This window comes from Scyliorhinus torazame, chromosome 12 (assembly GCF_047496885.1).
Source record: "Scyliorhinus torazame isolate Kashiwa2021f chromosome 12, sScyTor2.1, whole genome shotgun sequence".
Taxonomy (NCBI): domain Eukaryota; kingdom Metazoa; phylum Chordata; class Chondrichthyes; order Carcharhiniformes; family Scyliorhinidae; genus Scyliorhinus; species Scyliorhinus torazame.
Window position 1 is genome coordinate 156,625,032 of NC_092718.1, and position 288,358 is coordinate 156,913,389.

At 50.9% G+C, this 288,358-nt stretch overlaps 1 protein-coding gene across 1 annotated transcript; it reads left to right on the forward strand.

Annotated features, from left to right (window-relative positions):
• Positions 1-57,714: 57,714 nt before the first annotated feature.
• Positions 57,715-225,214, forward strand: LOC140386680 (cytochrome P450 2D3-like). Its single transcript, XM_072469230.1, has 9 exons — positions 57,715-58,014; positions 62,635-62,803; positions 104,082-104,234; positions 117,062-117,222; positions 143,992-144,165; positions 161,794-161,935; positions 168,203-168,390; positions 206,249-206,390; positions 223,850-225,214. The coding sequence occupies exons 1-9, from the start codon at positions 57,805-57,807 to the stop codon at positions 224,029-224,031; spliced, it is 1,521 nt and encodes a 506-aa protein (XP_072325331.1). The 5' UTR covers positions 57,715-57,804; the 3' UTR covers positions 224,032-225,214.
• The last annotated feature ends 63,144 nt before the right edge of the window (positions 225,215-288,358 follow it).

Below are 288,358 nucleotides of genomic sequence, written 5' to 3' on the forward strand. Positions count from 1 at the left end.
CTGTAATATCGGGGCCAACAGCTCCTTCTTCATCTCCTGTTTAAGTTCTTCCACGCAACGCCGCAGGAACTCTTGTTGGTCAGGGCCCCATATTAAACTGCCTCCTTCCGACACCATCTTGCTTTGTGCCTGCCTTCCTGGCCGCTGCTCTAGAGGATTCACCGCAATCCGGCCACCTTCCTCTCCTTTTTCCATCCGTGTCCAGGGGGGATTCCCTTCTGGTTTACCGCACAGTGTTTTTAGCCGTTAAAATTGCCGTTGGGGCTCCTATTAAGAGCCCAAAAGTCCTTTCCACCGGGAGTTGCCGAAACGTGCGACTTAGCTGGTCATCGCCGCACCCGGAAGCCGAATGTCTTGTTAAGAGAAAGAAGGATACTTATGTAAGGCTGAGGAAACAAGGTTCAGACAGGGTGCTGGAGGGATACAAGATAGCCAAGAGGGAACTGAAGAAAGGGATTAGGAGAGCTAAATGAGGGCATGGAAAGTCCTTTGCGGGTAGGATCAAGGAAAACCCCAAGGCCTTTTACACATATGTGAGAAATATGAGAATGACTAGAGCGAGGGTAGGTCCGATCAAGGACAGTAGCGGGAGATTGTGTATTGAGTCTGAAGAGATAGGAGAGGTTTTGAACGAGTACTTTTCTTCAGTATTTATGAATGAGAGGGGCCATATTGTTGGAGAGGACAGTGTGAAACAGAGTGGTAAGCTCGAGGAGATACTTGTTAGGAAGGAAAATGTGTTGGGCATTTTGAAAAACTTGAGGGTAGACAAGTCCCCCGGGCCTGGCGAGATATATCCAAGGATTCTATGGGAAGCCAGAGATGAAATTGCAGAGCCATTGGCAATGATCATTTCGTCCTCACTGTCAACAGGGGTGGTACCAGGGGATTGGAGAGTGGTGAATGTCGTGCCACTGTTCAAAAAAGGGAATAGGGATAACCCTGGGAATTACAGGCCAGTTAAGTCTTACTTCGGTGGTAGGCAAAGTAATGGAAAGGGTACTGAAGGATAGGATTTCTGAGCATCTGGAAAGACACTGCTTGATTATGGATAGTCAGCATAAATTTGTGAGGGGTATGTGTTGCCTCACAAGTCTCACTGAATTCTTTGAGGAGGTGACCAAGCACGTGGATGAAGGTAAAGCAGTGGATGTAGTGTACATGGATTTTAGTAAGGCATTTGATAAGGTTCCCCATGGTAGGCTTATGCAGAAAGTAAGGAGGCATGGGATAGTGGGAAATTTGACCAGTTGGATAACGAACTGGCTAACCGATGGAGTGGATGGCAAACATTCAGCCTGGAGCCCAGTTACCAGTGCCATACCGCAGGGATCAGTTCTGGGTCCTCTGCTGTTTGTGATTTTCATTAAGGACTTGGTTGAGGGAGTTGAAGGGTGGGTCAGTAAATTTGCAGACAATACGAAATAGGTGGAGTTGTGGATAGTGAGGAGGGTTGTTGTCGGCTGCAAAGAGACAAAGATAGGATGCAGAGCTGGGCTGAGAAGTGGCAGATGGAGTTTAACTCTGAAAAGTGTGAGGTTGTCCATTTTGGAAGGACAAATATGAATGCGGAATACAGGGTTAATGGTAGGATTCTTGGCAATGTGGAGGAGCAGAGAGATCTTGGGGGTCTATGTTCATAGACCTTTGAAAGTTGCCACTCAAGTGGATAGAGCTGTGAAGAAGGCCTATGGTGTGCTCGCGTTCATTAGCAGAGGGATTGAACTTAAGAGCCGTGAGGTGATGATGCAACTTTACAAAACCTTGGTAAGGCCACATTTGGAGTACTGTGCACAGTTTTGGATGCCTCATTTTAGGAAGGATGTGGAAGCTTTGGAAAAGGTGCAAAGGAGATTTACCAGGATGTTGCCTGGAATGGAGAGTAGGTCTTACGAGGAAAGGTTGAGGGTGCTAGGCCTTTTCTCATTAGAACGGAGAAGGATGAGGGGCGACTTGATAGAGATTTATAAGATGGTCAGAGGAATAGATAGACAGTCAGAGACTTTTTCCTCGGGTAGAACAAACCATTACAAGGGGACATAAATTTAAGGTGAATGGTGGAAGATATAGGGGGGATGTGAGAGGTAGATTCTTTACCCACAGAGTAATGGGGCCATGAAATGCACAGCCTGTGGAAGTAGTTGAGTCGGAAATATTAGGGACGTTTAAGCGGCTATTGGATAGGTACATGGATTATGGTAGAATGACGGGGTGTAGATTAATTTGTTCTTAATCTAGGACAAAGGTTCGGCACAACATCGTGGGCCGAAGGGCCTGTTCTGTGCTGCATTTTTCTATATTCTCTGTAATTAGACTGAAAGCATGCAAACAAAAACAATGCTGGGCACGGCTCAGCTGACCAATATGCACAATGTGCAGACACATTCCATTCCATGCATCTGCAACATTTTACCAGCTCCTGGACACATGAGTGTAGTTTATTCACGAGCTAATGCCATCTTTGGCGAACAATTCAAGCCCCAATAAAGGTAAATTCAAAAGTCCTTGCTGTAGAGGAACCGATTCAGCTGATGGAGTCCATGTAGCCACACGGCGGAGAGAGATGCTTGGGGACGAGTACCTGGGAAGAGGGGGTGAATAGTGGCGGGTACGGATTGAAAAAAAGAAACGACTTTGAAGGACCAGAGCCTAGGTGTGGGGAGACAATTCGGAAGTGGAAAGAGTGGACATCAGGGCATTTAGGGCTGAAGAAGGCTGTGTGACAAATTCAACTGAGAGAATGATAAAAGATGCACATGGTTTGTTAGTGACACACTGAACTCAAGAAATAATACCACACTGAACTCAAGGAATTATACAGATCTTGAAGCTGAACACAGTTGCAGGATATACCACCCAACGAGAATTTTACAAGTCTCGGACTGCAAATTGCCCAACTACACTTTGCCCGGAGAGGCAATGAAGCCCATAACACTGGCTTTACATCAGCCTCGTGCGGTCATACACTGTAACGCAGTGAGAATTTACCTCGAGCAAAACCGGGACACATGGTCAGGCGATATTTGAAGATTATTTTGTGACCTTTTGGCACCCCATGCTGCAACATCCAGCAACCCATCCACGGGTCGCGACTCCCCATTTTGAAAATCACTGGTCTAGGGTCTTGGTCAGGGACTGTCTTGGGTAGTTTAGGAAGGATGGGGAGGGTGGCGGTGATGGGTTTTGAAGAGCAGGAGGGAAGGAAGAAAGGGGTAGATTCTATCCACAGGAGCTGCTCCCGCAGTGGGTGAGTGGCAGTCCCTGAAGATAGTAACCCCCACCCCCCAGTTCCATATCCTGCCATTTGAAAAGGTTGTTTGAAATGCAGCCAGCCCACTGCCACCCAATTGCCGACGCTGTAGCCATCTGGGATGGCCATTTCCAGAACACAAAATGGGCGCTCAGACTGTAGGGAAATGTGGCCAATGCTAGACAACAAGCAGGCACAGAGTCTGAATGTATATTTGGAAAGCAGTTACCAGACAGAATCAAAACTTTGGGTCGATTGGCATATTGATGGCCCATCTCCGAGGAACAAAGGACTAACACTCAGGAAGTTGATACTGTCGCAGACATCCCGGCGCCAGAATGACACAAACAAAGCAAGACCAACGGCCACCTAAGACACGCCCAGCCATCAGGGCACCCAACCCTTTATTGGTTAAGATCGATAACAATGATCGAGAAGCTGCCCAATTAATTGGGACCAAGTTTAAGGCCCGCCTAAAAGCACGCAAAGCCCCTCCAAGTATAAGAAGGAACCCCCACGAGAGATTCGCTCGCTTGGATTTGGCTCTCAGGCAGAGATCCATCCACCAGCATCACCAGAAGCAAGTAAGTGCAAGGTCAACGCTCGCTACCAGACGGACGACCTTAGCTGCTCCTGTTTCTCTTCGAACCCAACAGCCTCAGATCCGAACAACGGCCATTGTTCCTCTGACTAAGTGGGCACCCGAAGTTAAGTATAGGCGTTAGCGTTAAAGATAGTTTAGTTTGTAGTACTATTGTGCATGAGTAGATCTTATTGTGTGCGTAAAAAAATAGTATTGACTTTGAACTAATTAACTGGTGTATTGGCTCTTTGATCGGTATTCGGTTCGAACCTTGTGGCGGTATCGAGAGATACCTGGCCACTCTGAAAGTACACATAATTAGGATTTAGGAAGGCGACCATATTGACCGCCATATTTATAACCAAATAAATATAGCGACAGCGCTGACCCTTTTATACCGTAGGGAGCATATTGTTGGGGTAATTTGGCTTGTTAGCAAGCACAATTGAGCCCCAATTATTTATTCATACATCGTGTTGATTTTGGCCATGAGCACGGGGTGGGGGTGGGGGGGAGCAGTGGTCACCTGCTCTATTTTATATGCCACGCCCACTGGAAGCATGCTTAGCATGGGCTTATAAAATGTAACGCAACATCTCTGATCTGATGGGTTGGGTGTTCTGGATCACAAACAGGTCACCAACACTGGAAGTGGTGCAACTCTATTTTATTATAAGGTTAACTATATTAACATACTTGAACTGTGGGTAAATGCAATACCAGCTTTAACTGTTGACCCTTGCCTAGTCCTAACCAGGTGATGCACTCAGCACATGGTGAATGTCTGTCTTGCAGGCTGTGAGCTCTGTGCTCTGAGCTGGCTGCTACTAGAATGAGCGGGAACTCTCCTGTCCCCTGTCTTTATAGTGTGTGTGCTCTCACTGGTGATTGGCTGCGGTGTTGTGTATGCTGATTGGTCCCACTGCATGTCCATCAGTGTGTGTGTGTGTCTGCACCATAATATACTGGTGTATATTATGACATGATCTATTTAAGTCTGTTCAATCTGGAGCTGCTGGAAGTCTCAGTGAATTTCCAAAAACCGAATTCACTGAAGATTACGGCACTTTATAGGTTGATCTGAAAATCTTATTAATGTCGATCTCTGGGATAGCTTTTTATTGATATAGCTTCTATATTTATATATATGTCCATATATTTCTGTACAGATAAACATAAGTCCCGTGGTGTTGTGTGCTACATTAGATTGGGTGGCAGATCCCAGTAAAACTCTTCAGCAGAGCTCACTGACAGTCAGCTGACAGACTGAGCGGAGTTTATCCTCTTCTGGTTCACTGCTGGACAAGTGTATTTGTCTCTGCGGCAAAGATGGAGCTCTCAGCTTTCCCGGGTTCCTGTTCTCTGTATTTGACAGATTCACTGTATTGACCGTGTTCTTCACTGTGTTTGCCCTGGCCCTTGACTACATGAAGAGACGGAAGAAGTGTCATACCTACGCTCCCGGGCCCAGGGGTTTGCCTTTCATTGGGAACATTCATCAGGTAGACTTGAGCAACCCTCACCTGTCGTTTGCAAAGGTAATTCCAAACAGTGAGATAAGAGAGAGTGAGTGGGGCTGGCTGGAGGTGAGGGCCCCCATTCTGTGGATCACATTTAACCCTCTCGGTACCTTCTGTTACTGGGGGTGGAATTCTCCATTTTTTTATCCAAATGCGATGATCGGAAGTTCTCGTTATCAGAATGTGATCGGAAGGTTGTGAAGTCGCGGTGATTCCACGTGCCTGGAACCTCATTATTATGCATGGCCAAGTGTCTCTCCGAATCACCTGGTGGGCAGGAGCTGATTTGTCTGCCTGCCATCAGCTGGCAGGTCCCAAGGTGCCGGCGCTTTATTTAAATGTCAATGAGAATAACACTTTGTGTCCTGTGGGGGCGCAGTTCTTGTTTAGGCCTGGGTTCATTTTCTGGAGAACATTTCACAGACACGTCCCCACAGCAGTCGGAGGCGGGGACAGCGCAGGTCTCCAGCACTCGGAGGTCTGCTGGAGCCCAGACACCTGCTCAGGCCCAGTCGGATGATGAGCTCCTGGACGCGGCTGCCAGCTCACTGGTGGAGCTACAATACCAGGAAGCAGAACATCAGGCAGATGTTCCAGAGTCTGTCAGCAGACAAGAGCCAAAGATGAAGTAATGCCTCTGTGTTCTGTCGGTTGTCCTGTTTCAATTAAGAAACGCACACAGTAAAAATACTTTTTCGTCAAAAAAAAAACAACACACGCAAACAGGTAGAATAATATAGTCCATTTTTCTTTGTTCTTCTTCCTCCAACCGAAATCCTTCTCGATTGACAGTCTCTTTGAACAACCAAGTCTCTGCATGATCCATCCATTCCTCTACACCTCGGCATTTCTCTTTAAAGTCAGATACTTTAGTTCAATCTGAACACAGAGTCCCGTGTAATTCTCCAACACAGGAGCATTGGTGATCACAGCTTTCAGGCAGTCAAATGCCTGTCGAAAGTCCGCTGTCCATTGAAATGTTTGACGTTTCATTCGCAAGTCCATCAGTGGAGTAATCACGCCACAAAACTTTTGCACACAGGTTCGATCAAATTCATTCATGCTAAGAGATCGCATTATTTCCCTTCGTCTTGAGGGTATCGGAAACTCCTCAAGGAAAGTGCTTCGGGCTTCTCCAAATTCACTTTCGGCTAGGTTCATCACCAAACCCGCCTCCTGAAGTCGATCGAAGAACTCCATACGATATTGTAAACGTTCTTTTCATGTCTGGAAGTTGGTAATAAAAGCAGATTGTCCCACTTTCGCAATGCAATCCTTCAAACGTGTGATAGGATAAGAGTCCGTTCTTGTAACTGCATTCAGCTTTCTATAGTCCACACACAACCGCTGGGTACCGTCTGGTTTTGGTACCATCACTATGGGTGATCTCCATTGGCTACAACCCACTTCAATTATGCCATTTTAAAGCATACTCTCAATCTCTCTGTTAACCTGTGCCAATTTTAAAGGATTAAGTCTATATGGATGTTGTTTGATAGGGACAGCATTTCCCACATCTACATCATGTATAGCCATTTGAGTACTTCCCAATTTATCTCTACAAACTTGCCCATGTGATATCAATAACTCTTTCAGGTCAGTTTGTTTTTCCTCTGGAAGGTAACGTAACAATTCATCCCAATTTTTAAGAACATCCTCATTTTCCAATTTAATTTGAGGTATGTCAAATTCACAGTCATCTGGATTTAGTTTGTCACTTTGAGTTAGAATCATTAAAACCTCCTTTTTCTCTCCTTCCCTTTCAAAGTACCTTTTAAGCATATTCACATGACACACTCGGTGAGTCTTCCTTCTATTTGGTGTTTTTACCACATAATTCACATCACTTAATTTCCTTTCAATCTGATAAGGTCCACAAAACCTAGCTTTTAAAGCTTCACTGACCACTGGTAACAACACTAAAACTTTATCCCCACTGGCGAAACTACAAACTTTGGATTTCATGTCCGCTACCCGTTTCATCACATTTTGTGCAACTTTCAAATGTTGTCGAGCCAATTCACCTGCTCTATTTAATCGTTCCCTAAAATTTGACCCGTAATCCAATAGTGTAATTTCCAATTTCTCACCCACCAATTTTTCATTAATCAATTTAAGTGGTCCTCTTACCTCATGACCAAAAATTAGTTCAAAAGGACTAAATTTGGTAGACTCATTAGGTGCATCCCTAATTGCAAACGATACGAATGGGATTCCTTTATCCCAATCCTCAGGATAATCTTGACAAAACGCCCTCAATATTGTCTTCAATGTCTGATGCCACCTTTCTAATGCTCCCTGCGATTCTGGATGGTACGCAGTTGATTTAAATTGTTTTATTTCTAAGCTTTCCATTACTTCTTTGAATAACTTTGAAGTAAAATACGTTCCTTGATCTGATTGAATTTCTGTGGGTAGTCCATATCGAGTAAAGAATTTAAGTAACTCCTCCACAATCCTTTTAGCTGTAATATTATGTACTGGAATGGCCTCTGGAAACCTAGTAGACACATCCATTACTGTCAAAAGATATTGATTCCCACTCTTTGTTTTAGGAAGCGGTCCTACACAATAGATTAGGACCCTTGTAAAAGGTTCCTCAAATGCTGGAAAGGGTATTAAGGGCACTGGTTTTATCACTGCTTGAGGTTTCCCTATCACTTGACATGTGTGACATGATTGACAAAATTTAACTACATCTTTATGTAGTCCAGGCCAAACAAAATGTTTCTGCATTTTAGCTTGAGTTTTCCTTATTCCCAAATGACCTCCCACTGGTACCTCATGTGCAACTCGCAACACCTCCTTTCTATACCCTACCGGCAATACTACTTGATGAACTTCTGCCTACTTTTCATCCGCCTGCATATGTACAGGCCTCCATTTCCTCATAAAGACATCATTTTTATGGTTATAACACTCTGGTATACTCTCAGATTCCTCTTCCGTATATGCTTTCTGATGTATCCATTTTATTTCTACATCTTTCTGTTGTAACTCCGCCAATTTTCCTCAACTAAAAATATCCGCCTCATCCTCCACCTGTTCTTGTTCTTTTCCATCCATCTGATCAAAAATTGTTTCTGATAATTGCACTTCAACTTCATCTTCACTCTTTGATTTCTCCTCTTGTCTTAACCTGTGACTTTGCGACCTTGTTACTACACAATCCGGAAAAATCCCAGGATATTTGTCCTTCAACACTTCAGTTGACTGATTTTCCACTGGCTTATCAACCACAGCAGGCATCACTCCCACCTGCGATCCAGCTATATCCTTTCCCAAGATAAACTGTATTCCTGGACAAGATAGTTTATCTATTACTCCTACTACCACTTCACCACTCTTCACTGGACTTTCCAACCTTACCTTATATAATAGAACACTACTCCTCTCACCCTGAAATCCACAGATTACCACCTTTTCTGACAATATTCCTCCTAAACTACATAACTCCTCATCTCTTTCCATTAAAGATTGACTAGCTCCCGTTTCTCTTAAAATTTTGACTTCTTTACCTGCTCCTCCTGATACACATGAGTAAACTTTACCCACACAAGTAAATTCTTTAAAGACATCTGGCACCTTCTTAACAATTACTTCTTGAACAGGCTGTACAATCGTTTGCCCCTCCTTCGCTTCACTTGGGCTTTCCTTTACCACTCTAACAAACCCCACTGTCTTATCCTGTTTTACCACATCAGCCTTCCCAGTGCTTTTCTTCAACCACCAACACTGTGACTTTACATGGCCTAGTTTATTACAGTGAAAACATCCGAAACTTTTCATTTCTTTTCCACCCTCCTGGATTTCTTTTTTAATCTGAGGTACACTCTCTTTATTGTCTCCCATCAGATCACCTTTACCGTTACCATTTGAGTATTTCTCATATCCCCAGTTTCTATCCCTCACCGGCTGAAACTGATGTCGGAAACCAATCTTTGATTTATGAACTCATTCATAATCATCTGCCATTTCCGCTGCTAATCTCGCAGTTTTAACCTTCTGTTCTAACACATGAGTTCTCACTACATCAGGAATTGAATTTTTAAACTCCTTCAAAAGTATAATTTCTCTGAGAGCTTCATACTTTTAGTCTATTTTCAAAGCCCTTATCCACCTATCAAAATTACTCTGTTTGAGCCTTTCAAACTCCATTTGTGTTTGACCAAATTCTTTCCTTAAATTTCTAAACCTTTGTGTGTAAGCTTCAGGCACTAGCTCATATGCACTTTAGATGGATTTCTTCACCTCCTCATACGTTCCAGATACCTCCTCCAGTAGCGATGCAAACACTTCAGTAGCTCTACCTACCAGCTTTGTTTTAATCAGTAACACCCACATGTCCTGTGGCCATTTGATTTGTTTAGCTATCTTCTCAAATTAAATGAAAAAGGCTTCCACTTCCTTCTCGTCAAACCTTGGCAATGCTTGGACATATTTAAATAGATCCTCACCACGTCTTCGACTGTGACGCTCTGTCTCATTATCCTCATCCATCTCCTCCAACTGTACGTGTCCCTTTACGTCTGTCAATTTTAACTGATTGTCATGTTTCATGGCCATTTTCTGAAGTTCAAACTCCCTCTCTTTGTCTTTTTCCCTGATCTGTATCTCCCTTTCTTTTTTGTTTTGTTCTGCTAGGGCTATTCATTCTTTTCTCCTTTCTTCTCTCTCCTTTTCTTTTTCCTCTCTCGCTCTTTCTCTTTCTTTTTCCTCTCTCTCACTCTCGTATGCCAGCTGCTTTAATTCTTTCTCATGTTCCATTTGTTATATTTGCAACTGAATTTTTGCCATTTCCAATGAGTCAAACTCTATGTCAGGCAATTTTAAATGCTTAACCACCGCCATAATTACCTCATCTTTTCGCATTTTGTCAGGTAATGTTAACTGCAATGTTCTTGCCAAATCTAACAGTCTGCTTTTCGTTTCTGTCCGTAAGGTACTATGTGTGACATTCTCCACCCCTAAAAACTTCTGAGCCTCTGAAAGAGCCATTGTTCACAACACTCTTCCCACTTAAACTAAAATACCACACCGGAAAAGCAACAATCCTTCACTCTCTTTAAGTTCACAAAAGCCAATCCAATAGATAGACTTTTATCCCCCTCAAGCCCCCAATTGTTATGGGCGAGGCATTTTCAGAACCCCAAAATGCATCATGTGTGGTATTTCAGAACCCCAAAATGTATCATGGAGTTCTACCACCTCTCCCTTTAATGGATTTGTTGCTTTTCCGAGAACGCGGCTTTTTCCCTAGGTGTGGGATTACAATTATGGACATGTGGGTTTCTAAACACAAAACACTGTTTATTCCATGAACTCAACTTAACATCTTAAATAAACATTGGATCTCTTAACACCCCTTACTTCAAAGATAACTCAGAAAATATTGCAACAATAAATAACTTCTTAAAATGTTCCTTCAAACTTCCAAGAGACTTAACACCTTTAAACAATATCACATCAGGTTAAAGGATATATATATTTTCTGTAGAATGGCAGAGATATATTAGCTTGGGTGACTTCAGCTCCAGCACCTTGCTTTCTTCATGCAGCTCTCTGGAAACCCACAGACACACCCACACTTCTTTCTCAAACCTGACTTTCTCCCTTCACAGCAAACCAGAACTTCTCAAGCTGCTGTCTCAAACTGGCTTTCTACTTTTAAACGGCTCTCAGCAAAACCAGCCAGGCACGTTTTAAACTAACTGCAAAACCAAACTGCAAAACAAAACTCCAAAATGGCTGACCTGAGCTGAGCTCCACCCACTCTATGCTTTTGTAAAGGTACATTGCTTAAACATCCATGTCTTAAAGGTACCCTCACATGACACCTTCATGAATAACCTCAACCGGTACGGGATATGAACCCGCACAGTTGGCCTCACTCTGCATCACAAACCAGCAGTGTAGCCCACTTTTCCAATAAATGGGCAATTTAACATGGCCAATCCACCTACCCTGTACATCTTTGGACTGTGGAGGTGAGACCCATGCAGATACGGGGAGAATGTGCAAACTCTACACGGGCCATGACCTGGCCTGGGATCAAACCCAGATCATCGGCGGCATGATGCACCAGCGCTAACCACTGCGCCACCATGCAGCTGGAAGTAGTGCTGTACAAAATGATATGACCTTTGAAACCTGGATCACAAAAGGAGGCTTTCAGCCACTGTTGCCTGTATTGGTTCTTTTAAAGAGCAGCTGTGGTTCATCCTACATCCCAACTTTTTTGTCTGTAAAGCTGCAAGTTTATCATACTTAAATATCACTTTTCAATTTAATCAGCTTCCAGTACCCTTGCAGGTCAAGTGTTCCAGATCCTGATAACACTGAGTGAAAAAAATATTTTTGTCTCCCCATTAGGTCGTTTGCCAGTGAGTTTGGCTTTGAATTATTGAATAAATGCAGGAGGTGTAAGACCTGCCCTTTCCCTCCTCTCTCCTCACTGTCCAAGGCCAAAATGTTCCTTTCAGATGAAACAGCAATTTATGTCTATTTCTTTAAAGCTAGCCTGCTCTATTTGCTGCTCAGAATGTGGCCTCTACCACAACGCAAATTGGATGACTGCTTTGTGGAACTCTTCCACCAGTCCACACGCATGACCCGAGCTTCCAGCAGCCTTTTGTTTTCATTCTCCACCTTGCTCTCACACTGACAACTCTGTCCTCGGCCTGCTGCACTGTTCTAGGGAAGCTCTGCATAAGCTGAAGGGAAAACACCTCATCTTTCGATTAACAACCTCCTGGACCAACACTGAGTTCAACAATTTCCGACCATAAACCCTCTCCCTAATTTTGTTTCAATGTTTCTTGTTTTGATTTTCTTCTGTCGAGCAGCAGCACGTCTGCCCTCAGCATATATTTTATTTCCTTTCTTGTCCCGTCTCCATTCCCTTTGGTCCTGGTGGACTAACCTTTCGCTCATTCAATCTCTACCATCTTCCGGAACCTGATCACACATCTTTCTATGTTCCTATCCCACCTGCTCAAAATCTATTACTTTTTTTAACTTTTCTGATGAAAGGTCACAGAGCTGAAAAGTTAATTTTAGCCGAATTTTCTCGGGAGGTGGGGGCTCGCCTCCCACCTTCCAAAGGTTTGATGAGGGACACATCGCTCTCGACTGTCCCGCATCCAATTTACTTGCCCTCACTTGGGAGGAAGTCCTCACCCTGTACATTCCCAGATTCATCCTCCGACCCATCACTGGAGTCATTCTCCCTGGCCTGTGATCCTGTCTCACTCTCTGCAGCCTCAACTGGGTCCCCCTTCTTGGACCTAGACTGTGCAGGGCACAGCACACAACAATTATGAGGGAACCACGCTCTGGCAGATATTGTAATGATGCTCCGGATCAGTCAAGTCATCTGAAGCCCATGTTGAGTAACTTTATGGTCCTTTCCACCACCACCCTTATGGATGGATGACTCCTGTTGTAACTTTCTTCTGCCTCAGTTATTGGTTGATGAGTGAGGTCATCAGCCCCCTCTTCAAGGGATAATCCTTATCACCCAGGAGCCAGCCACCCAAATTTGCAGGTGCCGCAAACAGCCTTGATACTTGGGAATACCGCAAGATGTGTGCATTGTGTGAGCTCCCTCGATAACGGGCACAAAGTTGTAGAATCTGTGTCCTGTTGTCGGAGACAATCTGCACATTCATCAAGTCGTGCCGCTTTCTGTTGATGAAAGTTCAGATCCCCGACCGAGTCCTGAAATTAGCCGAAGGCATGGAAGTTGAGGATCACTGTGACCTTCAAGGCCACCAACATGGGGTGACCCCCCGTCCTCCCCCATGCATTTGGAGGCAAGTGCAGGATCTATCATATCGCAGAGAAGTGTCACTGTGCCTCTGGAGAGGCAAAGCCTCCTGCAGCACTTGACCTCCAACATGCAGGTGGATGGTACACTGCCTGTGTACTCTAACCACTGGGCAATGGTGTCTTCAACATCCCCTCCTACCTTGGCCTCCCTGCTGGCCCTGCACCAACTGGGCCTGTGCCTCTTCTCTTACAGGTCTCTGCCTGGGACACTGCCTGCACTCACCTGCACCCCCCCCCCCCCCACCCCCCCCCCCCCCCCCACCCAGCTCCCTCTTCCACATCAAAGGCGGTCCCAGCAGCAGAGTGCACTGTCCTCATTGGATCAGATGTAGACAACCGGTACTTTGCAAATGATGGAACATTATCCTCAGGAAAAGATTCTAGGGAGGTCCTGCAATGCAGAAAGTCATGCTCTGAATGCTAAAAAATAACTAGGAAACTCTAGCTAAACTCAATACTCACACAGCTACGAACTCTATCAGAGAGGAACTGCTCCTGCTCTGGGAGCCTTGTGTCCCGCCCTTGAAAGAGGAAATGAAAAAAAACATGATAAGGATCCACCAGTTTTAACTGTGTGATGAGCTAAAATTTACACAGCCAGTGTAAAACCCCTATTAATTGGGCTTTTAATGGCCTTAAATGACCCCTTGTCAGCAGGCAGAAGCGCAATATAGTCGGGAAACGTTCCCGATGTCTTTTTGCACCATTTAATGCACTTCCGGGTCAGCCGCGCTCAGTTCAGCCACGTAAAATCTGGCCAATGTCTGTTTCCAGGGGCATGTTGACAACACTCCACTGTACCTCATCACCACCTGTATTCAATCCTGCACTGACTCTAAGCTGTCAGATTGCTTGTCCCAACATACAGTCCTGGATGAGCAGAAATGTTTGCAATTAAGTGCAATTGGGAAAATTGAATGGACTCTCACCAATGACTCCATCCCTCTCCTTGACATCTTCCTGAGGATAAGGGAGGTGGTGTCATAGTGGTATTGTCACTGGACTAGTAATCCAAAGACCCAGGATAAAGATCTGGGGACCCAGGTTTGAATCCCACCACGACGGGTGGTGGAATTTGAACTGAATAAAAAAATGTCTGGAATTGAAAGTCTAATGATGACCATGAAACCATTGTCAATTGTCGTAAAAACCCATCTAGTTCACTAATATCCTTTAGGGAAAGAAATCTGTCATCCTTAACTGGTCTGGCCCAGTTGTGATTCCAGACTCCCAGCAATCTGGTTGACTCTTAAATGGCCTAGCAAGCCACTCAGTTGTATTCAACCGCTACAAAAACACAAAAAAGGAATGAAACCGGACGAACCACCCGGCATCGAACCAGGCACCGGAAACGACCACGGCAAACCCAGCCCTGTCGACCCTGAAAAGTCCTCCTTACTGACATCTGTGCCAAAGCGAGGGGAGTTGTCTCATAGATTAGTTAAGCTGACATGGTCAGACTCACAGAATCATACCTTACAGACAATAGCCCAGGCACCACTATCACCATTCCTGGGTATACCCTGTCTCACCGGCAGGACAGACCCAGCAGAGGTGGTGGCACAGTGCTATACAGTTGGGAGGGAGTTCCCCAGGGAGTCATTAACATGGACTCTGGATCCCCTGAAGTCTCATAGCTTCAGGTTAAACATGGGCAAGGAAATGTCCTGCTGATTACCACGCACTGGCCACCATCAGCTGATGAATCCACTCCTCCATGGTGAGCACCACTTGGAGGAAGCACTGAGGGTGGCAAGGGTGCAGAATATGCTCTGGGTGGGGGACTTCAATGTCCATCACCAAGACTGGCTATGTAGTACCACCACAGACCGAGCTGGCCAGGTCTCTAAAGGACGTAGATGCTCGACTGGGTAGCAGGTGGTGAGGAAACCAACAAGAGGAAAATCATACTTGACCTGATCCTCACTAATCTGCCTGCTGTAGATGCATCTGTCCATGACAGTATTGGTAGAAGTGACCACCGTACAGGCCTTGTGGAGACAAAGACCCGTCTGCACATTGAGGATGTCCGCCATCGTGTTGTGTGGCACTACCATCGTGTTAAATGGGATAGACTTTGAACAGAACCAGCAACTCAAGACTGAGCATCCATGAGGCGCTGTGGGCCATCAGCAGCAGCAGAATTATATTCAACCACAATCTGCAACCTCATGGCCCAGCAGATCCCCCACTCTACCATTACCACCAAGCCAGGGGATCAACACTGGTTCAATGAAGTGTGCAGGAGAGCCTGCCAGGAGCAACATCAGGCATACCGGAAATGAGGTGTCAAGCTGATGAAGCTGCAACACAGGACTACTTGTGTGCCAAACAGCAGAAGCAGAAAATAATCGACAGAGCTAAGCGATTCCTAAGCGAATCCACAACCAACGCATCAGAGCTAAGCTCTGCAATCCTGCCACATCCAACCGTGAATGATGATGGACTATTAAACAACTCACTGGAGGAGTATGTTCCACATTTATCCCCATCCTCAATGATGGAGGAGCCCAGCACAAATGTGAAAAGGCAAGTCTGAGGCAGTCGCAACAATCTTCAGCCAGAAGTGCCGAGTGGATGGTCCATCTCGATCTCCTCCAGAGGTCCCCAGCATCACAGATGTCAGTCTTCAGCCAATATGATTCACTCAACGTGTCATCAAGAAACAACTGAAAGCACTGGATACTGCAAAGGCTATAAGTCCTGATAATATTCTGTAACAGTACTGAAGACTTGTGCTTCAGAACTTGCCGCATCCCTAGCCAAGCTGTTCCAGTACAGCAGCAACACTGGCATCTACCCAGCAATGTGGAAAATTGTCCAGATGCGTCCTGCACACAGAAAAAGAGGACAAATCCAACCCAGCCAATTACTGCCCTATCAGTCTTCTCACCATCATTAGCAAAGTGATGGAAGGAGTCATTAACAGTGCTATCAAGTGGCACTGACTCGGCAATAACCTGCTCATGGATAATCAGTTTGGGTTCCGCCAGAGTCACTCAGCTCCTCACCTCATTACAGCCTTGGTTCAAAGATGGACAAAAGAGCTGAATGACAGAGGTGAGGTGAGAGTGACTACCCTTGATATCAAGGCAGCATTTGCCAGAGTATGGCATCAAGGAGCCCTAGCTAAACTGGAGTCAATTGGAATCAGGGGGAATACTCTCCGTTGGTTGGTGTCATACCTGGCACAAAGGAAAATGATTGTGGTGGTTGGAGGTCAATCATCTCAGCTCCAGGACATCACTGCAGGAGTTGCTCAGGGTAGAGTCCTAGCCTCAACCATCTTCAGCTGCTTCATCAATGACCTCTCTTCTATCATAAGGTCAGAAGTGGGGATGTTTGCGGATGTTTGGGTCATTCACAACTCCTCAGATCATGAAGCAGTCCATGTCCAAATTCAGCAAGACCTGGACAATATCCAGGCTTGTGCTGACAAGTGGCAAGTTACATTCGTGCCACACAAGTGCCAGGCAATGACCATCTCCTACAAGAGAGGATCTAACCACCGCCCCATGATATTCAATGGCATTACCAATGCTGAATTCTCCACAATCAACATTCTGGGGGGTTACCATTGATCAGAAACTGAACTCGACTAGCTACATTAATACTGTGGCTACCAGGACAGGTCAAAGGCTAGGAATCTTACGGCGAGTAACTGACCTCCGAACCCCTCAAAGCCTGTCCACCATCTATAAGGCACAAGTCAGGAATGGAATGGAATCCTCTCCACTTACCTGTAGGAGTACAGCTCCAACAACACTCAAGAAGTTTGACACCATCCAGGATAAAGCAGCCCGCTTGATTGCTCCTCCTTCCACAAACATTCACTCCTTCCACCACCGACGAACAGTGGCAGCCGTGTGTACCATCTACAAGATGCACTGCACTAACTCACTAAGGTTCCTTAGACAGCATCTTCCAAACCCATGACCACTACCATCTAGAACGACAGGAGCAGCAGATACCTGGGAACCCATCACCTGGAGGTTCCCCTCCAAGTCATTCACCACCCCAACTTGGAAATATATCGCCATTCCTTCACTGTCACTTGGGCAACATCCTGGAAAACCCTCCCTACCAGCATAGTGGGTGTACCTACACCTGAAGGACTGCAGCGGTTCAAGAAGGCAACTCATCACCACCTTCTGGAGGGCAGATAGGGATGGGCAATAAATGCTGGCCTAACCAGCGACATCCACATCCCCTAAATGAATAAAAAATAAAAACAAATAAATCAGACTGTTCATACGCTCAGTGTTATATGTGACCCCGCAATGAATTTTCAACTACATATCCATGCTGTCACTAAGACCGCCTGTTTTCAGGGAGGCAGTGGTGTGGTCGTGTTGTCACTGGACTAGTAATCCAGAGACCCAACGCCATGCTCACCGTGTTCGAATACCGCCATGGCAGTTGATGAAATTTGAATTAAATAAAAATCAGAAATTAAAAAGTCGAATGGTGACCATGAAACCATTGTTGATTGTCATAAAAACCCATCTGGTTCACTAATGTTCTTTAGTGAAGAAAATCTGTTGCCCCTGCGTAGCCTGGCTCACACGTGACTTCAGATCCATAGCAATGTGATTGACTCTGATTTCTAAATGCTCTCAGGGATGGGCAATCCCATGAACGAATTAAAAAAACTTACCTGACATTGCCTGACTCCACCCTGCCTCAGCTCTTCTGTTGCTGAAACCCTCATTCATGCATTTGTTACACCTTGACTATTTTAACACACTGCTGGTTGCCCACATTCTGTTAATTGTATCAATTGAAGTTATGTACATACAGCTGGGGGAGGGCCGCGATTGGATGTTTACGTGAGCACATATAAAGAGACACTTACTGACACATAAAAAGAATGGGGTCAGGAGATATATACCTGTACTGCTTCACTCTGTGAATAAACATATTCCAAGACAGGACTGGCTCTGGTTTTGTTCCTCATCAGCTGGTTATCAGGAGCTTTAATACATCTGCCCTCTGGAAATATGAGGCCATCCAAACCTCTGCCACCCATTTCCTGACTTCGCCAAGTTCCATTCACCCATCCCCCATCATGCTTGCTGAACTGCACTGACCGCTGACTCCAAAATGCCTCGATTGGAAAGTTCCTCTCCTTGTTTGCAAATTCCTCTATGACTAGGCCCCTTCCTATCACTGTGATCTCCTCCAGCCCAACAACCATCTGAGATAACTGAGCTCCTGTAATTCCGGCCCCTTGAGCATCTACTATTTTATTTGCTCCACCTTTGGCAGCTGTGCCCTCAGTTACCCAGGCCTTAAGCTCTGGAATTCTCTCTAAAAACCTCTCTGACTCACTTTCCTCTGATAAGACATTCCCTAAAACCCACCTCATAGACCAAACATTTGGCCATCTATTCTAATACCTCCTTCTCTCACTCAGTGCAACATTTCGTTTTATACTCTGTAAAGCATTTCAAGATGGTAAATTAATAGACATTGACATTGTTACTGATCAAAATGGTCTAATGACCAGGAAGATAGATTTTGAACCTCCTGTTTGCAATTTACTTAATCAAATCATTTGTATTCATCTCATTGTGACATTGCTGTGCCCAAATTGTGCCCAATTGTATTTCCATTATTATGACAGTGATTACACTTCAAGAAGTGCTTTATTAGTGGTAAAACTCTTTGAGCATCTGGACATTATAGAAGGTGCTAAATAAATGCCAGTTTCAACTGATATTCAAAATTTGTTCTAAATTGTAGCTAAAGTCCATGACGTGATTGACAGTGTAGTTGGGAAGGAAAGAAAGCCAACATTGGAAGACCGTGAGGAAATGCCGTACACCAATGCTGTTATCCATGAAACCCAAAGCTTCAGGAATATTGTTCCAATTTCACTTCCCCATGAAACATACAGAGATACGGAGGTTATGGGATACACAATCCCTAAGGTAATAAGGCATGTGGGGCAAGGATGTTCATATGGAGTTGGTTGACAGATTAGCCGTCATCTCATTGAATGACGGTGGAAGAGGCTTCAGGGCTAACTGGCCGACCCCAGTTTCTATTTTCCTATGTTAATGCTAGGCAAGTGGGGGATTCTGTGTTAGTCACAATGCCTCCTACATTGCTTAAAGAGCTGAATTTCTCTAAATCCAATATTGTTCCTATAATAGAACATAGAACAATACAGCGCAGTACAGGCCCTTCGGCCCACGATGTTGCACCAAAACAAAAGCCATCTAACCTACACTATGCCATTATCATCCATATGTTTATACAATAAACTTTTAAATGCCCTCAATGTTGGCGAGTTCACTACTGTAGCAGGTAGGGCATTCCACGGCCTCACTACTCTTTGCGTAAAGAACCTACCTCTGACCTCTGTCCTATATCTATTACCCCTCAGTTTAAAGCTATGTCCCCTCGTGCCAGCCATTTCCATCCGCGGGAGAAGGCTCTCACTGTCCACCCTATCCAATCCCCTGATCATTTTGTATGCCTCTATTAAGTCTCCTCTTAACCTTCTTCTCTCCAACGAAAACAACCTCAAGTCCATCAGCCTTTCCTCATAAGGTTTTCCCTCCATACCAGGCAACATCCTGGTAAATCTCCACTGCACCCCCTCCAAAGCCTCCACGTCCTTCCTATAATGCGGTGACCAGAACTGTACGCAATACTCCAAATGCGGCCGTACCAGAGTTCTGTACAGCTGCAACATGACCTCCTGACTCTGGAACTCAATCCCTCTACCAATAAAGGCCAACACTCCATAGGCCTTCTTCACAACCCTATCAACCTGGGTGGCAACTTTCAGGGATCTATGTACATGGACACCTAGATCCCTCTGCTCATCCACACTTCCAAGAACTTTACCATTAGCCAAATATTCCGCATTCCTGTTATTCCTTCCAAAGTGAATCACCTCACACTTCTCTACATTAAACTCCATTGCCACCTCTCAGCCCAGCTCTGCAGCTTATCTATATCCCTCTGTAACCTGCTACATCCTTCCACACTATCGACAACACCACCGACTTTAGTATCGTCTGCAAATTTACTCACCCACCCTTCTGCGCCTTCCTCTAGGTCATTGATAAAAATGACAAACAGCAATGGCCCCAGAACAGATCCTTGTGGTACTCCACTTGTGACTGAACTCCATTCTGAACATTTCCCATCAACCACCACCCTCTGTCTTCTTTCAGCTAGCCAATTTCTGATCCACATCTCTAAATCACCCTCAATCCCCAGCCTCCGTATTTTCTGCAATAGCCTACCGTGGGGAACCTTATCAAACGCTTTGCTGAAATCCATATACACCACATCAACTGCTCTACCCTCGTCTACCTGTTCAGTCACCTTCTCAAAGAACTCGATAAGGTTTGTGAGGCATGACCTACCCTTCACAAAGCCATGCTGACTATCTCTGATCATATTATTCCTATCTAGATGATTATAAATCTTGTCTCTTATAATCCCCTTCAAGACTTTACCCACTACAGACGTGAGGCTCACCGGTCTATAGTTGCCGGGGTTGTCTCTGCTCCCCTTTTTGAACAAAGGGACCACATTTGCTATCCTCCAGTCCTCTGGCACTATTCCTGTAGCCAATGATGACATAAAAATCAAAGCTAAAGGTCCAGCAATCTCTTCCCTGGCCTCCCAGAGAATCCTAGGATAAATCCCATCAGGTCCCGGGGACTTATTTATTTTCAGCCTGTCCAGAATTGCCAACACCTCTTCCCTACGTACCTCAATGCCATCTAATCTATTAGCCTGGGGCTCAGCATTCTCCTCCACAACATTATCTTTTTCCTGAGTGAATCCTGACGAAAAATATTCATTTAGTATCTCGCCTATCTCTTCAGACTCCACACACAACTTCCCATCCCTGTCCTTGACTGGTCCTACTCTTTCCCTAGTCATTCGCTTATTCCTGACATACCTATAGAAAGCTTTTGGGTTTTCCTTGATCCTTCCTGCCAAATACTTCTCATGTCCCCTCCTTGCTTGTCTTAGCTCTGTCTTTAGATCCTTCCTCGCTACCTTGTAACCATCCATCGCCCCAACTGAAACTTCACACCTCATCTTCACATAGGCCTCCTTCTTCCTCTTAACAAGAGATTCCACTTCTTTGGTAAACCACGGTTCCCTCGCTCGGCGCCTTCCTCCCTGCCTGACCGGTACATACTTATCAAGAACACGCAGTAGCTGATCCTTGAACAAGCTCCACTTATCCAGTGTGCCCAACACTTGCAGCCTACTTCTCCACCTTATCCCCCCCCAAGTCACGTCTAATGGCATCATAATTGCCCTTCCCCCAGCTATAACGCTTGCCCTGCGGTGTATACTTATCCCTTTCCATCATTAATATAAACGTCACCGAATTGTGGTCACTGTCCCCAAAGTGCTCTCCTACCTCCAAATCCAACACCTGGCCTGGTTCATTACCCAAAACCAAATCCAACGTGGCCTCACCTCTTGTTGGCCTGTCAACAAACTGTGTCAGGAAACCCTCCTGCACACACTGTACAAAAAACGACCCATCTAATGTACTCGAACTATATCTTTTCCAGTCAATATTTGGAAAGTTAAAGTCTCCCATAATAACTACCCTGTTACTTTCGCTCTTATCCAGGATCATCCTCGCCATCCTTTCCTCTACATCCCTAGAACTATTTGGAGGCCTATAGAAGACTCCCAACAGTGTGACCTCTCCTTTCATGTTTCTAACCTCAGCCCATACTACCTCGGAAGATGAGTCCCCATCTAGCATCCTCTCAGCCACCGTAATACTGCTCTTGACTAGCAGCGCCACACCTCCCCCTCTTTTGCCTCCTTCTCTGAGCTTACTAAAACACCTAAACCCGGAACCTGCAACATCCATTCCTGTCCCTGCTCTATCCATGTCTCCGAAATGGCCACAACATCGAAGTCCCAGGTACCAACCCATGCTGCCAGTTCCCCTACCTTATTTCGTATACTCCTGGCATTGAAGTAGACACACTTCAAACCACCTACCTGAACACTGGCCCCCTCCTGCGACGTCAAATCTGAGCTCCTGACCTCTATACTCTCATTCTCCCTTACCCTAAAACTACAATCCAGGTTCCCATGCCCCTGCTGCATTAGTTTAAACCCCCCCAAAGAGCACTAACAAATCTCCCCCCCAGGATATTTGTGCCCCTCAGGTTCAGATGTAGACCATCCTGTCTGTAGAGGTCCCACCTTCCCCAGAAAGAGCCCCAGTTATCCAGAAATCTGAATCCCTCCCGCCTGCACCATCCCTGTAGCCACGTGTTTAATTGCTCTCTCTCCCTATTCCTCATCTCACTATCACGTGGCATGGGCAACAACCCAGAGATAACAACTTTGTTTGTTCTAGTTCTGAGCTTCCATCCTAGCTCCCTGAAAGCCTGCCTGACATCCTTGTCCCCTTTCCTACCTATGTCGTTAGTGCCAATGTGGACCACGACTTGGGGCTGCTCCCCCTCCCCCTTAAGGACCCGGAAAACACGATCCGAGACATCACGTACCCTTGCACCTGGGAGGCAACATACCAAACGTGAGTCTCTCACGCTCCCACAAAATCTCCTATCTGTGCCCCTGGCTATCGAGTCCCCAATTACTAATGCTCTGCTCCTCTCCCTCCTTCCCTTCTGAGCAACAGGGACAGACTCCGTGCCAGAGGCCCGTACCCCATGGCTTACCCCTGGTAAATCATCCCCCCCACAAGTATCCAAAGCGGTATACTTGTTTCTCAGGGGAACGACCGCAGGGGATCCCTGCACTGACTGCTTTTTCCCAGCCCCTCTTACAGTTACCCATCTATCTCCAATCTTTGGTGTAACTAATTCCCTGAAGCTGCTATCTATGACCCCCTCTGCCTCCCGAATGATCCGAAGTTCTTCCAACTCCAGCTCCAGTTCCCTAACTCGGTCTTGGAGGAGCTGGAGATGGCAGCACTTCCTGCAGGTAAAATCAGCAGGGACACTAACGGCATCCCTCACCTCAAACATCCTGCAGGAGGAACATTGCACTCCCTTCCCTGCCATCCCTCTAACTTTCTACCAAGATCTGGCTAACAACTAAATTAAATTTTTTTAATAAAAAAAAAATAATAATAAAATATGGTACTTACCTCACACCAATGGGTTTTATTATTAGGTTAGAGGAGGAGGGCGGGTGGGAGACACTACACGTGTAGTGTCTCAGGTTTCCTCTCCACCAGAATTTATTGGTGAGGGTCTTCCCAGAAGTCCGCGGGTCGACTTCCTGTTCCCACCTTAAACACTAAATTTTTTTTTAAAAACAGCAAAGAGGGACCGAAAACGGGACCAGGTAAGTGTTTTTAAAGGAGAGACTTACCTCCCAGAAATCACTTCCGCACTGCCCCCGCTGAAATGGACTAGCCTGCTCCGCTCCTGCTGAAATCGACTGGGCCTGCAAGGTAAGTAAGTTGTTAATCAGTACTTACCTCACCCAGGCAGAGGGTAATGATATGCACAAAGCAATCCCGTACATAATATTGTACATGACCTCCGACCACCAGATGGCAGTTTAAACCTATCACATGACTCTGTGTCTAGGGGTGTTCGGAGTAAGTCCTGTTCGTGGATAGACATATTTTGCAGTAGCTCTAGAACAGTTGGTTAGTGTTAGTAGTTTGTTATATATTTATTCCAGTTATCTTCACCAAGCCATTGTTTCATAAATTATTTGAACTGGTCAAGACCTAGATGCTCTATAGTGCATCATTCACATTGGTCAGTCTACAGAACATGACAGTTCCTTGGGTAAAAGAGCAATTCCTGACAAGAGGACGACCATGTTGCTTCTATTTATACTTGCAGATCTCTCGTGAGATTGCTCATGGATTGCAGTGAACAGGTAGATGTGATGATTTATGGTTGGGAATCTGTATGCACTTCTGAACCTAGTGAGCTGGAAACACATATCTGAGTGTTCAGGAAACAAAGTTGTCAGTCGTGGTCTTGCTCTCATGATGGGTGGTTTGAAGGCCACCTGTCCATGACAGGAGAGACAGCCATCTTGAGCAGGGAATTATGATCCTCAACCCAGAAGGATCAATATCCCGATCTCTGAATGCAAATATTAGGCTCCTCCTTATTTACTCTGATGGCCGTATGTTCTTGGCTAATGTGTTTCCTTATTTAATCACCTTTTAGGGAACAACGGTCATTCCAAACCTTTCCTCTGCCATGTTTGATGAGAACATTTGGTCGACTCCACATCAGTTTAATCCGGGTCACTTCATCAACTCGGAGGGGAAAGTTGTGAAACCGGAAGCCTTCATCGCATTCTCTGCAGGTAATACAGGATTTGAGGAATCATAAAATGGACTGGAATATACAGCTCTGGATTAGTAATGGATGTCCAGCCATATCTCTATGTAAGATTCAGGGTCTGAGTCTCTTCCTTGTCCTCAAAGAGAATTCCAGAAATTACAATCTAAATTGATGTCAACTCTCAAAGAATCTTAAGGACGCCCCAGTTCCTAAAGAGTTAATTTTATGTTGACGTAAAGGGGGACAGTAATAATATCACTTAATGGAGCAGTAATCTAGAGGCCCAAGCTAATGCTCTGGGTTCATGGCTCAAATGGTGAGTGTAGTAGCCATTACTAAGGAGAAGGTTCTGGGGAAACTGAAAGGTCTGATGGTGGATAAGTCACCTGGACCGGATGGACTATATCCCAGGATTCTAAAAGCGATAGCTGAGGAGATTGTGGAGGCATTGGTGGTGATCTTTCAGGAATCACTGGAGGCAGTGAGGGTCCCAGAGTCTGGAAAGTGGCTAATATAACACCACTGTTTAAGAAAGGGAGGCAGAAGATGGGAAATTATATGCCGGTTAGCCTGACTTCGTCATTGGTAAGATTTTAGAGTCCATTATTAAAGATGAGATTGCGGGGTATTTGGAAATGCATGATAAAATAGGACTGAGTCGGCACAACTTCGTCAAGGGGAGGTCATGTCTGACAAATATGTTAGAGTTCTTTGAGGAGGTAACAAGGAAGTTAGACAAAGGAGAACCAGTGGATGTGATTTATTTAGATTTCCAGAAGACCTTTGACAAAGTGCCGCATAGGAGACTGTTAAATAAGTGAAGAACCCACGGTGTTAAGGGTAAGATCCTGGCATGGATAGAGGATTGGCTGACTGGCAGAAGGCAGAGAGTGGGGATAAGGAGGTCTTTTTCAGGATGGCTGACGGTAACTCGTGGTGTGCCTCAGGGGTCTGTGCTGTGACTACAATTTTTCACAATATACAATAATGATCTGGAAGAAGGAATTGAAGGCACTGATGCTAAGTTTGCAGATGATACAAAGATATGTACAGGACAGGTAGTAATGAGGAAGCAAGTGGGCTGCAGAATGACTTGGACAGTCTGGGAGAGTGGGCAAAGAAGTGGCAGGTGGAATACAATGTGGAAATTGTGAGATTATGCACTTTGGAAGGAGGAATGGAGGCATAGACTCTTTTTTAAATGGGGAAATCAGAAGCACAAAGGAACTTGGGAGTCCTTGTCCAAGATTCTCTTAAGGTTAACGTGCATGTTTCAGTCGGCAGTAAGGAAGGCAAATGCAATGTTAGCAGTCATGTCGAGAGGGCTAGAATACAAGAGCAGGGATGGCTTTCTGAGGTTATATAATGCTCTGGTCAGAGCCCATATGGAGTATTGTGAGCAGTTTTGGGCCCCTAACTAAGGTAGGATGTGCTGGCCTTGGAAAGGGTCCCGAGGAGGTTCATAAGAATGATCCCTGGAATGAAGAGCTTGTTGTATGAGGAATGGTTGAGGACTCTGGGCCGTTGGAGTTTAGAAGAATGAGGGGGGGGGGGGGAATCTTATTGAAACTTACAGGATACTGCTAGGCCTTGATAGAGTGGATGTGGAGAGGATGTTACCACTTGTAGGAAACACTACACAATCTCAGACTAAAGGCACAATCCTGTAAAACAAAGAGGAGGAAGAATTTCTTCAGCCAGAGGGTGGTGAATCTGTGGAGCTCTTTGCCGCAGAAGGCTGTGGACACCAAATCACTGAGTGTCATTAAGACAGAGATAGATAGGTTCTTGATTAATAGGGAGATCGGGGGTTATGGGGAGAAGGCAGGAGACTGGGGATGTGAAAAATATCAACCATGATTGAATGGCAGAGCAGACTCGATGGGCCGAGTGGCCTAATTCTGCTCCTATGTCTTATGGTATTAAATCCCACCATAGCAGCTGGTGAACTTTAAATGCAATTAATTAAATCTAGAATATAATGCTAATCTCAGTAATGGTCATCATGAAATGATTAGCGATTGTTCTAAAAGACCATCTGGTTCACTAATATCTTATTAGGGAAGGAAATGCCTTCCTTACCCGGTCTGGCCTACATGTGGCTCCAAACCCTCAGTAATGTGACTGACTCTTAACCATCCTCTGAAACAGCCTAGCAAGCCCCTCAGTGTACTAAACCACTACAGAAAACCCATCAGGCGGGCTGCAGCGGTCCAAGCTCACCACCAAATGCAATGCTCATGGGCAATTAGGGATGGGTAACAAATGCTGGCCTTGTCCGCAATAGCCACATCCCATGAAAAATGGTTTAAAAATTGAGTTTTAAAAATGCTGAAAATGGCTCTGAGAGAGGTTGGATGCTGTGGGGTGCTGTCAGAGTGGGATCAAGACTGTGAGGGAACCAGTCACTGTTCAATCAGCGTAACCCTGCAGTGACCTTCCAACCTCTCTCCTGCAGTTTCTAACTACTCTCGTTCCTCGCCCGGCAGGTCGTCGTGTGTGTCCGGGGGAGCAGCTGGCAAAGGCCAAACTCTTCCTGTTCTTCACGTCCATTTTCCAACGCTTCACATTCCACCTCCCAGAAAACAAACCAACACCAAGCTACACAGAAGCCAACACTGCAATTACCCTGAGCCCACTTCCATATCGACTGCTAAACTCCGATAAGGTGGATGGGGATGTTCAGGAGCAATGAAGAGAGATGCATCTTCTTTAATTTGAAACTAATCTATTCACTAATTGTTTTTTGATTCTCTTCATTATGAAATCCGAACAGATGTGTCTTGTTTTGGAATGTAGTTTTACCGTCCTGCCACATGTATAAGTTTTAGATTAATTGGCTGTCAGAATAGACTCCATCGAAACAGTCTGGCATTTTTATTACTGAATTTCTCCAAAAACGTCAACGGAATATGGTCAGTATATATAATTGCTTCAGGCGAATTGCTGGTAACATAAATGTTAAAATGTTGGAAAGCCAGCACCAAGCTCAAAGTCTCCTTTTCAATTGTCGAATACTTCCTCTGATGATCATTTAATTTTTTGCAAAAACACCCAATAGGCCGTTCTATTTCTTTGTTGTTTTCTAGCAAAAGCATGGCACCGACGCCCTCATCACTCGCATTGATAGTCACCTTGAATGGATTTGCGTAATTTGGGGCGGCCAACACAGGAGCAGTGGTTAACACAGCCTTCAGGCCGTCAAATGCCTGTTGACATTCCGCCGTCCAATGAAATTTGCTACGCTGCTTCAGCAAGTCCGTCAGTGGAACAACCACGCTGCTAAAAGTCGGCACAAATTTACGGTAAAAAACACTCAGGCCAAGAAATCTCATTATTTCCCTTTGTGCAAAGGTATCCCCAATAACTTTTGTTTTCACATCCCTTGGGACCATTTGTCCATGCCCAATTGTGTGGCCAACAAATGTGACTTGGGCTTTTCCAAATTCACTTTTGGCTCGGTCTACCACCAAACCCACCTCCTGAAATCGATCGAATAACTCCATCAGTTGCTTCAAATGTTCTTTCCATGTCCAACTAAAAATCACCAGATTGTCTGTGTACACCGCACAATTGGGTAATCCTGAAATGACTTTGTTAGTTAACGTTGAAATGTGGCTGGGGCGTTTTTCATGCCTTGGCATAGCTTTGATTTGGTATAAACCATTTGTAGTCACAAAAGCTGAAATTTCCTTCGCCCTTTTGGATAAAGGTACCTGCCAGTAACCTTTGAGTAAATCCAGTTTGGAGATAAAAGTTGATTGTCCACCTTCTCAATGCAGTCCTCTAGCCGTGGGATAGGATAAGAGCCTGTTTTTGTAACTGCATTTACTTTTCTATAGCCCACACGCAATCGTTGGGTACCGTCCGATTTCGGTACCATCACTATGGATGAGCTCCATTGGCTGCAACCGACTTCAAATATGCCATTTTCAACCATACTTTCAATTTCCTTTTGAACCTGTGCCAATTTTAGAGGGTTAAGTCTATTTGTATGTTGTTTAATTCGAACAGCATTTCCCACATCTACATCATGTATAACCATTTTATAATTTCCAACTTATTTCCACAAACTTGCCCATGTGAAATAAATAACTCTTTCAGGTCAGTTTGTTTTCCCTCTGGAAGGTAACTCAATAATTTATCCCAATTTTTAAGAACATCCTCGTTATCCAATTTAATTTGAGGAATGTCAAATTCACAGTCATCTGAATTTGTTTTTTCACTTTCAGTCATAATCACTGAAGCCTCTTTCTTTTGATCTCCTTCCCTTTCAAAATACCTTTTAAGCACACTCGCATCACACACTCAGTGAGATTTCCTTCTATTGGGCGTTCTTACCAAATAATTCACCTCACTCAATTTCCGTTCAATCTGATAAGGTCCACAAAGCCTTGCTTTTAAAAGTTCACCTACCATTGGTAATAATACTAAAACTTTATCTCCACTGGCAAACTACAAACTTTTGCTTTCTTGTCCGCTTTCTGTTTCATCACATGCTGTGCAACTTTTATATGTTGTCTAGCCAATTCACCTGCTCTATTTAACTATTCCCTAAAATTTGACACGTAATCCAATAATGCTCACGCACCAATTTCTCCTTAATCAGTTTAACTGGTCCTCTTACCTCATGATCAAAAATTAGTTCCAAGGAACTGAATTTGATTGACTCATTAGGACATCCCTAATTGCAAACAGTACGAATGGAATTCCTTCATCCCAATCCTCTGGATAATCTTGACAATAAGCCCGCAACATTGTCTTTGATGTTTGATGTCGACGTTCTAACGCTCCCTGCAATTCTAGATGGTACGCAGTTGATTTAAATTGTTTTACTCCTAACCTATCCATAACCTCCTTGAATATCTTTGAGGTAAAATTTGATCCTTGATCTGATTGCATTTCTGTGGTAAGTCCATATCTAGTAAAAGATTTAAGTAACTCCTCCACAATCTTTTTAGCTGTAATATTACGTACTGGAATGGCCTCTGGAAACCTAGTAGACACATCCATTACAGTGAAAAGATATTGATTCCCACTTTTTGTTTTAGGAAGCGGTCCTACACAATCAATTAGGACCCTCGTAAAAGGTTCCCCAAATGCTTGAATGGGTATTAAGGGCACTGGTTTTATCACCGCTTGATATTTCCCTATCATTTGACAAGTGTGACATGATCGACAAACTTTAACTTCAACTTTATGTAGTCCAGGCCAATAAAAATGTTTTTGTATTTCAGCTTGACTTTTCCTTACTCCCAAATGACCCCTACTGGTATTGTATGTGCTACTTGCAACACCTCCTTTCTATACCCTACTGGCAATACCGCTTGATGAACATCTGCCCACTTTTCTCCCACCTGCATATGTAAAGGTCTCCATTTTCGCATTAAGACATCATTTTTAAGGTAATAACATTCTGGTATACACTCAGATTCCTCTTCCGTGTATGCTTTCTGATATATCCGTTTTATTTCTAATTCTTTCTGTTGTAATTCTGCCAACTTTCCTGAACTAAAAATATCCACCTCATCCTCTACCTGTTCTTGTTCTTTTCCAACCATCTGATCAAAAATCGTTTCTGATAATTGAACTTCAACTTTATCTTCACTCTTTGATTTCTCCTCTTGTCTTAACCTGTGACTTTGCGACCTTGTTACTACACAATCCGTAAAAATACCAGGATATTCGTCCTTCAACAATTCAGTTGTTTAAATTTACGCCGGCTTAGCAACCATAGTAGGCATCACTCCCAACTGTGATCTAGCTATACCATTACCCAAGATAAACTTTATTCCTGGACAAGATCATTTCTCTATTACTCCTACTACCACTTCACCACTCTTCACTAGACTTTCCAACATTACCTTATATAATGGAACACTACTATTCTCACCCTGAATTCCACATATTACCACCTTTTCTGACAATATTCCTCCTAAACTACATAACTCCTCATCTCTTACCATCAAAGATTGACGTGCTCCCGTTTCTCTTAAAATTTTGACTTCTTTACCTATTCCTCCTGGTACACATGAGTAAACTTTACCCACACAAGTAAATTCTTTAAAGAGATCTGGCACTTTCTTATCAATCAACTCTTGATCAGGCAGTACAGCCTTTTGCACCTCCTTCGCTTCAATTGGGCTTTCCTTTACCACTTTAACAAATCCCACTGTCTTATCCTGTTTTACCACATCAGCCTTCCCAGTGCTTTTTTTAAACCACCAACACTGTGACTTTACATGGCCCAGTTTATTACAGTGAAAACATTTGAAACTTTTCATTTCTCTTCCACCCTCCTGCATTTCTTTTTTAATATGACATACACTATCCTTACTATTTCCCATTAGATCTCCTTTACCATTTCCACCTGATTATTTCTCTTCTCCCCAGTTTCTAGCTCTCACCGGCTGAAACTGATGTCGGAAACCAAGCTTTGATTTATGAACTAATTCATAATCATCTGCCATTTCTGCTGCTAATCTCGCAGTTTTAACCCTCTGCTCTTCCACATGGGTTCGCACTACATCAGGAATAGAATTTTTAAACACCTCCAAAATTATCATTTCACTTAGAGTTTCATACATTTGGTCAATTTTCAAAGACCTTGGGCAGGATTCTCCGGTAATCGGCACGATGGCCGGAACCCGGCGCCAATAACGGCGTGAATCACTCCGGGGTCGCGAAACGGCGCAAATGCGGCCCGAAATGGGTTAGCAGCGGCGTGACGCCATTCGCGACGGCATCACCCGTCATGGATGCGCGGTGTCACAGCACAAAAGACACCCCCCCCCGGAGACCCATCAAGATGGCCGCCTGCCGCACAGCGCCGAGGTTCCAGGAGCGTGACATCGAGGCGCTCCTGAATGCAGAGGAGCAGAGGAGGGAGGCCCTGTACCCCGGACATGGCCGCAGGGTCGCTCCACGCCTCAGCCGGCGCCTGTGGAGGGAGGTGGCAGAGGCCGTCAGCGCCGTGGCTGTAACACCAATGACCGGCCCCAGTGCCACAAGAAGGTTAATGACATTGTCAGGGCAGCCAGTGTGAGTAACCCCCCCCCCCCCCCCAACCTCTGATGTGTGGCACAGCCCTAGGTGCAACTAACATGGCTGCACCCACCCATGCAGCCTGATGTGTTGGGTACTCTGCTACACAGACGAACCAACACGGTTGCGAATGGTACAACTCAGTTTTATTACTCACATTTATTTACAATGGTAAACTGGTTACTGAGGTTCATTCATAACCCTAGAATCTGTGGACCTATTCCTAATACTATCTTGTAGTGGCACTCAGCACATGGTGGATGTCTGAGTGGCTTGCAATGAGCTCTGTGCCCTGAGCTGTCTCCTGCTGGAATCCCCAGGAAGTGTCGTGTTCCCTGTTTTGTACTGTGTATGCTTTTGCCTGTGATTGGCTGTGGTGTTGTGTGTGTGTTGATTGGTCCGTTGATCTGTCCATCAATATGTATGTATGTTTGTGCTATGATGTTTACCTGAATATCATGACACAGCCTGCAGTGGCTGGATGGGTTGCGCACCTGTGCCAATATACACACAACCGCTGGCCTGCATGTATATCTCTGCCTAACATTGTTGCCTTTTATTCCTGCCACCCACCCGCCTCCTACAGGAGAAGCACGCACTCAACAATGGGGAGCGTGAGAGGATCGGAGGGGGTCCAGCTGATGTGCGACCACTAACCGTTCATGAGGAGAGGGCCCTGGAACTTGCAGTCGGACCCGAGGACCGGGAGGTTGCGGATGCAGAGGTCGGGGGGCACACCACCAAGTGAGACCCCCCATGGGCTGCCCCCCTTTTCCCCTTCCCTATATCCCCCATATCCCCATATCCCCCTTCCCCCATATCCCCCATCCCCCATATACCCCTTCCCCATTATCCCCCTTCCCCAATATCCCCCTTCCCCCATACAGTATAATACAACAGTGGTGACTACCACATTCACCCCCTGTTAAAAATGAGTCCAGCGGGGGTGGTGGAAAACTATTTACATACAGGTTGTTATTAAAATTTCAAAGAAGGTTACAAATTTAGACGGTCGGGCGCCTTGATCCGTCGTTGAGAGCGCCGCAGTGCTGGTGGCGAGTCAGGCGTCGGCTCGGTCGTCGGTGACTTCAGGAGCATGTCGACATCCTCTTCATCCCCGGGTGGGACCAAGGGGAGGGCGGATTGTCCTGGAGCGGGGGCTGTGTGGGGTGCGCTGGGGGAAGGAGGGTGGCGCCGGGGCAGAGGGGGGGGGTGTGGTGACCCGGCTGGTGCCAGGTCCCTGAGGGAGACTGTGTCTTGGCGGCCGTTGGGGCACGCTACGTAGGCGTACTGCAGGTTCGCGTGGAGTAGCTGTACTCTCTCAACCAACTGGTCCACCTGGTGGAGCCGCAAGTTCTTGCAGAGGAGAACGGGTCCTAGAGCTGCCAGCCACGTTGGGAGTAAAACCCCGGAGGTGGACTTCCTCGGGAAGGCAAAGAGACGTTCATGGGGGGTTTCGTTAGTCACCGTGCACAGGAGCGAGCGAATGAAGTGAAGTGCGTCGGGGAGGACCTCCTGCCAGCGGGAGGCCGGGATATTTCTGGACCATAGGGCCAGCTGGACGGCCTTCCAGACCGTCCCATTCTCCCACTCCACCTGCCCGTTTTCCCGGGGGTTGTAGCTTGTCGTCCTGCTCGAGGCAATGCCCCTGTTGAGCAGGTACTGGCGCAGCTCATCGCTCATAAATGAGGATCTCCGGTCGCTGTGGACGCAGGCGGGGAAATCGAACAGAGCGAAGGTGGTGTTGAGGGCTTTGATGATGGTGGCAGACATCATATCGGGGTATGGGACGGCGAGGGGAATCTGGAATGTTCGTCGACCACATTGAAAAAATTTGTGTTGCGCTCAGTGGAGGGGAGGGCCTCTTTGAAGTCCACGCTGAGGCATTCAAAGGGCAGGAGGCCTTCACCAGGCCTGCATGGTCTGGCCGGTAGAAGTGCGGTTTACACTCCGCGCAGACCTGGCAGTCTCTGGTGACAGCCCTGACTTCCTCGATGGAGTAGAGCAGATTGCGGTCCTTAATGAAGTGATAAAAGCGGATGACCCCTGTGTGACAGAGATCGTCGTGCAGGGTCCGGAGTCGGTCCACTTGTGCGCTGGCACATGTACCTCGGAACAGGGCATCGGGGGGCTCGTTGAGGTTACCTGGGCGATACAAAATCTCGTAATTAAAGGTGGAGAGCTCGATCCTCCACCGCAAGATCTTATCATTTTTGATCTTACCCCGCTGTGTGTTGTTAAACATGAAGGCAACCGACTGTTGGATGTGAGGAGAGTGAATCTCTTGCCGGTCAGGTAATGCCTCCAGCGCCGCACAGCTTCAATGATAGCTTGGGCCTCCTTTTCGACGGAGGAGTGCCGGATTTTGGAGGCATGGCGGGTGCGGGAAAAGAATGCCACGGGCCTGCCTGCCTGGTTGAGGGTGGCGGCCAGAGAGCATCTGATGCATCGCTCTCGACTTGGAAGGGGAGCATCTCATCAACCGCGTGTATCGCGGCCTTGGCAATGTCGGCCTTGATACGGTTGAAGGCCTGGAAAGCCTCGGCCGTCAGGGGGAAAACGGTGGAGTGAATGAGTGGGCGGGCCTTGTCCGCATAGTTAGGGACCCACTGGGCGTAGTACGAAAAGAACCCCAGGCATCGTTTGAGGGCCTTGGGGCAGTGGGGAAGGGGGTGATCCATGAGGGGGCGCATGCGATCGGGGTCGGGCCCTAGAAATCCGTTCTGAACCACATAGCCGAGGATGGCTAATCGGTTCATGCTGAACACACACTTCTCCTTGTTGTAGGTTAGGCTGAGGAGTTTGGTGTTGTGGAGAAATTTGGAAAGGTTAGCGCCATGGTCCTGCTGGTCGTGGCCGCAGATGGTGACGTTATCCAAAGAACAAAGAACAAAGAAATGTACAGCACAGGAACAGGCCCTTCGGCCCTCCAAGCCCGTGCCGACCATGCTGCCCGACTAAACTACAATCTTCTACACTTCCTGGGTCCGTATCCCTCTATTCCCATCCTATTCATGTATTTGTCAAGATGCCCCTTAAATGTCACTATCGTCCCTGCTTCCACCACCTCCTCCGGTAGCGAGTTCCAGGCACCCACTACCCTCTGCGTAAAAAACTTGCCTCGTACATCTACTCTAAACCTTGCCCCTCTCACCTTAAACCTATGCCCCCTAGTAATTGACCCCTCTACCCTGGGGAAAAGCCTCTGACTATCCACTCTGTCTATGCCCCTCATAATTTTGTATACCTCTATCAGGTCTCCCCTCAACCTCCTTCGTTCCAGTGAGAACAAACCGAGTTTATTCAACCGCTCCTCATAGCTAATGCCCTCCATACCAGGCAACATTCTGGTAAATCTCTTCTGCACCCTCTCTAAAGCCTCCACGTCCTCCTGGTAGTGTGGCGACCAGAATTGAACACTATACTCCAAGTGTGGCCTAACTAAGGTTCTATACAGCTGCAACATGACTTGCCAATTCTTATACTCAATGCCCCGGCCAATGAAGGCAAGCATGCTATATGCCTTCTTGACTACCTTCTCCACCTGTGTTGCCCCTTTCAGTGACCTGTGGACCTGTACTCCTAGATCTCTTTGACTTTCAATACTCTTGAGGGATCTACCATTCACCGTATATTCCCTACCTGCATTAGACCTTCCAAAATTAGACCAGCCCGTACCGGTCAACCATTCGGTCCATCTCCCGTTGGTAGACCGAGACCCTGTTAGTGACACTAAAGGTAACCCTAAGGAAATGGTAAAGGCGGCCGTCCGCTTCAAACGCGGTGTACGAGCGGTCCGCCATGCGAATGGAGAGCTGGTGGTAGGCAGATTTCAGGTCCACTGTCGAGAAGACCCGGTACTGTGCAATCTGATTGACCATATCAGATATGTGTGGGAGAGGGAACGCGTTGAGCTGCGTGTACCGATTGATGGTCTGACTGAAGTCAACGACCATGATGTTTTTCTCCCCCGTTTTCACCACTACCACTTGGGCTCTCCAGGGACTGTTGCTGGCCTTGATGATACCTTCCCGCAGCAGCCGCTGGACCTCAGACCTGATGAAGGTCCTGTCCTGGCCGCTGTACCGTCTGCTCCTGGTGGCGACGGGTTTGCAATCCGGGATGAGGTTTGCAAACAGAGAAGGGGGGTCGACCTTAAGGTTCGTGAGGCCGCATACAGCAAGGGGTGGTAGGGGCCTGCCAAATTTCAGGGTTAGGCTCTGGAGGCTGCACTGGGAGTGCAGGCTGAGTAGCAAGGCAGCGCAGAGGTTGGGGAGTCTAGGAAACTTTAATTTATAGGGATCTTAACCTGTCGAACTACGCCAAGTTTGGGGGAAGCTTAGTTGATGAATCAAGTCCTGGCGCATTACGACAAGTTGTAAGATTTGTAATATTTGTAGACTGTGTTAAGTTGTTCGATTCCTTGTATTATTCGACTGTGTAAAGTTGAAGGAATTTATATCATCTCTGCTATTCGGTTATCAGTAGCACTTTGCGAATACTGGAACTCAGCAGAAATTTGCAGTATAAACTCCTCAGGTGCCAAAAAGAATTGTTTTATTTGTAGTCGCTTGATTACAATTTGAAAGTCATTTAAAAGGCAATTCGTAGACAATTCGAAGCTTTCAGAGAATTACAGACATTATCTTTCTTTGCTTAGGCAGACAGCTCGAAAGTAACTTTTAAAAGGTCAAAGTCTGGCAATGAAACATGAAAAGAGAGAGAAAGCTAATCTTCAGCTAAACTCAAACTCAAAGTCAAAAGTGGACTAACATCACTGACACAGACTGTTAGGCTGACAGAACCCCCAAAAACAATAACCTAAAAACTAAAACTAAAATGGAGACTATAAAGGACAAAACTGACTAAACTAAACACTAAAACCAAACCTAAAATGGCCGGGAGAAACTTTTCAGTTATACACTTTCATATCTGTCTTAAGTCGTCTAATCACACCCCAATATAATCCTAATTGGTTTGGGTTAGACTCAAACACATTTGATTTGATGGCAAGCCGTCCATCTTCAATGTGCAACATCAGCTTTTCTGACCTAGCTGTTATCTGCATTGTGAACAATGGTGCCTTCATGTTGCTGTGTATTCAATCCCTTGACCTTGACAATTAGCACAAGACAGTGTCAAATTATCTTGCAACTGTGCTGTTTTAATGTCACACTGTCTTTGAAAATATGCATTTGCCAGAACAACGGACCTCAGTAAAAGTGAATTATGCTGTATAAATGGGTATTTAAAACTGGGGCTCAACATTTATGCTTAAACAGCTATCTTTTACCTATACTAGTTGTATTCGAAATACCTGGCTTCTACAGTCGGCCCTTTGATAAATCGAAAAATTGAGATATATCAGAAAAGATTAAAATACATCATTAATGCGATAGGATAGGTAAAAGCGTAAAGAATCATTGCAGTTTTAAACAATAAAATTGACACTTAAAATACAACAGGCATTTCAAAATAATTATTAAAATTATTATACAATAAAAGTTGAACATATGATCTAGTAATAAATGGTAAAATGATTATCAAAATTGATGTCAAGTCTTTGACATCTTCTGGATAATACACAAAAGCTTGTTGAAAGGGTTAATTTTCTTACAGAGACAAAAGAGGCGTAGAGCTTGGAATGATGCCATTCGCATCTTTAAACTTTTTTTTAGTCACTCAAATGGACTGGGAGTAAAAGTTGGATTGCTGCCAAATTCCCGTTATCAAATTTCTTTGAACAACCTGTTCTTTTGGCTTTTAATCAAAGATTGTTGGTTTTTTTTTTAAACCAGCTTCCACATTGTTTGAAATTTTAATTTCCAGGCTAATTCCAAACATTTATTTTAAAATATCAAATTCAATAACTTATTAAATATATAACTGAACCAATCTTGTGCTGTATCTTGATTTTCTGTAGATGAATTTGTCGATTCTGTTAAAGGAAACACAGCTAACAAGATATGTTAATTTCTTTAAATTAATACAGCAACGTTCAGAATAATGACAGTTTTCTTAAGTTGACAGTTCTTGGCAACTTTTTAGCGATACATTGAGGGTTCTTTAGCTGCTTTGATGGCAGCCGTTCTCTTCTGAGTAAGTTGCCTTTCTCGTTTGGAAATTTTCTGCCCCAAGTAAACATCTTTCTGGGCAATTTGTGCTTTGTGAAAGCTAGCTGTGTGACTGTTAGTACTGAGGTGGTTCAAGACCACCCATAAGTCTTTGTCATGATCATCTTTATTGATAGAGGTTATCAGAACATCATCTTCATATTGGATAATGGTGGAAGGCCGAACAGGCAGTTGCCTGAGGTGATTCTGTAAAGCCATGTGGTAAACAGTTGGGCTATTATGATACTGTTGTTGATTAACTGTAAAAGCAAACCATGGTTGTAGTTGCTTAGCCAGTGTTGCTGACCAGAAGCCATACTGGGTGTGTCTTGTTGGTACGTGTTACATGGTTGACCACGAGGTGGAGATGTATTGTAGTGAACATTGTCTACTTCATTATCAACTCTTGAATCTATCCGTTGTTTTTGATAGCATTTTGCCATCCAGTGTCCTACTCTACCACAGGAAAGACATTGTGGTATTTTCTTATGTGATTTTAATGGAGCAAGGGTACATGTTTGTTCTAGCGCTGGTGGTGAAATTGTAGTTACTGCTGATATTCCTGCAGGTGCTGCAACAGCCGCCGCTGGAGCAGCAGGTAACATGGGCTGGATTTGAGCAATAGGCTGCATTTGAGCAGCTGCAGTGTTAAAAGTTGCCTGATTGTGCAAACCACGATCTATCTGAATGCATCGGTCAACTATGTCTCGGTATGTGCCAGCTGTGGCCCAAGCTGGTAAAACCAAATTCAAGGCAGCAGAAACTCCAGGTTTAACACCGGCTAAAAAAGCCGTTTTTAATGGACTTAAAGTGCTTGCATCCCATGTGTAATTTTCCTGGTCGCGTGTCATCCCTGAATATTCCATCCAAGTATGTAAAAATCTTTCCTCAAAATCCTGAATATCTTCATCATTTTTTTGAAAGCAAGCTGTGATCTTAGACCAATTAGTCCTCGGGGGGCGAAATTGTAATAGCCAATTCTTGATTGTTAGCCAACCAGCTTCTAAATTTTGCAAATCGTCTCCAAGGGCAACTTCTACTTCATTTTTAAGGGTTGAACTTATACGAGTACCCAGCATGATAGTCAGAATTTGTACTCCATCAAATGGGTGGAGACTGTAAATGGCTTGTAATCTGTGAATTCCATCCCATGTGGTCTTACCACCCTTTTTAGGGTGTGGAAGACCCTTGGACCATTCGTCAATTTTAGAAGGATCAATTTGTTCATGAACCCATTGGTGGTCAAATATGTTTCTAGTGATAGTTTCACCATCTTCTTCTATTTTTTTGCTTCCAACTCTAACCCGTTTGCGTTTTAAAGGGGCTAGTCGAATTGCTTTAGTATTTTGTATTGTAGGAACACTATCTTCGTCTGATTCATCCGACAGAGAAAATGATTTATTTTTAACAATTGATCTCGGCTGTGCAATTGCCGATTGTGCCACTAGGTGAGTGGCTTGGACTGCTTTCTGAGTTTGTTCAATCTTTTGTACAGAAAGCATGTTTGTCAAAGAATTGCAATGTTCAGTCACGCTGGTTATATTTCTTTCTAAAACACATCTTTCTTTCATTAACTTGCAATTTTCAAGTTCAATTCGCTCAGTTTTTAATTGCAATTGTCGGTATTTTGACTCCACTTCAAAGACTTGATTTTGGAATTCTGTTATTTGAAAAGATAACTGCTGGAGTTCAGAGGTTTTGTTTCGCAAATCTGTTTTAATTTCATCAGAATGCTCAAGTTTGGATTTTGCATCTTGCAATTCTTCAACAACTGCAATTAGTTGCTTTTTAGTGGACCTATACTCATCATCGCTTTGCTCAGTAGTTAATTGCAACTGTTGGTATTTTGACTCCACTTTAAAAACTTGGATTTGAAATTGCTGGAGTTCAGAGGTTTTGTTTTGCAAATCTGTTCTAATTTCATCATAATGCTCAAGTTTGGATTTTGCAACTTGCAAATCTGCTTTAATTTCATCAGAATGCTCAAGTTTGGATTTTGCATCTTGCAAATCTGTTTCAAGTTTGGATTTTGCATCTTGCAATTCTGTTTTAATTTCATCATAATGCTCAAGTTTGGATTTTGCATCTTGCAAATCTGTTTCAAGTTTGGATTTTGCATCTTGCAATTCTGTTTTAATTTCATCATAATGCTCAAGTTTGGATTTTGCATCTTGCAATTCTGTTTCAAGTTTGGATTTTGCATCTTGCAAATCTGTTTTAATTTCATCATAATGCTCAAGTTTGGATTTTGCAACTTGCAAATCTGTTTTAATTTCATCAGAATGCTCAAGTTTGGATTTTGCATCTTGCAAATCTGTTTCAAGTTTGGATTTTGCATCTTGCAATTCTTCAACAACTGCAATTAGTTGCCTTTTAGTAGACCTATACTCATCATCACTTCGTTCAGTATTTAATTGCAGCTGTTGGTATTTTGACTCCATTTTAAAAACTTGATTTTGGAATTGGCTGGGGGCAGTCGCTGATGGGGTCCACGATGGGGTGGCCGCTGGCAGGTCCACGATGCCCAGGAGGGGTGGGCCGTGCAGTGGGGGGCATACGCCTGTATGGTGCGTGAAGCGACTGTGAGCGAGAGCGCTAGTTTCTTGGTCGCCGCGAGGTCAAGCGTAGCCCCTTCTAAGAGGCGCTGGCGGATGTAGGCCGACCCGATGCCCGTAATGAACGCGTCTCTCATTAGCAGGGTAGAATGTTCAGCGGCCGAAACGGCCTGGCAATCACAATCTCACCAGGGCGAGTAGGGCACGCCAGAAATCTTCCACAGACTCACCGGGAAGTGGTGCTGCGTGGACAGGAGGTGTCTGGCATAGATCCTGTTGGTCTGCTGAGCGTAGTTCTCCTTCAGTAGCGCCATGGCCTCTGCGTAGGTAGGCGCGTCCTGGATGAGGAGAAAGACATCGGAGCTCAGCCGCGTGTACAGAATCTGGAGCTTTTGTGCTTCTGAGATTGGGTCTGTCGCAGATCCGATGTATGCTTCAAAGCAAGCTAGCCAATGTGCAAAGTCCTTTTTGGCGTTGTCTGCTTGAGGATGCAGCTGCAGGCGATCCGGCTTGATGCGGAGGTCCATCTTTGTAAAATCTCTGTGTAATAAATTAATGCACTATCAATTATGACGAGACGAGAGTAGAGCGTAATTGAGGCTTTATTACACAGAGATGTGTGGCCTCCTACAGCTGCTGCCAAAATGGCTGCTGTTCGGAGAGCACACACATTTATACTCCCTACTGGGCAGAGCTAGCAGGCAGGGATCTACCCCCGTACCTGTAGCACAGGAGCCTTACCGTATTACCTCTCATATACATATTATACAAACAGTGATGACTACCACATTCACCCCCTGTTAAAAAGGAGTCCAGCGGGGGTGGTGGAAAACTATTTACATAGTATGTGAGCATTTTAAAAAACTATTTACGTAGTATGTGAGCATTTTAAAAAACTATTTACATGGTATTGGTATATGAGCATTTTTAAAGAGTAGTTTGATGAAAGTTCACAAATTTAGCCGGTCGGATTCCTTGATCCGCCATTGTGAGCGCCGCAGTCCCGGTGGTGATGCAGGCACCGGCTTGGTCGCCTGTTACTCCAGGAGCATGTAGTCCTCATCCTCATCCTTGGGTGGAACCAATGGGAGGACGGATCGTCCTGGAGCGGGGGCTGTGGTGAGGTGCGCTGGGGGAGGGTGGGTGGCACCGGGGCAATTGGAGGAGGGGGTGGGGAACCAGCTAGTGCCAGGTCCCTGAGGGAGACTGTGTCTTGGTGGCCATCGGGGTACGCCACGTAGGCATACTGCGGGTTCGCATGTAGCAGCTGTACCCTTTCGACCATGGGTCCACCTTGTGGAGCTGCACGTGCTTGCGGAGGAGGACGGGTCCTGGGGCTGTCAGCCACATTGGGAGCGAAGCCCCAAATGTTTTGTTATGCTCTTGATGTAGCGTAAGCTGCTTCCTTGATGTGCACTCTGACAAAGGAAGGTTCAGACTTGGAGATAGCTTTAACACGTTTATTAAACTATTAACAATTCTCCTGCTTGGATTCGACTCTACTGTTAATCCTTCTATAGCTACTCAGACTGATGAACCAGTCTGCTACAATCCACGTGGTGGGTGTGATGTTCAATCAACCAAGTGTCTGTACTCACTGAGTGTCTCCACTGGAAAGAGCCTGAGCATGTGTTCTGTGTCCTTATATATGGGTTGGTGTAATGCCCTCCTGTGGTAGTGTCACCTCTATGTGTATCGTGAATGCCCATTGGTCGTCTCCTATCTTACTGATCTATTGGTTGACTGTCTGTGTGTCATGTCTCTGGTGCTCCCTCTGGTGATGTATATCACCACATCCCCCCTTTTTTCATGTTACATATTTTCTGTACAGTGTTAAAGAAAATTGAACAAACTAGATAGATAAGTGATGCTATGTACAAGTTATGAAAACTGTGCTGACTATCCAATATGATACAAGACCAAATCATAGTTGCGATGACTTTGAGGATAAGACAATACAAAATAAAAGTTATGAGTCCAAAGTTCATGAATTTGTATGGTCTGGTATAGAAATGTCAATGGTGACGTTGTCATTCCCTTGTGAACGCCGTCAGTGTCCTGGTGTTTGGTCATCAGGAGGTGTTCAAGTGTTCAAATCACTTCATTGACTAATTTGGAGTCTGTGCCTTTTTTTCCCGATGCTTATGGCAGCAATTCTTGATGGCATCTGTCCTGAAAGCCAGGTTGCCTGTTGGTAGTGCAGCAAACGTGAATTGGTAAGATGCTTCGTCCTGCCATGGTATGTCATTGTTTTGAGCTGAGCAGTAACAGTGTCCCTCATTTGCAGAGTTGTACCATGTTGTGCAGGTCTTTGTGTCATTGTTGTCGTTTCTGTCTTGGTTGTTTTCGTTGTCGTTCTTCGTGTTGTTTTTGTCATGCTTGTTTCCGTTGTTGTTGTTTTCGCTGTTGTTCTTGTTGCGCTGCATGTTGTTTTCATTGTTGCTGTTGCGCTCAATGAGTGTTCCATTTGGATGATGTGAGTCATTGTCACAGTTATTGGTGACAGCGTCCTTTGTGGTATCTGTTGTTTCCTTGAGCATGCCGTCATTGAGTTCGCGACGCTCCCCGTCTGGAGTCATGTTCGGCTTACTTGAATCAGCTTTGGCTTGTCGAATCTCCCCGTCTGGAGTCATTTCATTCAGGACTGCATTTGCTTGTGGAGAGGCTCGAGCGGAGGAGGTGTGAATTAACGTGGTGTCACCGGAGTAACCAGTAGTCTTACTGTGATTGTCTTCTTTAACCTGTTTTAGGAGCCGCTCCCTCTCCTCATGTGACAATCCCATACTCTTATCCTCTGCAACCATCTGACTGCGGTAAGTTTCCAGCTCATGCAGTGTTTCATACAGCACCACAGCTTCTTGCTTCACCTGGGAATGTGCTATCTCAGCCCCCAGGATTTCCTTTTTCGTGTTTAATATATCCAGCTCTTGCTGTCGAGCATCCAACTCCTGCAACACACGTTCATTAATTGCTTTCATTGTCATATATCTGGCTTGTTTGTCTTCTGCCATGTTTTTGATGATGGTATCTGTTACATTGAGCATTTCTTCTTGAGAACTGTGTGAATGATCTGATGTTGCATTGATGTTGGTGACATCAGTCATTTGTGGTGGATTTGATTCCTCTGCTTTGCTTCCTTGGTACTGCTCTTCTAGTCATTTCTGGTTCACTTGAATCATCTGTGATCTCTTTGTGTTCCGCTTCTGGAGTTATTTCTGGTTCATTTTAATCACCTTTTGTTTCTTGGTGCTCCCTGGTGCTCCGGGTCTGTCCCTGGCTCGTGGCCACCCTGGGACGTCCTGGGGACGTCGTATGCCTGAGGGACCGGGTCTCTTCCTGTCTAATGGCCGCCCTGGATCATCCTGGGGGCATGGTATGCCTGATGGGCCGGGTCTCTCCCTGTCCCGTGGCCGCCCTGGATCATCCTGGGGGCGGTCGCCATCCGCAGGGATGGGTGCCTCGACTTTCGGTCCTGCAATACACAATACAGCATGCATGGTCAGACATGCAGGCGGGGATCGGGGGCAAGGGGGATATGGGGGAAGGGGGATATGAGGGAAGGGGGATATTTCTTTTTCATAGAATTTACAGTGCAGAAGGAGGCCATTCGGCCCATCGGGTCTGCACCAGCTCTTGGAAAGAGCACCCTACCAAGGTCAACACCCCACCCTATCCCCATAACCCAGTAACCCCACCCAACACTAAGGGCAATTTTGACACTAAGGGCGATTTATCATGGCCAATCCATCTAACCTGCACATCTTTGGACTGTGGGAGGAAACCGGAGCACCCGGAGGAAACCCCCGCACACACGGGGAGGATGTGCAGACTCCGCACAGACAGTAACCCAAGCCGGAATCGAAACTTGGACCCTGGTGCTGTGAAGCAATTGTGCTATCCACAATGCTACCGTGCTGCTCATATGGGGGATATGGGGGAAGGGGGATATGGGGGAAGGGGGATATGGGGGAAGATGGATATGGGGGAAAGGGGGATATGGGGGATCTGGGGTGTGGTAGTCACCACTCTTGTATTATATTGTATGTACTGCATACGAGGGTATTACGGTAAGGCCCCTGTACTATAGGTACGGGGGTAGATCCCTGCCTGATGGCTCCGCCCTGTAGGCGGAGTATAAATGTGTGTGCTCACCGAGCTGCAGCCATTTTGGCAGCAGTTGCAGGAGGAAACACATCTCTGCTTAATAAAGCTTCGAATACTCTCTACTCACGTCTCATCGTAATTGATAGTGCATCATTATGAAAGACTGATTAGGATGTAAAGGTGTAAGGTGCTACAATCTCAGCACTTATGGATATCAAAAGCCCACAAAATGCCCCCATATGATTGAGCTTCCCCCCGGACGGGTTAGTTAGGATTCGGCAGCCAAAATTACTACTACATGATGTCACCATGGTGTCGCAAGAAGTCACATATAACGTTACAAGGTTATTGGACGTTTTGCGCTCCAAATGCTATGATCACTCTAGTGCTATAATTTGGACAGAGACCAGATCGCAGGAAGCCATAAAGGATTATACCTACAGGATCACCCCAGAATCAAAGTTATACAGGCGCAGCAAACGCAGTATCCTAGGGGACGTTGGTGGGTTGTTTGGCAGTGCAAATTCTATTATGAATTCAGCACAGTTAGTGGAGGCCAACAGTTATGCCTCCTGGTTAGCAGCCGAAGTAGGAAAGGGGCTGCAGTATGGAGCTTTTGGGACTGAATATGCACTGCCTGCCATAAACCTACAAGGATAAGGGCTAGTGCGAGTCTTAGATATGCTATCAAAAGTGTCATGTGAGAGTACCTTTAAGAAAAGGGTGTTTAAGAAATGTACCTTTAAGAAATGGGTGTTTGTCAGTGATATCAGAGTGTGGGTGGAGCTGGACTGTCTGTCAGCTTTTTACTTCTGTTTTAGGCTGTTTGCTGCAGGTTGTGTTTGAGTTTTGTTTTCAGAGCTGGATAGCTGCAGTCACAGCCAGAAGGTGTATGAGTCTCTCTGTTTGTCATCTAAAGAATATAAATCGATCCTTCGGTGGTTTAAAACTAATAACTACTCTCAGTAGTGACTTTAACCTGATGTGCTTCTATTAAAAGTTCTTTTTTTAAAGTCTTATGGATGTTAAAAGGACAGCTTAAGGATTACTTAGTGTTGTATTCTTTGGGGGTCGGATTTGAATTAATGGTTGCTAAGGTGTTCACTGTATGTATTAAACTATCAGAGGAGGTATCTGAGTCATATGAGAAGGTGAAAAATATCCATCAGAGGTGCGTATGAACTAGTGCCTGAAGCTTACAGACAACAGTTTAGAAATTTAAGGAAGGAACCTGGTCAAGTATACAAGGAGTTAGAAAGGACCAAACAGAGTAATTTTGAGAGGTGGATAAGGGCTTTGAAATAGACCAAACGTATGAATCTCTCAGAGAAATTATACTTTTGGAGGAGTTTAAAAGTTCAATTCCTGATGTAGTGAGAACTCATGTGGAAGAGCAGAGGGTTAAAACTGTGAGATTAGCAGCAGAAATGGCAGATGATTATGAATTAGTTCATAAATCGAACTTTGGTTTGCGACATCAGTTTCAGCCTGTGAGGGCTAGAAACTGGGGACATGAGAAATACTCAAGTGTTAAAGGTAAAGATGATCTGATGGGAGACAATCAGGAGAGTGTACCTCAGACTAAGAAAGAAATACAGGACGGTGGAAAAGAAATGAAAAGTTTCACATGTTTTCACTGTAATAAACTAGGCCATGTAAAGTCACAGTGTTGGTGGTTGAAGAAAAGCACTGGGAAGGCTGATGCGGTAAAACAGGATAAGACAGTGGGGTTTGTTTGTTAATATGGTAAAGGAAAGCCCAAGTGAAGCGAAGGAGGTGGATTGTACAGTCTGATCAAGAGGTGATTGATATGAAGGTGCCAAATCTCTTCAAATAATTTACTTGTGTGGGTAAAGTTTACTCATGTGTATCAGGAGGATCAGGTAAAGAAGTCGCAATTTTAAGAGATACGGGAGCGAGTCAATCTTTAATGGTAACAGATGAGAAGTCATGTAGTTTGGGAAGAATATTGCCAGAGAATGTAAGGTAAGGTTGGAAAGTCCAGTGAAGAGTGGTGAAGTGGTAGTAGGAGTAATAGAGAAACTATATTGTCCAGAAATACAGTTTATCTTGGGTAATAATATAGCTGGATCGCAGGTGGGAGTGATGCCTACTGTGGTTGATAAGCCAGTGGAAAATCAGACAACTGAAGTGTTGAAGGACGAATATCCTGGGATTTTTACGGATTGTGTAGTAACAAGGTTGCAAAGTCACAGGTTAAGACAAGAGAAGAAATCAGAGTGAAGATAAAGGTGAAGTGCAATTATCAAAAACGTTTTTTGATCAGGTGGCTGGAAAAGAACAGTTGGAGGATGAGGCGGATATTTTTAGTTCAGGAAAATTGCCCGAGTTACAGCAGAAAGATGTAGAAATAAAGCGGATGTATCAGAAAGCATACACGGAAGAGAAATCTGAGTGTATACCAGAGTGTTATTACCGTAAAAGTGATGTCTTGATGAGAAAATGGAGACCTTTACATATGCAGGCGGATGAAACGTGGGCAGAAGTTTATCAAGTAGTATTGCCGGTAGGCTATAGAAAGGAGGTGTTGCGAGTTGCACGTGAGGCACCAGTGGGAGTCATTTGGGGATAAGGAAAACTCAAGATAAAATCCAAAACATTTTTATTTGTCTGGTCAACATAAAGATGTAGTTACATTTTGTCGATCATGTCACACATGTCAAGTGATAGGGAAACCTCAAGCAGTGATAAAACCAGCGCAGTTAATCCCCATTCCAGCATTTGAGGAACCTTTTACAAGGGTCCTCATTGATTGCGTAGGAACTGCTTCTTAAAACGAAAAGTGGGAATCAATATCTTTTGACTATAATGGATGTGTCTACTAGGTTTCCAGAGGCCATTCCAGTATGTAATATTACAGCTAAAACGATTGTGGAGGAATTACTTAAATTCTTTACGAGATATGGACTACCCACAGAAATACAATCGAATCAAGGATCAAATTTTACCTCAAGGTTATTCAAAGAAGTTATGGATAGCGTAGGAATAAAACAATTTAAATCAACTGCGTAGCATCCAAAATCGCAGGGAGTTTTAGAAAGGTGGCATCAGACATTAAAGACAATGTTGAGGGCTTATTGTCAAGATTATCCAGAGGAATGGGATAAAGGAATTCCATTTGCACTGTTTGCAATTAGGGATGCAACTAATGGGTCAACCAAATTCAGTCCTTTTGAACTAATGTAGAGTATGCTTAAAAATGGCATAATTGAAGTGGGTTGCAGCCAATGGAGCTCACCCAGAGTGATGGTACCAAAACCAGATGGTACCCAATGGTCGTGTGTGGACTATAGAAAGGTTAATGCAGTTACAAGAACGGATTCTTATCCTAACCCACGTTTGGAGCATTGCATTGAGAAAGTGGGACAATCAGCTTTTATTTCCAAACTGGATTTACTTAAAGGTTACTAGCAGATACCTTTATCCGAAAGGGTGAAGGAGATTTCAGCTTTTGTGACTCCAGGTGGTATATACCAATTCAAATTTGGCATGAAAAACGCCCCAGCCACATTTCAACGATTAACTAACAAAGTATTTTCAGGATTACCCAACTGTGTGGTATACATCGATGATCTGGTAATTTTCAGCCAGACATGGAAAGAACATTTAAAACATCTGATGGAGTTATTCGATCGACTTCAGGAGGTGGGTTTGGTGATAAACCTAGCCAAAAGTGAATTTGGAAAAGCCCAAGTCATTTTCCTTGGCCATACAATCGTACAGGGTTGAATGGTCACACGGGATGTGAAACCAATGAGGAGTTTTCAATACCCTTGCCACGAAGGGAAATAATGTGATTTCTTGGCATGAGTGGATTTGATCGAACATTTGTGAAAACGTTTTGTAGCGTGGTTGCTCCACTGATGGACTTGCTGAAGAAACATCGAAAATTTCAGTGGACAGCGGACTTTCAACAGGCATTTGACTGCCTGAAAGCTGTGATAACCAATGCTCCTGTGTTGGAGAATTACAAGGGACTCTGTGATCAGATTGAACGAAAGTATCTGACTTTAAAGAGAAATGTAGACAGAGGCGTAGAGAAATTGATGGATCGTGCAAAGACCTTTGTGTTCAAAGAGATGACAATCGAGAAGGATTCCAGTTGGAGGAAGAAGAACAAAGAAAAGGAAATGGACTATATTATTATACCTGTTTGCGTGTGTTGCTTTTTGAAACAAAAAAGTATATTTACTGTGTGCAAAGGATAGTGAAAATGTGAAAAATGAAACCATCTTGATGTTGATGGTTTATTTTTTTTTGCTTGGGGGGAGGTGTCATGTGAGAGTACCTTTAAGAAACGGATGTTTAAGAAATGTACCTTTAAGAAATGGGTGTATCTAAAAAATATATCATAGAATTTACAGTGCAGAAGGAGGCCATTCGGCCCATCGAGTCTGCACCGACTCTTGGAAAGAGCACCCTACCCAAGGTCAACACCTCCACTCTATCCCCATAACCCAGTAACCCCACCCAACACTAAGGGCAATTTTGGACACTAAGGGCAATTTATCATGGCCAATCCACCTAACCTGCACATCTTTGGGCTGTGGGAGGAAACCGGAGCACCCGGAGGAAACCCACGCACACACGGGGAGGATGTGCAGACTCCGCACAGACAGTGACCCAAGCTGGAATTGAACCTGGGACCCTGGAGCTGGGAAGCAATTGTGCTATCCACAATGCTACCATGCTGCCCATCAGTGATGTCAGAGTGTGGGTGGAGCTGGGCTGTCTGTCAGCTTTTTACTTTTGTTTTAGGCTGTTTGCTGCAGGGTGTATTTAAGTTTTGTTTCAAGAGCTGGATAGCTGCAGTCACAGCCAGAAGGTGTATGAGGCTCTCTCTGTAATCTAAAGTATGTAAATCGATCCTTTGGTGATTTAAAACTAATAACTGCTCTCAATAGTGACTTTAACCTGATGTGCTTCTGTTAAAAGTTCTTTTTTTTAAAGTCTTATGGATGTTAAAAGGACAGCTTAAGGATTACTTAGTGTTGTATTGTTGCTCTTATTAGCCTTAGTTTTATTAGCTCTAATTCTGTCACCTTTGCTCACGAGTCGCCAGGTATCTTTCTGATACCGCCACGTGGTTCAAGCTCAAGTAATGATTAATAATGCAGCACACCGCTTAGTAAAAGTTAAATCAATGATCATTTATTATATACAGCAATAAATACTTATACAATAATCCTACTTCTGGACTACTACCTACCACTAAAGGCCAATGCTTAACTTTGGAAATGGCCCACCAGGTCAGGGAAACGAATGGTCTTTCGAATTGGGTCTGGGTCTGCGGGATTCAAAGCTGGTACAAGTCGATAGTCAGGAGCACCTATCTGGTAGCGGTCGCTGGAGTAAGACTTACTGTTTTCTTTGTTGAAGGGTCTCGAAGGTTGCGAGCAGGAAGAGAAGGGTCGATCTGAACTTGGCCCCTATTCTTATAGTTCCCAGGGGCTTCCCGCCTCTCGGGGTGGACCTCGTACCTGGTTTCAAGTGATTGGACTTGGTCCCAATCAATTGGTTCGATATGCTCCAATAATGGGGCGATTCCTTGATCGGGGGGTGGTCGTCTACCTTCCTTTGTGTCAGCCCCTGCTGGCACCTAAAGGTCTGGATCGGCTTTATGTTGCTAATGTGTAGCAATTGTTCCCGGGATGGCTGCTTAATATGCAGATGGCTGGGTTGTTGTGATGTTGATGGCTGCAGGTATCGGTCTGGGCCGACTTCCCCAGAGGCGAATGCACTGTTTTACCTGCAGCTGTCCGTTTGAGTCCTGTTGGCTGATTTTCCCATCAGCCTCTTTCGTTCGCCATTTTAGATCGGGGTTTGCCCATTCTAATCGGGAATCAGCCATTTTAGGTGGCTCCAATCCCTCCTTGTGATCCTAACGCGAATCGTGAAGGATCACACAAATTTTGTTCTTTCCATTCCCTGACCGGGGGGCACACCTCCTACATGGTCTCTGCTCTGACCCTAGCTATGCACAAATGTTTTTACCTATCAATTCTAAGGGTGCTATGTCAGACAGGGACATGCATTTACAAAATAACAAACTTGGAACCTCTATTTTAACCTTATTACACTATACTCACATAAACATTGCATTATACTGGCTTCCTAAAACATACAACAAAAATCACATAATTCCATAATCTTTCCTGGCTTGGCAGTCAAGCTCAGGATCATACAGTATTTTTTTCATGAAAAATTTGTACATTTCTTTGTTTACAGTAATAACGCAAGTGAATGCTCTTTATTATTTTGTTATAGATCGCGGGGTTCGGGGGTCTGGTCGTAACCGAATATAGGGGATCTGATCCGATATACCGGGGTTTGAGCGCGGTACGCTCTCCTTCTCCATTTACGTAGGCGTATAGTCTGCACTACACAGCAGAGTATCGCCAATGCTAACCGTGCTTCGATCACATAGGACAGGGAGTACCAGGTTATGAATCTGGCACACCAGGAAGATGCAGTGTCGCTGGTGACTGGACTTTGGGTACTGCGGGGCAGTGAAACATTAACAGCAGGGAGGTTTGAAGTCATGGGGTTCGCGTTCCTGCGCAACTAAATGTTCACAAAAATCATGTTGAGCACGATGAAGGGGGTCCTCATGGCTGTCCTCTTTCCTTTTCTTTCTGTGTGCTCTCTTGTATTTTCTCCGGTCCTGGAGCTTCTGGAGTTCTGTAAAAACAAGCATAGTATCTGTGGCGCGCAAAGACTCCATGAGACGAATAGAGTGAAGTCGATGAGGCTTTATTAAGCGTGTCTGTTCCTCCGCAGCTCGATAGTAAACTGGCCTGCGGGGGAAGACACCGGCTTCTTATACTTCGCCTTCAGGGCGGAGCTTGAGGTCAACGGCCAACCAGGACCCGGGATCTGTCAGCCAATGACATTAGGGCTTCCAGTCCCACATGACCCCCAATACATACTACCACAATCTGTAACTACCTCTGTTCAATATCCTGTATGCTAGTGTGTCTGTCCTTTGGGGCCAATTATACCCTTATAATTGGTCACTATGTGTGACACCCACATTTTTTTTTCAAAAACAAATTTTAGGACGCGGCACACTTCCCAATGACGGACCAGTGCTGATTTACCATCCAAATGTTCCAGGATGTAAATAGCAGATGGCAGCAACCTAAAGGTCGCCTGAACAAATAAAAACTTTTTGAAATGAAAAATGTCAAATGAGGTGCGTATGGGCCGCGATGGGTAAGATTTGGATGGAGTCCCCGGGTAGGACGGTTACCAATGCCGTATCTCCCCTACCCGAGCGTGTTTGACCAACGGGGGAAGTCCCCAGGCAGGGCAGGTCTCACGCCGTTTCTCCACTGCCTGAGCAACCGACAAGAACGGGCAAAAATGTAGTCATTGTGGTGGGGCTGCTGTAATGATTCTAGCCTTGAATCAGAAGAGCAGTTACGATCGGACGTCTGATACCCGAACCGGCATCAGCTGAAGTGTCTGTAGACAAGCTAGTTCCACTGAACAAGCGTCTGGTCTGTTGACCAGATATCTGCAGATAAGTTGGTACCGCTGAACAAGCGGCTGGAAAAAAATTCTCCTGTCGGACGAACAACATTTAACCAAACGTACGAACAACAGAAAACATCCTTCAGGTTCCATCAGGAAGGACAACACTTCTCCCAAGCGTTTCCTTTAAACATCATGTGGACACCTCAGTTCTCTGTTGCGAACAGGGTCGCAAAGGGGTTGGTGGCTTGGGAGTCAGACTCGAGGTCGTCCCCTTCTCCCGGGTGCCAAACTCTGGAGTGAAGTAGGGCTGAAAGGGCTGCTTGGTGTGAGTTGGGGCTCTCGTCGTTGCGGACGAGTCTGTAGGAGTTGTCGCGGTGCTAATGAGTTGTGTCGAGTTGTGTGGGGACAAAGTCGGGGTCGTCCGTGTGGTTCGGTGGTCGGTGGTGGGATTTATTTAGAAAAATGATCAGGAAGGGATCACTGGGATCGTAGTTGGAGTCGCTGGGTGTGGGTCCGGTTGCATGGGGATAGTATGGAGGCGTGCTGTGGCTATCGTCCGAGACACAGTCGCTGTCTCTGCTGCTGCAGTCTGTGTGCGTTCCGGGGCAGAGTGTATATTTTGGGGGTGGAGTCGAGGTCGAATCCGTGGCTGGGCTGAATGTGGTGGGGGTTGGTCGGATAACGTTGGCTGTGGGCGGGGTGTGGTCTGCTGCGTCAAGCATGACGTGGTGTGTGGTTTGACTGTGTTTCATAAACCTTCAACTGGTTAATATGAAACCACGCAGTCTTACCATTTGGGTATTTTATTTTGTATACTGATGGGCTTACTTTATCCGCAATGGAGTACGGACCCAAGTATTTTGGAGACAGGAATGTGCTGGGGTTATATACAGACAACATCACTTGCTGTCCTATATCATACTCCGTTGCATGCACTGCCTTATCGAAACAGGCCTTGCTCTGTTCCTTTTTGGTGCCCAATTTAACTGCGGCTGCTAACTGAGCCGTTTTTACATTAGCAACTAATTGCTCCACGGCTTTCTCGTGGGTGAGGGTTATTTTGGGGCTGGTCAGGTCTAAACCTAACACGTATTCTGTCCCTTTCATTGGGCGTCCGGTCATAAGAGTGTGTGGGGTGTAACCTGTGGAGGTGGAAACAGTGTTACGCACAAACATCAGCGCAAAGTGGAGGACCGAATCCCAAGTGGTGTTGTTCTGCTGGACCGTTTTTCTGAGGGTGGTTTTTAGGGTCCGATTCATGTGCTCCACTATACCACTCGACTGTGGGTGGTACGCAATGTGGAATTTTTGGGTGATGCCAAATATCGTGAGGACGTTCTGCATGACCCGTCCCGTAAAGTGAGAACCTTGGTCCGATTCAATACTGCGGGGGAGTCCCCCTCCTGTAAAGATGTGGTGGGTTAGGATCTTGGCTGTGGTTTTCGCGGTGTTGGTGCGGGCTGGAAATGCTTCCACCCACTTTGTAAAAGTGTCTATGACCACCAGAACATATTTATAGCCATTCCTGCAAGGGGACAATGGACCTATAAAATCAATCTGAAGGTTAGTCCAGGGGCCGTTAACGGGTCGGGTGTGGCTGAGTTGGGCCTTTTTGGCATATCTATCGGGGTTGTTCTGCGCACAGATAAGGCAATTCTCAATGTAATGGCTTATTTCTTCCTTGAGATTTGGCCACCAACAAAGCTGTTTGAGGTGGGCTGTAGTGGGATCGATTCCCTGGTGTCCATGACCATCATGGAATAAACAAATCAATTGGGTCCTATCCTGCTCAGGAACTACATAAAGGGTGTCCTTTAACGCCACACCGTCATGTGTGGTTAGTGTATTTCTGAACCTCTCGTAGGAGGCTGGAAACTTCCCTTTCACAATCTCAGTGAGAGCGCTATCCTGCTTCTGGGCCTCTACTAGATCCTCGATCCTAGTCTGCGCGACCTGAACTGCACTCACTGGCGCACTCACTGGCGTGCTTTCGGGGGGTTTCCAAAAATACCCATGCCTGGATCCTGCCTTAGCCAGTGCGTCGGTTTTTACATTTCCAGGTGGGGAGGAACGATGGTGGCTGTGGACTTTTATGATGCCAAAGGTCCTGTTCTGGGCTTTTTGTAAAATATGGCGCAGTAATGGGGCTGAGGGGAGGGGTTTCCCATCCGCGGAAACAAATCCTCTTGTTTCCCACAGGGGCAGAAATTCTGTAAGGCTGTTACAGACATAGAGGCTGTCTGAGTATATGTCTGCTGGGCTGTGGAAGGAATCTGGGTGGTCTATTATGTACGAGATGGCCGCAAGCTCTGCTGCCTGCGCGCCTAAGTGTCCGGGGAGTTTTAATGCTATCTGCTCGAGGGGGCGTCCCTGCGCGTCCTCAACATAAAACCGCAACCTGTTATGCGCTGCCCATCTAAGACTGTGGAAGATCCATCCACATAGATCTTAATGGGTTCACACGTGTCCGGGTGAGGGGGGCTCTGAGATGAATTTCCTATTTTTCTGGAGGGTGTTTTTGGTATAAAGGGGCCTGTGTTATGATGTGGAGAGATGATTTCACATTCATGGGGGGTTCCGGGGTACTGCAAAGTGTCTGCTAAGTATGTGTGAGTCTTTGTCCGTTTTACTGTGATGTCCCGTCCTTGCAAGAGAAGGGTCCACCTAGCTGCGCGTATTTGGCTGACGGTACCGTCCTTAAGTCGTCCGTCCAGTAAAAGTTGGGTGGGGGTGTGCTCGGTCAGAATGGTGATGGGGTTCAGTCCGGTAATGTATGAAAAGTACTGGACTGCCCAGAAAACTGCGAGCAGGTGCCTCTCACAGGCTGAAAATCCCTGCTCCACAGCATCTAAAAGTCAGGAAGCATAAGCTATGGGTCCTAACTGGTCATGCCGTTCCTGCAGGAGCACGGCTGAAAGGGTGCGGTCTGTGGTTGCTACCTCTATGGCGTAAGGGGAAAGCGGGTCTGGAACTTGGAGTGCGGGGGCGGCTATGAGCGCCTGTTTTAATGATTCCACAGCATCCGTATGCTGCGGAAGCCACTCCCAGGGGGCTTCTTTAGGAGGTCTGAGAGGGGCGCTGAGAGGGGCGCTGCCGTCGATGTGGTTTCGGCAGTAGCCAACCAGTCCTAAAAATGACCGGAGGGCTGAAACGTTCTGGGGAAGGGGCAATCTAGCGATCGAGTCAATTCTTTTATGCTCGATCTCGCGTTTGCCGTGTGATAATTGTAGCCAAATATACCACTTTTTCTTCCAATATCTGGGCCTTTTATGGGGTTTACTTTACAGCCAATGGAATGTAGTAATTCCAGGAGTTCGGACAGAAGCTCAATGTGCTCTTCCTTTGTGCCTGTCTGCAGTAGTAGATCATCTACATACTGTACCAGACATTCGGGGCGAGAAAGTTTTGCTCGTCCATTTGCCAGCTGTCAGTGGAAAATGGAGGGGGAGTTGTGGAAGCCTTGTGGCAGGCATGTCCACGTGTACCGCTGCGCTCTAAAAGAGAAGGCAAATTTGTACTGGCACACCTTTGCCAATGGAATAGACCAGAATCCATTACTGATGTCCAAAACCGTGAAATAGCGGGAATTGAGTCCCAGCTTGAGCATGGCCTCGGGACTTGTTGCTACGTTGGGGGCTGCTGCGAGGGTGACTTTATTGAGTTCCCGATAATCAATGTCAGGCGCCATGATCCGTCGGGCTTTCTCACTGGCCAAATCGGGGCATTATTAGTAGAGGCTACCGATCTTAGTACGCCCTGCTCTAATAAGCTCTCTATAACTTTTAGGATTTCTCCCTCTGCTTCTAGGGGGAATCCGTACTGTTTTGGGGATCTAGGGTCCGGTCCTGTTACTTGTACGGAACCAGTCATCTGTCCATAGTCGTGCTTGTGGGTCGCGAATGCTGCCCTGTTCTTTTGCAGGACTGCCCTAACCTGCCGGTCCGTGCTGAGTGTGGTGGGGTTGAACCAAAACTCGCCTACTGCGCTAATTTTGTTCATATAGTCCCCTATGTTGAGCGTTGCGGGGGCTCTAGCGGATTTCGCCATCTTCCAGACACACTGGTTGACTGGATCGAAGGATAGGTGGTGGGAATTCATAAAGATGATTCCCAGGATGTGTTCTGCTGTGTGGGGCAGGTCTACTAAAACTGCGGGATGTTTTGTGGTTATGGTTCCGATTTGGATGGATACAGGGGCTGTGATGTGTCCCTGCTGCGAGTGGCCTGTAAAGCCGCTGAGGGTGATAGTGGCTGTAGTGGGCCACGTATCCTTTTGAAAAAGGGTGGAGGAATTTATGGTGGTGCGGGACCCTCCTGTGTCCCAAAGAAACTCGATAGGCTGTCCCCGAATTTTCGCTGCGACTACGGGTCGTCCTGACCTATCCCAAAGGGTATCGCAGACCCAACTGGGGGAGCCTGTACACCGTCAGTCTGTTTCGGTCAAGTCTGTCTGATCCGAACGGGCGTTAACGCTATGGATGGGCTCTGCCTTTTTCTTAATCAGAGTGCCTGTTTGTTGGGCTTTCTGTGGCTTTTTGGGGCCATTGCACTCTTTTGCAAAATGTCCCAAATGTCCGCAGTTGTAACGTTCTTCTGATTTGGGTGGGGGGATGTTCTTTCCCTCATTTACCCAGGCGGGGTTGTGAGGTGTGGCTTTTACTGCCTGCATGTCTGCGGCGGCTTGCTTTTCCTCGGTGGTTTTAGCGGCGGGTTTATTGTGAACAGACTGCTCCCAAACGCGGGACAATCTTTTAACCACCCACTTCTCGTTATGGGCCTCTTCTGAGGGATCATAACTATTACAGGCATTCTGTCCTGCCTCTGTGGCATGGGAGATAAGGGTACGGGTCCATTTGGCCATATTGTCTGGGGACAAATGGGCACGGTCTACGTCTCCCAAAACGGCTTCGAAGTGAATCCACAGGCGTCCTGCAAACGCTGTGGGGTGCTCAGACGTCTTCTGCCTACACTTATTGAGGCCATCTACGGGGTCACCCAGGTTATACCCGATCGCATCCAGGATCGCGGTATGCATTTCTGCAAGGGTGCCTCCTCCTACGTTCTGTGGGTCGGGAAGGGCTGCTGCTACCGATGGATCCAAACTTAGAACCATGAGCTTTACATGCTCTCTCTCATCCAGGCCGTACATGGTCGCCTGATGTTTGACGGTGGCAAAGAAATGGTGTGGGTCTGAAGCGGGGAGCAACGGTGTGATTTTCGCACACGCGTCCCGTAATTGGGTCACTGCGAGGGGGTGGAATACCGGAATTCCGCCTCGTCCGATGTGGCTGTGCGGTGGGTTGCTACAGGGTTCATGGGAGCCTGAACTACCTGCTGTGTGGGGGGTGGGGGCGCTTTTCTCCTTTGGGGCTTTCCCTGTGCACATGTTCCCTGAACATGGGCGAAATTCTCCCGAAATGGCGCGATGTCCGCCGACTGGCGCCCAAAACGGCGCAAATCAGACGGGCATCGCGCCGCCCCAAAGGTGTGGGATGCTCCGCATCTTTGGTGGCCGAGCCCCAACATTGAGGGGCTAGGCCGACGCCGGAGGAATTTCCGCCCCGCCAGCTGGCGGAAACGGCCTTTGTTGCCCCGCCAGCTGGCGTGGAAATGACTGGGGTGGACACAGTAAGAAGCCTTACAACTCCAGGTTAAAGTTCAACAGGTTTATCTGGAATCACGAGCTTTCAAGATGTAGTTCGTTCATCAGGTGAGACTGAGGCAAAGAAACATTATGGCTGGGAGGAGGTCCAAATTTTAATTTCAACGAGCCTGTGATTGTCAGTCCAAATCCACACCTTCTTTGGGTGTCACTAAGGATACAGCTGCTTTTTAAAACAAACATTGCCTAAAATCACAGATTGGGTAAGCTAAAGTCACATGGTGTTGTTTGTTACATAAGAATGAAGGACTCCTCCCTGAAAAGCTCTGCAGCGAAGCTCACTGACAGTCAGGTGAGACTGGGAACAGTTTGTTGGCTGCTGGACAAGTGTTTTTGTCTCTCTGGTAAAGATGGAGCTCTCAGCTTTCCCCGGGTTCCTGTTCACTGTATTTGACAGATACACTGTGCTGGCCATGTTCTTCACTGTGTTTGCTCTGATCCTTGACTTCATGAAGAGACGAAAGAAGTGTCGGAACTACCCTCCTGGACCCTGGGGTTTGCCTTTCATTGGGAATATTCATCAGGTAGACTTGAACAATCCTCACCTATCGTTTGCAAAGGTAAATCCAAACAGTGAGATAACAAAGAGTGAATGGAGCTGTCTTGATGTGAGGAATGCAGTTCTATGGGTCTCATTTAACCCTTTCATTCTCTTTCCCACTTTTATTGGGGCTTATTGTTTCTACCCTATAAATTGTATATAACTTCATTCCCTCTTTGACACCAACTTTTCTTAACCTACTTGTGTTCTTCTTTAGTGATTTTTAAAAACTTGTTTCTTTAAATGGAATTCAGTGTAACTTTTGTGTTGAGAGCTTTGTTGTCCCCAGCTTGGACTGTGTGAAAGGTTGTAAGGCGTGCACAAGGGATAGTCACAGTTAAGGGTAGTTGGAGGAGAGTCCAATTTTACTCTGTAATAACATGGTCTGTATAAAATTTGTATCGTTACCTAACCACGTGTACATTAACAAATTGTCGTTCTGGCAAAGTCACCAACAGTCCTGTAGAATCATTCCTAGACAAGATCACGGAACGCAACGCACAGGAAACAGTGGCATAGTGGTATTGTCACTGGACTAGTATTCCAGAGACCCAAGGAAACGCTCTGGGGACCCACCATGTGGGCTAAACAGCTGGTTGGTAATGCAGAACGATGCCAGCAGGTTCAATTGGTTCAGGTTCAGAAGGCCGTACCAGCCTTCCCAAACAGGCGCCGGAATGTGGTGACTAGGGGCTCTTCACAGTAACTTCATTTAAGCCTACTTGTGACAATAAGCTATTATTATTATGGTGAAATTTGAATTGAATAAAAATCTGGAATTAAAAATCTAATGGTGGCCATGAAATCATTAATGTAAAAACCCATCCGACTCACCAGGGAAGGAAATCTGCCCTCCTTACCTGGTCTGGCCTACATGTGCACTCCAAATCCACAGCAATGTGGTTGACTCTTAAATACCCCCTCAAGGGCAATTAGGGATGGGCAATAAATGTTGGCACAGCCTGCGACACCCAAGTCCTAGTAAATATTTTATTTTATGTTCCAGAGATTGCATTACACCCATTCGACCGATCTCTCTTTTCCTCTATTTGTAGATTTTTCTTCTCCCTTCCTCTCTTTCCATCTTGCTTGTCTCGCCTTTAATTCAGTTTTGTTTTACTGTGTCTGATCCACCGACCATTTCTTCTCTCTGTGCTCTTTCTTTATCGGGTTGAATGTAACATTTGGATTTAATATACTTCTGGTGTCAATTTAAATTGAAGTCACAAAAAGAAAAGTCTGCATTTATATAGCGCCTTTCACAAACACTGGCGATCTCGCCGTGATTTGTGGCCAATGAGGAACATTTGACGAGTAGTTACTGTTATAATGTAGGAAAGGCAGCATACATTTCGTGTACAGAACGATTCCACAATCAGCAACACGATAAAAACGGAAAACGAAGGAAATATCGGCTGGACAGGTAGTATCTGCGCCAAGAGAAACAGAGTTTACCAACTCAGCTCATCAGAACTGGGAAAAGTTAAAGATGCGCTGGGATTTTGAGTGAGAGGTTGCTGCACTGCTGGGACAAGGACAAAACGGGATCTGTGATAGGTTGAAAAACAGGAGAGATTAAATGTCAGAAGACTTCACGAGGGGCCAGAACTTCAGAGGACAGAGTCGGATTGCCACCTCACTCTTTCTACCCACACTGGGATGGAGCTGCACATTGCTCGCCCTGCCTTCCGCCTCGGGCCAAGTGTGGGAAGTGCATTGCACTGGGTTCCTGTGTTGGATCCCAGTGTCGGCCATCAGCACAGGGGGATACTGAAGCCCCTTTTGGGCGGCACGGAGGCACAATGGTTAGCACTGCTGCCTCACAGCACCATGGACCCGGGTACAATTCCGGCCTCGGGCGACTGTCTGTGTGGACTCTGCACGTTCTCCCTGTGTCTGCATGAGTTTCCTCCGGGTGCTCCCACAGTCCAAAGATGTACAGGTTAGGCGGATTGGCCATGCTAAATTGCCCATTAGTGTGCAAAAGGTTAGGTTGGGTTACTGGGTTTACGGGAGTAGGGTTGAGGCGTGCGCCTGAGCTTAAGTAGGGTGCTCCTTCCAGGGGCCGGTGCAAGCACGATGGACAGAATGGCTCCTTCTGCACTGTAAATTCTATGATTTTGCAGCACTAACAGTAATTGTGGGGTGCGGGGATAGGGTTGGGTGGGGGTGGTGGGGTGGTAATGTGGGAGCACAGCTGGTAGTTTAGAACCAAGGAGTTTGAAATGCTTTTCGTTCCTCTGACCTTTCTTGGCTAACTATTCTGCGAAGAGAGCTGGAACCATTTGAAGTCTCCGATTTAAATCAGAGTTTCGGATGTTTACAGATGCAGGATTATTGCTCAGTGGAAGTTTGAACTTCCTGACTGATTCCCGGGCAGTTCTTGCTCTGGGATTCCAGAGGAATTTCCCCCAGAGGAATTTCCCCAGTGTATCTTCTGGGCCATCTCCAGGGTACAACCCCACCCTCCCCCGGCCACTGGAGATTGGAAGTTCCTCCTGGACAGGAGCAATATTGAATGACAGAAGATTAGTCCTCCAGGGTCAAAGCGTCTCGAGCAGGTGTGCTACTGTCGGAAAGCGAAGATAATGAGAAGATTGAAACATGCAAAGAGAAGGAAACAAAATGGTGCTGGTGATGGGGAGTGGTGCCGGGGGGAAGGGGAGGGGGCTGTGGGGGTGAGGGGGGGGGGGCGGTGGGTGGTGAGACGTGTGTTGTCGCATTAGAGTTCATGATCTGAAATTATTACACTCAGTGTTGAGTCCAGAAAGCTGTAAAATGCCGAATCAAAAGATAAGGGGAGCGATTGAACCAAATGGGAACTATGTCCCATAGCAAGCACATTTAGCCGGGTGTTTCCCGGCACTCACAGCGAAGAGAAACACAACTCTACTGAACGTGGCTCCGATTAGATACGGGGCTTCAGCGGGAAACGAGCAGCCGAACCAGCACTTAGACCTGTTTTCTGCACTGAGGAGCCCCGCTCGCCGAAACTTTGCAATGCAGGGAGCGAGGGGGACGCCAATTTTAAATGGTGACCTGAACTCTCGAGCCCTCAGCGCAACCCCCGAACCCCACACCCCAGTCCCAACTCACGGTAAGGGGGGCGCTGGCCCACACCTGCACAGGGCACCTCCAGCCAAATCATTGCTAAGCAGAAAATGGCACCTTGGTAGTGCCAGGCAGGCACCCAGGTGGCACAGCCAGGGTGCTAGGCTGGCACTATGAAGGTGCCCAGGTGGCACCGGCAGTGACAGGGCACAACCCTGCCCAGAGGGCATGTACCTACGGCCTTCTGATTCCCATGGGAGTCCACCACAAATGCCATTCCATCCGGTCCCGTTTGTGGAGACGAGCACTTAATGGCACTCACCCGAGTTCTCCAAGGTGAAGGGATAGTTCCCAATGCCTTGGTTACCTCAGGGAACTGCATATTAGAGTGAGACTAGCTGTCTTGCTATAATAATCATAATAATAATTGTGGTGATATGCATCACTGTAAATACACAAGGGGTTAATGTAGATACACTGGGACTAAGTAAACACTAGAGGGAGCACCAGAGACATCATGACACACAGACATTCAACCAATAGGTCAGTAAGATAGGACACGACCAGTGGGCAGTCAAGACACACCCAGAGGTGACACTACCACAAGGGGGCTACTCATATGAAAGGACAGGGCACACATGCTCTTTCTCTTTCCTTTGGCGACACTCCGAGAGACAGGGGCAGATCAAGAAGCATCACACCCCCCGCATGGATTAGAGCAGACTGGTTAGTTAGACTGAGTTACATTAGCAAGATCAGCAAGAGAGTCGAACTCAAGTAGGAGAATTGTTAACTGTTCAATAAATGTGTTAAACCTATCTCCAAGTCTGAGCCTTCCTTTGTCAGAGTACACATCAAGGAAGCAGCTTATGCTACATGAAGAAGCATAACACAACAGTAATATGCAGATTTGCCCAAATGTGACCCCACCCATAATGGGCGGGCTCCTCATTGCGACATCTTGCGAGATTACGGTTGATTAGGTCCCAGGAGTGGGGTGTCCGGCAGTTATAAGCCACGTGGCACTGTGGCCTGCTGCTTTTCAGATGCAGCGTGGCCGGTAGATCATGCCCGAGGTGTCCCTCAAGCTTAAATTGAGTCTCATTTTGTTGTGATGTGATTGAGCGATAAATATTGGCCAGGACATCAGTGATAGTCCCCACCTTCATAGTGCCGTGACATCTGTACATCTTTGACAGCCACCAAGCCCCAAGCAGACATTTGAGCCTCACTTTATAATCTCACCCAAAAGGCATCTGCTGCTCCAGCAATACACTCCGTCAGTGAAGTTCTGGAGAGTCAGCATAGATTAATGTGCTCAGGTGCTGCAGTCAGAGTTTAATCTGGAACCTTGTGACTCAGAGACAAGAGTGAACGTAACTGAGGCTCGGCTGATACTCATTGTGTCAACGGCAAAGCCGCACCTGCACACTCCGTGGGCCAGGCCTGTTACCTCGAGGACCTGGAAGATCAATCCCAATGTATAAATTAACAGTAAAATGATGCCTCTCATTCAAACTCTGATCAACGTAGTCTTTGACCTATAAGTGATCAACGTCCCCCAGTTAATTTTTTTTCCATTTTTAAGCTGTGGAAGAAATACGGTGATGTGGTCGGTGTACAGTTTGGATGGACAAACACTGTGATACTGAACGGTTATGAAACTTTAAAAGAAGCACTGGTGAAGAAATCTGAGGATTTTGCTGACCGCCCAGACTTACCCATGTACCAATATATGATGAAGACTGCAGGAGAAGGTAACTGGATACCTGACCTCAGAAACCAGCTTGGGAATTTATTTGGGGGTGGGGTGATGCAGGGGGGGTGGCTAATTATTCTTTGGTTTGAATTGATATTTTCAATGCTTCGAACAGATTTGAACTGTTTCTATTGATAAACAACACCCCATCACCTTCTCAGTCTGTAGAGGATTCTGTGGAGGGAGAGGAATGATCCTCAGTTGGCTAGGTTTAATGCAGTTCATTGCGGTGAGAGACATGGGAGTCGAATTCACTTAATAATGAGAGCGGCTCCACGTCATGCTTTCCGGTGGTGACAAAACACCTTCCGATTTAATCAAAGAGCATGGGATGTGGGCGTTGCTGGCGAGGCCAGCATTTATTGCCCATCCCTCACTGCCCTGGAGATGGTCTTCTTGGACCGCTGTGGTCCAAGTGGTGTACAGTTGGTACTCTCGCAGTGCTGTTAAGAAAGGACTTCCAGGATTTTGGCCCAGCGACAGTGAAGAAACGATGATATTTTCCACGTCAGGATTCTGTGTAGCTTGGAGTGGAACCTCCGGGTGGTGGGGATCCGATGCATTTTCTGCCCTTGTGCTTCTAGATGGTAGGGGTCATGGGTTTGGAAGGTGCTGCTGAAGGAACTTTGGTGACTTACTGCAATGCATCTTGTAGATGGTACACACGGCTGCCACTGTGTGTTGGTGGTGGAAAGAGTGAGTATTTGTCATGGTGAACGGGATGCCAATCAAGCAGGCTGCTTTGTCCTGGATGGTGTTAGCTTCCTGAGTATTTTTGAAGCTTCATTCACCCAGGCCAGTGGAGAGTACTAAATTATACTTCTGACTTGTGTTTATTGATAGGGGACCATCTTTGGGATGTCAGGAGGTGAGTTAATCTTCGTGAATTCCAAGCATCCACCCTCAGGATGTTGATAATGGGGGATTCAGTGATGGTAATGACATTGAATGTCAAGGGGCGATGGTTAGATTCAGATTCTCTCTTGTTGGTGATGGTCATTGCCCAACACTTGTGACTGTTACTTCCCACTTATCAGCCCAAGTCTGAATAATGTCCTGTGTAAACGCTGTATAAACACAGCCTGCTTCAGTATCTGAGATGTCGTGAAAGGTGCTGAGCATTGTCCAATCGATCGAAGAAACTGAAAAGATGGCGCAGGAGCATGGCGACTCTCTGCGAGGTGTCCCTTGCAGATCATCTTCTATATTAATTAGAGCCATTTTAGTCTTTTAGATCTAAAAACTAACAAAATCACGAATCATGCTTCTTTGAACTTACGGGTCTGGAGATTCTTCGACTTCTGTGTACCGAGTCACATGACTTGGTCAGACCTGACTGGGAAGGACGTCACCGTTGAACCTACTTCGACCTTGAAATGGGACTAGTGGGCTCAACCCCGCCTGGAGAAGGATCTAACGTCCGAGGTCCCCAATTCGGCATTCAACTATGTGATCTGGCTCGACAGGACACGGAAAGGCCCGCCCAGTGTCCATACCCTGACAAACCTGATCAGGAGGCAGAAGAGGCCTGAAAAGTAGGCCCGACTAGGCCTAGATTGGGGGGCTTTCAGTCCGGCCATCGATGCTGGGTTTGGTCACGTGGGCCAGCCCGACCTGATCCAGTAGCAGAAGAGGACCGATGGATAGGCAGAAGCTGCTATCGACCCAGGAAATGGAGAAAATGTGCTGGTCTTCAAGTGAGATTAAAACAACGCGGTTCCTCCCTGGAGTAAAGAACAAAGAAAAGTACAGCACAGGAACAGGCCCTTCGGCCCTCGAAGCCTGCAAATGTGTAAGCCATTGAAAACTAACTGGACAAGCTTAATGCTAGACTTACTTTTCAGAGAGAATTGAGAGACTGCCGGACACATGGCTGAATCCTGCCTTACCTGACTGTGCTTTGCAAACTGAGGACATCTCAATTCATCGGATGGACCGCACGGCATCCTCTGGCAAGACAAAGGGCGGTGGAGTTTGTTTCCTCAGCAACACCTCATGGTGCTCAGATGTGGCAACCCTGACGAGTTGTTGCTCTCCGGATCTCGAATACGTGACTGAAGTGCCACCCCTACTATCTTCCACGGGGGTTCACTTCTGTCATTATTATAGCGGCCTATATTCCACCTCAGGCGGAGGTGAAGAAGGCACTTGATGAATCGTTCACTGTTATAATTAACTTTGAAACAAAATACCCGGAGGCCTTGTTCACCGTGATTTTAACCAGGCCAATCTCAAGTGTATTTCCAAAATTTTACCAACACATTTCCCACCCCACCAATGGCCCTAATATCCTTGACATCCTCTTGCTGTTATACAAACATCAAGGGCGCCTACCGTTACATCCTTTGGCTACAATTTGAAAAATCAGACCACAGGACGCTGCTCCTTCTCCCAGCACACATGCAGAAACTAAAGCAGGTGGATAGGAAAGTCATGCAATGCTGGCCTGAGGCAACGGAAGACCTTCTACACAACTGTTTGGAGTCAGTGGATTGGCCCATACTCAAGAACTCAGAGGCCAACCTAAACGAGTGTGCTACAAACGTCACAATCTTCATCAGTAAGTGTTTTGAGGACTGCGTGCCACAGAGGTAATATGAGCATTTCCTAATCGGAAACCATGGTTCAACCCGGAAGCCAATTCCCTATTAAAAGTCCAGATATGAGGCATTTAAAATGGGAGCCTGTGGTAGTATGTATTAGGGGTCATGTGGGACTGTGAAGTCGTGATGCTATTGGCTGACAGATCCCGGGTCCTGATTGGCTGTTGACCCCTGGCTCCGCCCTGAAGGCAGAGTATAAGAACCCGAGCTTCTCCCCGCCGCTCCATTCTGTTGCTGAACTGCTGGGGAATAGTCTCGCTTAATAAAGCCTCATCGACTTCATCTCTACTCGTCTCTCTCGTAAGTCATTGTGCGCTACAATTTATTAAGCGAGCTTAAAGGACTATGGAGCTTCGAATCGCCCCGGAATGCCTGCGGATCAGCCCCCACGCAGCGAACTCGGCAGCAGTTTTTAAACACTGGCAAGCTTGTTTTGAATTTAACTTTTAAATTGAAATAATATTTATTTATGAAACCAGTTAACACTTTATAAACCCACAGTAAACATCTTAACAACTATCAATACCAATAACTTCCCCAAAGAATATCGACCTCGATAAGTAACTCTTAACCTTTCCTTGCAACATCCATAAGACAAAAAAGAACCCTTTGACAGGAAGATATCAGGTTTAACTTATCTACAGAAACAGGTATTATTTTTAAATCACCAAAGGATCTGGAGACAGTCTTTAGATTGCAGAGAGAGAGACTAATACACCTTCTCGTTGTGACTGTGGCTATCCAGCTATCAAAATGAAACTAAAACACACCCTGTAGCTGCGAGCCCAAAGCGAAAGTAAAAGCAGACAGGCAGCCTAGCTCCACCCACTCTCTGACATCACTGCAGCTATTTAATAAACATCCATTTCTTAAAGGTACACCCACTACAGCTATTCGACAATCACCCATTTCTGAAAGGTAATCTCACATGACACCTCCCCCCCAAGAAAAAAAACCCATCAACTTCAAGATGGTTTTATTTTTCACCTTTTCCTTTCTTTTAAGAAATCTGGACAATGAATATCTGTTTTTTTTTAACAAAACAAAACACGCAAACATTTAATAATAACATGGTCCATTTTTGTTCTTCTTCCTCCACCTGGAATCTTTCTCGCTTGACAGTCTCTTTGAACAAGATGGTCTCTGCATGATCCATCCATTTCTCTAAGCCTCGGCATTTCTCTTTAAAGTTCAATCTGATCACAGAGTCCCTTGTAATTCTCTAACACAGGAGCATTGGTTATCACAGCTTTCAGGCAGTCAAATGCCTGTTGGAACTCCGCTGTCCACTGAAATTTTCAATGTTTCTTCAGCAAGTCCATCAGTGGAGCAACCACACTGCAGAAATTTGGCAGAAATGTACGATCAAATCCACTCATGCCAAGAAATCGGATTATTTCCCTTCGACTCGAGGGTATTGGAAACTCCCCAATAACTTTTGTTTTCACATCCCATGTGACCATTCGGCCCTGTCCGACTGTATGGCCAAGGAAAGTAGCTTGGGCTTTTCCATATCCACTTTTGGCCAGGTTTACCATCAAACCCGCCTCTTGAAGTCGATTGAATAACTCCATCAGATGTTTTAAATGTTCTTTCCATGTCTGGCTGAAAATTACCAGATCGTCGATGTATATCGCACAATTGGGTAATCCTGAAACAACTGTGTTAGTTAACTGTTGAAATGTGGCCGGGGAGTTTTTCATGCCAAGTGGCATAACTTTGAATTGGTATATACCATCTGGAGTCACAAAAACTGAAATCTCCTTCGCCCTTTCGGATAAAGGTACCTGCCAGTAACCTTTAAGTAAATCCAGTTTGGAAATAAAAGCTGATTGTCCCACTTTCTCAATGCAATCCTCCAAACGTGGGATAGGATAAGAGTCCGTTCTTGTAACTGCATTAACCTTTCTATAGTCCACACACGACCGTTGGGTACCGTCTGGTTTTGGTACCATCACTCTGGGTGAGCTCCATTGGCTGCAACCCACTTCAATTATGCCATTTTTAAGCTTACTCTACATTAGTTCAAAAGGACTGAATTTGGATGATTCATTAGGTGCATCCCTAATTGCAAACAGTACAAATGGAATTCCTTTATCCCATTCCTCTGGATAATCTTGACAATAAGCCCTCAACATTGTCTTTAATGTCTGATACCACCTTTCTAAAGCTCCCTGTGATTCTGGATGCTAAGCAGTTGATTTAAATTGTTTTAATCCTAAGCTATCCATAGCTTCTTTGAATAACCTTGAGGTAAAATTTGATCCTTGATTCGATTGTATTTCTGTGGGTACTCCATACCTCGTAAAGAATTTAAGTAATTTCTCCACAATCGTTTTAGCTGTAATATTGCATACTGGAATGACCTCTGGAAACCTAGTGGACACATCCATTATAGTCAAAAGGTATTGATACCCACTTTTTGTTTTAGGAAGTGGTCCGACGCAATCAATTAAGACCCTTGTGAAAGGTTCCTCAAATGCTGGAATGGGTTTTCAGGGCACTGGTTTTGTCACTGCTTGAGGTTCCCCCATCACTTGACATGTGTGACATGATCGACAAAATTTAACTTGATCTTTATGTAGTCAAGGCCAATAAAAATGTTTTTGTATTTTAGCTTGAGTTTTCCTTACTCACAAATGACCTCCCACTGGTACCTCATGTGCACCTCCTTTCCATACCTTACCGGCAATACTACTTGATCAACTTCTGCCCACTTTTCATCCGCCTGCATATGTAAAGGTCTCCATTTTCTCATCAAGACATCGCTTTTACGGTTATAACATTCTGGTATACATTCAGATTCCTCTAAAAATGTCCACCTCATCCTCCACCTGTTCTTGTTCTTTTCCAACCATCTGATCAAAAATCATTTCTGATAATTGCTCTTCAACTTCATCTTCACTCTTTGATTTCTCCTCTTGTCTTAACCTGTGACTTTGCGACCTTGGTACTACACAATCCGGATAAATCCCAGGACACTCGTCCTTCAACACTTCAGTTGTCTGATTTTCTACTGGCTTATCAACCACAGTAGGTATCACTCCCACCATGATCCAGCGATATCATTACCCAAGATAAACTGTATTCCTGGACAAGATAGTTTCTCTATTACTCCTACTACCACTTCACCACTCTTCACTGGACTTTCCAACCTTACCTTATATAATGGAACACTACTCTTCTCACCCTGAATTCCACATATTACCACCTTTTCTGGCAACTCTTCCCAAACTACATAACTCCTCATCTCTTACCATTAAAGATTGACTAGCTCCCGTATCTCTTTACCTGATCCTTCTGGTACACATGAGTAAACTATACCCACACAAGTAAATTCTTTAAAGACATCTGGCACCTTCTCATCAATCACCTCTTGAGCAGGCTGTACAATCTTTTGCCCCTCCTTCACTTCACTTGGGCTTTCCTTTACCACTTTAACAAACCCCACTGTCTTATCCTGTTTTACCACATCAGCCTTCCCAGTGCTTTTCTTCAACCACCAACACTGTGACTTTACATGGCCTAGTTTATTACAGTGAAAACATTTGAAACTTTTCATTTCTTTTCCACCCTCCCGGATTTCTTTTTTAATATGAGGAACACTCTCCTTATTATCTCCCATCAGATTTCCTTTACCTCTACCAGTTGAGTATTTCTCATGTCCCCAGTTTCTATCCCTCACAGGCTTTAACTGATGTCGGAAACCAAGCTTTGATTTCTGAAATAATTCACAATAATCTGTCATTTCTGCTGCTAACCTCACAGTTTTAACCCTCTGCTCTTCCACATGAGTTCTCACCACATCAGGAATTGAATTCTTAAACTCCTCCAAAAGTATAATTTCTCTGAGAGCTTCATATGTTTGGTCTATTTTCAATGCCCTTATCCACCTATCAAAATTACTCTGTTTGATCCTTTCAAACTCCCGGTATGTTTGACCAGGTTCTTTCCTGAAATTTCTGAACCTTTGTCTGTAGGCTTCAGACACTAGTTTATATGCACCTAAGATGGATGTTTTCACCTCCTCATACATCCCAGATACCTCCTCCGGTAGTGATGCAAACACTTCACTGGCCCTACCTACCGGCTTTGTTTGAATCAGTAATACCCACATGTCCTGTGACCATTTATCTTGTTTAGCTACCTTCTCAAATGAAATGAAAAAGGCTTCTACCTCCTTCTCATCAAACCTTGGCACTGCGTGGACATATTTAAATAGATCCCCACAAGCCTTCGACTGTGACGCTCAAGCTCATTATCCTCATCACTCTACTCAGACCGTATGTTTTTCTTTCCATCCACCAATTTTAACTGACTGTCAATGTTTCATGGCCATTTTCTGAAGTTCAAACTCTCTCTCTTTTCCCCTTTCCTTTCTCTCCGTTTCTTTTTCCTCTCTACCTCTTTCTCTCTCATTTTCTTTTTCCTCTCTATCTCTTTCTCTCTCCTTTTTCTTTTTCCTTGATCTGTACCTCCCTTTCTCTTTCTTTTTGATCTGCTAGGGCTATTTTTTCTTCTCTCTCCTTTTCTTTTTCCTTGATCTGTATCTCCCTTTCCCTCTTTTTCTCTCATTTCGTATTCAAGCTGCTTTAATTCTTTTTCATTTCAAGTTGCTTAATCTGCAACTGGATCTTCGCCATTTCCAATGAGTCAGACTGTATCTCAGGCAATTTCAAATGCTCAGTGAGTGCGGCAAGTACCTCATCTTTTCGCGTTCTGTCAGGTAATGTTAATTGCAATGTTTTTTGCCAAATCTAAAAGCCTGTTCTTAGTCTCTGTCCGTAAGGTATTGTATGTGACCGTCTCCACCCCAAAAAACTTCTGAGCCTCTGAAAGAGCCATTGTCCACAACACACTCCCTACTTAAACTGGAATACCACACCTGAAAATCTCCCACAATATGCTCACCCCTCACTGTCTTTAAGTTCACTGAGCCAAATCAATAGATAGACTTTTATCCCCCTCGAGCCCCCAATTTGTTATGGGCCAGGGTTTAGAGAACCCCAAAGTGCATCATGGAGCTCACCTGACCCACAACTTTTAATAGATTGTGGTTATGGGGAGCACATGGGCCTACTTTATAGGTATGATGCAACAGAGATCTACAGTACTTTTAAATTTAACAATGTTTATTTATGAAGCCAGTTAACACTTTATAAACCCACAGTAAACATCTTAACAACTGTCAACACCAATAAATACCCCAAAGAATACAGTACTCTATAAGTAACTTTTAATCTTTCCTTGCAACATCCATAAGACAAAAAAAAAACCTTTTCCAGAAAGACATCAGGGGTGAGATTCTCCGACCCCCCCCACCGGGTCGGAGAATCGGCGGGGGCTGGCGTGAATCCCGCCCCCGCCGGTTGCCGAAGTCTCCGGCACCCGAGATTCGGCGGGGTGGGAATGACGCCCTGCCGGTTGGCGGGCCCCCCCGCGCGATTCTCCGGCCCGGATGGGCCGAAGTCCCGCCGCTAAAATGCCTGTCCCACCGGCGTAAATTAAACCATCTACCTTACTGGCGGGACAAGGCGGCGCGGGCAGGCTCCGGGGTCCTGGGGGGGGGGGGGGGGGGGGATCTTGCCCCGGGGGGTGCCCCCACGGTGGCCTGGCCAGCGATCGGGCCCACCGATCCGCGGGCGGGCCTGTGCTGTGGGGGCACTCTTTCCCTTCCGCCTCCGCCACGGTCTCCACCATGGCTGTAGAGGGTTCCATCTCTGCTACTCCACTACTGGGCCGATATCTGGGGTTTGAGTATCTGTGTGTGTCTCTCTCCAGCTGGCACTGAAACTTCAGAGGCCAGGGGATGCCGCACTGGGACACCTCCACCGGAGAGAGCACTGAATCAAGCCTGCCGTTTATCCCTAACCGGAAGCCTGTAGTTTATATCATACAGATATCCAGACCCCCACCAATGCCCAGGTGATTCTCTCTCTTGCCGGTGGTACAACACCCACCCGGTTCCTACTTCGCTGGAGTAGCTTTCCCAAGAGAGAGAATAGGACACTGCTGTTTATTACCTAACCAGCAGCCTGTCCTGAGTGAACGGGTTCGAATCGTTCAAGATGACCCTAGATTCTCGACCCCGGAATTAAGGTGAGGAATATCTTAACAATGACTTGGTCAGAGATCGCTGGTGAAAGATTGAAGAATTTAAACGACTCCAATTATCAGCAAATCGAGGTTTATTGCAAAACCCAGGTCAAAATCATCAAACAGAAGAAATTATAATAAAATCTTAAACTCTAACACAAACTAAGACTATTCAGGAAGTACTATAACGGACACAACGTAAAATCTTATTGTTACACAATTTTAGCAATGACACAAAACACAAATCAAGCCCCTGCCCCAAAGCCTCAACCACTATCAAAGTCAAGGGAGTTTCGCAAGCTGCTGCAGGGTACTTACGGTCACAGGCTGCGAGAGGTCAAGTTGAAGGTGGAGAGGTCAAGCCAAGAATCCCTCAATCGAAACACAGCCCCTTTTATATTGAATTACCTGGCTTTTTCCTGTGTTCGGCCAGCCCCTTTTGCATTGAATTGGTAAGGTTTAAAGTTCCCGCTGGTCCCGCCCCCTTTGAGCCGGTCAGACCTGTCAACTTCCGGGTTCTCCTCGCAGGTCCGCTCCTTCCAGCCAGGCAGACCTGTCCCGATTTGAATTTGGCGCCGACTCCGCCCCCTCCACCCAGTGAGTTCCTGCCGGCGGCTCCTGTCAAGATTGGAGTACCTCCCCCAGGTCCGCCTCCAACTTGGTTTTTTCTACCGTTTATCTTCAAGGGCTTTTCCAGCGCAATATACTAAGCCCAGACAGTCTGCTTTTTTAGATAACAAGGTTAAGCTCTCTTGTGAAGATTTTCAAAGTCTTCCATCTGCTCCGGAGATCGCCGCTATTCTCACCTCGCTATGTTGATGGGGTGTTGATTGGATTCTGCTCTGGTGGAGGCAAAGTCATTTACATCTGCATGGGGCTATGACCATCCCATTGTCCTGCTTGCAGGCAGGCCCCTTTGTATTACCATGCCCCTTTGTCTGTGTTTTAATCTTATCTAGTTGTCTGGCTCCTTCTTCCTTGTAGCTCCTGTGGGGGGGGGGGTTCGTAAATACCTATGCCCCTACTCAGCTCAGCGGACCAAGCCTGCTGGGAAATTTGGTTACGTTCCTTTGGCTGAAAAGTGTCCAGTTTACAGTCTCTGGGTTTTATTCTTGGGCAGTCCAATAAGGGCCGAATTGCCCGAAAACCTTACAGGTGCCCCTTCGATACGTCCCTACCTGCTTGGACCATATCGACACAGGTGAAGGGCAATCATTTCCTTTTGTGTGGACCGTAGGCCCCCCCTCATCAACATGCGAAACTACAAGTCCCAAGACAGTTCCCTTAATCTAGGCTATCCCTAATTTCATTGAAAGGGAAAGACAAGACCATACTTAATTCAAACACACAGTAACATACACACATTTCACCGGAACCCCAAACGTAAGGGTCCCTGTACATATATCACAATCAAGTAACTGAAACCCGCGAATCCATACAACTATTTACATTTGAATCTCTTTATTTCACTAAGGATCCTCTTTTCTGGGCTGCACTTCGCTTCTTCCCAAAAGCCCGTTTGAAGGCTCTTCATTTTCCTCCGTCGTCGATACCTGCAGCTGAGAGGTTCAGTACAACTGAGGCGACAGCATAATGTACCCCCTGGTACAACATTTTCTTTGTGGGGACAAACACTAAACCATTCTCAGGCCCCCTGGTGGTGATCGGGCAGTTGTGAGGGTTGATTGGTTGGGCTGTGGGCAGGGGTCTCTTTACCTGAACCAGCAGTTCGGTAGCTTTTACAGTCATCCCTTCCCTGGGCGTTACACATCCCTCCCCACTGCAGTCAATTCATCCCGTTCCCTGGGTTCTGCCACCACCTAACAAAAGTGATCGATGCCCCTTGTGGACATGCCTTGGTAGACCCCCATAAACACAAATAAATGCCCTGGTCAGAAGCCCACCGCTTATCCCAGCAAACAGTGATCCTACCCGGTGACACCGTGATGGTCCGGTAGGTGTTGTCCAGGCGTTCCCAGTCCGAGGACCGATCCCTCATGTCCAGGCTCAGCTTCCTGAGCCACCACCATCTCCCCAAAGGAGCGTCCCCCTTACAGGTTAAACACACCCGCCTGCCCTCAGTCACCCTAACCCGGTCAGTCGCCACCTGTATCTCCTCGCAGAGTACAGCGGCCTCTCCATAGGTGAAGCTCTGGTGGCTGGAGTACCTGGTCGAGTTCGACCCCAGCCACCCAGGCCACCTCCCCAGTTGTGAGTAGCGGGTCTGCTCTGTGGCCACCTGGTCTCCCTGTCCGGTAGTGACAAGAGGGGCTCTGCCGCCAGAGCACCCATAGACGAAGGACTATTCTGTCTCGCCTCTGCGGAGTTCTCCCGGTCCCACCATCGCCAAGATCATCAGCAATCGTCGGGTGCCCCATCTGTAAAACAGACAAAACAGATGCTTGCCTCTACAGAACTACCTACCTTAAAGTGCATGGCTTCTATCCAGCGGCAGCAGCAGCTCCCGCTTTGAAGTTGGGAAATCAACATGAAATTGTCGCAGCCTGTCTGTGGTTCTGTGTCCACAGCCCGGCTCCACTAGGGTCCTAGTGCCTGCTGCTCATTCATTATATCACTGCACTATGCGCTTCTGTGATCCCACGATCCTAAATAACCCACACACCACTAAACACTAATAAGAACTAACAGGGGGAAAATGCTATATACAATGCCACCCGTCTCCGGGTGGCCAAATTACAACTGGTCCCCGCTAAACAGGGTCTGTTCACCTGTTTGGACCAACGGCTCGGGCCAGACCTCCCCCTCCCGGGGGTCCGGACTGCCCCTTGCCTCTCCTTCCCCAAAGGAGTTCGGGGATCCCTTTCTGCTCCCTCTGGAGACTGGGCTACCTGTGGCAGCACTGGATAATGTCCTACATCCCTCACCGTTCCCTTCTACTGGGGACCATCTTACCGGGGGCTTGGAGACCCGATTGCTCCTTCGTCCCCTGGATGGTTCCCACGCCCAAGGTGATACCTCCCTCTCCTCTGCCTCCCTAGCCTCTATACTAAGGCAGGCCACCTGACCCACAGGTAAGGGCTTGGGAATCGTTACCGTCCCTGGGCTGGGTGCTTGCAGCACTGTCGGTTTCTTTGGGACTGCCCCTTCAGGACAGCACCTTGTCACCGGTTGTGTGACCGTGGAGTCAGGGACCTCCCCCACCGTCGTTAATTCTACGGGGGGTTCCTCCACTACCACCCCCAGTCTTCCCCCCAACTTGCTCTTTCTTGCCCTTAAGGGGTGGAACAATTTAAATTGACTGATGTGGCGTTCGCAGGGGTCCCACCTTAAGGGATTTAAACTGCAAATAGCCGCTGAGGCAGCCTCCAGAATGGGACCCTGCACCTGGACCGGACCAGGGTCTGGGGCTAGAACTACCCCTGCGCTCCCTTTTTCCTGAGGCTGCTCCCTGGGTAGTCATACGGGTTCTTGTGGTGTGGGTGCGGGCAGGCCCTGGCCCGTTGCCATTGCCACCTGTCCCGACCCAGCTGCTAGGCTCTGCAAAAAGGCTAAAAGCCTTTTCAAGTTGATGGTTTCCGGGGCAGCTGCTCCTGCCGCTGGGGTCTGACTTTCTACTGCGGGAGCCCTCTCCTCCTTGCTAGGGTTCTCACACTCCCTCTTGAAATGCCCGGTCTTTCCACACCCGTAGCATACCGGTCTCTTGTCGGAGGTCCGGGTGCCCTCATGCTTCCACTCGCTCTTAGGAGGTGCTCGTGTGATTCCATGCACCTGACCCTTATGGGGCTTTTCCTCACTCATCTCCCCGTTGCGATATGCAAGGGTGAGTTTTCTAAGGACCTCTGCCTCATTAAGGTCCGGACTCTGCGGGTCGAACCAGTGTTCGGTCTTTGCCCTAACGTGAGGGAGACAGTTAGCTACGAGGGTCTTCAGCCAGTGGGCTGTTCTCTCATCTAAATTCTGCCTATCCGCGGGAGTCCCGCACGCCTCCACATAGGCAGTCCACAGCCTGTCTGTGAACATATTTGGCGATTCCCCTAGCTGCTGCTTGGTTTCCCCCACGCTCATGAAAGGGCTACCCAGATTCAAGCCCATTGCCTCCAGATCAGCTCCGTGCTGCCACCCATGTGTCAGGTCGTCCCCCATTCCCGGAGGTCACTGCCCTGCATAGTTGGGGATCTAGGGACATCAGGAGCATCCTTACTTGCTCCCCCTTGTCGCAGTCATTAATGCTGGCAGCCTGCTCCACCTCCATAAAATGAAGCGACGGATCCCCTTTCGGAGTTAGCCTGGGAAAGTGGGCCACCATCCCCCTGAGCGCGGATGCCCCATGAGGAATGATAATGTCGCCCTCAACCGGTCCCCTATTCGCCAGCCCCGCCGGGGGACTATACCTTCTCTGCTCCTCCGCCTCCCCGGCGTCCAGCTCTCCTGCCCCGTTGGGTAGCCCCCCTGTCCCCGGGCTAACTACCCATATAGGAGACGCCGCTATCTGGGCATACACCACTGACCCCTCTTGGACCTGCCCCTGACCGGGCTGTCCGAACCCTACCTGCTGACCCGGCCCCATCACCGGCATCCCAGGCAGCGGTCTGTCCCCATCCCATGGGGACCCACATACGAAACAAGGCGGACACGCCGCCAGCTGGGGGAACCCTGCCGACCCCTCTTGGACTTGCCCCTGAACGTGCAGTCCGATCCCCCCCTTCCGACACGGACACAATTCCGGCGCCTCAGGAGGCGGTCTATTCCCCTTAGCCTTTGGGGCAGTGGGGCGAGGAGAGCAGAAGTGGGCAAGGGGACCAGCACTGGGGCGAGGGGAGCAACAGTGGGTGAAGGGAGCAGCAGCGGGGCGAGGGAAGCAGCAGTGGGCGAGGGGTGCAGCAGTGGGGCGAGGGAAGCAGCAGTGGGTGAGGGGAGCAGCATTGGGTGAAGGGGGCAGCAGTGGGCGAGGGGAGCAGCAGTGGGCGAGGGGAGCAGCACTGGGGTGAGGGGAGCAGCAGTGGGTGAGGGGAGAAGCAGTGGGTGAGGGGAGCAGCAGTGGGCGAGGGGAGCAACAGTGGGTGAGAGAAGCAGCAGAGGGGCAAGGGGAGCAGCAGTGGGGCGAGGGGAGCAGCAGTGGGGTGAGGGGAGCAGCAGTGGGTGAGGGGAGCAGCAGTGCGGCGAGGGGAGCAGCAATGGGGCGAGGGGAGCAGCAGTGGGCGAGGTGAGCAGCAGTGGGCGAAGGGAGCAGCATTGGGTGAAGGGGGCAGCAGTGGGTGAGGGAAGCAGTTGTGGGTGAGGGGAGCAGCAGTGGGCGAGGGGAGCAGCAGTGGGTGAGGGGAGCAGCAGTGGGCGAGGGAAGCAGCAGTGGGTGAGGGGAGCCGCAGTGGGTGAGGGGAGCAGCAGTGGGTGAGGGGAGCAGCAGTGGGCGAGGGAAGCAGCATTGGGTGAGGGGAGCAGCATTGGGGCGAGGGGAGCAGCAGTGGGGCGAGGGGAGCAGCTGTGGGGCGAGGCGTGCAGCTGTGGGGCGAGGGGTGCAGCTGTGGGGCAAGGAGAGCAGCTGTGGGGCAAGGGGTGCAGCTGTGGGGCGAGGGGAGCAGCTGTGGGGCGAGGGGTGCAGCAGTGGGGCGAGGTGAGCAGCTGTGGGGCGAGGAGAGCAGCATTGGGGTGAGGGAAACAGCTGTGGGGCGATGAGAGCAGCATTGGGGCGAGGGGAGCAGCAGTGGGTGAGGGTAGGAGCATTGGGGCGAGGGGAGCAGCAGTGGGTGAGGGGAGCAGCATTGGGTGCAAGGGGAGCAGCTGTAGGACGAGGGGTGCTGCAGTGGGGCGAGGGGAGCAGCTGTGGGGCGAGGAGAGCAGCATTGGGGCGAGGGGAGCAGCATTGGGGCGAAGGGAGCAGCTGTAGGACGAGGGGTGCAGCAGTGGGGCGAGGGGAGCAGCAGTGGGGTGAGGGGAGCAGCAGTGGGGCTTGGGGAGAAGCAGTGGGTGAGGGGAGCAGCAATGCGTGAGGGGAGCAGCAGTGGGTGAAGGGAGCAGCATTGGGTGAAGGGGGCAGCAGTGGGCGAGGGGAGCAGCAGTGGGCGAGGGGAGCAGCAGTGGGCGAAGGGAGCAGCATTGGGTGAAGGGGGCAGCAGTGGGTGAGGGAAGCAGTAGTGGGTGAGGGGAGCAGCAGTGGGTGAGGGGAGCAGCAGTGGGTGAGGGGAGCAGCAGTGGGCGAGGGAAGCAGCAGTGGGTGAGGGGAGCAGCAGTGGGTGAGGGGAGCAGCAGTGGGTGAGGGGAGCAGCAGTGGGTGAGGGGAGCAGCAGTGGGTGAGGGAAGCAGCAGTGAGTGTGCGGAGCAGCAGTGGGTGAGGGGAGCAGCAGTGGGTGAGGGCAGCATCAGTGGGGCGAGGGGAGCAGCAGTGGGCGAGGGGAGCAGCAGTGGGGCGAGGGGAGCAGCATTGGGGCGAGGGGTGCAGCAGTGGGGCAAGGGGAGCATCAATGGGGCGAGGGGAGCAGCAGTGGGCGAGGGGAGCTGCACTGGGGTGAGGGGAGCACCACTCGGGTGAGGGGAGCAGCAGTGGGTGAGGGGAGCAGCAGTGGGTGAGGGGAGCAGCAGTGGGCGAGGGGAGCAGCAGTGGGCGAGGGGAGCAGCAGTGGGTGAGGGGAGCAGCAGTGGGGCAAGGGGAGCAGCAGTGGGGCGAGGGGAGCAGCAGTGGGGTGAGGGGAGCAGCAGTGGGTGAGGGGAGCAGCAGTGGGGCGAGGGGAGCAGCAGTGGGGTCAGCGGAGCAGCAGTGGGGCGTGGGGAGCAGCAGTGGGTGAAGGGAGCAGCATTGGGTGAAGGGGGCAGCAGTGGGCGAGGGGAGCAGCAGTGGGCTAGGGGAGCAGAAGTGGGCGAAGGGAGCAGCTTTGGGTGAAGGGGGCAGCAGTGGGTGAGGGAAGCAGCAGTGGGTGAGGGGAGCAGCAGTGGGCAAGGGGAGCAGCAGTGGGTGAGGGGAGCAGCAGTGGGCGAGGGAAGCAGCAGTGGGTGAGGGGAGCAGCAGTGGGTGAGGGGAGCAGCAGTGGGTGAGGGGAGCAGCAGTGGGTGAGGGGAGCAGCAGTGGGCGATGGAAGCAGCAGTGGGTGAGGGGAGCAGCAGTGGGTGACGGGAGCAGCAGTGGGCGAGGGCAGCATCAGTGGGGCGAGGGGAGCAGCAGTGGGCGAGGGGAGCAGCAGTGGGGCGAGGGGAGCAGCATTGGGGCGAGGGGTGCAGCAGTGGGGCGAGGGGAGCATCAGTGGGGCGAGGGGAGCAGCAGTGGGCGAGGAGAGCAGCATTGGGGCGAGGGGAGCAGCATTGGGGCGAGGGGAGCAGCTGTAGGACGAGGGGTGCAGCAGTGGGGCGAGGGGAGCAGCAGTGGGGTGAGGGGAGCAGCAGTGGGGCTTGGGGAGAAGCAGTGGGTGAGGGGAGCAGCAATGGGTGAGGGGAGCAGAAGTGGGTGAAGGGAGCAGCATTGGGTGAAGGGGGCAGCAGTGGGCGAGGGGAGCAGCAGTGGGCGAGGGGAGCAGCAGTGGGCGAAGGGGGCAGTATTGGGTGAAGGGGGCAGCAGTGGGTGAGGGAAGCAGTAGTGGGTGAGGGGAGCAGCAGTGGGCGAGGGGAGCAGCAGTGGGTGAGGGGAGCAGCAGTGGGCGAGGGAAGCAGCAGTGGGTGAGGGGAGCAGCAGTGGGTGAGGGGAGCAGCAGTGGGTGAGGGGAGCAGCAGTGGGCGAGGGAAGCAGCAGTGGGTGAGGGCAGCATCAGTGGGGCGAGGGGAGCAGCAGTGGGCGAGGGGAGCAGCAGTGGGGCGAGGGGAGCAGCATTGGGGCGAGGGGTGCAGCAGTGGGGCAAGGGGAGCATCAATGGGGCGAGGGGAGCAGCAGTGGGCGAGGGGAGCTGCACTGGGGTGAGGGGAGCACCACTCGGGTGAGGGGAGCAGCAGTGGGTGAGGGGAGCAGCAGTGGGTGAGGGGAGCAGCAGTGGGCGAGGGGAGCAGCAGTGGGTGAGGGGAGCAGCAGTGGGGCAAGGGGAGCAGCAGTGGGGCGAGGGGAGCAGCAGTGGGGTGAGGGGAGCAGCAGTGGGTGAGGGGAGCAGCAGTGGGGCGAGGGGAGCAGCAGTGGGGTCAGCGGAGCAGCAGTGGGGCGTGGGGAGCAGCAGTGGGTGAAGGGAGCAGCATTGGGTGAAGGGGGCAGCAGTGGGTGAGGGAAGCAGCAGTGGGTGAGGGGAGCAGCAGTGGGCAAGGGGAGCAGCAGTGGGTGAGGGGAGCAGCAGTGGGCGAGGGAAGCAGCAGTGGGTGAGGGGAGCAGCAGTGGGTGAGGGGAGCAGCAGTGGGTGAGGGGAGCAGCAGTGGGTGAGGGGAGCAGCAGTGGGCGAGGGAAGCAGCAGTGGGTGAGGGGAGCAGCAGTGGGTGAGGGGAGCAGCAGTGGGCGAGGGCAGCATCAGTGGGGCGAGGGGAGCAGCAGTGGGCGAGGGGAGCAGCAGTGGGGCGAGGGGAGCAGCATTGGGGCGAGGGGTGCAGCAGTGGGTCGAGGGGAGCATCAGTGGGGCGAGTGGAGCAGCAGTGGGCGAGGGGAGCAGCACTGGGGTGAGGGGAGCACCACTGGGGTGAGGGGAGCTGCAGTGGGTGAGGGGAGCATCAGTGGGGTGAGGGGAGCAGCAGTGGGCGAGGGGAACAGCAGTGGGGCGAGGGGAGGATCAGTGGGGCGAGGGGAGGAGCAGTCGGCGAGGGGAGCAGCAGTGGGACGAGGGGAGCAGCATTGGGGCGAGGGGTGCAGCAGTGGTGCGAGGGGAGCATCAGTGGGCGAGGGGAGCAGCACTGGGCTGAGGGGAGCAGCAGTGGGTGAAGGGAGCAGCAGTGGGGCGAGGGGAGCAGCAGTGGGGCGAGGGGAGCAGCAGTGGGGCGAGGGAGCAGCTGTGGGGTGAGGGGAGCAGCAGTGGGGTGAGGGGAGCAGCAGTGGGTGAAGGGAGCAGCAGTGGGGCGAGGGGAGCAGCAGTGGGGCGAGGGGAGCAGCAGTGGGTGAAGGGAGCAGCAGTGGGGCGAGGGGAGCAGCAGTGGGGCGAGGGGAGCAGTACTGCGGTGAAGGGAGCAGCAGTGGATGAAGGGAGCAGCAGTTGGTGAGGGGAGCAGCAGTGGGTGAAGGGAGCAGCAGTGGGTGAGTGGAGCAGCAGAGGGTGAGGGGAGCAGCAGTGGGTGAGGGAAGCAGAAGTGGGGCGAGAGGAGCAGCAGTGGGTGAGGGGAGCAGCAGTGGGGTGAGGGGAGCAGCAGTGGGTGAGGGGAGCAGCAGTGGGTGAGGGGAGCAGCAGTGGGCGAGGGGAACAGCAGTGGGGCGAGGGGAGCGTCAGTGGGGCGAGGGGAGCAGCAGTGGGCGAGGGGAGCAGCAGTGGGACGAGGGGAGCAGCATTGGGGCGAGGGGTGCAGCTGTGGGGCGAGGGGTGCAGCTGTGGGGCAAGGGGAGCAGCTGTGGGGCAAGGGGTGCAGCTGTGGGGCGAGGGGAGCAGCTGTGGGGCGAGGGGTGCAGCAGTGGGGCGAGGTGAGCAGCTGTGGGGCGAGGAGAGCAGCATTGGGGTGAGGGAAACAGCTGTGGGGCGATGAGAGCAGCATTGGGGCGAGGGGAGCAGCAGTGGGTGAGGGTAGGAGCATTGGGGCGAGGGGAGCAGCAGTGGGTGAGGGGAGCAGCATTGGGTGCAAGGGGAGCAGCTGTAGGACGAGGGGTGCTGCAGTGGGGCGAGGGGAGCAGCTGTGGGGCGAGGAGAGCAGCATTGGGGCGAGGGGAGCAGCATTGGGGCGAGGGGAGCAGCTGTAGGACGAGGGGTGCAGCAGTGGGGCGAGGGGAGCAGCAGTGGGGTGAGGGGAGCAGCAGTGGGGCTTGGGGAGAAGCAGTGGGTGAGGGGAGCAGCAATGGGTGAGGGGAGCAGCAGTGGGTGAAGGGAGCAGCATTGGGTGAAGGGGGCAGCAGTGGGCGAGGGGAGCAGCAGTGGGCGAGGGGAGCAGCAGTGGGCGAAGGGAGCAGCATTGGGTGAAGGGGGCAGCAGTGGGTGAGGGAAGCAGTAGTGGGTGAGGGGAGCAGCAGTGGGCGAGGGGAGCAGCAGTGGGTGAGGGGAGCAGCAGTGGGCGAGGGAAGCAGCAGTGGGTGAGGGGAGCAGCAGTGGGTGAGGGGAGCAGCAGTGGGTGAGGGGAGCAGCAGTGGGTGAGGGGAGCAGCAGTGGGCGAGGGAAGCAGCAGTGAGTGTGCGGAGCAGCAGTGGGTGAGGGGAGCAGCAGTGGGTGAGGGCAGCATCAGTGGGGCGAGGGGAGCAGCAGTGGGCGAGGGGAGCAGCAGTGGGGCGAGGGGAGCAGCATTGGGGCGAGGGGTGCAGCAGTGGGGCAAGGGGAGCATCAATGGGGCGAGGGGAGCAGCAGTGGGCGAGGGGAGCTGCACTGGGGTGAGGGGAGCACCACTCGGGTGAGGGGAGCAGCAGTGGGTGAGGGGAGCAGCAGTGGGTGAGGGGAGCAGCAGTGGGCGAGGGGAGCAGCAGTGGGCGAGGGGAGCAGCAGTGGGTGAGGGGAGCAGCAGTGGGGCAATGGGAGCAGCAGTGGGGCGAGGGGAGCAGCAGTGGGGTGAGGGGAGCAGCAGTGGGTGAGGGGAGCAGCAGTGGGGCGAGGGGAGCAGCAGTGGGGTCAGCGGAGCAGCAGTGGGGCGTGGGGAGCAGCAGTGGGTGAAGGGAGCAGCATTGGGTGAAGGGGGCAGCAGTGGGCGAGGGGAGCAGCAGTGGGCTAGGGGAGCAGAAGTGGGCGAAGGGAGCAGCTTTGGGTGAAGGGGGCAGCAGTGGGTGAGGGAAGCAGCAGTGGGTGAGGGGAGCAGCAGTGGGCAAGGGGAGCAGCAGTGGGTGAGGGGAGCAGCAGTGGGCGAGGGAAGCAGCAGTGGGTGAGGGGAGCAGCAGTGGGTGAGGGGAGCAGCAGTGGGTGAGGGGAGCAGCAGTGGGTGAGGGGAGCAGCAGTGGGCGAGGGAAGCAGCAGTGGGTGAGGGGAGCAGCAGTGGGTGACGGGAGCAGCAGTGGGCGAGGGCAGCATCAGTGGGGCGAGGGGAGCAGCAGTGGGCGAGTGGAGCAGCAGTGGGGCGAGGGGAGCAGCATTGGGGCGAGGGGTGCAGCAGTGGGGCGAGGGGAGCATCAGTGGGGCGAGGGGAGCAGCAGTGGGCGAGGAGAGCAGCATTGGGGCGAGGGGAGCAGCATTGGGGCGAGGGGAGCAGCTGTAGGACGAGGGGTGCAGCAGTGGGGCGAGGGGAGCAGCAGTGGGGTGAGGGGAGCAGCAGTGGGGCTTGGGGAGAAGCAGTGGGTGAGGGGAGCAGCAATGGGTGAGGGGAGCAGCAGTGGGTGAAGGGAGCAGCATTGGGTGAAGGGGGCAGCAGTGGGCGAGGGGAGCAGCAGTGGGCGAGGGGAGCAGCAGTGGGCGAAGGGGGCAGTATTGGGTGAAGGGGGCAGCAGTGGGTGAGGGAAGCAGTAGTGGGTGAGGGGAGCAGCAGTGGGCGAGGGGAGCAGCAGTGGGTGAGGGGAGCAGCAGTGGGCGAGGGAAGCAGCAGTGGGTGAGGGGAGCAGCAGTGGGTGAGGGGAGCAGCAGTGGGTGAGGGGAGCAGCAGTGGGTGAGGGGAGCAGCAGTGGGCGAGGGAAGCAGCAGTGGGTGAGGGCAGCATCAGTGGGGCGAGGGGAGCAGCAGTGGGCGAGGGGAGCAGCAGTGGGGCGAGGGGAGCAGCATTGGGGCGAGGGGTGCAGCAGTGGGGCAAGGGGAGCATCAATGGGGCGAGGGGAGCAGCAGTGGGCGAGGGGAGCTGCACTGGGGTGAGGGGAGCACCACTCGGGTGAGGGGAGCAGCAGTGGGTGAGGGGAGCAGCAGTTGGTGAGGGGAGCAGCAGTGGGCGAGGGGAGCAGCAGTGGGTGAGGGGAGCAGCAGTGGGGCAAGGGGAGCAGCAGTGGGGCGAGGGGAGCAGCAGTGGGGTGAGGGGAGCAGCAGTGGGTGAGGGGAGCAGCAGTGGGGCGAGGGGAGCAGCAGTGGGGTCAGCGGAGCAGCAGTGGGGCGTGGGGAGCAGCAGTGGGTGAAGGGAGCAGCATTGGGTGAAGGGGGCAGCAGTGGGCGAGGGGAGCAGCAGTGGGCGAGGGGAGCAGCAGTGGGCGAAGGGAGCAGCTTTGGGTGAAGGGGGCAGCAGTGGGTGAGGGAAGCAGCAGTGGGTGAGGGGAGCAGCAGTGGGCAAGGGGAGAAGCAGTGGGTGAGGGGAGCAGCAGTGGGCGAGGGAAGCAGCAGTGGGTGAGGGGAGCAGCAGTGGGTGAGGGGAGCAGCAGTGGGTGAGGGGAGCAGCAGTGGGTGAGGGGAGCAGCAGTGGGTGAGGGGAGTAGCAGTGGGCGAGGGAAGCAGCAGTGGGTGAGGGGAGCAGCAGTGGGTGAGGGGAGCAGCAGTGGGCGAGGGCAGCATCAGTGGGGCGAGGGGAGCAGCAGTGGGCGAGGGGAGCAGCAGTGGGCGAGGGGAGCAGCAGTGGGGCGAGGGGAGCAGCAGTGGGTGAGGGGAGCAGCAGTGGGTGAGGGGAGCAGCTGTGGGGCGAGGGGAGCAACATTGGGTGAGGGGAGCAGCAGTGGGGCGAGGGCAGCAGCAGTGGGTGAGGAGAGCAACTGTCTGGCGAGTGGAGCAGCAGTGGCTGAGGGGAGCAGCAGTGGGGCGAGGGGTGCAGCAGTGGGTGAGGGGATCAGCTGTAGGTGAGGGGAGCAGCAGTGTGGCGAGGGGAGCAGCAGTGGGGCGAGGGGAGCAGCTGTGAGGCGAGGGGAGCAGCTGTGGGGCGAGGGGAGCAGCAGTGGGGTGAGGGGAGCAGCAGTGGGGTGAGGGGAGCAGCTGTGGGGTGAGGGGAGCATCAGTGGGGCGAGGGGAGCAGCAGTGGATGAGGGGAGCAGCTGTGGGTGAGGGGAGCAGCAGTGGGGCGAGGGGAGCAGCATTGGGTGAGGGGAGCAGCAGTGGGGTGAGGGGAGCAGCAGTGGGTGAGGGAGCAGCAGTGGGCGAGGGAAGCAGCAGTGGGTGAGGGGAGCAGCAGTGGGTGAGGGGAGCAGCAGTGGGTGAGGGGAGCAGCAGTGGGTGAGGGGAGCAGCAGTGGGTGAGGGGAGTAGCAGTGGGCGAGGGAAGCAGCAGTGGGTGAGGGGAGCAGCAGTGGGTGAGGGGAGCAGCAGTGGGCGAGGGCAGCATCAGTGGGGCGAGGGGAGCAGCAGTGGGCGAGGGGAGCAGCAGTGGGGCGAGGGGAGCAGCATTGGGGCGAGGGGTGCAGCAGTGGGTCGAGGGGAGCATCAGTGGGGCGAGTGGAGCAGCAGTGGGCGAGGGGAGCAGCACTGGGGTGAGGGGAGCACCACTGGGGTAAGGGGAGCTGCAGTGGGTGAGGGGAGCATCAGTGGAGTGAGGGGAGCAGCAGTGGGCGAGGGGAACAGCAGTGGGGCGAGGGGTGGATCAGTGGGGCGAGGGGAGGAGCAGTGGGCGAGGGGAGCAGCAGTGGGACGAGGGGAGCAGCATTGGGGCGAGGGGTGCAGCAGTGGTGCGAGGGGAGCATCAGTGGGGCGAGGGGAGCAGCAGTGGGCGAGGGGAGCAGCACTGGGCTGAGGGGAGCAGCAGTGGGTGAAGGGAGCAGCAGTGGGGCGAGGGGAGCAGCAGTGGGGTGAGGGGAGCAGCAGTGGGGCGAGGGAGCAGCTGTGGGGTGAGGGGAGCAGCAGTGGGGTGAGGGGAGCAGCAGTGGGTGAAGGGAGCAGCAGTGGGGCGAGGGGAGCAGCAGTGGGGCGAGGGGAGCAGCAGTGGGTGAAGGGAGCAGCAGTGGGGCGAGGGGAGCAGCAGTGGGGCGAGGGGAGCAGTACTGCGGTGAAGGGAGCAGCAGTGGATGAAGGGAGCAGCAGTTGGTGAGGGGAGCAGCAGTGGGTGAAGGGAGCAGCAGTGGGTGAGTGGAGCAGCAGAGGGTGAGGGGAGCAGCAGTGGGTGAGGGAAGCAGAAGTGGGGCGAGAGGAGCAGCAGTGGGTGAGGGGAGCAGCAGTGGGGTGAGGGGAGCAGCAGTGGGTGAGGGGAGCAGCAGTGGGTGAGGGGAGCAGCAGTGGGCGAGGGGAACAGCAGTGGGGCGAGGGGTGCAGCAGTGGGGCGAGGGGAGCATCAGTGGGGCGAGGGGAGCAGCAGTGGGCGAGGAGAGCAGCATTGGGGCGAGGGGAGCAGCATTGGGGCGAGGGGAGCAGCTGTAGGACGAGGGGTGCAGCAGTGGGGCGAGGGGAGCAGCAGTGGGGTGAGGGGAGCAGCAGTGGGGCTTGGGGAGAAGCAGTGGGTGAGGGGAGCAGCAATGGGTGAGGGGAGCAGCAGTGGGTGAAGGGAGCAGCATTGGGTGAAGGGGGCAGCAGTGGGCGAGGGGAGCAGCAGTGGGCGAGGGGAGCAGCAGTGGGCGAAGGGGGCAGTATTGGGTGAAGGGGGCAGCAGTGGGTGAGGGAAGCAGTAGTGGGTGAGGGGAGCAGCAGTGGGCGAGGGGAGCAGCAGTGGGTGAGGGGAGCAGCAGTGGGCGAGGGAAGCAGCAGTGGGTGAGGGGAGCAGCAGTGGGTGAGGGGAGCAGCAGTGGGTGAGGGGAGCAGCAGTGGGTGAGGGGAGCAGCAGTGGGCGAGGGAAGCAGCAGTGGGTGAGGGCAGCATCAGTGGGGCGAGGGGAGCAGCAGTGGGCGAGGGGAGCAGCAGTGGGGCGAGGGGAGCAGCATTGGGGCGAGGGGTGCAGCAGTGGGGCAAGGGGAGCATCAATGGGGCGAGGGGAGCAGCAGTGGGCGAGGGGAGCTGCACTGGGGTGAGGGGAGCACCACTCGGGTGAGGGGAGCAGCAGTGGGTGAGGGGAGCAGCAGTTGGTGATGGGAGCAGCAGTGGGCGAGGGGAGCAGCAGTGGGTGAGGGGAGCAGCAGTGGGGCAAGGGGAGCAGCAGTGGGGCGAGGGGAGCAGCAGTGGGGTGAGGGGAGCAGCAGTGGGTGAGGGGAGCAGCAGTGGGGCGAGGGGAGCAGCAGTGGGGTCAGCGGAGCAGCAGTGGGGCGTGGGGAGCAGCAGTGGGTGAAGGGAGCAGCATTGGGTGAAGGGGGCAGCAGTGGGCGAGGGGAGCAGCAGTGGGCGAGGGGAGCAGCAGTGGGCGAAGGGAGCAGCTTTGGGTGAAGGGGGCAGCAGTGGGTGAGGGAAGCAGCAGTGGGTGAGGGGAGCAGCAGTGGGCAAGGGGAGCAGCAGTGGGTGAGGGGAGCAGCAGTGGGCGAGGGAAGCAGCAGTGGGTGAGGGGAGCAGCAGTGGGTGAGGGGAGCAGCAGTGGGTGAGGGGAGCAGCAGTGGGTGAGGGGAGTAGCAGTGGGCGAGGGAAGCAGCAGTGGGTGAGGGGAGCAGCAGTGGGTGAGGGGAGCAGCAGTGGGCGAGGGCAGCATCAGTGGGGCGAGGGGAGCAGCAGTGGGCGAGGGGAGCAGCAGTGGGGCGAGGGGAGCAGCATTGGGGCGAGGGGTGCAGCAGTGGGTCGAGGGGAGCATCAGTGGGGCGAGTGGAGCAGCAGTGGGCGAGGGGAGAAGCACTGGGGTGAGGGGAGCACCACTGGGGTAAGGGGAGCTGCAGTGGGTGAGGGGAGCATCAGTGGGGTGAGGGGAGCAGCAGTGGGCGAGGGGAACAGCAGTGGGGCGAGGGGAGGATCAGTGGGGCGAGGGGAGGAGCAGTGGGCGAGGGGAGCAGCAGTGGGACGAGGGGAGCAGCATTGGGGCGAGGGGTGCAGCAGTGGTGCGAGGGGAGCATCAGTGGGGTGAGGGGAGCAGCAGTGGGCGAGGGGAGCAGCACTGGGCTGAGGGGAGCAGCAGTGGGTGAAGGGAGCAGCAGTGGGGCGAGGGGAGCAGCAGTGGGGTGAGGGGAGCAGCAGTGGGGCGAGGGAGCAGCTGTGGGGTGAGGGGAGCAGCAGTGGGGTGAGGGGAGCAGCAGTGGGTGAAGGGAGCAGCAGTGGGGCGAGGGGAGCAGCAGTGGGGCGAGGGGAGCAGCAGTGGGTGAAGGGAGCAGCAGTGGGGCGAGGGGAGCAGCAGTGGGGCGAGGGGAGCAGTACTGCGGTGAAGGGAGCAGCAGTGGATGAAGGGAGCAGCAGTTGGTGAGGGGAGCAGCAGTGGGTGAAGGGAGCAGCAGTGGGTGAGTGGAGCAGCAGAGGGTGAGGGGAGCAGCAGTGGGTGAGGGAAGCAGAAGTGGGGCGAGAGGAGCAGCAGTGGGTGAGGGGAGCAGCAGTGGGGTGAGGGGAGCAGCAGTGGGTGAGGGGAGCAGCAGTGGGTGAGGGGAGCAGCAGTGGGCGAGGGGAACAGCAGTGGGGCGAGGGGAGCATCAGTGGGGCGAGGGGAGCAGCAGTGGGCGAGGGGAGCAGCAGTGGGACGAGGGGAGCAGCATTGGGGCGAGGGGTGCAGCAGTGGTGCGAGGGGAGCATCAGTGGGGCGAGGGGAGCAGCAGTGGGCGAGGGGAGCAGCAATGGGCTGAGGGGAGCAGCAGTGGGTGAAGGGAGCAGCAGTGGGGCGAGGGGAGCAGCTGTGGGGCGAGGGGAGCAGCAGTGGGGCGAGGGAGCAGCTGTGGGGTGAGGGGAGCAGCAGTGGGGTGAGGGGAGCAGCAGTGGGTGAAGGGAGCAGCAGTGGGGCGAGGGGAGCAGCAGTGGGGCGAGGGGAGCAGCAGTGGGTGAAGGGAGCAGCAGTGGGGCGAGGGGAGCAGCAGTGGGGCGAGGGGAGCAGTACTGCGGTGAAGGGAGCAGCAGTGGATGAAGGGAGTAGCAGTTGGTGAGGGGAGCAGCAGTGGGTGAAGGGAGCAGCAGTGGGTGAGTGGAGCAGCAGTGGGTGAGGGGAGCAGCAGTGGGTGAGGGAAGCAGAAGTGGGGCGAGAGGAGCAGCAGTGGGTGAGGGGAGCAGCAGTGGGGTGAGGGGAGCAGCAGTGGGTGAGGGGAGCAGCAGGGTGTGAGGGGAGCAGCAGTGGGTGAGGGGAGCAGCAGTGGGTGAGCGAAGCAGCAGTTGGGCGAGGGGAGCAGCTGTGGGGCGAGGGGAGCAGCATTGGGTGAGAGGAGCAGCAGTGGGGCGAGGGTAGCTGCTGTGGGGCGAGGGGAGCAGCAGTGGGTGAGGGGAGCAGCAGTGGGGCGAGGGGAGCAGCAGTGGGGCGAGGGTAGCTGCTGTGGGGCGAGGGGAGCAGCAGTGGGTGAGGGGAGCAGCAGTTGGGTGAGGGGAGCAGCTGTGGGGCGAGGGGAGCAGCATTGGGTGAGGGGAGCAGCAGTGGGGCGAGGGTAGCTGCTGTAGGGCGAGGGGAGCAGCAGTGGGTGAGGAGAGTAGCTGTGGGGCGAGGGGAGCAGCAGTGGGTGAGGGGAGCAGCAGTGGGGCGAGGGGAGCAGCAGTGGGTGAGGGGAGCAGCAGTGGGTGAGGGGAGCAGCTGTGGGGCGAGGGGAGCAACATTGGGTGAGGGGAGCAGCAGTGGGGCGAGGGCAGCAGCAGTGGGTGAGGAGAGCAACTGTCTGGCGAGTGGAGCAGCAGTGGCTGAGGGGAGCAGCAGTGGGGCGAGGGGTGCAGCAGTGGGTGAGGGGATCAGCTGTAGGTGAGGGGAGCAGCAGTGTGGCGAGGGGAGCAGCAGTGGGGCGAGGGGAGCAGCTGTGAGGCGAGGGGAGCAGCTGTGGGGCGAGGGGAGCAGCAGTGGGGTGAGGGGAGCAGCAGTGGGGTGAGGGGAGCAGCTGTGGGGTGAGGGGAGCATCAGTGGGGCGAGGGGAGCAGCAGTGGATGAGGGGAGCAGCTGTGGGTGAGGGGAGCAGCAGTGGGGCGAGGGGAGCAGCATTGGGTGAGGGGAGCAGCAGTGGGGTGAGGGGAGCAGCAGTGGGTGAGGGAGCAGCAGTGGGTGAGGGGAGCAGCAGTGGGTGAGGGGAGCAGCAGTGTGTGAGGGGAGCAGCACTGGGGCGAGGGGAGCAGCAGTGGGGTGAGGGGAGCAGCTGTGGGGCGAGGGGAGATGCAGTGGGGTGAGGGGAGCAGCTGTGGCGCGAGTGGTGCAGCTGTGGGGCGAGGGGAGCAGCTGTGGGGCGAGGGGAGCAGCTGTGGGGCGAGTGGTGCAGCTGTGGGGCGAGGGGAGCAGCTGTGGGGCGAGGGGTGCAGCTGTGGCGCGAGGGGAGCAGCTGTGGGGCGAGGAGAGCAGCATTGGGGTGAGCGAGCAGCTGTGGGGCGAGGAGAGCAGCATTGGGGCGAGGGGAGCAGCAGTGGGTGAGGGTAGGAGCATTGGGGCGAGGGGAGCAGCAGTGGGTGAGGGGAGCAGCATTGGGTGTGAGGGGAGCAGCTGTAGGATGAGGGGTGCTGCAGTGGGGCGAGGGGAGCAGCATTGGGGCGAGGGGAGCAGCATTGGGGCGAGGGGAGAAGCTGTAGGACGAGGGGTGCAGCAGTGGTGCGAGGGGAGCAGCAGTGGGGTGAGGGGAGCAGCAGTGGGGCGAGGGGAGCAGCAGTGGGTGAGGGGAGCAGCAACGGGTGAGGGGAGCAGCAGTGGGTGAAGGGAGCAGCAGTGGGTGAGGGGAGCAGCAGTGGGGTGAGGGGAGCAGCAGTGGGGCGTGGGGAGCAGCAGTGGGGCGATGGGAGCAGCAGTGGGGTGAGGCGAGCAGCAGTGGGGCGTGGGGAGCAGCAGTAGGTGAAGGGAGCAGCATTGGGTGAAGGGGGCAGCAGTGGGCGAGGGGAGCAGCAGTGGGCGAGGGGAGCAGCAGTGGGCGAAGGGAGCAGCATTGGGTGAAGGGGGCAGCAGTGGGTGAGGGAAGCAGCAGTGGGTGAGGGGAGCAGCAGTGGGCGAGGGGAGCAGCAGTGGGTGAGGGGAGCAGCAGTGGGCGAGGGAAGCAGCAGTGGGTGAGGGGAGCAGCAGTGGGTGAGGGGAGCAGCAGTGGGTGAGGGGAGCAGCAGTGGGTGAGGGGAGCAGCAGTGGGCGAGGGAAGCAGCAGTGGGTGAGGGGAGCAGCAGTGTGTGAGGGGAGCAGCAGTGGGGCGAGGGGAGCAGCATTGGGGCAAGGGGAGCAGCAGTGGGTGAGGGGAAGCAGCATTGGGGCAAGGGGAGCAGCAGTGGGCGAGGGGAGCAGCATTGGGGCAAGGGGAGCAGCATTGGGGCAAGGGGAGCAGCAGTGGGCGAGGGGAGCAGCAGTGGGTGAAGGGAGCAGCAGTGGGTGAGGGGAGCAGCAGTGGGTGAGGGGAGCAGCAGTGGGGCGTGGGGAGCAGCAGTGGGGCGATGGGAGCAGCAGTGGGGTGAGGCGAGCAGCAGTGGGGCGTGGGGAGCAGCAGTAGGTGAAGGGAGCAGCATTGGGTGAAGGGGGCAGCAGTGGGCGAGGGGAGCAGCAGTGGGCGAGGGGAGCAGCAGTGGGCGAAGGGAGCAGCATTGGGTGAAGGGGGCAGCAGTGGGTGAGGGAAGCAGCAGTGGGTGAGGGGAGCAGCAGTGGGCGAGGGGAGCAGCAGTGGGTGAGGGGAGCAGCAGTGGGCGAGGGAAGCAGCAGTGGGTGAGGGGAGCAGCAGTGGGTGAGGGGAGCAGCAGTGGGTGAGGGGAGCAGCAGTGGGTGAGGGGAGCAGCAGTGGGCGAGGGAAGCAGCAGTGGGTGAGGGGAGCAGCAGTGTGTGAGGGGAGCAGCAGTGGGGCGAGGGGAGCAGCATTGGGGCAAGGGGAGCAGCAGTGGGTGAGGGGAAGCAGCATTGGGGCAAGGGGAGCAGCAGTGGGCGAGGGGAGCAGCATTGGGGCAAGGGGAGCAGCATTGGGGCAAGGGGAGCAGCAGTGGGCGAGGGGAGCAGCAGTGGGTGAAGGGAGCAGCAGTGGGTGAGGGGAGCAGCAGTGGGTGAGGGGAGCAGCAGTGGGTGAGGGAGCAGCAGTGGGTGAGGGGAGCAGCAGCGAGGCGAGGGAAGCAGCAGTGGGGCGCGGGGAGCAGCAGTGGGTGAGAGGAGTAGCTGTGGGGTGAGGTAAGCAGCAGTGGATGAGGGGACCAGCAGTGGGCGAGGGAAGCAGCAGTGGGTGAGGGGAGCAGCAGTGGGCGAGGGAAGCAGCAGCGAGGCGAGGGGAGCAACAGTGGGGCGAGGGGAGCAGCAGTGGGCGAGGGGAGCAGCAGTGGCGAGGGAAGCAGCAGCGAGGCGAGGGGAGCAGCAGTGGGCGAGGGGAGCAGCAGTGGCGTGAGGGGAGCAGCAGTGGGGCGAGGGGAGCAGCAGTGGGTGAGGAAAGCAGCAGTGGGTGAGGGGAGCAGCAGTGGGCGAGGGAAGCAGCAGTGGGTGAGGGGAGCAGCAGTGGGTGAGGGGAGCAGCAGTGGGTGAGGGGAGCAGCAGTGGGGCGAAGGGAGCAGCAGTGGGCGAGGGAAGCAGCAGTGGGGTGAGGGGAGCAGCAGTGGGTGAGGGAGCAGCAGTGGGTGAGGGGAGCAGCAGTGGGTGAGGGGAGCAGCAGTGGGTGAGGGGAGCAGCAGTGTGTGGGGGAGCAGCATTGGGGCGAGGGGAGCAGCAGTGGGGTGAGGGGAGCAGCTGTGGCGCGAGGGGAGCAGCTGTGGGGCGAGGGGAGCAGCTGTGGGGCGAGTGGAGCAGCAGTGGGTGAGGGGAGCAGAAGTCGGTGAGGGGAGCAGCAGTGTGTGAGGGGAGCAGCATTGGGGCGAGGGGAGCAGCAGTGGGGTGAGGGGAGCAGCTGTGGGGCGAGTGGTGCAGCTGTGGGGCGAGGGGAGCAGCTGTGGGGCGAGGGGTGCAGCTGTAGGGCGAGGGGAGCAGCTGTGGTGCGAGTGGTGCAGCTGTGGGGCGAGGGGAGCAGCTGTGGGGCGAGGGGTGCAGCTGTGGGGCGAGGGGAGCAGCTGTGGGGCGAGGAGAGCAGCATTGGGGTGAGCGAGCAGCTGTGGGGCGAGGAGAGCAGCATTGGGGCGAGGGGAGCAGCAGTGGGTGAGGGTAGGAGCATTGGGGCGAGCGGAGCAGCAGTGGGTGAGGGGAGCAGCATTGGGTGCGAGGGGAGCAGCTGTAGGATAAGGGGTGCTGCAGTGGGGCGAGGGGAGCAGCATTGGGGCGAGGGGAGCAGCATTGGGGTGAGGGCAGAAGCTGTAGGACGAGGGGAGCAGCAGTGGGGCGAGGGGAGCAGCAGTGGGGTGAGGGGAGCAGCAGTGGGGTGAGGGGAGCAGCAGTGGGTGAGGGGAGCAGCAATGGGTGAGGGGAGCAGCAGTGGGTGAAGGGAGCAGCAGTGGGTGAGGGGAGCAGCAGTGGGGTGAGGGGAGCAGCAGTGGGGCGTGGGGAGCAGCAGTGGGGCGATGGGAGCAGCAGTGGGGTGAGGCGAGCAGCAGTGGGGCGTGGGGAGCAGCAGTAGGTGAAGGGAGCAGCATTGGGTGAAGGGGGCAGCAGTGGGCGAGGCGAGCAGCAGTGGGGCGAGGGAAGCAGCAGTGGGTGAGGGGAGCAGCAGTGTGTGAGGGGAGCAGCAGTGGGGCGAGGGGAGCAGCATTAGGGCAAGGGGAGCAGCAGTGGGCGAGGGGAAGCAGCATTGTGGCGAGGGGAGCAGCAGTGGGCGAGGGGAGCAGCATTGGGGCAAGGGGAGCAGCATTGGGGCAAGGGGAGCAGCAGTGGGCGAGGGGAGCAGCAGTGGGTGAAGGGAGCAGCAGTGGGTGAGGGGAGCAGCAGTGCGTGAGGGGAGCAGCAGTGGGTGAGGGGAGCAGCAGCGAGGCGAGGGAAGCAGCAGTGGGGCCGGGGAGCAGCAGTGGGTGAGAGGAGTAGCTGTGGGGTGAGGTAAGCAGCAGTGGATGAGGGGACCAGCAGTGGGCGAGGGAAGCAGCAGTGGGTGAGGGGAGCAGCAGTGGGCGAGGGAAGCAGCAGCGAGGCGAGGGGAGCAGCAGTGGGGCGAGGGGAGCAGCAGTGGGCGAGGGGAGCAGCAGTGGGCGAGGGAAGCAGCAGCGAGGCGAGGGGAGCAGCAGTGGGCGAGGGGAGCAGCAGTGGGGTGAGGGGAGCAGCAGTGGGGCGAGGGGAGCAGCAGTGGGCGAGGAAAGCAGCAGTGGGTGAGGGGAGCAGCAGTGGGCGATGGAAGCAGCAGTGGGTGAGGGGAGCAGCAGTGGGTGAGGGGAGCAGCAGTGGGTGAGGGGAGCAGCAGTGGGGCGAAGGGAGCAGCAGTGGGCGAGGGAAGCAGCAGTGGGTGAGGGGAGCAGCAGTGGGTGAGGGGAGCAGCAGTGGGTGAGGGGAGCAGCATTGGGGCGAGGGGAGCAGCAGTGGGCGAGGGAAGCAGCAGTGGGTGAGGGGAGCAGCAGCGGGTGAGGGGAGCAGCAGTGGGCGAGGGGAGCAGCAGTGGGGCGAGGGGAGCAGCAGTGGGCGAGGGGAGCAGCAGTGGGCGAGGGGAGCAGCTGTAGGATGAGGGGTGCAGCAGTGCGGCGAGGGGAGCAGCTGTGGGGCGAGGAGAGCAGCAGTGGGGCGAGGGGAGCAGCATTGGTGCAAGGGGAGCAGCAGTGGGGCGAGGGGAGCAGCAGTGGGGCGAGGGGAGCAGCAGTGGGGCGAGGGGAGCAGCATTGGTGCAAGGGGAGCAGCAGTGGGGCGAGGGGAACATCAGTGGGGCGAGGGGAGCAGCAGACGTTTACAACAAAATCCAACAGTGAATCCAATGCATCAGTGCAGTCTTCAGATGCCTGAGGAACAGAGTTTTCAAAGACTGAGACCTCAAACCCAGCTCCAAGCTCATGATCTCCAGAGCAGTTGTGGTCCCTGCCCTCCTGTATGCATCAGAAACACGGACAGTGTAGAACAAACACCTCAAATCCTCATGTATCCGTGTCCAGTTGTGGGCTATTTGGATCCCCGGGCATGGGAACTCAGTTTTAGCCAGCTTAAACAGTAACTTTCCCAGCTCTGATCTTCCCCCCTCCTCCGCGGGTTCACGGGGAACATTTTGTTGTTATTCCGGTTAAGCATGTTGTGGTGAATGTCTCATTACTGATAATTCACTGGTGCAATGTGTTATGTTGTTCACCCTGTGGGCTCTACACATGTGTGTCTTCACCCACAGGGGATATGTTGGGGCATGTACGGGCTCCGCCCATGGCTCTACCCCATTTGCAGGAAGTATAAGAGCTGCTGACCTGCGGGGCCGCCTTCAGTGTTGTACCGGTCACAGGCAGGCTCAGTTCGAAGCTGATTAAAACCACGGTTTACTTCTCCACGTGTCTTCGAGTGAATTGATGGTCGCATCAATTTAATCAGCTTAAAATGCTACTCTGGAATCAGCCCTCAAACCTGACAGACTGGAACTCGATCCACAGGCCGCGGAGGCGAAAGAAATGTTTTCACATTGGCTTCGATGCTTCAAGGCCTATCTCGCCGTGTCGTCTACGCCATCCGTCACCGACGAACAGAAGCTGAGCCTCCTCCACGCAGGGGTTAGCCATCGCATTTCTGTCCAGCTCGACGAAGCCGCTTCCTATACAGAGGCCCTCGCACTACTCGAACGCCTCTATGTGCGGCCTGTGAACGAGGTCTACGCGTGACACGCCTTCACCACTCGCCGCCAGCGCCCCGGGGAGTCGCTAGATGATTATCTACGCGACCTCGAAGCCCTCGCGCGCAACTGTAACGACCAGGCGGTTACAGCCACTCAGCACATGGAGCTCGCCGTCCGAGACGTTTACATGGCGGAGGTCTGATCGAACTATGTGAGACAGCGCCTCCTCGAAAAAGGGGCCCAGCACCTGGACGACACGGTAAACCTGGCTGCCTCTCTGGAGGCCGCTTTTCAGAGCCTCACTGCGTTCCCGGCCGATCACGCGACCCCCTCGTGGGCCCCCGACCCGAGACTACCCCAGGCCTGTGCCGTGCGGCCACCCGCCCATCATGGGGGGCTACCCTGCTACTTTTGCGGCCAGTCTCCACACCCCCGACAGCACTGCCCGGCCCGCAACGCGAACTGCAGCAGCTGCGGGCAAAAAGGACACTTCGCCAAGGTCTGCCTGGCCAGGTCTAAGAACTCGAACTCACAGACCCGATCCACAGGCCCGCAGACCCCGCAAGGTGGCAGCGTGTCTGCCGACTCCGCCTCCGCATAACATGGGGGCTGCCATCTTGGCCATCCTCTCCCACGCGGCCGGCCACGTGCGATCCATGGGGGCCGCCATCTTGGACGCCATCTTCCTCACCGCCCGCCACGCTCGACCAATGGGGGCCGCCATCTGCTACGCCGCTCGACACGTGCGACCTACACGGACAGCCATCGCGGGGCCGCCCCAGCACCTCCGGTCACGCCGCCGGCTACCCACATCTCAGCGCGGTCACCCTCGACCAGTCGCGACCTAAGAACCTCCGGAGCTCCATGATGGCCGTCCGGGTTAACGGGTACGAGACACCTTGCCTCTTCGACTCCGGGAGCACAGAGAGCTTCATTCACCCGGACGTGGGAAGACGCTGCTTGCTTCCAATATTCCCGACGCAACAAACCATATCCCTCGACTCTGGGTCAAACTCGGTGCAAATCCAAGGGTGCACGACTGCAACCCTATCGATCCAGGGTGCTGAGTACGCTAATTTTCAACTATATGTGCGCCCAGACCTCTGCGCTCCTCTCCTTTTGGGACTCGACTTCCAGTGCAACCTCAGGAGCCTAACTCTTAAGTTCGGGGGCCCCTGCCCCCGCTCACCATACGGAGCCTCGAAACCCTAAAAATCCCCCCCCCCCTCCCTTTCGCAAACCTCACCACCGATTGCAAGCCAGTAGCCACCAGAAGCAGGCGGTATAGCATGCAGGACAGGACGTTCATTAGGTCCGAGGTCCAGCGTCTCTTGCGGGAGGGGGTCATAGAGGCCAGCAATAGCCCCTGGAGAGCTCAAGTGGTGGTCGTCAAGACCGGGGAAACATTCTGGATGATGGGTGATTACAGCCAGACCATTAACCGGTTTACGCAGCTCAATGCGTACCCACTTCCCCGGATTGCAGACATGGTTAACCAGATCGCTCACTACCGTGTGTTCTCCACGGTGGATCTGAAGTCTGCATACCACCAGCTCCCAATCCGCCCGGAGGACCGCCACTACACGGCGTTTGAGGCACACGGCCGCCTTTTCCATTTCCGCCGGGTCCCCTTTGGGGTCACGAACGGGGTTTCGGTGTTCCAACGAGCGATGGACCGAATGGTGGACCAGTACGGGCTGCGGGCCACGTTTCCGTACTTGGACAATGTCACCATCTGCGGTCATGATCAGCAGGACCACGACGCCAACCTCCACCGATTTTTCCAAACCGCCCAAAAACTCAACCTCACCTACAACAAGGCGAAATGCGTTTTCCGCACAACCAGGCTCGCCATCCTCGGCTACGTCGTGGAGAACGGGGTCCTAGGGCCCGACCCTGACCGTATGCGCCCCCTCCTACAACTCCCTCTCCCTCACTTTCCCAAGGCCCTGAAGTGGTGCCTTGGATTTTTCTCCTATTTGCCCAGTGGGTCCCCCAGTGTGCGGACAAAGCCCGCCCACTGCTTAAGGCCAGCCTTTTTCCACTGGCAGGCGAGGACCGCCAGGCCTTCAACTGCATCAAGGCGGACATCGCCAAAGCTGCGATGCGCGCGGTGGACGGGTCCGTCCCCTTCCAGGTGGAGAGCGACGCCTCAGAGGTCGCTCTCGCCGCCACCCTCAACCAAGCAGGCAGACCAGTCGCGTTTTTTTCACGCACCCTCACCACCTCCGAAATCCGACACTCCTCGGTCGAAAAAGAAGCCCAAGACATCGTGGGAGCCGTGCGGCACTGGAGGCACTACCTCGCTGGTAGGAGGTTTACCCTCGTCACCCACCAACGATCAGTTGTCTTCATGTTTGACAATACGCAGCGGGGCAAGATCAAGAATGAGAAGATCTTGAGGTGGAGACTCGAACTCTCCACCTAGAACGACGATATAGTATATCGTCCTGGGAAGCTCAACGAGTCCCCAGGTGCCCTGTCCCGCAGCACATGCGCCAGCGGCAAGATGACCGACTACGGGCTATCCGCGATGACCTCTGCCACCCGGGGGTCACCCGGCTCGCCCATTACATCAAGGCCCGCAACCTGCCCTACTCCACCGAGGAGGTCAGAGCTATAACCAGAGACTGACAAATCTGTGCGGAGAGTAATCCGCACTTCTATCGACCGGATAAGGCCCACCTGGTAAAGGCATCCCGGCCTTTTGAACGCCTCAGTATCGATTTCAAAGGGCCCCTCCCCTCCAATAACCGCAACACGTACTTCCTTAACATCATAGATGAGTTCTCCCGCTTCCCGTTTGCCATCCCCTGCCCTGCATAGTGTCTTCACCCTGTTTGGTTTCCCCAGTTATGTCCACAGTGACAGGGGCTCGTCGTTCATGAGCGACAAACTGCGTCAGTACCTGCTCAGTAAGGGCATCGCCTCGAGCAGGCCTACCAGTTATAACCCCAGGGGAAACGGGCGGGTGGAGAGGGAGAACGCGACAGTCTGGAAGACCGTCCTACTGACCCTGTAGTCCAGGAATCTTCCAGTTTCTCACTGGCAGGAGGTCCTCCCCGATGCGCTCCACTCTATTAGGTCCCTGCTTTGCACGGCCACAAACCAGACTCCTCATGACTGTTTGTTTGTTTTCCATAGGGGAGCTACCTCAGGGGCCTCGCTTCCGCCCTGGCTGATGACACCGGTTCCAGTCCTCCTCCGAAAACATGTTCGGAGCCATAAGACCGACCCTGGTAGAGAGGATCCAGCTCCTGCACTCCAACCCACACTCTGCGTACATCGAACACCCCGATGGCCGACAAGATACCGTCTCCCTCCGGGACCTGGCGCCTGCAGGCTCCAATACCACTCCCACTATTGCATCCCCCACACTATGTCCCGTCCAACCTCCCATGTTCAGCGCCCCCACCCCTATACGGTTCCCGCGCTCCCTCCCACCCGTCGCACCGGTCCACAGGAATGAAGCTCCGGAAGAGCCGCTCCCGGAGTCCACGCCTGTGTCCACTCCGGACCCAGTTCAACAGCCACCTGAAGTGGCTGTAACACCAGTGCTTCGGCGGTCGCAACGTACGATCCGGGCACCGGAACGACTGAATCTATGAGCCCGTCACCCCCGCCGGTCTTCATTTTTTAATCAGGGGGTGAATGTGGTGAACGTATAATTATTGATAATTCACCAGTGCACTGTGTTATGTTATTAACCCTGTGGGCTCTACCTGTGGGCCATTGTGTGGCTTCACCCACAGAGGATATGTTGGGGCATGCACGGGCTCCGCCCATGGCTCCACCCCCTTTACAGGAAGTATACGAGCTGCTGACCTGTGGGGCCGCCTTCAGAGTTGTACCGGTCACAGGCAGGCACAGTTCTAAGCTGATTAAAACCACGGTTTACTTCTCCACGTGTCTTTGAGTGAATTGATGGGACGCATCAAGCAGGCTATCCACACAGGGTGAGACTCTGTGCTCCCTGCCTTTCCTCTGGATGCCTCTCCACTCCTTCACCGATCTAAGTGCGAGAGCCAGTGGCTCGATTGCCAGCGTGAAGAGCAGCAGGAATAAGGGGCACCCTGCCTGGTGCTGTGTGCAGCCAGAAATATTCAGAGCTGGTGGTGCTTGTCCGTACACTCGCCATGGGAATATTGTACAGTAGTTGCACCCACGGGGAATTTGGCCAAATCCGAACCATTCCAGTATCTCCATTCGACTCTGACCTTCTCTGCTTCCAGGGAGATGATCACTTTTGGTGTCTCCTCCCCTGGTGGGGTACTGATCACGTTCAGCAGGCGCCTGATGTTCGCCGGTAATTACTTGCCTTTGACAAAGCCAGTCTGACCCTCCGTGACTACCTCTGTCGCACCTCTCCAGTCGCCTCGTCAGGGCCTTCGCTCGAACGTTTGCATCAGTATTTAAAGTGAGATGGGTCTGTATGACCCACACGCCATCGGGTCTTTGATATTCTTAAAGATCAGTGATATCAAGACCTGTGCCAGAATGGGTGGCAGGGTCCCTCTAGATAGCGAGTCTTTGAACACCTCCCACAGATGCGGGGCCAGGGCTGTTGCAAATTCTTCGTGGTAGTCCACCGGGAATCCATCCGGCTCCGGTGCCTTCCCCGGCGGCATGGATTTGATACTCTCCATGACTTCCCCCAGTTCTAGTGGTGCTTCCAGACACTTGCTGCTCTTTAGCCGGGCACCCACTTGGGAAAACCAGCAGAATACCTCTTGGAGGTTGGCAATATGCTTTTTCTCTGCGGTGCCTGTGATGAGCACGTTGTCTCGATAGACGCCCACCTTCGGCAGACCATGCCAGATATTTTCCATTATAGACTGGAAATTTGCTGGGGCAAGTGGGACCCTGAGCGGGATACGGATATATTCAAATTAGCATCTATGGGTGTTTAATGTTGCAAATTCTCTGGATGCCGGATCAAACTCCACCTGTAAATAGTTGTGGCTCATGTCAAGTTTGTAAAAGAACTCTCTCCAGCTCGCTTTGCATACAAAGCATCCACTCTAGGCACCGGGTACCGGTCCAGGCACGAAGCTGTTTACTGTGAGCTTTTAATCCCTGCAGAGTTGGACAGGTTTGTTGGGCTTAATTACTGGCCCACTCCACAAATTGTACAGGGCGTATCATCCCCAGATTCATCAGGTGTTGAATCTCTGCATCAACCTTGGCAAACAATGCGTAGGGGTCAGGCCTCACCCTAAAGTACTGGGGTTGAGCATCAGGATCCACGTAGATACGGGCCTTAGCACCTTTTATCCAGCCTCGACCCTCCTGAAACACTTTGGGATATGTGTCCAGTATATTGTACAGATGCCCGTCCAAAAAACCTTTTGCCCGTTGAAACGGAGGACTCGCAACCAGTCACGGTCTCGCAAATTGGGCTCCGGTCCCCCTACCACAACCAAGAAAAGACTGTTGCCTGTGTGTTACGGTGGTCCTCACGATACCAAATGGGCCGCCGGTATAGGTCGCCAACCTTGCTGTCACATAACGTCAGCAGCAGGATCCCTGCGCAAAGTAGTCGAAACATCTGATGATCCACGATAGAGATGGCATCGCCAATGACCATATCTAACACTCCAGGACAACCTTTTACTTGTAACGTAACCCAGATCAGCACTAACTTCGGGGCCGTGGTACAGTTCAGCTTCATCAAACAGTCCTCCTCATCTGGGAGGGAGGACTGTGCAAGGCCCTTCTCGCAGTGATCTCGATGGCTGTCTTGGACATTGTTCGCTGGCCATCCCGTGCTCTGCGACCACACATTGGGCAATGTGGCTGGCTCTTTCCTTTATCCTCGGGGGGAAGTACACAGTAGATCAGCTGTGGCTCTCGTGTGCTTCGCCCGACTGTGAAATCGCCTCTGTGGCTGCCCTTGCCCACCTCTGCCAACTTAACTGGTGCCTAACTTTCTGACCTTACGGGCTCCAACACTATTCCTAGGTGGTTCATCAGATGATACAGGAGGAGTGGAGGCAACCTGCTGTGGCTCCTGCCCTGCGACAAGCGTCTCCGTTGGCGCACGTCTCCTGGGGCGACCCGGATGGATGGGCCCGGCTGCTGCTCGGGCGTCCCGGGTGGTGTGGTACCACCCTGTTCTGCCCGCTGCCCACCAGATGCACCAGGGACAGCAGTGGGGGAGTCTGAGGTGCTGCGCTGTTCTGGCACCTCCCCTGTGGGAGTCACCGGCACGGGCCCGAGCACCACCTCCTCCCTCAGAGTGCCCGATGGTCCCTGGGCTTCTCCTAACCCGCATTTGGGCCACCCCCTGAGGGCCCCCTTCCACCTGGTGCTGCCAGTCCTGGAGGCCCACTCTGGTCTCGACCAGGGTCTGCACGTTCACAGGCATGAAGCACACATCTCTGTCTGGGACCGTGCCACCCCCCGAGATTCCGTGCCACCTGGGTGTGCGCCACGTCCCTCTGGGCCTGCGCCATGCTGGTCAGCGCCTGAGCAATGCCGCCGACGTTCTCAACCATGGCCTGCGGTGACTGGGCCATGCTGAGGTGTGCCGCTGAAATGTCCAGGTGACTCTGGCACGTGGCTACCTGTGAGAGGGCAGCCCTTTCCAGGGTCTCGGTCCCCGCCTGCACAGAATGTCCCAGGCCTTGCACACACTCCCTATATCCGACACCGTCGCCCCATTGCCTCCACCACGGATGCCACTCGTGCAAACTCGGCCTGAATGGCACAGATAACCAGCACCTCCCCCTGCTCCTGCACGCGGATGGACTCCTCCACCTGCTCCTTCAGGTGCTGGAAGCCGGCCGTCATCCCCTCCTGTAGTCCCTGGGTCTCTGACTGAATCTGCATTGTGGGTGGGACTGGATGGTCCAGGATCCCGGGACCAGTCTGGGTGGCAGCTGGTTCCTGGGGCCAGGCTGCCCTCCGACCGTCCGGCCCCTCGGCTGCTCCTACCTCCACACGCTGTACCGGATGCAATGTGTAGAGCGCACCAGATAGTGTCCCAGGAGCCTCCTCACTAAAGTGCCCAACCGAGGTGATAGTATCTGGGATGGTGGAGGGTGTAGGAGACAGCTGTGATAGAAAGTCCGTGTCCTCCTCCGACCCGAACTCCGGGGCCTCCTGGGTCTCGGGCTGAGGACTGGTGTTCCGGCTGCTCTCTCCGCCTGTGCTCAGTCGCCTGGGGGACAACGGCTCTGGCACTGGCTGGGGGCAGAGGCTCCGGCCCCATCTCTGGAAAGTCCTGTAAGACACAAGACAGCATGTATGGTTAGAAAGTGGGATGGCGGGGCGTGGGAGGGGGGGGGGGGGATGGGGGGCGGGGGGGTGGGTGAGGGAGCGGAAGGGGTGGGGGGGAGGTTTGGCTACACATATGTCATGGGGATGTGCAACTTTGCAGGGTCTCACTTGCCCTCCCGCCACCAACCTCCACGTCGACAACTTCCCTTTCCTCCGGGCCGCCGGCCACAACCAGTGTCCTCTGCTCGGGCATGGTGAGGAGCCGCAGGTCTGGTGGTCCCCCTCCTATCTTCTCCCGCTCCCGGCGGTTGTGCGCGGCCTTGTCCCGAGGGGGATGTGGGGCGCAAACACAAACGACGACACTGTTAGACGTTCCAACGCATGCTGTCCAGGGGTTGGGTAGATGATGGCATCAGTGGCCAGGGCACCCGGTCATTGTGGCTGGCATGGGTGCTGGCATGTGAGGCAGGGTGGGGCTTCGGCCATCCCCCGGGGGCCGGGTGGAGGGCATCTGGATTAAATGTGAGTGGGGGAGAGGGGGGTTGGGTCCAGGGGTACACGCTGCCTACTCACCCTGGTGGCCCTGAGGAGGTCATACAGTTTCTTCCAGCACTGAACGCCAGTCCGGACGATGTAGCCAACGGCACTGACGGCGTCTGCCACATGTGCCCAGGTACGGCGCACGCCGGCGCCTGACAGCCTTCCTCCTGGGCCGAGAAACACGGTTATCCTTCTCTGCTCCACGGCATCCAGGAGGGTCTCCAGCTCAGCGTCCCTGAACCGTAGGCGCTGCTCTCCTTCCAGCCATCTTGTTGACTGGGACGGTGTGTGTGGGGGGATGGATCATTTAAGTGCGGGTGCGGCGTATGGGACTCATGTGCGGCAATCACGAACTCGGCGAATCCGGTGCCATTTTGCTTGGAACCGGTTGCGTTCCGTGTGGTGATCGTGTGAGCCCATTTAGAGTGGCTGAATCGGTGCATCTGTTGCACTGATTTTGCTGTAATAAAACTCCACTGTTTCCATGCCGGTGTCAGTCTCAAAATCGGACAATGCAGCCCCAAATTTTTGTTTCAGTACTTCTTCCTTCTAGGCTTGAGGTCGTTTTCTCTGGCAAGGTTGTCTACTTTCTCAGCTTTGACAAAGGGTCATCTGGACTTGAAACATGAGCTCTTTTCTCTCCTTACAGATGCTGCCAGACCTGCTGAGATTTTCCAGCATTTTGTCTTGTAGTTTCAGATTCTAGCATCCACAGTAATTTGCTTTTATCCAGTGTCTAGATTTTCTGCAGATTCAGGATTTGTTCACAGCAAAGATATGCCCAGCACTCTCTGGTTTCAGAACAATAAAGCAGTTATTTACTTCATAGCAAGAGAAAGAGAGAGAGAGAGAGAGAGAGAGACAGTCCCTTTCATGTCCAAGGTCTAGACACTTCTGCCAAGTTCTTTAACAAGCATCCTGCAGGAATCAATCACTGATTGTTGCCAGGCATAACACTATCCCTGGACAACTCACCAGTTGCTAGTTAGGCAACCAAATCGACTTCCTCCAAAACCAATTCCTAAGATTCACTCAGCCCCAATGAGTCTGTTGCTCCTCTCCAAAATACAAAACCTCGGGACACAATGTACTGACAAGCAGACTGCTTCAGCTGGAGTCCTCTGCTTAAAGGCATCCTGCATCACATCCGAAAACCTGGGGACTCTTCCTCTTGCCTGTATCCCTACTTGCCGAATGCAGAAGCGTTTGATGAATGAGTGCAGCTCCCTTTTGATAGGGGTGAGTTTCCTTTAAAAGGTCCAGGTGAGCCATGAGTCGTGTTATCCAGGCACGCTGTTGGGTCCACCTGCTGAATCCTTCAGCAGCACATTCCACACTGGGCGGCATGTTGAAATCATTCAAGTGAGCAAGCAGTACAAAATTCACCTTCTGCCTGTCTGAAAGGGACTGAGGGAGCAGTCTAATTGTTCATCATGATCCCTTCATCTGAAAATGGGCCCTGGTGAATTTGTCTCTCTATCTCTGTAGGTATTGCCTTTGCAAAATATGGTCAATGGTGGAAAGAACAGAGAAAGTTTTCAATTACAACATTGAGAAACCTTGGAGTCGGGAAGAAATCTTCAGAGATGCGAATTATAGAAGAGGCTGCATTTTTAAACAAAGAACTTGAGGATCAAAAAGGTGAGCAGATTCCAAAGTTATCCCTGTCCTCTTTTGTTTTCAGACCAGTTTACCTGATTTAACTCTTCAATGCGCCCTGTGTGCACCAGTCTTTGGACAGTTGACAGGATGGAATTTGGGAGCTTTTCCTCCTTTGCTCTTGAGAGGCATCTCATTGAACACGCAACTGTTTGAGATAGAGGGTCATTTCAATTCAGACCAGCTCCAGTGTAATTCAACAACATTCTCCCCATTGCCTGACAGAAAATAAATATCCCCAAGGAGCCTCGGAGCCTGAAGTGGCCAACGTGTCTCTTCAGTTTGGAGGGTCTGTAAAGGAGCTGCTGGCAACCTGCTAGCACATCCAGAAAGTTTTCTATTTTCCATCAAGGTGCAGCCTTACAGGTCTGGTGACCACCTGGCAGCTGGGGGATTTCGCATTTGATCGATTGGGCAAAACCTCTTTGCAGTAGTAATGTGAATGAAGGATGAGTTCATACATTCAAGGCAGTTTTCCAGATCAATATATCAAGGGATCAATAAAGAACAGGCAATTTTTAGATCTAGTAATGTACAATGAGCCAGAGTTAATAACATTGCAGTAAAGGAGCCTCGAGGGAACAGGGATCATAAAATGCTAGAATTTTATATTGACTTTGAAAGCTGTTAGAACTGTCTGGATCCTTTGACTGGGGACAATTTGTTATCCCATGACTCTTGGGGAACATAGAACATACAGTGCAGAAGGAGGCCATTCGGCCCATCAAGTCTGCACCGACTCACTTAAGCCCTCTCCTCCACCCTATCCCCGTAACCCAATAACCCCCCCCTACTCTTTTTTTTTGGTCACTAAGGGCAATTTATCATGGCCAATCCACCTAACCTACACGCCTTTGGACTGTGGGAGGAAACTGGAATACCCGGAGGAAACCCACGCAGACACGGGGAGAACGTGCAGACTCCATACAGACAGTGACCCAGTAGGGAATTGAACCTGGGATCCTGGCACTGTGAAGCCACAGTGCTATCCACTTGTGCTGCCCTTGGGCAATATGAGCTTCCTCAATGAGGGGGCGAGGCAATCACTAGTAGTTGAAGCTGTATAATTAGAGCTAGCAAGTGTGGTACCGGCTAGAGAAGGAAACAATAATGAACTGCTGTGGTTGTGTACATATTGTTATAAATAAAGTTACTTTCTGTTTGACTCTACAAACTCATGCTGGATTCTTTGTAGCCCTCACAAAAAAAATAATCTAGTTAAGACTGAAACTAGGATCTTAAATATCTCTAGAACTAATGTTGTAGACTCAAAATGAGGAGTCCATCATTTAAGAATGAGATGAGGAGAAATTTCTTCTCTGAAAGGATGGTGAATCTTTGGTATTCTCACAGAGATTGAAAGGAATGTGCAAATAATTGCAGGAAACCGTAAGTTGTTTGGTTAGTAAGAAACTGTGTTAGGGACTGTCTTTGAATTGCTGTAAATTAAAAAAGTGTAATATTTTTAAAACAAGAAGCTACACTTGGATTTAATTGAGAAGCACCAGGAATAAATGAAAGTCAGGGCCAATATAATAAAGAATTATAAGTAATCCAAAGCCAAATAATGTCAACGTAAGGGAAGTAAAGTTTAAGATATCGCAGGGCTGCTCACTCAAGTGGAATGTGCGTCCTGTAATATGTGGGAAGTCATAGTTGCTACCGGATTCCTGGGCTAACATATGTGCAGAAAGTAGCGCCAACTGCAGAAACATGAGCTCCGGGTTTCAGAGTTCAAGCGGCAGCTAGAGTTACTATGGTGCATACGCAATGTGGATAGAAAATTCAGAGAGGTGGCCACACCACAGCTACAAGGACTGGAAGAAGAAAGGGAATGAGTGACCATTGGGCCATCCAGGAGAAGCAAGCAATTAGTGCAGGAGTCCCCTGGGGTCCCGCTCAGAAATTTGTTTTCCCATTTTGGAAGCCGGTGAAGGTAGGAGTCAGGAGTGTGATGTCCTTAGCGGAGTACAGTCAGAATCAAGTCTGTGGCACCATGAGCAGCTCAGCTGTACAAGAGAGGATAAAGAAGAAGGGAAGAACAATAGTCACAGTAAAAAGGCTCAATAATTAGGGAAACAGACAGGCATTTCTGTGGTTGTAGATGTGGCTCCTGGTGCCAGGTGTCAGAGGGGAAACACAGTTGAGGGCTAAGAGGAAAACCGAAGGTTCAGAGGGGAGGTGAAAAGGCATATTAGAGAAGGAAAGAGGGATTGCGAGAAAAGACTGGCAGCTTTCCTCAAAGGGAAATCCCAAATCTTCTATTGGATTTTAAATTGTGAAAGGGTGGTTAAAAAATGTAGGGCCAATTAGGGAACTGATAGGGCAGATGACGTCAATGTAGAGAAATGTGAGGTGATGTATTTTGGTAGGAAGAACATGGAGATACAATATAAAGTAAAGGATACAATTCTAAAGATGGTGCAGGAGCAGAGGGACCTGAGTGCACAGATCACTGAAGGTGGCTGGACAGGTGGAGAAAGCATACATATTCTGGAATGTATTAATGGGGATATAGAATACAAGAGCAAGGAGGTATGCTGTATCCTCACCAACCTGCACGATGACACACTCCTCAAAGGGAGTGAGGATCTTGATGTTGAGCATTCATCGTCACCCAAGTCGGAGTAGTGAGGTTGATAGAACTGTGGCTGGAGTGGGGCATAGGATATTGCAGTGGACTCTCAACAACGTCCATCAGCCGCTCCAGGGGGTGCGTAGCTGAATTTGGGGGCAGCAGTCTTCTTTGGCTCCTGGGTCACCTCCTTGCTGTGCATCAGTCCTGCTGTGCACGGCTGTGTTTTAAATTTGGAGCCCAGGGCAAAGTGGCAGTGAGGTCAAGGCGTGATGGGCGAATCGCAGGATGCCCTCTCTGAGCGGAGGATACGGCTTGAAGCCCTGCCATTGGGGATGGCGGGGAAACTGCCATTTTTCACTCCCACCTCGGCATTTTGTGTGAAAATTGGAAAATCCCACCTCAAGAGGTTTGTAAAGGAAAACCAGAGCTTAGGGCCACGGCAGCTGAAGAGAAGACCACCAATGGTGGGGAAATGTAGTGAAGGGATGAATAAGAGACCACGGGCGAAATTCTCTGTTACCGGCGCAAAGTCCGCCGACCGGCGGCAAAAACGGCGTAAATCCCACCTGCATCACACCGCCAAAAACGTCGCAAAGTCTCCGGCCCGGAATGGGCTAGCAGTGACGTGACGCTATCCGCGCTGGCTCATGTGGTTCACGCCGCACGGCGTGACGGCTCATTAAGGACACGCTGCTCCCCCCACCCGACCAGAACACCCAACCGGATGGCCGCCCGCCGCTCAGCCCCGAGGTTCCAGTCTCGTGACATTGAGGCGCTCCTGGACGCAGTGGAGCAGAGGAGGGAGGCCCTGTATCCCGGGCACGGCCGCAGAGTCGCCCCACGCCACAGCCGGCGTCTGTGGAGGGAGGTGGCAGAGGCCGTCACCGCTGTGGCCCTGACACCATGGACAGGCACCCAGTGCCACAAGAAGGTGAACGACCTCGTCAGAGCAGCCAGGGTGAGCCTCCCCTCCGCCCGATATCCATATCCCCCATATCCCCCCTCCCCATGTCCCCCATCCCCCATATCCCCCCTCCCAATATCCCCCATATCCCCCCTCCCCCATATCCCCCCTATCACCCCCCCATATCCCCCCTCCCCCATATCCCCCATATCCCCCCTCCCCCATATCCCCCTCCCCATATCCCCCATATCCCCCCTCCTCCATATCCCCCCTCCCCCATATCCCCCCTCCCCCATATCCCCCCTCCCCATATCCCTCCCCCCTCCCCCATATCCCCCATATCTCCCCTCCCCCATATCCGCCTTCCCCCTTTTCCCCAAGTGAATCCAGCCCTAACCTTAACCTCTGCAATACACGCGCAACCGATGGCGTGCATTCATATACCTGTCTAACACTGTTGCCTTTCACCCCTGCCACCCCCCCGCCCCCCCCGCCCCCACCCCCCCCCCCCAGGAGAAACGCGCACACAACACCACGGAGCATGTGAGGACTGGAGGAGGCCCCGCTGATGAGAGGCCACTGACCGAACATGAGGGAAGGGCCCTGGAACTGGCTGGCGGACCTGAGGACCGGGAGGTTGCTGATGCACAGGTCGGGGGCCCACCAGCAAGTGAGCCACCGACAGCCGGTCCCCCATATCCCCTCCCCCATATCCCCCTCCCCCATATCCCCCCTCCCCTATATCCCCCTCCCCAATATCACCTGATCACTGCCTGCGTGTCTAACCATGCATGCTTCATTGTGTATCGCAGGAGCAAACATCGAGGCACCCATCCCCGCAGATGCAGACTGCCCGCATGATGCCCCTCGGAGACCACGGGAGACGGAGAGACCCGGACCCTCTGGCATGCGACGCCCGCAGGATGCCCCTCGGAGACCACTGGAGACGGAGTGACCCGGACCCTCTGGCATGCGACGCCCGCAGGATGCCCCTTGGAGACCACTGGAGATGGAGAGACCCGGACCCTCTGGCATGCGACGCCCGCAGGATGCCCCTCGGAGACCACTGGAGATGGAGAGACCTGGAGCAACACGGAGATGACGCCCCCGTCTCATGCGGGTGCGACGACGCAGGCGTGTGCCACCCAGCGACGAGTGGGGCAGCCACAGGCCCCCGTCACAGCCAAGCCACGAAACCACTACCCAGGACACCACTACCCAGGACACCCCTACCCAGGACACCACTACCCAGGAAACTGAAATACAGGACAGTGACACAGATTGGATGGGCGGAGACAAACTTACACCCCAAAGTGCCATGGACTCAGAGTGGGACGAAGAGCACGACACAACGCCACTGCTGTCACCAACACTCTCCACCATCGCAGAAACACTTACCTCGGTTGGGCACTTTAGTGATGATGCGTCTGGTACACTCACTGGTGCGCACAACACAGCTGTCCCGGTGCAGCAGGTGGAGGTAGGAGCAGCAGAGGGGCCGGGCGGTCGGAGGGCAGCCCAGCCCAAGCGAACATCTGCCGCCCAGATGGATCCCGGGTTCCTGGAGTTACCACACCCACCCATAGATCCGATGCAACCACCGAACCGGAGATGAACGAAGAGGGTGACGGCCGGCTTGCGGCGGCTGCAGTCGCAGGTGGAGGAGTCCACACGCGTCCAGGAGCTGGGAGTGGTGCCGGTCATGCGTGCCACCCAGGCCGACGCATCTTCAGCACGCCAAAGCACCTCTCTATCACTCCCCTTGTCGCTACATGGGCATCATTGTAGCGGTTCTCCGCCTCATTGCGTGGCCTCCGTATAGGCGTCATCAGCCACGATCGCAATGGGTAGCCCCTGTCGCCTAGCAACCAGCCCATCAGCCGGGGATGGCGTCCCTCGTACATGCCGGTGATGTATGACCGCGACAACACGTATGAGTCGTGTACACTGCCCGGGTACCGGGCGCAGACGTGCAGGAACATCATGCGGTGGTCGCAGACCACCTGTATGTTCATCGAATAGGTCCCCTTCCTATTGGTGAACACGGCCCTGTTATCTGCAAGTGGCCGCATGACGACGTGCATCCCATCAATCGCGCCCTGGACCATGGGGAACCCGGCCACGGCAGAGAAGCCCACCGCCCGGGCATCTTGGCTGGCCCGGTCCACAGGGAAGCGGATGTAGCAGTGCGCCATGGCATATAGGGCGTCTGTCACTGCCCGGATGCACCGGTGCACCGATGCCTGCGATATGCCGGACAGGTCCCCACTCGGTGCCTGGAATGACCCCGTTGCATAAAAGTTCAGGGCCACCGTAACATAGAACATGGAACATGGAAAATACAGCACAGAACAGGCCCTTCGGCCCACGATGTTGTGCCGAACCTTTGTCCTAGATTAATCATAGATTATCATTGAATTTACAGTGCAGAAGGAGGCCATTCGGCCCTTTGAGTCTGCACCGGCTCTTGGAAAGAGCACCCTACCCAAACTCAACACCTCCACCCAACACCAAGGGCAATTTGGACATTAAGGGCAATTTATCATTGGCCAATTCACCTAACCCGCACATCTTTGGATTGTGGGAGGAAACCGGAGCACCCGGAGGAAACCCACGCAGACACGGGGAGGACGTGCAGACTCCGCACAGACAGTGACCCAAGCCGGAATCGAACCTGGGACCCTGGAGCTGTGAAGCAATTGTGCTATCCACAATGCTACCGTGCTGCCCTTGAGAACAAATAAATCTACACTATATCATTTAACCGTAATCCATGTACCTATCCAATAGCTGCTTGAAGGTCCCTAATGTTTCCGACTCAACTACTTCCACAGGCAGTGCATTCCATGCCCCCACTACTCTCTGGGTAAAGAACCTACCTCTGATATCCCTCCTATATCTTCCAACATCCATCTTAAATTTATGTCCCCTTGTAATGGTTTGTTCCACCCGGGGAAAAAGTCTCTGACTGTCTACTCTATCTATTCCCCTGATCATCTTAGAAACCTCTATCAAGTCGCCCCTCATCCTTCTCCGTTCTAATGAGAAAAGGCCTAGCACCCTCAACCTTTCCTCGTAAGACCTACTCTCCATTCCAGGCAACATCCTGGTAAATCTTCTTTGCACCTTTTCCAAAGCTTCCACATCCTTCCTAAAATGAGGCGACCAGAACTGTACACAGTACTCCAAATGTGGCCTTACCAAAGTTTTGTACAGCTGCATCATCACCTCACGGCTCTTAAATTCAATCCCTCTGTTAATGAACGCTAGCACACCATAGGCCTTCTTCACAGCTCTATCCACTTGAGTGGCAACTTTCAAAGATGTATGAACATAGACCCCAAGATCTCTCTGCTCCTCCACATTGCCAAGAACTCTACCGTTAACCCTGTATTCCGCATTCATATTTGTCCTTCCAAAATGGACAACCTCACACTTTTCAGGGTTAAACTCCATCTGCCACTTCTCAGCCCAGCTCTGCATCCTATCTATGTCTCTTTGCAGCCGACAACAGCCCTCCTTACTATCCACAACTCCACCAATCTTCGTATCGTCTGCAAATTTACTGACCCACCCTTCAACTCCCTCATCCAAGTCATTAATGAAAATCACAAACAGCAGAGGACCCAGAACTGATCCTTGCGGTACGCCACTGGTAACTGGGATCCAGGCTGAATATTTGCCATCCACCACCACTCTCTGACTTCTATCGGTTAGCCAGTTCGTTATCCAACTGGCCAAATTTCCCACTATCCCATGCCTCCTTATTTTCTGCATAAGCCTACCATGGGGAACTTTATCAAATGCCTTACTAAAATCCATGTACACTACATCCACTGCTTTACCTTCATCCACATGCTTGGTCACCTCCTCAAAGAATTCAATAAGATTTGTAAGGCAAGACCTACCCCTCACAAATCCGTGCTGACTATCCCTAATCAAGCAGTGTCTTTCCAGATGCTCAGAAATCCTATCCTTCGGTACCCTTTCCATTACTTTGCCTACCACCGAAGTAAGACTAACTGGCCTGTAATTCCCAGGGTTATCCCTCGTCCCTTTTTTGAACAGGGGCACGACATTCGCCACTCTCCAATCCCCTGGTACCACCCCTGTTGACAGTGAGGACGAAAAGATCATTGCCAACGGCTCTGCAATTTCATCTCTTGCTTCCCATAGAATCCTTGGATATATCCCGTCAGGCCAGGGGAACTTGTCTATCCTCAAGTTTTTCAAAATGCCCAACACATCTTCCTTCCTAACAAGTATTTCCTCGAGCTTACCAATCTGTTTCACACTGTCCTCTCCAACAATATCGCCCCTCTCATTTGTAAATACAGAAGAAAAGTACTCGTTCAAGACCTCTCCTATCTCTTCAGACTCCATACACAATCTCCCGCTACTGTCCTTGATCGGACCGACCCTCGCTCTAGTCATTCTCATATTTCTCACATATGTGTAAAAGGCCTTGGGGTTTTCCTTGATCCTACCCGCCAAAGATTGTTCATGCCCTCTCTTAGCTCTCCTAATCTCTTTCTTCAGTTCCCTCCTGGCTATCTTGTATCCCTCCAATGCCCTGTCTGAACCTTGTTTCCTCAGCCTTACATAAGTCACCTTTTTCGTCTTAACAAGACATTCAACCTCTCTTGTCAACCATGGTTCCCTCACTCGACCATCTCTTCCCTGCCTGACAGGGACATACATATCAAGGACACGTAGCACCTGTTCCTTGAACAAGTTCCACATTTCACTTGTGTCCTTCCCTGCCAGCCTATGTTCCCAACTTATGCACTTCAATTCTTGTCTGACAACATCGTATTTACCCTTCCCCCAATTGTAAACCTTGCCCTGTTGCACGTACCTATCCCTCTCCATTACTAAAGTGAAAGTCACAGAATTGTGGTCACTATCTCCAAAATGCTCCCCCACTAACAAATCTATCACTTGCCCTGGCTCATTACCCAGTACTAAATCCAATATTGCCCCTCCTCTGGTCGGACAATCTACATACTGCGTTAGAAAAGCTTCCTGGACACACTGCACAAACACCACCCCATCCAAACTATTTGATCTAAAGAGTTTCCACTCAATATTTGGGAAGTTAAAGTCGCCCATGACTACTACCCTATGACTTCTGCACCTTTCCAAACTCTGTTTCCCAATCTGTTCCTCCACATCTCTGCTACTATTGGGGGGCCTATAGAAAACTCCTAACAAGGTGACTGCTCCTTTCCTATTTCTGACTTCAACCCATACTACCTCAGTAGGCTGATACTCCTCGAACTGCCTTTCTGCAGCTGTTATACTATCTCTAATTAATAATGCCACCCCCCCCCCCCACCTCTTTTACCACCCTCCCTAATCTTACTGAAACATCTATAACCAGGGACCTCCAACAACCATTTCTGCCCCTCTTCTATCCAAGTTTCCGTGATGGCCACCACATCGTAGTCCCAAGTACCGATCCATGCCTTAAGTTCACCCACCTTATTCCTGATGCTTCTTGCGTTGAAGTATACACACTTCAACCCCTCTCCGTGCCTGCAAGTACTCTCCTTTGTCAGTGTTCCCTTCCCCACTGCCTCATTACACGCTTTGGCGTCCTAAATATCGGCTACCTTAGTTGCTGGACTACAAATCCGGTTCCCATTCCCCTGCCAAATTAGTTTAAATCCTCCCGAAGAGTACTAGAAAACCTCCCTCCCAGGATATTGGTGCCCCTCTGGTTCAGATGCAACCCGTCCTGCTTGTACAGGTCCCACCTTCCCCAGAATGCACTCCAATTATCCAAATACCTGAAGCCCTCCCTCCTACACCATTCCTGCAGCCACGTGTTCAACTGCACTCTCTCCCTATTCCTAGCCTCGTTATCACGTGGCACCGGCAAAAAACCAGAGATGACAACTCTGTCTGTCCTGGCTTTTAACTTCCAGCCTAACTCCCTAAACTTGTTTATTACCTCCACACCCCTTTTCCTACCTATGTCGTTGGTACCAATGTGCACCACGACTTCTGGCTGCTCACCCTCCCCCTTAAGGATCCTGAAGACACGATCCGAGACATCCCTGGCCCTGGCACCCGGGAGGCAACATACCTTCCGGGAGTCTCGCTCGCGACCACAGAATCTCCTATCTATTCCCCTAACCATTGAATCTCCTACAACTATTGCTTTTCTATTCTCCCCCCTTCCCTTCTGAGCCCCAGAGCCAGACTCAGTGCCAGAGACCTGGCCGCTAGGGCCTTCCCCCGGTAGGTCATCCCCCCCAACAGCATCCAAAACGGTATACTTGTTTTGAAGGGGAACGGCCACGAGGGATCCCTGCACTTTCTGCCTGTTTGTTTTTTTCCCCCTGACTGTAACCCAGCTATTCTTGTCCTGTACCTTGGGTGTGGTTACCTCCTTGTAACTCTTCTCAATCACCCCCTCTGCCTCCCGGATGATCCGAAGTTCATCCAGCTTCAGCTCCAGTACCCTAACACGGTCTTTGAGGAGCTGAAGTTGGGTGCACTTCCCGCAGGTATAGTCAGTGGGGACACCGGTGGTATCCCTCACCACCCACATCCTACAGGAGGAGCATGTAACTGGCCTAGCCTCCATCCCCTCTTACCTGACAGAATATAGCTGCCCTGTGGACTAACTAGATCTCCGCCCTCTGACCCTGCTCCCAGTCAGCTACACTTTCTGTAAACTCCTGGCTCTCTTCGCACTCTTTGCGGAAATGTCGGAAACAAAATGAAAGGAGCGCCTTACTCCCTCCTCACCTAACTCCCTCGGTCACCAAGCTCTCACTATCGCACTCAAATGCACCAAATTCAGCACTCTCTCGGTCACCAAACTCTCACTAGCGCACTCAAATGCACCAAATTCAGCACTCAGTGCAAAACCTTGACGGACACGGAGAGAGGGTGTCCCCCGCCAGTGCCACGCGGTGACAGGTGTGCTAGCAGGTGGCAGATGTGTGCCACGGTTTCCCGGCTCATCCGGAGTCTCCTCCTGCATTCTCGGTCCGTGAGGTCCTGGTATGACTGCCGGGGCCGGTACACACGGGGCGCCCTTGGGTGCCTCCGTTGCCGTGGGGCCGCGATGTCCTCCTCCCCCTCCTAGTCCTGTCGGCCAGGTGTCCCTCCAGCCTGGTCGGCTGCCGCCTGCCCCTCTGCGGCAGCCTGCGCCGCCTCTCTGGCACGCTCCTCCTCCTTCTCCTCCTCCTCATCCAGGGCAACATAGACATGAGCGGCTGCCGCCACGGCGGCCAACATCACTGGCTGATCGGAAAACATGACGGCCTGGGGGGGGGGGGGAACGACGACGTGTCATCATTGCCCATACCCCCTCCTCCCCCCAGCCAGGTGGCATGGACTGCATGGGTCCGACTGTTGGAGGCTGGCACCTGGCCAGGTGGACCAACTCACTTGCCCCCCCCCCCCCCACGTACCTCCCCGGCATGGACCCCATCCTCCTCCCCCACGGCACGGACCCCATCCTCCTCCCCCCCCGGCACGGACCCCATCCCCCTCCCCGGCACGGACCCCCCCCACCCCCCCATCCCCCTCCCCGGCACGGACCCCATCCTCCTCCCCGGCACGGACCCCATCCTCCTCCCCGGCACTCACCCCCCCTCCCGGCACCCCCGCAGAGCCCAGCCCACTCTAACCAGCCCCCCCCCCTTCGCCGCACACACACACACAAAACCCTACACCCACCTCTCCCCCACACATTCAGACTGCGGCCACACCATCGCCTCTCCAGCGGCCAACCCCCCAGGCCGTCACCCACCTCCACGCTGGTCGGCGTAAACCTTGAGCACTGGTTGACGCCAATTAATAGGTGGTTTGATTTACGCCGACGTGACCCGTGATCACGTCGGCGGGACTTCGGCCCATCCGGACGGGAGAATATCGGCAGCCCCAAAATCCATTGCCTTGCGCCCACCCGTGCCATTCTCCGAGGTTTGCGGCGCCATTGACGCCTCGACGACTTTTCTCCCTTCGGAGACTTTGGCGGGCAGCGGGGGCGGAATTCACGGCGGCCAACGGCCATTCTCCGACCCGCTGGGGGGGCAGAGAATCTCGCCCCACTTTTGCGAAAGACAGAGGCATCAAGGGGTATGGTGAGAGAGTGTGTGTGTGGTACTGTGATAGAGGAACAGTCATGGTCATATTGAATGATGGGGCCAGCTCTCAGGACCAAATGGCCTCCTCCTGTTCCGACTTTCTATGTTACTATGTTTTAGTGCTTGGGGGAGATTTTAGAGATAGAGGACTGAGGCCATTAAGGGATTAGAACACTGCTAATATGTTTACAGTTTTTAAAAATTCATTTACTGGGTGTGGGCATCACTGGCTAGGACAACATTTGTTATCTTTCCATAACTGCCCTTGTGAAGGTTGTGATCAGTTGTCTTCTTGAACCACTGCAGTCGCTGAAGTGTAGGTACACCCACGGTACTGTTAGAGAGGGAATTCCCAATGATAGTGAAGGATTGGTGATGTAGATCCAAGTCAGGATGGTGAATGACCCGGAGGGGAACCTTCTAGATAGTAGTAGTTATGGGTTTGGAAGGTGCTGCCTAAGGCACCTTGGTGAATTCCCACAGTGCATCTTGTAGACGCTACATACGGCTGCCACTGTGTGTCGGTGGTGGAGGAATTGAACCAATCAAGTGGGCTGCTTTGTCCTGGATGGTGTTGAGCTTCTTGAGTGTTGTAGGAGCTGCACTCATCCAGGCAAGTGGGGAGTATTCCATCACACTCCTGACTCGTACCTTGTAGATGATGGACAGGCTTTTGAGGAGTCAGGAGGTGAGTTATTTGCCGCAGGATTCCTAGTCTTTGACCTGAATTTGTGCCACAGTATTTATATGGTTAGTTCAGTTCAATTCAGTTTCTGGTCAATGGTAAGTTGACTTGTCGGTGGTCTGAGATTCAATGTAAGCCAACGAGCACAGGGGTGAGAGGTGAATGGCACTTGGTGTGCAGTAGGATTTGCACAGCAGAGTTTTGTGTGTGCTGAAATGAATAGATGATGACTAAAGGAAAGTCAGCCAGGACAGTATTTGAACAAGAGAGTTTACATATCTGAGACTCTGGTTTGCGGTGATAATCGGTGTTCTGCATTGACTGGAAACCAAGATTCCGGGTTCCCAAAAAGGGGAAGCATTGGCCCCAGATTTGAACAGATCAGAATGGAGGGATTTAAATGTGGAATGAGCAGCCAACCTTCAGTCAGCTGCTAAATCCGTCACGAAAATCTGTTCATGTAAGTTTCAAAATGTCTATTATTACCAGGGTCATCTCTTAGAAAAATATTATAATTCATTATCTTTTATACAGGGCTTCCTTTGGATCCAAATTTCCTTCTAACCAGTGCAGCTTCGAATATTATCTGTTCAACTGTCTTTGGAGAACGTTTTGAATATAAAGATAAAAAATTCCTCACTTTTTTACATGTGCTTGAAGAAACCTTTGTATTAGAAGGTGCCATCTGGGGTCAGGTAAGACAGATTCATTGGATAATTAATAAATAGAAGGTGTGGGTTTTATAGGGTTCTGAACATCAGTGCCAATCTCAAATGATTCAAAGATAAAGTTGGGTTACATTTGTCAATGATAGGAGGGAAAGGTTTGATGAAACATTGTCATTACCTGGATTGAAGGTGATGAGTCAGTCACCTTGCCTATAGAATTACATGTGATTATGTTTCCTATGCTCTCTGCTGACTTGATTTTCGCACACTTTCTTTACACAATGCTTTCTCCTGACTTTATTTTCACAGTTTTTCATCAATACTTCAACCCACCATCTCCTCTCTCAGGTTTCTTACTGCTCCCACATACCTTTGTCATCTTTCGTTACCTCAGCAAAGTGACCAAGATGTGAGCATTGACAGAATACCATGAATTTTCCTGGTTGAGAATTGCCTTGGCATTTTGCTGGTTCCACCACACATCAATCAGGATTTCAGCCCTTGGTATCATTGGTGGTTCAATTGGATCTAAACACAATGTAGATGAGGGTGTGTTAGAGAACACTGGTGAGGTTGCAAGGAGAACTGTCGAAGCAATTGGATACTTTGAAGGAAATCTCACCAAACTGGGGCTGGTTTAGCACAGTGGGCTAAAAAGCTGGCTTGTAATGCAGAACAAGGCCAGCAGCTAGGGTTCAATTCCTGTTCTAGCCTCCCCGAACAGGCGCCGGAGTGTGGCGACGAGGGGCTTTTCACAGTAACTTCATTGAAGCCTACTTGTGACAAGCGATTATTATTATGATACAGCTCCTGCAATTGGCTCCTGCAATTGGCAAATGTGCAGCTTTTCCTTCAGACTTTACCATCACCATCCATGGCTATGTCCTATCCACCGGCCGGGTGGACTGTTAATGGTATGCTAATCATATTGTTGGGGCACACAGGGCAAGGACATTGTTTAATTCAGTACTTTGAGCACATGAAATAGACAACATACTCTATGATAGCAGTCTTCCACGAGCGGTGAGAGATCGTGTCCATCATCACGGCCAGGAATTATATTTTAGTTTGATTAGTTAAATACACCATGGGTGCTGGGGTTATCAACCTCTCCAATCACATTTTAGTTTGCTGTTTTAAGTTTCCTTTCCAGATGTGTTTTTGGTTGCTGCAGTTTCCGGATGAACCCCTCAGCCCTCCGATGTCTGGACCCGTTGACAGCCACCTTATTCAGACCCAGGAGCAGACTGTCTGTCTGTGGCTGCGGGGGGGTGCCCCACCAAGAGGCTGTCGCCTTAACACCCCCCTCACTCATTTCTCTTTTAAAATCATTTGTTTTGTTAAAAGAGTATAATATGGAGACACCTGGGCCGATGTTCTCCGATCCTGCGCCGGGTCGGAGAATCGCCATCGCGAGAAGCCTGCCATGCCGCTCCGACGCCGGGGCTCCGATACTCTGACCCGGCCAAAATCATGCCAACGCGGAGTGCACCGCGCGGGTCGGAGAATCGGCAGAAGTGGTGCAACGTATTGGTCCCCGGGCCTGCAGCGAATCTCTGGCCCGGATGGGCCGAAGTCCCGCCGGATCACACCGACGTAAATCAAACATCCTTTTGAACAGCGACAACCAGCCGTGCTGGCTGACGCCCACGAAGGAGGAGGTAGGGGTCGGCTTGGGGGGGACGCACAGATGTCGAGACGGCACGGCCGTGGCTGCGGGGTGTGCCGTTGTCGGGGGCGGAGGCTGCCTGGCGGGTCGGTGTCGGTGCTGGTGTCGGGGGGGGGGGGGGGAAGTGGTGGAGGGGTGTCGGGGAGGGGTCGGGGTGGGTCCGGGGGCTAGGTTTATGCGTGGCTAAGTGCCAGCTCGCAACAGTGGCGGCTATGTAGCCCATGGCACCTGGTTGTGGAGGGGGGTTATTTGCAATGATGAAATGTCGTCAGCCCCCACGCCCTGCACACCGTTACATTTGGTCATCACCCAGCGATGTTGGCTGCCGTGGTGGGGGCCGCTGCCCTGCATGAAGTCCTATGGGAGCTGGAGCAGGGAGTGACGGGGAGGCGGCGGAGGCTGCCGCAGAGGAGCATGCCGCAGAGGGGCAGGTGGCAGCCGCCCAGGCTAGAGGGCCGCCCACCCGACTGGATGAGGAAGAGGTGGAGGTGGTGGCACGGCATCGGAGGCGCCCGATGAGGCCGCATGTGTGCCAGCGCCGCATGTCCTTCCAGGACCTCCCGGACAGGGCATGCAGGAGGAGACTCCGGATGAGCTGGGAAACCGTCGCCCATATCTGCCATCTGATGGCACACCTGGCACCGCGTGGGATTGAGGGTGGACATCCTCTCCCGGTGGCCGTCAAGGTGACGGTTGCCCTGAACTTTTATGCCACGGGGTTGTTCCAGTCAGCGAGTGGGTCCTGTCCGGCATCGGTGCACAGGTGCATCTCTGCAGTGACCGACACCCTGTCCGACAGGGCAGAGCGCTACATTCAGTTGCCTGTGGACCACACCCACCAGGATGCCCGGGCAGCAGGCTTTGCCGCGGTTGCCAGGATCCCCATGGTCCAGGGGGCAATCGATGGAGTGCACGTCGCCATGTGGCCACCCTCGGGTAACAGGGCCGTGTTCATGAATAGGGAGGGGACCTACTCCATGAACATGCAGGTGACCTGTGACCACCAGATGATGATCCTGCACGTCTATGCCCGGTACCCGGGCAGTGTACATGACTCGTTCATATTGGCACAATCGTTCATCCCCACATGTTCGAGGGACACCCACCCGGCGGCGGGGCTGTTTGCTGGGCGACAGGGGTTACCCATTGCGGTCGTGGCTGATGACGCCTCTATGGAGGCCACAGACCGACGTGGAGACCTGCTACAACGATGCCCAATGTGCAACTAGGGGTGTGATCGAAAGGTGCTTTGGGCTGCTGAAGGTGCGCATCAGGTGTCTTGACCACTCTGTAGGAGCCCTCCAATACCCGACGGAGAGGGTCGGCTGCCCCGTCATGGTCTGCTACGTCCTGCACAATATAGCCCAGCAGAGGGGCGATGTGCTTGAGGCAGAGGAGAATGAGGAGGAGGGGAGGGGGGGAACACGACAAAGGATATGCCTCCCCAGATGAGAAGGATATGGAGGGGGCGCAATGTATGAGACAAATGGGCTGGACAAGCGATATGGCTGCCCAATGATATCGATCAGGAGGCGAGTTGATAGCCTCACGGTTCACAGACTGGGAGGGGGGGGAAGGATTTGCTGAGTATGGGCACGGATGGCACAGTACGGCACCCCCCCACCACCCTCACCTCGCCCATCACTGACCCCCCCTAACACCGCCCACCATCAACCACCCGCATGCACACCACCCCTCCATTACACATCCACCCGCGGCACAACGGGCAGGACTCACACGGTCACCAGTGGAGGCGGGTCTATTGCATGGCATGGAGGATGATGACAACCCGCTCTGCGATGAGCTCTGGGCTCTACATCGTTAGACAATGTCTGACTCATGGCCACAGTAACACCCTCCACCTCGGAGGTCCCTGCATGCAGCCTGGACACTGCAGTGCACGGATCCGTCGACTGCCCAGGGGCGGGGTGGCGCCTGCGACCCGGGGGGGGAGGGCACACCCCACACTCACCTGAGCCCGACGTCTTATCACCCCTAACACACACAGGCGCACACTTCCCACCCCACCCCTGCACGCATCGGACAGAGCACAGAGGCAGCTTCCGTCGGTGCAAAAGTGAGTTTAATGACAAACAGTTCATACACGTGCCCTAGCCCCTATAACTAGTCTGTGCCCTGCACCCATGCCAACTTACTCAGTGTCTACTTTTCTGGCTTTACGGGCCATATGACCATGTCCATGTGGTTCCCCAGATGGTACAGCAGAACTGGAGGTGGACTCCTGTGATTCCTGCCCTGTGACTAGGCGGCCATTTCCTGGGGCAGCCCTGCCTGGATGGGCCAGGCTGCTCATCGGGCAACCGGGATAGCGTTGTACCACCCTGTTCTGCCCTTTGCCCACCAGACACACATGGGACGGAAGGAGGGGGGGGGGAGACCGAGGTGTTGCAGTGTTCTGAGACCTCCCGTGCAGGGGGACCAGGAACGGGCCCCAGCTCCTCCTCCTCCCTCTGGGTGCCCGGTGGCCCCCGGGGCTCTCCATGGGATGGGAGCGCAAGCAGATCCAGCACCTGAGGCACCCTCGGCACCTGGCGCTGCCAGTCCTGAATGCCCGCTCAGGTATCGACAAGGGTCTGCAAGTTTGCAGCCATGGAGCTCAGGGAGTTGGCCATCCCTGTCTGTGTGACGCCAGCCAGCACCTGGGCAATAGCGCCGATGCTCTCAGCAATGGCCTGCTGAGACTGGGCCACTGCCTGCTGAGACTGGGCCATTGCCTGCTGAGACTGGGTCACTGCCTGCTGAGACTGGGCCATTGCCTGCTGAGACTGGGCCACAGTGCTAAGTGCTGCCACGATCTACAGCTGGCTCGGGCTCATGGCTGCCTGTGAGAGGGTAGCCATGTCCTGGGCCACGGACGCCGCCTGCATGAAAAGCCCCAGGCCTTGCATACTGCGACCCATGTCCAACACCGTCGCCCCCATTGCCTCCGCCGTGGATGCCACCCGTGCGGTTTTGGCCTGGGTGGCAAGCATGACCAGCACCACTGCGTGCTGTTGCATGCATTTGGACTTCTGCACCTGCGTCTGCAGCTGCTGGAAGCCGGCCGTCACCCCCTTCACTTGTCCATAGAGCATCAGCCCTATGAGTGGGTGTGGGAAGTCCAGGAACCCGGGACCCATCTGGGCGGCAGCTGGTTGCTGGGGCTGGTCTGCCCTCCGACCGTCCGGCTGCTCCTACCTCCACTTGCTGTACCAGGACGGCTCTGTGGTGCGCACAGTGAGTGTCCCAGAAGCCTCATCGCTAAGGTGACCAACCGAGGTGAGTGTCCCTGCGATGGTGGAGGGTGTAGGAGACAGCAGTGGCGTTATGTGGAGGTCCTCACAGACCAAGATCCGGGGTCCCCAGGGGTGGTGTGTCCTATCCGTCCGTCCCCTGCGTGTGGGTGTCCTGGACATCCGTCCCCTGCGTGTGGGTGTCCTGGACATCCGTCCCCTGTGTGTGGGTGTCCTGTCAGTCTGTCCCCTGCACGTGGGTGTTCTGGGTTGGTGTGTCATGTGTGTCCGTCTCATCGGTGTAGGTCCCCTGTATAGTGGTGTCCCGCCCATCTGTGCCCTCTGTCTCCATCCCCTGTGTTGTGGTGTCGTGACTCAACTGGGACAGGGGGCTGTTGCTTTGGCTGCCCTCCACATCGCTTGATGAGTCCCTAGGTCATTGCCGTCTTTGCACTGTATAGCAGAGGGCTACGCCTGATAGCCCGGGTCAATGCCTTCCTTGTGGCCGCACTGGCACCGGCTGGGGGGCAGGCTGCATCCGCTGGGATGGGTCGATTGCCGGGTAGTCCTGCAAAACACAATGCAGCATGCATGGTGAGACACGCAGATGGGGCTGAGGGGGTGGTGTGAGGAAGGGGGGATGGAAAGGGGGGGGAAAGAAGGGATGGAAGTGGGGGGAGGGGGGAAAAGGGATGTAAGGGTGGGGAAGGGGGTGGCAGGCAGGGGTCTCTCACTTAGTGGTGCACCCCCGATTTTGGCATCGGCAACCTCTTGGGTCAGCCTGCGAGGTTCAGTGCCCTCTGTTCATGTACGGTTAGGGGGCGCAATTCAGGTGGACCCCCTCCGGTCCTGGCACGCTCCCGGTTGTTAAGGGCGCACTTGTCCTGGGGCGGGGGGGGCACAAAAAGATCAGCAGTGTTAGGCGGACATATACTTGCAGCCCAGCGGTTGGATGTATGTTGGCATAGGTTCACAGGTTATCATGCCAATGCAGCTGGCATGGGTGGGTGGGTGCAGCCACGTGGAGCACAGCTGGGGTTGTACCGCCCCCCCATGTGGGGGGGGAGGGGCTGTGCCACATGTGTGGCAGTTGGGGGGTTGAAGGCATGGGCACAGTGGGGGTACTCACCCTGGCTGCTCTGACTAGGTCGTTGAGCTTCTTGTGGCACTGGCTGCCTGTCCTGGGTGTTATGCTTACGGCGCTGACAGCTTCTCCCACCTGTCCCACAGGCGGCGGGTGGCTTTGGCTGCGACCCTGCGGCCGTGTTCAGGGTACAGGGCCTCCCTCCTTTGCTCCACGGCAGCCAGGAGTATCTCCATGTCACTGTCCTAGAACTTCAGGGCTGCGCGGCGGGCGGCCATCTTCCCACATTGGCCTGTGTGTGTGTGGTGTAGTGATATGCATCACTGTATATACACAAGGGGTTAATGTAAATACACTACAACTAAGTAACTCTCGGGAGCACCAGAGATGTATATATACATAGACAAAAAGGAAGTCAAGACACTCGAACAGGAACGGCAGCTGGCGAGCAGGACATAGACAGGCAGCTCAGATGTAACATATTATAAGCGCTGGTGAGAGAACAAACTCATAGAAATAAAGCATCTATTTCAACTATAAGAGTACGAGCTTTATTCAGACTCAAGGAATAATATATGGTACCAGGTGACTTCAGAACACTTACTAGAAAAGTTACACAAGAAGCAGACAAAGCAAGATCGAAAACAAAAGAAAACTCGTACGTGGGGAGACTGCGCTGAGTCGATGAAACCCGTTGGAACTCCACCGCAGCTGAAAACAACAAGTAATTTAAGTCATAGATGGAAAATTGAGCACGGCCTCAGAAGAAATGAAAATAGCACTTCTACTAGCAGGACATGAAGCTAGAGAAATCTATAACAGCTTTAATTACTTGAAAGGTGAAGACAACACCAAATTAGAAGTAATACTTAAAAAGTTGAAGATCACTGTAACACCACTTACAATGCTGCTTTAAGACATTCAATGCTCAGAGACCAAATTGCACAGGGAATGAGTGATGCAAAACTCAAACAACCATTACTAGAACAGAAAGATTTAACACTTGAAATCGCAATTGACAAGTACAGATCGCAAGAAAACAAAATGGTGAAAATGTTCCTTTCCACAGGTTTACGTACATAAAAAGCAAGAGGGTAGCCAGGGAAAGGGTTGGCCCACTGAAGGATAGGCAAGGGAATCTATGTGTGGAGCCAGAGGAAATGGGCGAGGTACTAAATGAATACTTTGCATCAGTATTCACCAAAGAGAAGGAATTGGTAGATGTTGAGTCTGGAGAAGGGGGTGTAGATAGCCTGGGTCACATTGGTGATCCAAAAAGACGAGGTGTTGGGTGTCTTAAAAAATATTAAGGTAGGTAAGTCCCCAGGGCCGGATGGGATCTACCCCAGAATACTGAAGGAGGCTGGAGAGGAAATTGCTGAGGCCTTGACAGAAATCTTTGGATCCTCGCTGTCTTCAGGGGATGTCCCGGAGGACTGGAGAATAGCCAATGTTGTTCCTCTGTTTAAGAAGGGTAGCAAGGATAATCCCGGGAACTACAGGCCGGTGAGCCTTACTTCAGTGGTAGGGAAATTACTGGAGAGAATTCTTCGAGACAGGATCTACTCCCATTTGGAAGCAAATGGACGTATTAGTGAGAGGCAGCACGGTTTTGTGAAGGGGAGGTCGTGTCTCACTAACTTGATAGAGTTTTTCGAGGAGGTCACTAAGATGATTGATGCAGGTAGGGCAGTAGATGTTGTCTATATGGACTTCAGTAAGGCCTTTGACAAGGTCCCTCATGGTAGACTAGTACAAAAGGTGAAGTCACACGGGATCAGGGGTGAACTGGCAAGGTGGATACAGAACTGGCTAGGCCATAGAAGGCAGAGGGTAGCAATGGAGGGATGCTTTTCTAATTGGAGGGCTGTGACCAGTGGTGTTCCACAGGGATCAGTGCTGGGACCTTTGCTCTTTGTAGTATATATAAATGATTTGGAGGAAAATGTAACTGGTCTGATTAGTAAGTTTGCAGACGACACAAAGGTTGGTGGAATTGCGGATAGCGATGAGGACTGTCTGAGGATACAGCAGGATTTAGATTGTCTGGAGACTTGGGCGGAGAGATGGCAGATGGAGTTTAATCCGGACAAATGTGAGGTAATGCATTTTGGAAGGGCTAATGCAGGTAGGGAATATACAGTGAATGGTAGAACCCTCAAGAGTATTGAAAGTCAAAGAGATCTAGGAGTACAGGTCCACAGGTCATTGAAAGGGGCAACACAGGTGGAGAAGGTAGTCAAGAAGGCATACGGCATGCTTGCCTTCATTGGCCGGGGCATTGAGTATAAGAATTGGCAAGTCATGTTGCAGCTGTATAGAACCTTAGTTAGGCCACACTTGGAGTATAGTGTTCAATTCTGGTCGCCACACTACCAGAAGGATGTGGAGGCTTTAGAGAGGGTGCAGAAGAGATTTACCAGAATGTTGCCTGGTATGGAGGGCATAAGCTATGAGGAGCGATTGAATAAACTCGGTTTGTTCTCACTGGAACGAAGGAGGTTGAGGGGCGACCTGATAGAGGTATACAAAATTATGAGGGGCATAGACAGAGTGGATAGTCAGAGGCTTTTCCCCAGGGTAGAGGGGTCAATTACTAGGGGGCATAGGTTTAAGGTGAGAGGGGCAAAGTTTAGAGTAGATGTACGAGGCAAGTTTTTTACGCAGAGGGTAGTGGGTGCCTGGAACTCACTACCGGAGGAGGTAGTGGAAGCAGGGACGATAGGGACATTTAAGGGGCATCTTGACAAATATATGAATAGGATGGGAATAGAAGGATACGGACCCAGGAAGTGTAGAAGATTGTAGTTTAGTCTGGCAGCATGGTCGGCACGGGCTTGGAGGGCCGAAGGGCCTGTTCCTGTGCTGTACATTTCTTTGTTCTTTGTTGTCTGAAGAAGTTAAAATGGTGCCTGAGCACATTTTAAACTGCCCGGGGAACAAAAGATTCAAATCTGTGTCTGCGCATGCGCAGGAAACCGCAACCGCGCATGCGCATTTGAAAAAAGAGGTTTTTGATTCAGATCGTTATGCTCAATCCGCGCATGCGCAATTAAAAAAAGAGGTTTTGCGCGCAGATCGTTCTGCGCATGCGCAAGCCGCTCATGCCCAGTTTACAAAAAAGAGCACAGTAAAGGAAAATCGATTTGCGCATGCAAAATGAGTCGGACAACTCAGACCACGCCCACTTAAAGGGGAAATGCCCGAAAATCACAAACAAGACTCTTAAAGGTTCAAAACCAACAACTTTAACCTCAAAAAGGCACAACAATGCCTGAACTTCGACCAGCAGTTGAACATAACTTTCGCAGCACCCTGCAATAAACAGTTTGCACCACCCAAAGTGAAGAGCACAATGACAAATCAGAAACCAAAGAAGATGATTTGTTCATTGAACATGAAGAGGACAATAACAAACCCGAAACAAAAAAAAATCATTTGTTTATCGATAAAAACTACTCAGACATGGCTGAGTTATTCAGATATGCTAATCATAGCATCGGTGACAGGGTTGAAAAGCTCAACACGACTCTACTCATGGTCGATGAATCCAATACCATGATGCAATGGCAGATCGTCGATACGTTGGATGACAGCAACCTGTCAAATACCCAAGAAGAGAACGATGCCAGACAGCGAGTACTGAACGACTCCGTTGAGAGAGCACAGATCGACTCCACAGAGAGAACACTGCATGACTCCACGCTGAGAGCGATGAAAGACTCCACAAAGAGAGCGACACAAGCCTCCACAGAGAGCTCGTTGACAAACTCCAAAATGGAAGCAACTAAAGACTCCCGAGCGAAGTCCATGCATGAACAAGACCATGAAGGTCTATCAACCTTATCTGAGCAACCAGAAGCAGACTATGAAAGTCTACCAAGCTCACATAATCAACAAGAAGACTATATAAGTCTACCCACTGTATGTGAGACAAGTGACGAAGAAATCACAATTCCCATACAAGATGTGCAAGATCACAGTGAGACTGACAGATCTCAGCTCGTCTGTACAAAAGAACTTGACAATCAAAGCACAACCACTCATGACTCTAGTGAGACCGCATCAATTGAAACCTCATCTACTCTAAACTACCCACAAGAAAATAAAATCTTGAAGATTTTGACTACAGAAGAGGAGCACCAAGAAACCAAAGATGATTCAAATGGACCAGAAATGACTCCAGAAGAGGAAGCAAAGAAGAGGAATCAAATCCACCACGAATGACTGATGTCAGCAAGATCAATGCAACGTCAGATCATTCTCACAATCCTCAAGAAGAAACGCTCAATGAAACGTCAGATACCACAAAGGACATTGACACCAATAAATTTGAGAATGACTCAAATTATCCACACGGAACAGTCATTGAGCGCAACAAGGACAACAAAAACCACAAGAAGTACAAGAGAAACAAGAACAACAACAAAATCTACAAGAACAACAACAAAAACAGCAACAAGAAACATAACAAAGCCAACAACAGCAACAGCAAACACGACAACAAGAACAACAATGAAAACAACAAAAACAGAAACAACAAGCACGACAAAAAAAACAAGTACGACAACAAAAATAACAAGGACAGAAACAACAACAATGAAACAACGACCTGTACAACATGGTACAACTCTGCACAAGAAGGACAATGCAACAGCACACTCCAAAATAATGACAAGACTACAAACACACCGTGGCATGACAACACATCTCACAAATTCACATTTGCTCTGAACAAACAAGCACACCAGCTTTCAAGGCAGATGACACACTAAATTGATACCACAAGCACAGAAAAAAGTCCATGTCAGTCAACATCAGTGGTTCGACCACTCGAATAACTTGTGATGATTTGTTGCTAACTTGAAAATAAGAACACTGACGACATTCACAAAGAAATTACAAAATCAATATCACCACATCAACAACAGAAAACAGAACTCAACCGAACAAACTCATAAAGTTTGGACTCATACATTTTTAAAATTAAGATTGGAATCATAAATATTAATTGGCTTTGTATAATCATCAATGTCATCACAACTTGTACCTATCATCATTTATCTACCTGTTCTGTACAATTTTCTTTAACAAAGTACAGAAAATATGTAAAAAGAAAAAAAGGGGGGACGTAGTGATATGCATCACTGTATATACACAAGGGGTTAATGTAAATACACTACAACTAAGTAACCATTAGAGGGAGAACCAGAGATGTATATATACATAGACAAATGGGAAGTCAAGACACTCTTCACAGGAACAGCAGCTGGTGAGCAGGACACAGACAGGCAGCTCAGATGTAGCATAGCATAAGCGCTGGAGAGAGAACAAGAGGATAGAAATAAAACATCTACTTCATCTGTAAGGCTACGAGCTTTATTCAGACATGCGGGTGGCGTCTATTTCAGAGCAACGTGGCGCGGCGTTAATTATGCCATGTGCGTCTGTGATGCCATTCCAGGCCGCGCCATCGTGCTTCCCGTGACGCCCGTGCTGGCCCCTTCCATGGCGCAGAATATGTGCACTTTTGATCGGGTCAACGCCAGAGTCGCTCGCGCCGATTTTGATGCCGCTGTCAACACTTGGCCACGATTATCAGAGAATCCCGGCCCTGATGTTTGCGGGGTGGGGGTGGGTGGGGGGGGGGGGGCGGGGGGGGGGGGGGGCGGGGGGAGGATGGAGGAGGGCATCCTTGTTTATGACGTTAATGAGGTAAAGGTGATTTCTTACCTCAGTCCCATCGATCTTCGGATCAAAGTCAAAGTGCGGTCTTCCGGTCAGCGATTCTGTCTTCGTTAATGATTCGGTATCTCGTACTCTCGTCAACAGCATGGTCTTCGGTCCAGTCCTCCCTCCTTATGTCTCGCAGCGCCTGTTGTTCGCAGCACCATTTGATGGATCTCTGTGTCTATTCGGAACCCTCGATATCCGTTATCCCTTCTCAGTTCCCAAATAACAGAGGTCAAGTCTGTGATTTTTGGCAAAGTCCACTTGTACTTTATTTGTCAGCTGTGCCACTGGTAAACTTGTTTTCAGTACAACATTTAGGAAGTTCTGACTAGCCCTGCAGCAAGCTAGTCAGATTGATTATCTTTAGCGAGTACAGTAGTTGAGTTTTCATTCAATTACAGATTGTGGTAATTCTTCAAATCATAATACACAGGATAATATAACTAAGTGATTTAAACAAAAGAAAGATGGTGATTAGCAAAAGCAAGCAGCAAAGAAATAGGTTTCAGAAATATAGACAGGGATGATTCCCGAATGAGTTTTTCCAACCCGGGAAGTGATTCTAAAGGAGATTATTATCTTAAGGTCTGGCCTTCTTTTTACTTCTGATTGGCTTTAACTAATTTATAGTTCACGCAATTCAGCCAAACTGTCTGTCCATCAAGTTAAGAGATTATATGTATTTTAATATATTGGTGCCAATTTCCCATTCCATTGCCTTTCAATTTAATTAGAAAAACGCAGTTTTTGTTAAGAAATTATCACCCTAGACTGGCTGTTACTATAGAAACGAGACTACTCGTACTGGACAGTCGCCCAGTTATTACCATACAACGGGGCCTTTTAGCTAGTTGGCGTCACTGACCTTGTAGCCTCAAGCAACTTGCAAAAGTGAAACTTAAGAAATTACAGAAATTAAAGTGTATGATCTGGATTAACCCTTAGTGGATTCCCAGCTATTGTTGCACTCACGTAATATGATTATAGTTAATTATTCTTGATGAGTTCTCCTTTAACCCTTTTACCTCTATCATCTCCCCTTACTCTCATGGTTATAGCTGACTAGAAAAGTCAATTTCTATCAGCATCCTTGTAAGATTGTTCCTGGGCAAGGCCAGGGTGACTATCAACAGGTTGGGGCCTCAATTATTCACATTATTCATTGACAGCTTGGATGATGGCATAGAAAGTCACATATCCAAATTTGCTGATGGTACCTAGGTTAGGCGGCATTGTAGACAATCTAGATGATAGTATAAAATTGCAAGGAGATATTGACAAACTGGGTGAATGGGCACAGTTGTGGCAGATGGAATTCAATATAAGCAAGCGTGAGATTATCCATTTTGTACTGTAAAAGTGTCGAGCAGGGTACTTTCTAAATGGGTTAAGTACAGTGGATGTCCAAAGAGACTTGGGAGTTTAGGTACTTTAAAATGTCCTCAACAAGTACAGAAAATAATCAAAAGGGCTAATGACATGCTAGCCTTTATTTCTGGAGGATTGGAGTATAAAGACACAGAGTAATGCTGCAGCTATACAAAACCCTGGTTCGACCCCACTTGGAGAACTATGAGCAGTTCTGGGCACCAGACCTTAGGAAGGATATTTTGGCCTTGGAGGGAGGGTGTGCAACGTCATTTTACAAAAATGATACCTGAACTAAAGGGGTTGAGTTACGAGTGGACATAACACAAATTAGGCCTGTTTTTTGCCATAATTTAGAATGTCAAGGGGTGATCTGATTAAAGTCTTCAAGATATTAACAGGAAAGGATGGGCTAGATAAAGATAAACTATTTCCACTGATTGGAGGTTCTGGAGCTAGTGGGCATAGTCTAAAATTTCGCTAACCTTCTCGATGTGCCCAGAACGCAATGCCCCTAAGTGCATGTCAGTTCCTGCCATACTCACTTGTAGCTCGTCAACTGAGTGAGGCATCTCCCTCACTATCTGCTTTTCTGTTTGGGAACTCCCCCTGCCATGAAGCTGTACATCAAACAGATCACAGGCCTATTCCTCTTTTCCTTCAATCCCCTCGTGGAGTTTTCTTATTTCTGCTGGTCCAACATTCCTCAGTTTTTACCTTGGTTCTTTGTACTTATTAGCAACATATACGAGGCATCTGGAGGGTACATGAATAGAGGGGAAATAGAGGGATACGGACCGAGTAAGGGCAGAGTTTTTTTTTTAGCTAGGGCAACGTGATCGGCACAGACTTGGAGGGCCGAAAGGCCTGTTCCTGTGCTGTACTTGTCTTTGTTCCTTAATCTTTGTACATCTTCTGGTGCGTCTTTGGTCATTTTGACTTCAAGTGGCTCTCCACCCATCTCTTTGGGACTTCCCTGATTAATCCTGAGAAAAAGGGTGTCATTCTCCGACCCCCCAGCGGGTCGGAGAATGGCCGTTGGCCGCCGTGAATTCCGCCCCCGCCGCCCGCCGAAGTCTCCGAAGGGAGAAAAGTCGTCGAGGCGTCAATGGCACTGCAGACGTCGGAGAAGGCACGGGTGGGCGCAAGGCAGCCGATTTTGGGCCTGCCGATATTCTCCCGTCCGGATGGGCCGAAGTCCCGTTGACGTGATGACGGGTCACGTCGGCGTAAATCAAACCTCCTTTTAATTGGCGTCAACCTGTGCTCAAGGTTTACGCCGACCAGCGTGGAGGTGGGTGACGGCCTGGGTGGTTGGCCGCTGGGCAGGCGATGGCGTGGCCGCAGTCTGAATGTGTGGGGGAGAGGTGTGTGCAGGGTTTTGTGTGTGTGTGTGCGGCGGGGGGTGGTGGTTAGAGTGGGCTGGGCTCCGGGGGAGGGCCGGGAGGGGGGGGGTGAGTGCCGGAGAGGAGGATGGGGGGGTCCGTGCCGGGGAGGGGGGATGGAGGGAAGGACCCCCCCATCCTCCTCCCTGGCACGGTCCTCCCCATCCCCCCTCCCCGGCCCTCCCCGGCACGGCCCCCCACCCTGGGGAGGGGGGGATGGGGGAGTCCATGCTGGGGAGGAAGATGGGGGGGTCCGTGCCAGGGAGGGGTATGGGGGGTCCGTGCCAGGGAGGGGAATTGGGGGGGTCCGTGCCGGGGAGGAGTATGGGGGGGATCCGTGCCGGGGAGGGCCGGGGAGGGGGGATGGGGGGGTCCGTGCCGGGGAGGAGGATGGGGGGGTCCGTGCCGGGGAGGGGGCTGGGGGGGGGTCCGTGCCGGGGAGGGGGGATGGGGGATGGGGGGGTCCGTGCCGGGGAGGAGGGAGGGGGGGTCCGTGCCGGGGAGGGCCGGGGAGGGGGATGGGGGGGTCCGTGCCGGGGAGAAGGATGGGGGGGTCCGTGCCGGGGAGGAGGGGGGGGGGCCGTGCCGGGGAGAAGGGAGGGGTGGTCCGTGCCGGGGAGGAGGATGGGGGGGTCCGTGCCGGGGAGGAGGATGGGGGCGTCCGTGCCGGGGAGGAGGATGGGGGGTCCATGCCGGGGAGGGCCGGGGAGGGGGGATGTGGGGTGTCCGTGCCGGGGAGTAGGATGGGGGGTCCGTGCCGGGGAGGAGGATGGGGGGGTCCATGCCGGGGAGGGCCGGGGCGGGGGTTGGGGGGGGTCCGTGCCGGGGAGTAGGATGGGGGGTCCGTGCCGGGGAGGAGGATGGGGGGGTCCGTGCCGGGGAGGAGGGAGTCCGTGCCGGGGAGGGGGATGGGGGGTTCCGTGCCGGGGAGGAGGATGGGGGGGTCCGTGCCGGGGAGTAGGATGGGGGGTCCGTGCCGTGGAGGAGGATGGGGGTGTCCGTGCCGGGGAGGAGGGAGGGGGGGGTCCGTGCCGGGGAGATGGGAGGGGGGGTCCGTGCCGGGGAGGAGGATGGTCGGGTCCGTGCCCGGGAGGAGGATGGGGGGGTCCGTGCCGGGGAGGAGGATGGGGGGGGTCCATGCCGGGGAGGGCCGGGGCGGGGGTTGGGGGGATCCGTGCCGGGGAGGAGGATGGGGGGGTCCGTGCCGGGGAGGAGGGAGTCCGTGCCGGGGATGGGGATGGGGGGTTCCGTGCCGGGGAGGAGGATGGGGGGGTCCGTGCCGGGGAGGGGGGGTGCGAGGGCAAGTGAGTTGGTCCACCTGGCCAGGTGCCAGCCTCCAACAGTTGGACCCATGCGGTCCATGCCACCTGGCTGGGGGGAGGAGGGGGTATGGGCAATGATGACATGTCGTCGTTCTCCCCCCCGCCCTCCCCCCCCAACCAGGCCGTCATGTTTTCCGATCATCCAGCGATGTTGGCCGCCGTGGCGGCAGCCGCTCATGTCTATGTTGCCCTGGATGAGGAGGAGGAGGAGGAGCGTGCCAGAGAGGCGGCGCAGGCTGCCGCAGAGGGGCAGGCGGCAGCCGCCCAGGCTGGAGGGACACCTGACCGACAGGACGAGGAGGGGGAGGAGGACGTCGCGGCCCCACGGCAACGGAGGCACCCGAGGGCGCCCCGTGTGTACCGGCCCCGGCAGTCATACCAGGACCTCACGGACCGGGAATGCAGGAGGAGACTCCGGATGAGGCGAGAAACCGTGGCACACATCTGCCACCTGCTGGCACACCTGTCACCGTGTGGCACTGGCGGGGGACACCCTCTCCCCGTGTCCGTCAAGGTTACGGTGGCCCTGAACCTTTATGCAATGGTGTCATTCCAGGCACCGAATGGGGATCTGTCCAGCATATCGCAGACATCGGTGCACCGGTGCATCCGGGCAGTGACAGACGCCCTATATGCCATGGCGCACCGCTACATCCACTTCCCTGTGGACCAGGCCAGCCAAGATGCCCGGGCCGTGGGCTTCTCTGCCGTGGCCGGGTTCCCCATGGTCCAGGGCGCGATTGATGGGATGCACGTCGCCGTGCGGCCACCTGCAGATAACAGGGCTGTGTTCACCAATAGGAAGGGGAGCTATTCGATGAACATGCAGGTGGCCTGCGACCACCGCATTATGATCCTGCACGTCTGCGCCCGTTACCCGGGCAGTGTACGCGACTCATACATGTTGTCGCGGTCATCCATCACCGGCATTTGCGAGTGACGCCATCCCCGGCTGAGGGGCTGGTTGCTGGGCGTCAGGGGCTACCCATTGCGATCGTGGCTGATGACGCCTGTACGGAGGCCACGCAATGAACCGCTACAATGATGCCCATGTAGCGACAAGGGGAGTGATAGAGAGGTGCTTTGGCGTGCTGAAGATGCGTTTCAGGTGCCTGGACCTCTCTGGGGGCGCCCTCCAGTATCGGTCAGATAGGGTCGGCCGCATCATTGTGGTGTGCTGCGTCCTGCACAACATAGCCCAGCAGAGGGGCGATGTGCCGCAGGCAGAGGAGGGCGGAGTGGAGGAGCAGCAGGAAGAGGCGCAGTCCTCCCCAGATGAGGGGGATGGGGGGGTCCGTGCCGGGGAGGAGGGGGGGGGGCCGTGCCGGGGAGAAGGGAGGGGTGGTCCGTGCCGGGGAGGAGGATGGGGGGGTCCGTGCCGGGGAGGAGGATGGGGGCGTCCGTGCCGGGGAGGAGGATGGGGGGTCCATGCCGGGGAGGGCCGGGGAGGGGGGATGTGGGGTGTCCGTGCCGGGGAGTAGGATGGGGGGTCCGTGCCGGGGAGGAGGATGGGGGGGTCCATGCCGGGGAGGGCCGGGGCGGGGGTTGGGGGGGGTCCGTGCCGGGGAGTAGGATGGGGGGTCCGTGCCGGGGAGGAGGATGGGGGGGTCCGTGCCGGGGAGGAGGGAGTCCGTGCCGGGGAGGGGGATGGGGGGTTCCGTGCCGGGGAGGAGGATGGGGGGGTCCGTGCCGGGGAGTAGGATGGGGGGTCCGTGCCGTGGAGGAGGATGGGGGTGTCCGTGCCGGGGAGGAGGGAGGGGGGGGTCCGTGCCGGGGAGATGGGAGGGGGGGTCCGTGCCGGGGAGGAGGATGGTCGGGTCCGTGCCCGGGAGGAGGATGGGGGGGTCCGTGCCGGGGAGGAGGATGGGGGGGGTCCATGCCGGGGAGGGCCGGGGCGGGGGTTGGGGGGATCCGTGCCGGGGAGTAGGATGGGGGGTCCGTGCCGGGGAGGAGGATGGGGGGGTCCGTGCCGGGGAGGAGGGAGTCCGTGCCGGGGATGGGGATGGGGGGTTCCGTGCCGGGGAGGAGGATGGGGGGGTCCGTGCCGGGGAGGGGGGGTGCGAGGGCAAGTGAGTTGGTCCACCTGGCCAGGTGCCAGCCTCCAACAGTTGGACCCATGCGGTCCATGCCACCTGGCTGGGGGGAGGAGGGGGTATGGGCAATGATGACATGTCGTCGTTCTCCCCCCCGCCCTCCCCCCCCAACCAGGCCGTCACGTTTTCCGATCATCCAGCGATGTTGGCCGCCGTGGCGGCAGCCGCTCATGTCTATGTTGCCCTGGATGAGGAGGAGGAGGAGGAGCGTGCCAGAGAGGCGGCGCAGGCTGCCGCAGAGGGGCAGGCGGCAGCCGCCCAGGCTGGAGGGACACCTGACCGACAGGACGAGGAGGGGGAGGAGGACGTCGCGGCCCCACGGCAACGGAGGCACCCGAGGGCGCCCCGTGTGTACCGGCCCCGGCAGTCATACCAGGACCTCACGGACCGGGAATGCAGGAGGAGACTCCGGATGAGGCGAGAAACCGTGGCACACATCTGCCACCTGCTGGCACACCTGTCACCGTGTGGCACTGGCGGGGGACACCCTCTCCCCGTGTCCGTCAAGGTTACGGTGGCCCTGAACCTTTATGCAATGGTGTCATTCCAGGCACCGAATGGGGATCTGTCCAGCATATCGCAGACATCGGTGCACCGGTGCATCCGGGCAGTGACAGACGCCCTATATGCCATGGCGCACCGCTACATCCACTTCCCTGTGGACCAGGCCAGCCAAGATGCCCGGGCCGTGGGCTTCTCTGCCGTGGCCGGGTTCCCCATGGTCCAGGGCGCGATTGATGGGATGCACGTCGCCGTGCGGCCACCTGCAGATAACAGGGCTGTGTTCACCAATAGGAAGGGGAGCTATTCGATGAACATGCAGGTGGCCTGCGACCACCGCATTATGATCCTGCACGTCTGCGCCCGTTACCCGGGCAGTGTACGCGACTCATACATGTTGTCGCGGTCATCCATCACCGGCATTTGCGAGTGACGCCATCCCCGGCTGAGGGGCTGGTTGCTGGGCGTCAGGGGCTACCCATTGCGATCGTGGCTGATGACGCCTGTACGGAGGCCACGCAATGAACCGCTACAATGATGCCCATGTAGCGACAAGGGGAGTGATAGAGAGGTGCTTTGGCGTGCTGAAGATGCGTTTCAGGTGCCTGGACCTCTCTGGGGGCGCCCTCCAGTATCGGTCAGATAGGGTCGGCCGCATCATTGTGGTGTGCTGCGTCCTGCACAACATAGCCCAGCAGAGGGGCGATGTGCCGCAGGCAGAGGAGGGCGGAGTGGAGGAGCAGCAGGAAGAGGCGCAGTCCTCCCCAGATGAGGGGGATGGGGGCAATGGTCAGGGCAGACGGGCTAGACACGGGCGGGTGGCTGTCCACCGTTACCGGCTGGCCCAGCGGGCACGGGACAGACTGTTAGTCGCCTGCTTCACTGACTAGATGGGCGTGGGAATCGGGTAGTATGGCCACAGACCGCACACCATGGCAACAGCCGACCACCCACACCCCCCACCCATCCACCCACCCAGCACCCTCCCCCCCCCTCCCCAACCCCACCCGCATGCACACCCCCCCCCCATTGCCGATCCACCTGCGGCACAACGGCCGGGCTCACACAGTTGCCGGTGGATGCGTGTTTATTGCAGGCCATGGAGGATGATGATAACCCGCCCTGCGATGAGCTCCTGCCTCCACATCGTTGGACTATGTCTGACCCATGGCCACAGTACCACCATCCACACGGACCATCCCTGCATGCGGCTGTGACACTGCAGCACACGGTCCCGTCCTCTGCCCGGGGGGATGTTGATGGCGGCCCAGGGGGAAGGGGGCAGACTCACCTGGGGCTGAGGTAAGACCACCCCTCACTTTGCGCTCAACGTACATGACACCCCGCACGCTTTGGACAGAGCACAAAGGCAGCTTCTGCAGGTGTAACATTGACTTTAATAACGAACGGAGTTCATGCACGTGCCCTAGCCCCTAAAACTCATCTGTGCCCTGCATCCGTGCCAACTTACTCAGTGTCCAGTTGTTTGGCCTTATGGACCCTATGACTACGTCTACGTGGTTCCCCAGACGGTACAGCAGAACTGGAGTTGGACTCCTGTGATTCCTGCCCTCTGACACGGGATCCCTTTGGCGGCCGTTTCCTGGGGCGTCCTGGCCTAGATGGGCCAGGCTGCGGCCCGGGCGACTGGGATGGCGAGCTGCCAGCCTGTCCTGCCCGTTGCCCACCCGATGCACCTGGGACGGAAGGGGGGTGGGGGGGGGAATTCCGAGGTGTCGCGGTGTTCCGGGACCTCCCCTACAGGGGGACCCGGGACGGACCACAGCACCTCCTCCTCCCTCGGGGTGCCCGATGGCCCCCAGACCTCTACATGTGTGGGGGATGAGAACGGACTGGCCATCCGACGCCCTCCCGACATCTGGCGCTGCCAGTCCTGGAGGCCCGTGCTGGTATCGACAGGGGTTTGCAGCCATGGAGCTCAGGGGATTGGCAAACCCTGTCTGTGACTGTGCGACGCCGGCTCGCACATGGCCAATGGCGCCGATGCCCTCAGCGATGGCCTGCTGAGACTGGGACATGGACTGCAGAGACTGGGCCATGGCCTGCAGAGACTATGCCATGGCCTGCAGAGACTGGGCTATGGCATTGAGCGCCTCTGCCATCTGCCGCTGGCGCTGGCTCATGGCCTCCTGTGAGAAGGCAGCCATGTCCTGGGCCATAGACGCTGCCTGCACGGAAAGCCCCAGGCCTCGCAAACCGTTCCCCATGTCTGACACTGTCGCACCCATTGCCTCCGCCGCGGACGCCACCCGTGCGGTGTCGGCCTGGGTGGCACGTATGACCGGCACCACTCCCAGCTCCTGGACGCGGGTGGACTCCTCCACCTGCGACTGCAGCCGCCGCAAGCCGGCCGTCACCCTCTTCGCTCGTCTCCGGGTCGGTGGTTGCATCGGATCTATGTGTGGGTGTGGAAACTCCAGGAACCCGGGATCCATCTGGGCGGCAGATGTTCGCTTGGGCTGGGCTGCCCTCCGACCGCCCGGCCCCTCTGCTGCTCCTACCTCCGCCTGCTGTACCAGGACGGCTGTGTTGTGCGCACCAGTGAGTGTACCAGACGCCTCATCACTAAAGTGCCCAACCGAGGTGAGTGTTTCTGCGATGGTGGAGGGTGTTGGTGACAGCAGTGGCGTTGTGTCGTGCTCTTCGTCCCACTCTGATTCCATGGCACTTTGGGGTGGCGGTTCGTCTCCACCCATCCAATCTGTGTCACAGTCCGGTATTTCGTTTTCCTGGGTAGTGCTGTTCCGGGTAGGGGTGTCCTGGGTAGTGCTGTCCCGGGTAGGGGTGTCCTGGGTAGGGGTGTCCTGGGTATGGGTGTCCTGGGTAGTGGTGTCCTGGGTAGTGGTGTCCTGGCTCGGCTGTGACGGGGGCCTGTGCCTGCCCCTCTCGTCGCTGGGTGGCACACGCCTGCGTCGTCGCACCCGCATGAGACGTTTGCGTCGTCTCCCTGTTGCTCCAGGTCTCTCCATCTCCAGTGGTCTCCAAGGGACATCCTGCGGGCGTCGCATGCTGGAGGGTCCGGGTCTCTCCGTCTCCCGTGGTGTGCAAGGGGCATCCTGCGGGCGTCGCATGCCGGAGGGTCCGGGTCTCTCCGTCTCCAGTGGTGTGCGAGGGGCATCCTGCGGGCGTCGCATGCCGGAGGGTCCGGGTCTCTCCGTCTCCCATGGCCTCCGAGGGGCATCCTGTGGGCGTCGCATGCCAGAGGTTCCGGGTCTCTCCGTCTCCCGTGGTCTCCGAGGGGCATCATGCGGGCGGTCTGCATCTGCGGGGATGGGTGCCTCGACGTTTGCTCCTGCGATACACAATGAAGCATGCATGGTTAGACACGCAGGCAGTGATCAGGTGATATGGGGGAGGGGGATATAGGGGAGGGGGGATATGGGGACGGGCTGTCGGTGGCTCACTTGCTAGTACGCCCCCGACCTCTGCATCAGCAACCTCCCGGTCCTCAGGTCCGCCAGCCAGTTCCAGGGCCCTTTCCTCGTGTTCGGTCAGTGGCCTTTCATCAGCGGGGCCTCTTCTCCTGTGGGGGGCGGGGGGGGGGGGTGGGTGTTGGTGGCAGGGGTAAGAGGTAACAGTGTTAGACAGGTATATGAATGCACGCCATCGGTTGCGCGTGTATTGCAGAGGTTAAGGTTAGGGCTGGATTCACTTGGGGAAATCGGGGAAGGCGGATATGGGGGAAATGGGGGATATGGGGGATATGGGGGATGTGGGGGATATGGATATCGGGCAGGGGGGAGGCTCACCCTGGCTGCTCTGACGAGGTCGTTCACCTTCTTGTGGCACTGGGTGCCTGTCCGTGGTGTCAGGGCCACAGCGGTGACGGCCTCTGCCACCTCCCTCCACAGACGCCGGCTGTGGCGTGGGGCAACTCTGCGGCCGTGTCCGGGATACAGGGCCTCCCTCCTCTGCTCCACTGCACCCAGGAGCGCCTCCACATCCCGTGACTGGAACCTCGGGGCTGAGCGGCGGGCGGCCATCCGGTCGGGTGTTCCGGTCGGGTGGGGGGGGAGCCTTATGAACCGTCGCGCCGTGCGGCGTGTATGAACCACGTGAGCCAGCGCGGATAGCGTCACGTCGCTGCTAGCCCATTCCGGGCCGGAGACTTCGCGACGTTTTTGGCGGCGTGATGCAGGTCGGATTTACGCCGTTTTTGGCGCCGATCGGCGGACTTTGCGCCAATAACGGAGAATTTCGCCCAAAGTATCTGCCTCATTCTCTTTGCCTGTTTCAAATTCCACTGGTACTTCCTGGGCCTCCTTTAACTCTACAGGTCTAACCTTGGTCACTTTAACTTTGAGCTGCTGTTTCTTAGCTACTCCAACCCTCCCAGGTTCTATAGCCCCTCTTGAGCTTCTGGGCATTCTCCTGTTCTTTTCACCTCACTCAACCTCTCTGCAACTACTGAAGATACGATCACTTTTTATCCCACCAATTCATTGCTGAGGAAAAGGTCAACCCTGTCCACAGGCAAACTGGGAGTCACTCCCACAGAATGCTCCTGACACAAAGTTGCACTCCAGGAGCACCCAGTATAAGGAGATAGGCATGTACCTTCCTTCAAAACCTTTTGCCAGCACTTACTGCACCCTTTGGTGGGAAGATTTCTCCAAAACCCCGGCCAAATGTTGACGCCGGCATCAAAACTGGCGGGAGTGATGCCGGCGTCAACGGGCCTCCAGGCCCCTTCCTCGGGGACTAGAACGGCGCCGGAGTGTTGTGCACTGCTCCGGCGCCGAATGCCGTCCCTACACGGCTGGCGCGGGTCCGTGCATGCGCACACCATGGCTGTCTCCGCGCCGGCCCCCGGGCAATATGGTGGAGCCCTATAGTGGCTGGCGCGGAGGAACATAGGCCCCCTCCAGAATAAGCATGCCTGCCGATCTGTAGCCCCTGATTGCGGGCCTGGCCACCGTGGAGGCCCCACCGGAGTCGGCTCCCCCCGCCCCCCCACCAGGACGGCCCCACAGCGAGAACGCGAGGTCCCGCCGAATAGGACCGTACGAGAACGATGCCAACGGAACTCGACCCATCGAGTGCGGCAAATCGCCCAGGGGCCGTTGACCGACACCGCCATGGCGCGATTGCCCGGATTCTCCGGCCACCGGAGAATCAGCGGCCCAGTGTCGGAGCGGCATAGCGGGATTTGCACGCCCGCCCGCGATTCTCCAACCCAGCGCGGACTCGGAGAATTCCACCCCATGTATTTTCCCAGCAGTCGAGTTTGTCTGGCCCCTGTAACCCTCGGTATTGCTGATGGCTTAATTGCCTCACCCTGGAGAATGTGGCGACTCTCCCTTTTGATACAATATCCTTGTAACTCTCAGCGATTTGTTTAAAATCACCCGCACATATAATAGGCACTTACAGGATATATTCTGCAGTCAGAGCGATAGCTTGGTCTGCTGAGCTCTCTGACTGACTCCAATTTTGTGCGCAGGGTTTATGTATCCGATAAATCCCACAGATGTTTCCTGTAACCTCCAGCAGTCAGCACGGAGGTGTCCTAACATTTGCCAGTTAAAACACACAGGTCTTGCCTCTCTCCTCAACATCATCCTGTCTGGCCTGAGGAGGACCCCCTGCAGTTACAGCTCTCTCTCATGGGTGCACAGTATCCTATCATTCTTCCACCTTTTCTACATTTCAGTTGTTTCATAGAATTGTAGAATCCCTACAGTGCAGAAGGAGACCATTCGACCCATCAAGTCTGCACCGACCCTTCGAATTGTACTCTAAACATGTCTGCTCCCCCCCGTCCACTCCACCCTATCTCCGTAACCCCATAACCTAACATACACATCCCTGGATATTATGGGGCAATTTAGCATGGCCAATCCACCTACCCTGCACATCGTTAGAGTTTTGGGGGTGACTAGAGAAGGGTTTCCCTTGGGATTAGTGTTTATGGATCAGCTCATAACCTTGAGCCAGGGTTACTGGCTGTCTGGTGCCAGTTACTCTCTGTTCCCCGAAGTGAGTTCTCATAGGGAAAGGTATGGAACGGGATTCTCCGCCGACGGGATTTTGCGTTCAGTGATGTGGGGTGACCACAGTGGGAAATCTCATTGGCAGGCAGCGGGAATGGAGAATCTCATTGCTGGCAAGGGCGCCCCACCCAGGAAAACACAGCTGCCGCACTGGAGATTCCCACCCATGGAGTTTTTAAACTGCTCGAGTATTGCTTCATGAAAGTTTCTGCAGATGACCTCCATTTTAAATGCCTGAACCCATTGGTCAAAAGCAAGCTGCTTAAACCTTTCAAATTTGATCAGGGTATTTTCTGATGGGTATGGAATTTCTGATGGTTCGCCTCTGGCACTAACTGGTACGCACTTAGAAATAAACATTTAAAATAGCCCTTTTGCTGCCCACAGCACGTGGCATTTTCCTCAGGGAAGAGGGAGTAAACCTTGTGAAAATGTACTGAAAACTTACTTTGCAGCAGCAAAGACCAGTGTTGGGCTGGCTCGTTTAACTGCTGTGCCAACTGGTTGAAAGAGATAAAGGAAGTGTTCACTCCTGCTCCATCAAACTGAGGGATTAAATGGCCAAACTTCAATGTCTCAGCCCTGAAGCCTGAGCTCGGGGTATCTTCAAGGGACTCAGTGAAATCTCCTGCTTCCCTTTTTTAAAATTAAACTCCCTTTTTCTTTCTCTTTTCCTTTCCAAGAATTAGCCCTCTTCTCTCCATTCTTTTTCCTGCTCTCTTTCTCTCTCCCTCCCCCTCTCTCTCTGTTTACCATTCCTGCAATTCTCACTCATTCCCTCTGTTATTCCAATTCCAATTACCGCCACTTCCATTTTAATTTTGCTGCCGCTAATTGATCCATTTTGGTGCCTTCAAGTTTCACCTCTAGATGTGTGGCCACTCCTTTTAAAATTCTGTGTTTACTGGCTTTTGGGCAAAATTCTAGAAATATGTGCTTTTTAACTCTGCAAGAGGCAGGCGTTTTAAATTCTCAAAAGTAACTTCCTTCTCTTCTAGAATGCCACTGGCATTAAATGTGGTCATTTTTGCTACTTTGGTATTTATAAACCCAAAAACACCCTTTGAAGTTTTGGATTGCTTTGAAGGAACAATTTACTTTCCCCACTCTATTTAAAGACACTGTGACATACACAGATCTCAGAAGAAAGAAAGGTTAGAGTCCGAATAACAGTTAAAAGTATATACAATTAAGTAATTTGCTTGCCCGTGAGGCATAGTTTAATAGGCCACAAAAGAATCTGTAACAAGTTGGTCAAAAGAAAACTTGGTTTGTTGTAAAGCAATGAAATTCACCATATAAATCAGATCCCAACCGGCTCTGCTCTGTCGCTTCCATGCCTGGCCGACTTTATACAGATCTCAATCATGAATATCCTTAGGCGCCCCACTCCCTTAGTGGGGGAATCTCGTATTCAGCGAGATTCATAGGGAGACAGATTGCTCCAATCTCGTAGTCTCTTACGGGTTATAACACATAGATTGTTGAACACTGTGGCCATTTGCAGTTAGCTAAGTTCCTTTAAAATATAGGAGTTGAATTGAAGTTCAGGTAACTGCACTTTGCTGGAATCAAGATTAGCTTTTGAGAGAGAGTGAAAGAGATTCCTTACTGCCTCTTTCAGCAGTTTTTTCCATTTGACTTTGATGACTTCTCTCCTTTTCTGGCTTGGCAAAACCAGTTCTCAAACCTTCTGTCTGGACATTCCATGAATGAATTTAATCAACATGTCTTGCAGCCATTGTTGTCGTGCAACTAATCACATTTTTGATCTTTTTTCTCTGAAACCTTTAACACATTTCAAGATAGTAGAAACTAACAAGAGATGGGGCTATTTTGTCCCTCATCGGGCATTTTCTGTATCTGTTTGGTTAGGCGTGCCCATTATCTTCAAGAATTACCATTATTAAAGCCCAGAGCTATGCATTTTAATGCCTTCCTTTCAAACGTTCCTGTTTTGAAGTCGACCTTGACACACCCTAATTTACAAATACCATCCATCATGTCAGTACAGATCTGCAGTGCAATCCATCTGGGAACTTTCCATAAAAGTCATTAACTTAAACCACCAGACATCAGGTGACTGGTAGCAGCCATCTTTTGTAGGTGTCTGTTCTTGTGCTTTTTAAAAAAAGAAAATAGGTCTTCTTTAAATTGTTTAATATGTTTTTGGTTAAATGGGGAAGTTATAGGTGGACCTTGCTCAGCATCATATCCTGTTGTAGTGACGATTATAATTTGTTAAGATATAAGTTTGGATGCAAGGCAAATAATTCCACTTTGTGTTGCTTTCATGGTAAATATAATGGGATGAATTTCTGTATTCACTATTTTTAACAATGATATATTTTTTGGCAAAGGATGTATTTAATTTCAAACCTTATTATTTTGCAGCTGTTGACTGCGTTCCCCTTTATTCGCCACTTCCCGGGTCCACACAATAAGATATTTGAAAGTCATAAGAAAGGCATTGATTTTGTTCAGGAAATTGTCACGGAGCATAAAAAATCATGGGATCCAAATGAGCCCAGAGACTTCATCGATGCTTTTTTGGCAGAGCAGGAGAAGGTACGTTATGCATAATATTCTAGTGTTGTCGGAATGTGTTTCTGAAAATGTTGAATAAAATATTTTTCAAAAAACTAAAAACAAAATTCACTTTCTGTTGCACTATGTAATGGATTTCTGGCGCAAATCTCCGTTCCAGCGGCTAAGTGCTCGCGCCAACGGAGAATCTGCGGGTGGTTGAAATTGGCTTGAACCCCTCACTGATTCCGGTATCGGCCTTCTGCCAGAAAACATTGCGGGCCATAGTAGATTGCGTTAGTACAACCAAAATGGGGAGATCTCACCCTCCACATTCTGGGAGGTGCTGAAGGCCTTGATTAGAGGAGAGATCATAGCCTACAAGGCGTGCAGAGTTAGGGAAGAGAGGGTGGCCAGGCAGATGCTGGTCGACCCAATTTTGCAGGTCGACAGAAGACACTCCGAGGCCCCGACTGTTGAGCTGCTGGCAGAGAGGAAAAAGCTGCAAATGGACTTTAAACTGCTATCCATCAGGAAAGCAGTGCACCAACTCCGCCAGACACGGGGGACCTTCTATGAACACAGGGACAAGGTAGCTGTCTACTGGCTCACCAGCTGAGAAAGCAGGCAGCCACGAGGGAAATAGCGCAGGAAAAGAATAACAGAGGCAGACTGGTAGCAGAACCAAGAGAGGTCAATCAATCATTCAAAACCTTGTACCGAGAGCTGTACACCTCCAAGCCCCCTGTCGGGGCCGCAAGGATGAAGAAGTTCCTCGATGGACTGGAACTACCAGATGTTGGGGAAGACGGGGGAGGGGGGGTGGGGGGGGGGGGAACTCACTGCGAACGTCAGGCTGCTGAATGTAATAATGACACCCCTCCCCGGCAAGAGAACACCAAAGGTGTTAATTTCCCTGGATGCAGAAAAGGCCTTCGACAGTCGAATGGAGGGACCTCCTCGAAGTACTGGAATGGTTTGGTCGGGGAGCGGGATTCACCGCCTAGGTGAGACTCCTATACAACACTTCCAGAGCGGGCGTTTGAACCAATACCACCAGCTCTGAATACTTCCAGCTGCAAAGAGGCACAAGGCAAGGATGTCCCCTGTCCCTGCTTCTGTTTGCAGTAGCAATTGAAACCCTGGCAATAGCCCTGCGGGACATGAAAAGCTGGAAGGGGATCCAGAGAGGCGACAGAAGGCACTGGTGGAGGAAGTTTAAAAAGTACCTGCAGAGGTGGGGTGCACTCCCACTCTCCTTGGCGAGGAGAGTGCAGACGATCAACATGAGCGTGCTGCCGAGGTTCCTCTTCCAGTTGAGATCCATAACGATCTTCATCCCCAAGGCCTTCTTCCAAAACGCACGGTAGCATAGTGGTTAGCACAATTGCCTCACAGCTCCAGAGTCCCAGGTTCGATTCCTGACTTGGGTCACTGTCTGTGCGGAGTCTGCACATTATCCCCATGTCTGCGTGGGTTTCCTCCGGATGCTCCGGTTTCCTCCCACAGTCCAAAGATGTGCAGGTTAGGTGGATTGGCCATGCTAAATTGCCCTTCGTGTCCAAAATTGCCCTTAGTGTTGGGTGGGGTTACTGCGTTATTGGGATAGGGTGGAAGTGTGGGCATGGGTAGGGTGCTCTTTCCAAGAGCCGGTGCAGACTCGATGGGCCAAATGGTCTCCTTCTGCACTGTAAATTATATGATTCTATGATAACATAGACCGCTTAATCATGGCATTTGTATGGGGGTGTAAGAACCCTAGAGTTCCCAAACCGACACTGCAAAGGAGGATAATCAAAGTTGGCCTGGCATTACCAATCCTGCAGTTCTGCCACAGGGCAGCAACGCTGGAAAGAATGAGGGGATGGGTAAACAAACCCACTTCAGAGTGGGTGCCGATGGAGAAGGCCTCCTGCAAGCTGACGATCCTCTGGGCCTTGGCTACAGAAGCACTCCCATCCCCCTCAGCAAAATACACATCAAGCCCAGTGGTAACGGCCACACTGAAAACGTGGGCCCAATTAAGACAGCACTTCGGACTGACTGGGATGTCCCCCACGGCTCCCATCTGTGGCAATCACAAATTCCACCAAGCCATGCCAGACACTACCTTCAGGAACTGGGGACGGGACTGGGGCGCACTGACAGTTTGGGACTTTTACATAGGGCACAGGTAGGCGACACTGGGCGAACTGACGGAGGAATGGAAACTGCCGACTGGACAGGAAATGAGACACCTGCCAATAAAGCACTTCCTTTGCAAAGAGACAGTAAGGGCCCCGGAGACTATACTATCAGAGGACCTGATAAATACAGACTGTAAAGATGGGGGAAAATATATGCACAGCTACTGGACAGAGCCCACACACCACTGGACAAGACCAGATGGAAATGGGAGGACGAACTGGGGACATATGTGGGGTGGAGACACCACCTCCTCCTGCGCAAAGGCTCAGCCTCATACATTAAAGTGGTGCACAGAGTACACCTGACCAGAACCCGAATGAGCAGGTTCTTCCCAGAATTGGAGGATAAATGTGAACGGTGCATGAGGGGCCCAGCCAAGCACATCGCCATGATCTGGGCTTGTCCCAAACCTGCTGGATTCTGGACAGCCTTCTCTGACGCATTGTCCAAGGTTGTGGGGGTGAGGGTGAAGCCATGCCCAAATATGGCAATCTTCGGGGTAACAGAGCAGCCAGAGCTACACGTGTGAAACAGGGTCGATGCCCTCGCTTTCGCTTCCCTAATTGCACGCCAAAGATTCCTGCTCGGCCGGCGATCGGCAGCACCACCCACAGCTGCAGACTGGCTCGCTGACCTCTCGGAATTTCTCCACCTGGAGAAGATTAAGTATGCCACCCGAGGGTGGGAGGAAGGCTTCCTAAACGCATGGGAGCAGTTTGTCAGCCTGTTCAATAAGCTGTTCAAGGCCAGCAACAGCGAATAGATGGGGAAACTGGTAAGTTAGAAAGAAAAGGGAGCGGAAAATGAAAAAGGGAACCATAGGAACGCGCAACCAATGGGGAGGGGGGGGGGGTAGAGGAGAAAAGGCTGGAGTAACACAAACGGGACAACGCGGGAGCGAGGGAGGTCTATCTATCATGATGTATGTGTTTGAATATCATGACACAAAGAACAATACAATACAGCACAGGAACAGGCCCTTTGGCCCTCCAAGCCTCCCAACCACTCCATGAAATACTTCCCCTCACACATCATTCCTGGTCCTTTCCAGGTGGAACCCATCCAGTTTGTACTGGTCCCATTTCCCCCAGAACTGGTCCCAATGCCCCAGGAATCTGAAACCCTCTCCCTCGTACCATCACTTCAGCTACGCATTAATCCGATATATCCTGCTATTTCTGCTCTGACTAGCACGTGGCAATATCTTTGAGATCCTACTTTACAACTCCCTATATACTGCTTTTAGAACCTCATCCTTTTTTAAAATCTGTGTCATTTGTACCAATGTGTACCGTGACCACTGGCTGTTTATCCACCCCACCCAGAATGATCTATAGCCGCTCTCAGTCATCCTTGACCATAGCACCAGGGAGGCAACATACCATCCTGGAGTCTCGTGTGCAGCAACAGAAATGCCTCTTTATTCCCCTAACAGTTGAATCCCCTGTAGCTATTGCATTCCCACACTTATTAATCCTCTCCCGTGCAGCAGAGTCAACAGTAGTACAACAAAACTGGTTGTTGCCGCTTTCCCCTGAGGCCATTCCCCCAACAGTATCCAAAACAGTATCTGTTTTGCAGGTTAATGGCCACAGGAGACTCCTGCACTGCCTGCCTAGTACTCTTGCTCTGCCTGGTGGTCACCCATTCTCTTCCTGCCTGTTGAGTCCGAGCCTGCAGTGTGACCATCTCTCTATATGGGTTATCCACGATACTCCTCACCTTGTGGATGCTTCACAGTGGCCACCGCTCCAGCTCCAAAACCTGGGTTTCCAGGAGCTGTAACTGGCGGCACTTCCTGCACACATCCTGGCCCCAGGCACTGGGATATCACAGTGGTTAGCACTGTTGCATCACTGCACCAGGGGCCCACGTTCAATTCCAGCCTTGGGTGACTGTCTGTGAGGAGTTTATACGTTCTGCCTGTGTCTGTGCGGGTTTCCTCCGGGTGCTCTGGTTTCTTCCCACAATCCAAAGATGTGCAGGTTAGGTGGATTGGCCATGCAAAATTGATCCTTCGTGTCTAAGGATGTGTAGGTTAGGTGGGGTTACAGGGATAGGCAGGCGGTGTGGGCCTAGGTAGGGTGCTCTTTCAGAGGGTTTGTGTATAGTAGAAGGGCCAGTTGGCCTCTTTTTGCACTGTAGGAATTCGAATTGAATGGTATAAATGTTCCTGGATTCCCACATAGAGCAAGATGAGCACATCCATGGCTTTGAACTATCCTGCCGTGGTTTACCCCATTAAATTAAACCTTTTGGAAGATACTGAAAATCGAATAATATCAATTACTCTGGGACCTTTCTTCCCTGATCCTTGTCACCACCTCTAGTAGATCTGTGCTGTCAGTGGGGTAGGACATACCGAGGGATGGTAATGGAGAAGTCTGGGACATTGGCTGCAAGTTATGATGTGGTGAGTTGACTATGACAAATGTTTCTTGACTAGTCTGTGGGGCATTTCTCCAACTTATATGACCATGCAAATATACAAATTTGTGTAGAGGCCGCTCAGCCCCTTGAACCTGCCCTGCCATTCAATAAGATCATTGGCTGACCTGATTGTAACCTCAACCCCACATTCTTTCTCATCCTCAATAACCTTTCATCGTCTTGCTAATCAAAAATATATCTAGCTCTGCCTTAAAAATATTCATAGAGCCTGCTTCCACTGCCTTTTGAGGAGGACAGTTCCATAGACTTGTGACCCTCTGCGAGAAAAAATGTTTTCTCATCTTTTTGTTTCACAGGTACTTTATTCCAAACATGTTCAACATATTAACATAACCGCAATATCCAACAGAGTGTACAGTTTGTATGTTTTCCCCATTTACTCACCCCTCAAATATAGTCACAAATGACCTCCGCTGTACCGCGAAGCCCTCCTCTGACACTCTGAGTGCAAATTTGATTTGCTCCAATCTGAGAAACGTGTGCAAGTCTCCCAACCACGTCACGACCTCCGGTGGTTTAGCCGATCTCCAGTTCAAAATATCCGTCGCCGGGTGATCAGAGAGGCGAAGGCCACAATGTCAGCCCCCTTCCCCCTCAGCGGCTTCAGCACCTCAGGCACCCCAAAGATCACCACCATCGGGTCCAGCTTCATCTCAAACCCTACATTCCTTGATAGGTTACTAAACACCTCTTCCAAAACGTTCTCCAATTCCACACATCCCCAAAACAAATGGGCACGGTTCGCCGGCCATCTCCCACACCTCTATCCACTACCTCCGGGAATCATAGAGTCTTAGAATTATAGCATTTACAATACAGAAGGAGGTCATTCGGCCCTTGGAAAGAGCACCCTACTCAAACCCACACCTCCGTAACTCAGCAACCCCACTTAAACCTTTTGGACACTAAAGGCAATTTAGCATGGCCAATCCACCTAACCTGCACGTCTTTGGACTGTGGGAGGAAACCAGCGCACCTGGAGGAAACCCACGCAGACACGGGGAGAACGTGCAGACTCCACACAGACAGTGACCCAGCGGGGAATCGAACCTGGGACCCTGGTGCTGTGAAGTGACTGTGCTAACCACTGTGCTCCAGGTTGCCCACTCATCTGAACCCGAGTCATGCAGATCTTATCCACCACCTTAAACTGTATAAGACTCATCCTTGCACAGGAGGGAGTTGAGTTCAGTCGGCACATTACTTTGCACTCAAGTCCCCATCCAATCTCGCTCCCCCAATCCTCCTCTCACTTCCGCTTGATCCATTTCACTAAGGTTGTGCCCTTCTCCCCCAACCACCAATATATGTCCCCAATCTTACCATCCCCCTTCATCCAGGAGCATCATTTTCTCCAAAATGTCTATTCCGGTAACTGGGGGAATGAGGGGCTGCTCCTTGAGTGCAAAATCCCACACCTGCTAGTATCTGAACTCATTCCTCCGTGGTCGCTCGAACATTTCCCGCAGTCCCTCCAACCCAGCAAACTTGCCCTCCGGGAACATGTCCTGGACCCGCACGAGCCCTTCCTCCTGCCATCTCCTATATATTCCGTCCACTCCTCCCTTAAAGTGGCTTCATCACTGACATGTGACCCAGTTTAATGTGCCTCCTCAAATGGTTCCTAATTTTTAAGGACAGCGACAGAACCGCTTATGTACGTCCTCAGGGTGAACGGCAGTGGGGCCGACGCAAAGACCTTCAGGCTCCACCCCTCACATTACTCCTACTTTAACCTGATCCAAAATGCACAGTACACAGCCCAATAGTAATGCAGTAAATTCGGGAGCGCCAGTTGCAACACAGTCCTAACCCTCAGCCCACTCCCGACCCACACAAATCCTGAGATTAATGCATCTACCTTCCGGAAAGAAGCCCTGGGGATGAAAATATGGAGGGACTGAAAAACAAACAGGAATCTTGGCAGTATGTACAAATTTATCACTTGAACTCTCCCCTCCAATGTCTTTTTTTTTCCAATTAAGGAGCAATTTAGCTTGGCAAGTCCACCTTGTTATGGGAGAGGCGTTTTCAGAACCCCAAAATGTATCATGGAGTTCAACCCCCTTTAATGTATTGTTGCATTTGAAGCACACGGCTTGTTCTCCATGAGTGGTATTACAATTATGGACACGTGGGTTTTTAAACACAAAACAATGTTTATTCCATGAGCTAAACTTAACCTTTTAAATAAACATTGGATCACTTAACATCCCTTACTTCAAAGATAAGCCCGAAAATAATACAACACTAAATAATCCTTCAGTTATTCCTTTCAACATCCAAGAGACTTGACACCTTTAAACATAAACACATCAGGTTAAAGGCATTAATATTATGAGTTTAAATCACCCAAATGATCCAGAGATAGCCTTTCATAGCAGAGGTCACAGCAGATCCAGCTCACTGCAAACACAGGCACACCCAAGCTATTTTCCTCAAAACTGAAACTAAAAACCTGCAAAATGGCTGAGCTAAAGCCCAACTCCACCCACACTCTGATATCACTGCATTTCTTAAAGGTACATTGCTTAAACATCCATTTCTGAAAGGCACTCTCACATGACAACCTATCCCACTCATCTTTGGGTTTTGGGGGTGAGACCCACGCAGACACGGACAGTGACCTGGGGCCAGGATCAAATCCGGGTCCTCGGCACCGTGAGGCAACAGTACCAACCACTGCCCCACCGTGACGCCATGTTCCCTCCAATGCCACTTGCAGAGTACCCCATTGTTTAAGGTCCTCCTTAACCTCCTTCACCAACCCCGTCAGGTTCCAACTTTGCATTAGAACAAAGAACAAAGAAACGTACCGCACAGGAATAGGCCCTTCGGCCCTCCAAGCCTGTAACGACCATGCCGCCCGTCCAAACTAAAATCTTCTACACTTCCTGGGTCCGTTTCCCTCTATTCCCATCCTACTCATGTATTTGTCAAGATGCTCCTTAAATGTCACTATCGTCCCTGCTTCCACCACTTCTTACGGCAGCGAGTTCCAGGCACCCACTACCCTCTGTGTAAAAAACTTGCCTCGTACATCTCCTCTAAACCTTGCCCCTCGCACCTTAAATCTATGCCCCCTTGTAATTGACCCCTCTACCCAGGGAAAAAGCCTCTGACTATCCACTCTGTCTATGCCCCTCATAATTTTGTAGACCTCTATCAGGTCGCCCCTCAAACTCCGTCGTTCCAGTGAGAACAAATCGAGTTCATTCAACCGCTCCTCATAGCTAATTCCCTCCATACCAGGCAACATGCTGGTAAATCTCTTCTGTACCCTCTCTGAAGCCTCCACATCCTTCTGGTAGTGTGGCGACCAGAAGTGAACACTACACTCCAAGTGTGGCCCAACTATGGTTCTATACAGCTGCAACATGACTTGCCAATTCTTATACTCAATGTCCCAGCCAATGAAGGCAAGCATGCCGTATGCCTTCTTGACTATCTTCTCCACCTGTGTTGCCCCTTTCAGTGATCTGTGGACCTGTACACCTAGATCTCTCTGACTTTCAATACTCTTGAGGGTTCTGCCATTCACTGTATATTCCCGACCGGCATAAGACCTTCCAAAATGCATTACCTCACATTTGTCCGGATTAAACTCCATCTACCATCTCTCTGCCCAAGTCTCCAAACGATATAAATCCTGCTGTATCCTCTGAAGTCCTCATCGCTATCCGCAATTCCACCAACCTTTGTGTCGTCTGCAAACTTACGAATCAGACCAGTTACATTTTCCTCCAAATCATTTATATATACTAAAAACAGCAAAGGTCCCAGCACTGATCCCTGAGGAACACTACTGGTCACAGCTCTCCAATTAGAAAAGCACCCTTCCATTGCTATTCTCTGCCTTATATGACCTAGCCAGTTCTGTATCCATCTTGCCAGCTCACCCCTGATCCCGTGTGACTTCACCTTTTGTACCAGTCTACCACGAGGGACTTTGTCAAAGGCCTTACTGAAGTCCAGATAGACAACATCCACTGCCCGACCTGCATCAATCATCTTTGTGACCTCTTCGAAAAACTCTATCAAGTTAGTGAGACACGACCTCCACTTCACAAAAACATTCTGCCTCTCGCTAATACGTCCATTTGCTTCCAAATAGGAGTAGATCCTGTCTCGAAGATTTCTCTTCAGTAATTTCCCTACCACTGACGTAAGGCTCACCGGCCTGTAGTTCCCTGGATTATCCTTGCTACCCTTCTTAAACAAAGGAACAACATTAGCTATTCGCCAGTCCTCCGGGACATCACCTGAAGAAAGTGAGGATCCAAAGATTTCCGTCAAGGCCTCAGCAATTTCCTCTCTTGCCTCCTTCAGTATTCTGGGGTAGATCCCATCAGGCCCTGGGGACTTATCTACCTTAATATTTTTCAAGACGCCCAACACCTCGTCTTTTTGGATCTCAATGTGACCCAGGCTATCTACACACCCTTCTCCAGACTCAACATCCACCAATTCCTTCTCTTTTGTGAATACTGATGCAAAGTATTAATTTGGTACCTCGCCCATTTCCTCTGGCTCCACACATAGATTCCCTTGCCTATCCTTCAGTGGGCCAACCCTTTCCCTGGCTACCCTCTTGCTTTTTATGTACGTGTAAAAAGACTTGGGATTTTCCTTAACCCTATTTGCCAATGGCTTTACATTACCCCTTCTAGCCCTCCTGACTCCTTGCTTAAGTTCCTTCCTACGTTCCTGATGTTCCCCACAGGCTTCGTCTGTTCCCAGCCTTCTAGCCCTGACAAATGTCTCCTTTTTCTTTTTCACGAGGCCAACAATATCTCTCGTTATCCAAGGTTCCCGAAATTTGCCGTATTTTTCCTTCTTCCGCGCAGGAACATGCCGGTCCTGAATTTCGTTAACTTAAATTTGAAAGCCTCCCACATGTCAGATGTTGATTTGCCCTCAAACATCCACCCCCAATCTAGGTTCTTCAGTTCCCGCCTAATATTGTTATAATTAGCCTTCCTCCAATTTAGCACATTCACCCTAGGATCACTCTTATCCTTGTCCACCAGCACTTTAAAACTTACTGAATTGTGGTCACTGTTTTCAAAATGCTCCCCGACTGAAACTTCTACCACCTCGCCGGGCTCAATCCCCAATACCAGGTCCAGTATAGCCCCTTCCCTAGTTGAACTATCTATATATTGTTTTAAGAAGCCCTCCTGGATGCTCCTTACTAACTCTGCTCCGTCTAAGCCCCTAGCACTGAGCGAGTCCCAGTCAATATTGGGGAAGTTGAACTCTCCCATCACAACAACCCTGTTGTTTTTACTCGTTTCCAAAATCTGTCCACCTATCGGTTCCTCTATCTCCTGCTGGCTGTTGGTTGGCCTGTAGTAAACCCCCAACATTGTGACTGCACCCTTCTTATTCCTGATCTCTACCCATATAGCCTCACTGCCCTCTGAGGTGTCCTCCCGTCGTACAGCTGTGATATTCTCCCGAACCTGTAGCGCAACTCCGCCACCCCTTTTACATCCCCCTCTATCCCGCCTGAAACATCTAAATCATGGAATGTTTAGCTGCCAATCCTGTCCTTCCCTCAACCAGGTCTCTGTAATGGCAACAACATCATAGTTCCACGTACTAATCCAAGCTCTAAGTTCATCTGCCTTACCTGTTATACTTCTTGCATTAAAACATATACACTTCAGCCACTAGTCCCGCTGTTTTCTTCAACATCTCCCTGTCTGCTCTTCCTCAAAGCCATACTGGCCCTATTCCCTAGTTCTCCCTCAATGCTTTCACCTTATGACCTATTGCTCCGGTACCCACCCCCCTGCCATACTAGTTTAAACCCTCCCGTGTGACACTAGCAAACCTCGCGGCCAGGATATTTACGCATCTCCAGTTTAGATGCAACCCGTCCTTCTTATACAGGTCACACCTGCCCCAGAAGAGCTCCCAGTGGTCCAGATAATGGAAACCCTCCCTCCTACACCAGCTGTTTAGCCACGTGTTTAGCGGCTCTATCTTCCTATTTCTAGCCTCACTGGCACGTGGCACAGGGAGTAATCCCAAGATTACAACCCTAGAGGTCCTGTCTTTTAACTTTCTGCCTAGCTCCCTGAACTCCTGCTGCAGGACCTCATGACCCTTCCTGCCTATGTCATTAGTACCAATATGTACAATGACCTCTGTCTGTTTGCCCTCCCCCTTCAGGATGCCCGCTACCTGTTCGGAGACATCCTAGACCCTGGCACCAGGGAGGCAACATACCATCCTGGAGTCTCTTTCACGTCCACAGAAGCGCCTATCTGTGCCCCTGACTATAGAGTCCCCTATGACTATTGCTCTTCTGCGCTTTGACCCTCCCTGCTGAACATCAGAGCCAGCCGTGGTGCCACTGCTCTGGCTGCTGCTGTTTTCCCCTGATAGGCTATCCCCCCTGACAGTATCCAAAGGGGAACACCTGTTCGAGAGGGGGACAACCACAGGTGATTCCTGCACTCACTACCTGCCCCTTCTGGTGGTCACCCATTTCTCTGCCTGCACCTTGGGTGTGACCACATTTATATAACTGCTATCTATGACGCTTTCCGCCACCTGAATGTTCCGAAGTGCATCCAACTGCTGCTCCAACCGAACCACGCTGTTAGTGAAGAACTCCAGTTGGGTGCACTTTCTGCAGATGAATCCATCCGGGACGCTGGAAGCCTCCCGGACCTGCCACATCTCACAGTCAGAGCACTGCACCCCTCTAATTGACATTGCGTCAATGAATTAGTAAATTAAAACTTAAAATTAAGTTGCTGTTAACTATATGTTTCCTAGCACTAGATTTCTACTATAAATATGAAAGCTAAGTACAGTACTCTCTGGCTGAGATACCCCTCTAAATTATAATTAAGTAATATATTTAATTAGTTTAAGAATGCTTAATTGTGGCCCATTCATGCGATACCTGGATCCCCAAATACCTGTACCTCCCATTTGCCAAGTTAAGCAGCAGAGCCCCGAGATTCCTCCCCACCCGCTCCACCCCAAAGCATTTAGAGATAAGACCTCACTTTTCCTAACATTCAATTTATAGCCCGAGAAGGCCCCAAATTTCGCCATGATTCTGCCCGTTCTTTCGAGCTAGTCCATCACGAACAGCAATAGATTATCAACGTACAGCAACACCTGATCAGCTTTGACAAAGGGTCATCTGGCCTTGAAATGTTAGCTCTTTTCTCTCCCTACAGATGCTGCCAGACCTGCTGAGATTTTCCAGCACTTTCTCTTTGGTTTCACATTCCAGCATCCGCAGTAATTTGCTTTTAATTGTTGCTCCCTGCCCTTCCTCTCAACCTCCTGCCATCAGCCAAGGCCCGAAATGCCATTGACAAGGGCTCAATCTCCATTGTGAACAGCAGTGGGGACAACGGACATCCCTGTTTTATTCCACCCTTGGCTTCAGTACACAATTAAAATACGCGCCCCCCCCCCCCCCCATAATCAACTGGTGAGAGTCCGAGTCCAGAATCATTCCTAACAGCCTCTTCATGAATTCAGTGTGATCCCAATTAGGTGCTTATATACTCACCAATACCACTGGAATCCCCACTAGCACCCCAGTCACTATCACAAATCTCCCCCGCCAGATGCCGGACCTCCCTAGCCCCTGATACCCCATTTTCCTGTTTAGCAGTATGGCGACCCCCCTGAACTTCGAGTCGAACCCTGAGTGGAACACTTGCTCCACCCACCCTTCCTCAGCCTCATCTGACCTTTCACCCGGAGATGCAGAATGTGCTCTCAAATTTTTTAAGTGCGCAAACACACATCACCACTTAAGCGGCCAACTTAGCCCATGGAGATTCCATATCATGACTCTCACCGCAGGCTTCCGCCTCCCCTCCCCTCTGGAGTCCGCCATCATCCTTGGGCTTCGTCACCCACCCCCAACCCCTCTCTGAATCGGACCCACCCAAGATAGCCCCCCCATCCATGCCAAACCTCATCCTACATCTCGGCCACATCGCCTCCTCGCCTCCCCCCAACCCCCCTCTCCCACCCAGGTTAACCACAGCAGCCCCCCCCACTTCACTTCCATTCTTTAGCATTTCCTGCTAGTGTGGCGACTCCCACCTGAAGACCCTAACCCAAAGACCCAACCTTCGCCATCTACCCATCCCCGCTCACTCCTATACCCCCCGTTGCGTCTCTCCAGCCTTCCTCCTTGGCCCCTCCCCCAGTACACCGCACCCAACTCAATGCAAGAAACATCACCCCGAAATGGCCCCCATACAGAACATTCTCAAACCACCCTGCCACCCCACCCCGACACCCAAAAACCCCTCATGAGCTGTACAGAGTGTAACAAACAAAGTGCAATACAATTAAACATTATACCCTAGCACCAAAGATCCCCCACAATGAAAAAAGCAGCAGTTTGACTTCAATACAAAATTACAAAAAAGGGGGGTCCAACCACCCCCAACAACAACCTTTCCCAATCGGCAAACCAAAACATGTGACAACATTTCACAGAGACAGAACTTCCACCCACGTTCCTCTTTCAGCCCTCCCCAGAATAGAATCATAGAAACTACAGTGCAGAAGGATGCCGTTTGGCCCATCGAGCCCGCACCGGCCCCTGGAAAGACACCCCACTTAAGCCCATGCCTGCACCCCATCCCCGCAACCCAGCAACACCACCCAATCTTTTGGGCACTAAGGGCCAATCCACCTAACTGCACATCTTTGGACTGTGGGAGGAAACCAGAGCACCCGGAGGAAACCCACGCAGGCACGGAGAGAAAGTGAAAACTCCACATGGACAGTCATCCGAGGTTGAAATTGAACCTGGGACCCTGAAGCTGTGAGGCTCCACCGGCGTCCCAAAATAATATTCCCAGCCCTCAAAAGTGACCCAAGTTTTGTCTGGGTACCACACCCCAAACCAAAGCTGGCGGCGGTACAACACTGCCTTGGCCTTGTTGAACCCCACCTATCTCTTGGCCAGCTCGTCTCTTGTCCAGCTCAGCACCAATGTCCTGATAAATCTGGATTTGGTTTCCTTCCAATCGCAATCCCGCTGCGCTCTGGCCCACCTCAGGATCTTTTCCTTGTCCTGAAACATCTGCATTTGCACAATCACCACCCGCTGCGGCTCCTCCCGCTCTTGGCTTCTGCCTCAGTGACCTCAGGGACCTATGGGCCCGATCCACATCCGGGGATTTTTCCAGCATCTTCCCGTCCACCAACCTCGCCAGCATGTTCATGATGTAGTCAGTTACACCCGTTCCCTCCACTCTCTTCGGTAGGCCCACAATCCGAAGATGTTGCCATTGGGTCCTGTTTTCCTGGCCTCCACCTTTGCTTGCAGCATTTTGCACATGTGCCCCAGGATTGACATCTCCACTTCCAGAGACACAATCTGGTCGCTCTGGTTGGACATCACCTTCTCCACCTCTTGGATTGTTGCTCTCTGCACTACATGGCGCTTCGCCACCCACTCCAAAGTCCCGCGGAGATGTGCCATGTCCCCATAATCACCTTCGACCAGCCACACTACATTTCTTTATACTGCTGCTGAAATTACTCCTTAATGAAGCTCATCAGCTGCTCCATTGGCAGCTTTCCTGTCGACAACGACCTTTCCTCCTCCACCATTTTTCCAATTGATGCTGCGCCATGAATCTCCCCAACCCTTTAGTCAGGGCTCTCACTGTCTTCTGTTGAGTTTGATGCTCCATAGTCATGCCCATCTAGGGGAGAACGGATTCCCGTTACACTCTCCGTACAACGTTTCCACCAAAAACCAACGAAATTTGGGTAAAAGGGACCAAAACCAATGCCTCCAGGCAGAAGCCACCCTCTATGCGACTCCTCACTCCATGGCTACCACCGGAAGTCCATTTCTTCTCATCTTTGTCTTAAATGCGTGACCCCTTATTTTTAAACAGTGATGCCTTGTTCTAGATTCTCCAACATGAGGAAACATCCTCGCCACATCCACTTCATCAATACCCATCAAGTTTGTTATCAAGTCGCCTCTAACTCAACCTCTCCAACTTTTCCTCATAAGACAACCTGCCCATTCCTGGTATTAGTGTAGTAAACCTTCTTTGAACGGTTTCTCATACATTTACTTTGATGCTTAAATAAGGAGACCAAACTGTACACAGTACTCTCGATGTGGTACCACCAATGCCCTCTATAACTGAAGCTAAACCTCCCTACCTTTGTAATCAATTCCCCTCACAATAAATTAAAACATTCTATTAGCTTTCCTTTTATACTAGCCTTTTGGGATTCATGCACTCAGGCACCCAGATCCCTCTGCACCTCAGAGCTCTGCAATCTCTTCCATTTAAATAATAAGCTTCTATTTTATTCTTCATGCAGCAGAGGGAATGTTTTCACCCTGCGAGTCTGTGAACAATATAGGGCGCGATTCTCCGACTCCCCACCGGGTCAGAGAATCGGCGGGGGCCGGCGTGAATCCCGCCCCCGCCGTGCCGCGAATCCTCCGCCACCGGAGATTCGGGGGTGCTGTGGGGCGATCTGGCCCCGGGGGGTGCCCCCACGGTGGCCTGGCCCGCGATCGGGGCCCACCGATCCGCGGGCGGGCCTGTGCCGTGGGGGAACTCCACTGTGCATGCGCGGGGATGCCGTGAGCGGCCGCTGACGCTCACGCGCATGCGCCGCCCAGCAAAGTCAGTTTCGCGCCAGCTCGCGGGACACCAAAGGCCTTTCCCGCCAGCTGTCGGGGCGGAATCAGTCCAGCTCGGGCCTAGCCCCTCAAGGTGAGGGCTCGGCTGCTCAAGATGCGGAGACGTCCGCACCTTTGGGGTGGTGCAATGCCGGACTGATTCGCGCCGTTTTTGGCGCCGGTTGGCGGACATCGCGCCGATATCGGAGATTCCCGCCCATAATCTCAAAAACTAATGGATGGATGTCACCAAACTTGGCACACATATCGGGTATGAACCAAAGAAGAAATAATGAGATTTTATTGAAGATGCAGATCTAGATCCTAGAATTTTAAGATGAATTAACATTAGGAGGAAGGGCAACTTGACTCTTTTTGAAATAAGTTTGTGGGTTGTTTCACTTAGAATGCGTGGATTGTTTTAGAATGTTGTGAATCATCTCAGCTGCTCCAGTGGAATTTGCCACAGCCGTTAATATGTGAGCAGAGTTTTCAGAGCAGGTTGTTAGATGTAGATTGGCCTGAAATCTCCTTTGAGAGGTGGAAGCTCTTAATTTTCTTTCAGTTCATTTACGGGATGTGGGCATCGCTGGTTAGACCAGCTCTTGTTGTCCATCCCTAGTTTCCCTTCAGAAGACGGTGGTGAGTTACCTTCTTGAACTGCTGCAATCCTTGAGATGTAGGTTCTCCCAGTGTGCTGTTAGGGAGGGAGTTCCAGGACATTGCCCCAGCAACAGTGAAGGAGCGGTGATATATTTCCAAGTCAGGGTGGTGAGTGACTTGCAGGGGAACCTCCAGGTGACGGGGTTCCCAGGTATCTGCTGCACTTGTCCTTCTGGATGCTAGTGGTCGTGGGTTTAGAAGGTGTTGTCTAAGGAACCTTGGTGAGTTACAGCAGTGCATCTTGTGGATGGTACACATGGATGCCACTGTTCGTCAGTGGTGGAGGGTTTTAATGCTTGTGGAAGGGGGAGCAATCAAGCGGGCTGCTTTGTTCTGAATGGTGTTGTGCTTCTTGAGTTTAGTTGGAGCTGCACTCATCCAGGCAAATGGAGAGTATTCCATTACACTCCTGACTTGTGCCTTGTAGTTGGTGGACAGGCTCGGGAGGTCAGGAGGTGAGTGACTTACCGTAAGATTCCTAGTCTTTGACCTGCTCTGGTAGCCACAGTATTAATGTGGTTAGTCCAGTTCAGTTTCAGATCAATGGTAACCTCCAGGATGTTGATTGTGGGGGATTCAGCAATTGTAATGCCATTGAATGACAAGGGGTGATGGCTAGATCCTCTCTTGTAGGAGATGATCATTGCCTAACACTTGTGTGGCACGAATATAACTTGCCACTTGTCAGCCCAAACCTGGATATTGTCTAGGTCTTGCTGCATTTGGACATGAACTGCTTCATTATCGAAGGAGCCTGGAATGGTGTTGAACAGTGTGCAGTCATCCACAAACATCCCCACCGAGCGACGCATCAGTGCGCGGCGGCGCCAACGATTTGGTCGTAAGACTAGACACATGCGCCAGGCATAGCCTCAAAAAAGTCCAGGGCAGGGATGAGGGGAATATTTTTTAGGCAGAGCTTCTTTATGATCTAGAATTCACATCAGAACATAAGAGCAAGAGACATAACATAACATAACACAAGAGCATTGAACCTGCTCCGCTATTCTATAAGGCTAAACATTCACGTTGATGCCATTTTCCAAAACTATCCCCATATCTCTTTATGTCATTGGCATTTAGAAATCTGTCCATCTCTGCTTTACACATGCTCAATGACTAAGCTTCCACAGGCCTCTGGTGTGGAGAAATAAACATTCTCCTCATCTTGTGCATTGCGCGACTCAGATTCAATGAGCAGAATCTAACGGGTCACAGGGTATCCTGCTCTTCTGGCCCAAACAGCGATGCCCACTCCCCATGAAGAATAAACATAAAACCCAAAGAGTCGGTGGGGAACACTCCCTCGCCAATGCCGGCTGATCCTCAGCCAATAATTAACCACTTAAGAGCCTCAAATGGGATGAGTGTGGGCAGGCCTCCCAAGACCTCAGTCACCACAGCACCCCACAGCTCCAAAATTGTGGACAGGTCGGGAGGGTGTTGGTAAGGCCACTGGGTTATTTAATGGCCCCATCCCACTACCCACCACCAGAAAACCTCCGTTAGGAGACCATTACATTCTGCCAGGTGGTTACTTTCAAAGGGGAATTGGATCAATAGCCAATAGGAAATTATTTTCAGAGCTCTGAACAGAAATGTGACTAGTTTGAGTGGGCTACCAAAGTGCTGCCAACATATAATGGCCTCGTTCACTGTGGTCTCATTCTATATTGCATAATCTATCACTGATGTCCTTTTTAATTTAGATGAAGCACGTCCCTCAGACAAGTTTCGTGGAATCCAAAATAGTCGGGACAATTTTGAACCTCTTCGCCGCTGGCACAGAGTCCTCCTCCACCACCCTACGCTGGGCCCTGCTCTACATGATGATTCATCCAAATCTACAGTGTAAATATAAATTAGACTCAAATACCTGACAGGGGTTCTTAGCTTCTGGCCGCTGTTGAGTAAAGAGTCAAGAGTTGTGTTCCTTTCCAAAACACCTTTCTTTTCCTTGAACACACTCTATACAAAACTCTATCACCACATCACACCAAACAAGTGCCACCTACAACCCCTTTACTTATCAGTGTCAATTATTGGATAGTTAACATCAATGAAATATCTAATTGGAATGTCTGTTAACCCATTCCTAACAGTCTCCCCTTCCTTGGAGAAAAAAAAAAATTTGGTAAATATTGGTTTCCCCAGAAAAAACAAAATTACAGGAAATTCAAAAACACATGCAACTTACCCCCTCTTTTTTTCATTTTATTTTGGAATGAGAAAAAAACAGTCACAGAAACAGGCACCCTTAATTAATAATAATGAACTAGTCTCTCTTTTCGTAAAACAATCAGACAATTGATAGCTCCTGTCGACCCATTTAATTTTTGCTCTCGCCCCTCTGTCCAACATCTGCTTCAAACTTGCGATGCCTATACTTAAGCTTTTCTCATTCACACTTTTTGTAGAGTGCACATTTTCCCACAGGGATTTGTTGTCAATGTGAGACTCAATGGGTATGTTACCCAGATCCCCTAATCCCAAAATGTCTGTCACTATCTGGGATATATAAAAGGCCAATATCCACCACCTTTACAAGGCTTAGCGTCTCAGCGGCCAACGTGCTTTTGACCACTCTCCTTATTTTCTTTGTTTCCCACAAAAGGGGACAACATTTACCATTGCTCCCCAGAGGGAAAATTATAAAACCTCCTGCGCTTGAAACCCCATCACATAAATTTGTATGGGACACATCACTATAAACTTTGAGTTTCAAGTGCCTAAGGTCACCTAAAACTGGGAACCTCAAAACACACTCCTGCCTTTTTAGTTTGGCCGACACTTGATTTGCTGTCGTTATGACTTCCACTTTAGGATCATTAATTTTTGTTCTTAACTCTAAGACATCAAAACTAATGTCCGGTCTAGTCTGTCTACCTAACCAATGCAGTTGCTCAATTAAACTTCGCAATAGCTCTTTTTCCATATTTGAAACCATTGTGTCTTTTTGTGAAACCCGACTACGACTAATTGGTATTGGGCTGATGCTCTCCAAATCAGATTGCTGATGTAAAGTTGCACCTAACTCAGTCTGTCCAATATATTTAAATGCACTGGAAGCCTGACTTCCAACCTTGAATTCTTTCCACAACTCAGAGATTACAATAGCTTCGAAATCACTAATCCCACGCCACAAAAAAATCATTAACATGCATCATAAAGATGCCAGAAATATTTCCTTCATTGTACAAGTAAAACATTGCCGGATCTGCTTTCAACTGGCGACAGCCTAACTTTAACAAAACTGACCTTACCGAAAATGCCAGACTCTAGAAGCATCATTTAATCTATATACACACTTGTTCAACTTCCAGCCTACCCCTTCTGTGTTAGCTGCCTCTTTAGGATGCAGAAAAATGTCTCACTGAAGCGGATGTCCCTGGAAAAAGGCAGCTTTTATATCTATAGATTTGCATTCCCATGCCTTTGTGGCTAATAGAGCCAAGATGATCTTTAAAATAATCATTCCTGCCATAGGTGACCTTCTAAGTTGCCACAAGCCTGGACTTTGCCTTATAAGTTCCATCCAGAAGAAACTTTTCCATGCAAATCCATCTGTGGGATAGAGCTCTTTGTCCCCAATCCGATACTTCCGTGTATACCCCAAATTCACTCCAACTGTGCAGTTCGGCATCTTTGATAACTTTTTCATCTAATTTATTGGAGGCCACCAAAATCTCATGTGCATGTGGGCATCTACTCCTTTGGAGGCCGTGGAGTGCAGCTGAAAAACGGCGTGCAGCATACTCTGGGAGTACGCCGCTTTTCAGGGAGTGGTGAATCACAAAGGCGGCACCGCCCCCGATTTCGGCGTCATCGGGAATTCTCCGCCCTGTCGCTGAACGTGGTTTCGGGGATTGGACAATCCAGCCCCCTGTCTATATCAGTAACTGGTCCTCATAGTTCTGTAACACATGTGTACCAGATGACCCAGGTTCCTCATCATTTCCGTCTGCTCTGTCTAAATCTGAAAATTTGTAATCTGTACCCATTATCCTTGATGAATGTACCCCAATAGTCTGATTGCCATGTTGCAAAACAATCGTTTTGCCATCTATGCCTATGATCGTCCCTGGGCCTTTCCATTCATTAAAAATTGTCTCCCTTCTTGTATACAAGCCTCCTTGCTGAAAAACGGTATTTGATAGCTGTACATTATGCCTTAAAGCTCTGCAAATTCTTTCAGAGACTTCTGCTTTTCTACTGCTATGTAATCCATTTAAATGCTCAGCAAAGGCAGAGCTAATTGTAGTCCCTTCCCAAGCTAGAGGCTGGTCATCCAAAATGGACAGAATTTATGATTTTTACCAAACACTAATTGATAGGGACTATAATCCCCAACCATCTGCAACAAATTCTTCGCATGTACCGCCCATGCTAAGGCAGAGTTTAACTTGTACTTTGATCAATCTGCCAAAAGTTTCCGGAGCATATCATCTATTACACCATGGTTTCTTTTGCACACACCATTATTTCATTGGCTTTCTGCAGCCGTATTCATATCTGCGATGTTCACGTTTTCACACATATCCCTAAACTCATCATTAGCAAATTCTCCCCCATTGTCTGTAAGGAATTTTGCTGGTGGGCCCATTCCTGTCCCTATCAATTTTTCAATTATCTGATCCAGGATTACTCTCTTTTCTTTACTTCGCACAATGGTTGATTGACTAAATTTGGTCGCTAAATCTACACAATGCAAAATAAATATATCGTTAGCTTTATCCCAGATCTTAAGGTCCATGGCCACAATGTCATTAAAATTCCTGGCCAAAGGTGGGATTACTATCGGTCATGATGGTGTCCTTCTGTACTTCCTACAAACCTCACAGCAATAACGAAGCTGTTCTATCAGCTTAGTATAGTCTTCTTCCCTTACTCTTGCAGCCTTTAATCCTTTAATACATTTTTCAGCCGCCAAGCAGAAGGATGTGCAAATTGCGTTTGCAGTTTTAATACAACAAGCTTTTTATCAGCTAAAGTCCCATTTCCAGCTGCCAATGACACATCCTTAGCAACTGCACCTGAAATATTATTTGTTAGTAATGGAATACAATAGTGTCCCAACTGTGTAAATTGTAAGTCCACCATCTTTCCAAAAAATGTTGCCTTATCCTGTTCCATATCCATTTTCATGTGTGTTTTCTTCATCGACGGTCTGCTCAGAAACAAATGTATCTCACTTGATACAACATCTGTGCCAATAAAATGATTCACTCCGACAATGTTGCAAGGGATCACCACTCTTTTCAGTGACTTCAGAGTATTATCATCCCCGAACCTGAAACGTGTGGAACTTTCAAATTCCTTAATCTTGTTACGATTTTCAGCATTCAAAGAGTCCAGGTAATGTTGTAACCAGTCAATTCCACACACAGTAGATGTGCACCCACTGTCCAATATCGCACAATTGAAGGATTCTGTAACCTACACTCTCATTACCAGAGTAAAACTGTTTGTTAATAGGACAATGCCTTCTTTCTGGTCATTATCTTTTCCCTCTTTTGACTCTCCATGTCACGTGTAGCTTAAAACACTTATTATAAGGTGCTGGACAGTTGAAAGCATAATGATACTGAGAGTCACACTAAAAACATTGATTTATCATACCCTGGGCATTTCTGGAGTTGATTTTCCTATTACCATTCTGCACGTTCCTTCTCCTGTTATAGGTTTTAAATGGGTTTCTGTTCTCATAATGTTTGGGTCCCGATTGCCTTCTATACTCTCGTAACCTGTTTCCAGCCATGTGATCTCATCATCCTGTCAGTAGTGTATCTTCCATAGTCTGCTTTATTGCAGACTGACCCATTTGTGTCATAAGAGCCATTGGAATTGAATGTTTCCCCAGAAACTTTTTTAAAGCCTCTATTATCTGATCGAATAGGGTATCATTATCTGCAAACTTAACTTCTGTCAAAACCAAGAGCCTTGTTTTGACAAAAAGTCATCGGACTCAAAACGTTAGCTCTTTTCTCTCCTAACAGATGCTGCCAGACCTGCTGCGATTTCCCAGGATTCTCTTTTGTTTAAGATTCCAGCATCCACAGTAATTTGCTTTTAACCTATCCATATTGGTCACTCAAGCACAGTCCAGTAATTTAAATGCCAACACAGACTGGAAATTACAGGCGGCGTTTGTGCAGCCGTTTGCATTGTCGACTAAATTCCATTATATATTCCTCAATAGAGATATCCTCTGTTTTCCGAAATTTATCAAATTCTGATCAGGCTTCATACGCACTTAATAAGTCATCCTTTTGATAAATCTTATCCATAAAGCACAATAGTCTCCAGACCTTCTTCTGAGTCTGACTGTTCCAATTCCAGTTCAGAAAGCACTTTGATGATTTGATTTGATTTGATTTATTGTCACATGTACCGGAGTACAGAGAGAAGTATTTTTCTGCGGCCGAGGAACGTACATAGTAGACACAAGAATAATCAACAGAGAACATTGACAAATGGTACATCGACAGAGCAGTGATTGGAACAGTGCGGAACAAGGGGGCAAACAAAGCAAACACATGAGCAAGAGAAGCATAGGGCATCGTGAATAGTGTTCTTACAGGGAACAGATCAGTCCGAGGGGGAGTCGTTGAGGAGTCTTGTAGCTGTGGGGAAGAAGCTGTTCCTATGTTTGAATCTGCGAGTCTTCAGACTTCTGTACCTTCTGCCTGATGGAAGGGTCTGGAAGAAGGCAATGACTGGGTGAGAGGGATCTCTGATAATGCTGTCTGCCTTCCTGAGGCAGCAGGAGGTGTAATACAGAATCAATGTGGGGTGGCAAGCTTGTGTGATAACGTTGTGCTGAGTTATGAGCGAATGCCATACCTTTTTTTCCTCTTTCCCAAGACCTGAGTCCACATAACAACTGTACTTCTCCATTAGTCGTACGATTCCCTTTCAGAAAATAATGGTGGATAATCATATCCAGACATCTTTATTCTAGGTTCAGCCATATACTTTTTTTTCTTCTCATTCACTCCTTGGTTGATGTAGAACTATTTTTTCAGGAAAAGTTGTATCTTTCAACCCTTTACATTTGCACAGCAACCATCCTCTTCTATCACTGTTAGCTTCTGGTTGCTGTTGAGTAAAGAGTCAAGATTTCTGTTCCTTTCCCAAACACCTTTCTTTTCCTTGAACAAACTCTATACAAAACTCTATCACCACATCACACCAAACAAGTGCCAGCTGCAACCCCTTTACTTATCAGTGTCAATTATTGGGTACTTAACATCAATGAGACCTCTAATTGGAATGTCTCTTAACCCATTCCTAACCCATGGGTATGGGGGACATTAGGGCCAGTGGGAGAGGTAAGGAGGGACCTGCCAGTGTGAGCTGAGATGGAGGATTGGGGAAGGAGAGCACCAGTAACAGTTGCAGGAGGGAAGAAAATAACATTATGAAGTGCATTTGGAAGCAGTGGAGTAATTGTTCATTTCCTTTATTCAGCACTGATTGGAATGATCCGATGATCAGTAAGGCAGGTTTGGAATTCTCCATTTGCTATTCAATAAGCCAGATTATCTGATATTTATCTCATTGATGTTGTGGGAGCTTGCTGTGCACAAGCTGATTGTTGGGTTTCCTGCATGACAACAATGATTACACATCAAAAAGTATTTATTGGTTAAGGCTCGCTCTGAGACATCTCCAGGTTGCGAAAGATGTCAAGAATGCCCACATTCTCCACTTTGATTTTAGGGTGGCACAGTGGTTAGCACTGCTACCTCACAGTGCCAGGGACCCAGGTTTGGTTCCAACCTGGGGTAACTGTCTGTGTGGAGTTTGCACACTCTCCCCATGTCTGCGTAGGTTTCCTCCGGGTGCTCTGGTTTCCTCCCACAAAGATGTGCAGGATCACACAACGTTTCCCACAAAGATGTGCAGGTTAGGTGGATTGGCCATGCTAAATTGCCCCTTTGGGTGGGGTTTCAGGAATAGGATGAGGAATGAGGCCGAAGTAGGGTGGTCCTTCGAGGGGTCAGTGCAGACTCGATGGGCCGAATGACCTCCATTTGCACTGTGTGGATTCTATAATAAGTACAATTTATTTATTTCAGCGACTACTCAAAATTTGTCCCTCTTTTGTTTCTGTAGCTAAAGTCCATGAAGAGATTGACAGAGTAATTGGGAAGGAGAGAAAGCCAACATTGGAAGACCGTGAGGAAATGCCATACACCAATGCTGTTATCCATGAAACTCAACGGCTTGGGAATGTTGCTCCAATTTCAATTCCTCACCAAACATACAGAGATACGGAGGTTATGGGATACAGAATCCCTAAGGTGAGGTCTGGAATTGATCCTGAATATATAATTAGCTCCTCCACCCTGAAGACTTGTCCCTCTCTGAGAGCTCAACTCCTCCCCAATTGTAATTGTTATTTCTACACATTGACTGTTGTGCTGAGAGTTTAATAACAGGAAAGATGGAGATTCGGAGTTCGCAGTACTACCCCCTATTGTTTAACGGTCTGAGTTTCCTGAACGCAATGCTGTTACTGGGGTAGATGGCCAGCTCCTGTCACAAGGATGCCTCAACCTCTTCTAGTTATCCTAATGATCTCCCATGGTTTTGGTCATGGTCTGCAGGCAACAGGGTAGATGTGATGGTGATAAGAGGCTTCTTGGTGTATCTTTGGGTTTCTGAAAGCACTTCTGAGCTGGAAACACATCGCTTAATGTTCAAGGATCTAAGGTGTCAGCAGCAGTCTTGATCTTAAAGTGGGTGGTTTAAGGCTATCTGTTCATGACAAGAGAGACAAGCATCTTGGACAGGGATTATGGTCCTCAACTCAGAAGGATCAATATCCCCCTCTCCGAGTACAAGTATTGGAATCCTCCTTATTGCTCTGCTGGCTATTTTCAAATATATTCGTGGTGACCATAACATGATAGAAGTTTTCACCAAGATGGAGAGTGGTGTAGATGATTCTGAGAATTGGTTCCTGAATCTTAATAAAGGTAACTACGATGATATGAGGCGTGAGTTGGCTATGATAGATTGAGAAATGTTACTTAAAGGGATAATGTGGACATACCGGCATTGGACTAGGGTGGGCACATTAAGAAATCTTACAACACCAGGTTAAAGTCCAACAGGTTTGTTTCAAATCACTAGCTTTCGGAGCGCAGCTCCTTCATCAGATGTTCTGGTGTTGTAAGATTTCTTACTAAAAGGGATGATGGTGGATAGGCAATGGCAAAATTCAAGGCGCAAATGGGTGAACTGCAACAATTATTCATTCCTGTCTGGCACAAAGGTAAAACAAGAAAGGTGGCCGAACCATGGCTTACGAGGGAAATTAGAGATAGCATTAGATCCAAGGAATAGGCATACAATTGGCCAAGAAAAACAACAGACTTGAGGTTAGGGAGCAGTTTAGAATTCAGCAAAGGAGGACCAAAGGATTGATTAAGAAGCGGACAATAAATACAAGAGTAAGCTGTCCTGGAACATAAAAACTGGCTGTAAAAGTTTCTATTGGTAGTTGAAGAGAAAAAGATTGTTGAAGACAAATGTAGGTTCCTCACAGTCATAAATAGGGGAATTTATAATGGGGACAAAGAAATGGCTGACCAATTAAATACATACTTTGGTTCTGTCTTCACAAAGGAGGACACAAATAAGCTTCCAGAAATATTGGGCAACATAGTGTTTAGTGAGTAGGAGAAACTGAAGGATATTAGTATGAGTAGAGAAATGGGAAACTGATGTGATTGAAAGCTGATAAATCCTCAGGGCCTGATAATCTACATCCCAGAGTACTTAAGGAAGTGGCCAGAGAAATGGTGGATGCTTTGCTAGTCATCTTCCAAGATTCTATAGACTCTGGAACAGTTCCTACAGATTGGAGGTTATCTAATGTAACCCCTCAATTAAAAAAGTGATGTAGAGCGAAAACAGGAAATCATAGACCAGTAAGCCTGACTCCGGTGGTGGGACGCACTTGGAAAACAGTGGCAGGATCGGACAGTCCGTATGGATTTATGAAAAGGGAATCATGCTTGACAAATCTACTGGAATTCTTTTGAGGATGTAACTAGTAGAGTTGAGAGGGAACTAGTAAATATGGTTTATTTGGACTTCTAGAAGGTTTTCAACAAGGTTCCACATAAGAGATTAGCCTGTGAAACTAAAGTGCATGGGATTAGGGGTAGTGTATTGAGATGGGTAGAAAATAGGTTGGCAGACAGGAAACAAAGAGTAGGATACACGGGGCATTTTCCAAGTGGCAGGCAGTGACTAGTGAGGTACCGCAGGGAACAGTGTGAGGACCCCTCACAATGTATATTCATGATTTAGATGAGGGAACTAAATGTGATGGATGGGATTCTCCATCCGCCAGCCACGTTTTCCTGGGCAGTGTGCTCTCGCCAGCAACAGGATTCTGCATTCCAGCCACCTGCCAGTGGGATTTCCCATTGTAGCCACCTCCCACCACCAGGAAACCCGCGGGCATGGGTGCGCTGCCAGCGCAATGGAGAATCCTGCAGAATATTGTTATCTCTGGGTTGTTGCCCGTGCCACGTGATAGTGAGATGAGGAATAGGGAGAGAGAGCATTTAAACACGTGGCTACAGGGATGGTGCAGGCGGGAGGGTTTCAGATTTTTGGATAACTGGGGCTCTTTCTGGGGAAGGTGGGACCTCTACAGACAGGATGGTCTACATCTGAACCTGAGGGGCACAAATATCCTGGGGGGGAGATTTGTTAGTGCTCTTTGGGGGGGTTTAAACTAATGCAGAAGGGGCATGGGAACCTGGATTGTAGTTTTAGGGTAAGGGAGAATGAGAGTATAGAGGTCAGGAGCACAGATTTGACGTCGCAGGAGGGGGCCAGCGTTCAGGTAGGTGGTTTGAAGTGTGTCTACTTCAATGCCAGGAGTATACGAAACAAGGTAGGGGAACTGGCAGCGTGGGTTGGTACCTGGGACTTCGATGTTGTGGCCATTTCGGAGACATGGATAGAGCAGGGACAGGAATGGATGTTGCAGGTTCCGGGGTTTAGGTGTTTTAGTAAGCTCAGAGAAGGAGGCAAAAGAGGGGGAGGTGTGGCGCTGCTAGTCAAGAGCAGTATTACGGTGGCGGAGAGGATGCTAGATGGGGACTCTTCTTCCGAGGTAGTATTGGCTGAAGTTAGAAACAGGAAAGGAGAGGTCACCCTGTTGGGAGTTTTTTATAGGCCTCCTAATAGTTCTAGGGATGTAGAGGAAAGGATGGCGAAGATGATTCTGGATATGAGCGAAAGTAACAGGGTAGTTATTATGGGAGACTTTAACTTTCCAAATATTGACTGGAAAAGATATAGTTCGAGTACAATAGATGGGTCGTTTTTTGTACAGTGTGTGCAGGAGGGTTTCCTGAAACAATATGTTGACAGGCCAACAAGAGGCGAGGCCACGTTGGATTTGGTTTTGGGTAATGAACCAGGCCAGGTGTTGGATTTGGAGGTAGGAGAGCACTTTGGGGACAGTGACCACAATTCGGTGACGTTTACGTTAATGATGGAAAGGGATAAGTATACACCGCAGGGCAAGAGTTATAGCTGGGGGAAGGGCAATTATGATGCCATTAGACGTGACTTGGGGGGATAAGGTGGAGAAGTAGGCTGCAAGTGTTGGGCACACTGGATAAGTGGGGCTTGTTCAAGGATCAGCTACTGCGTGTTCTTGATAAGTATGTTCCGGTCAGACAGGGAGGAAGGCGTCGAGTGAGGGAACCGTGGTTTACCAGGGAAGTGGAATCTCTTGTTAAGAGGAAGAAGGAGGCCTATGTGAAGATGAAGTGTGAAGTTTCGGTTGGGGCGATGGATAGTTACAAGGTAGCGAGGAAGGATCTAAAGAGAGAGCTAAGACGAGCAAGGAGGGGACATGAGAAGTATTTGGCAGGAAGGATCAAGGAAAACCCAAAAGCTTTCTATAGGTATGTCAGGAATAAGCGAATGACTAGGGAAAGAGTAGGACCAGTCAAGGACAGGGATGGGAAATTGTGTGTGGAGTCTGAAGAGATAGGCGAGATACTAAATGAATATTTTTCGTCAGTATTCACTCAGGAAAAAGATAATGTTGTGGAGGAGAATGCTGAGCCCCAGGCTAATAGAATAGATGGCATTGAGGTACGTAGGGAAGAGGTGTTGGCAATTCTGGACAGGCTGAAAATGGATAAGTCCCCGGGACCTGATGGGATTTATCCTAGGATTCTATGGGAGGCCAGGGAAGAGATTGCTGGACCTTTGGCTTTGATTTTTATGTCATCATTGGCTACAGGAATAGTGCCAGAGGACTGGAGGACAGCAAATGTGGTCCCTTTGTTCAAAAAGGGGAGCAGAGACAACCCCGGCAACTATAGACCGGTGAGCCTCACGTCTGTAGTGGGTAAAGTCTTGGAGGGGATTATAAGGGACAAGATTTATAATCATCTAGATAGGAATGATATGATCAGGGATAGTCAGCATGGCTTTGTGAAGGGTAGGTCATGCCTCACAAACCTTATTGAGTTCTTTGAGAAGGTGACTGAACAGGTAGACGAGGGTAGAGCAGTTGATGTGGTGTATATGGATTTCAGCAAAGCGTTTGATAAGGTTCCCCACGGTAGGCTATTGCAAAAAATACGGAGGCTGGGGATTAAGGGTGATTTAGAGATGTGGATCAGAAATTGGCTAGCTGAAAGAAGACAGAGGGTGGTGGTTGATGGGAAATGTTCAGAATGGAGTACAGTCACAAGTGGAGTACCACAAGGATCTGTTCTGGGGCCGTTGCTGTTTGTCATTTTTATCAATGACCTAGAGGAAGGCACAGAAGGGTGGGTGAGTAAATTTGCAGATGATACTAAAGTCGGTGGTGTTGTCGATAGTGTGGAAGGATGTAGCAGGTTACAGAGGGATATAGATAAGCTGCAGAGCTGGGCTGAGAGGTGGCAAATGGAGTTTAATGTAGAGAAGTGTGAGGTGATTCACTTTGGAAGGAATAACAGGAATGCGGAATATTTGGCTAATGGTAAAGTTCTTGAAAGTGTGGCTGAGCAGAGGGATCTAGGTGTCCATGTACATCGATCCCTGAAAGTTGCCACCCAGGTTGATAGGGTTGTGAAGAAGGCCTATGGAGTGTTGGCCTTTATTGGTAGAGGGATTGAGTTCCGGAGTCGGGAGGTCATGTTGCAGCTGTACAGAACTCTGGTCCGGCCGCATTTGGAGTATTGCGTACAGTTCTGGTCACCGCATTATAGGAAGGACGTGGAGGCTTTGGAGCGGGTGCAGAGGAGATTTACCAGGATGTTGCCTGGTATGGAGGGAAAATCTTATGAGGAAAGGCTGACGGACTTGAGGTTGTTTTCGTTGGAGAGAAGAAGGTTAAGAGGAGACTTAATAGAGGCATACAAAATGATCAGGGGGTTGGATAGGGTGGACAGTGAGAGCCTTCTCCCGCGGATGGATATGGCTGGCACGAGGGGACATAACTTTAAACTGAGGGGTAATAGATATAGGACAGAGGTCAGAGGTAGGTTCTTTACGCAAAGAGTAGTGAGGCCGTGGAATGCCCTACCTGCTACAGTAGTGAACTCGCCAACATTGAGGGCATTTAAAAGTTTATTGGATAAACATATGGATGATAATGGCATAGTGTAGGTTAGATGGCTTTTGTTTCGGTGCAACATCGTGGGCCGAAGGGCCTGTACTGCGCTGTATTGTTAAAAAAAAAAAAAATATCCAAATTTGTAGATGACACAAAACTGGGTGGGAGCGTGAGCTTTGAGGAGGATGCAGTGATCCTTCAGTGTGATTGAGACAAGTTGAGTAAGTGGGCAAATGAATGGCAGGTGCAGTATAATATGGATAAATGTAAAGTGGTCTACTCTCGTGGCATAAACTGGAAGGCAGGTTATTATCTGAATGGCCATAATTTGGGGAGGGGAATGTGCAATAAGCCCTGGGTGTAATCGTACACCAAACGCTAAAAGTAAGTATGTAGATGCAGCAGGTGGTGAAGAAGACAAATGATATGTTGGCCTTCATAGCGAGAGGAATCAAGTACAGGGGCAGGGATGTCTTGCTGCAATTATACAGGGTCTTGATGAGACTACACCTGGAACATTGTGTGCAGTTTTGATCTCCTTCTCTGAGGAAAGATATTCATGATCCAGAGGGAGTGCAGAGAAGATTTACCAGACTGATGCCTGGGATGACAGGGCTGGCGTACGAGGGCCGATTGAGTCGGTTATGATTGTATTCACTAGAGTTCAGAAGAATGAGGGGGATCTCATCGAAACCTATAAAATTCTAACAGGACTAGACAGGGTAGATGCAGGAAGATTGTTCCCAATGGTGAGGGTGTCCAGAACCAGGGGTCACAATCTGAGATATTGGGTGGACCGTTTTGGACAGAGATAAGGAGAACATTTATCACCCAGAGAATGATGAGCCTGTGGAATTCACTAACCACAGAAAGTAGTTGAGGCTAAAACATTGTCGGCAAAATTCTGCGCAATAGAAACTAAATGCTAACGCCGAGACTGAATCGGTGGAGTTCAACAACAGCAGATCGCCATCGTTCCCAGATCAATCCACCGACCGTTAAGGGGCTAGCACCAGCGCCACGTGGAACAAAACCGTTTCCAAAGACAAATGGTGCCTGATTCGCCGGATTTGGGATTGCCAGTTGAGAGACTGACAATGTGCAGCCACATGTAAGCACTGCACTCCCCACACATATCATCCCAGCCAACAAGATGGCAGCAAGTAGCGCGGCACCTGATTCAATGATGCGGAACTGGAGATCCTACTAGCCCACTGGAGGAGAGGTGGGCAAAGCTGTACCCCGGGGTGGGGAGGCAGTTGCTGCCCGCCGCCGTGCACCGGGCCTGGGTGCATGTGGGAGAGGTTGTGAGCACCGTGGACAACACCATAAGGACCGGCCAGCAGTGCCCGAAGAAACAACCTCCTCAGGATGTCCAGGTGAGTAGACAGCACTGTGCCCCTGGAACTAATCTCCTCCCATGAACAGCAACTGAACCCCTACCTTGAATAACCTCCCAGCACCCATACCGACCACCATGGCTGGGAACGCTGGCCATGAAGACCATCAGCTACCCACACCCTGTGCTGCATGCGTCCGACTGTTTAACACTCTGTCTACCCTCCCCACCTCCCAGGAGAACAACAGACGGGAGCAGGAGAAAACTGGAGGGAGACCGCCAAAGAGCGGAGCAGAGTTGTGGGCCCTGGACTTGATCAATGGTTGCCGAGGCGGAGGTCTGCATCGGGCAAGCAAGTGAGACCCTGCTGAGTTGTGGTTCCCTATGGCTTGTGTGTCACCACCCCAACCCCCACCCCACCCCACACTGCCCCCTCCACCTCCACCCCCACCCCCCCACACACACCCCTCCCCACACTGTTCCATCCACCACCACCCGCCACCCCAAACTGCGATCCTCTCATGTTTCATGCCTTGTGCCTTGCAGGCACAACTGCCGATGATGCGGGCACTTCTGGTATCCCCTGCCCCTGACCCCAACCCCAGGAGGAGAGCAGCGATGGGGACACGGACGTGACGGGAGTCCCCGACCCGCAGCCAAGGACACCCCAGAGTACCAGTTGAGGTACGACACTGGCTTCTCGTCACAGCTGTCTCCAACACCCTCCACCATCCCAGAGACACTCACCTCAGTTGGACAATTTAGCCAAGATGCTCCTGGGACACTAGCTGGTGCACACCATATACATCTTGTAGTAGAGCAGGTGGAGGTAGGAACTCCCGGTGACACAGGCGGTCGGAGGGCGGCCTTACACCAGGGACTAACTGCCGTCCGGATGGCTTTCGGGCATCTGGAAAGGGCGGTTCCATCTATTGTGGAGATGCAGTCTCAGAGACAGGGACTAAATGAGGGTGTGTCGGAAACTGTCCAGCTCCTGCAGGTGCAGTTCGAAGAATCGAACCACCTGCAGGAGCAGGAGATGGTATCAACCATGCGTGTCACCCAGGTCAACGCCACACACGTGGGGTCCATGGTGGCTGCCTTGGGGACAAAAGTTTCGGCCATGGGTCAAGATGTCCAAGGCCTGGGGCACTCTGTGCGGACAGTAACTGAGGCCCAGGATAGGGCTGCTCTCTCACTGGCAGCCATTTGCCAGGGCACCTGGACATTGAAGCGGAGCTCCTGGGCATAGCCCAGTCACAGCGGGCCATGGCTGAGGGCGTCTGTGGCATTGCCCAGATGCTGCCAATGTGGTACAGACCCAGAGGGAGGTGGCGCAGTCACTGGCTGATGTGGCACAGACGCAGGTCGTGGCACAGTCGCAATATGATGTGGCGCAATCCCAGACAGAAGTAGTCCACTCCTGTGCTCCATTGCCGCAAGCACCAAGACCCTGGTCAGTGCGAGTGTGGGCCTCCAGGACTGGCACCATCAGCTGGCGGGGGAGCCTCGGGGGTTAATTCCATTTGCACCACCATCCCATTGAGTAGCCTAGGAGGAGGAGGTGATAGAGCCTGTGCTGGTGATATCCATAGCGGGAGGAACTGGAATGGCACAGCCCCTCGGACTTTCCCCCCTCCTGTCCCTGGTGCATCTGGTGGGCAGGGGCAGCGTCCGAGACTGGGGATCCACCTAGGCATAGCATTAGGGCCCGCAAGGCCAGAAAAGTAGACACCAGTTAAGTTGACACAGATGCAGGGCACAGTATAGAGATAGGAGGGCGAGATTCTCCATTGGCCGACGCTGAAATCGCAAAATGCGATTTGGCAGAGAATTGTTTCCGATGCCCAAATTGCAGCAGGCGTCGATTTGACGCCAAATTGCGATTCTCTGTCACCTCGACAGCGGCGCCAATGCATTCCGGAGCAAACGTACACTAAACACTGTTTACATGTCATTAGCAGGCTTGACATGGTATTCTGCGGGCCTTGCGCGATGCTCCGCCTCGGATGGGCCGATTTCCCAACGGCGCGGTCCACGTGTGCTTTCACAAATCATGAAACCGGCATCCTGGCTGTTGAGATAAGGAGAGAGAGAGGAGGTAAGACATGGAGTAGCGATTGTGGGCTGCCGGGCTTGACGGGGAACAGGCCGTGTGGCCGGGGTGACTCCCCATTGGACTGTGGCAGTGTCCAGTCACGGACCACCGCAGCCTTCAAGCCAGCTATCTTGCTGCCCATTGGATCCACCCATTTCCCCCCACCCCCCCAACATCCACCCATTTCACCCCCTCCGGCCAGACCAGACCAGACCACCCCTCATGCCCATCAGACAGAGCACCAAGGCAGGTTGTAACGGTGGTGGAGTCTGAGGTGCTGTGGTGATCCGGCACGTCCCCTGAAGGGGTCACCGGCAGGGCCCCAATACCTCCTCCTCCTTCGGGGTGCCCAATGGCTATCGGTCTTAACTGTGGTACAGGGGTGCGAGGGAAGCTATCCCCTTAAGCTCCCCCGCCACCTGGCACTGCCAGTCCTGGAGGCCCGCTCTGTTCTCTAGCAGGGTCTGTGTGCTTGCAGCCAAGGAGCACAGGTCGTGGACCATCTCCTTCTGGAACTGCGTCACATCACATTGAGACTGTGCCACCACTTCTGGGTCTGTGCCACATCAACCAGTGACTGTGCCATCTCCCGCTGGGACTGGGCCACCTCACTCTGTGTCTTCGCCACATTGGTCAGCACCTAGGCAATGCCGCCGACATTCCCAGTCCTGGCCTGCTGTGACTGGGCCACGATCAGGAGCACCGCTGTAATTTCCAGGTGGCACTGGAAAATGGTCGCCTATGAGGCAGAAACCCTGTCCTAGGCCTCGGCCAGCACTTGCACAGAATGCCACAGGCCTTGGACGTGCTGATCCATAGTCGAAACCGCCGCCCCCAATGCCTCCATCGCAGACGCCACCCGTGTAATGTTGGCCTGGATGGCACGCATTGTCGGCACCACCTCGTGCTCCTGCATACTGTCATGTGAGAGTACCTTTAAGAAATGTGTGTTTAAGAAAGGTACCTTTAAGAAATGGGTGTTTATCAGTGATGTCAGAGTGTGGGTGGAGCTGGGCTGTCTGTCAGCGTTTTGCTTTCGTTTTAGGCTGTTTGCTGCAGGGTATGCTTTAGTTTCGTTTTCAGAGCTGGATAGCTGCAGTCACAGCCAGAAGGGGCATTAGTCTCTCTCTCTGTACTCTAAAGACTGTAAATCGATCCTTTTGTGATTTAAAACTAATAACTGCTCTCAGTAGTGACTTTAACCTGACGTGCTTCTGTTAAAGTTTTTGTGTTTATGTCTTATGGATGTTAAAAGGAAAGTTTAAAAGGATTACTTCGTGTTGTAGTCTTTGGGGGTTGTATTTGAATTAATGGTTGCTATGTTTTTAAAAAGGTTATCTTGAGTTCATAGGATAAACATTGTTTTGCTTTAAAAAATACTTTTCCATTTCTGCTGTACCACTCCTGTAGAGTGGGCCGTGTGCTCCCCATACCACAAACTATTAAAAGTTGTGGGTCAGGTGAACTCCATGATACACTTTGGGGTTCTGTAAACCCTGGCCCATAACAAATTGGGGGCTCGTCCGGGATAAAAGTCTATCCATTGGATTGGCTTAGTGAACTTAAAGACAGTGAGGGGTGAGCATGTTGTGGTTGCTTTTCAGGTGTGGTATTCTAGTAGGAAGTGTGTTGTGGACAATGGCTCTTTCAGAGGCTCAGAAGTTTTTGGGCGTGGAGACGATCACAAGCAGTACCTTATGACAGAGACTAAAGTAGACTGTTAGATTTGGCAATAATATTCCAGTTAACATTACCTGACAAAATGCGAAAAGATGAGGTAGTTATGGCAGTGGCTAAGCATTTAAAGTTGCCTGAGATACAGTTTGACTCATTGGAAATGGCAAAAATTCAGTTACAAAATTAAACAAATGGAACATGAGAAAGAATTAAAGCAGCTTGAATACGAAAGAGATAGAGAGGAAAAAGAAAGAGAAAGGGAGATACAGATCAAGGAAAAAGATAAAGAGAGAGAGTTTGAACCTCAGAAAATGGCCATGAAAAATGACAGTCAGATAAAATTAGCAGGCGTAAAAGGAAACGTACAATTGGATGATAGCGATGAGGATAGTGAGAAAGAGTATTATAGTTGAAGGCTTGGTGGGGATCTATTTAAATATGTCCAAGCATTGCCAAGGTTTGATGAGAAGGAGGTAGAAACCTTTTTCATTTCATTTGAGAAGGTAGCTGAACAAATGAAATGGCCACAAGACATGTGGGTATTATTGATTCAAACAAAGCTGGTTGGTAGGGCTAATGAACTGTTTGCATCACTATCAGAGGAGGTATCTGAGTCATATGAGGAGGTGAAAAAATACATCTTAGCTGCAAATGAACTAGTGCCTGAAGCCCACAGTCAAAGGTTTAGAAATTTAAGGAAAGAATTTGGTCAAACAAACACGGAGTTTGAAAGGCTCAAACAGAGTAATTTTGACAGGTGGATAAGGGCTTTGAAGCTCTCAGAGAAATTATACTTTTGGAGGAGTTTAAAAGTTCAATTCCTGATGTAGTGAGAACTCATGTGGAAGAGCAGAGGGTTAAAACTGTGAGATTAGCAGCAGAAATGGCAGATGATTATGAATTATTTCATAAATCAACGTTTGGTTTCCGACATCAGTTTAGCTTGTGAGGGATAGAAACTGGGTCATGAGAAATACTCAAGTGGCAAAGGTAAAGGTGATGTGATGGGAGATAATAAGGAGAATGTACCTCAGATTTTTTTTTAAATCCAGGAGGGTGGAAGAGACATGAAAAATTTCAAATGTTTTCACTGTAATAAACTAGGTCATGTAAAGTCACAGTGTTGGTGGGTGAAAAAAAGCACTGGGAAGGCTGCTGTGGTAAAACAGGATAAGACAGTGGGATTTGTTGAAGTGGTAAAGAAAAGCCTAAGTGAAGCGAAGGAGGTGCTCAAGAGTGTACAGCCTGATCAAGAGGTGATTGATAAGAAGGTGCCAGATCTCTTTAAAGAATTTACTTGTGTGGGTAAAGTTTACTCATGTGTATTAGGAGGAGCAGGTAAAGAAGTCACAATTTTAAGAGATACGGGAGCTAGTCAATCTTTAATGGTAAGAGATAAGGCATTATGTAGTTTGGGAAGAATGTTGTCAAAAAAGGTGGTAATATGTGGAATTCAGGGTGAATTCAGGGTTGCTGCCTCATAGGCGACCATTTTCCAGTGCCAGCTGGACATTACAGCGGTTCCATTATACGAGGTAAGGTTGGAAAGTCCAGTGAAGAGTGGGGAAGTGATAGTAGGAGTAATAGAGAAACTATCTTTTCCAGGAATACAGTTTATCTTGGGTAATGGTATAGCTGGATCGCAGGTGGGAGTGATGCCTACTATGGTTGATAAGCCAGTGGAAAATCAGACAACTGAAGTGTTGAAGGACGAATATCCTGGGATATTTACGGATTGTGTAGTAACAAGGTCACAAAGTCACAGGTTAAGACAAGAGGAGAAATCAAAGAGTGAAGATGAAGTTGAAGTGCAATTATCAGAAACGATTTTTGATCAGATGGTTGAAAAAGAACAAGAACAGGTGGAGGATGAGGCACATATTTTTAGTTCAGGAAAATTGGCGGAGTTACAACAGAAAGGTGGAGAAATAAAACGGATGTATCAGAAAGCATACACAGAAGAGGAATCTGAGTGTATACCAGAGTGTTATTACCGTAAAAGTGATGTCTTGATGAGAAAATGGAGACCTTTACATCTGCAGGCGGATGAAAAGTGGGCCGAAGTTCATCAAGTAGTATTGCCGGTAGGGTATAGAAAGGAGGTGTTGCGAGTTGTACATGAGGTACCAGTGGGAGGTCATTTGGGAATAAGGAAAACTCAAGCTAAAATCCAGAAACATTTTTATTGGCCTGGACTACATAAAGATGTAGTTAAATTTTGTCAATCATGTCACACGTGTCAAGTGATAGGGAAACCTCAAGCAGTGATAAAACCAGCTCTCTTAATACCCATTCCAGCATTTGAGGAACCTTTTACAAGGGTTGTGTACATTGATTGTGTAGGATCGCTTCCTGAAACAAAAAGTGGGAATCAATATCTTTTGACTATAATGGATGTGTCTACTAAGTTTCCAGAGGCCATTCCAGTACGTAATATTACAACTAAAATGATTGTGGAGGAGTTACTTAAATTCTTTTCTAGATATGGACTAGCCACAGAAATACAATTGGATCAAGGATCAAATATTACCTTGAGGTTATTCAATGAAGTTATGGATAGCTTAGGAATAAAAGAATTTAAATCAACTGCGTACCATCCAGAATCGCAGGGAGTGTTAGAAAGGTGACATCAGACATTAAAGACAATGTTGAGGGCTTATTGTCAAGATTATCCAGAGGATTAGGATAAAGGAATTCCATTCATACTGTTTGCAATTAGGGATGTGTGGTAATCTGTGTAGAGGTATCACGGTACCTGGTAATGCTGGAACACCATTGGTAGATATTGTATGTTTCCTATTGGTCAAGCTGTATGGTAGCTCCGCCCTGCAAGGTGGGTATAAGAGCCCGTGCCGTCCCAGCAGCCTTCTTTCTGTACCTGAGCTGCTGGGGGAAACATCGAGCTTATTGAAGCCTTCAGTTGGACTACAACCTCGCTTTAGTGGTCATTGATTGTGCATCAATTTAATAAGCTAGAGTCAAAAGGATGGAGCTCCGAATCAAGCCAGAGTGTCGGCAACTCAGCACCTATGCGCCGAACTCAGCGGCAACCTTCAAGCACTGGCTGGCGTGTTTTAAAGGATATCTCGGAATGGCCGAAAACACACCCACGGAAATTGCAAGTCCTGCACTCGAGGGTGAGCCCGGAAATTTACACCCTCATCGAGGACGCAGACGACTTCGATGCAGCAATTGAGCTGCTAAAAGGACATTATATTCGCCCGGTAAACCAGGTCTACACCCGACAGCTGCAAGCAACAAGGCGAAAAATCCCTGGGGAATCGCTGGAAGAATTTTACCGTGCGCTCCTGGTGTTGGGAGAAACTGTAGCTGCCTGCAAGTTTTGGCGAGCGACCACACAGAACTTGTGAACCGGGATGCCTTCGTGGCAGGTATGCTGTCCTCCCAAATCCACCAGCGATTGCTGGAAAAAGACACCCGAGGCCTCAATGCGGACTCCCGAAACATCCACGCTTACGTTCCCAACAGCGCGGCAGCCCCCTAGGCAGCATGGAACCCCTCCGCAGCCAGCCCCGAGACATCTCCCATCCCCCTCACAAGCTTGTGCTGCAAGCCAGCCTGGCAACCCCGGGGGGCCCTGCTGCTACTTTTGCGGGCAGGCCAAGCACCCCCGGCAACACTGCCCGGCCCGCACATCCACCTGCAAGGGATGCGGTAAAAAGGGCCACTTTGTGGTGGTAAGCCAGGCCCGTGCGGTGGCTGCGGTCTCCGGTGGCGAATGCAGACCGCCACCACAACTCTCTCCATGGTTCCCGTGCGACCAACGGGCGCAGCCATCTTCCTCCTCCAGGGACACGTGCGGCCCCCGAGTGCCGCCATCTTGTCCCGCGGACGCCACGTGCGATGGACGGCGCCATTTTGTGCACCCCCAGCCATGTGTGACCAATGGGAGCTGCCATCTTGGATGGACTCCCAGGACCCCAGCTCGGCTGACCACATACCGCCCGAAGAGAACACTCAACTGCTGCGATTAGCCTCGGTGACCCTGGACCAGTCCCGGCCTTGAACACTCTCAACTGCTACAACAACAGTACCAATCAGCGGGCACGAGACGTCCTGCTTAATCGACTCTTGGAGCACGGAGAGCTTCATACACCCCGACACGGTAAGGCACTGTTCTCTCCTCGTCCATCCTGTTAATCAAAAAATATCCCTGGCCTCCGTTCCCACTCAGTAGAGATAATGGGGTTTTGTGTAGCAAACCTCACGGTCCTGGGAAGGGAGTTTAAAAATTACTGGCGCTACGTTCTTCCCCACCTCTGCGCGGCCACACTCCTAGGGTTAGACTTCCAGTGTAATCTCCAAAGTCTAACTTTCAAATTCGGCGGCCCTATACCCCCCCCTCACTGTCTGTGGCCTCGCGACCCTCAAGGTCGATCCGCCTTCCCTGTTTACGAACCTCACCCCGGATTGCAAACCCGTCGCCACCAGGAACAGACGGTACAGTGCCCAGGATCGGATTTTTATTAGGTCAGAGGTCCAAAGGCTACTGAGGGAAGGAGACATTGAAGCTAGCAACAGTCCCTGGCGAGCTCAAGTAGTGGTGGTAAAGACCGGGGTGAAGCATAGGATGGTCATTGACTAGAGTCAGACCATCAACAGGTTTACGCAGCTGGACGCGTTCCCTCTCCCCTGCATATCCGACCTGGTAAACAGGATCGCGCATTACAAGGTCTTCTCCACGGTGGATCTTAAGTCCGCCCACCACCAGCTCCCCATCTGCATTAGTGACCGCAAGTACACTGCCTTCGAGGCAGATGGGCGGCTCTACCACTTCTTAAGGGTTCCCTTTGGTGTCACTAACAGGGTTTCGGTCTTCCAGCGCGAGATAGACCGAATGGTTGACCGGTACGGTTTACGGGAAACATTCCAGTATCTCGATAATGTCACCATCTGCGGCCACGACCAGCAGGACCACGACATCAACCTCCGAAAATTCCTCCAGACCGCAAAGATCCTTAACCTTACGTATAACAAGGATAAATGCGTGTTTAGCACCGACCGCCAAGCCATCCTCGGCTACGTAGTGCGAAATGGAGTTATAGGCCCCGACCCTGAACGCAAGCGCCCCCTTATTGAGATCCCCCTCCCTCACTGCTCCAAGGCCCTGAAGCGTTTTTCTTTTACTATGCCCAGTGGGACCCCGACTATGCGGACAAGGCCCATCCCCTGATCCAATCCACAATTTTTTTCCCTGTCGATTGAGGTGATGCGACCATCAATTCACTCGAAGACACGTAGAGAAGTAAACCGTGATTTTAATCAGCTTAGAACTGAGCCTGCCTGTGACCGGTACAACACTGGAGGTGGCCCTGCAGGCCAGCAGCTCTTATAACAACGAAGAACAAAGAACCAAGAAATGTACAGCACAGGAATAGGCCCTTCGGCCCTCCAAGCCCGTGCCGACCATGCTGCCCGACTAAACTACAATCTTCTACACTTCCTGGGTCCGTATCCTTCTATTCCCATCCTATTCATGTATTTGTCAAGATGCCCCTTAAATGTCACTATCGTCTCTGCTTCCACCACCTCCTCCGGTAGCGAGTTCCAGGCACCCACTACCCTCTGCGTAAAAAACTTGCCTCGTACATCTACTCTAAACCTTGCCCCTCTCACCTTAAACCTATGCCCCCTAGTAATTGACCCCTCTACCCTGGGGAAAAGCCTCTGACTATCCACTCTGTCTATGCCCCTCATAATTTTGTATACCTCTATCAGGTCTCCCCTCAACCTCCTTCGTTCCAGTGAGAACAAACCGAGTTTATTCAACCGCTCCTCATAGCTAATGCCCTCCATACCAGGCAACATTCTGGTAAATCTCTTCTGCGCTCTCTCTAAAGCCTCCACATCCTTCTGGTAGTGTGGCGACCAGAATTGAACACTATACTCCAAGTGTGGCCTAACTAAGGTTCTATACAGCTGCAACATGACTTGCCAATTCTTATACTCAATGCCCCGGCCAATGAAGGCAAGCATGCCGTATGCCTTCTTGACTACCTTCTCCACCTGTGTTGCCCCTTTCAATGACCTGTGGACCTGTACTCCTAGATCTCTTTGACTTTCAATACTCTTGAGGGTTCTACCATTCATTGTATATTCCCTACCTGCATTAGATCTTCCAAAATGCATTACCTCACATTTGTCCGGATTAAACTCCATCTGCCATCTCTCCGCCCAAGTCTCCAGACAATCTAAATCCTGCTGTATCCTCCGACAGTCCTCATCGCTATCCACAATTCCACCAACCTTTGTGTCGTCTGCAAACTTACTAATCAGACCAGTTACATTTTCCTCCAAATCATTTATATATACTACAAACAGCAAAGGTCCCAGCACTGATCCCTGTGGAACACCACTGGTCACAGCCCTCCAATGAGAAAAGCATCCTTCCATTGCTACTCTCTGCCTTCTATGGCCTAGCCAGTTCTGTATCCACCTTGCCAGCTCACCCCTGATCCCGTGTGACTTCACCTTTTGTACTAGTCTACTATGAGGGACCTTGTCAAAGGCCTTCCTGAAGTCCATGTAGACAACATCCACTGCCCTACCTGCATCAATCATCTTAGTGACCTCCTCGAAAAACTCTATCAAGTTAGTGAGACACTACCTCCCCTTCACAAAACCGTGCTGCCTCTCACTAATACGTCCATTTGCTACCAAATGGGAGTAGATCCTGTCTCGAAGAATTCTCTCCAGTAATTTCCCTACCACTGAAGTAAGGCTCACCGGCCTGTAGTTCCCGGGATTATCCTTGCTACCCTTCTTAAACAGAGGAACAACATTGGCTATTCTCCAGTCCTCCGGGACATCCCCTGAAGACAGCGAGGATCCAAAGATTTCTGTCAAGGCCTCAGCAATTTCCTCTCCAGCCTCCTTCAGTATTCTGGGGTAGATCCCATCAGGCCCTGGGGACTTATCTACCTTAATATTTTTTAAGACACCCAACACCTCGTCTTTTTGGATCACAATGTGACCCAGGCTAGTTACACCCCCTTCTCCAGACTCAACATCTACCAATTCCTTCTCTTTGGTGAATACTGATGCAAAGTATTCATTTAGTACCTCGCCCATTTCCTTTGGTTCCACACATGGATTCCCTTGCCTATCCTTCAGTGGGCCAACCCTTTCCCTGGCTACCCTCTTGCTTTTTATGTACGTGTAAAAAGCCTTGGGATTTTCCTGAACCCTATTTGCCAATGACTTTTCGTGACCCCTTCTAGCCCTCCTGACTCCTTGCTTAATTTCCTTCCTACTTTCCTTATATTCCACGCAGGCTTCGTCTGTTCCCAGCCTTTTAGCCCTGACAAATGCCTCCTTTTTCTTTTTGACGAGGCCTACAATATCACTCGTGATCCAAGGTTCCCGAAAATTGCCGTATTTATCCTTCTTCCTCACAGGAACATGCCGGTCCTGTATTCCTTTCAACTGCCACTTGAAAGCCTCCCACATGTCAGATGTTGATTTGCCCTCAAACATCCGCCCCCAATCTATGTTCTTCAGTTCCCGCCTAATATTGTTATAATTAGCCTTCCCCCAATTTAGCACATTCATCCTAGGACCACTCTTATCCTTGTCCACCAGTACTTTAAAACTTACTGAATTGTGGTCACTATTACCGAAATGCTCCCCTACTGAAACATCTACCACCTGGCCGGGCTCATTCCCCAATACCAGGTCCAGTACCGCCCCTTCCCTAGTTGGACTGTCTACATATTGTTTTAAGAAGCCCTCCTGGATGCTCCTTACAAACTCCGCCCCGTCTAAGCCCCTGGCACTAAGTGAGTCCCAGTCAATATTGGGGAAGTTGAAGTCTCCCATCACCAAAACCCTGTTTTCCAAAATCTGTCTACCTATTTGCTCCTCTATCTCCCGCTGGCTGTTGGGAGGCCTGTAGTAAACCCCCAACATTGTGACTGCACCCTTCTTATTCCTGATCTCTACCCATATAGCCTCACTGCCCTCTGAGGTGTCCTCTCGCAGTACAGCTGTGATATTCTCCCGAACCAGTAGCGCAACTCCGCCTCCCCTTTTACATCCCCCTCTATCCCGCCTGAAACATCTAAATCCTGGAACGTTTAGCTGCCAATCCTGCCCTTCCCTCAACCAGGTCTCTGTAATGGCAACAACATCATAGTTCCAAGTACTAATCCAAGATCTAAGTTCATCTGCCTTACCCGTAATACTTCTTGCATTAAAACATATGCACTTCAGGCCACCAGACCCGCTGTGTTCAGCAACTTCTCCCTGTCTGCTCTGCCTCAGAGCCACACTGTCCCTTTTCCCTAGTTCTCCCTCAATGCTCTCACCTTCTGACCTATTGCTCCCGTGCCCACACCCCTGCCATACTAGTTTAAACCCTCCCGTGTGACACTAGCAAACCTCGCGGCCAGGATATTTATGCCTCTCCGGTTTAGATGCAACCCGTCCTTCTTATACAGGTCACACCTGCCCCGGAAGAGCTCCCAGTGGTCCAGATAATGGAAACCCTCCCTCCTACACCAGCTGTTCAGCCACGTGTTTAACTGCTCTATCTTCCTATTTCTAGCCTCACTGGCACGTGGCACAGGGAGTAATCCCGAGATTACAACTCTAGATGTCCTGTCTTTTAACTTTCTGCCTAGCTCCCTGAACTCCTGCTGCAGGACCTCATGCCCCTTCCTGCCTATGTCGTTAGTACCAATATGTACAATGACCTCTGCCTGTTTGCCCTCCCCCTTCAGGATGCCCTCTACCCATTCGGAGACATCCTGGACCCTGGCACCAGGGAGGCAACATACCATCCTGGAGTCTCTTTCACGTCCACAGAAGCGCCTATCTGTGCCCCTAACTATAGAGTCCCCTATTACTATTACTCTTCTGCGCTTTGACCCTCCCTTCTGAACATCAGAGCCAGCCGTGGTGCCACTGCTCTGGCTGCTGCTGTTTTCCCCTGGTAGGCTATCCCCCCGACAGTATCCAAAGGGGTATATCTGTTCGAGAGGGGGACAACCACAGGGGATTCCTGCACTGACTGCCTGCCCTTTCTGGTGGTCACCCATTTCTCTGCCTGCACCTTGGGTGTGACCACATTTACATAATTGCGATCTATGACGCTTTCCGCCACCTGCATGCTCCTAAGTGCATCCAATTGCTGCTCCAACCGAACCATGCGGTCTGTGAGGAGCTCCAGTTGGGTGCACTTTCTGCAGATGAAGCCATCCGGGAAGCTGGAAGCCTCCCGGACCTGCCACATCTCACAGTCAGAGCACAGCACCCCTCTAACTGACATTGCATCAATTAATTAAAATTAAAATTAAATTAAAAAAAATTTTTTTTTGGAATATTTTTTTTAAAATTTCAATGTTACTGTTAACTATCTGTTTCCTAGCACTAGATTTCTAATAGAAATGCGAAAGCTAAATATAGTACTCTCCGATCTCTGGCTTAGATATCCCTCTAAATTATAATTAAGTTATTATGTTTAATTAGTTACCAATGCTCAATTTTTTAAAATATAGTGTAGAATCCCAACCAGCCACTCAGGCCACAGCTTTTCTGTGATGTCACTTCAGTTTCCCTCCCGACACACACAATCTGAAAAAGGTATAAAAGTAAAAATGAGTAAAAATCACTTACTTACCTTCTTAGTGTCTTAGATGTTCTCAGGCTCTCTCCCTGACAGAGACTGCTCCTCCACCTCCGAACCTTGACCTGCACAATGCTAATAATATAATATAATAATAATAATATAATATGGTACTTACCTCACACCAATGGGTCTTATTATTAGGTTAGAGGAGGAGGGCGGGTGGGAGACACTACACGTGTAGTGTCTCGGGTTTCCTCTCCACCAGAATTTATTGGTTGGGGGGGGGGCCTTCCCAGAAGTCCACGGGTCGAACTTCCGGTTCCCGCCTTATATATAAAAAAAAACAGAAAAGAAGAACAGACACGGGACCAGGTAAGCGTTTTTAAAGTGACTACTCACCTCCCAGAAGGCCCCTGCGCACCGCTCCCGCCGAAAATCCAAGGGCTGCTCCTGCAAAGGTCAGCGTTTTTAAAGTGACTACTCACCTCCCAGAAGGCCCCTGCGCACCGCTCCCGCCAATAATCCAAGGGCTGCTCCTGCAAAGGTAAGCGTTTTTAAAGTGACTACTCACCTCCCAGAAGGCCCCTGCACACCGCTCCTGCCGAAAATCCAAGGGGATACTTCCTGAAAGGGGGTGGAGCCATGGGCGGAGCCCGTACATGCCACAACATATCCCCTGTGGGTGAAGCCACACAATGGCCCATAGGTGGAGCCCACAGGGTGAATACCTTAACACAGTGCACTGGTAAATTATCAGTAATTATACGTTCACCACATTCACCCCCTGTTTAAAAATTGAAGTCCGGCGGGTCACGGGCTCATAGATTCAGTCGGTCCGGTGCCCGGATCATATGTTGCGATCGCCGAAGCACTGGTGTTGCAGCCGCTTCAGGCGGCTGTGGAAGTGGGTCCGGAGCAGACACAGGCATGGACTCCGGGAGCGGCTCTTCCGGAGCTTCATTCCTGTGGACCGGTGCGGCGGGTGGGAGGGAGCGTGGGAACCATATTGGATTGGGGGTGCTGAACATGGGAGGTTGGACGGGACATAGTTTGGGGGATGCAGTAGTGGGAGTGGTGTTGGAGCCTGCGGGCGCCAGGTCCCGGAGGGAGACGGTATCTTGCCGGCCATCGGGGTGTTCGACGCATAGTGTGTGTTGGAGTGCAGGAGCTGGACCCTCTCTACCAGGGGGTCGGTCTTATGACTCCGAACGTGTTTTTGAAGGAGGACTGGACCCGATGTCATCAGCCAGGGCGGAAGCGAGGCCCCTGAGGTCGCTCCCCGAGGGAAAACAAACAAATGGTCATGAGGAGTCTGGTTTGTGGCCATACAAAGGAGGGACCTAATAGAGTGGAGCGCATCGGGGAGGACCTCCTGCCAGTGAGAAACTGGGAGATTTCTGGACCGCAGGTTCAGTAGGAAGGTCTTCCAGACCATCGCGTTCTCCCTCTCCACCTGCCCATTTCCCCTGGGGTTATAACTGGTAGTCCAGCTCGAGGCGATGCCCTTACTGAGCAGGTACTGACGCAGTTCGTCGCTCATGAACGACGAGCCCCTGTCGCTGTGGACATAACTGGGGAAACCAAACAGGGTTAAGACACTATGCACGGCTTTAATGACAGTGGGGGTGGTCATATCAGGGCAGGGGATGGCAAACGGCAAGCGGGAGAACTCATCTATGATGTTAAGGAAGTACGTGCTGCGGTTATTGGAGTGGAGGGGCCCTTTTGAAATCAATACTGAGGCGTTTAAAGGGCCGGGATGCCTTTACCAGGAGGGCCTTATCCAGGCGATAGAAGTGCGGTTTACACTCCGCACAGATTTGGCAGTCACTGGTTATAGCTCTGACCTCCTCGGTGGAGAAGGGCAGGTTGCGGGCCTTGATGTAATGGGCGAGCCGGGTGACCCCCGGGTGGCAGAGGTCATCGTGGATAGCCCGTAGTTGGTCATCTTGTGCGCTGCTGCGGGACAGGGCATCTAGGGGCTCGTTGAGCTTCCCAGGACGATATACCATATCGTAGTTATAAGTGGAGAGTTCGAGTCTCCACCTCAAGATTTTATCATTCTTGATCTTGCCCCGCTGCGTATTGTCAGACATGAAGGCAACCGATCGTTGGTCGGTGACGAGGGTAAACCTCCTACCAGCGCGGTAGTGCCTCCAGTGCCGCACGGCTCCCACGATGTCTTGGGCTTCTTTTTCGACCGAGGAGTGTCGAATTTCAGAGGTGATGAGGGTGCGCGAAAAAAACGCTACCGGTCTGTCTACTTGGTTGAGGGTGGCGGTGAAAGCGACCTCTGAGGCGTCGCTCTCCACCTGGAAGCTTTGGCGATGTCCGCCTTGATGCAGTTGAAGGCCTGGCAGGCCTCGGCTGCCAGTGGAAAGAGGGTGGCCTTAAATAGTGGGCGGGCTTCATCCGCATACTGAGGGACCCACTGGGCGTAGTAGGAGAAAAATCCAAGGCACCTCTTCAGGGCCTTGGGACAGTGAGGGAGAGGGAGTTGTAGGAGGGGGCGCATACGGTCAGGGCCGGGCCCTAGGATCCCGTTTTCCACAACGTAGCCGAGGATGGCTAGCCTGGTTGTGCGGAAAACGCATTTCTCCTTGTTGTAGGTGAGGTTGAGTTTTTGGGCGGTTTGGAGAAATCGGTGGAGGTTGGCGTCGTGGTCCTGCTGATCATGGCCGCAGATGGTGACATTGTCCAAGTACGGAAACATGGCCCGCAGCCCGCACTGGTCCACCATTCGGTCCATCGCTCGTTGGAACACCGAAACCCCGTTCGTGACGCCAAAGGGGACCCGGAGGAAATGGAAAAGGCAGCCGTGTGCCTCAAACGCCATGTAGGGGCGGTCCTCCGGGCGGATTGGGAGCTGGTGGTATGCAGACTTCAGATCCACCGTGGAGAACACCCGGTAGTGCGCGATCTGATTTACCATGTCTGCAATCCGGGGAAGGGGGTACACATCGAGTTGCGTAAACCGGTTAATGGTCTGGCTGTAATCAACCACCATCCGGAACTTTTCCCTGGTCTTGACGACCACCACCTGAGCTCTCCAGGGGCTATTGCTGGCCTCTATGACCCCCTCCCGCAAGAGACGCTGGACCTCGGACCTAATGAACGTCCTGTCCTGCAAGCTATACCGCCTGCTTCTGGTGGCTACTGACTTGCAATCGGTGGTGAGGTTTGTGAAGAGGGGGTTGGGGGGGGGTCGGTTTTTAGGGTTTCGAGGCTCCGTATGGTGAGCGGGGGCAGGGGCCCCCGAACTTAAGAGTTAGGCTCCTGAGGTTGCACTGGAAGTCGAGTCCCAAAAGGAGAGGAGCACAGAGGCCTGGCAGCACATATAGTTGACAATTAGTCTACTCAGTGCCCTGTATCGATAGGGTTGCAGTAGTGCACTCTTGGTTTTCCCCGAGTTTGACCCAGAGGCGAGGGATATGGTTTGTTGCGTCGGGAATATTGGGAGCGAGCAGCGTCTTACCATATCCGGGTGAATGAAGCTCTCTGTGCTCCCGGAGTCGAAGAGGCAAGGTGTCTCGTACCCGTTAACCCGGACGGCCATCATGGAGCTCCGGAAATGCTTAGTTCGCGACTGGTCCAGGGTGACCGCGCTGAGATGTGGGTAGCCGGCGGCGTGATCGGAGGTGCTGGGGTGGCCTCGCGATGGCTGTCCCTGTAGGTCGTACGTGTCGAGCGGCGTAGCAGATGACGGCCAAGATGGTGGCCCCCGTTGGTCGAGCGTGACGGGCAGTGAGGAAGATGGCGTCCAAGATGGCGGCCCCATGGATCGCACTGGCCGGCCGCGTGGGGGAGGATGGCCAAGATGGTGGCCCCCATGAGTCGCACATGTTATGCGGAGGCGGAGTCGGCAGACACGCTGCCACCTTGCGGGGTCTGCGGGCCTGTGGATCGGGTCTGTGTGTTCGAGTTCTTAGACCTGGCCAGGCAGACCTTGGCGAAGTGTCCTTTTCGCCCGCAGCTGCTGCATTTCGCGTTGCGGGCCGGGCAGTGCTGTCGGGGGTGTGGAGACTGGCCGCAAAAATAGCAGGGTAGCCTCCCATGATGGGCGGGCAGCCGCACGGCACAGGCCTGGAGTAGTCTCGGGTCGGGAGCCCACGAGGGGGTCGCGTGATCGGCCGGGAACGCAGTAAGGCTCTGAAAAGCGGCCTCCAGAGAGGCAGCCAGGTTTACCGTGTCGTCCAGGTGCTGGGCCCCTTTTTCGAGGAGACGCTGTCTCACATAGTTCGATCGGACCCCCGCCACGTAAACGCCTCGGACGGCGAGCTCCATGTGCTGAGTGGCTGTAACCGCCTGGTCGTTACAGTTGCGCGCGAGGGCTTCGAGGTCGCGTAGATAATCATCTAGCGACTCCCCGGGGCGCTGGCGGTGAGTGGTGAAGGCGTGTCACGCGTATACCTCGTTCACAGGCCGCACATAGAGGCGTTCGAGTAGTGCGAGGGCCTCTGTATAGGAAGCGGCTTCGTCGAGCTGGACAGAAATGCGATGGCTCGCCCGTGCGTGGAGGAGGCTCAGCTTCTGTTCGTCGGTGACGGATGGCGTAGACGACACGGCGAGATAGGCCTTGAAGCATCGAAGCCAATGTGAAAACATTTCTTTCGCCTCCGCGGCCTGTGGATCGAGTTCCAGTCTGTCAGGTTTGAGGGCTGATTCCAGAGTCGTATTTTAAGCTGATTAAATTGATGCGACCATCAATTCACTCGAAGACACGTGGAGAAGTAAACCGTGGTTTTAATCCGCTTCGAACTGAGCCTGCCTGTGACCGGTACAACACTGAAGGTGGCCCCGCAGGTCAGCAGCTCTTATACTTCCTGCAAATGGGGTGTAGCCATGGGCGGAGCCCGTACATGCCCCAACATATCCCCTGTGGGTGAAGCCACACAATGGCCCATAGATAGAGCCCACAGGATTAATAACATAACACAGTGCACTGGTGAATTATCTGTAATTATACATTCACCACAAGAGGCCCGCCAGGCCTTCAGCCGTATCGAAGCAGACATTGCAAAGGCCACGATGCACGCCATCGACGAGTCCCTCCCCTTCCAGGTCGAGAGCGATGCGTCTGGCGTAGCTTTGGCGGCCACCCTCAACCAAGCGGGCAGACCCATGGCCTTCTTCTCACGTACCCTCCTTGCTTCTGAAATCCGCCACACCTCAGTCGAAAAGGAGGCCCAGGCCATAGTAGAAGCTGTGCGACATTGGAAGCATTACCTGGCCGGCAGGAGATTCACTCTTCTCACTGACCAACGGTCGGTTGCTTTCATGTTCGATAATGCACAGCGGGGCAAGATAAAAAACGATAAGATCTTGCGGTGGAGGATCGAACGCTCCACCTATAACTATGAGATCTTGTATCGTCCCAGGAAGCTAAACGAGCCTCCTGATGCCCTGTCCCGCGGCACATGTGCCAACGCACAGGTGGACCGCCTCCGAGCTCTCCACGAGGACCTCTGCCACCTGGGGGGTCACTCGCTTCTTCCATTTTATCAAGACCCGCAACCTGCCCTACTCCATCGAGGAGGTCAGGACAGCCACCAGGAATTGCCAAATCTGCGCAGAGTCCAAACCGCACTTCTACAGGCCAGAGAAAGCGCACCTGATAAAGGCTTCCCGTCCCTTTGAACGCCTCAGCATGGACTGCAAAGGCCCCCTCCCCTCCACCGACCGCAACACGTACTTCCTGAACGTGATTGACGAGTACTCCCGGTTCCCATTCACCATCCCCTGCCCCGACATGACCGCAACCACAGTCATCAAGGCCCTCCGTAGCATCTTTACACTGTTCGGGTTCCCCGCTTCCATACATAGTGATAGAGGGTCCTCCTTGATGAGCGACGAACTGCGTCAATTCCTGCTCAGCAAGGGCATCGCCTGGAGCAGGACGACCAGTTACAACCCCTGGGGTAACGGACAGGTAGAGAGGGAGAACAGAACGGTCTGGAAGACCGTCCTATTGGCCCTACGGTCCAGGAATCTCCCAGTCTCCCGCTGGCATGAAGTCCTCCCGGATGCCCTCCACTTCATCCGGTCACTGCTTTGTACCACGACCAACCAAACACCTCACGAACGTCTCCTTGTCTTCCCCAGGAAGTCCTCCTCTGGGACTTCGCTCCCGACCTGGCTGGCAGCTTCCAGACCCATCCTGCTCCGAAAACATGTGCGGGCGTACAAGTCGGACCGGTTGGTCGAGAGGGTCCATCTTCTCCACGCTAACCCCCAGTACGCCTATGTGGCGTACACTGACAGCCGGCACGATACGGTCTCCCTACGAGACCTGCCGCTAACCAGATCCCCACGCACACCCCAGCCACCAGTCCCACCCACCCTCCCACTGGTGCACCTTACAGCCGCCCCCTTCCCAGGAGGATCGGTCCTTCCGCCGGCCCCGTCTAGGCCCCCCCACCCACCGACGCACCCGGCAGGCGCTGCCTTCCCAGGTCAACCGTTTTCTCCACCAGCGTCGTCTCGGGGTGTCAAAACTGCCACAGAGATCGAGGCCACGCTCCCGGAGCCACAGACGCCCGAGCCTCCACCGGCGTCACCACCAGAGCTTCGACAATCAAAGAGGACGACCAGGGCCCCGATCGACTGATTGCTTCATTTTAAAGTGTATGTAGTTAATTGTGAATCTGTAAATAGTACGACAATAAGACAAAAACACTGCACGGAGGTATTACAGTACCTCCATAACTATAATTTCTACCACGTTACCATTTTGTAATATAGAACATAGAACATTACAGCGCAGTACAGGCCCTTCGGCCCTCGATGTTGCGCCGACTTGTGACAAGCCCCCCCCCTGGACTCTTTTTTAACAGCGGGTGAATGTAGTAGTTTGTGTAGAGGTATTACGGTACCTGGTAATGCTGGAACACCATTGGTAGATATTGTATGTTTCCTATTGGTCAAGCTGTATGGTAGCACTGCCCTGCAAGGCGGGGTATAAGAGCCCGTGCCGCCCCAGCAGCCTTCATTCATAACCTGAGCTGCTGGGGGAAACATCGAGCTTATTAAAGCCTTCAGTTGGACTACAACCTCGCTTTAGTGGTCACTGATCGTGCATCAGGGTGCACCTAATGAGTCAACCAAATTCAGTTCTTTTGAATTAATTTGTGGTCATGAGGTAAGAGGACCACTTAAATTGATTAAAGGAAAATTGGTGAGTGAGAAGGTCGGAGAATTGCCGGGGGCTGGCGTGAATCCCGCCCCCGCCGGTTGCCGAATTCTCCGGCACCGGATATTCGGCGGGGGCGAGAATCGCGCCACACCGGTTGGCGGGCACCCCCCCGCGATTCTCCGGCCCGGATGGGCCGAAGTCCCGCCGCTAAAATGCCTGTCCCACTGGCGAGAATCAAACCACCTCTTTTACCGGCGGGACAAGGCGGCGCAGGCGGGCTCCGGGGTCCTGGGGGGGGGGCGCGGGGCGATCTGGCCCCGGGGGGTGCCCCCACGGTGGCCTGGCCCGCGATCGGGGCCCACCGATCCGTGGGTGGGCCTGTGCCGTGGGGACACTCTTTTCCTTCCGCCTTCCCTCCACTGCGCATGCGCGGGGATGCCGTCAGCGCCCACTAACGCTCCCGCGCATGCGCCGCCCGGAGATGTCATTTCCGGGCCAGCTGGCGGGGCACCAAAGGCCTTTTCCGCCAACTGGCGGGGTGGAAATTCGTCCGGTGCGGGCCTAGCCCCTTAAGGTTGGGGCTCGGCCCCCCAAGATGCGGAGCATTCCGCACATTTGGGGCGGCGCGATGCCCAACTGATTTGCGCCATTTTGGGCGCCAGCTGGCGGACATCGCGCCGATACCGGAGAATTTCGCCCCACAAATTACATTATTGGATAACGTGTCAAATTTTAGGGAACGATTAAATAGAGCAGGTGAATTGGCTGGACAACATTTAAAAGTTGCACAAAATGTGATGAAACGGGTCGCGGACAAGAAATCCAAAGTTCGTAGTTTTGCCATTGGAGATAAAGTTTTATTGTTGTTCCCATCAGTAGGTGAGCCTTTAAAAGCTAGGTTTTGTGGACCTTATCAGATTGAAAGGAAATTAAGTGAGGTGAATTATGTGGTAAGAACACCAGATAGAAGGAAGACTCACCGAGCGTGTCATGTGAATCTGCTTTAAAAAATACTTTTCCATTTGTGCTGACCACACCTGTAGAGTGGGCCGTGTGCTCCCCAGGTAGGTCAGGTGAACTCCGTGATGCACTTTGGGGTCTAAACCCTGGCCCATAACAACGCTGTTGGGCTCATCCAACTGCGCCTGCAGTTGCTGGATGCTCGCCGGAAACCCCTCATGCAGTCCCTGGCTCTACGACTGCATCTCCGCTATAGATGGGACTGATGGTTCCAGAAGCTTGAAACCTGACTGGACAGCAGCTCATCCCTGGGAACAGCCTGTCCTCCAACCTTCCGCTCCCTCGGATGCTCCTATTGCCATCAGTTGTACCAGGTCAACTGTGTGGTGAGCACCAGATAGTGTCCCAGGAGCCTCTTCACTAAAGTGCTCAACCGAGGTGAGTGTCTGGGATGTGGGAGGGTATTGGAGGTAGTTGTGATGGAAAATCACTGTCATCTTCCGACCCGAGCTCCGGGGTGTCCGGAGTCTCGGGCGGAGGGCTGGTGTCTGAGCTGCTCTCCTCGTCACTGCTAGGCTCACGGTGGGGCTCCGGTGGTGGCACTGGCTGGGGGTGGGGGATGCCTGATGGACACACCCCACCTCCAGCAGGACCTGCAAGACACAAGACAAATGATTAGACTGCTGGCCTCGAGTGTGTGAGGGTAGAGGGTGGTGGTGTTGCATGAGGGTGGTGTCGGGGTGAAGGTGGTGTAGGGGTGAGAGTGGTGTGGGGGTGAGGGTGATGTGAGGGTGGTATGGGAGTGAGGGTGGTTGGGGGGGGGGTTGGGGAGGGTGGGTTTGACTTGTGTCACGGGGAACCGCAACTCGGCAAAGTCTCACTTCTTCGCCCGCGGCCGAACTCCACCTCGGCGATCTCCCATTCCTCTGGGCACGCCGATCACGTCCAGGGCCCTCTGCTCTGCCGTGGTGAGGGGCCGCAGGCACGGTGGTCCCCCTCCTGTTTTCCCCAGCTCCCGGCATTTGTGCATGGTCTTCTCCTGGGCGGGAACAGAAAACAACAGCGTTAGACAATCTGACGCATGTAGCCTCGGGGGTGGGTAGCTGGTGGCCTCAGTGGTCAGGGCATCAGGCCATGGCGGCCAGTATGGGTACCAGCATTTGGTGCAGGGTGGGGGTTTGCCCACCCTCTGGGTGGGGGGCTGGTTACAGTTGTGTGGGACGGGGGTTGATGCCAGGCCTGTGCTGCCTATTCACCTTGGCTGCTGTGAGGAGGTCTTGCAGTTTTTTCCAGCACTGCTGGCTGGTCCGGATGATGTTGCCCATGGCACCCACGGCCGCTGCCAACTGTACCCGGCGACTGGCAGTGGCTGACATACTTCTTCCTGGGCCGGGGTATAGGGTCATCCTCCTCTCCTTCACGGCGTCCAAGAAGGTCTCGAACTCTGCTTCCGCGAACCTAGGTGCCGCTCTCCTAGCTGCCATCTTGTTGGCTGCGATGGAGTGTGTGGGGAGTGCAGTGTGTATATGCGGCTGCAGCTTGTCAGCTTTTGAGTGTGAACCGCGAAACCGGTGAATACAGCACCACTTCCCATGAGAATTGATTGTGTTCCACGTGGCGCCGGTGCGAGACTCTGAACAGTATCGGAATTGGTGCCGGTGTGGCCCCAGTTTTTCTATTGTGAAGGTCCACTGGCTGGGGTCACCGTTTTTGAGGCTAAATGTTGATGGATGTGTGGAGTTTTGACAAAGAAATTGGCGCAACACCTGCACTTATCCAGCAACCTTCAATGGGCTAGCACCAGCGCCACATGAAACGCAATCAATTCCATGAAAACCGGTGCCAGTTTCGCCGGGTCTGCGGCCTCTGACAATGCTCGCGCAGAGGGCCCTGAACGTGGCAGGTGGTCCAGAGGAAAGGGAGGTCAGAGACCCTGCTGAGTTGCGGTTGCCCATGACACGTGCGTCGAGACCTCCCCCCTCACCCCCACACCCTCCTCACCCCCACACCCCCTCCCCCCCTCACAACACTACACACCCCTCACCCCGACACCACCCCCACACACCCTCCTCACCCCCACACCACCCCCACACACCCTCCTCACCCCCACACCAGCACACACCCCAACACCACCCCCACAACCCCCTCACCGCCACACCACCACACACCCCTCACCCCAACACCACCCACACACCACCACACACCCCTCACCCCGACACCACCCACACACCACCACACACCCCTCACCCCGACACCACCCCCACACCCCCCTCACCGCCACACCACCACACACCCCTCACCCCAACACCACCACACACCCCTCACCCCAACACCACCCACACACCACCACACACCCCTCACCCCGACACCACCCCCACACCCCCCTCACCCCCCCTCCCCCTCACACCACCACACACCCCTCACCCGACACCACCCCCACACCCCCTCACAACACCACACACCCCTCACCCCGACACCACCTGCACACCCCCTGCCCCCCTCCCCCTCACACCACCACACACCCATCACCCCGACACCACCCCCACACACACCTCACCACCACACACCACTCACCCCAACACCACCCCACGCCCCCCTCACCGCCACACCACCACATACCCCTCACCCCAACACCACCACACACCACTCACCCCAACACCACCCACACGCCCCTCACCCCAACACCACCACACACCACTCACCCCAACACCACCCACACACCCCTCACCCCAACACCACCCACACACCCCTCACCCCGACACCACCCCCATACCCCCCTCACCCCCACACCATCACACACCCCTCGCCCCAACACCACCCCACACCCCCTTCCCCCCCACACCATCACACACCCCTCACCCCAACACCACCCCCACACCCCCTTCCCCCCACACCACAACACACCCCTCAGCCCGACACCACCACACACCCCTCACCCCGACACCACCCCCACACCCCCACACCCCCCTCACCCCCACACCATCACACACCCCTCACACCAACACCACCCCCACACCCCTTTCCCCCCCTCACCCCCACACACCCTTCATCCTCACACCCCAGGGATTCAACGGGACCATGTGATGGACTGGCCAGCTCACAGGCAGGGATTACCCAGGTGGAAGGTGATACTGTGGGCATGAGTCAGACGTTGTCATACGATGTGGAGCACTGGAGCTCATCACAGAGCGGGTTGTCATCATCCTTCATTCCATTGACCAGACGCGCTGCTACTGATTACCCAGGGCCCCCACCTCGTAGCACTGCCACTATGTGTAACAGAGGGGGGTACAAGTGGCCGGTTTGGGGGGGCTAGGAAGTGAGGGGGCATGGGTATGGGATGCGGTGTCCCTGCCCCTGGCCAGAAGCCCCACCCCCCTGCTAGTCCGTGAACCAGGAGGCAATCACTGCGTCTCGTGCACAGTGACCCCGGCGCACACGTCGTGCAGCCTCCCCTGCCTGCCTGGGCCCCATGTCTGTTCACTGTCCCTCTCCCCCGCATCCTCCTCGACGGAGGAGTCTTGCCCTTCCTCCTTATCCACCCCCTCCAGCACATCGCCCTCTTCTGCGCGATGTTGTGGAGAATGCCGCAGGCCGCCACGATGCGGGCAACCCTCTCCGCATCACACTGGAAGGCCCCTCCAGAACGGTCCAGGAACCTGAACCGCATCTTCAGGATGCCGAAGCTCCGATCGATCACACCCCTGGTCACTGTATGGGCACCATTGTAGCAGGTGTCCACATCGGTCTGTGGCCTCTGGATAGGTGTCATCAGTCACGGCCACAGTGGGTAACCCCTGTCACCAAGGAGCCAACCCCTCAGCTAGGGCGGGGTGCCCCTTGAACATGCCAGGGATCGCCGAGTGTGCCAGGATGAAGGAATTGTGCACACTGCTCGGATATCGGGTGCAGAGGTGTCGGATGCGCAGCTCATGGTCACAGCCCAGCTGAACATTCATTAAGTGCTACCCATTTTGGTTGGTGTAGAGCGGCCTGTTATCCGCAGGTGCCCGTAGGGTGACATGTATCCCGTCAATCACCCCATGGATCAGGGGCATCCCGGCAATGGCGGTGAACCATGCTGCCCGGCATCCTGGTGGGCTCGGTTCACATCGAAATGGATGAATTGATCCGGCTGGGCATATGGGGCCTCCGTGACATTGCGGATGCACCTGTGCACTGAGCTCTGTGAGATCCCGGACAGGCCCCCACTCGGAAACTGGAAGGATGCCTTGGCATAGAGGTCCAGGGCGACTGCCATCTTGACGGTCACCGGGAGCGGGTGTCCTCCCCCATACCCGCGGTGCCAAGTGTGCCATCATCTGGCAGATGTGTCGCATTGTGTCTCTGCACAGCCGGAGTCTTCGACAGCACCCCTGGTCCGGCAGGTCCTCGAATGACAGGCACTGTCGGTGCACACGAGGCCTCATGCCTTGCCTCCTTGGCACCTCCTCCTCCTCGGCCTGATGGGCAGCCGGCCCTCTAGCCTGTGCGGCAGCCACCTGCCCCTCTGCAGCCCATTCCGCTGCAGCCCGTTCTGCTGCTGCGTGCTCTGCTGCTGCCTGCTCCGCTGCCGCAGCTTCCCCCTCCTCTTCGAGCAGCTCCCGTTCATACGGCCGAAGGGCATCACGCAGAGCTGCGACCATCATCAGGGCGGCCACCATTGCTGGTCGAACCCCAAACGCCATTGTCTGCAGGGGGTGAAAGGCCAACATGGTAACAATGTGCATACTTCAGTTCCCAACCAGGTTCCATAGGCTACACGGTAGCCCCAGGTTCCATAGGCAGCACGGTAGCATTGTGGTTAGCACAATTGCTTCACAGCTCCAGGGTCCCAGGTTCAATTCCGGCTTGGGTCACTGTCTGTGTGGAGTCTGCACGTTCTCCCCGTGTCTGCGTGGGTTTCCTCCGGGTGCTCCGGTTTCCTCCCACAGTCCAAAGATGTGCAGGTTAGGTGGATTGGCCATGCTAAATTGCCCTTGGTGTCTAAAATTGCCCTTAGTGTTGGGTGGGGTTACCGGGTTATGGGGATAGGGCGGAGGTGTGGACCTTGGATAGGGTGCTCTTTCCAAGAGCCGGTGCAGACTCGATGGGCTGAATGGCCTCCTTCTGCACTGTAAATTCTATGATACCCCTCATCCCTTCACCCCTGCCCTGTCGGTGGCCGGCACCTTGGGGGCCCCTGGCCCTAGCGCCCATCCCTGCTGCTAGGGCTACAATTGGCTGCCACTTCCCTCACTGGGGGTGGCTAAGGGTGTGGCCTTGGGTGGTCTCCCGGTGTGCGGCGGCCGGTTGGATGGGGTGTTTGGGGTTGGGTGAGGCGCTGTGGCAGGGAGTGGGGTGTGGTGGTGGGCGCACCCTTACTGCCGCTGTCACTGTGCAGGACCATGGGCCAGGGTGGGTGGCAGCAAGGTGGCCGCCGTAATGGTGGACGGTGCCTGGGCACCATCCCAGTCCTGTGGGGGGGCACACCGGCTACTCAGCCTGTTCCCCCTTTCACCCGGCTCTGACAGGGGCCCCCCCACCGCAGCCGGCACGGCCAGTGTCCTGGCCGGCAGCCCAGTTACTCCACTCCATGTCCTATCTCTTCCCTCTCTCACTCAGCAGCCATGATGCCAGGTTCACGATTTTGCAGACCACAAGTGAACCACACCATCGGGAACTCGGCCCATTAGTGGCAGTGAATCGCGGAGGCCCCACAGATAGAGGGTCAGGTCCGCTAATGATATGCCAATGGTGCTTAAACGCCATGCGGCGAGCGATGCATTTACAGCATTTTTGGGGTGCTGGAGCATCAGGGTTTGGGGTCAAACTGGCGCCTACCGCCATTTTGCCGTTCGAGGCTATTCTCCACCCAATCGCGTGTTGCGATTTTGGGGTCGGCCAACAGTGAATCCCGCCTCACAAATTCTGCGTTGGCATCAATGCCTAGTCTCATAAACGGAGAATCCCCCCCCCGCCCCTAGGGCACAAACCTCTATATATTTGTTCACATTAAACACCTGTGCACAACGTTACAACCTGCCTTGCTGCTGTGTCAGAAGCGTGTGAGGGATAGGCTGGTCTGGGTTGGCCGGAGAGGGGACGGGGGGGGGGGGGGGGGGAGGGGGGGGGGCTGGGCAGATATTGTGGTGGGCTTGGCCCAGGGACCGCAGTTTAGCCAGCGCTCACCGCACCGGTGTCCCATCCCGGTCACTCCCCACCCACTGTTCCCACACTTGGGATTCGATGGAACGGAATGGCCAGCTCGCATGCAAGGATCACCCAGGTAGATGGTGGAAAGTAGGACCGTGGGCAGGAGTCAAGTGTTGTCGAACGACGCGGAGCACCAGAGATAATCCAGAGCGTGTTGTCATCATCCTCCATCGTATGGGCCAGACCTGCTGTTACTGCCAACCCAGGGCCTGCACCCCGTAGGGAGGCAGGTAGATATCACAAAGGGAGTTGCAAGGAGGGATGCGGGGTGATTAGGGTTAGGATAGACAATACAGTGCAGAAGGAGGCCATTCGGCCCATCGAGTCTGCAATGACCCACTTAAGCCCTCACTTCCACCCTATCCCCATAACCCTATAACCCCGCCTAACCTTTTTGGTCACTAAGGGCAATTTATCATGGCCAATCCACCTAACCGGCACGTTTTTGGACTGTGGGAGGAAACTGGAGCACCCGGAGGAAACCCACGCAGACACGGGGAGAACGTGCAGACTCCGCACAGACAGTGGCCCAGCAGGGAATCGAACCTGGGACCCTGGCGCTGTGAAGCCACAGTGCTATCCACTTGTGCTACTGTGCTGCCCTGGGTGTTGTCGCACAGGGCGGGTATTGATAGGAGGGGGTGGTTGGCCGTGGAGGGGGGTATGGTGGTGTGGGGGTGGGAGGGATGTCCGTGCCGCTGGCCAGCCTGTCGGTGAACCTGGAAGTGTTTGGAGCGTGTCGGCCCCAGTGCACATGTTGTGTGGCCTCCCGTGGCTACCCGGGTGCATGTCCTGCCCATCCTTGGCCTTCCCCATAACCCCTTCGTCGGATGAGGACTGCCGTTCATCCTCCTCCGTCAGCACGTCGCCCTCTTCTGCGCAAAGTTATGATGGGCGCTGAAGACCACCACAATGTGGGAGACCCTCCTAATGCTATACTGGAGGGGCCAACCAGAGCAGTCCACGTACTTGAAGCGCATCTTCAGGATGCTGAAGCCCCGTTCGATCACGTCCCTGGTCGCTGCATGCGCGTTATTGTAGTGGGTCTCCGCGTCGGTCTGTGGCTTCCGGATAGGCGTCATCCGCTACAACCGCAGTGGATAACCCCCATCACCCTCTAGCCAAGCCTCTAGCTGGGGGGTGGGGGGGGGGGAGACACGGAGGGCTCGAAGAGGTCAGGGGTCGCTGAATGTGCCAGGATGAAGCCGTTGTGTACACTAACCAGGTCACACACCAGTTGCATGTTCATCGAGTGGAACCCCTTTCAGTTTGTGTAGAGCGGCCTGTCATGGGCCGGTGCTTGTAGGCGGACATGCATATCACCGATCAGCCCCTGAACCTGGGGCATCATGGCGATGGCAGCGAACCCTGCTGCCCGGGCATCGTGATGGGCTCACTCCACGTTGAATTTGATGTATTGCTCCGACCAGGCACAGGCGGCCTCGATGATGGCGCGGATGCATCTGTGCACCGAGGTCTGTGAGATTCCGGATAGGTCCCCACTCGGCGCCTGCAAGGACTCCACCGCATAAACGTTTAGAGAGACATGCTCAGCAGGAGTCTTCGACGGCATGCCCGGTCCGGCAGGTCCTCGAATGACAGGCGCTGCCAGTACACACATGGCCTCATGTGGCACCTCCTCTTCGTCGACCTGTTGAGCAGCCAGTTCTCCATCCTCACCGGCTGACTCCTTTTCCTCTGGGGCAGGCTTTGCTGCTGCAGCGTCCTCCTCGAGCAGATCCAGCTTGTACATTCTCAATGCATCCCCCAGGGCAGCAGCATTAGGAAGAAGGCCACCATTCCTGGTTGAATTCCGAACTCCATTGTCTGCAGGGGGTGAAAGGCAGACATATTAACATGGTGCATACCCCCATACTGTCATGTGAGAGTCCCTTTAAGAAAAGTATGTTTCATCAGATGGCTACAGTGATGTCATCGTGTGGGTGGAGCTGAGCCCTGTCTCTGCTTTTACTTTTGTTTTGAGCTGGCAGCTGCATTGTGTCTTAGTTTCGTTTTCAGTTGGAGAGCTGCATTCAAACCAAGCAGATGTGTGTTGACTTCTCTCTCTGCAAACTAAAGAATGTCTCTAGATCACTTGATGATTTGAAAGTATTACCTGTTTCTGTAAGGTATGCAAACCTGCTGTCTTTGTTAAAAAGGGTTTTTGACTTATGGATGTTGTAAGGAAAGTTATGAAGGGTTACCTATAGAGTGTTGTACCTGTGTGGATTATCAGTGTTGGTAGTTGGTCAGATGTTTACTGTAGGTTTATAAAATGTTACTGGATTCATAGAATAAACATTGTTTTTGTTTACAAATACTTTTAGTTCTCTGTTGCATCACACCTGTAATGTGGACCTTGTGCTCCCCATAACCAAAATCTATTCAAAGGTGAGGGTCAGGTGAACTCCATAATATACTTTGGTGTTCTCTAAACCCTGACCCATAATAATATCCAACCAGGTCCATCGGGCTACACTGCAGCCCCTGCCCCCACATGCCCCCCTCCCCATCCCCACATCCACCTCCAGCAGTTACCCCGGCACTCTGCCCACCATACCCCTGGCCCAGCAGTGCCCGGCACCGTGTGGGCCTCTGGCCATGGTGCCCATCCCTCCTGTCAGGGCTACCGGTGGCTGGCGCTACCCATGCCAGCGGTACGAACTGTGGCTCCTGTCCGGCACCCTCCTACAGAGGCTACTGAGATTGTTAACCCATCAGAGGGTGATGGCCGGTTTGGGGGGGGGGGGGGGGGGGAATTGATGGGGGTTGGGGTGAGGGGGGGTGGGTTTGGAGAACCATAACGGCTGGTGTCAATCCGCACAACCAAGGGACACGGTGGGCATTCAGTGGGATGCGGAACAAGATGGCTGCCTTGCAGGCCGCGACAATGACGGGCTGTACCCGAACACCCAAGTTGCGTGGGGGGTCACCCCAAACCCATGGCCCACCTCCTCATCACCCACATCACTTCCATTACCCTGCGCTGCCCCCCCCCTCGGGCTTGGAAGAAACCCTCCAGTCCTCCCTCACCAGCAGGACTGACAGCCTCTGCGCGTCCTACCTCCACTCTCTCCCTCTTCAGCCATGGCACCTGTTTCCCAATTTTTAAAAGCTCAAGTGACACTCGCCATCTGGAATTCCCCCCATCGGTGGCGGAGCACCGCAGAGGCCCCGGAGAATACCGGGCCGGGCCCGCTAATGATATGTAAATGGAGTTTTCTGTACATGAGGAGAAGAGCGCATTGATGTCTCTGTCAAGGCTCCGGAGCATTGAAAATTGCACTCGCCACGATTATGGCTTCACGGCCTCATGGCCAATTCTCCGCCCAATCACCTTTACTGATATCTGCGTCGGCCCACAGAGAATCCCGCCCTGCATATTTTCAAGAAGCAGTTAGATATAGCACTTGGGGCCAAGGGGATCAAAAGATATGGGAGGAAGGCGGGATAAGTCTATTGAGTTGGATAATCAGCCATGATGATAATGAATGCAGAGCAGGGTCGAAGGGCTGAGTAGCCTCCTCCTGCTCCTATTTTCAATGTTTCTAATACGTCTTATTATTCAAATGCCTTACAGGGAACAACGATCATTCCAAACCTTTCCTCTGCCATGTTTGATGAGAACATTTGGTCAACTCCACATCAGTTTAATCCGGGTCACTTCCTCAACCCGGAGGGTCAGTTTGTGAAACAGGAAGCCTTTCTCCCATTCTCTGCAGGTAATGTAGGATTCGAGAAATCATAAAATGTACTGGAACATACAGCCCTGGATTAATAATGGATGTCCAGCCACATCTGTGTACCTCAAAGAGGATGTGTAACATTCCTGAAATTACAATCTAAAATAAGTCTGCTCTCAAAGCCCCTATGGTCAGCCCAGTTTCTAAAGACTTAATTTTGCCTTTGTCAAAGTGACATGTCAAGTGACGTGAGTGACCGTCGTCTCCCAAATATTCCGATCATAGCAGTAGTGGATAACCTGGTTGTTGGTGTTCAGGTTATGTTACGGTCCCCTGGGCTAGTGCGCAGTCAATTCCATCCCCACTTGACCCAGAGTCAAAACACAGTAGAATTAACCAATAATTCTTAAAGAAATACCTGAAGTCTTTGGCCCTTGGCTGCCCAATAACTACAGTCACTAGGTTTGTAAGTTTAAACACAATTACTATTTATTTATATTATGAAATGTACAACAAATACAACTGGTTAACTATTAACTAATTCCTAATCCCGCACTTTAACTTGCCCCACCCCCTACACACACACATACACACATGAGAAGACAGACAAACACAGAGGGAAGGAGAGGGGTGCAAAATAATAAGTAAAAGAAAAATGAGTCTTTGTTTCAGATGGTCGTCTTTAAGCAGACCTACCTTCGAAGTAAGCTTTCAAATCCAGGTTTCTGTTGAAGTGTGTAGTTTTTACCTCACCACTATTCTTAGAATTCCCCCTATACCAAAAAGGGCCGATTTATTCTAAATGGTCAGCAGGGATTCTCATTCCCCGACTCCTACGCAGACTTCGGCGGATGCGATTCGGGTCAAACTAGTGTTTCAAGTTATCCCCCGGTATAACCCGTATCTTCGTAGAAGAATTTTATCTACTTACCACTTAGTAACTTACACACGGGCCCAGCTTGCTAAGTTAAGTAAAGTAAACTTTAAAGAGAAAATAATAACCATTCTTTCAGGTTTTCAATTTGAATTTAACTTTATTTTCAAGTTAAAAGAGAATAACTAATTTTACAGAAAGGTAGAAAGATCTTTTCCTGTTCGGACCAGTTGCAGACTTTCAAGTCTCGCTTGGCAATCAGGCTTCTTCAACTTTTGGTCTTCTGCTGAGTTCTCTGGGTTGCTCGGTCTATCGATGTTGCTTGTCCCATTACCGAGGAAGGTGCTCTTCTGATTATCTGCTCATTATCCCCAGTTTTTATAGCCATTTGGGGCCCCTTAACCTTTGAACCTGGCACCCTTTAGTCTGTCTGCATGACACTTGGTAGGCTAAATTTTAGCAGTTTAGAAGTGTGGTTCTGCTTGTACAGCGATCGTGCAGTTTCATCCTCCCTAGCTCGCCATCCTTGACTGCATTTTTCTCGCTTTGCTTGACATGTCATGAATTTATGTGCCTTAGTTCGCACACTTTTGGTTTCATGTCTTTTCTGATGCACTTTTTCTCTGATTCGACTCGGGTCATCTTCAGGTTAAGATAATGTCATGTTAGTGTTATCCCCCCTGAGTCTACCTTTATCTGCTTTGGCCACCTTCAAAAGATTTTAACTTCAAATGTGATGTTGTTATAATGTTACCTTGTCACCTTTTAGTTTCCTCAATTTATTAATCAGTTGTTTCATTTTATTACTTTTCACACATTAACATTTGTTCCTTATCTTATACTTTTGATTCTGGCTGTTTTTCCTAATTGTTCAATTAATTAACTCCTTACTAAAGATTTGTGAGATACTGTTCCTTTTCATATAACTTTAAGAGTTTTTAAGTCAATCAAATGTATTTTCTGACTTTGTGAATTAAAATGAAGCTCCTATCTGTTTTCATCCCTGTCTGTGAAGTTGTCTGCTTTCAAAACAGGCTGCTGCTGTTAACCCCTTGTGGGACTTCTCCTTTTCGTTTAAACACCTTAGGTATTCTTAGTGTTATTTCCATGTTTCAAATTTCATATTCTTCCAAGTTTTCACAACAAGTGTCATGTGAGAGTACCTTTAAGAAATGTGTGCTTATAAAAATATCTGTAGTGGATGCACCTTTAAGAAATGGGTGTTTATCAGTAATGTCAGAGTGTGGGTGGAGTGTGGCTGTCTGTCTGCTTTACTTTCATTTTAGGCTGTTTGCTAAAGGGTGTGTTTAGTTTCCTTTTGGAGACGCTGCAGTCACAGCAGGGTATGTATGAATCTCTGCAAGCTTATGAATGTCCATTTAGTGATTTCAACATGGTAACTGTTCTCAGTAGTGAAGTTAAACCTGATGTCTTTCTGGACAAAGGGTTCTTTTTGTCTTATGGATGTTAAAAGGAAAGTTTGAGGATTACTTAGAGTGTTGTATTCTTTGGGGGTTGTATTTGAATTGATGGTTGCTAAGATGTTAAAAAGATTAACTGAGTTCATAGAATAAACATTGTTTTGCTTTAAAAAATACTTTTAGATTTCTGCTGCACCACACCTGTAGAGTGGGCCGTGTGCTCCCCATAACCACAATCTATTAAAAGTTGTGGGTCAGGTGAACTCCATGATACACTTTGGGGTTCTCTAAACCCTGGTCCATAACAAACTGGGGGCTCGTCTGGGATAAAAGTCTATCTATTAAGATTGGCTCAGTGAACTTAAAGACAGTGAGGGGTGAGCATATTTTGGTTCTTTCCAGGTGTGGTATTTCAGTTTAAGTCGGGAGTGTGTTGTGGAGAATGGCTCTATCAGAGGCTCTGAGGTTTTTGGGGGTGGAGACGGTCACACACAGTACATACGGACAGAGACTAAAAACAGGCTTTTCGAATTGGCAAAAACATTGCAGTTAACATTACCTGACAAAATGCGAAAAAATGAGGCAATTATGCATTTAAAATTGCCTGAGATGCAGTTTGACTCATTGGAAATGGCAAAAATTCAGTTACAAATTGAACAAATGGAACATGAGAAAGAATTAAAGCAGCTTGAATACGAAAGAGAGAGAGAGGAAAAAGAAAGAGAGAGAGAGAGATAGAGAGGAAAAAGAAAAAGAGATAGAAGAAAGGAAAACAGAAAGAATAGCTCCAGCAGAAGAAAAGGAAAGAGAAAGGGAGATACAGCTCAGGGAAAAAGAGAGAGAGAGGAAAACGAAACAGAGAAAGAGAGAGAGAGGAAAAAGAAAGAGAGCGAGAGTTTCAACTTCAGAAAATGGCCATGAAACATGACAGTCAGTTAAAATTGGCAGACGTAAAGGGCAACGTACAATTGGAGGATAGTGATGAGGATAGTGAGAAAGAGCTTCATAGTTGAATGCTTGGTGGGGATCTATTAAAATATGTCCACGCATTGCCAAGGTTTGATGAGAAGGAGCAAGAAGCCTTTTTCATTTCATTTGAGAAGGTAGCTAAACAAATGAAATGGCCATCGGACATGTGGATATTATCGATTCAAACAAAGCTGGTAGGTAGGGCTAGTGAAGTGTTTGCATCACTACCAAAAGAGGTATCTGGGACATATGAGGAGGTGAAAAAATCCATCTTAGGTGCATATGAAGCCTACAAACAAAGGTTTAGAAATTTAAGGAAAGAATTTGGTCAAACAAACATGGAGTTTGAAAGGATCAGAGTAATTTTTATAGGTGGATAAGGGCTTTCAAAATAGACCAAAATGTATGAAGCTCTCAGAGAAATTATACTTTTGGAGGAGTTTAAAAATTCAATTCCTGATGTAGTGAGAACTAATATGGAAGAGCAGAGGGTTAAAACTGTGAGATTAACAGCAGAAATGGCAGATGATTATGAATTAGTTCATAAATCAAAGTTTGGTTTACGACATCACTTTCACCCTGTGAGGGATAGAAACTGGGGACATGAGAAATACTCAAGTGGTAAAAGTAAAGGTGATCTGTGAAAATAAGGAGACTGTACCTCAGACTAAAAAGGAAATCCAGGATGGGGGAAAACAAACAAAAAGTTACAAATGTTTTCACTGTAATAAACTAGGCCATGTAAAGTCACAGTGTTGGTGGTGGAAGAAAAGCACTGGGAAGGCTGATGTGGTAAAACAGGATAAGACAGTGGGGTTTGTTAAAGTGATAAAAGGAAAGCCCAAGTGAAGCGAAGGAGGTGCAAAAGATTGTACAGCCTGATTAAGAGGTAATTGATAAGAAGGTGCCAGATCTCTACTTGTGTGGGTAAAGTGAATTCATGTGTATCAGGAGGAGCAGGTAAAGAAGTCACAATTTTAAGAGATACGGGAGCTAGTCAATCTTTAATGGTAAGAGATGAGGAGTTATGTAGTTTAAAAGAATATTGCCAGAAAAAGTGGTAATATGTGGAATTCAGGGTGAGAAGAGTAGTGTTCCATTGTATAAGGTAAGGTTGGAAAGTCCAGTGAAGAGTGGTGAAGTGGTAGTCGGAGTAATAGAGAAACTATCTTGTCCAGGAATAGTTTATCTTGGGTAATGATATAGCTGGATCGCAGGTGGGAGTGATGCCTACTGTGGTTGATAAGCCAGTAGAAAATCAAACAACTCCTGGGATTTTTACGGATTGTGTAATAACAAGGTCGCAAAGTCACCGGTTAAGACAAGAGGAGAAATCAGAGAGTGAAGATAAAGGTGAAGTGCAATTATCAGAAACGATTTTTGATCAGATGGTTGGAAAAGAACAGGTGGAGGATGAAGCGGATATTTTTAGTTCAGGAAAATTGGTGGAGTTACAACCGAAAGATGTAGAAATAAAACGGATGTATCAGAAAGCATACACGGAACAGGAACCTGAGTGTATACCAGAGTGTTATTACCGTAAAAATGATGTCTTGATGAGAAAATGGAGACCTTTACATATGCAGGAGGATGAAAAGTGGGCAGAAGTTATCAAGTAGTATTTCCGGTAGGCTATAGAAAGGAGGTGTTGCGAGTTGCACATGAGGTACCAGTGGGAGGTCATTTGGGAGAAAGGAAAACTCAAGCTAAAGTCCAAAAACATTTTTATTGGCCTGGACTACATACAGATGTAGTTATTTTGTCGATCATGTCACACATGTCAAATGATAGGGAAACCTCAAGCAGTGATAAAACCAGTGCCCTTAATACCCATTTCAGCATTTGAGGAACCATTTACAAGGGTCTTTATTGATTGCGTAGGACCACTTCCTAAATCAAAAAGTGGGAATGAATATCTTTTGATGATAATGGATGTGTCTACTAGGTTTCCAGAGGCCATTCCAGTATGTAATAATGCAGCTAAAAAGATTGTGGAGGAGTTACTTAAATTCTTTATTAGATATGGACTACCCACAGAAATACAATCGGATAAAGGATCAAATTTTACCTCAAGGTTATTCAAAGAAGTCATGGATAGCTTAGGAACAAAACAATTTAAATCAACTGCATGCCATCCAGAATCGCAGGGAGTGTTGGAAAGATGACATCAAACATTAAAGACAATGTTGAGGGCTTATTGTCAAGATTATCCAGAGGATTGGGATAAAGGAATTCCGTTCATACTGTTTGCAATAAGGGATGCACCTAACGAGTCAACCAAATTCAGTTCTTTTGAACTAATATTTGGTCATGAGGTAAGAGGACCACTTAAATTGATTGAGGGAAAATTGGTGAGTGAGAAATCATTATTGGATTATGTGTCAAATAGGGAACAATTAAATAGAGCAGGTGAATTGGCTAGACAGCATTTAAAAGTTGCCACAAAATGTGATGAAACGGGAAGCAGACAAGAAATCCAAAGTTCGTAGCTTTGCCAGTGGAGATAAAGTTTTAGTATTGTGTTGCTCTGTTTCGGTCCAAATACTGTGGGTATTTCTATTTATTTCGGTGAACCACAAGCCTTTCCCTAATATCAATCAAATGACCACGCAACCAGTTAGTTAGTTCAAAAGATGGTTTATTTACATACACAAGAGTTATCTACTACGAGTTAAACTACACCTATCAGCTACAATAACCTATACTTAACTTCAGGGCGACCGGCACTGTACAAATGGATAAACGCCTTTATCTGGATTTCACTTGGCTGGTTCAAAGAAAGTGGCTCTGTCTCTGCTGGGCTCATCCGTCAAGTAGCGACCGTTGGTCTTGAACTTAGCTGGCTGTTCCTGCTGCAATTGGGTGGCACAGGCCGGATCCAAGAGAGACAGAACACATGGCTATGCTCTCTTTTATCCCCCTCGGATTTCATGCTCTTTGGGGCGGTCCTTAACCTTGGACCCAATGGTTCGACAGGGCTCTGATCACTCTCTTCGATTTTGGCCACTAAAGGGGCGTGTGTCTTGGTAGCTGGGCGGGGCCTTAGCGGTTATTGACCTTGGCAGTTGTGCTTTCTGAGCAAGGGAGTGGTGCCGATCAGCCTGTGGCTGTACCAGTTGCTTTATTGCAGTTCTATTGTCCTGGGAAAATGGGCCATTGAAATGTAAACGAGCGGGGGTTTCAGTCAGGTTTGGTTACCTGTGTTTTATATACGCATAGGCTGTGTATCTGACTGATTCCCATGTCCCTTTGCAAGTGGCCATCTTAGATGGCTACAATTGTTACCAGTGGTATGTGAACCTTTAAAAGTAAGGTTTTATGGACCTTATCAGATTGAAAGGAAATTAAGTGAGGTGAATTATGCGGTACAAACGCCAGATAGAAGGAAAACTCACCGAGTGTGTCATTTGAATATGCTTAAAAGGTACTTTGAAAGGGAAGGAGAGCAAAAGGAGGAGTTTTTAATGATTCTAACTCAAAGTGACGAACCAAATCCAGATGACTGTGAATTTGACATACCTCAAATTAAATTGGAAAATGAGGGTGTTCTTAAAAATTGGGATAAATTGTTGAGTTACCTTCCAGAGGAAAAACGGAAGGAACTGAAAGTTATTAATATCACATGGGCAAGTTTGTGGAGATAAATTGGGAAGTACTAAAATGGCTATACATGATGTAGATGTGGGAAATGCTGTTCCAATTAAACAACAGCCATATAGACTTAACCCTTTAAAATTGGCACAGGTTAACAAGGAGATTGAAAGTATGCTTAAAAATGGAATAATTGAAGTGGGTTGCAGCCAATGGAGCTCACCCACAGTGATGGTACCAAAACCAGACGGTACCCAACGGTTTTGTGTGGATTATAGAAAAGTTAATGCAGTTACAAGAATGGACTCTTATCCTATCCCACGTTTGGAGGATTGCATTGAGAAAGTGGGACAATCAGCTTTTATTTCCAAACTGGATTTACTTAAAAGTTTCTGGCAGGTACCTTTATCCGAAAGGACGAAGGAGATTTCAGCTTTTCACAGAATTTACAGTGCAGAAGGAGGCCATTCGGCCCATCGAGTCTGCAACGGCTCTTGGAAAGAGCACCCTACCCAAGGTCAACACCTCCACCCTATCCCCATAACCCAGTAACCCCACCCAACACTAAGGGCAATTTTGGACACTTAAGGGCAATTTATCATGGCCAATCCACCTAACCCGCACATCTTTGGACTGTGGGAGGAAACCGGAGCACCCGGAGGAAACCCACGCACACACGGGGAGGATGTGCAGACTCCGCACAGACAGTGACCCAAGCCGGAATCGAACCTGGGACCCTGGAGCTGTGAAGCAATTGTGCTATCCATAAGGCTACCGTGCTGCCCAGTACGGTAGTTTTGTGACACCAGATGGTATATACCAATTCAAAGCTATGCCACTTGGCATGAAAAACTCCCCGGCCACATTTCAACGGTTAACTAACACAGTTGTTTCAGGATTACCCAATTGTGCGATATACATCGACGATCTGGTAATTTTTAGCCAGACATGGGAAGAACATTTAAAACATCTGATGGAGTTATTCAATCGACTTCAGGAGGCGGGTTTGGTGGTAAACCTAGCCAAAAGTGAATTTGGAAAAGCCCAAGTCATTTTCCTTGGCCATACAATCAGACAGGGTCGAATTGACCCACGGGATGTGAAAAGAAAAGTTATTGGGGAGTTTCCAATACCCTCACCCACGAAGGGAAATAATGCAATTTCTTGACATGAATGGATTCTACCGGAAATTTGTGCCAAATTTTAGTAGTGTGGTTGCTCCACTGACGGACTTGCTAAAGAAACGTAGCAAATTTAAGTGGACAGCGGAGAGTCAACAGGCATCTGACTGCCTGAAGGCTGTGTTGACCACTGATCCTATGTTAGCCATCCCAAATTATACCAAACCATTCAAAGTGGCTGTTGATGCGAGTGATGTGGGCGTAGGTGCGGTGCTTCTACAAGACGGTGATTAAGGACTAGAGCGGCCTATTGGTTATTTTTCAAAGAAATTGAATTCTCACCAGAAAAAGTATTCAACGATTGAGAAGGAGATTTTGAGTTTGGTGCTGGCTTTGCAACATTTTCACATTTAGGTGACCAGCAATCCATCTGACACCATTATATATACTGATCATAATCCGTTGATGTTTTTGGAGCGATTCCGGAATAACAATGCAAAATTGTTTCGATTCATTTAAAAATAGTACATGTGGCCAGACGAGAAAACGTGATAGCCAATGCTTTGTCACGAATGTGATGAACAGAAGCAGGTTCAGTGGAGGAAGAAGAACTAAAATGGGCTATATTATTATAAATGTTTGCGCTTTTTGTTTTGTTCAAAAAGGAAATATATATTCACTGTCCATATTTCTTAAAAGAAAAAGAAAAGGTGAAAAATGGAACCATCTTGAAGTTGATGATTTTTTTCTTGGGGGGATGTCATGTGAGAGTACCTTTAAGAAATGGGTGTTTATAAAAATATCTGTAGTGAATGTACCTTTAAGAAATGGGTGTTTATCAGTGATGTCAGAGTGTGGGTGGAGCTGGGCTGTCTGTCTGCTTTGCTTTCGTTTTAGGCTGTTTGCTACAGGGTGTGTTTAGTTTTGTTTTGGAGACGCTGCAGTCACAGCACGATGTGCATGAATCTCTGCAAGCTTATGAATGTCCATTTGGTGATTTCAACGTGGTAACTGTTCTCAGTTGTGAAGTTAAACCTGATGTCTTTCTGTACAAAGGGTTCTTTTTGTCTTATGGATGCTAAAAGGAAAGTTTAAGGATGACTTAGAGTGTTGTATTCTTTGGGGGTTGTATTTGAATTGATGGTTGCTAAGATGTTCACTGTATGTTTTAAAAAGGTTAACTGAGTTCATAGAATAAACATTGTTTTGCTTTAAAAAATACTTTTAGATTTCTACTGCACCACACCTGTAGAGTGGGCCCATAACCACAATCTATTAAAGGTTGTGGGTGAGGTGAACTCCATGATACACTTTGGGGTTCTCTAAACCCTGGTCCATAACAGAAGCCTGTTACCAGGCAGAATACAGCCCTTTGGCCCATTCATTGGCCACCAGCCAACCAATCAAACCAAGTCCCACCCCATGTCTCGAGTGCCACAAAGTCTGGGTCTTGCTGTACAAAGCTTGCAGCCCATACATTATATTGCAACTTCCTGAATTCCCATTCTCTCTGGTGCTTGACTTAAAGACACATGTCCATTAATCATCCACGGATCAAAATGATAACGGCACATAATAAAGGGAAATAAGGAAATCCCCAGGAAGGACCCTTACAGTTAAGCCAGCCATTGATGTTGCCGAGCTGCTTCCTTTGCATTCATCCTCTTGCTCTTCTTCCATTAATCCTTCCAATTGTGGTTATGCATTTCAATCCTTCTGCACAAAATGTCTGAAGAACATAATTTGTCTTGGATTGAGAGTTCTCTTATTCTTCTACCACCATTCAATATTTCTTCAGTAAATCTTTTCTCCGCCCAACGTCTTAGGATCCTTCATGAGCATCACATTTTGGGGCTGTTTATTTTCTTTTCTTCTTCTTTCCCAATGCTTCAAGCTTCACATCCATAATTCATTGCTGACCAGCCAGAACATTTTAATACACAATTCTCATTTTCAGACTCAAGCTGAAGTTGCTTAGAATGTTGCTAAATTTTGTAAAAACACTTCTGGTTTGTCCAATCCTTTTCAGATTTCAGTGCTGCTTCTACATCGGATGCTATCATGCTTCCTAGATAGTTGATTGATATATTCTAACTTTCTTCCATTTATTGTGAGGTTACATACTGGAATATCCTTTCTCTTGATCATTACCGTGATGTACACTTTCTTCCAGTTGAGTGTAGGTCCATATCGAACACTTTACTTTGCAACTGTGTCCATTCATTTTTGAAAGATGACTCTCCCTCCTACCTTTATACCATCCAGGCCTTCCAGATGGGGGCCGGTTTAGCCCAGTTGGCTGGATAACTGGTTCATGATGCAGAGCGAGGCAAAAAGTGTGGGTTTAATTCCCACACTGGCAGAGTTTATTCATGAAGGCCCAACCTTGCTCCTGGCCTGAGGTGTGATGATCCTGAGGTTAGATCACTACCAGTCGGCTCTCCCCCCTCAAAAGGGGAAAACATGGTCATCTGGGACTGTGACGACTTTACTTCACTGAAAGGGTCCAGTGAGGGAACACAGCCTTGTCTAACCCCTTTTTAGATTGCTTTCCAATCACTGAGTTTATTCTTGTAACAGTGCGTCATTATCTGATTCCAATAAATATTCCAAATGAATCAAAGATCTTTCCCATTAATGTTGATGTCTTCCAGCAAATTCCTGAGATGGTAATCTGGACTTCATCAAATGGCTCTTGTATAATCAATACAACATCGGTAAAGATCATTTTGTATTTAATGGTTCTTTCTGCCAAGTATTTTTGAAGATAGATTGCATTTTGGGTTAATTTAATGACTACAAAGCCACACTGAGTGTTTGAAATCTCTGACTGAATATTCCCTCTATCTCTGGCCTTTAGGATTGTGAGGATAATCTTTACTACATGACTCATTCGGCAGATTGTTCTATGTATTTCGTACCCCATTGCACCAGATATCTTCGATGTCACAATTAAAACAGATCTTGTTCAATGTACTGGGATAATGCAGGTGTTGTGGTTGACGATAACAGTCAGATTTTTAGTTCCTGGTTCTGTTGTTTCAATAATCACTTTGTTATTTCATCCAGTCCTGGTTGCTTGCCCTATTCTTTATCATCTCCACTGCGGGGTCCCACGTCCTCTTGTGAATTTTCCGGGCCAGTGTCTTTATTTTTAATTTGTGGTTTTTAAAAAAAAATTGTTTCATGGTATATTGATTGAAAAAAAAGATAACAATTGTTTAACTCTAAAAGCAGTTGAAAGCGATAATGTGTAAGATTGGAAAATAGTGAACGTCACTCCACTATTCAAGAAGAGAGACAGAAAGCAGGAAACTACAGGTCAATTAGCCCAACACCGATCAATAGGAAAATGCTGGAATTTATGGGGCACTTAGAACATCTCAATGCAATCAGGCAGCATGATCATGGATTTGTGAAAGGGAAATTATGTTTGGAGTTCTTTGAGGAAGTAATAGGCAACATGGATACAGGGGAGCGGTGGATGTGCCATACTTTGATTTCCAGAAAACAGGTGACACGGTGTGAATGGTGTAGGGAGCAACATGTTGACATGGACAGAGGGTCTAACAGGAAACTAAGAGTTGGCATGAATGAGTCATTTACTGGCTGGCAAGATGTGACAAGTGGAGTGCCACAGGGATCTGTGCTGGGGCTTCAACTGTTAACAATTTATATCAATTACTTGGATGAAGGGATCAAATATATGGTTGCTACATTTGCTGATGTAAGGGAGTTCTGCAAAGGACATAGGTAGCCTGCAAAAGGGCAGAATTAGGTAAAGTGAGGGGGAAAATATTTGACAGAGGGAATATAATGTGTAAAAACGGGACTTGTCCATTTTGGCGGAAAGAATAAAAAAGCAGGATATTCTTCAAATGGAGAGAGACTGCAGAACTCTTGTGGTACACAGGGATCTGGATGTTCTGGTACATGATCAGGAAAAGTTAGTATCTGGGTAACGCAAGTGGTCAGCAAGACAAATTGAATGTCATCATTTAATGCAAGGGACGTGAAATATAAAAGTAGGATTATTTTGCTACAGTTGTGTAGGGTATTAGTAAGAGCACATCTAGAGTGCAGTACATAGTTTTGGTCTCCTTATTTAAGGAAGGGTATAAATGTGTTAGAAACATCTCAGAGAAGATTCATACCACTGGACATTGGGATGGGGGAAGTCCTTCTGGGGAAAGGTTGGAAAGGTTGGACCTGTATCCACTGCAGTTTGGAGTAGTTAGGTGACTTTATTGAAACCTGTAAGATCCTGAGGGGACTTGACAGTGTGGATGCTGAAAGGATTTTTCCCCTTGTGGGAGAGACTTGGAGCGGGATTCTCCGTTGATAAAAAAAAAGATAACAATTGCTTAACTCTAAAAGCAGTTGAAAAGCACATCCACAGATTTCCCTTTATCCATGTTACTGCCTCAAAGAACTCCAAACATGGGGCTGGATTCTCCCAAAATGAGGCTGTGTCCCCACTCCGGTGTAAAAACGCTGGTGTTGCACTCCTCAGTTTCCTGCAAAAAGTAAAAGGCGATTCACTTACGTCTGGGGCTGGCAGGGACTCGGGGAGCTTCACGCAGCTTTGGCTGCAGATACGGGCATCTGCACTTCCGGTTCCGAGTTCACACAGGCACACGGCGGCGACCTCCAGCGGCCACGCTGAGCACCAAGGTGGACTCGGACCAACACCAAAAAAACTAGGCCCCCCCGATCGGCCGAGGCGCTGTATCAGACCGGCCCGATCGCTGCCGCGACTGCCCATAAGGCCCCCCCCCCCCCCCCCAGTGCTCGATCCCCCCGCCCCCACCAGGGCAGCCGCGGACTAAGTCCGCAGCCGCCGCACGAGAGTCCCGACCGGCCATACCACATTAGTTCCATGCCGTTAGGAACTCGGCCAGTCGGGAGCAGAGTATCGATGGGAGGGCCCGAAGAATCAGTGGAGCGGCGCAGGGTCCGATACGGCAGAGAACTTTGATTCTCCGCCCCCGCGCCAAACGCAATTTCGGCCCGGGACTGCAGAGAGTCCAGACAGGATTTCCCTTTCACAAATCTATGATCACGCTGCTTGATTGCATTGAGATGTTCCAAGTGTCCCATAAATTCCAGCATTTTTCTTTTTTGCCAAAATCATTACCGGCCATCGGGCGGAGAATCGGGGCCGGTGCCGTTTTTCGGCTGCTCCGCCTCCTCCAAAGTGGCGTCATCTAAGAGCGCGCCACACGCCTTTGGGACAGCGTCATCGCTTTGAGGCCCTCCCCGATGCTCCCCGCCCAATGGGCTGAGTTCCCGGCCGCGCAGGTTGCGTGTGATCTGAGTTTTCGTAAACCCGGCGTGGCGGCTGCGGACTGTGTCCAACGCCACCACAGACAGGATGGGGGGGAGGAGCCCTGCTGCTGGAAGGGTGAGCTTCGAGGAGGCTGCGGTGACTGGTGGGGGCTGTGGGGACTGGTGGGGGCTGCGGGGACTGGGGGAGGGGGCTGGTTCCATGTGGAAGGGGGGTCCAGGGGGACACTTTGGCCAGCCGGGTCCATGTTGTACGGCGTGACCACTTCAGGTGGACTCGGCAATTCTCCGGCTGTTTATGTCGGGAATGCCGGGGGTTTTACCCGGTGCCGTTGCTGCCCCCACTTTGCGGAACATCGGCGCCAACTTTTTCATTGTAAAACTAGACACTTCCTCCGGACATCGCCTCAAAATCAGAGAATCCAGCCCTAGAACTAGGGGACACAGGTTAAAATAAGCGGCTGGATTTTCCAGTTCTGAGACTAAGTGTTGATGCCAGTGCAGGATTCATTGAGTTCCACGACAGCAAAACTGGCACAGCACCTAGTCCAATTCAGCGACTATTGAGGGCCTAGCACCGGCACCACGTGGAACACAATCGATTCCAATGAGAAACGGTGTGGGATTCACTGAATTTGCAATTGATACACAGATGGCTGACAAGCTGGAGCCACATATACATCCTCCACTCCCCACACACACCGTCCCAGCAGCAAGACGCACGGCACCACCCTTCACCGACGCCTAGCTGGAAACCCTCTGGCACACGGTGGAGGAGGGGCAGTTGACCCTGCCACCCACCGCACCGCCATGCCTGGGTGAGGATAGCAGAGGTTGTGAGCGCCGTGAGCAACACTGTCCGGATTGGTCAGCAGTTCTGGAAAAAACTGCACGACCTCCTTCGGGCAGCCAGGCAGCACTGTGCCCCTTGCACTAACCCCCATTCCACAGCCTGGTACCCGACTCCCGTTCCCACCTAGAGGGCAGCCGAGCCCCCACCCTGCACCACATGCCGGCACCCAGACCGTCCATCATGGCCGGCTGCCATGGCCACTGAAGCCACCAGCTACCCACACCCTGGGCTGCCTGCGCTGGACTGTCTAACACTGTGCATTTTCTGTTCCCCCTCCCCTGGAGAATGCCACCTATAATCACCGGGAGCGGGAGAAAACTGGTAGAGGACCGTAGGACCTGCGGACGCTCACCATGGCAGAGCAGAAGGCCCTGGACATGGTTGGCAGCCCGGAGGAAAGGGAGGTTGCCAAGATGGAGGTTGGCCATGGGCGAGCAAGTGAGAACCCGCTTAGTTGTTGTTTCCTGTGACACATGTGTCAACCACCCACCCGTGAACCACCCCCACCCCCACCCTCACTGCTCTCACACCTATGTTACGGGCGAGGCTTTTTCAGAACCCCAAAATGTATCATGGAGTTCAACCCACCTCTCCCTTTAATGTATTTGTTGCTTTTCCCAGCACATGGCTTGTTCCCTAGGAGTGGGATTACAATTATGGACACATGGGTTTTTAAACACAAAACAATGTTTATTCCATGAACTCAACTTAACAGCTTAAATAACACTGGATCTCTTAACACCCCTTACTTCAAAGATAACTCAGAAAATATTGCAACAGTAAATAATTCCTTAAAATGTTCCTTCAAACTTCCAAGAGACTTAACACGTTTAAACAGAATCACATCAGGTTAAAGGCTTTACTATTATGAGTTTAAATCACCCAAATGATCCAGAGATAGTCTATCATGGATCCAGCTCACTGCAAACACAGACACTCCCAAGCTCTTTTCAAACTGCAAAACTAAACTGCAAAATGGCTGACCTAAAGCCCAGCTCCACCCACTCTCTGACATCACTGTTTTCTTAAAGGTACATTGCTTAAACATCCATGTCTTGAAGGTACTCTCACATGACACCTACCACCCCATGGCCAGCAGACTAGTTATGCATAGTGTCTGCTGTATTACAGGAGCTGATGGTGATGGGGCGGGTCCTTCTGGTGTCCCGCCCACAGCCAGTGCCAAAGCCGAAGCTCCGGGTGCCGAGCAGCAATGAGGACAACAGCACGGACGCGAGCGGTGGAACTGGGACCCAAGACACCCTGGAGTGTGAGTCCGAGGATGACACCAATTTCCCATCACAGTTGTCTCCAACACCCTCCACCATCCCAGAGACACTCATCTCGGTTGGACACTTTTGTGAAGAGGCTCCTGGGTCAGCACCACACAGTTGATCCGGTACATCAGGTGGAGATTGGAATACCCGAGGGGATGGATGGTCGGAGAGCGGGCCGACTCCGGGGAATAACTGCCGTCCAGACGGGTTTTGGGCTTCTGAAATGGACAGTCCCATCGATTGTGGAGATGCAGTCACAGAGCTAGGCGCAATTGGAGGAGTGCAACCGTGTGCAGGAGCAGGAGGTGGTGCCGACTGTGCATGCCACCCAAGCCAACACCGCACGGGTAGCATCCGCGGTGGAGGCGAGGGTTGTGCCTATGGATCAGCATTCTGTGAAAACGCTTTCTGAGGCCCAGGACAGGGTTGCCACCTCACAGGCAGCCATGAGCCAGAGCCACCTGAACATCGCAGCGCCGCTTCTGAGCATGGTACAATCACAGCAGGCCATGGCTGAGAACATCGGCAGCATTACCCAGGCACTGGCTGAGTGGTACAGACACAGAGGGAGGAGACCCAGTCCAGAAGGAGATGGCATTGTCACTGGCTGATGTGACACATCTGACATTACAGGAAATGTACAGTTAACAAAGGGTTAATGTAATGATTTAGATGACCACTAGATGGAGCTAGTTACAGAAGTATATAAAGCAGTGGCTCACAGATCTCTGGGAGAGAGCTGGAGAGGAGAGCTAGAGAGAGCAGTGATAGAGTTCAGCACAGTATTAGACTAGAGTGTTGAGACTAGTATAGTTGAGTAGAGATTGTAGATTAGATTATTGTTTACTTTAGGAGTCAGTGGTTGAGCTTAATTTAAGTTGTATAAATAAATGTTAGCTTTGTTTATGAACATAACTTTTGTGGTCGTTGTGAACACTACAACATTCATCCTGAGGACAAGAATCACAAAGAACACCACAGCACAGACCCAGAAGGTGATGGCACAGTCAATGGGTGATGTGACGCAGTCCCAGACAGCGATGGTCCACTCCCTGTACTCCATGGCCGTGAGCATGCAGACCTTGGTTGAGACTAGAGCGGGCCTACAGGACTGGCAGCACCAGGTGGCAGGGCGGCCTCAGGATATCTCTGCTCACATCCCGGGGCCATCGGGCACTCCAAGGAAGGAGGAGGTGATGGGGCCTGTACCGGTGACTCCCGCAGGGGTGGTGCCGGAACACCACAGCATCTTGGACACCGGCCCCCCTCCTGTCCCTGGCGTATCTAGTCGGCAGTGGGCAGAACAGGGTGGCATCACGCCATCTGGGACACTCAAGCAGTAGCCAGGCCAATCCAGGCTTGACCTGCCCAGGAGATGGCCACCAACGGGGACCCAGGTATCGCAGCAGGCCGCCTCCACCTCTGATGTACTGTCTGGGGATCCAGGTAAATGTAGCATTAGGGCCCGTAAGGCCAGAAAGTTAGAAACAAATTAAGTTGCTGAGTATCCAGCGCTGCAGGCCACTGCCCCGCGATGCTCTGTTGCCGACCGGCTGAATTCCCAATGATGTGGCTTACGTGTGCTCACAACATCCGGGATCCTAGCGTGGCGGCTGCAGACTCAGTCCGGGACCACCATAGTCGGGGGAGGGTGGGGGGGGGGGGGGGGGGGCTTCATTTGGAGCTGGGAGCAATGTGGACGGGCTGTCCGGGGCACGCAAGCGGCCAATCGGGGGCACTACTTTGGCGATGAAGGTCCGCGGGCTGAGTCCGCCATGGAGCACGGCGCAGTTGCTGCATGCTTTCGCCATGCGCACGCACTGCCTCTGAACCAGAAGTGCTGGGGCCTTATCAGCAACTAGAGCTGCGAGCTCTACGAGGCTCCCTGCTAGCCCCCAGCAAAACAGAGAATCGGTGGCCTTTTGACGTCAATTTTCCTGGTGTAAAAGACCACAGTTTACACGACGGCTTCAGCACTTAAGTCTCAAAATTGGAGAATCCAGCCTTTGGTAATTAATCCAGTTGCTGTACAATCAGTGTGACCCCAGAGCGACCCTGCGGCCTCTCTCCTGCCGTCTCTAACTACTCTCATTCTTCACCCGGCAGGTCGTCGTGTGTGTCCGGGGGAACAGCTGGCAAGGGCCGAACTCTTCCTGCTCTTCACGTGCATGCTCCAACGCTTCACATTCCACCTCCCGGAAAACAAACCAAGACCAAGCTACACAGAAGCCACATTTGGGATTACCCTGACCCCACTTCCTTATCAACTGTGTGCTAAACTCAGATAAGGTGTATGGGGGATGTTCAGGAGCAGTGAGGAGAGATATACCCTCTTAAATTTGAAACTAATCCACTGACCAATTGTTTTACTGTTCTCTTACGTGTGAAATTTTAACAGATGGTGTAGGGAGTTAGGAAAAGCTTTGATCTATTGGGGAAAACTGACAGCTGGAAAAGCATTAAAGAATAGACTAATATGATAATATAGAGTAGTTTAGCGAGAACTGCTTTAATTACGGAATTAAACTATACAGCAATCATAGAAATATAATCATAGCCTAAATTGCAGCACGTGAATCCTCTATAATTACGTAGAAATGCATTTTTAAGTCAGAATAAAATTGAAATATACATAGTCACTTGTAAAAGGTATGCAAGGCACAATGGGATACTTGACCACATTATTGAGGGTGATCAGAAAATAAAGAATGCACACACACACAGAAACACTGAAAACAGCCAGGCAAGCAGGAATTCTTATCAGCGAAGCAGCCTTAGTGTAGACAATAGAACCAGTTAGAGCCAGATAGACTAGAATGTATACTTTGGGCAGCACGGTAGCATTGTGGATAGCACAATTGCTTCACAGCTCCAGGGTCCCAGGTTCGATTCTGGCTTGGGTCACTGTCTGTGCGGAGTCTGCACATCCTCCTCGTGTGTGCGTGGGTTTCCTCCGGGTGCTCCGGTTTCCTCCCACAGTCCAAAGATGTGCAGGTTAGGTGGATTGGCCATGATAAAATTGCCCTTAGTGTCCAAAATTGCCCTTAGTGTTGGGTGGAGTTACTGGGTTATGGGGATAGGGTGGAGGTGTTGACCTTGGGTAGGGTGCTCTTTCCAAGAGCCGGTGCAGACTCGATGGGCCGAATGGCCTCCTTCTGCACTGTAAATTCTATGATAATCTATGGTATACAGTGTATCAAGGACAGACAGATAAGAAAGGTTTGGAAATCATCTGTGAACCATGAATAAGGCATTAGAAAATCGTGAAGTGATCACACTGGCAGAAAAATAAATGTTATTGGTTAAATGATGCGGTTGGATCCCAGCCAAATTGGGGTGGACTAATAACTTTTTGAAAATGTATAAGTACTGCACCTAAACTCTGTAAATTCAGAGATTTTGAGGCACCCTCAAACCTCTTGCCGTTGTATGCTGATCAAGCTTGAAAATAAAAAACATCTTCTTACCAGAGTTGCAGTCTGCAAGTTGTTATATTACTGGGTCTAGTAATGTGTATAGTTACTAGTTACTGTTGATGCAGATGGTCTGATGGTGTGATCCTGAAGAAATCACGAGTCTTCAACTTAAGCAAACTGATGTATTAAAGTAATGATTGATTATATCGGAGTTCGACACTCTACAGAACTATTTCTGGAAATCAAGTAATAAAATATTGATGTATTAACTGATTCACAACTATAAATACTAACTATACTGAGAGCTATCTATCATACATTACTGCTTACTAAACACTCCTGGGTTGAAAGAGACCAAGATCCTCGAGGAGCTGATACTGAGTGGGATCTACTGGTGCCCTCTATTGGTAGTGTTACAGCTCAATGTTATAATTAACCCTTTCGTTATATGCACGTATACATATCATTACATCCCCCTTTTTTTAAAAAACATTTCTTACTTTTTTTTAACAAAGGAAAAATGGAGAACAATAAGTATACCAAAAAAACATATGTATCACTTTGTACAGAGCAAAATGAGTGGTGAATACACAAATTGACTGTGAAGTATTTACAAGTTCAGTCTACTAGGTTCCTTTCTTCTTCTCGTAGATCTTCTCAGTGGACGAGGTGGTGATTCTAATTTCTTGACAGTTCTTTGCATGTCAGTGGTACTTTGATTGTTGGTTGGCGTATCTTGAAAGATAGTTTAGTTGAGTTGTAGATCTGGAAAAGTTTTCTATGGTTGAATCTTCTTGAGTTGTCTGTGATTTCTACGTAGGATGTTATCTTCAATAGTTTTGATTATGTATGATCTTGTTGCTGCTTGTCTGATGATTTTGGCAGGAGCAGACCATCCTCCAACAGGGATGTTGATCCTAACGGTGTCATCTGGAGATAATGATTCCAGAGTGGTAGCATCAAGTCACAATATAATCTTTGACATCAGGTAGCTGTTGCATTTTTTGTAGCACTGGGAGATGACCAGGATTTCGAAACTACAACGCAGGTAACGTTGTTCTCAGATCTCTATTCATTAGCATCTGTGCTGGTTACAGACCTGTTGATAATAGAGCAGCGCAAGATGGATGTCTGACGCAGAATCAGGAGCTTTATAAATCAGTTGTTCAACAATATGTACTCCTTGTTCTAGTTTCCCGTTCGACTGTGGGTAATGTGGACTAGATGGTATGTGTTTAAAATTGTAGAGTCTTGCAAGCTCTGCCCAATCATTGCTATCGAAACACGGTCCATTGTCTGTCATGACAATGGTTGGTATTCAATGTTGGGAAAAGGTTTCTTTGCTCGCTTTTATCATAGACTTGAGGTCAGATAGGTAGCTTCAATACCTCTGGATAGTTCGAGTAATAGTCGATAATGAGCACGTAGTCACGACCATTGGAATGAAATTGGTCAATGCCTGCTTTGGCCCAAGGAGAGGTTTCCAACTCTTTGCTGTAAAGTCTCCTTGCACTGCGCAGGCTGGAACTTTTGACACGTCTCACATCCCAAAACCATGTCAGTGATGTCCCAGTTTGTGCCTGTCCAGCAGAGCTCGTCTTACCCGTCTCTTACATTTTTCAATCCAGAGGTGTCCCTCATGAATCTGACTTAGTATCATAGGCCTGAGACGCAGTGGAATGACTATCCTGTCGAGTCTCAGGAGACCATTTATCACCGTCAAATCTGCTTGAACATTGCGAAATTGGGGACATTGCCCTTTCAGCCACCCATTATTGATGTGGTGAATGACACGTTGTAGCAATGCACCCCTTTTTAGTCTCCTCTCTAATTAAGTTGATTTTTTTCATCCAATGCTGGAATGTTGTCTGCACACATCTGTACATTCAATATGTTGAATGAATTCCAGTGGTTCACTTTGCAAAGTGATGGAGCGTGATAAAGCATCTGCTATTATCAAATCTTTTCCAGGTGTGTAGATGAGGTCGAAATCGTATCTGCGGAGATTCATTAGAATTCTTTGGAGTCATCGAGTCATGTCGTTGAGATCCTTATGAATAATATGCACCAATGGTCAGTGGTCGGTCTCCACAGTGAAAGTGGGTAGTCCATAGACGTAGTCATGGAATTTTAATATTCCGGATAGTAGACCCAAACATTCTTTTTAGATTTGAGTGTAGCGACATTCTGTTGGTGTCACCGCTCTCGATGCATATGCGACAGGAACCCAAGACGAGCTGTCGTCTTTCTACAACAACACTGTTCCAATTCTGTCCTGACTTGCATCAGTCAAAATATTTGTCTCCCTACTTGGATCGGCTAAAATCGGTGCAGTGGTGAGTTGTGATTTCAAGTCAAGCCAATCTTGTTGATGATCCTTCGTCCATGCAAACAAGGTCAATTTCTTAAACAGGTTTCTCAGAGATGTTGTTCGGTTGGACAAAATTAGGGATACATTTGCCTAGGAAGTTGGCAACGCCAAGCAAACAAAGACAAAGAACCGCTTTTTGGCCTCAGGGACTTTCATTCCTTGAATGGCTGCGATTTTGTCAGTGTGAGGTCACACACCTTGGGCGGGATTCTCCGATCCCCCGCCGGGTCGTAGAATCGCTGGGGGGGCGGCGTAAAACACGCCCCCGCCACCCGCCGCTTTCTCCCAAGGGTGAAAAGTCGGCGGGGCATCAATTGCGCCGCCCGACTCGGAGAATCGCAGGGGCGAGGGGGGGCGGGGGGGATGAGTGCCGGGGACGGGGGGATGAGTGCCAGGTACCGGGGGGGATGAGTGCCGGGGACGGGGGGGATGAGTGCCGGGGACGGGGGGGATGAGTGCCGGGTACGGGGGGATGAGTGCCGGGGACGGGGGGGGATGAGTGCCGGGTACGGGGGGATGAGTGCCGGGTACGGGGGGATGAGTGCCGGGTACAGGGGGGGGTGAGTGCCGGGTACGGGGGTGTGTGTGCCGGGGAGGTGGGGGTGAGTGCCGGGGACGGGGGGATGAGTGCCGGGGATGGGGGGATGAGTGCCGGGGATGGGGGGATGAGTGCCGGGTACAGGGGGGTGAGTGCCGGGTACAGGGGGGATGAGTGCCGGGTACAGGGGGGGTGAGTGCCGGGTACGGGGGTGTGTGTGCCGGGGAGGTGGGGGTGAGTGCCGGGGACGGGGGGATGAGTGCCGGGGATGGGGGGATGAGTGCCGGGGATGGGGGGATGAGTGCCGGGTACAGGGGGGTGAGTGCCGGGTACAGGGGGGTGAGTGCCAGGGACGGGGGGGGGTGAGTGCCGGGGACGGGGGGTGCGAGGGCAAGGGGGTTTGTCCGCCTGGCCATGTGCCATCCTCCAACAGTCGCGCCCATGCAGCCCATGCCACCTGGCTAGGGGGAGGGGGGGGATAAGGGCAATGATGACATGTTGTCGTTTCCCCCCCCCTTGCAGGCCATCATGTTTTCTGATCAGCCAGCGATGTTGGCCGCTGTGGCGGCAGCCGCTATTCTCCATGTTGCCCTGGAGGAGGAGGAGGAGGAAGAGCGTGCCAGAGAGGCGGCGCAGGCTGCCGCAGAGGAGCATGCCGCAGAGGGGCAGGCGGCAGCCGCCCAGGCTGGAGGGACACCCGCCTGACAGGACGAGGAGGAGGAGCAGGGGGAGCACGTAGTGGAGGAGGAACACGAGGAGTGGGAGGAGGACATCACGGCGCCATGGCAACGGAGGCACCCAAGGAGGCCCCGTGTGTACCGGCCCCGGCTGTCATACCAGAACCTCACGGACCAGGAATGCAGGAGGAGACTCCGGATGAGCCAGGAAACTGTGGCACACACCTGCCACCTTCTGGCACACCTGGCACTGCGTGGCACTGGGGGGGGGGACACCCTCTCCCCGTGACCGTCAAGGTTACGGTGGCCCTGAACTTTTATGCCATGGGGTCATTCCAGGCGCCAGGTGGGGACCTGTCCGAGATCTCGCAGACATCGGTGCACCAGTGCATCCGGGCAGTGACAGATGCCCTATATGCCATGGCGCACCGCTACATCTGCTTCTCTGTGGACCGGGCCAGCCAGGATGCCCGGGCCGTGGGCTTCTCTGCCGTGGCCGGGTTTCCCATGGTCCAGGGCGCGATCGATGGAATGCACGTAGCCGTGCGGCCACCTGCAGATAACAGGGCCGTGTTCACCAATAGGAAGGGGACCTATTCCATGAACATCCAGGTGGTCTGCGATCACCGCATGATTATCCTGCACGTCTGCGCCCGGTACCCTGGAAGTGTACATGACTCATACGTGTTGTCGCGGTCTTACATCCCCGGCATGTACGAGGGACGCCACCCCCCCCGGCTGTGGGGCTGGTTGCTGGGCGACAGGGGTTACCTGTTGCGGTCGTGGCTGATGACGCCTATACGGAGGCCACAGAATGACATGGAGAACAGCTACAATGATGCCCATGCAGCAACAAGGGGAGTGATAGAGAGGTGCTTTGGCGTGCTCAAAATGCGTTTCAGGTGCCTGGACCTCTCTGGGGGAGCCCTCCAGTATCCGTCAGATAGGGTCGGCCACATCATTGTGGTGTGCTGCGTCCTGCACAACATAGCCCAACAGAGGGGCGATGTGCCGCAGGCAGAGGAGGGCGGAGTGGAGGAGCAGCAGGAAGAGGCGCAGTCCTACCCAGATGAGGGGGATGGGGGCAATGGTCAGGGCAGACGGGCTAGACACGGGCGGGTGGCTGTTCACCGTTACCGGCTGGGCCAGCGGGCACGGGACAGGCTGATAACCGCCTGCTTCACTGACTAGGGGGCGTGGGAATTGGCGAGTATGGCCACATACCGCACACCATGGCATCACCTGAACACCCTCAACCCCCCCCCCCCACCCAGCCACCCACCCAGCACCCTCACCCCCCCTCAACCACACCCACTGCACCCGCATGCACACCACCCCTCCATTGCAGATCCACCTGCGGCACGACAGCCAGGCTCTCACGGGCGCCGGTGGAAGCGTGTCTATTGCAGGCCAGGGAGGATGATGACAACCCGCTCTGCGATGAGCTCCTGGTTCCACATCATTGGACGATGTCTGACACATGGCCACAGTGCCACCATCCACCCGGACCATCCCTGCATGCGGCTGTGACACTGCAGCGCACGGTCCCGTCCTCTGCCCGGGGGGATAGTGAGGGCGGCCCAGGGGGAAGGGGGCAGACTCATCTGAGGCCGACGTAAGACCGCCCCTCACACACACACTGGCACTCAATGTACATGACATCCCCGCACGCTTCGAACAGAGCACAATGGCAGCTTCTGTAGGTGTTAAAGTGATTTTCATAACAAACAGTGCATACACGTGCCCTAGCCCCAAAAACTCGTCTGTGCCCTGCACCCGTGCCAACTTACTCAGTGTCTAATTGTCTGGCTTTGCGGGCCCTTTGACTACGCCTAGGTGGTTCCCCAGACGGTACAGCAGAACTGGAGGTGGACTCCTGCGATTCCTGCCCTCTGACTCGGGATCCGTTTGGCGGCCGTTTCCTGGGGCGTCCTGGCCTAGATGGGCCAGGCTGTGGCCTGGGCGACTGGGATGGCGAGCTGCCAGCCTGTCCTGCCCATTGCCCACCCGATGCACCTGGGACGGAAGGGGGGGGGAGGGAGTCCGAGGTGCTGCAGTGTTCCTGGACCTCCCCTACAGGGGGACCAGAGACGGGCGCCAGCAACCCCTCCTCCCTCGGGGTGCCCAATCGCCCCCAGGCCTCGACATGGGTCAGAGGTGTGAACGGTCCAGCCATCCAACGCCCCTCCGACACCTGGCGCTGCCAGTCCTGGAGGCCTGTGCTAGAATCGACAAGGGTCTGCAGGTTTGCAGCCATGGAGCTCAGGGAGTTGGCCATCCCAGTCTGTGACTGTGCGACACTGGCTAGCACATGGGCAATGGTGCCGATGCCCTCAGCGATGGCCTGCTGAGACTGGGCCATGGCCTGCAGGGATTGGGCCATTGCCTGTTGAGACTGGGCCATGGCGTTGAGCGCCTCTGCCATCTGCCGCTGGCTCATGGCCTCCTGTGAGAGGACAGCCATGTCCTGGGCCACAGACGCCGCCTGCATGAAAAGCCCCAGGCCTCGCATACTGCTCCCCATGTCAGACACCGTCGCACCCATTGCCTCCACCGCAGATGCCACCCGTGCGGTGTCGGCCTGGATGGCACACATGACCGGCACCACTCCCAGCTCCTGGTCGTGGGTGCACTCCTCCACCTGCGACTGCAGCCGCTGCAAGCCGGCCGTCACCCTCTTCGCTCGTCCCAGGTTCGGTGGTTGCATCGGGGCTATGGGTGGGTGTGGTAAGTCCAGATCCATCTGGGCGGCAGATGTTCGCTTGCGCCAGGATGCCCTTCGACCTCCTGGCCCTTCTGCTGCTCGTACCTCCACCTGCTGTACCTGTACGGCTGTGTTGTGCGCATCAGTGAGTGTAATCACTAAAGTGCCCAACCGAGGTGAGTGTCTCTGCGATGGTGGAGGGTGTTGGAGACAGCAGTGGCGTTGTGTCGAGCTCTTCGTCCCATTCTGAGTCCATGGTACTTTGGGGTGGCAGTTCGTCTCCACCCATCCACTCTGTGTCACTGTCCTGTATTTCGGTTTCCTGGGTAGGAGTCTCCTGGGTAGGGGTCTCCTGGGTAGGGGTCTCCTGGGTAGGGGTGTTCTGGGTAGGGGTGTTCTGGGTAGGGGTCTCCTGGGTAGAGGTGTCCTGGGTAGGGGTGTTCTGGGTAGGGGTGTTCTGGGTAGGGGTGTCCTGGGTAGGGGTGTCCTGGGTAGAGGTGTCCTGGGTAGGGCTGTCCTGGGTAGGGGTGTTCTGGGGGATATGGGGAGGGGGGATATGGGGAGGGGGATATGGGGACATGAGGATGGGGGACATGGGGGAGGGGGGATATGGGCGATATGGGGGAGGGGGGATATGGGCGATATGGGGGAGAGGGGATATGGGGGAGAGGGGATATGGGGACGGGCTGTCGGTGGCTCACTTGCTGGTGGGCCCCCGACCTCTGCATCGGCAAGCTCTCGGTCCTCAGGTCCGCCAGCCAGTTCCAGGGCCCTTTCCTCATGTACGGAGAGTGGCCTCTCATCAGCTGGGCCCCCTCCAGTCCTCTCATGCTCCCTATTGTGCCGCGCACTTCTCCTGTGGGGGGCAGGTGGGTGGCAGGGGTAAAAGGCAACAGTGTTAGACATGTATATGAATGCACGCCATTGGTTGCGTGTATGGTGCAGGGGTTAGGGTGAGGGTTGGTTTCACCTGGGGGTGTGCCGCACATCGGGCAGGGAGGGGTTGGGACTCACCCTGGCTGCCCTGACGAGGTCGTTCACGTTCTTGTGGCACTGGGTGCCTGTCCGTGGTGTCAGGGCCACAACGCTGACGGCCTCTGCCACCTCCCTCCACAGACGCCGGCTGAGGCGTGCGGCGACCCTGCGGCCGTGTCTGGGGTACAGGGACTCCCTCTTCTCCTGCACTGCGTCCAGGAGCACCTCGATGTCGCGTTCCTGGAACCTCGGGGCTGTGCGGCAGGCGGCCATCTTGTCGGGTATTCCGGAGTGGGGGGGCGCGTCTTTTGAGCCGCCACGCCATGCGGCATCAATGACGCCGCACGGCGTCACCGTCCACGTCGGGTGACGCCATCGCGAATGGCGTCAAGCCACTGCTAGCCCATTTGGGGCTGGAGAATTTGCGTTGTTTGGGGGGGCCCGACGCCGGAGTGATCCGCGCCATTTATGGCGCCGGGTCCCGGACGTCGCGCCAGTTCTCGGAGAATCCCGCCCCTTTTTCTGAAATTTGTTCTCCGAGGAACTTAGAGTGTAGAAGCCCCAAAACTACATTTGGTTTGATTCAACTTGAGGCCATACTGCTGTATGCGTTGAAAGACTTGCCTCAGTCTTGAGACATGTTCTTCTGGTGTTGATGACCATATGATAATGCCATCTACGTAGACACGAACACCGCCTATTCCCTCAATCACCTGTTCCATAATGCGGTGGAATATTTCAGACGCAGAGATAATTTCGAAAGGCATCCTGTTATAGCAAAATCTGCCAAATGGGGTATTAAAGGTGCAGAGCTTTCTGCTCGAGCCTTCCAATTGAATTTGCCAGAAACCTTGCGATGCTTCTAACTTGGTAAAGATGCGAGCATTCACCATTTCGCTTGTGATTTCCTCTCGCTTCGGGATGGGATAGTGTTCCCTCATGATGTTCTCATTGAGATCCTGACAGTTTCTTCACACAAACCATCGAACTTTAATCAGGTAGGTGCTTAAGCTTATCCCCAGGTTCCAGCGGCCTTCATTTCCGGGAGCGGGAGAGAGAGAGGGCACTTGGGAATCAGCTTAAGTGTTTTATTTTTACCTGTATTTAAGTTGGGTGGTTGCTAAACCCGAGACACTACACTTGTAGTATCCCCCACCCTTCCACCTCCTCTAACCTAAGGGGATGAGTGAAAATCAGGTAAGCTCTATCTTTCCTTTCTTGATTTATCAGGAGGTTATCTATGGGGGATGGCAGGGAAGACAGTGCAATGTTCCTCCTGCAGAATGTTTGAGGTGAGGGATGCCGCCAGTGTCCCTGCTGATTTCACCTGTGGGAAGTGCACCCATCTCCAGCTCCTCAGAAACCGCGTGAGGGAACTGGAGCTGGATGAACTTCTGATCATTCGGGAGGCAGAGGTGGTCATAGATAGTAGCTTCAGGGATGTAGTTACTCCAAAGAATGAAGATAGATGGGTGACGGTGAGAGGGGCTGGGAGGAAGCAGTCAGTACAGGGATCCCCTGTGGTCGTTCCCCTCAGTAACAAGTATACTGCTTTGGATACTGTTGAGGGGGACATCCTACCAGTGGTAAGCCACGGTGACCGGATTTCCAGCACTGAGTCCGTCCCTGTGGCTCAGAAGGGCAGGGGGGAGAGCAGGAGAGCAATAGTTATTGGGGACTCGATAGTTAGAGAGACAGATAGACGGTTCTGTGGCAACGAAAGAGACTCACGGATGGCATGTTGCCTCCCGGGTGCAAGGGTCCGGGACGTCTCGGACCGTGTTTTCAGAATCCTAAAGGGGGAGGGAGAATAGTCACAAGTCGTGGTACACATCGGTACCAACTAAATAGGTAAGAGAAGCAACGGGGATTTAAAACAGGAATTTAGGGAACGAGGGTGGAAGCTGAGAACCAGGACAAACCATGTTGTCATCTCTGGTTTGTTGCCAGTGCCACGTGCTAGCGAGTTGAGGAACAGGGAGAGAGTGCAGATAAACACGTGGTTGAAAGGATGGTGTAGGAGGGAGGGTTTCAGTTCTGTGGATAATTGGAGCACATTCTGGGGAAGATAGGACCTGTACAGACAGGATGGTTTGCACCTGAACCAGACGGGCACCAATATCCTGGGAGGGAAATTTGCTACGGCTCTTCGGGGGGGTTTAAACTAATTTGTCAGGGAAAACAAGCTGTAGTCAGGAAGCCAGTGTTGAGAGTAGTGAGGTACTGAGGAGGGTATCAAGGTCGCAGGAGTGTACCGGCAGAGAGGAAGGTGGGTTGAAGTGTGTCTACTTCAAATCAAGGAGCATCCAGAATAACGTAGGTGAACTTGGAGCGTGGATTGGTACTTGGAACTACGATGCTGTGGCCATTTCGGAGACATGGTTAGAATAGGGATAGAAATGGTTGTTGGACGTTCCAGGGTATAGATGTTTCAGTAGGGAAGGTGGTAAAAGAGGTGGAGGAGTACCATTGTTAATCAAGGATAGTTTAACGGCTGCAGAAATACATTTCGAGGGGGATCTGCCTACTGAGGAAATAAGCGCTGAAGTTAGAAATAGGAAAGAAGCGGTCATGTTGTTAGGAGTTTTCTATAGACCCCCAACTAGTAATAGAGATGTGGAGGAAGAAATTGCAAAACAGATTATGGATAGGTGTGGAGGTCTCAGGGTAGTTGTCATGGGTGACTTTAACTTTCCAAATATTGATTGGAACCTCTATTGGTCAAACAGTTCGGATGGGGCAGTTTTTGTACAGTGTGTGCAGGAGGATTTCCTGACACAATATGTGGATAGGCCGACAAGAGTGGGGCCACATTGGATTTGGTACTGGGTAATGAACCGGGCCAAGTGTTAGATTTGTTTGTGGGAGAGCACTTTGGATATAGTGACCACAATTCGGTGTCTTTCACTATTGCAATGGAGAGCGATAGGGCCATACAGCAGGCAAGGTTTATAATTGGGGGAGGGGTAATTATGAAGCAATTAGGCAAGAATTAGGGAGCGTAAGATGGGAACAGAAACTGTCAGGGAAAATGAAAAGTGGAGCTTGTTCAAGGAACAAATACTGTGTGTCCTTGATATGTATGTCCCTGTCAGGCAGGGAGAAAATGGCCGTGTGAGGGAACCATGGTTCACAAAAGGGGCAGCACGGTAGCCTTGTGGATAGCACAATTGCTTCACAGCTCCAGGGTCCCAGGTTCGATTCCGGCTTGGGTCACTGACTGTGCGGAGTCTGCACATCCTCCCCGTGTGTGCGTGGGTTTCCTCCGGGTGCTCCGGTTTCCTCCCACAGTCCAAAGATGTGCGGATTAGGTGGATTGGCCATGATAAATTGCCCTTAGTGTCCAAAATTGCCCTTAGTGTTGGGTGGGGTAACTGGGTTATGGGGATAGGGTGGCGGTGTTGACCTTGGGTAGGGTGCTCTTTCCAAGAGCCGGTGCAGACTCGATGGGCTGAATGGCCTCCTTCTGCTCTGTAAATTCTATGAAAAAATAGGTTGAATGTCTTGTCAAGAGGAAAGAGGAAGAGTGTGTAAGGATGAGAAAACAAGGTTCAGTCGGGTCGCTTGAGGGTTACAAGGTAGCAAGGAATGAGCTGAAAAAAGGGCTTAGGAGAGCTGGGAGGGGGCACATTAGGTCCTTGGCGGGTCGGATCAAGGAAAACACCAAGGCTTTTTACTCTTATGTGAAAAATAAAAGAATGACCAGGGTGAAGTTAGGGCCGGTCAAGGTCGGTAGTGGGAACTTGTGCATGGACTCAGAAGAGATAGAAGAGGCGTCGAATGAATACTTTTCTTCAGTGTTCACCGAGGGGCCATGTTTTTGAGGATGAGAGTGAGATACAGGCGGGTAGGCTGGAGGAGATAGATGTTCTGAGGGAGGATGTATTAGCAATTTTGAAAAACCTTAGTGTCGACAAGTCCCCTGGGCCAGATGGGATATATCCTAGGATTCTTTGGGAGGCAAGGAATGAGATTGCAGAGCCTTTGGTTTTGATCTTTGGGTCCTCACTGTCCACGGGGATAGTGCCAGAGGACTGCAGAGTGGCGAATGTTGTTCCTCTGTTCAAGAAAGGGAATAGGAATGACCCTGGTAATTATAGGCCAGTTAGTCTTACTTCAGTGGTCGGTAAGTTAATGGAAAAGGTCCTGAAGGATAGCATTTATGACCATTTGGAAAGATGCAGCTTAATCTGGGATAGTCAACACGGATTTGTGAAGGTTAAGTCTTGCCTCACAAATTTGATTGAATTCTTTGAGGAGGTAACTAAGTGTGTAGATGAAGGTAGAGCATTTGATGTCATATACATGGATTTTAATAAGGCATTTGATAAGGTTCCCCATGATTGGCTCATGAAGAAAGTAAGGAGGTGTGGGATAGAGGGAAATTTGGCCAATTGGATAAGTAACTGGCTATCACATAGAAGGCAGAGGGTGGTGGTGGATGGAAAATTTTCAGACTGGAGACCAGTTACCAGCGGTGTACCACAGGGATCAATGCTGGGTCCTCTGCTATTTGTGATTTTTATCAATGACTTGGAGCAGGGGGCTGAAGGGTGAGTCAGTAAATTTGCTGATGACACCAAGATTGGTGGAGCAGTGGATGAGGTGGAGGGCTGTTGTAGGCTGCAAAGAGACATTGATAGGATGCAGAGCTGGGCCGAAAAATGGCAGATGGAGTTCAACACTGCTAAGTGCAACTTGATTCATTTTGGTAGGAAAATTTTGAATGGGGATTATAGGGTCAATGGCAGGGTTCTGAGGAATGTGGAGGAATAGAGAGATCTTGGGGTTCATGTCCACAGATCTCTGAAGGTTGCCACTCAAGTGGATAGAGCCATGAAGAAGGCCTATAGTGTGTTAGCGTTCATTAACAGGGGGCTTGAGTTTAAGAGCCGTGGGGTTATGCTGCAACTGTACATGACCCTGGTGAGTCCACATTTGGAATATTGTGTGCAGTTCTGGTCACCTCACTATAGGAAGGATGTGGAAGCATTGGAAAGGGTGCAAAGGAGGTTTACCAGGATGCTGCCTGGTTTGGAGGGTAGGTCTTATGAGGAAAGGTTGAGGAAGCTAGGGCATTTCTCTTTGGAGCGGAAGAGGATGAGAGGCGACTTAATAGAGGTTTATAAGATTATGAGGGGGATAGATAGAATGGACGTTCAGAGACTATTTCCTCGGGTGGATGTAGCTGTTACAAGGGGGCATAACTACAAGGTTCAGGGTGGGAGATATAAGAGGGATGTCCGAGGTAAGTTCTTTACTCAGAGAGTGTTTAGGGTGTGGAATGGACTGCCTGCTGTGATAGTGTAGTCGGACACTTTAGGAACTTTGAAGCGGTTATTGGATAGGCACATGGAGCACACCAAAATGACAGGGATCTTGGTTTCAGTAAAAGCTCGGCACAACATCGAGGGCCGAAGGGCCTGTTCTGTGCTGTACTGTTCTATGTTCTATGAACTGACCCAGTCAGTCGGTTCAGTGACTCTTGACATCATACCTTGTTGTTGTAGCCTTTCTAAGTCCAACTTCAACCTTTCTCTTAGTGGAGCAGGAATTCTCCTTGGTGGATGTACTATAGGTTTAGCATCCAATCAAAGTAAAATATTGTACTTTAATGGTAGAGTGCCCATGCCTTTGAATACATCTGGATATTGATCAAGGACTCTTTGGATATCCTTTTGTAGATCAGGACGAGACAAAGTTGCAGTATAAATGCGCTGTGTTAGGCATAGCTCCTTGCAGGCTTGTGCACCTAAGAGTAACAATTTATCTGACTTGACAATCTCAAATCTTAGTTTGTTTCAATATCCCTGTTGGATGGAGTTTGCATTCTCATTGTGTTTGCGTGGGTTTCGCCCCCACAACCCAAAGACGTGCAGGCTAGGTGGATTGGCCACACTAAATTGCCCCTTAATTGGAAAAAATGAATTGGGTACTCTAAATGTATTATTTTTTAATTTAAAAAAAAAATCCTTGTTGGAAACAACTAAATAGCACGACCCCATTGACGCGATAGCATTGCCATTATAGTCTGTTAGTTTACAGACAGCTGAAAGAATTTTTTTTTTTTTAATATATTTTATTCAAGATTTTTTGGCCAAACATAACAGTACGTAGTGTTTCTTTTAAACAACAATAAAGCAATATAAATAACAGTGGCCAGTTTTAAACAAATAAATAAATAATATATGAACAGAAACAAAAACCAAACTAAATGGCAACTGCCTTGTCAAAAATAAATACTCTCCAAAGATACAATCCAACAGTCCATTATACATTACCTAAAACAAGTGCCTATACATATACAATAGCATCCCTGAGAGTCCGTCCGATTCCTCCACCCCCCCTCCCCCTCCACCCCCTCCCCCCTGGGTTGCTGCTGTTGTCTTCTTCTTTTCCATTCCCTCTATCTTTCTGTGAGGTAGTCGACGAACGGTTGCCAACGCCTGGTGAACCCTTGAGCCGAACCCCTTAGTGCAAACTTAATCCGTTCTAACTTTATAAACCCTGCCATGTCGTTTATCCAGGTCTCCACACCCGGGGGTTTGGCTTCCTTCCACATTAACAATATCCTGCGCCGGGCTACTAGGGACGCAAAGGCCAAAACGTCAGCCTCTCTCGCCTCCTGCACTCCCGGCTCTTCTGCAACCCCAAATATAGCCAACCCCCAGCTTAGTTCGACCTGGACCCCCACCACCTTCGAAAGCACCTTTGCCACCCCCACCCAAAACCCCTGTCATGCCGGGCATGACCAGAACATGTGGGTGTGATTCGCTGGGCTTCTCGAGCATCTCGCACACCTATCCTCGACCCCAAAAAATTTACTGAGCCGTGCTCCAGTCATATGCACCCTGTGTAACACCTTAAATTGTATCAGGCTTAGCCTGGCACACGAGGACGATGAGTTTACCCTACGTAGGGCATCAGCCCACAGCCCCTCCTCAATCTCCTCCCCCAGCTCTTCTTCCCATTTCCGTTTCAGCTCATCTACCATGATCTCCCCCTCGTCCCTCATTTCCCTATATATGTCCGACACCTTACCATCCCCCACCCATGTCTCTGAGATCACTCTATCCTGCACCTCCTGCGTTGGGAGCTACGGGAATTCCCTCACCTGTTGCCTCGCAAAAGCCCTCAGTTGCATATACCGAAATGCATTCCCTTGGGGCAACCCATATTTTTCCGTCAGCGCTCCCAGACTTGCAAACGTCCCATCTACGAACAGATCTCTCAATTATGCTACCCCTGCTCTTTGCCATGCTCCAAATCCCCCATCCATTCTCCCCGGAACAAACCTATGGTTATTTCTTATCGGGGACCGCACCGAGGCTCCCGTCTTTCCCCTATGCCGTCTCCACTGCCCCCAAATTTTCAATGTAGCCACCACCACCGGGCTTGTGGTGTATTTCTTCGGTAAGAACGGCAACGGTGCCGTCACCATAGCTTGTAGGCTAGTCCCCCTGCAGGACGCCCTCTCCAATCTCTTCCACGCCGCTCCCTCCTCTTCTCCCATCCACTTACACACCATTGAAATATTGGCGGCCCAGTAGTACTCACTTAGGCTCGGTAGTACCAGCCCCCCCTGTCCCTACTACACTGCAAAAATCCCCTCCTCACTCTCGGGGTCTTCCCGGCCCACACAAAACTCATAATACTCTTCTCGATTCTTTTGAAAAAAGCCTTCGTGACCACCACCGGGAGGCACTGAAACACAAAAAGGAATCTTGGGAGGACCACCATTTTAACCGCCTGCACCCTACCTGCCAGTGACAGGGACACCATGTCCCATCTCTTAAAGTCCTCCTCCATCTGTTCCACCAACCGCGTTAAATTAAGCCTCTGTAATGTACCCCAATTCTTGGCTATCTGGATCCCCAAGTACCATAAGTCCCTTGTTACCTTCCTCAATGGTAAATCCTCTATTTCTCTGCTCTGCTCCCCTGGATGTACCACAAACAACTCACTTTTCCCCATGTTCAATTTATACCCTGAAAAATCCCCAAACTCCCCAAGTATCCGCATTATCTCTGGCTTCCCCTCCGCCGGGTCCGCCACATATAGCAACAAATCATCCGCATACAGAGATACCCGGTGTTCTTCTCCTCCCCTGAGTACTCCCCTCCACTTCCTGGAACCCCTCAATGCTATGGCCAGGGGCTCAATCGCCAGTGCAAACAATAACGGGGACAGACGACATCCCTGCCTCATCCCTCTATGGAGCCGAAAATAATCAGACCCCCGTCCATTCATGACCACGCTCACCATCGGGGCCCTATACAGCAACTGTACCCATCTGATATACCCATCTCCAAAGCCAAATCTCCTCAGCACCTCCCACAAATAATCCCACTCCACTCTATCAAATGATTTCTCGGCATCCATCGCCACCACTATCTCCGCTTCCCCCTCTGGTGGGGGCATCATCATTACCCCTAGCAGCCTCCGTATATTTGTATTCAGCTGTCTCCCCTTCACAAACCCAGTTTGGTCCTCATGAACCACCCCCGGGACACAATCCTCTATCCTCGTTGCCATTACCTTGGCCAGAATCTTAGCGTCCACATTCAGGAGGGAAATAGGCCTTTCCTTCTTTAGGAGGAGCGATATCGTTGCCTCAGACATAGTCGGGGGCAGCTGCCCCCTTTCCCTCGCCTCATTAAAGGTTCTCATCAGTAGCGGGGCCAGCAAGTCCATATATTTCCTATAGAATTCAACTGGGAATCCGTTTGGTCCCAGGGCCTTCCCCGCCTGCATGCTCCCAATCCCTTTCACTACTTCCTCCGTCTCAATCTGTGCTCCCAGTCCCGCCCTCTCCTGCTCCTCCACCTTAGAAAATTCCAGCTGATCTAGAAAGCACATCATTCTCTCCTTCCCATCCGGGGGCTGAGCTTCATATAATCTTTCATAAAATGCCTTGAACACTCCATTCACTCTCTCCGCTCCCCGCTCCATCTCTCCCTCCTCATCTCTCACCCCCACTATCTCCCTCGCTGCTCCCCTTTACCTCAGTTGGTGGGCCAGCAACCTGCTCGCCTTCTCCCCATATTCGTACTGTACACCCTGTGCCTTCCTCCATTGTGCCTCTGCATTACCCGTAGTCAACAAGTCAAATTCTACATGTAGCCTTTGCCTTTCCCTGTACAGTCCCTCCTCCGGTGCCTCCGCATATTGTCTGTCCACCCGCAGAAGTTCTTTCAACAACCGCTCCCTTTCCCTACCCTCCTGCTTTCCTTTATGTGCCCTAATAGATATCAGCTCCCCTCTAACCCCTGCCTTCAGCGCCTCCCAGACCACTCCCACCTGAACCTCCCCATTATCATTGAGTTCCAAGTACCTTTCAATATACCCCCTCACCCTTAAACACACCCCCTCATCTGCCAATAATCCCATGTCCATTCTCCAGGGTGGATGCTGTTTTTTTTCCTCCCCTATCTCCAGGTCCACCCAATGTGGAGCGTGATCCGAAATAGCTATAGCCGTGTACTCCGTCCCCGTCACCTTCGGGATCAGTGCCCTTCCCAAAACAAAAAAGTCTATCCGTGAATAAACTTTGTGGACATAGGAGAAAAACGAAAACTCCTTACTCCTAGGTCTACTAAATCTCCAGGGGTCTACTCCTCCCATCTGCTCCATAAAGTTCTTAAGCACCCTAGCTGCAGCCGGCCTCCTTCCGGTCCTGGACCTCGATCTGTCCAGCCCTGGGTCCAGCACCGTATTAAAATCTCCACCCATTACCAACTTCCCCACCTCTAGGTCTGGGATACGTCCTAACATGCGCCCCATAAAGTTGGCATCATCCCAGTTCGGGGCATATACGTTCACTAAGACCACCGCCTCCCCTTGCAATTTGCCACTCACCATCACATATCTGCCCCCACTATCCGCCACTATGGTCTTTGCCTCAAACATTACCCGCTACCCAACTAGTATAGCCACCCCCCTGTTTTTTGAGTCTAGCCCCGAATGAAACACCTGCCCCACCCATCCTTTGCGTAGTCTGACCTGGTCTATCAGTTTCAGATGCGTCTCCTGCAGCATAACCACATCTGCCTTAAGTTTCTTTAGGTGTGCGAGTACCCGTGCCCTCTTTATCGGCCCGTTCAGCCCTCTCACATTCCACGTGATCAGCCGGGTTGGGGGGCTCTTCCCTGCCCCCCTGTCGACTAGCCATCTCCTTTTTCAATCCAGCTCCTCACCCGGTTCCCACATAGCCGTATCTCCCCCCAATGGCGCCCTCCTGCCCCGACCACCCCACCCCATACCAGCTCCCCCTTCTCCCCAGCAGCAGCAACCCAGTTAACCCCTCCCCCCCACCCCCCCCGCTAGATCCCTCACTTGCGTAACTGCCCCCCATGTTGCTCCCAGAAGTCAGCAAACTCTGGCCGACCTCGGCTTCCCCCCGTGACCTCGGCTCCCACTGTGCGAGGCCCCCTCCTTCCTGCTTCCCTGTTCCCGCCATGATTACCATAGCGCGGGAACAAAGCCCGCGCTTCCCATTTGGCCCCGCCCCCAATGGCCGGCGCTCCCAGCTCCTCATCCTCCCTCCCCCCCTCCCCCACGACATGGGGAAGAGAGAAAAGTTACAGGGTCGCAGGATTAACAACTTGGGAAATCATCTCTTCCCCCTTTTCCCCCTCTTCACCCCACATATTCGCCCCACCACTTTGTCCCAAACGTTCTTTTTCTAGCCCGCTTATTCCAGTTTCTCCTCGACAATAAATGTCCACGCCTCTTCTGCCGTTTCAAGGTAGTGGTGTTTCCCTTGATGTGTGACCCACGGTCTTGCCGGCTGCAGCATTCCAAATTTAACCTTCCTTTTGTGCAGCACCGCCTTGGCCCGATTAAAGCTTGCCCTCCTTCTCGCCACCTCCGCACTCCAGTCTTGATATACACGGATCACCGCGTTCTCCCGCCTACTGCTCCGAGTTTTCTTTGCCCATCTGAGGACCATCTCTCTGTCCTTATATCGGAGAAATCTCACCACTATGGCTCGAGGAATTTCTCCAGCCCTCGGTCTTCGCGCCATAACTCGATAGGCTCCCTCCACCTCCAACGGGCCCGTCGGGGCCTCCGATCCCATTAACGAGTGCAGCATCGTGCTCACATATGCCCCGACGTCCGCCCCTCCTGCACCTTCGGGAAGACCAAGAATTCTTAAATTCTTCCTCCTCGCATTATTCTCCAGCACCTCCAGCCTTTCCACACACCTTTTGTGTTGTGCCTCGTGCATCTCTGTCTTCACCACCAGGCCCTGTATGTCTTTTGCTCCTCCTTTAGCCCTTCAATCGCCTGTAATATCGGGGCCAACAGCTCCTTCTTCATCTCCTTTTTAAGTTCTTCCACGCAACGCCGCAGGAACTCTTGTTGGTCAGGGCCCCATATTAAACTGCCTCCTTCCGACGCCATCTTGCTTTGTGCCTGCCTTCCTGGCCTCTGCTCTAGAGGATCCACCGCAATCCGACCACTTTCCTCTCCTTTTTCCATCCGTGTCCAGGGGGAATTCCCTTCTGGTTTACCGCACAGTGTTTTTAGCCGTTAAAATTGCTGTTGGGGCTCCAATTAAGAGCCCAAAAGTCCTTTCCACCGGGAGCTGCCGAACGTGCGACTTAGCTGGTCATCGCCGCACCCGGAGGTCCGCTGAAAGAATTTTTGACGGTCGCTTGAGCCTTGAGAGGTCGAGCTTGGATAGCAAGTTAGCTGACCCGCCTATGTCCAATTTAAAATTGATTAGGCATTCATTTACTTTGATCTCTGTGCTCCATTCAGTATCGGAAGTAATGGAATGAATTGATTTGGTCGGCGAAGTTACTTCAGTGGAGTTTTTATATTTGTCAATGATCCCTACAAAGTATGTATTTTTCAGGGACTAACTATGTGTTAGACTCGCCATAGTCAGTAACAGAACTGTTGAAAAATCTTGCTCTAACTCTTCTTCTTTTGATTGTACACTTCGAACACTAATCTGCCTTGAAATCGGTTTGGAAAATTTAAATGCAAGTGTAGATCTGCACTGTGCAGCATAATGATTGACTCTGCCTCACTGTGAGCATTGTTTTCCTCTGGCAGGGCATATTTTCTGAAAGTGGGAGGTTCCACACCTTGAACACGTCATTGCATTGACGTTGTGACGCACGACCGCCTCGGTTTTCGGCCATCTCGCATTTCTGAGTGAAGTGCGCATGTGGGGAGTTAGAATGCACACTCGCAAGATGGCTGTCGCTCGAAAGATGCATCTTATCTGCGTCACTGCCTTTACACACTCTGCCTCGTGGGGAATTTTCGCGCCTTTTGACGGAGAAAATACTCTTGGTACTGATTTTTTGATTGTTGATGAACCAAACACATTTCTCGAGTGATTTCTAAAGTCAATTCTTTTTGCCTTAGTAATCTTTCCCTTAAATGTTCATCAGTGATGCTAAACATTATTTGGTCACGAATCATTGAATCATTAAGTGCAGAAAGGTTACAGGATTGTGCTACAAGCCCGAGATCTGTTACAAAGCTGTCACAGGATTCATCCATTCCTTGCAATCTCTTCTTAAATATGTCGTGCTCAAACGTTTCATTGGTTTGAATCTTACAATGGCTATCAAATTTTTCAAGGATTACTTCAACCCTTGTTTTGTCTTGACCCGCGGTGTATTGAAATGAATTGTAGATCTATATCACGTGTGGACCCGCCATAGTTAGTAACAGAACTATTTTACAAGCATCTGTGGCATTATTTAAGGCAGTAGCTTCTAAGTAAAGCTGAAATTGTTGTTTAATTGTTGTTTTCCATTTAAGCTACCGGTGATCCTGAGGTGTTGAGGAGCTTGTGTTCTGTCCATCGAGCTGGGAATCATCAAAGTTTTTTCAGAAGGTGATGCTTCTGTTGCCAAATAGCTGCAAAATGTTTTCTTCTTTTCTAATCTTACTATTTTGTTCTCGGTAGTTTCTGTAGCCTATCCTGGTACTATATTATATTACTGGGTCTAGTAATATGTATTGTTACGAGCTACTGTTGATGAAGATGGTCTGATGGTGTGATCCTGAAGAAACCACGAGCCTTCAACATAAGCAAACTAATTTATTATAAATCTGAGGTTGACACTCTACAGAACTATCTCTAGAAAATCAAGTAATAAAATATTGATGTATTAACTGATTCACAGCTATAAATACTAACGATACTGAGAACTATCTATCATACACTACTGCTTACTAAACACTCCTGGGTTGAAAGAGACCAAGATCCTCGAGGAGCTGATACTTATAGTGGGATCTAGTCATGCCCTCTACTGGTAGTGTTACAGCTAGATGTTATAATTAACCCTTTAGTTATATACACATATACATATCATTACACGAGACTTTGCGTTGACTGAGCTGTAATTAAAGGAAATGTCCCCCACATTAAAGCCAGTCCAATACAAAATCTCTGAAAAAGTTCCCCTTCAGATAGCATCTTGTTATGGATCATACCTCTCACAGGAACATGCCGAGTGTACACGGCATGGCCCACTTTACTTCTGGGGAATTCTTGGCTGTGAGGTGTTCATTGGCAGTGGGATTCTATTCTCGCGCCGCTTCTCAATGGAATTTCCCATTGAAACCGCCCCACGTCTCCGCGAAACTCACTGGTGAGGGTGTGCTGCCAGTGGGAAAAGTGAATCATGACGATCGGAGAATTACGACCCATTTCTTCTCAGTCTCTCTGTAAAGTGTTCATTCATTTACAGATTTAAACCTGCACAAACATCAGGTGCAAGTCACGTCACCAATTTCTTTTACAGGTACTAGACATTTAAGAGAAAAATTAAATTAATTGATTCACTTGGGTACTGTTTATTTTGGAATTAATCAGTCACTCTCTACACTGTGTTGTGAGAATGCGGTGTGTACTGCCTAAAGGTACAATGGATCAGTGTACCAATGTTGTAACAATGTCTGAAACATTTATTTAATTAAGAATAGAAAATTCTGGAAATCTGAAGCAGGTCCGCCAGCGCCTAAACTTTCAGAGTGCAACCCATGACCTGTTCAAATTGCAGCCTTGCTCAATACAAATCTCCACACAAACACATTACAGAATGGAATGGTAAATAAGTTCCAGATCCTGGCCGCATCGTCAGGAAGGAGGATAAAAATCAGAATTTGAAAGCAGCAATGTGTGCAGTGATAGCAACTAATGAGACTGCCCGAAGGACGAAGCTTTCATAAAATAACAAAATAATTTCCGATAGAAACAATTGAGGCTGTGTTTTGAAATTATTGTCACAGTAAATTGGTGCTGGTCTGAAATACCACAGCATGGACAGAGCTGACTGCTGAAAACTTTACAACTTCGCTTTAAGCCAGTTTTCACCTTGATGATTCTACCAAAGAAGAATTATTTTGAAATGCCAACATAGTAGACTTGAAATATTAGAGGTTGAAGAAGCACATTCACGCTGACTGCCCTCTATTCTTCTGTGATTTGTTCCAGTGGTATAACTCAGTGGCTAGCGTTCTTGCCTTAAGAGTCGAAGGGGTTGTTGGCTCAAACCCCCACTCCAGAAACTTGAACAATAAATCTGGACTGATACTTCTTTGCAATACTGAGGATGTGCTGTACTGACAGAGGTGCTCTGATTTGAATGTGATCTTCCCAGATGAATGTGAAAGATGCACAGCAGTATTTGAGAGTAAATTGGGTTATCTCTGTCAATATTTGTTCCTCAAACAGCTGATTATCTGGCCATTTTCATGGCGTTACTTGTGGGACCTTGCTGTGCACAAGTTCCTGCTGTTTTTCCTACATTACAATGGTGATGCCAACAGTGCTTCACTAACGGCCCATCATACATCCCTCTACTTTCCGTGAGCTACAAATTTCTGATCATTTCCAATCCCACTTCTTCTGGGATCTGTAAAATAATAATCATTTTCATCTAGGAACAGCAACCTGAGAACTTTTTGTTTTTTAACTTCTATTATTGTTCAGAGGCTTGCTTCCTGTGCTGCAGTGCTTAGTTCCTATTTGATAATTGGCACTATTTACTCTTCTCAGCTTCAGTCTCTTCTCAGTTTCGAGATGTTCCCTCAGAGCTTATTGGAGAGAAATCTTTAGAATTCTGCTGTCTGAGTCTTCTGAGTATTGCTAAGTGAGGTCAGTAACTCACTTAGGTTTCTTGGTGCATTGCTCTTTCCCCCTCACACATGCTGGATTGGGAACATGGGTGGATAATCTATTCACGTTCAAACACACAGGTTGATAGGGTTGTGAAGAAGGCCTATGGAGTGTTGGCCTTTATTGGTAGAGGGATTGAGTTCCGGAGTCGGGAGGTCATGTTGCAGCTGTACAGAACTCTGGTCCGGCCGCATTTGGTTCTGGTCACCGCATTATAGGAAGGACGTGGAGGCTTTGGAGCGGGTGCAGAGGAGATTTACCAGGATGTTGCCTGGTATGGAGGGAAAATCTTATGAGGAAAGGCTGACGGACTTGAGGTTGTTTTCGTTGGAGAGAAGAAGGTTAAGAGGAGACTTAATAGAGGCATACAAAATGATCAGGGGGTTGGATAGGGTGGACAGTGAGAGCCTTCTCCCGCGGATGGATATGGCTGGCACGAGGGGACATAACTTTAAACTGAGGGGTAATAGAGATAGGACAGAGGTCAGAGGTAGGTTCTTTACGCAAAGAGTAGTGAGGCCGTGAAATGCCCTACCTGCTACAGTAGTGAACTCGCCAACATTGAGGGCATTTAAAAGTTTATTGGATAAACATATGGATGATAATGGCATAGTGTAGGTTAGATGGCTTTTGTTTCGGTGCAACATCGTGGGCCGAAGGGCCTGTACTGCGCTGTATTGTTCTATGTTTCTATGTTTCTATATTAAAGTCTCTGAGAAGAGACTGGGAACGACCAAAGTGAAAATCCTGTGAAGTTTGCCTTTTGTGCACAATAGGTTACGTTCATGTTGAATGCTTCGCAAGTGAGTTGCATGTTGTTTCATTGCTTCATTGGGCTGTGGTGAGGCACGGTGGTGTGTAGGGTGGTTGTAAAAGTTTCTAACAAGAGTGAGGATGAGATTGAACCAATTCCATTGTGCGGATCTTCAGCCGGAGGTGCCGAGAAGATGATTCAACTTTGTCACTCCGTGAACTCTCCAACGTCATAGGTACTCAGTCTTGAGCCAATTCAATTCATTCCACAAGATGACAAAAGTAATAACTAAATGCACTGGAACCGTCAACGTCAAAGACTATAGGCCCCGATAATGTACAGGCTGCAGTCGTATGCTCCAGAACCAGCCACTCCTCTAGTCAAGCTGTTCCAGCTACAAAAATGCTGGGGAATGCAGTTTAGCGAGAGGGAGGAACTGAAGGAGATCAATATTAGTAGAGAAATGGTGCTGGGGAAATTGATGGGATTGAAGGCTGATAAATCCCCAGGGCCTGAGAATCTACATCCCAGAGTACTTAAGGAAGTGGCTCTAGAAATAGTGGATGCATTGGTAGTCATCGTCCAAGAATCTATAGACTCTGGAACGGTTCTTACATATTGGTGGCTAATGTAACTCCACTATTTAAAAAGGGATGGAGAGAGAAAACAGGGAATTATAGAAAAGCAAGCCTGACATCGAAATTCTAGGATCCATTATCAAAGATTTTATAGCAGAGCACTTAGAAAACAGTGGCAGGATCGGACAGTCAGCATGGATTTATGAAGGGAAAGTCATGCTTGACAAATCCACTGGAATTCTTTGAGGGTGTAACTGGTGGAATTGATGATGGGGAGCCAGTGGCTGTGGTTTATTTGGACTTTCAGAAGGCTTTTGGCAAAGTCCCATAGAAGAGATTAACATGCAAAATTAAAGCGCCTGGGATTCGGGGTAGTGTATTGAGAGGGATGAAAACTGGTTCGCAGACAGGAAACAAAGACTAGGAATTAATGCATCTTTTTCAAATTCCCAGGCAGTGATCAGTGGTGTACCTCAGGGGTTGGTGCTAGGACCCCAGCTATTCACAATATATATTAATGATTTAGATGAGGGAACAAAATGTAATATCTCCAACTTTGTAGACTACACAAAGCTGGGTGGGAGGGTGAGCTGTGAGGAGGATGCAGAGATCATTCAGTGTGATTTGGACAAGTTGCGTGAGTGGGTAAATGAATGGCAGATGCAGTATAATTTGGATAAATGCAAAGTTATTTGCGATGTAGCAAAAACGAGAAGGCAGACTATTATCTGAATGGCCATAAATTAGGTGAGGGGAATGTGCAATGAAACCTGGGTGTCCTCATACACTAGTCACTGAAGGTAAGCATGCAGGTACAGCAGATGGTAAAGACGACAAATGGTATGTTGGCCTTCATAGCGACAGGGTTCGAGTACAGGAGCAGGTATGTCTTGCTGCAATTACACAGGGCCTTAGTACGGCCACACGTGGAATACAGTATGCGGTTTTGATCTCCTTATCTGAGGAAGGATGTTCTTGCTATAGAGGGAGTGCAGCGAAGGTTTACAGACTGATTCCTGGGATGGGAGGACTGACGTATGAGGAGAGATTGCTTCGGTTAGGATTGTATTCGCTGGAGTTCAGAAGAATGACAGGGAATCTCATAGAAACCTATAATATTCTCACAGGACTAGACAAGGTAGATGCAGTAAGGCTGTTCCTGATGAAAAAATGAAATTAAAATCGCTTATTGTCACAAGTAGGCTTCAAATGAAGTTACTGCGAAAAGCCCCTAGTCGTCACATTCCGGCACCTGTTCGGGGAGGCTGGTACGGGAATTGAACCGTGCTGCTGGCCTGCCTTGGTTTGCTTTCGATTTAGCCCTGTGCTAAACCAGCCCCTAATGGTGGGGGAGTCCAGAATCAGGGGCAAAATTCTCCCCCAACGGCGCGATGTCCGCCGACTGGCGCCCAAAACGGTGCCAATCAGACGGGCATCGCACCGCCCCAAAGGTGCGGAATGCGCCGCATCTTTGGGGGCCGAGCCCTGACATTGAGAGGCTAGGCCGACGCCGGAGGGATTTCCGCCCTGCCAGCTGGCGGAAACGGCGTTTGTTGCCCCGCCAGCTGGCACGGAAATGCGAGGGAGCGTCAGCGGCCGCTGACAGTTTCCCGCACATGAGCAGTGGGGAGAGTCTCTTCCACCTCAGCCATGGTGGAGACCGTTGCGGAGGCGGAAGGGAAAGAGTGCCCCCACGGCACAGGCCCGCCCACGGATCGGTGGGCCAGGCCACCGTGGGGGCACCCCCCGGGGTCAGATCGCCCCGCGCACCCCCCCCAGGACCCCGGAGCCCGCCCACGCTGCCTTGTCCCGCCGGTAAATAGCTACTTTAATTTACGCCGGCGGGACAGGCAATTTCTCGGCGGGACTTCGGCCCATCCGGGCCGGATAATCGAGCGGGGGGGCCCGCCAACCGGCGCGGCCCGATTCCCGCCCCCGCCGAATATCCGGTCCCGGAGGTTTAAGCAACCAGCGGGGGCGGGATTCACGGCGACCAACGGCCATTCTCCGACCCGCTGGGGGGTCGGAGAATGACGCCCCAGGAGTCACAGTCTGAGGATATGGGATAGATTATTTAGGACAGAGATGAAGTAAAATGTCTTCACCCGGAGAGTGGTTGGCCTGTGGAATTTGTTACAACAGGAACGAGTTGAGGCCAAAATATGTTTTAAAGAAGCAATTAGATATAGCACTTGGGGCAAAGGGGATCAAAGGACAGGATCTGGCTATTGAGTTGGATGATCAGCCATAATCATAATAAATGATGGAGCAGACTTGACAATGTGCAAAATTGCCCAGGTATGTCCTGTTCACAAAACGCAGGACAAATCCAAATCCACCTAATGTCATGATATTCAAACACACACATCATGATAGACACACCAACAGACAAATCAGAACACACAACACCACAACCAATGACAGAAAGATATAAAAGCACAGACACGACCCCTGGTGGTCAGCATTAGCTGCAGAGGAGAACCAGGACACATCTATTGCCAAACACACTCAGGGAGACAGCACGTGCAGAGTATCCAGAACGAACTGTATTATAAGAGTTATAATAAAATAGAGTTGTACCACATATAACTGTGTTGGCTCATCTGTGCACCAGAGCACCCAACACCACATGGTACAGGAGTGGATCGATACCTGCCGGCATACCTCAGTGTACAGAGACAACCAGCAGTGCCCAGGCATGATGTACGAGCTCCCGGTTCCGCAGGCGCTCCAGTGCGACGGCGACCTCCACGAAAACTGGCGGCGATTCCGGCAAATGTTCGAGTTGTTCCTGGCGGCAGCTGAACTCAAGGACCTGGATGATAAGGAAAAAATTGAATTTCTCCTCACCGTCGCCGGTGCAAGGGCAAGAGCAATGTTCAGAAGGTTCAGGTTCTTCAGGAGGCAGCAAAGGCACGATTACCAGGCAGTCCTGGGCAAATTCTCCAAGTACTGTGAAGAATACGCAATCCAATGGGGACTTAAAGGTAAGAAAAGCTGCAGTACTCACCTCGTGGCTGGGATCCCGGAGCCCGAAATCCCGGGCCTGAGAAAAGGCTGGGTCGAGGTCGGCGGCCATCTTGCTAAAGGTATAACGCTAGCACAGTTGCGCGAGAAGTGCGCAGAACCGGAAGTTTCGTTTGCGCATGCGCGAGATGCTGCGCATGCGCAGTCAAGAAAACGGCCATCGGTAAAGGAACAGCGATCTGAGCATGCGCAGTCGCTTCCTACGTGCTACATACCGAGCGTCAGGATGTCAGAGGCCCCAGACTGCACCAATTTAAAAGGGAAATGTCCCAAATCCAATTTAAAAGGGAAACATCCCAAATCAAAAAAACAAAAATCTGTTAAAGCTGTAAAACAACCTTCCTTCACCTGGAATGACAACACAGTGCCGCAAATTGACCCAGGAGATGAATTTAACCTCCGAAGAACCCTCCAACAAGCAGTTACCTACGCACAAGCCGATGATTCCGACCTTGAATACTTCGATGACGATTTTTACAGTGTTTCCGGACCTCGCGAGCCCAATGATAGCTCCGTGGTCCTATATGACTATGACTCGGACGAACCTTTTGTGTTGCACATTGGCGGCCCCCACATTGAATCCGACGCAGATGCGGATTCATTTTTCGGATTTGAGGATCTTCAATCCAGCAGATATGACGTTCCAACTTATCAGTACCGGATGATGCTGCAGCCTGACATTAACAGACAGGGAGCGGTGCAAGCACACGGAGAGTGCCCTGCTGCCACACAGAGCGTGGTCCACGTCCCGCTCAACGTTCCCGACTCTATGAAAGAAGACATGCAAGACTCCAGAGTGCAGTCCTCGCATGAACCAGAAGTGACTCCAGTGTCACAAGCTTCCACAGCAAGCTCGTGGACAGACTCCACAATTGCAGAAATGCAAGACTCCAGAGCGCAGTCCTTGCACGGACAAGAAGTGACTCCAGTGTCACAAGCCTCCACAGAGAGCTCGTGGACAGCCTCCACGATAGAAGCAACGCAAGACTCCAGAGCGCAGTCCTTGCACGAACAAGAAGTGACTCCAGTGTCACAAGCCTCCACAGAGAGCTCGTGGACAGCCTCCACGATAGAAGCAACGCAAGACTCCAGAGCGCAGTCCTTGCACGAACAAGAAGTGACTCCAGTGTCACAAGCCTCCACAGAGAGCTCGTGGACGGACTCCACGATGGAAGGAACGCAAGACTCCAGAGCGCAGTCCTTGCAGGAACAAGACCATGAGGGTCTAGCAACCTCTCCTGACCAACCAGCAGCACACGATGCAAGTCTGCCATGCTCCCGTGAACAGCAAGAAGGCTATAACAGCCTACCATGCTCCACTACACAGCAGCATGACCATGACGGTCTCTCATGCTACAATAAAGGGCACAGCGCTGAAGACTGTTCAAGCCCAACTGAAGACAAGCCAAAGGAATCGCCTCGTCCAAGCCCGAAGAAAAAAGGTTTATGCGCTGACCTTCAGGATCATTGTAGCCGAACAGAGATTAATAATGCTGCACGGCCACAGAAGGATGCTGAGGATTTGCTAACGAAATTAATTGAATGTTTAACTTGCAAGGAGCAGACTGAGAATTGCCAGTGTTTTAGTACGGATCGAAAAAATGGACAAGACATTGATCCTCAGGTAATGGAAATAACACAACCTGAATCATATCTACAGCAGGGACAAATGTCTCCCTTCAACACAATGCCGCAAAATCCCAACTTCAGAGACCAGCAGTTAGTCAGTAATGACTCTTCAAACCTGGAGGGGAACATTAATTGCATTGAACCTATACACACTCCACTGATTATTGAGCAGAACATTGGAGCAAGAATCCTGAGGACACCGACATCGAGTAGCCAGATAACGAATTTAAAACCCACAGCAGTTTCAAGTGAACCAAGTGTGCTTTCCACTAATGGTGAAGATGCAGATAAGGTCGACCCGATTATCCATTGTACCACACTAACCCCAGTGATTAAGCAGTTATGTATGGGGAGTATAATGTGGGCAATTGAGAACAGTAAAAGAGAGACTGTGACCATGCCAGTCCCAGCAAAATCAGACCCAGAGACCATGAAGGCATGTACATTAAACAAAGTTACATATGAGGTACCTGAGAAGAAAAGTGAAACGGAATGTTCTTTGGAAAATGGTACAATGTCGATAGAAACAGTGGATCCTATATTCGAGACCATACATATGGGAGAATTTGGGGGTAATAAACAAGGTTCTGCAATGTCTGGGGGAAGATTTAAAGTTCCAAAGAAGAAAAGCCCAAATGAAGGACAATGGCAAGACAATGACAGTCCACCGACATGGTGTGCACCACCAGATGAAAACTCTGACAATTTACCCAACCCTAGTGAACAGCAAGCTGCTAATGACGATCTATCCACGGGATGTGAGACGAGTGACGACAGCATCCCACTTCCCATGCAAAAGGTGCAAGGTGACAGACCTCGCCTAGTGCGTACCGAGGCACTCAACGATCACGGTGGGACCACTGACGACTGCGGTGGCGGCGCACCGCTTCCACCCTCGATGGCTCGAGCCTCTCCACTGGTTGGTGCATTCCTGCATGTTCCGACTCCAGAAGTGCAGCTTCAGGGAATCTCGGCTGCCTCCAGTGAACCTGTTGGGACTCCGGACGGGGGGCATCGACGGAAGGCAGACCGGACACCAGATGGGGAGCAGCCAAGCGCCGACTCTGATTTGCGCACGCCAGACCTTGCTCCGGACGGGCGGTGTCGCGGCCTCGGTGATGGCACGCTCAGGGTGACGGCAGATGCCACGGCGACAGGGAATGGATCGCGTGGCAGTCCCACTGGGTCGGCAGTGGCAACCAGCACCGGCGGTCCAAGATGGACACACCAACTCGCGCCATCGCCAGACGTTGATGCGAGCAACAATTCTCTCTCCAAGGCGACATGCTTCGACGTTTCTCTGCGGAGTCGCCCTTCCGGCACAGCAGGTGGCCGGAACCAGCGTACACGGTCTTGGCCAACTTCCACATCTGGCACAGTCATCGCCTTGCATGATATTAGTGATGGTGCTACTTCGATGGCAACGACCCATCGGCTACAAGATGCCGTCCACCACAAACATAAAAAGAAAACAGACTCCACCTTGTTCCTGGCATGCAGGGCGGATGGATTGGTGCGTAGGCGAAATCAGCGGGCTTTGTGCCGCCTTCCACGCTCGCAACTGCACCGTACGCACACGCCGGATCCTCCACTGGTTCCCAAGGATGACTTCGTGGAGATGCCACGGATCATGCCCCTTCCATCGCCACCAGAACCAAACCACAGCCAGGGCACCACTAACAAAGATGTTGAATGTTATATTTGCACGAATGAAAAAACCAAGCACTGCACGAAGTACAACAAATGGTAAAGTAGAGACTTCGGCAACAGCATCACCTCCAACAGTCCAAGGTGAACCAGTGTGACCCCAAATCTCCACAGCTGAACCGGCTTGAGGACCAGCCCATTCTTGAGGCGGTCACCCATTAGACTGGACTTATAACGCTGTTAATACGTTCAAAAAGTCAAACACTTCTGTATTATAACCTGTTGTTGTTTATTGTTCCAGATATCGTCTGACCGGACCAATGTTCAAGTTTTTTTTTTCTCTCGCATCCAAGTTTTGTTATGGTACAACCTTGTTAGTGTGACGCACCCGACATAGCCCCATGTAAATAGTTACGTCATAAACACACGCTGTACACAACACAAACGCACACTCTTAGATGCACTCACGACACAATTATATTTATAACCACGTAGGCACTTATCTTTGTAAAAAGGGGGGATGTCATGATATTCAAACACACACATCATGATAGACACACCAACAGACAAATCAGAACACACAACACCACAACCAATGACAGAAAGATATAAAAGCACAGACACGACCCCTGGTGGTCAGCATTAGCTGCAGAGGAGAACCAGGACACATCTATTGCCAAACACACTCAGGGAGACAGCACGTGCAGAGTATCCAGAACGAACTGTATTATAAGAGTTATAATAAAATAGAGTTGTACCACATATAACTGTGTTGGCTCATCTGTGCACCAGAGCACCCAACACCACACCTAATACTGCAAGATCAGTCTATTTTCAATCAACAACAAAATGATGGAGGGTGACATCTAAGGGTGCTATTCTAGTGTTCTATTCCATTTACAATGCCTCAAATAATGAAACAGTCTGTGCCTGCATGGTACAAGAACTTCCAGGTTTGGATAGACAAATAGTAAGTAACATTTGCACCACACAAATGCCAAGCAATGACAATCTCCATCAAGAGAGAATTTAACCATGTTCCCATGAAATTCAGTGACATTACTGTTGGCAAGTCACTATACGCTAAATTGGACAGCTATATAAATCCTATAGCTACAAGAATGAGTCAGATTCTGGATGTTCTAATGTGAGTAATCAACATTTTGAATCCCCAAAGCTTGTTCATCAGCTACTCGGCACATGTCGGGAATATAATGGATAGACTGGAGCTGCACTCTAATCTGTAGTGCAGCTCCAATAACACTCAGGAGATCTGAACACCATCTAAGACAAAGCAGCCTGCTTGATCAGCACCCCCTTAAACATTCACTCCCTCCAACAACTTGCCACGGCTTCTGCAACTATGACCTTTACAATTTAGAAGAATAATGACAGCAGACACATGGGAACATCACCATCTGCAAATTCCCCTCCAAGCAGAGAGCAAGTCACTCGCCACCTTGACGTGGAAATATCTCACCATTCCTTCCGTGTCACTGGGTCAAAATCCTGGAATTCGCTCCCTAACGGCACCGTGGGTGTACCTCCACCACATGGGCTGCAGCTGTTCAAGAAGGAAGCTCATCAATACCTTCTCAAGGGCAAATAGGGATGGGCAACAATTTCTGTCCTAGCCAGCAGTACCCATGTCTGATGACTAAAATGAAAGTCTCCAAAGGATCATAGGCCAGGGTTTTTCAAACTCATGATCATGACCCGCGGGTGGGTGTCGGGAGGGGCACAGAGCGATCGGTCGCGGCGTTCCCGGTCGCAGGAGAAGCGCCCAATGGCCGTGACCAACTTTTAAGAATGCCAGACACGACTGGCTTTTAAGTTGAGAATGCCGGCCATGACCAGTCTTTAAATACAAACGATGGTAACTTCCCACCAGAAGCTGTGGCAGAGAGCAAGTCACACGCCCAACGTGTACACTGACGTCCTGCTTTGGGTGTGAAATCAGGGGAGAGATTCCTCCATTCTGTAGCTGCCAGCAAGCAACACTGAAGATGAATGGTTTTGTTATAAGAAAGAGAGGGCCAGAGACACAAACAAGCCAGGACCACAGAGTGGAATCTGCTGGCGAGAGCTACGCAGGAGATCTATAGAAGGACACAGCAGTGTTAGTGTGAGCTGCTCAGGAGAGGGTATGGCAGGAAAAAGCAGTGTTAGTGTCAACTGCTCAGGAGAGGCTACAAAAGGACAAAGCAGGGCTAGTGTTAGCTCTGGACAGAGCTCCAGGGCCTCTAGTGAATAGCCAAGAAAGAAAATGCTGAAATTGGGGAGAAAAAGCAATATAAATATGATTTTTTGATGGTGGCTTTGGTAATTTTGCAAATCAGGATGCAAAGCCCATGTGTGGTATATGCCGGGGAATACCCTTAAACCCCTCAAAGGCATTTGAAGACAAGTTTGAGGGCAAACCTCTTGATTTGTTTCAAAGGATGCAACGAGAACCTAAATCGTCAGCTGAAGTCCTTAGCAGAAATGTAGTATTGAATGACAAAGCAAGTGAGATCGTGAGGGCAAAGCATGCTCACCTGTCGCATTAAAGGTGAGAAATAATGGTGGGTCCCGAAGGTCGGCCAGCATGGGTCCCGAAGGTCGGCCAGTCGGTAAAAGGGCGTCCCGGGAAAATAAGTTTGATAAACGCTGCGACAGGCTGCTCTCGCCCTTTGAAAGCTGACTGGCAGTGATTGGCCTCACTCTGCATCCCAAACCAGCTGTCCAGCCAACTGAGCTAACCATAAATAAATAAATGACAGCTGCACTGGAGCATGTCTCAGATATCGGACAGGTATATGTTGACCTGCAAATATATAAAGATTGACTTTGTTATCATTACAACAAATGCAGTGCAATCTCTAGTTGAGATCTTTGCTGGGATTGTATTCACTGAGAGCACCTATCAATTAAATCAACACAGATATTCCCCCGAAAACACAGACACCACCCCCCCTCAAAAAATGACCAACCCCCCCCCCCACTAAACATGGCCAGCCCCACTCAAACATGGTCACGCCCCTCCAAACAGGCCACCCCCCAAACACGACCACCCCCTCATACATGGCCAACCCCCTTAAACATGGCCACACCCCTAAAAACAGCCATGCTCCCCTCCCAAACACGGCCAACCCCCAAACATGGCCAATCCCAAACACAGCCACCCTCCAAACATGGCCAACTGCAAACACGGCCACCCCCCCCGCCCCCAAACATGGCCAATCCCAAACACGGCCACCCTCCAAACATGGCCAACTGCAAACACGGCCACCCCCTCAAACATGGCCAATCCCAAACACGGCCAGCCCCCAAACATGGCCAACCGCAAACACGGCCACCCTCCAAACATGGCCAATCCCAAACACGGCCACCCTCCAAACATGGCCAAAGCCAAACACGGCCAACTGCAAACACGGCCACCCCCTCAAACATGGCCAATCCCAAACACGGCCAGCCCCCAAACATGGCCAACCGCAAACACGGCCAGCCCCCAAACCTGGCCAATGCCAAATACGGCCACCCCCCAAACATGGCCAACTGCAAACACGGCCAACCCCCAAACATGGCCAAAGCCAAACACGGCCACCCTCCAAACATGGCCAATCCCAAACACGGCCATCCTCCAAACATGGCCAACTGCAAACACGGCCACCCCACAAACATGGCCAACTGCAAACACGGCCACCCTCCAAACATGGCCAATCCCAAACACGGCCACCCTCCAAACATGGCCAAAGCCAAACACGGCCAAGCCCCAAACACGGCCAACTGCAAACACGGCCACCCCCTCAAACATGGCCAATCCCAAACACGGCCAGCCCCCAAACATGGCCAACCGCAAACACGGCCAGCCCCCAAACCTGGCCAATGCCAAACACGGCCACCCCCCAAACATGGCCAACTGCAAACACGGCCAACCCCCAAACATGGCCAATCCCAAAGTCGGCCACCCTCCAAACATGGCCAACTGCAAACACGGCCCCCCTCCAAACATGGCCAATCCCAAACACGGCCACCCTCCAAACATGGCCAACTGCAAACACGGCCACCCTCCAAACATGGCCAATCCCAAACACGGCCACCCCCCAAACATGGACAATCCCAAACACGGCCACCCCCCAAACATGGCCAATCCCAAACACGGCCACCCCCCAAACATGGCCAATCCCAAACACGGCCACCCCCCAAACATGGCCAATCCCAAAGACGGTCACCCTCCAAACATGGCCAATCCCAAACACGGTCACCCTCCAAACATGGCCAATCCCAAAGACGGCCACCCCCCAAACATGGCCAATGCCAAACACGGCCACCCCCCAAACATGGCCAATCCGAAACACGGCCACCCTCCTAACATGGCCAATCCCAAACACGGCCACCACCCAAACATGGCCAACTGCAAACACGGCCACCCCCCAAACATGGCCAATCCCAAACACGGCCACCCCCCAAACATGGCCAACTGCAAACACGGCCACCCCCCAAACATGGCCAACCCCAAAGACGGCCATCCTCCAAACATGGCCAACTGCAAACACGGCCACCCCCCAAACATGGCCAATCCCAAACACGGCCACCCCCCAAACATGGCCAACTGCAAACACGGCCACCCTCCAAACATGGCCAATCCCAAACACGGCCATCCTCCAAACATGGCCTATCCCAAAGACGGCCACCCCCCAAACATGGCCAATCCCAAACACGGCCACACTCCAAACATGGCCAACTGCAAACACGGCCACCCCCCAAACATGTCCAACTGCAAACACAGCCACCCCCCAAACATGGCCAATCCCAAACACGGCCACCCCCCAAACATGGCCAACTGCAAACACGGCCACCCCCAAACATGGCCAGTCCCAAACACGGCCACCCTCCAAACATGGCCAACTGCAAACACGGCCAGCCCCCAAACATGGCCAATCCCAAACACGGCCACCCTCCAATCATGGCCAATCCCAAACACGGCCACCCTCCAAACATGGCCAACTGCAAACACGGCCACCCTCCAATCATGGCCAATCCCAAACACGGTCACCCACCAAACATGGCCAATCCCAAACACGGCCACCCTCCAAACATGGCCAACTGCAAACACGGCCACCCCCAAACATGGCCAATCCCAAACACGGCCACCCTCCAAACATGGCCAACTGCAAACACGGCCAGCCCCCAAACATGGCCAATCCCAAACACGGCCACCCTCCAATCATGGCCAATCCCAAACACGGCCACCCCCCAAACATGTCCAACTGCAAACACAGCCACCCCCCAAACATGGCCAATCCCAAACACGGCCACCCCCCAAACATGGCCAACTGCAAACACGGCCACCCTCCAAACATGGCCAATCCCAAACATGGCCACCCTCCAAACATGGCCAATCCCAAACATGGCCACCCTCCAAACATGGCCAATTCCAAACACGGCCACCCTCCAAACATGGCCAATCCCAAACACGGCCACCCTCCAAACATGGCCAATCCCAAACATGGCCACCCTCCAAACATGGCCAATCCTAAACACGGCCACCCTCCAAACATGGCCAATCCCAAACACGGCCACCCCCCAAACATGGCCAACTGCAAACATGGCCACCCCCCCCCCCCCAAACATGGCCAATCCCAAACATGGCCACCCTCCAAACATAGCCAATTCTAAACACGGCCACCCTCCAAACATGGCCAATCCCAAACATGGCCACCCTCCAAACAGGGCCAATTCCAAACACGGCCACCCCCAAACATGGCCAATCCCAAACACGGCCACCCTCCAAACGTGGCCAACTGCAAACACGGCCACCCTCCAAACATGGCCAACTGCAAACACGGCCACCCCAAAACATGGCCAATCCCAAACACGGCCACCCTCCAAACATGGCCAATCCCAAACACGGCCACCCCCCAAACACGGCCACCCTCCAAACATGGCCAATCCCAAACACGGCCACCCTCCAAACATGGCCAATCCCAAACACGGCCACCCTCCAAACATGGCCAACTGCAAACACGGCCACCCTCCAAACATGGCCAATCCCAAACACGGCCACCCTCCAAACATGGCCAATCCCAAACACGGCCACCCCCAAAACATGGCCAACTGCAAACACGGCCACCCTCTAAACATGGCCAATCCCAAACACGGTCACCCTCCAAACATGGCCAACTGCAAACACGGCCACCCTCCAAACATGGCCAACTGCAAACACGGCCACCCTCCAAACATGGCCAATCCCAAACACGGCCACCCTCCAAACATGGCCAACTGCAAACACGGCCACCCTCCAAACATGGCCAATCCCTAACACGGCCACCCTCCAAACATGGTCAACTGCAAACACTGCCACCCCCCAAACATGGCCAATCCCAAACACGGTCACCCTCCAAACATGGCCAACTGCAAACACGGCCACCCTCCAAACATGGCCAATCCCAAACACGGCCACCCTCCAAACATGGCCAACTGCAAACACGGCCACCCCCTCAAACATGGCCAATCCCAAACACGGCCAGTCCCCAAACATGGCCAACCGCAAACACGGCCACCCTCCAAACATGGCCAATCCCAAACACGGCCAGCCCCCAAACATGGCCAATCCCAAACACGGCCACCCTCCAAACATGGCCAACTGCAAACACGGCCACCCTCCAAACATGGCCAATCCCAAACACGGCCACCCTCCAAACATGGCCAACTGCAAACACGGCCACCCCCCAAACATGGCCAATCCCAAACACGGCCACCCTCCAAACATGGCCAACTGCAAACACGGCCACCCTCCAAACATGGCCAATCCCAAACACGGCCACCCTCCAAACATGGCCAATCCCAAACACGGCCACCCTCCTAACATGGCCAATCCCAAACACGGCCTCCCTCCAAACATGGCCAATCCCAAACACGGACAACTGCAAACATGGCCAACTGCAAACACGGCCAGCCCCCAAACATGGCCAATCCCAAACACGGCCACCCTCCAAACATGGCCAATCCCAAACATGGCCACCCTCCAAACCTGGCCAATCCCAAACACGGCCACCCTCCAAACATGGCCAATCCCAAACACGGCCACCCTCCAAACATGGCCAATCCCAAACATGACCAATCCCAAACATGGCCAATCTCAAACATGGCCACCCCCCAAACATGGCCAACTGCAAACACGACCACCCCCCAAACACGGCCAGTCCCCAAACATGGCCAACCGCAAACACGGCCACCCTCCAATCATGGCCAATCCCAAACACGGTCACCCACCAAACATGGCCAATCCCAAACACGGCCACCCTCCAAACATGGCCAACTGCAAACACGGCCACCCCCAAACATGGCCAATCCCAAACACGGCCACCCTCCAAACATGGCCAACTGCAAACACGGCCAGCCCCCAAACATGGCCAATCCCAAACACGGCCACCCTCCAATCATGGCCAATCCCAAACACGGCCACCCCCCAAACATGTCCAACTGCAAACACAGCCACCCCCCCAAACATGGCCAATCCCAAACACGGCCACCCCCCAAACATGGCCAACTGCAAACACGGCCACCCTCCAAACATGGCCAATCCCAAACATGGCCACCCTCCAAACATGGCCAATCCCAAACATGGCCACCCTCCAAACATGGCCAATTCCAAACACGGCCACCCTCCAAACATGGCCAATCCCAAACACGGCCACCCTCCAAACATGGCCAATCCCAAACATGGCCACCCTCCAAACATGGCCAATCCTAAACACGGCCACCCTCCAAACATGGCCAATCCCAAACACGGCCACCCCCCAAACATGGCCAACTGCAAACATGGCCACCCCCCCCCCCCCAAACATGGCCAATCCCAAACATGGCCACCCTCCAAACATAGCCAATTCTAAACACGGCCACCCTCCAAACATGGCCAATCCCAAACATGGCCACCCTCCAAACAGGGCCAATTCCAAACACGGCCACCCCCAAACATGGCCAATCCCAAACACGGCCACCCTCCAAACGTGGCCAACTGCAAACACGGCCACCCTCCAAACATGGCCAACTGCAAACACGGCCACCCCAAAACATGGCCAATCCCAAACACGGCCACCCTCCAAACATGGCCAATCCCAAACACGGCCACCCCCCAAACACGGCCACCCTCCAAACATGGCCAATCCCAAACACGGCCACCCTCCAAACATGGCCAATCCCAAACACGGCCACCCTCCAAACATGGCCAACTGCAAACACGGCCACCCTCCAAACATGGCCAATCCCAAACACGGCCACCCTCCAAACATGGCCAATCCCAAACACGGCCACCCCCAAAACATGGCCAACTGCAAACACGGCCACCCTCTAAACATGGCCAATCCCAAACACGGTCACCCTCCAAACATGGCCAACTGCAAACACGGCCACCCTCCAAACATGGCCAACTGCAAACACGGCCACCCTCCAAACATGGCCAATCCCAAACACGGCCACCCTCCAAACATGGCCAACTGCAAACACGGCCACCCTCCAAACATGGCCAATCCCTAACACGGCCACCCTCCAAACATGGTCAACTGCAAACACTGCCACCCCCCAAACATGGCCAATCCCAAACACGGTCACCCTCCAAACATGGCCAACTGCAAACACGGCCACCCTCCAAACATGGCCAATCCCAAACACGGCCACCCTCCAAACATGGCCAACTGCAAACACGGCCACCCCCTCAAACATGGCCAATCCCAAACACGGCCAGTCCCCAAACATGGCCAACCGCAAACACGGCCACCCTCCAAACATGGCCAATCCCAAACACGGCCAGCCCCCAAACATGGCCAATCCCAAACACGGCCACCCTCCAAACATGGCCAACTGCAAACACGGCCACCCTCCAAACATGGCCAATCCCAAACACGGCCACCCTCCAAACATGGCCAACTGCAAACACGGCCACCCCCCAAACATGGCCAATCCCAAACACGGCCACCCTCCAAACATGGCCAACTGCAAACACGGCCACCCTCCAAACATGGCCAATCCCAAACACGGCCACCCTCCAAACATGGCCAATCCCAAACACGGCCACCCTCCTAACATGGCCAATCCCAAACACGGCCTCCCTCCAAACATGGCCAATCCCAAACACGGACAACTGCAAACATGGCCAACTGCAAACACGGCCAGCCCCCAAACATGGCCAATCCCAAACACGGCCACCCTCCAAACATGGCCAATCCCAAACATGGCCACCCTCCAAACCTGGCCAATCCCAAACACGGCCACCCTCCAAACATGGCCAATCCCAAACACGGCCACCCTCCAAACATGGCCAATCCCAAACATGACCAATCCCAAACATGGCCAATCTCAAACATGGCCACCCCCCAAACATGGCCAACTGCAAACACGACCACCCCCCAAACACGGCCAGTCCCCAAACATGGCCAACCGCAAACACGGCCACCCTCCAAACATGGCCAATCCCAAACACGGCCAGCCCCCAAACATGGCCATTCCCAAACACGGCCACCCTCCAAACATGGCCAACTGCAAACACGGCCACCCTCCAAACATGGCCAATCCCAAACACGGCCACCCTCCAAACATGGCCAACTGCAAACACGGCCACCCCCCAAATATGGCCAATCCCAAACACGGCCACCCTCCAAACATGGCCAACTGCAAACACGGCCACCCTCCAAACATGGCCAATCCCAAACACGGCCACCCTCCAAACATGGCCAATCCCAAACACGGCCACCCTCCTAACATGGCCAATCCCAAACACGGCCTCCCTCCAAACATGGCCAATCCCAAACACGGCCAACTGCAAACATGGCCAACTGCAGACACGGCCAGCCCTCAAACATGGCCAATCCCAAACACGGCCACCCTCCAAACATGGCCAATCCCAAACATGGCCACCCTCCAAACCTGGCCAATCCCAAACACGGCCACCCTCCAAACATGGCCAATTCCAAACACGGCCACCCCCAAACATGGTCAATCCCAAACACGGCCACCCTCCAAACGTGGCCAACTGCAAACACGGCCACCCTCCAAACATGGCCAACTGCAAACACGGCCACCCCCAAAACATGGCCAATCCCAAACACGGCCACCCTCCAAACATGGCCAATCCCAAACACGGCCACCCCCCAAACACGGCCACCCTCCAAACATGGCCAATCCCAAACACGGCCACCCTCCAAACATGGCCAATCCCAAACACGGCCACCCTCCAAACATGGCCAACTGCAAACACGGCCACCCTCCAAACATGGCCAATCCCAAACACGGCCACCCTCCAAACATGGCCAATCCCAAACACGGCCACCCCCCAAACATGGCCAACTGCAAACACGGCCACCCTCTAAACATGGCCAATCCCAAACACGGTCACCCTCCAAACATGGCCAACTGCAAACACGGCCACCCTCCAAACATGGCCAACTGCAAACACGGCCACCCTCCAAACATGGCCAATCCCAAACACGGCCACCCTCCAAACATGGCCAACTGCAAACACGGCCACCCTCCAAACATGGCCAATCCCTAACACGGCCACCCTCCAAACATGGTCAACTGCAAACACTGCCACCCCCCAAACATGGCCAATCCCAAACACGGTCACCCTCCAAACATGGCCAACTGCAAACACGGCCACCCTCCAAACATGGCCAATCCCAAACACGGCCACCCTCCAAACATGGCCAACTGCAAACACGGCCACCCCCTCAAACATGGCCAATCCCAAACACGGCCAGTCCCCAAACATGGCCAACCGCAAACACGGCCACCCTCCAAACATGGCCAATCCCAAACACGGCCAGCCCCCAAACATGGCCAATCCCAAACACGGCCACCCTCCAAACATGGCCAACTGCAAACACGGCCACCCTCCAAACATGGCCAATCCCAAACACGGCCACCCTCCAAACATGGCCAACTGCAAACACGGCCACCCCCCAAACATGGCCAATCCCAAACACGGCCACCCTCCAAACATGGCCAACTGCAAACACGGCCACCCTCCAAACATGGCCAATCCCAAACACGGCCACCCTCCAAACATGGCCAATCCCAAACACGGCCACCCTCCTAACATGGCCAATCCCAAACACGGCCTCCCTCCAAACATGGCCAATCCCAAACACGGACAACTGCAAACATGGCCAACTGCAAACACGGCCAGCCCCCAAACATGGCCAATCCCAAACACGGCCACCCTCCAAACATGGCCAATCCCAAACATGGCCACCCTCCAAACCTGGCCAATCCCAAACACGGCCACCCTCCAAACATGGCCAATCCCAAACACGGCCACCCTCCAAACATGGCCAATCCCAAACATGACCAATCCCAAACATGGCCAATCTCAAACATGGCCACCCCCCAAACATGGCCAACTGCAAACACGGCCACCCCCCAAACACGGCCAGTCCCCAAACATGGCCAACCGCAAACACGGCCACCCTCCAAACATGGCCAATCCCAAACACGGCCAGCCCCCAAACATGGCCAATCCCAAACACGGCCACCCTCCAAACATGGCCAACTGCAAACACGGCCACCCTCCAAACATGGCCAATCCCAAACACGGCCACCCTCCAAACATGGCCAACTGCAAACACGGCCACCCCCCAAACATGGCCAATCCCAAACACGGCCACCCTCCAAACATGGCCAACTGCAAACACGGCCACCCTCCAAACATGGCCAATCCCAAACACGGCCACCCTCCAAACATGGCCAATCCCAAACACGGCCACCCTCCTAACATGGCCAATCCCAAACACGGCCTCCCTCCAAACATGGCCAATCCCAAACACGGCCAACTGCAAACATGGCCAACTGCAGACACAGCCAGCCCTCAAACATGGCCAATCCCAAACACGGCCACCCTCCAAACATGGCCAATCCCAAACATGGCCACCCTCCAAACCTGGCCAATCCCAAACACGGCCACCCTCCAAACATGGCCAATCCCAAACACGGCCACCCTCCAAACATGGCCAATCCCAAACATGACCAATCCCAAACATGGCCAATCTCAAACATGGCCACCCCCCAAACATGGCCAACTGCAAACACGGCCACCCCCCAAACATGGCCAACCCCCCCCAAAACACGGCCAACCCCCCCCCAAATACGACCAAACCCTCCCCCAAACACCCCCCCCCAAACACGGCTAACCCCCCGCCCCCCCAAATACGACCAACCCCCCCAAATACGCCCCTCCCAAACACAGTCACCCCCCCAAACATGGCTAACTGCCCCAAACATGATAAAAGGGAATCTGGGCATTGACGGTGGGTGCTGGCAATTCTTGGAGGCGGCCACGCATGTGGTCCACATTGTGGTTAGATTCCTGGTCACTGCCCTTCCAGAGTAAGATACTGGCCCTGTTTGGCGTAGCACGTTTCCCGCGTGATGCGACCATCAATTCACTCGAAGACACGTGGAGAAGTAAACCGTGGTTTTAATCAGCTTAGAACTGTGCCTGCCTGCGACCGGTACAATACTGAAGGCGGCCCCGCAGGTCAGCTGCTCTTATACTAAAGGGGTGGAGCCATGGGCGGAGCCCGTACATGCCCCAACATATTCCCCTGTGGGTGAAGCCACACAATGGCCCATAGGTGGAGCTCACAGGGTTAATAACATAACACAGTGCACTGGTGAATTATCAGTAATTATACATTCACCACATTCACCTCCAGTTTAAAAAATGAAGTCCGGCGGGGGTGACGGGCTCATAGATTCAGTCGGTCAGGTGCCCGGGTCGTAGGTTGCGACCGCCGAAGCACTGGTGTTACAGCCACTTTGGGTGGCTGTTGAAATGGGTCCAGAGCGGACAAAGGCGTGGACTCCGGGAGCGGCTCTTCCGGAGCTTCATTCCTGTGGACCGGTGCGGCGGGTGGGAGGGAGCGCGGGAACCGTATAGGGGTGGGGGCGCTGAACATGGGAGGTTGGACGGGACATAGTGTGGGGGATGCAGTAGTGGTAGTGGTGGTGGAGCCTGCGGGTGGCAGGTCCTGGAGGGAGACGGTATCTTGCCAGCCATCGGGGTGTTCGACGTACGCATAGTGTGGGTTGGAGTGCAGGAGCCGGAGCCTCTCTACCAGGGTCGGTCTTATGGCTCCGAACGTGTTTTCGGAGGAGGATTGGATCCGGTGTCATCAGCCAGTTTGGAAGCGAGGCCCCTGAGGTAGCTCCCCTAGGGAAAACAAACAAGCGGTCATGCGGAGTCTGGTTTGTGGCCGTGCAAAGGAGGGACCTAATAGAGTGGTGCGCTTCGGGGAGGACCTCCTGCCAGTGAGAGACTGGGAGATTTCTGGACCGCAGGGTCAGTAGGACGGTCTTCCAGACCATCGCGTTCTCCCTCTCCACCTGCCCGTTTCCCCTGGGGTCATAACTGGTAGTCCTGCTCGAGGCGATGCCCTTACTGAGCAGGTACTGACGCAGTTCGTCGCTCATGAACGACGAGCCCCTGTCGCTGTGGACATAACTGGGAAAACCAAACAGGGTGAAGACACTATGCAGGGCTTTAATGACAGTGGTGGTGGTCATATCGGGGCAGGGGATGGCAAACGGGAAGCGGGAGAACTCATCTATGATGTTAAGGAAGTACGTGTTGCGGTTATTGGAGGGGAGGGGCCCTTTGAAATCGATACTGTGCCGTTCAAAGGGCCGGGATGCCTTTACCAGGTGGGCCTTATCCTGTCAACACACCGCACAGATTTGGCAGTCTCTGGTTATAGCTCTGACCTCCTCGGATGCGGGCCTTGATGTAATGGGCGAGCCAGGTGACCCCCGGGTGGCAGAGGTCATTGTGGATAGCCCGTAGTCGGTCATGTGCCGCGGGACAGGGCATCTGGGGGCTCGTTGAGCTCCCCAGGACGATATACTATATTGTAGTTCTAGGTGGAGAGTTCGATCCTCCACCTCAAGATCTTATCATTCTTGATCTTGCCCCGCTGCGTATTGTCAAACATGAATGCAACCGATCGTTGGTCGGTGACGAGGGTAAACCTCTTACCAGCGAGGTTGTGCCTCCAGTGCCGCACGGCTTCCACGATGGCTTGGGCTTCTTTTTCGACCGAGGAGTGTTGAATTTCAGAGATGGTGAGGGTGCGTGAAAAGAACGCTACCGGTCTGCCTGCTTGGTTGAGGGTGGCGGCGAGAGCGACCTCTGAGGCGTCGCTCTCCACCTGGAAGGGAACGGACTAGTCCACCCCGCGCATCGCGGCTTTGGCGATGTCCGCCTTGATGCAGTTGAAGGCCTGGCGGGCCTCGGCTGCCAGTGGAAAGAGGATGGCCTTAAATAGTGGGCGGGCTTTGTCTGTATACTGGGGAACCCACTGGGCATAATAGGAGAAAAATCCAAGGCACCTTTTCAGGGCCTTGGGAAAGTGATGGAGAGGGAGTTGTAGGAGGGGGCGCATACGGTCAGGGTCGGGCCCTAGGACCCCGTTTTCCACGAAGTAGCCGAGGATGGCTAGCCTGGTTGTGCGGAAAACGCATTTCACCTTGTTGAAGGTGAGGTTGAGTTTTTGGGCGGTTTGGAGAAATCGGTGGAGGTTGAAAATTAACGTACTCAGCGCCCTGTATCGCTAGGGTTGCAGTAGTGCACCCTTGGATTTGCACCGAGTGCGACCCAGAGGCGAGGGAGATGGCTTGTTGCGTCGGGAATATTGGAAGCGAGCAGCATCTTACCATGTCCGGGTGAATGAAGCTCTCTGTGCTCCCGGAGTCGAAGAGGCAAGGTTTCTTGTACCCGTTAACCCGGACAGCCATCATGGAGCTCCGGAGGTGCTTAGGTCGGGACTGGTCCAGGGTGACCATGCTGAATTCTGGGTAGCCGGCGGCGTAATCGGAGATACTGGGGCGGCCCTGCGATGGCTGTCCATGTAGGTCGTACGCGTCGAGCGGCGTAGCAGATGGCGGCCAAGATGGCGGCCCCCGCTGGTTGAACGTGGCGGGCAGTGAAGAAGATGGCGTCCAAGATGGCGGCCCCCATGGATCGCACGTGGCCGGCCGCGTGGGGGAGGATGGCCAAGATGGCGGCCCCCATGAGTCACACGTGTTGTGCGGAGGTGGAGTCGGCAGACACGCTGTCACCTTGCAGTGTCTGCGGGCCTGTGAGTCTGTGGATCAGGTCTGTGAGTTTGAGTTCTTAGACCTGGCCAGGCAGACCTTGGCGAAGTGTCCTTTTAGCCCGCAGCTGCTGCAGTTCGCGTTGCGGGCTGGGCAGTGCCGTCGGGGGTGTTGGGACTGGCCGCAAAAATAGCAGGGTAGCCCCCATTATACATTCACCACAATAACCTCAGCTGGTACAGAGATTGAACTCTCCCTGCTGGCCTTAACTCTGCATCATAAACCAGCGATCTAGCGAACTGAGCTAAACTGGCCTCTTACACAACCATTGGTTAGAGAACCCCAAAATGAATTACAAATAACTCAAAGCAACCTCAAATAATTTCAGATTTGTTAGACTATTTAGATTGACTTCAGATCTGTTCTGAACCTGAGTCTCACTTGGCTAATCGGGGTAATCTTATTTTAAAATTTGCTGGATATCCTTACTTATTTTTCTTCTATTAAAAATTCTTGCCGCGATTTAGCAGCAACGTTGGCTGCGGATACAAATCCCTTAGTGGCTGCTAAATATCATGAGAGGCCAAAACAGGATTTGCGCCGGAAAGAATCCCAAGCACGATCTCCTCACCTCCCTCCCCGCGATGACACAAATCTGTTCATGACCATTAGGGCACAAACCCGATTGGCATTGATTTTAATAAATGTGACTATAGTTAGTGGACTTTGCTAACCACTACTTTCACCCTGACAGTATGTTTCCACCTACCTGCGTGACATTTCGCCAGCACAATCACTACTAATTTTCAAAAATGAAAACCAGCCATGATGCTCATGCCGGGGCGCACAGTGGGGTGTAGCCCCCAGGTGGTGCGGGGCATGGCCAGGCAGTGCCCACAAGTAATGTCAACCCAGGGTGGGTGACAGCGCCAGGGTTGGCGGGGGGGACAATGCCATGGGCAGGCCCTCTGAGGAGCCACATTTGAGGGGTTCCCCTTACATGTGGGGAGATGGGGGGCGGTGTCTGTCTCAGTGGTGCCTGCATTGGTGTGAGGGCTGGTACCTGTGAAGGGGAGGGGCCACCTTGATTCTAGGTGGGCCCGCCCCGATGCTTGTGGGGGTGATTTGGAACGGAGCCTGCGAAGGCAGGCGGGGGTGGTGCCAGTGATGAGGAGGAGACTGAAGCCTGTGATTGGGGTGGGGGGTGGGGGGAAGAGGGCTGTCCATTGCTTGACCGTGGGGGGCCCCAATGCTGGGGGGGGGCAGTGGGGGATCCGGTCATACTGATGCTTGCATTGAGCAGTGGGGGGGGGGGCTTCCCAATGTTCTTTGTGGGGGGTAAGGGGCCTTTAATTTAACTTTGAGATCGGGCATGCTTTAAAGTGGCGCCCTGACCCCAGAATCCCAGTCTTGCCGGCATTTCAGGCTCCTCACCCCTCAGTTGGGTGTGTGATCCTCGACAGCACTCTGAAATTGCACAGCATGCTTTTTAATCAGGTGCAAAATGCTGTCTGCGAAGCCGGCGAATTTCACATCCCTTTTCAACACAAACTATATTTGTTTTATTTATAAATTTAGAGTACCCAATTATTTTTTTCTCCAATTAAGGGGCTATTTAGCGTGCTCAATCCACCTATCCTGCACATATTTGGGTTGAGGGGGTGAGACCCACACACAGGGAGAATATGCAAACTCCACACAGACAGTGACCCGGGGCTGGGATTGAACCCGGGTCCTCGGCGCTGTGAGGCAGCAGTGCTAACCACTGCGCCACTGTGCCGCCCTCCAACATTTGTAATGTGAAGTTTAAATTTTGGATTTATAGGACTGGCCATCTGTTCTTTTTTGGAATTTATCCAGCTTTGTGATTTATATTTTTCACATAACCGCCAACTTTCAAGCTTTCTTATTACTATAAATTGACGTATCCGTAAAATATAAATTGTCTCATTTAGTCTACTGTATCAGAGAATCATGAACTTGATTCCGGATCTCTTGTGCTGGGGGAATATTTACTGAGGAGTTGCACCTGGACCCTTGTAAGTTTCGGGAAAATTACAATCTAACTAAAATCTAGTTGTCGATAGGTCCGTCAGGGATAAGGTAATAATCCTGGCTGTTTTCACTCCTTTAATGAGGTTTGAGTTGGATTCAGAAATCCCAATTACATGATAATGTTTTTGAGTCTGGCTCCCTCTAGCTGAGGTTGAGGGGAATGAATCAGGAAATACATAAGCAGCGGATTTTCCGCGGCCTGCCATTGGCCGCCGGCAGGATCTTCCGACTGTGGTGAACCACGTATTGCTACTATATATATATTTACCGTTATTCGTTATTCGTCCTACTGTTATCCACCATTGTATATATGTTCACTATTGTTCTTATTCACTGTTACTTACTGTTGTTGTGTTGATGCTTCTGTTGGCTCCGCCTGTGGCTCCGCCCCTCAGGGGAGGTATATAATTGGCAGACCTGTGGCCAGCTCTCAGTGCGGGAGCAGCAGCAGGCTGGCATACTTCTTAGCTTATTAAAACCACTGTTCTCTTCTACAACTTGACTCGTGTGAATTGATGGTCCATGACTGATCCCATCAGTATCTATGGCATTTTGCTCGGCTGACTGGCCGAGCCACCAGGGAAACCCACCACAGGTTTGTAAAACCTCCGGAAATAATCTAAGATTGTAAGACACCAGAAGCCAAGAGGGTACAGAAAGGATTTATGATGATGTCACCTGGAATGGAAAATTTTAGTTATCAAGAAAATTGGGGCAATTGAATTTAGGTGTATGAAATAATGAGTGACCTGGAGAGAGTAGATAGGAAAGAAAGACCTATTTCCCTTCGGAGAGAGGTCAATAACTAGGGGGTACAGATTGAAAGTAATTGGCAGAGGGATTGGAGAGGAGTTGAGGTGAACGTTTTTCACCCATGGTTACAGGGATAGAGGAGTGAGCCGAGGTAGGTGCTCTTTCAGAGGGCCGCTGCTGACATGATGGGCCAAATGGCCTTCTGATGCACTGTTGGGATTCTGTGTCGGGATTATGTCAATCAAAAGAGATCGTAAAATGCGAGGGGGCATGGGAGATATGAGAAGGAGGATTAGCTGTGAGGTCACCATCATGTTTGATGGTTTCAGCCCCATTACGCATGTCATAGATATTCTAATGATAATGAGGACCATCTCCTCCATGGAGACAAGGACATACAGACCCACACAGGTCTCCCTCTGATTAGCTCCTGTTGTCTCCGTACGCGCAGAGGCAGGGTGGCAATGCTGTGGCTGGGGTAAAGTGATTGAAAACAACACTGCACAATCTTTCAGGTTCTTAATCCCCAACCTGCGTTCTCCCTACCCAGCAATGAGGGATCCAACAGTTCAAATTCAGTCCCCCCCCGAATTAAAATCTGCTCATTGTCATTGAATTCAGTTTAACTGTGAGTGGTTCCACGTCAGGCCAAGCAGGATGGTCTCAGGGTGGCCTAATCTTTATGTTGGAGGATTCAATGTTCCTACCCAACCTATCCTGTTCCTTTTGGTTTTGCAACTAAAGTTCATCCAGACTTTATCATTAATTGCTGCCCATGTTGTTTGAAGATATGAAAGGATGATACATGATCAGAGTCTGAAGCAAGTGTGGGTGAATTTTCTCAAAGCTTCGCCCATTCTGCTTCATTTGTTGGAATTTGGCAAAAGAAAACCCCATGTGCACCTAGAAAAAGAAGCCCCAATAAAATCCACCCCAATTGTGCATTGTGACGATCTTTGATGCAGAAGCAGCGCAGTAAAGGAAATGTGTGATGATACAACACCCTGGGCTAGGGCGCGGTCAGTTCCAGCCCCACATGCCCCGGAGCCACAACACAAGTGGATTAACCAATGGGGGAGAATTTCGCCCCAGATCTACATAAATAAAGTGGAGCATAATGTTGAATTGTGTAGCCACATAGTGCCATATTTCTGTGGGAAGTTATGTGGCTGCTCATGGTTGTGTAAGACATACCTATGCTGCATTACTTATTAAAGTGAAATTTACCTTTTTATCTGAAGTATTATTGTTCAACATATGGGTTTATTCTGATTCACAGTAAAGTAAAAGTGAAATATGATTGTTAATTTCTTCTTTAGGAGTCATTTGGTAAATTTCGTTGTTTTTGTTTACGATTCCCCCTCGAGGATTGTTATGGTTTGCACCACCACACGGAGAGATTGTCACCGATTGAATGATCTGCAATTCTCTGAGATGCCAGCAGATGGTAGGCTAACCTCTCTGTACACGGATGGACGCTGCTGTTATTTCTGAGGAAAATGGACGCCCTGGTTATAGCACTGAGGCATGATCAATTTGACTAAAGACGAAAGTTGAATCCAAACTGAGGCTTTATTGCTATCAGACGTGTGGCCTCCCTCAGCAGCTGGCGAAATGACTGCGAGCAGGAGGACATGCATATTTATACCCTGCCTCCTGGGCGGAGACAGCAGGCAGGGGCCACAGGCGAAGCTGTAGTACAGGTTCTACCGTACATCCTCTAATATAGGTATAACAGTGGTTTACCACATTCACCCCCTGTTAAAATTGAGTCCGGTGGGGGCGGTGGATAATTATATACAATAATGATTTTAATATGTACAAAGCAAAACAAATGTCCTTCTGACGTCCGGTGGACCGGTCAGAGGTTCAGCCGGTCCGGGGCCTTGATGGTCCTCTGGAAGCGACGAAGTGGTGACGGCGATGTTGGTGCTGACCTGGTCGAAGGTGATTCCGGGAGTGTGCCGAAATCCTCTTCATCGACGGGCGTGGTCGGGAGGGGGAGGGGGGGGACGGTCCTGGTGAGGTGGTGTTGTGAGCGACGGGGGAGGGAAGGGTGGCGCCGGGGCGATGGGAGTGGTGTGGGGGTGGAACCAGCAGGTGCCAGGTCCCTGAGGGAGACAGCATCCTGGCGGCTGGCGGGGAATGCCACGTAGGCGTCCTGGGAGTTTGCGTGGAGCAAGTGTACCCTCTCCACTAACGGGTCCGCCTTGTGCAGTCGGACACGTTTACGGAGAAGCACGGTTCCCGGAGCTGTGAGCCAAGTCGGGAGCGACACCCCGGATGTGGACTTCCTGGAGAAGGCAAAAAGACGTTCATGCGGTGTATTGTTAGTGGCAGTGCAGAGTAATGAGCGAATGGAATGTAGTGCATCAGGGAGGACCTTTTGCCAGCAGGATGCCGGGAGGTTCTGGACCGGAGGGCCAGCTGGACGTCCCTTCCTACCGTCCCATTCTCCCTTTCTACCTGTCCGTTTTCCCGGGGGTTGTAGTTTGTCGTTCTGCTGGAAGCGATACCCCTGCTGAGCAGGAACTGACGCAGCTCATCACTCATGAATGAGGATCCCCTGTCACTGTGGATGTAGGCGGGGAAACCGAACAGAGTGAAGAACGAATTGAGGGCTTTAATGACTGTGGCAGACGTCATGTCGGGGCATGGGATGGCGAAGGGGAACCAGGAGTATTCGCCGATCACACTGAGGAAATATGTGTGACAATTGGTGGAGGGGAGGGGCCCTTTGAAGTCCACGCTGAGTTGTTCAAAGGGGCAGGAGGCCTTCACCAGGCGTGCGCGGTCCGGCCGGTAGAAGTGCGGCTTGCATTCCACACAGACTTGGCAGTCCCTGGTGATTGTCCTTACTTCCTCGACGGAGTAGGGCAAATTTCGTGCCTTAATGAAGTGGTACAACCGTGTGACTCCTGGGTGACAAAGGCTGTCGTGCAGGGTCCGGAGTCGGTCTACTTGTGCGCTGGCACATGTACCTCGGGATAGGGCGTCTGGGGGCGAGTTGAGTGTGCCAGGGCGATACATAATCTCGTTATTATAGGTGGAGAGCTCGATTCTCCACTGCAAGATTTAATCATTTTTGATCTTGCCCCGCTGTGTGTTGTTGAACATAAAGGCTACCGACCGTTGGTCAGTGAGGACAGTGAATCTTCTGCCGGCTAGGTAATGCCTCCAATGCCACACAGCTTCAACGATAGCCTGGGGCTCTTTTTCGACGGATGAGTGGCGAATTTCAGAGGCATGAAGGGTGCAGGAAAAGAGTGCCACAGGCCTGCCTGCCTGGTTGAGGGTGGCAGCAAGGGCGACGTCCGATGCGCGCTTTCTACTTGGAAGGGCAGTGTTTCATCTACAGCGTGCATTGTGGCCTTGGCAATATCAGCTCTGATCCGGGCGAAGGCCTGTTGGGCCTCGGCCGTCAGGGGAAAGTGGGTGGGCTGTATGAGCGGCCGGGCCTTGTCCGCATAGTTTGGGACCCACTGAGCGTAATATGAAAAAAACGCCAGGCAGCGTTTGAGGACCTTGGGGCTGTGGAGAAGGGGGAGCTATGTGAGGGGGGCACATGCGGTCGGGATCGGGCCCCAGAACTCCGTTCTGGACCACATAGCTGAGGATGGCTAAGCGGTTCGTGCTGAACACGCACTTCTCCTTGTTGTAAGCGAGGTTTAGGAGAGTAGCGGTGTGGAGAAATTTAGTAAGGTTGGTGTCGTGGTCCTACTGATCATGGCCGCAGATGGTGACGTTGTCTAGGTACGGAAACGTGGCCCGCAAACCGTACCGGTCGACCATTCGGTCCATCTCCCTTTGGAAGACCGAGACCCGGTTAGTGACGCCGAAGGGGACCCTAAGGAAGTGGTATATGCGGCCGTCTGCCTCGAAGGCGGTGTATGGACGGTCCGATTTACGGATGGGGAGCTGGTGGTAGGCGGATTTCAGGTCTACCGTTGAGAAGACCCGGTACTGTGCAATCTGGCTAACCATGTCAGATATGCGTGGGAGGGGGTACATGCCGAGCTGCGTGTACCGGTTGCACTTGCACTGTAGGACCTCACCAAAGCTCTTTCGACAGCGCCTTCCAATCCCATGTCATCTAGAAAGACAGGGGCAGCAGATGCATGGGAATATCATCAGAACCAAGCCCCTCACAATCCTGACTTGGAAATATATCACTGTTCCATCACTGTCGCTGGGTCAAAATTCTGGAACGCCCTCCCTAGCAGCACTGTGGGTGTACTGCGCAATCTGATTGACCATATCAGATATGCGTGGGAGGGGGTACATGCGAGCTGCGTGTACCGGTTGATGGTCTGGCTGTAGTCCACGACCATTCGGTGTTTCTCCCCAGTTTTAACAACGACCACTTGAGCTCTCCAGGGGCTGTTGCTGGCCTCTATGATGCCTTCCCAAGCAGCCACTGGACTTCGGACCTGATGAAGGTCTTGTCCTGGGCGCTGTACCATCTGCTCCTGGTGGTGACGGGTTTGCAGTCTGGAGTTAGACTGGCAAAGAGGGAAGGTGAGTCGACCTTTAGGGTCGAGAGGCCGCATACAGTAAGGGGTGGGAAGGGTCCGTCGAATTTCAGGGTTAGGCTCTAGAGGTTACACTGGAAATCCAGGCCGAGGATTAGTGCAGCGCAGAGGTTAGGGAGAACGTAGAGGTGGAAGCCGTGGAATTCTACGCCCTGGACCGTGAGCTTGACCTTACAGTACCCCAGATCGCTATGCAATGGGATTGGAGGCCAGGGAGCTTTTTTGATTGGCGGGGTGTATCGGGAGGGAGCAGCGCCTTACCGTATCCGGGTGTATGAAGCTTTTGGTGCTCCCGGAGACCAGCAGGCAAGAGGTTACATGGCCATCGACTTTCACGCTGATGGATGCGTTGGTCAGGTTATGCGGGCGAGACTGGTCGAGTGACATGGAGGCGAGCCTTGGTTGGTCGTCGGGTAATGGGGCGGCCGTTGAGTTCAGGTTCAGGAACGCTGGTGGTGCCCATGTGCTGAGGGGTAGACAAGATGGCGGCGCCCGAAGATCTTGCGGGTTACAAAATGGCGGCGTCCAATGGAACTCATGTTTTGGGGGTGGGACAAGATGGCGGCGCCCATGAAACACACGTGTTGCGCGGAGTGGAAGATGGCGGCACCCACTGGTCGCACGTGGTCTGGGGGGGAGGAGGAGATGGCAGCGCCCATTGTCCGTGACGGGGGGGGGGGTGATCGCGGCTACTGAGCGGGCCTGGCACACCGCGGTGAAGTGGCCCTTCTTCCCGCAGGCTTTACAAAGGACAGCGCAGGCCAGGCAGCATTGGCGGGGGTGCTTTTGCTGGCCGCAAAAATAGCATCGGATAGCATCGGGGCCCCCCTGGGGTTCGCTGGCTGGTGCGTAGCGCAGGCATATTGGGTGGGCAGCGCCACCGCTGAGGCGGATGTCTGTGGGGTCCACGAAGCGTAGGAGGGGTGGGCCGCGCGGTTGGGGCGTAGGACTGGACGTTGCGCAGGGCGACAGTCATGGAGAGCGCTATCATTTTAGTCTCTGTGAGGTAGCGTGTGGCCCCTTCTAGGATCCGCTGGCGTATGATATCTGACCCAATCCCAGTCACAAAGGTGTCCCGAATAAGGAGGTCTGAGTGTTCCTTGGCTGGAATGTCCTGGCAGTCACAGTGCCGGACTAGTGGGATTAGGGCCCTCCAGACGTCTTCAATGGACTCACCAGGTAGCTGAGAGCAAGTGGCGAGCGCGTGCCTGGCGAAGAGCGTGTTTGTCTTCTGCTCGTAATTGTCCTTTAGTCGAGTCATGGCTTCATCGTAGTTCGGCACATCCTGGATTAGTGGGAGGAGTTTGGAGCTCAGTCTGGAATATAAGATCTGAATCTTCTGAGCCTCCGGAACAGGGGTTAGCGCCGTGTTGATGTACGCTTCGAAGCAAGCTAGCCAGTGCTGGAAGTCCTTTCTGGCATCGCTTGAGTGTGGATCCAGCTGCAGGCGATCCGGTTTAATACGGAGGTCCATCCTTCGAAACTGATAGCAATAAATTGAGGCACGATCAATTTGACTAAAGACGAAAGTTGAATCCAAACTGAGGCTTTATTGGTATCAGATGTGTGGCCTCCCACAGCAGCTGGTGAAATGGCTGCGAGCAGGAGGACATGCATATTTATACCCCGCCTCCTGGGCGGAGCCAGCCGGCAGGGGCCACAGGCGAAGCTGTAGTGCAGTTTCTACCGTACATCCTCTAATAGAGGTACAACAGTGGTTTACCACAGGCACTGATTAAAGAAACGTGGGAGAGGGGTTAAATAGCAGCAGGGTATCTATCTCCTGGCGCAAATCGGGGATTAATGGTTAGGTAACACCAAGCTTGGCTTTTAAAAGTAAAACTTTGGGTAAAAGGGAAGCTTGTGAATCACGGAGTGCGTGATATTTATGGGAAGGTGAGGAGGATGCAGAGGAGCAGGAAGTCCTGTTGAATTTATTGTAGATGCAGCTGAATCTCGGGGCTTGAGAGGCAGGGGGAGGGTCAGGAGGGAAAGAGGGGCACCAACCAGCAGATGAGAGGCTGAGGGCTTCCATGAGGAGCAGTGCAGAGCACTCCTACTCCAGGCAAACCACACAGAATATTATAAAAAGCAGTTCAGTATGAGAGCTGACAGTTTCCAAATCCACACATTGTCGGGATTCCCAGCCCTCGGCAACACGGTTGACATGTGCTCGATTTAATTCAGGCTCCTGATTGCACTGCAGAAGGCTGATTTAAATATGGGAATGCAGTGTCCTGTGACACCCGCATAAACCCAAAACATCAAAATCTCCACAGTTGCCAATGTGCAAGTTGTTGTCGTGTTTTACACTTTTGGAAGTTTAACTCCCATTGCCCTCCTTCCACCCAGTGTTCCTAAGGGAGGGAGTTAATATTGAGACCGTGGGATTGTAAAAGTAACATTCAAGCCAAATATATGCCAGGCAATGACCATCTCCAACAACAGAGAATCTAAACCTCTCCCCTTGACCTTGGCATTGCCATCGCTGAATCCACCATTGTCAACGTCCCAGGGCTTCCCATTGACCACAAACTGAACTGGACTAGCCATATAAATACTGTGACTACAAGAGCAGGTTAAAGGCTAGGAATCCTGCAGCGAGTTACTCACCTCCTGACCCTCCCCCCCCCAAAAGCCTGTCCACCATCCACAAGGCACAAGTCAGGTGCGTGATGGAATACTCATGACTTGCCTGGATGTGTGCAGCTCCAACAACACTCAGCAGTTTGATACCGTCCAGGACAAAGCAGCCCTCTTGTTTAGCACCCCACTCACAAACATTCACTCCTTCCACCACCGATGCACAGTAGCAGCAATGGGCACCATCTACAAGATGGACTGTAGGACCTCACCAAAGCTCTTTCGACAGCGCCTTCCAATCCCATGTCATCTAGAAAGACAGGGGCAGCAGATGCATGGGAACATCATCAGAACCAAGCCCCTCACAATCCTGACTTGGAAATATATCACTGTTCCATCACTGTCGCTGGGTCAAAATTCTGGAACGCCCTCCCTAGCAGCACTGTGGGTGTACCTACACCACACGGACTGCAGCAGTTCAAGAAGGTGACGAATGTGATATAAAATAGTTACTTTAGAGATATTAGTTACTGTAATGTAGAGATAGGCCAGTCTAATTCTGGTGAGTTCACAGACAAAGGATTTCAGACCGCATGGAAAAGCAGGAAGAGGTGTGTCCACCAAAGCAGGAGAAAAGGATGCTGGGTAATAGGGGACAGAGGAAAGGATTGGAAGTGAGCCAATCAGAATAGATCAAACAGGTTGGGAGGGATATAGGATGACCTATGGGCATCGAGTATGTGAAACTTGATACCATTTGAATTGATTTGCAGAGATCCCTTTGTCTCTTTGTTCATTCGCTTTCTGGGATGTAGGAGACTGGATGTCTCCTATGTTTCTGTGAAATGAATCAAGCTTGCAAGCTAAATAAAGTAACTAATGCTGTACCTGCAAATCCATCTCGACTTTTATTGAGGCCAGACTGACGGGTAAAGAAACTTTGGATTCAACATTTGGTGCCGAAAACCCGGGATTTCTCAAGACGGTTCTGACCAACTGCGAAATCAGAATTAGACTGATTATGAACAGGGAGAGTGGGAAGAAGGGGCCCACAATGTATAGCTGGAAAATCACCACGCATTGCTTTTTCCCCTCTTCTTATCGTCTGATTAGTCTGGTCACTCGCGGTTGGTACGGAAAGATCGTCTCGACGAAATCAAAGGTCAGTCTGGGGATTAGCAAATTAAACTGATGGGATATCATAATTGTGAGTTCAGTTTTGGGTTAATTGTGTTGTTGATTAACTGATGGGACATCGAGAGATGGTTCAGTTCTACGAGTGTTGTTGATTAACTGATGGGACATCGGGAGATGGTTCAATTCTACGAGTGTTGTTGATTCACTGATGGGACATCAGAAGATGGTTCAGTTCCACGAGTGTTTTAAATCTATAGTTGATTAAGCTAAAATTGTACCCTTGGACTGTAGTGGCGAAAAACGCAGTTCTGAGGACTAGTTGAGATTGTGGGGAATTGCTTGGATAAATTTCAAGAGCTGGATGCTGCATGTTGGTTGAAGCAGAAGTCTCTCAAAGGGTTAACAGCAGCAGCCAAAGTTAAAGACGACAGACAGTGCTTCTCACTCAGGCCTTGAGATAACAGCAGCAGCCTGTAGTGTAATCGGATACCTTTCCTTTGAGTCAGTGAACTCCAGCAAAGTTACGTTTTGAATTAATTAAAGGAAACCAGTGGTTTCTCCACCTCTTTGATAAAAGTTATTATTTTCGAAAGCAATTGATTGAAATTGCCAGAATCTTAAGTTTTACTTACTTGAAATAATGTTTATCTCATTTTATCTGGAGATTAATAGAAACTTAAAGAAGATCACGGACACCATTTTAAAAAGTGTAAATCTGGAGCTGATAGTTGACTTTGCCAACATTTTTGTGAATGTAAAAAAAACTTGTTAAAAGAAAAAATTGTTAAGATAAAGAATTAATTAAGTTGTAAATGTTATACAAGTTTGTGTTAAGCAAATCGTTAATTTAGTTCTGAGTTGAGATCAGAGCTAAGCTTGCAAGTTGCAGTAATTCAATTTGAATTTTCAAACATTTTTAAGCTTTAAAAAAAACACTGTTAGAACCTTTTCAATCGCTTTGCCAAGAAAAAAAAAACGCGCAAGTAGAGACAGGAAAGGCACGGGTCAAACATAAGATGAGCTACGTAGTTCAATGGCTGGCCTTGAATTGACAGAAAATGATAAATTCACTAAAAGTTCCGACTGCACCTGTAGCATTGTCTGCACTAATTCCAGAACCACCAGAGTATAATAATTGATATCCAGTCACTGCTCCCAGATTCCAATTATGCCAATAACTCAAGCCCTTTTGGGTGATAGTATGGGTCCTGATTTACCATCTTCACGATCAGTAGAGAAAGAGGAGCTCTGTTCCGCAAGCCCAGTTAGCTGTAGGACCAGATCTCGGACAGCGAGAGAAGGGCTTGATCCTCACCAGAAACAATTAAGTATACCACCTAAGTCCCTCCAAACTAAGGAGAAACCGCAAGGTTTGTAGAACAAAGGAAGCTGCAACAGATGATTTTGAAGAGAAAGAACTCCCTCTAGTGACAGGGAGAGACGTCGAAGAACTAGAGGAAATAGCTAGAGTGCCCCCTGGTGAGATTCGGAGACAGTTGCCGATTAGGAAGATACCAAACCCACCCAAAGGGACCCTCAGCTCCTTTTTATGGCCCACCGTATGCACTAACAGCTTTACAACCGCCGCCCCCTCTGAGGGGCCATTGGTCTACTGGGAGAAGAGGACGGGGCAGATATTGAGGGAGCAATGCATGTTTTAATTGCGGCCGTGCAGATCACTGGCAACAGGAATGCCCCTTTAAAAGACAGGCAGCAGAAGGAGGGGGTACCCACCAAGGGGAAGACAGACGAGATACACTGACTTCTCCCAGGCAAACCCTTTCCCAACACAGGATTGACTAGCTAATTTAGTCATAAGGAATCTCCAATCGGACAGGGAACCTATTATCTCTCTGCAGATAGGAGATTAACACCACTCATTTGTAAACGACACTGGAGCAGCCATGTCTTCTCTGCAATCAGAACTTGGCCTACCACTATCCGACCACACGCAGCAATTGTCGGGGTTCTAAGTACAGGTGTGTGAGTATCCTATTTCTGAACCTGTGACAGTCACTTACGAGAATAAGTCTGCAGATCATCAGTTTGTAGTGACTACTGGATTGGACTGTAACTTGTTGGCCCGAGATTTACTGTGTATCTTCCAGCTACAGCTAGAGTACGGAGACGAAGGGGTAACGGTCCAACCATGGAGGATGAGACAACAGTGCTATATTTCTATCACCCCCAGTGGTGGACGTTAGACATTGAACATTCACTGCATCACGTTACCCTGGCCTATGACAGAACCGGACAAAACAGGGAGTTGGAGGACAAATACCGGCCATTAATTGGGACTGAATGGCCAGTCAAGGTTACAGCCACAGTCACGGGAAAAGAAGGTACAGCTGATTTTGTTACAATATCACCACATTTATGGCCACAGTCAGCTTCGGTAAGCCCTCATATTACACGTCAGGTCCACGACCAGTACCATGCCAGGGATCTGGGGCGAATGGTAAGGAGGGCAGTGGATCATTCGGATCCAACAGAAGTACGCACTTCAAGTCATGCCGGACGGCACTACCATAAAATATTTTGAGGTCCCTGAAACAATTAACACTCGACTGCAGCATCACTGGGGACATGATGTGTTGGAATATGTCAATCCACAGGTCTGGGCGGAATACCCATCACAAGTGGGAAAGACAAATGTTACACCTATAAAGGTAATGATTAAGGATCATGTAAAGCTACCTTCCATTCGGCAATACCCCCTGAGATCCCAAGCTGCTCCGTCTATAGACAAATTAATTCAAGAGCTGTTGCAACAGGGTATTTTGGTCCCTTGCCAATCAGAATGTAACACCCCCATACTTGCTGTGCCTAAACCAGCCAAACCAGACCAGTACCGATTAGTACAGGATTTACGTTCAATCAATGCCATCGCATAGCCGTTACATGCTCTCACCCTCCAACAGGATATTACGGTGTATAGCTCCCACTCGGTCATCGCACTACTGAGGCAACTGCAGGCTCAGCATCTTACCGCAGCTCGTCAGAATAGGTATGAGGTATACCTTTTGAACAATCCACGTCTGACATTTAACCACTGTACCACTATCAATCCAGCCTGTTTTCTTAGTGGTCCCCCTGTCCATGAAGACGCACCTGGCCACGACTGTTTAGCCTTGATTCAGGAAACTAACACAATAAGGGGCGATTTGAGTGACATTTCGTCAGAACAACCTGACATGATTATGTGTGGTCAAATATCCCACCGGGGTTTAGTTAATGACTTACTGCAGGCCCTCCTTATGCCCGCGCAGATTTCCGTTATTAAATGCGCTGCCCACACAAATGGTAAGACCCCAGTTGACATTGGTAATGAACAAGCAGATTGTGCAGCGCGGACAGCCGCGCAAATTCAGCAAGTGATGGTGCCTAAAATGTTAAGTCAGACTAAACGATCTACTATAAATATGTCTGCTTCTGACAAGTCAATGCCAACCATCCAAGACGTCATAAGGTTACAGGAGGACGCTCCTGAGAGTGATAAACAAATGTGGAAACGGTTAGGTTGTACATAGGATTCTGTTTCCTCTTTATGGACTACGCCAGCACATCAGACTTGTATGTCTGATGTACTGGCTTTATGGGTCATCGAATGTGTACACTTTGCAACTCATTGTGGGGCTCGGGGGACTAGTGATTTGTTGCTGGACACTTGGTGGCACCCTAAAATGCAGGGGTTGGCCCAAAGTATCAGTAATCGGTGTTTGATTTGTCAGCAATATAACACCGGAAAAGGTATCCCTTGTGGGATGGGGCAAACCCCGTTGCCCAGTGGTCCCTTTGAGACGCTCCAAATGGATTACATTGAGTTGGAAAGGTGTCAATGTTATAAATATGTTTTGGTCATTGTGGATGTGTTCAGCAGATGGGTTGAGGCGTATCCGACTACCGATAATAAAGCTGCTACTGTGGTTAAAGTTCTGATGCGGGAAATCATTCCCCAGTACAGTAGACCAGCTCAGTTGAGTTCTGATAACGGGCCTCATTTTCTTGGACAGATTAACCTGCCTCCCTTCTCCAGTGCTATTTTACAGGTGTGGAGCATGATGGGGTGGCTACGCACTGTCTGTGTGATATTTGGCCTCACCTCGCTTGGAGTGTTATTGGCGACGGACATGGAAAAGGGAAATATTATCTATATTTGTAACCCCAGCCAATCTACAAGGATACATCACCTATGCAAAGGTGATGTTCTTCGCTGCCCCCATATACGAGGACATGGTATCGACTCATGGAAGGTCGCCAAAGTTAAGGAGAATGCAGGAGTCATGAAGCAATTGCACCGGTCCCGGCGATGGGAAGGGAACATTATATGGACATTGCCTTGTTTTTGGAATACATGTAAATTTGATTTTGGATGTGTTAAGATTGGTGCAATAAAGGTAACATCAAGCCGTCAGGAGAGCGTAGGAAGAGGCTATGAGAAAGAGAGGGGGACTAGAGAGAGGACGGGGCGTGTGAGAAGGGAAGTACAGCTAGAATGTACGTTACCGGGAGATACACTTAAGTTAGTTAAAGGCCAAACTGAGGAAAACCTGGGTAGTATGAATCTCTTCTACCAGATTTACCACTGCTTGTATGGCCACGGACGGGTTGTCTGCTACCCGGACCCCACAGCGGTGTCTAGGTTATTTTCTGTTTCACCGCTTTGGGGCACTCCCCAAACGGTGGTTCATTGTCAGCGTTCCGAGCCACCGCCCGAGCAAGTCACTCTTCCTTACGATCCGGGTTCAGCACCACCGGCTATTTGCCTTCCCCTTCCTCGGGATAATTCCCATTCACAGTATGATAGGCTGCAACGGTGGAGGGCATATATACCTAGCCACTTCACTCCCAATAGGGATTCCCGGTCGTACGAGAATTGTTTCAGCAGTGAAGGATACGGCAGTTGCTGGTAGAGGTGGAAACAAATATAACATGTCTGTTCCCCACCTGTACGGACAGGAGGTGCCATATCACCCAGGCGTCTGGCCAATGCGTTTGTTACAACACCACTTGCGTTCCATTGAATGCCGGCCTCCAGCTCCTTTGTGGCTGGGGGAATGTCTCTCATATCACTGTTGGGACGAGGGCTTTCCGCATTGCTAGGTGGCCCGAATGGGCGTTTCGAAGCTGGATAAACTGGGCTACTGGGGGATCCTTACGCAACTGATATACTGATTGTGATGCTAGCCTGCACACGGAACAAGGATGCTACTTTTTATTTAATGGCACAGCGACCAACGTTTACTCACCCCATTTCCCCGCCAAATTGCTATAGGGACTCTAGTCCCTACCACAGTCCCCTGCCCTTCGGCGTGGAAGCTGCATAATCAGTTAGCACGCCGGGCAGTCTCAGCTGAATTTTGCGAGAACTGGAAAAAACCTCAGGTTCTCGCACCCAACCGGGGCCACTCAGCCGGGTGGGGGATTCTGAGCGTATTGACACTGGGAGGTGTGGGGGTTCCTTGGCTGTCAGCTATAGGAATTATTTTATTTGTGGCCTTACCATCTTGGGAAATGAAACCTTGGGAGCCCTCGGGGCAATAACCAAGGAATTGCCTCAGCTACGGTTGTTTGCAATGCAGAACCGGTATGCTCTTGACTATCTTCTGGCCCGTGAGGGTGGGGTATGCGCCATAGTGCAGGGCAAGTGTATCATGGGAGTTCAGGACTTGACCACTAACATCACTAAATTTATGGATCACATACGGGATCACCTGGACAGAATGCAGGATCCTGGCTCTTGGGGTAACTGGGGATTTGGAGGTTAGAAGGACTGGTTGATAAATATGGTCATGTATTTAGTGGTGGCTATCGGCTGCATCTTTGTGGGCCCAGCCATCCTTAAATGTGTGATGGGTAGAATGCGGGTTACACTGGAACAGATCAACGCCCCTAAAATCGTAGCTGTCAAAATCCATGAGGGTGCAGCAGATGAGGGGGGGGGGGCTACGCCAGGAATTGGAAATGCAGAGACAGATCTTTTTAGATGAGGAACCGTAGCTATGGATTGGATAGTTCGGTTATCATGGAATGATAAAAGGAGGGAATGACGAATGTGATATAAAATAGTTACTTTAGAGATATTAGTTACTGTAATGTAGAGGTAGGCCATTCTAATTCTGGTGAGTTCACAGACAAAGGATTTCAGACCTCATGGAAAAGCAGGAAGAGGTGTGTCCACCAACGCAGGAGAAAAGGATGCTGGGTAATAGGGGCCAGAGGAAGGGATTGGAAGTGAGCCAATCAGAATAGATCAAACAGGTCAGGAGGGATATCGGATGACCTATGGGCGTCGAGTATGTGAAACTTGATACCATTTGAATTGATTTGCAGAGATCCCTTTGTCTCTTTATTCATTCGCTTTCTGGGATGTAGGAGACTGGATGTCTCCTATGTTTCTGTGAAATGAATCAAGCTTGCAAGCTAAATAAAGTAACTAATGCTGTACCTGCAAATCCATCTCGACTTTTATTGAGGCCAGACTGACGGGTAAAGAAACTTGGGATTCAACAAAGGCAGCTCACCACCTCAAGGGCAACTAAAGTTGGGTAACAAATGCTGGCCTAGTTGGCGACACCACATCCCATGAACGTTCTGGTTTTGTTTGTTACTTTTGAAATTCTCAGGGGAAACTTTGACTTTGCCCAATAACATAAAACAGTCATCATTAGATCACACCTGCATTCTCACTCCCAATAGTCATTAATATAAATACTGTGACAATAAAAAAAAAAATTATTAAGAGCTAGTGCCTCCATTTTTTACATCAGATCAATCAGAAATACGGGGGAAAGAGGATAAAGCCATATAAACACGATGGGATAACACATCACGGTGCAGACCCTAATGTATAGCGAGATCAAGACTGGGATTATGGTTCTTGGGAAACCTTGCAGGGGCAGGTCAGATAAAGCGCAACCCAGAATCTGAGATGAGGGTCCCAAACTTTGCGAAATGTATGGAACGGATCACAGGCATCAAGAAATCCATAGCGATACATTCCATGACTATTTACTGCT

What these genes read in the sequence shown, in the direction of transcription:
- LOC140386680 (XM_072469230.1), top strand. Translation starts at nt 57,805, where the DNA reads ATGGAGCTCTCAGCTTTCCCCGGGTTCCTGTTCACTGTATTTGACAGA. An exon ending in TTTTGGCAGAGCAGGAGAAG is followed by an intron (nt 144,166 to 161,793) that starts GTACGTTATGCA and finishes TTTTTAATTTAG; the next exon opens with ATGAAGCACGTCCCTCAGAC. An exon ending in TGGGATACAGAATCCCTAAG is followed by an intron (nt 168,391 to 206,248) that starts GTGAGGTCTGGA and finishes AATGCCTTACAG; the next exon opens with GGAACAACGATCATTCCAAA.